Raw genomic sequence first — 236,105 nt, 5'->3', positions numbered from 1 at the left:
CAAAGGCCCACAAAGAAGTCTATATTACAACGAGACAGTGGTTGTGGGTTGAGGGGAAGTCCATGTGCTGCAGAACTTTAGCAGCAAAAGTGAACGAGTGAATGAATGAAGGAGACACCACAATTTCATAACAAAAGAGAGCAGCCAAGACAGATTTTAAACATCTAGAGTATGGCATCATAATGTTCATCTTAGCAGAGAATAAAGCTTCATCACAGCTTACAGGAAACAGCCTCTGTATACTCAACTTGGCGTTCAATTTAGGTCTAAATAGAGTATAGGGGATAATGGAGACTAGGGGTTTAATTAAATTTAATTACGACGGCATCACCCGAATGTGTCGATCAGCGGAGCGAAACAAAAGCAGACTGGACGGAGAGTCCGTTCCCCCACAGCGTTTAGACAGCCTCCCACTGCAGATTCACACCGTGCCAAAGTAATATCTAATGCTATAAGAGTGTTTATCGCTGCATATACGACCACAAAAAAGAGATGCCACATCAAGGATGCGGTTTAAAAACATCTTTCATTTGGGCTCTGCATGTGTGCAGGCTTTACTTTTCTTACATGAAGAGAGGTGTAATGATAATAATAGTCCACTCCGCTGAGATCATCTCTTATAAATATTCATGATAACCAACTTTCATTGGAGACGGTTTGTTTTGTTTTACGTGCTACTCTCCAAAATTAGCAACTTCCCCTGGGACAGATCTTTGTCCATTTTACAAACAGGTTCTGCTAACAGAGGAAGACAGGGAGAATCTTTTACTACTTAAGTGCCGTTGCTGTAGGTATGTGTCAATGTGATATGGGAAATAAAGAAAGACGTATTATATGTGTGCCTGGTCACAGGGAGAAAATAATAAATAATAAAGTAATTGCACTTCACTTGAACTTGAGTGCAGATGAATTGTCACTGGAGGCAAAAAAAAAATCTTGGCACATGAAAGATTCATTGGAAATCTCACAAACCGCATCTCAGTTATTCCAGGTTTTCTTACTCCGAGAGAAGGTGAAAGGTGGAAAGAAACATCAGCCCAGAGAGCCATGAATCCATGATTTATGTAAAAGGTATTTATTTATGATTTTACTACTGGGGATGCATTTGTGAATTATAGAATACCACTGACACAACAATTCCCTTAGAAATAACATTTTACTCTGTAGTATGTGTGCTGTGTAGAGACTGTCACGCATTGGTTTTTGGACTGCCGTTTTGAAGCCTCGAGTTCGGCGTTGTGGTCCACACGATCTTGGTTATTTGCCACTAGAAGTGACACGAGAGGGTGGAGCTACAACCGAATGCTGAATAAGACAATTTTAGGCGACCAAAATGGTAATATTAACTTTCATGAACTGTAAACACACTGTGAAAGGGTTAAAGTTCTAAGACAAAAACACAGACAACTTCCAGACCAGAAAACGCCGTGGTAGCGATCTGTCAATCACAAGGTAGACACGCCCTAAAGCATCCCCTGCTTTATTTAACATTTGACTCTGAATGGGACCATAATTTACTAAATGAACATCATGCTGTATTGAAGAATTTGAAACTAGCGATTGAGACCATAAACTCAAGTTTACAATGTTTACTGAGGTAATAAATCAAGTGAGTAGTAGGGTCATTTTCTCATAGACTTCTATACAATCAGACTTCTTTTTGCAACCAGAGGAGTCGCCCCCTGCTGGCTATTAGAAATAATGCAAGTTTAAGGCACTTCCGCATTGGCTTCACTTTTCAGACCCAGAAGTTGCCCACTGGTGCTGTGCTGGTCTGTCTTCATCCATCCTCTCCACTTTCTATATGATCCCCACTCCGGGATAAGTTCACTGCAATATTGATTGGTCTCGGTGGGGGATTCTCAGTGGCGTCCATCCCTCTTTACATCCCCCTGTTTCTCTCATCTGTCAAAGACAAATGGAGACCCAAAGACATGGTCTTTACTCTAGTGCTTCCTCTCTCAGTAGAGAGCAATGATGGATTATTAAAGCCCGTACAGCTCACTTCAAGATATTGTCCCAAGTTTCCTTGAAAGTGAAAAGGAAGGTGCCAACTTTAAGGTTATTTCTTTAGACTTTTCTCTATGGAAATCATGGAGACCAAGTAGATCACTGGCTCCATCACTCCCTCCACATGGGAGTTGATTTCTCATTGATATGAAATTGACAACAACAGGAAAAACATAGCAAAGACTCCTGGCTCAGGGCTCTCATTGCAGTTATGTCATTGGACTCAACTTTGAACATTTCTTTTATTGTAGGATAAAGGGGTTTCCATGTTACATCTGCTGCTGTTGGCCAAAGGGGCTACAGATAGAGTGATGCCATGATCAGTGAGTTATCCGCAGCAATTATGTAGGAGGATAGTGGACACACTGACCCTACTGGAGCTACTTACATTTACAAAACAGTGAGCATTTAAAGGAACAGTGTGTATCATTTAGGGGGATCTATTGGCAGAAATGGAATATAATACTAATAAGTATGTTTTCTTTAGTGAATAATCATCTTCGTAACTTTTGAATGAGCCGTTTATATCTACATACGGAGCGGGTCCTCTTCATGGAGCCGGTCACCGTGTTTCTACAGCGGCCCAGAGCGGACAAACCAATCACTGTGTTAATGTGATTTGTTATGGGGCGGCTGTGGTTCAGAGGGCAAAGTAGGTCGTCCACCAATCGGAAGGTCAGTGGTTCGATCCCCGGCTGCTCCGGCCCCTTTGATGTGTCCTTGAGCAAGACACTTAACCCCAAATAGCCATCAGTCACGATGTGTGAATGAGTATTTAGATTAGATCCTGATGGGCAAAGTTGGCACTATGCATGGCAGCCTCTGCCATCAGTGTATGAATGAATGCTGACATGTAGTGTAAAGTGCTGTGACGGAAGACTAGAAAAGTGCTATATAAAAAAAAAATGCAAGTCCATTTAACTTTTCCTGCTTGGGCCAGAGTTGATAACGTTACTCGCTCTGGAGTTAACACCCGTCACTCCACTCAGCCGTCGAGAAACAAGACACGGTAAACCTCTGTTGGTCTTGAGGAGCGGCAGCATTAATTTCTGCACAAACTGCAACTTCCACTCTACGTTTACTTCATATTCACAAAGCTAAACTAACTCTGCCTTCTGCTCCACTAGTTCACTCACACACATTCGCTGCCGCTCTCTCTCTCTTGCTTCAACACTCACTTCCCACGTACACACACACACACACTCTGACTCTGCTATTCTCCAAATGACCTACGCTACTGTTACAACAACTGGCTCTAGATAGGGTAATTCGCGTTTTCATGTCACCCACTGTAATTGTCCTACACGTTTGGCACATGAGAGCTTGCAATCGGCAAACTTACCGCTAGATGTTACACACTGCACCTTTAATACAAAGTCTCAAAACTTGAACTGTGACCCAAAAAGTCATGCACACTGTCAATCACGTGTATTCAATTTATTAATGACGTTTCTGTGCCTTAGACCCTCAGCAGGTAAAATGTATACAGGCAAACAGCACCATTACTGTAAACACAGCCTGCGAAGAAACCCACCAATCAAAAGGCACCAGCAGCACCTCCCAGCAGCCACACAAATCAAGGTCAATGAGCTTGTCTAATTGTACAAATACCGTACTAAGCTCTTCCAAAGAATAAGCAAGAGCAATACTTTAACAAATATGAAAACATAAACTACATACATCATATTTTACAAGGCTGAAATACCATATATAGAGAATACAGTTTCAAATACAGGTTTAGATTTCCAGATACTTAACATTACTCTCCCTCCACTGTAGCTCGGCAAGGCAAACCTGTGTGGTGAAAGACAAGGAGAGAACTTTGTACTAAAAAGAACCATAACTTTCACTTTATTGGCTGTCTCACACTGCTGAAGCCTTATATTAACTTCTTCAACTAAACTTGAAGGATATACTTTTGCACAGAACAAAGACGGTGCATTTTGTCCCACATCTCTGAGTCAGAGTCATGCAGGAAGCCATCACTTCACCACTAGTATGAACAATCGATAACTCTTTCAATGTACATATATGCATGTGAGTATTGCATGAAGATAGACTTAAATATTAACCTAGCCGTTTCGCCTGTGCTGGTGACATCTAAAACATGAATGCTTTGCGGTCTCATCAGTGTGATATCTGGAGGGGATTACAGTGACAGGAGGCGTGCGTTTCCCAGCTGAATAAACTGGCAGGACCCTCAGAAGGCCGGCATGCTTTGTGAACATGATTTGATGCATGGAAAAAAAAAAATCTACCTGTTGTGGCAAATCCTCACCTGACTAATCCTTCGCTGAGGGACTTAAACCAGAGACAGACTCGGGCTGTGACTGGAACATTGTTGGGGAAAGTGATGAGGAACAGTGGAGGGGAACAGCGAACAGGTAATGCTTATTCATCTCCCAACGACAACAGCTGTCAAGGTCCCCTTGAAAACAAAAAGTTTACCACAAAAAGCCTTGTTGAGTTTCTCAGTGAATTTGATATTTACGATGTACCTGGTTGCTCCCAGGTGTAAAACCATAGCTTGCATTGCACGTGAAACAGCAGGGTGTACATGAGGAAGCTGTACGAAGTAACCTCCACCTGTTTTTACTTCCCGATGCACATGGAGAAAAAAAATAGAAAAACTAATAAAATATAAAATGTGCAGTATATTTCCCTGACATATTAACTGTACACACTGTAGAATATAGCTTAAGTAGACAGAGACATAGACATATTCAATAACGCATGTATTTCGTGAAAACTTTCGTGTTCAAAAATGCAGACGCTAGTTTTGATTTTAGATTTTCAAAGTATCAGAATAGTGGCAACTTTATCAGAAAACACTGCAGAATTATGGAGGACGGAATCTTCCAAAATCAAAGATAAATTAATAAATGCCTCGATAAATAAATAAATGTCATTATGACGACACATGTTGAGTGACAGCCCCCTCATTTACATAATGATGCATAAATGCATAAAGAAATGTAAAAAGAAATGTATTTACAGATGTTTAAAAAAAAGAAAACAGAAATAAACAAGTTTAGGGAAATAAATAAGGGGTGAAATGCAAAGGGAAAATTGTGCAGAAATAAATAAATTAATACATACAGTACATTTGAAAATAAAAAATACATCCAAATAATACAATTATTTTTTAATAATTAATACAAAGATAAATAAGTAAAGAAGCAAATTAAAACAAAAATATAAATTTATGTCACATTTTATCAATTAATTAATAGCTACAATTATTTTTAATATTATTTTTGCTACATTTAATGCCATTTATATTTATCTATTGAGTCATTTATTAATTTATTTATTTTTACATAAACACGCAAAATAGGTCTTAGTGCAATTTTGATGTATTTACACTGACGATGTACTTCCATTAACATATAAGCTCAAGAAATATGATTTCATTGCATTAGTGTTGTTTACCAACAAGACAGTACAAACAAAAAGTTTGATGTAAACGACACAGGGACCAGTTACAACATTAAAATACTACCTACATGTTGTCAAAATGATCTTTCATACTTTTAAAACAGTAATACTGCTGTACTTTTACTGAAATACAATTCTAAATGCAGGATGTGTACCATTAAGGTACTCTTCTTTGTGTGGTATTGAATATTATTGGAATACTACAACATGATAAAAGCATGTATACAGTAGGTGGCAGTATGCACCTTGATGTTGCAGCTATAGATAATCGGTGTGCAGAGGAGAATAACTACTGCTCTCTTACATCTGTGGACTAATTGCAGTGGTTATTAATTGTTTTTGATAAATCAATTTCAAACTATGTACCTTGTTTGGAATAAACCTGTTTGAAGCCGTCTCTCTCTTTTTCATTTCTCTCCTCAGTGTCACCAATTACACCTGCTTTCTCTGAGGAGACCACAGCACAGATTGTTTTATTTACACCTCTGAAACGAGGTTAATCTTTGCTTCGACTGGGGATTTTCACTCTGAAATTAAATTCCTGTTGTTGAAAACATACTTCAGATTATTGACTAGGAGCCAAATATTCATTACAAGTGAGTCATCTTCATCACTATGAGGGCCAGTACGTCTGAACTCACATTGAAGGTGCAAGTTGATGAATAAATATCAGAGCTGTCAATCGATTAAAATATTCAATCGCGATTATTTGCAATGTATATATTTATTATTGGAAATCAATTAACACAAAACAATGACAAATATTGTCCAGAAACCCTCACATGTACTGCATTTAGCATAAAAAAATATGCTCAAATCATAACATTGCAAACTGCAGCCCAACAGGCAACAACAGCTGTCAGTGTGTCAGTGTACTGACTTGACTATGACTTGCTACAAACTGCATGTGATTATCATAAAGTGGGCATGTCTGAAAAGGGGAGACTCGTGGGTACCCATAGAACCCATTTTCATTCACATATCTTGAGGTCAGAGGTCAAGGGATACACAACAAGCTAGTATGACATGGTACCAATGGATTCCTTAGGTTTTCTATTTTCATATGATACCAGTATCTTCACTCGAGCTTTAAAACTGAGCCCGCTACAACCTGAAAATCACGAGTTGCGTTAATGTGTTAAAGAAATTAGTGCCGTTAAAAAAAAGTTTTTTACGGCCCTAAATATAAAACAAATATAGACTGAGGAATGATGAGATGTTAAATATGATACTGAGGATACCTCTATGGTGTCACTACTGCGACTCAGCTCACCTTAAATCCTGATAGTCCAGTCAGTATCAGTGAAATGATTAAGTGTCTACACCAGAGGAGTCAGTGTTAATCTGCTGTAGTTGAACACTAATTAAAAAGAGCCTGACCTATGGTTTAAGAAGCCTCATTCTCTCACAGTTAAATACAAAAAGACGCCATGATGCATTTCTTCGCCTTGTCAGTTCTTGACTTCTTTTCCTTTCCCTCCTTTTCTGTTTAGCAGGTGAGAACAAAGCATAGTATTTTTGTACCGAGGTGCCTGAAGGCAACGTGCGCCTGAAGGAACAATAAATGAGCAAATTAGAAAAGAATTTATTTAAGTATGTCGAGATGAATTTAGACCAGCAGCCTCCATAGTGTCCAACACCTCCCTGATGGTCCGTTTATAGGCTGAATTTACCACCTCGTCAGTGCTCTGTAGGGCATGATGTTTAACATGAAGCCCCGGAGAAAACGACGATGACATTTGCCTGCCGGGTTTCAACAGAACAAATGAGCACAGAAGGGGTCACAATGTGAGTACAGGCTACATCCCCCACTCCCATCTGCAATCTTTAACCCCGTCAGGCCTCCCCTTTCCTTCAGACTCTTGTCTTTTGTTGTCATGGAAGCTGAACTTGACTTTTACATTGCACCACATTATAAATGGCTGCTGCATCCAAACACTAAAATCCTGGTTTGGTGATAACCTGCTTCAGGACTTGGAAATCTCTGTTGCAGGCCAGGGCCACCAGGGCAAAAGTAATTACACAATCTGTTTAGGTGTCATCAGCACATAATTTCTGTGGTCGCTCAAACATGAAGGAGACCTTGAGGTGCTTATTTGTGAGTGTGTGTGTGTGTGTGTGTGTGTGTTGCTCATCAGGCCTGGTGAGCTGCAGTCAAGGTGTGGAAATGTAATAAGTAATAAGAGACGCTGTTCTAACTGATATCGATTTCAGATGCCCTTGCAAACAATCAGAGTCAACAACAGTCTTTTATGGGAGAGAATGATTGTGCGGAGGAAGAGAGGAGACAATTTACTGAAGCTTCTCTTATGGACTGAACAAGTCTCTACGTATGGGGCAAAGTTCAACTACTACTACTACTCATAATAATAATAATGACTGCATGTGATTTCAAGTGGATGTTAATACTGTATCTTTATTCAGTCATCCCTTTTTGCAGTTAAAAATAACATCAGTGTGTGTTAACTTACATTTACTGTCAATTTATCATTAAATAAGGATTGAAAAGGGGTCTTTCGGGAAATATCAGAAATGCACCTTTAGCTGGAGGGGCATATGTGTTTGCTTTTGATTGACAGCTGGCAGGCTGAACTCCAGAAGGGGAACAAGACATGAAGTAAAGTCTGCAGCTTATAAGCCATGGGCTGACTGTGTTGTAAGATGTGCTTCTTGGTATCAAAAGACACTGAAGTGGCATTTGCAGGCACATTTACAGTACATGCTGTTTAATGTGCTGCAGCTGAGCAACTAATTAGCTATCTAGTGAATGTTTGCCTGGTGTCTCGTTCAGCGAGCTAAGGTGCAGGACAAGATGTGTGTTCAGGATCAAACTGTCAAACCAGGCAGCGCGGATCAAATATGAATCCAGATTCGGTTACTGTATTGCCTATTTCTCGCCTCAAATGTTTTCAGAAACATATTTTAGGCTGCTTTCACACGAGATCCGGCGTTGCGGCGGATCTCCGCAAAGTTGTGTGGAGGTCTGGGCGAGTCACTGGGCTTTTGTTCCCTCATGGCTGGGTTGTGCAGCTCCGGATCACCGGTTACGATATTGGCCACCGCAGCGTGACATCGGGTTGCGTTTCTCAAAAAGCTGATTTTGTTTCTACTTTTCCGCTGTGGGCCAATGCGGTTTTTGCTGCAGTGGTGCCGAAACGCATTACCCCATTCAAAAGGAATGGGGAAAACTTGTGTTTTTCGCCACATTGCCTGATCTCGTGTGAATGCAGTCTTAGTGTTTAGCTGTATCCCACCAGCTGCTCCGGCTGGTGGGCGGTGCTTAGTTTTGTCTCGGCTGTTTTCAACATGGCGGGTGGGTCACAAACTTTCTAATTTTACAGCTAAACAGTACACTGAAATGTGTTTCTGAAAGCATTTGAGATGAGAAATAGGCATTACAGTAACAGAATATTGATTCATGTTTGATCAGCGCTGCCTAGTTTGACAGTTGGATTGGAGTTTGTGATTGATTGACAGCTGCCCAGAGATAGCTCAGTTGTTATTGGTTGTTTTTGGGCGAGGTAGAAACTTGCAGATGCCATTAGGGGCATGATTTTTTTCACAGATTATCTCTTTCATGCAATAATGTCAGGATATAGTGACAGTTTTAGAAAAATAACTTTTTAAAAGTGACCGACTGCAGCTTTAACGTAGCTATTATTAATATGTCTCGTTAAGAACCTAGTGTGAAGTATGTGGTCTCAGGTCAGGAATGATGAATTTCACTCATATTTGCAGATTAAAAAGCACTACAGAACATACATTTTATCAAGTACAGAATGTTGTAGTACTCAAAAGCGACGAAGGATTTGAATGATTTGCCACCTTTGGACCAGCGGAGGACCTCAAGCAATCTCTTCTTTTATGTGAAAATCAATTTTAAGAGTGAGTGAAATCTTTCGTGATTTATTAACCTGCAATGGTTTTAATCACATTTCCTCGTATCGGGCTCATGAATTACTGGGCTTTATGACGATATATAGCGGCTCAGAAACATTTGTCCCAACAAACAGTAGCGGCTGCAGAATCACTCTGTGGTGTTGATCCAGAACTTTACAATCATTACAGACAGCAAATACTGGATCGAAAAATTAAATGCTCGCTCTCGCTTTTGCTCCTTGACACGCACACTTACACAATTTAATAGCCGCTGCCATAATTTAAATAGAAATAGACAGCAGTGTGGTAAATATTTGGATTGGAACAGTGCATAAAGGGATCATTGGACCACGATTCAATTCGGGACTGAAACATAAACCACAAACATCTCAATACCACAAACCAGAGACCGTTTCATGGCTGAGCCACTGGACTGCGACTCCTCATTAAGCTTGTACTAAACGGGCAGTTTGGGGTCAAACTGAATTCCCATGCAACTCACGATTAAAACAAAACGGGAATTACAGTTTTGCTACTAAAGCAAAGTCTAATTTTATGTTGGCCAACACACTGGTTCAGCAGTTCTGAACTCTGTGGTATGTCTACGTAACCTTTTTATGATTCATTTTGGATTAAAACGTTAAACCGGAGCATGGATGTCTGACATTTAAAAGCTTCCAGGGCCTGCAGGGCAGCTTCTCCTCTCCAACAGCACGAGGCAGAGCTTTTCCTCATGCTTAAAGTGACACCTGCACACTCAGGGATCAGTACCCTGGAGGTGGTTTCCTACCCACCACCCCTCCAACTCCAACATATCCCTAACATCCTTCTAGCCTTGACAGTTCAAGCACCTATTCCCATTGGAGGCTGTTTTCTGTAAATCAGAAAAAAGGATGCATGAGAGCAGGAGAGAGACAGATGGATAGAAAAGATGGTAAATGAGGAAGAGAGAAAAGAAGGGAGACGAAATCATGTCAAAACAAATCAGAAGAAAAGCCTCCACGAGGATCAAACTGCTGTCGGCACTAAGATCAATAAGTCGGCCTAAGCGGGATTTGAGCTGCAGGGCTGGGTGATCTTAGAGCAACTTAGAAAGTTTAGGACAACAGCTGCACAGTATTCTTGTGTGTAAACAGTAGGACTGGGAAGATACACCTATCTCCTGATTCAATGCTATCACGATACTTGGGTGCCAATTTGATATATATTGCGATTTTTAAGTATTGTCATTCTACATGTATTGTGATTCGATGATTTTTTAACTGTTTTAACACTAGACCATGGGAAGAAGTTTAATCATACACTTCTAGGGACTTTTAATTTGAAAAATATCTAAATTAATACATTACAATGTTTGATTTTCAGCATGTATGTAGTCGGAGATGTCCTGAATTCTAATATATCAGTCATTGTCAGGAATTATTTATTACATTTTTTCCCCAGTAATCCAAAAATCAAAGAATAAAGACATTTCCCTCACAAATTAGTGGTATTTTCTATTTAATTTATAAGGGACATGTAATGTTTCATACTTCTGGTGAATATAATCCAATCCATCTTATTTCCATATATGTATTTTATATATACAGTTCCCTTTGTTAACACCTTATTTTGAAAACCAGACGTAGTCACACTTCGCCAAGTTGCTAGTTCTCCCGTCAGCTCCGTTCTCTCTAAACAGCCATGGTCAGCTCCATCGGGGCCGTTTGAATGCATTTAACATAAATGTCAGTATACAGGTGCTCTACAGTTGTAGCATCGGCTGATTTGACCACAGAGATGAGAGTGACAGCTGGCTTGACCGCACGTTACCGCAATACGATAACGTTTCCTGTCCATGACAGAGTTAGCATGCAGCTTTAGCCATGATGTCTAGCTCTGCTTTTCCTGGTAATGTGTTAAACCCAAAGTGTTTCCATACTTTACTGTATGTGTAGTGTTTACCACTTTGGATTTAAAATGTGAGGGTTCAAGTCGTATCCATGTGGATCAATGTTTTTCCCACCCCTAGTAAACAGTATGTGAGGTTGAGTAGCGTACCTGTGTGTGGCTTTTCCTCAAACCGTACACACTATACTGTTTGTATTTTTTGTTGAATACACAATCTACAAAGCCTTTCCTGGACATTTGGCCAAAGAAACGTGATAAAGACATAAAGCAAAATAAAGAAACAGCATTCCAGTAAACAGAATAAAAATGACACCCAGTGGTCTGCAGAAAGGTCGTTTCACAAGCCTTCGTGGCTGCTGCCCAGGTGATAAACTTTACTGTCCATTCTATCTAAAGCCCAACTTGAGCTCTGTGAACAGTCTAGCAACTTTCCTGCGAGGCCTGTGTGAGTCCGTTTGGCTTCTTTTAAGATAAACCGTAAATTGGACAGCTCCATAAAAAGCACTTTGCCACAAACATCGCGCAACATTTCATCTAAAGTCCTTAATGATATGTTTTCTTTCCAACACCAAATGCATTCTATAAACCTACATCTAAACCTCTGCAACCCTGTTAAACACTCCTGTACGCCTATGATTAAGCAGGAGAATGATGCCAGTATAATGACATTAATCTTCTTAATCGCTTTGCCTTCCTGGCATCACAGGAAGGATTCAAGAATGTGAGTGTGGAACAGACACACAAAACATGAGAAGGTTTTTTGTGATTTTAGAGACAGCTGATTACCGATTAAAGTGAAGAGGAATAGGAAAGAAAGCAGGTGTGAGTACAAGTACAAGGTCAGAGTTCAAGTTGATGGAGTTCCTCCATTTCCTTGGTCAGGTTGATATCAGATTTTGCCTGGTAATGTAAGTGCAGGTTACTAAAAACTAGAACCACTGAATTACAGTATGTTCATCTCACAAGGATGCCATGCCTCTATCTTTATAACCCCAGTGTGACTGTCTCTCTATGTGGAGGGTTTCAATATGACAAATTTGAGCAACCTGAAAGCCACATTATGTGAAAGACAAGTGAAGCAAACAACGTGACCTTTAAAGCCGCCGTCTGGGCACATTTTTCTATCCATGACACAAACTCAATTAGCTTAATGTGGAGGCATGTGGTTAGAGGCAACCGCAGATGATGATGAGAACATATTGCATAAAATGGAAATGTAGAATAAACAGCGCACATCAGTTTGAGATAATCTCCTCCGCATAGGCGCAGTTTGAACTTTAAGGTTGGGGGGTTCACAAAAATAAATCTAGAGGAAATGTAATGTGTACAACAGAGGCTTTTTTTCCTGAACACCAGCATCGTTTTTCATTTGTTCCCAATGAGGAGAGAAAAAGCGCTGCACCAAGCGTCTTTTTTCAGAGTGCTCCGACTTTTTGTGTGGCCTCTCTGAGCACTTCTAGTTGAAAATGTCTGAACTTTTCAGATGAAGCGCTCTTCAGCGCCCTGCCAGCGCTTTTCTGCCGGAAAAAAAAAACACTATATGGAAGATGAGTGGTGGAATATTGCAGAATTACCATAGAAACCAAACTAGCACAAACTTCTAAACCCGACACTAAACCAGATACAAAGTGCCGAACAAGAGGCTTCAGAACGGCGGTGATGTCACGGTGACTATGTCTACTTCTTATATACAGTCTATAGTTTAAATTCCTACATGCATTTTTGGCTATAGCCACTATAGGGAGTTCAGTGAGCCCCCTGAACCAACGCAAACTGCGCTTGTTGACCTCCGACTTGTGACACTCGCAGAGCGACAACTGTGTGCCTTTCAGTTAAAGTTTGCATAAAAAAACTACGCTTTTTGTTACCTACCATCTTTCCCAAACCTGTCATCTAGAAATGACACTTAAATACTGCTAACTGGATCTGCAATAGATGTTCTGGCGGAAATGTAGTTCATGCCTACATACAACTCTTGCTGCTGCAACAACAAAACTAAACGGTCTGGTCATTTTAATCTTGCAATCTTTCCTTCACGAAGCACAACATGCTGTAATAATATCGACACAGTAGAGACGACAACATAGAGCCATATTCAAACCATAAATATTTGCCTTGGCAGACTGAGCTATAAGGAGTTTGTGTGTCACTTTTTCCTAATTTTCCTGCCTCTCCCTATCCTGAAGTCCTGGAAACATTTGGCGTCTCTCTCTCTCTTACTCAGTATTTCCTCGCTCTTCACTTATAGAATTCAGACTGCCACTGACATTTGTAACCATCATGTCTTTTATTGTGACAAACTTTTCCATATATTATGCCATAATATGTCCTGAACTGCATTAATCATCAGTGTTAGCTCATTGGCGATGTTGTATGCATCTTCTGGCCTGTGTGAAACTCCACAGAGTTTCAAGCACGTACACACAACATGCCACGTACACACACAAACACATAAACACGCAAGCCATTACACGCTTTCATAGTCTCATACAAATAACATCGGTAAACGCTCAGAACAATGTGAATGTATTTGTAGCTTATTACGATGATAACCGCTTCACTGCATGACAAAGAGTCTCCATTAAAAATGAAGGAAAATTATTCCTCCTGAATCAAATAAAGGAATCAGTGTTATCTGGGATCTTCTTCAGCCATGCCTGCAGATGTCTACAGAGCGTTTCAATAAATCATTATTTGAGGCATTTGGAGCAAAGTAAACACTTATGCTCCGGGCTAATGTTGCGTGCTATCTGTTTGCCAGACTCATTTATCAGTCGCATCATTTTTTTATTTTGCATACAGGTGGGTCAAGAACAAAGTTTTGGAGCAGCGATCGTCCCATATTGGTGAAGTTACTCACTATCCATAACACTGGGGCCCGTCGTAATAATGTGCACCGGGGCCCGTCGTAATAACGTGCACAGGAGCATGTCATAACTACCTTAATGCATAATATTCCTGGACAATAGCAATATATTCTTGTTTCATGCTACTTGGCTTTAATTGTTTTTCATCTACTGTATATGCACCCAAATATTTTTCTATTCTTTAATGTTTGCTTTGCATTTAAACATTTTTCCTACCAGGTTATTTTACTGAACTGTTGAATCAAATATGTTCTTTTTACTTATTACTTGTGAATTTTTCTCTGTGCTTTTCCATCTTTTATTCCTAACATCTGGACATGTTGCCTTTCTTGATTGGCTCTTGATTGACCTCTATGAATGCTATTTCTATGTCCGTGTTGATTGTCCTGTGAGCTCACTGATTTGAATCACGTGGCTTCTTTCTACACTATTGTGTCGCTCAGATGATTGCTAGTTTCTATCTCATGCTTACTGTGAAGCAGTGCAAGATGTGCTGGAATCATGATTCATAGAAGTAGTAAAAATATTGAATTTTTTTGGTTTGATGTCTATACCTGAGACCTTCTTTTTAGTTCTCGATATTCTGCAAGTCAAAACAAAACAATCAAATGGATATAGAAATATGTACTTAAAAATAAGAGTGTGGTAAAAAAAAAAAACAGAGCCTTTGGTGATAAGAAAATGTCATGATATGCGATTTACTGAGAGTTGATGGGAGATACATTTTTGGCTTTAGAGAAAATTCAGTATAAGGAGCTCTCCTCACAATGGAGGTAAAAGTCATTCCACCTTGGACTGAGTTGCCAAAGGGAACAGCTGAGCACAGGGCTTGAGTTTGACATATAAGAGTGGACCATGGCCCCGAGGCATCAGGTTGTGAATCCTTTTACAGCCTTGAATGTTGACAGTTGCATTTTGAATGTGATGCATGCAGAAGTAGGAGGAGGAGGAGGAGGAGGCAAGATGTGTGTTACTGCATCTAACTTATAGCTTTGAAATAGGGCTTCATCCTCAGGCTGCTACACAGACTAACATCTTGTTAGATTATTACATGAACAGGTACACGCACACATGACGAGTGCAAGCAATAACAGCACTAAACGAGCCTGACCCATCCAAGCATGGCCTTGGGAGTAAGGGCATCAAAAAATGACCTCACCTCAAGCTGTTTTCTCTGCGGCACTAACAGCACATGTTGCCCTCCTGAATGCAATAATAGAGCTAATGTTCCTCGAATGCTCAGCAAGTACATTACATTACGTCCATGTGAATTATAGTCTGCCAAGAGGATTCATTTATCATAAATAAATCATCTTTTAAATAATAAATCAAATATTAAATCAATTTTATAGCAACGTTTTCAGTTATTTTTTCCGAATTTTCCATCTGTTAGAAGCTTGAATGCTGTGTTATTAGCGTCACTTCTCTCTATTCTTTTTTGAGAAATTTTCATTTGATATGGTTTCAATAATGTCTGCTGTTAAGTTGACAAAAACGGAGGATGAAAAATAAACAATGACGGTCGTTCGTTCCTCCACCACATCATGTGTACAGGAAGTTTCATTTTCTCATGCGACGTCAGCAGTAGATACTTCACCCTCTCTTCAGCTTTCATGTATGTGTGATCTTCCCATATCCCTACATGAAATTTGTGTCCTTGGGGACTCGCCTTTAACCTGACCTCTCTCTCGAAATAGCCTCTGCGTCCCGTGGGAATTGATTTATGCACACGCCTTCCAGCAAGCTTCATGGAAAACTGTGTTTTTTTGCTCAGCTATGTGGAAGCTGTATGGAAAAAAATATATACAGTTTGCATTATGCAGTCATCGTGTAAGTCAGGATATTGAAGGCTGCGTTAGCGCGGGAATGTATTATATTACTGTGACTTTTTCTTGCATAAGTGAAAGTGGCACAGAAAGTCATATTTGTGCTCACATGAATGCATTTACAGAACATGAACACAGACAAGCTTAGTCACTCACTCACTCATCATCCACTGACTCCCTCACTTAGTCAATTTGCACCACGCTGAAGTAAAAGGGACTGAAATCAAAGTTGTATAGGCTCAAATTTAGGCTACTTATCTCGCAGAATCACAAAATTCGGGCCCAAAACAAACAAACAAATAACGCTCAAGTCCCATGACAGACAGACATTTTGGTTCTCTTGCAAATAGGCAATTTGACTCTAAATATACAGAAGTACAACAAGATTAAAATCCCAATCCTGCCACATAAACATCTGCATCAAAACTAATACCATACCCATTACACTATTTCTATTTGAGACATAACAATCCAGGTTTCCTTGTGCTGCTCTTACGACAAACTTTAATTGGTCAATCAAACCAGGTGTCATGCACATAGGCTGATAACGGAGATAGAAAAACATCATATATTACATTGCTGAACATACTAGTAATCTTTTAAAATTATATGTATAAAATGCAGCTGGTTTTAGATCATATTTCGATCACTTTGATCAGGTATGTGATGCTCTGTGATTGTTTTATTTCACAGTGCATCTACAGGGTGCACAGATGTGGATGCTTCCGTTTGTCCAGTTTAAAAAAAAGGAAGTGCGTCTTTGTTTTGCTGCATGCTGTGTTCTCTCTCTCTCATTTTTCTGCAGTGATACACTTTGTCTAGCACCTCCTCTGCCAGCTGCGGTGGACAATCAGACGAAACCGGCTACAGGATTTTCAATCAACCATCTGCAGTTTGGAGAAAATAAGAGCTCCAGAGTGGTGAGCAAAAAGGGGGAGAAGGTCTGACAAGACAAGCAAACAGCGCAGCAGACTGATGGGAGGCAGCTGGGATTAACGGCCCAGAGATGGTAGAACAAACTTCTAAACCTCGGGGCCACATGAGACACTCAAGAAAGTGAGAATCAGAGAGAGTATAACCTAAACGGTGCCGAGACAAGAGCCCGTTTTAAAGTGTTCCGACTGGTGATGAGGCAGCGCTGTGAGACGACAAAAGGACAGATATTAGATATATGTCACAATACCAGAAATTTTGTAGTCGAAACCAATACCAGTGAAATTCCACGATTCTTAATACCTTATTCGATAACACAGTAAAAAACAAAACAATAAATCCCATGTAGTTCAACTCCTTTATCTTGCATACTGATGATCTGCCTCGAGTTTCTCACCAAAAACTACAATTTACAAGATTACATTTGAACATATCATGATAACATTATAATTCACCGTATCCCATTTTTTTTTGCCCATTGAATAGAGCTTGAATGCATCATAATGTAATTCAATACATTAGCTGCTGACAGCTGACGTTACTAGCTCTCCTCCTGCTGATTTCAACATGGATTTCTTGTTCACAATGTAGCATGATCAGGAAAAAGTCTATCGTCCCTGCGCGGTACACCGTTACCTGCGGTATTGTAGAAAAACAAGTACCATCACGTTTTCATAATTTTGGCATCAACTTGGTATCGGTTCTCGTAACTAGGGATGCACCGATACCATTACTGGATCGGAAATCGGGTTGATACTGACTCAAATAGCTGGATCGGGTATCGGTGACAATGGGGCCGATCTATTCAATTAAATTCTATGTTTATATACTATATGCATTATATACTACATACTTTGTTGCTGCGTTAAAAAGGTTTACACTTGAAATTGTAATTCCTATTGATTTTTAATATATTTTTTTACCAAGTTGCTGGTGTAGGATTTATTATTTTAATGATAAATAACAATTCACTAAATACATATCTATTTATTTATTTGTTACATTTTGTTTTACAACGTTAGGAAAGTAATGTTTAAGTCAAGCCTGATGTTGCTTTACACATAAAAGAATGATCCCAGTCACTTCCACACAGTGAGGCATACAGCTTATTAATTAAACACTGGTATCGGATCGGTACCCAAAGCCCAGGTATCGGTATCAGGATTGAAAAAGTCAGATCGGTGCATCCCTACAAGGTTCAAGGTGATATAGTAGGCTATACTATTTAGTCATAGTCGTGCACCACATGCATTTGGAAAAAAAAAGGGAAAAAAAGATTGATGACTACTCACTAACTGAGTCACTTGCACTCCCTCACACACTCTGATGTTTAATATATTTAGTTACTGAACGTTGTAACATTAGACCCTGATAATATCACACATCACAGCAGTTTGATCAAAGCCCTCTTTAACCAAACTGCATCCGCCTCTTCCCTTTTCCCTTCCCTAATAGTGATCTACACAGTTTTGCCACACCAACAGCGAGGCTCGATACATGACATTTTGGCTGTGGTGAAATGTCAGCATACTGTTCTCCACCCTGTGGATGCGTTTGCAAGTGGAGCGGGCAGCAGATTTAGAGCTGGTTCAAAGCGAACTGAACCACATGTGACCTGCTGACCTTTTCCCCACACCCAGTGTACATTACTCTGTGATATTATTTCATCACAGCGGTGCTTTGTGTGGGGCTGGAGAGAGGTGACAGTAGCCGCTGTGAGAAATCTCTATTCAGCCCCATTTAACTCAGAGTCAATAGAGGCAGAAATGCAGCAGCAGCAGGCAGGAAGAGTCTTCAAGACCAAGTTCATTAGGATCAAAATGAGAGGCTTCGCCATTTATAGGACATCAAAAGGTAGATGGGTGTTGGTGGGGAGGAGGTATGTGAAGCTGTGTGGGGCCTGAGAATAACAACATCATCTTTTCTCCTCTCCTGTGGGATCCTGCTATTCATGTCCTGGAAAACAGAGAGACAGAGAGAGAGAGAGAGAGAGAGAGAGAGAGAGAGAGAGAGAGAGTATTGCATGCAGAGCAAATTAGGGCTGCACGATTATCGCCAAAATGCTAATTATGATTATTTTGATCAATATTGAGATCACAATTATTCATCACGATTATTCATAGATTTTAGGGACAAAATATTTTTATTGCAATTTCACATTTAAATAAACAGAGCGCTGCTTTCACTTCAATGTTGTGCTGCAGTCCAACTGTCAAATTCTACATGTTATCCTTTTACTTTGTTAGTGTTCATCTATAGTGGTCATTTGCATAAAAACACAAATCAATTGATTAGGAAATAAATTGTTGTATTTTTATTTAAATATTTGCTTTGATTAAAAGAAAATCTTGGCATGAACAGTTCTAATTATATATTATAAGCTGCTTAGAGCTAGTGTTAGTAAGTTAAACGGGTCATATTTATCTTTAATATATATTGCTGTGAAAACACCTCCTTCAATCAACTGGATTTATTCAAGTTTCTCACCAAAAAGTACATTTTACAAGATTACATTTGAACACATCATGGTAGCGTTGTAATTTACCATAGCTAAATACTGTTTTTTTTAACTGAGTAGAGCTTGAACGCACCGTAATGCAACTAAATGGAACCTCAGTTAATATAGCTCTTTAGCTTGATTTAGTTTTCTATGAGCGGAGCACACATTTTAATGTCAATATCGCAGTCAAAAATCGTGATCGCGATTAATATAAATTGTGCAGCTCTAATTCATTCATAAAAAAAAGATCAATTAAATTTTGGCAATATTTAAATCAGACTGATCAAATTCCTCTTGCATACAAAGCTCTCATATCCTCAATCATCAATCAAAAAATTTGAAATAGAATCAAAAGATGAATATACAAAAGAATGGAGAAATTAAAATAAAATGCAACACCATCAATCCCTGAACAGAGATAGCCGAGTAGCAGAATAAGTCAAGGCATGGCAAGCAGCTAAATTTGTCTTTTCCTGCCATAATATGAGGCAAAATAAGTAGAAATACTTAAACAAGCATAATATACTGTATGTTCAACATGTATCCACATACTATATTGAGGGACATGTAAAGTATTTTATGCTTAGGCAACACAGATGTATTGATTTGTCACGCCTATAAAGGAAACTGAAATCGAGAGAGAGAGATTTTGGCAAACCACTAAATTCCCTCACAGACAAGGGCCTATTATAGCATAAGAAAGATCTCTACATAGACCCTATCCCCTCATTAAAGTTTGTCTAAAGTTATTCAGTAACATTATTCAACACATCTTCATGTATGGAAGTGAAGTGCGGGGCCCTCTAATGAACCAGAGGAACTAAAAAAATTGAAAAATGTCACCTTCTGTGAGGAAATCCTCAGGGTCCACAGAAACAGCCCGAACCATGCATGTAGAGCAGAGCTGGGGGAATTCTCTCTGTCTCTCCACATGATTAAAAGAGCGATCCGGTTCCAGGTTCACTTGGCAAAAGCTGATCCTGAATCCTACCATCACATAGCAACAGCCTGTGTCCAGAGACAGATCCTCTGAGAATCAAAGAAACCTACCAGCTAAATAAACCAAGAGCTCCATCATCTCTCTAAAACACATCTAAAATGAAACAAAATCCATCACCAGGCTAGCATTTTATCATTTATTGAAAGTAAAATACCTTGTCAGCATTTAAGACCCCAAACAGAGATATGCATATTAACAATGTGCAGACTCAGCGACCATAAACTAGAGATGGAAACAGGTCGTTATCATAAGGATTGGAAACCCAGAGAATCTGTAAACACTGTTTATTACAGTAGCAAACCTTTCTTCTGTTCTGGCCGCTGTATGAAGCTCTCAGATAGATCTTCCTAAACCATGTTACAGCAGCAGAGACAACAGGCAATGAACTGATGAAGAACAACAATTCATACATTCAGCGGCACAGTACGCAACACTCTGCCACCATATTGGATAGGGGCGGGAATCACCAGAGGACCCACGATACGTTATTATCACAATGCTTAAGCCACGATACAATCTTACTGCGAATTTAAACATTTTGCGATATGCTGAGTATTACAATAAGCTTTATTGCGATATATTTCAATTTATTTCCCTTTTTCAACTGCAAATTGTGCAGTTTGTCAACATCTGTTTTAACTAATAAGCTACAGTCTTCACTCTGTTTATCTCAGCGGTTTCATTCACATATCTTGAGGTCAGAGAAAATGGCCATGCCAGTTTTTTCTTCACCAAAATGTAGTGTAACTTTGGAACGTTATTTAGCGTTCTTCCCGACAAGCTAACATGACATGGTTGGTACCAATGGATTCCTTAGTTTTTTGTAGTTTGATTTTATATAATATGATACCAGCATCTTCACTCTAGCTTTAAGACCGAACCCGCTACAACCTCTGAAAGACAGAAAAGTGGCCGTCGGATTGTTAAGAGGTTAATAGTTTATATAATAAGAGATCTATACTTTCACGTCTGTGTATCGCAAAATATCGCGATACTATGCTGTATTGATTTTTTGACGTTCCAATTAAAATCCAACTAAAAAAAATTCCAATATGTATTAGAACCGATAAAACTCTATGGCAGGGAAATCTGGGCACCAAAATTAAATCATGAATTTAACAAATGTGACAAAACAATAGTAAAATATTTCCACATAGAGTTCTGTCAGAACATCCTGCATGTCCAGGGAAGGACGCCAAACAATGCGCCTGTAGAGCACAACTCAGCCAACACCCCCTCATACTGAAAATAAAAAGTATATAGTCACCTAAGAACTAGTGGCTCCTAGGCATACCATCACACAGCCCTAACATGCCAAGAGCTAAAGCCAGAGAAGAGTCCTGAGGCTCTGTCTGGACGAGCGAACATGCCCTGGAGGACAGCCTCGGGACCACAACACCAACCCAATGAAACCAAGACAAATTATCAACAAACAAAGAGACAACTAAAACACTGAGTAAATTAAAATGCTATCTGACAGTAAACAGAGACTTAATATTAGCAAATAATCTGACCACAGTAAAAAATGAAGAAAAGTCTTGACTATGTAGAGACTCAGCGAGCACAGCCTGGCTATAGATATGAGTCGGCATAGACAGAGCTGGCTGCCAGAGGAGGAGAGACTCTGCTCCCAGTGTAACAGACAACAGGTAGAGTCACAACTACATTTCTACAGGATACTACAACACTTTCATAATATAATAAAAATGCACACTGAATTTGAAAACACGAGAGACATAGAGAAACTCCCATATTTACTTGGGGGAAATGCCCAAATATGAGACGATTGCAGCAAACTTTATCACCTCATGTCATGACCTGAAGACAACCAGAAGAACCTGAGAAACACAACTCTGTATTCACTTCTTCTTTTTTTTTTTTTTTTTTTTTTACTTTTTTTAAATGGTTTTATTTTTATTATCTTTTTTTTGCAGGCTATATATCAGTCAGCCTGGTTGGTAGGCCTATAGTGAAGCCTGTAATCTGGTTTATTAAAACCTGACTGACAGGCTTTACATTATTTGATTTGCAAATAGATTGGTGATCACATTTTGCTATTAAAACAGTTGCTATGAATGAATTTTGATATTATAATTCTGTAAAAATATTTGAATTATTATTAACACACACACACACTAGGGCTGCAGAATGAATCTATTATCAATCACAATCACGATTTTGGCTTCCCGCAATTAAATGAACATGATCGACTGTGAAATGTGTGCTCCGCTCATAGAAAAGCTGCATATTCAATTTGAGGGCAGAAGCAGCCTGTAAAAAAGCTTTCCTGAATGTTGAGGCTGTAAATGCTCTGAATTCAGGTGAAGACAAACCTTATTTTAAGTCTTATTTTGATGCAAATTACACAAACAGCAGGAATGAAGCACAACATGGAAGTGAAAGCAGCGCTTTGTTATTTAAAGGTGAAAATTGCAATAAAAATATTTTGTCCCTAAAAATCTATGAATGATCGTGATCTCAATATTGATCAAAAATAAGCGTGATTACCATTTTGGCCATAATCGTGCAGCCCTAACACACACACACACAAACAACATCAACACACACTTCAGTCTCAGAGAGATGGCGAATGTGTTAGCAAACCATTGCGTTCACACATCAAGGAGACACGGAACGATCTAAACATTATGGTCAATAACTCCTGAGGAAAATATCTGGTTCTTTAGCTGCTAAATGTTCCACTAGAAGCTAGTCGCCAACTTTGTCTGTCTGCAGTTTGGCGCTTGGCAGGTATAGCAAACAGTGGGTTTATCAGAGCTTTTTCCCCTGAAAACATCTGCCTGCATCTGGAAACAACGTTGATGAGAGCAGTGAGAGAGGACCACAGCAGTAAAGTCGTGAAAACAAAGTGAAAGAGGACACCTTTGACATAACACACAGTCATTTGATCCGTTGTTAATGCCAAAAATGCTGATTGGAGCAGCTACACACATGGGACAAATAAGTCCCATGTGTGTAGTCTGGATTCTAGATGTAAGTAAAGGACAAATTTCAAATGCCATGTAATAAAAAATCTGCTGTTAGGAATATTTTATTCTGGAGGCATCACTCTATGCCTGCAGTGCTTCATCATTATTCCTCTGCCCTCACAGCACATCCCTATTAGTGAACATCTCTAACCAAGACGAGGCACACACACACACGTGGGTCAAGGTCGGGTATTTATATCATGAGCTGTATCCAATTAAGTCAACATGTCAACCTGAAACCGTCTGCAGCTAATGGGCTTCCATCAGCATGAAAGATGGCTTGATAAATATCAAAGGCGAGGACAGACGAGAGAGGAGACAGCTTGACATTAATGATAATTCAGGGGATCATCTAGATGGAGATGGCTGTTCTGGTGCACGGATCAGATACGCGCGGATCAAAGTGTCAACATGGTTCACTTGATAAAATTATCAAGCTGCGTTTACTTTTGATTATGATCTCTCCCCAGAGAATGAATTATGTCGAGAGTTAAGATAATCAATCATAGCGGAGTGACTTATGCTGCTGTGTGTTTATGAGCTTATACAGGCCCCAATAACAGAGGGCCTGTTTCTCATTGTTACACCACTGTAAAAAGTTAAAAAACTGCTTCAACAAAAGCTCACTTCCCTGAACTATACCTCTGATGTCGGTCCACATTTACTCTCTGCGCCACGGGGAATTTATTCTTCAGAAAGAGATCGTTCACAGCTGTCTGTGAAGTTCTGACATTTTCATTCCGTCTGTGTATAAGCTACTTCAACAAAGGTTATTCCATTATCTGTCACTGTCTATCTGCAATGATGTACAGAAACATATGCACAAATACTGGCCTCGCAAACCTTTATCTCCAACCGTCAATTGCGAAATGCGCTGTAAACCACAACCTCCGACTCCTCCTGTGAGAAAGTGTGTTTTCTTAATCCATTAACCTGTGAAAATGGCTGCAGGGGATGATGAAGAGCTCCTCCGAGACGCTCTTCCCTCTGGCTAAACCAAAACCTCTTCTCATCCAAATAGAAGCACTCAATCTTAAGGACAAGCGTGGTCAAAAGCAATGCAGCAGCACACCGACTGCAAGCGTGCGGGTCACCTCACCCACAATATAAGTGCTTTAGATTCAGTTTTACAGAGCAGAGTTGTCAAAATAATGTGGAACTGATACCTGGATCATTTTATCTTCTCCAGACACCTCATATAAACCAACAGAGCCCGGAAAAATTGCAGTGAAGTGTACGACATCTCTGTAATTTGTCATTCTCGAACATCACTTAACCCTTTAAAAACGGATCACCCCGCAGGCGGCCGCAGGAGATCCTGATCACCAGAGCATGATCCTGTTTAAATCAATGTAAAATAAAAACCATAACAGCTAGCACATTCATTCTTTCTGCAGCAGAAAGCTAAGGCTTCCGTCTTTCATGTCATCATTTTGTGCGGCAGTGATGACGTCATTACTTTGTGTTACACGCCGAACGTAACAAAACTATCAAAACGTCTTTGCACTTGATCTGCTCATAAAAATTTGCATATTTTAAGGACTAAACAATGTGCATAGTTCCAATAAATTGTGGAGTGTTACAACATATTTTGTTTATGTTTCTACATGTAGAAATCTTTTGGATCAAAAGGTTTTGTGTGTTTATTTAGTAACATTTTATGAAAAAAACAAGTTTGATTTTTTGTATTTTTGACATTATTTATGACAATTTCAATACTTTTATCAATTATCCTAGTTTATTTACTGACATAACCTTGTAGCTTAGGATGTAAAGATTTTAGGGATATGAAGCATTTGAAGAAATGACATCACACAATCAGCAAATATACCAATATAAGCAATTTCTATTGCAGAGTTCTAAAGGTTAAGGCAGTTTACATAACAGTCCCAGATTTATGTAGTTTTTTTTTTTTAAAACAATGGGTCCTTGATTACAGACCGTTTTAGGCCCCAAAAGGCGTCGGGCAAAACAGCGCCTGTTGATTGGGGCGTGTTGCTTAACCGGGCGATCAAATGTGATCATCGGAAAAATGTGTGCTCTCTCTCTCTCTCAAAGACAGTACTGAAACTATCACTACATGAGATATGAATTCCCCCTTCCCTCTCACACTCAGGAGCTCTCTCACACCTACCGGCATCAAAACAAGAGGAACGAAGTGGTAAAGTAATAAATCCCGCCTCTCGCTTGATTTGATTGGCTGCCTGGGCCAAGTGTGACATTGACGAATGGGGCGACTCTACGCCTGGTGCTGAAAAGTTGAGAATATTTTAACTTTTATACGTGTCTAAAAAACAAACAAAAAAACACGGAGCAAGAAAAGAGCACAAAGCAGGCAACCCATACACAGGAACACAATGGTTTTGTGGGCGGACGTTTCTGGCGAGGCGTTTCTGTTGACACGTCTCCGTGTGATCAGGGCCTTAGACAAAAGTAGGCTTCTTATTTAGCCAGTGTCTGCCAATTTTAGCAACTGTAGTAGCTACCATGCAATCCCATAAGCTACCTTATTGAAAGATATGCTAACTTTTGACCTTGAAAGTAATACTCGATTACAACTGTAGGCATAGTAAGCTATAGTTAGCTGGACATGCAGCTAGGGATTCCTTTACTACTTGTGTATTTGGTTTTGGAAAGACTACAAGAAGACACTACCCTGCAAACTATGGAGCTACGATTGGATAACCGCTGCTCGGGTTAGGGGGTTTTGCCAACGATCGATAGGATAGCGAATGACCCCGCTAACACCAATCCTGCCCATACGGTTCCTAGGGTTTACTCCCAAAACTGTTCATCAATGTGTCAGCGAGGGCAACAATATCTCTATGAAAGTAACACCCTGTCATATCCATAGGGAAAGATGGAAAGGTGGAGATTTTCCACTGAGATCTCTCTAAAGCACCTGGACATATCGCTCTCTTTCAGCCGCACCATCAAGCCTTCGGGGCTCTCCGAGACGCCACCGGGCCGGTTGATTGATTCCACCCTCAGAGATTAATCTAGATATTGACTGTGTGCGGTGTGAGTGTTAGTGTGTGTCTGGCTGTTTGAGTCAGAGAGAGAGAGAGAGAGAAAGAGAGAGAGAGAGTGTGTCTGATAGAGATGGAGCCAGTGGGCCCAGTGATCTACAGCCTGTTTAGATCCTCATTTCCCAGAGTTCATAGCTCTCTTCCATCAACCCGCAGGCAGGGAGCCAAGCCTTTGCTCTCTCCTCCGCGGTGGTCTAATTCATTCTCACTTAGGAAAGGTAAAGGCTGCCTCTGTCTGCCTCAACAGGTCCAAAGGCAACTCATTTTTATCACTTCTCTTTGATCCGCCATCTCCATATTTCTTATCTTTGATTTATTGTGATGATGCTCTTCTTGTTTTTATGCTGCATGTACTCAGCGGAAAAGGAAAAAAGGAGCCTCGGTCTCTGAAGAATTTCCTTAAGCAAAAGGTTAAATAGGCGAAAGTGTAGCCAAGGGAAGAAAACAACCTTATTACAAGACACGTGCAGCCACCCACATGCAAGCAGCCATAAATAGGCTACGCACTGAAAACACATGCAGGATTGTGCACGCTTGCACACCTACACACGCTGTCAAACTCTCCCATTTTTGAAAGCAGATCAGCCTCTAATTTTGCCAGATTTAAATAACTTCCTCCCAAGCAGATGGTAATAAAATGAGGCTTTTCTTGGATGTCAATCCACTGTGGGCAGGTAGGTGCAGCTAGAGCAGGTGTGTGTCGGTGAAACAGGGCCAGGGGCTTGATGCAGATTTGCACTTCATTATATCCAGCTGTGCATTTTGTAGCTCTGACAGACACCGACACCTCGCTGACACACACAGATGGCCGTCCACAGCTGATGACAAATCAGGCTGGAGTTTTGTGAATAGGGTAGTATTACTGTGATAGGAATACTAATGACACTTTAATGCTGGAGGGGAAAACCCTGGCTTGTGGCACGAATGAAGCAATGATTGACAGCAGATTTGCATAACTTCTTTCCCACATAAGAAGTTATGTATCAACAAGACGAAGTAATACAAATATTGTGACATGGTGGATTTGTATTGCCCTGCCAATAATTGGTTGCACAGTTTATTAGGATATTGATTAGTTTAGAGGACATGCTATTAAACTTAATGCCGTGGACATAAGAGACTGGCTCAGTATTTATTCATGTGCATCTACTCTTTATTTATAGAGCTGTCATATTTACTGCTTTGAATGAGCCATCAAAAAGTATATCATTTCATATACCAACTAAACCTGAGAATCTGCAGCAGCGACAACAACAACAATTTCATGTTTCAATGTGCTTCACAATGAATTGAAGTCACAATCGGACAGCAAAAAGCCCCAGTTAGACCAAAGAGTTTGATGGAGGATTTTTATCGAAAAAGACAAAATATATGTGATGATATATGACACCATTGCTAAATGAAAGAATATATTGCATTAAATGTCAACATATACACAAGTGCAACAACATCACAACATCTCCAAACCAACAGTAAATTACATTTCTATAGATGGCACTGACCTGGATAGATAGATAGATAGATAGATAGATAGATAGATAGATAGATAGCCTGTGTATACAACTGATTATCAATTAGTGATACTGATCAATTATAAATATGTTCAACCCCTCAATGTAGCCTTATTGGAATAAACCAGAAAAGAGGACAAATAAAAAGAGCTATGAACACCACAGCGGGTGCAACAAAGCAATATTAAGCCACAAAAGTTAAATAACCAGATGTTTCTCATAGGATCAACAGCAGATACATCACCAAAGCAACAACACAGGACATGCACAAACATTATAAACTACATAACTTGCAGCTGCATCCACAAACACACGCATATTAAAGCAAAGGAGTGACTGCACAGTGTTTACACAGCACATAGCCATGTGGTTTTACAGTGATTATTAATCAGTATTATTGGACTCACCTGTCTGAACGAGTTTCTGTGGGCCTCGTGCATCGTGAAATCTCCCTCCATCTGCTCCAGGTTCAACTTCTCTGCTCGTTTATTCTCAGTGCATCATATAATATAATATAAGCAGTCCACTCAGCCTCTCTGTCCCACTGTGATACTCGTTTTCCAACATGTTTAGCTGAATTCGGCCCTGCAGACACATCACGGATAGTTGTCACAAACAGCAGAAAGGACACTTCTTCGCCTTCTTCTTCTTGTTCGTCTTCGCCTTCGCCTTCGCCTTCGCCTTCTTCTTCGCCTTCGCCTTCTTCTTCGCCTTCTTCTTCGAACGAGCCAATCATGAGCCGAGCACAGCCGCAGCTTGCCAGCCTGCTCCACCTAGCTGCTACGTTAGTTTAGCACCACGGTAGTTATTTTGACTAGAAAAACCACAAATACTAACTATAATAACTACATTTATGATCAAATTGACACGTGTTCTATTACACAGACTTGTGATAGTTATGGAAAGTTACATCTCCTCTCTTGTCTCATATAATTCCTGCACCTCCAGCTGCAAGACTACATCATTCAGAGCAGCTGACGATCACAGCTGTCAATCATGACCATGATCAGAAAAATGAAGGCTTGAACATACATCTGTGTGATAAAACTACAGATTAAAGATCTGTGTGATATAATAATAAAATAAATAAATAAATAAAATACAATAAAACTGATAACATAAGAGCACATGTGCAAAGTTTTTATTTATTCATTTTAACACTCAGGTCCTCTGGGGGGCTTTTGAGCAGCCACACATGACCTAAAGACTGTGTCTGGGTGGTAAAAAAAAAGAGTCATCAGAGGACCTGAGCACTCATGGGATGTGTCTATGAAGCATTTTCTGAACTTGTTCATGTTTTTTTAATTCTGCTAAAACAGCACTCTGAGATAGTGAAGTTGTAGCTACTGTCTTGTTGGGGAGACCAGAGGGGAGTACATTACTATAATATATAGCGATGAAAGGGTACATTAGTCTTTCACTGTTCCCTGGAGAGAGAAATTACCTGACCTTGCTGTATTTCAAAGGTGAGATAAAGCACATCTCTAATGCTCTGCAAATTTAGGCCGAGACCACACACGCTTACATAGTAGTTTGTGATTAGTAGCATTAGAAGATTTAAAACTTTGCTGCTGGACAAAGTAATCACCCATTTAGTAAGGAGCTAATAATAATAATAATAATAACAAATAATCAAGATGTGAATGAATTGACTTTATCAGGCGAACCTAAAGCCACAGGTAGTGCCGAAATGCTCCCCACCATGTAGACTTTTCATTCGGTGTAATTAGAGAGTTGTTGTACGCCACATTAGAGGCTTCGGTGACAAATGACTTAACGAGCTACACGGGGAGTCCTAATTATTCTGCAATTAGAAATGTAATTATGGGTTGCTCCGACGGCTTGCTTGCTCATTGGCTAGCAGTGTGAGGGAGCAGAGACAGAGTGAGCGTCGCATCTAAATGCCATCTAATCTTTCACACATGGAGAGGTGCATATAGGCCTCCAATCGCAGCCCCACTTAAACTTGTGGAGTGGACTGGACGGAGTTAATGCACCGAGGTTTGTAATCCATCACTGTGAACCCACACTGGGTAGAAATACTGCTTCAAATGTACCTAAAAGCAACCAGTGTTCAGACTACTGCTGTTTTAACCTACCAGACAGAGTTGATGTAGAGGCAGGCAGCTAATGGGCTGTAATGGATTTCCCTCAGCCTTTTAGAATTAAGTTAGTAGAGTCTGCATTATGTGATGAGCTTAATCTTATGTAGTCGAGCTGTGGTCAATGAGGTCTGGTGAAAGTTAAGAGGAAGAGGATACCATATTAAACCTCAAAACAATATTATCATGTCAGAGAGCTGAGGTCAGACTCTGGTGGTGATAATCTGTCCTGCCACTGGCGATTTTAGACTCTCTTTAGGGGTTCTCAAGTACACCTAAATTTGATCTCAGTACCCCTAAAAAATAATTATCAAACCTCTGAAACCTGTGGGATCTGTCTGTCGGTGTCTGTCTTTAAGAGGCTGTTGCAGGCTCAGTCTAAGAAATAGAACCGAAGGAATCCACTGGTACCAACCATGTCATGTTAGCTTGCCGGGAAGGAATTTTGGCGATGAAAAATTGGCATTGGTGCTTTCAAGGGGGTCCTTTGACCTCTGACCTCAAGATATGTAAATGAAAATGGGTTCTATGGGTACCCCATAGATGGGTCTCCCCTTTACAGACATGTCCACTTTATGATAATCACATGCAGTTTGGGGCAAAAACCATGCAGTTTTTTGCATGCAGTTAATTTCGCCTATTCTAAAAATGGTGTATTTTAATATTTCTGCATACTGGGGTCTCTAAACAGTCTTGGAATTGCATGAACTGGATATGACTGGAAAGCTCACAGCCTTTACATGATTAAAGACATTTCTGCCATAATTTGCAGAAAAGGCTCCTAGGGGAGGACCTCCAGACCCCCGGCTTATTAATATGTGTCCTCCCCAATGTTGAAGAGAAACCTATGCCCTTGACTGTACACATGTCACATTCTCATTAGGGGCTGAGCTCCCCTAAAGGTCTGATCCTAGAATCCCCCTGTGTCCTGCAGCAGCAGTCTAATCATTCAATACAAGCTAAATATTTGGGCTTGATTTAAATAAGCACTAAAAATTCCCCTGAAAGTGTTAGAAGTTTGCCCACAGAGCAAATTCTTAAGCCATGTATCAATATTGTTGTCGTTTGTACCCTAACAGGAAACTTGTGTTGAGTTTAAAAGCAGTTGTTGAGTTCAAATGGAGTTTCCTTGAAAGAGTAAATATGATTCATCGTTAATTACGTTGAACTCTATGTTTACCCATAGACAATTTTTGCATTTTCAGCTGACCTTCTGAGCAAACTGACTAAAACAATCAAGGTTATGCTTTTAATTTATTGGAATTGATGAGTTGGAAGTGTATTAACTGAGCTCTGCCTTTATTTTACCCACAATTAGATACAAATTACATAGTTCTTTCCAAGAAAAACTACTTGGAAACTATTTGGAATAAACACCCACAAAATAAACTCATCAATCAAATAAATCATTGTTAGCAGACTTTGGGTAAAATCCATTAAAAACTTGAAACTACTCCCGGGGTCCTGGACTGCTTTTGGACAAACAATTTGTTTTAGCACATTTTATAGCTTTAGGTTGCACAGATTTGGTCCAAACGGTCCAAGGTCATGGGTATGATGTATGTGTGTGATGCCATATTGATCCCCGAGGGAGATAATTCATCTTTTCAGCTGCAGTGTAGGGTCAGGTGCACAGCAGTGACCTTGGAGCTCACCCAATTTCAGTGCCCTGCTCTAGGATATTGCAGGGCAGACACAGGGCCACATGGCCAAATAATCCACATGATACCACCATATTATTTGTATGTTTCTATATTCACACACTTTTTAAATAATATGGTGAGCAATATATTCTTTCAATGGTTTTAATGACTTGGATTCCCCTGGTTTCCTCATGATATTGTGAAAACAAGCTACAAAAGAAGTGAGCATATTGTTCATTGTTTCAGGGTCAGTGTGTGTGTGCCATGCTCGCAGGCAGTGTTGGGACCCATGCACTACAATACTATGTGGTAGTAATGAGGCGTTCGTGCCAGTGATGACAGATGAGGGCTAAGAGGGCATAGTCCCACTAACCCCACCATGAGCTCTGGATGACCTGCCAGCCTGGCAGCCGTACAGCACTCTGCCTTTAACCATTCCACGGTTCAGCCCTTTCTGGAAGCTTTGGGCTGCATTTTAAATTGATGTCCAAACTACATACCAGAGTTAAAAAGCACTGTTAATGCATGACATTTAAGACTAGTAAAACAGAAGAAATTATTTTCCTCCTGACTGTCAGCCGCCTCCAGTTACAATTCATAATGTAGAAATTAAACAGGTCTCTTCATACAAATACCTGGAAGTTATGATAGACTCCACTCTATCATGGACCGCTCACATTGAATTTACCTGTAAGAAGAAACAGCAGCGCATTTACTTTCTTCGCAGACTCGGATCATTTGGAGCCAGTAGCCAGATTATTTTTCTATTTTTCAGTTCAGTGATTCAGAGTGTCCTGTTTTACTGCAGCACAGCCTGGCTCAGTAGTATATCTGTAAAACTTAAAACTAAACTTTATAGCCAAATCAAAATCTGCGCGAAGATCATTGGCCAACCTGTGACAGCCTCCTTTCAAGCAGCTCACAACAAGAGCATGCTCAGACTTGCCAACAGCATCTCTTCTGATCCCTTACGTGTTATCAACTTCTGCCCTCCAAGAGGCGATTCAGAGTCCCTACATTTAACCTGCATCATGCTAAAGAACGCTTTTGTCCATCAGTCCATCTTGTTGCTAAATAATAATGAATGTGCTGCTAAGGAGATGTGAATCCAGAGGACAGATGGTCATTTTTTAATGGGTTATGTATGGTTAATTGTGATGTTTTTTGCTTTTATCTGATGGGTCCTACTTGTCTGTTTGTCTATGGTAACAGTATGTCTATTGTATGTGTACTTTTTCTCAAACTGAGCTGCCTATGGATGCAAAATGAATTTCAGTGCAAACTGACAATAAAGTTGTATCGTATCGTATGACATGCCTCTCAAAAAGAGATTTATTAAAACTTGTTATATTTTCATGAGCCAGGCTGCAAGTTTAGAGGCAATAAAACATCAATATATAAAGCCAAAAGACAGGGGTGTTGTAACTGGAATAAGATGATAAAATGTAGAAGCCCATGTCACCTTTACGATTTCTGTAAATTATAATTACTCTAACATCTGTATATTAATTTCTGTCTTAATTACTGTTTGTTTTTTATGTACTTGCTTAATCATTTGATGGTATACTGTATTTGCTGCCAAGACTGACCATTTAATTGATATATAATGTTTGTTATAATTGTAAATATAAAGATATTGTTAAAATAAATAAATAAATAAATAAATGAATAAATAAATAAAACAGTCGAGATAAAGAATCGTGACTCCAACACATTTGGGATCAGACTTTTAATTGGACTCAAATTCACATAAATAACATTGGTTCATATATATTTTGTATATTATACAACTTTATATAATATATATTTCCCCCATATGATTTACATTCCTCTCTGGCTAAAATTATCTCTCATATCTACGGAAACAGGAAGCCTTGCATGAATGCAACGCTGCTCTTTTTTTTTTGTGCTGTTTATCAAGGTCCATATGCCAAAAGGAGAGGAGCGTGTTTCTCATGAGTTGTAAAAAATAATTTCCCAAGTTACACAAACAGAAAAGCAAAAAAGGAGAATCTATTGCATTGTCTCTAGGGTATTACACTGCACTACAAGGAGTGGGTAGCTATTGAAAATCATTCACCGTATATATTTTACTGTATTGACTTGTGACACAAAGAAAGAAAGAGCACTGCAAACTATCTGATATGCATTGTAATGAACATTTCCAAGAGTTCTTGTCATGATTTCCTTTTTTTTTTTGTTGCAAAAAAGGAGAGAATATGCTTGACTCGAGATAAGAAAGCCCATCATGAAGATAAGGAAAGAGTTATGAACCTGCAGCAAGGTCACATAATCATGCAGTGACCCAGCCAAGCACGCTTGCACAGATGAGTTGAGCTTGTCAGTCTGGATCACAAATCAACACATGGCCGTTTCGAGCCTGAGACCGACATTATTCAACGAGATGGGTGGATATCTGGAAGTCAGGTAACATTCACCAACCACCCTGACAGAAAAAAAGAGAACCCTCCCCCTCCTGCGTTGACCAGTGGATCATCTCTGTTGCCTATAGCGCTCATACAATCAATACCTGGATGACATGTCAGATCTTTCCATAGCTGAGAGTTTTACATCATCTTCATCTTTGCTTGAACTCATCAATACGTAACCATGGTTACTAACAAATGATTGAAATCAGTGTGTGTTTTCATGGTTGAGCAAATCATATAGCCTGTCAATACAAATGTTACATGACATTCAACATTAAGTATATACCTGGCGGTGTGTAAAAAGAGTGAAAATGGCCAAATGTGTCAAATGTAAAACATCTGCTTCTTTTTTTTTAACACAACCTCAAATGTCACTTTGTCACAATCCCTCCCTACTTTAACTCCTGCTACACAATCTCTTAAATCTGCATAAACTATGATACATATTTGATTGTCTGACTCAGAGCCGCTACCTGAATATCAAACCCACACTAGGCCTTCAAAACCCGAATAAAAAGCAAACAATGGATCCAGCAACAGCTGCTATCTGAATAGTGATGGGTGACAAAAAGAGGTCACGTCTGTCGTAAGCGAATGCGCAGGTGAGTCAGCATCTGATGAAAAACAAGATTTAGTGAACTTGAAAGAGCTACTAAAGTTACCCAGTGAACCGTTGTGGGATTCATGCATTTATCACGACAAGGCCAACCTAAACGAAACATGAACATGTGTGTCGGTTTGTGTGTGTGTATATGTGCATGTGCGTGTGTTAACAAATCACAGAGGAAAACACAATCATGCCATGACATTGCGACAGACAGCAAGTTAAAGTGTTAACCCCCTCCTTCCCTGAATAGTCGAAGACAGAGTGAAGTTTTTTTTAAAACAGCTATTAGTTTATCATCATTTCATCATGATAAAAATCGCATAAACATCATCGTAATCATATCCCTTTTCTAGACAAGATAAAGTTGCTATATGCTATCGAAAAGAGCCACGGGGAGGGAAAGTCACTGGTCGTGTTCAAAGCACAGTGAAAAACCTTTTGACTTTACAGCAGGGGCTTCTGGTTTATTACACCAGATTAGGTGTCAGCAACTGTGTTTTATTGCAATACTCTATTATGGTTGATATCCGGTAACCATCACTAATTATTGAGCATAACTGATGTTTTTAAATATGAATATGAAAATAAGGTGAACACAACCAGCAGTAGTGCTAGTTGTCACTTTCCCTCCCCATTACATCCCTGCCACTCAGCTCCATATACTTTAATACTCATAGAGGGGAAATAGTGTAAATTAAAAAGTGCATCATGAATATGTTTGAGATTAATAATAAAAGTAAACCATCTTTTTTGTCATAAATAACACTTTTTCCTCTAATATTCAATAAACCTCTTATTATACAAGTTGAGTAGTCACATGATGCAAATATACCCCCAGTGTGATCTAGTTCATATCTGGGAGCAACGTTAACACTTCCTGAAACTTGGAAGCTACAACCCGCCAATGCAAACAGGACTGCTGCGTCAAATCTAGGAGGGAAATCAAGGAAAAGACTTTAGCAACGACCACTTACAGCTACTGAGGCTACAACACATGAAAAGTGATGCGATGCAACGCAAAAAAGTCCACGGCTAGCATGTATTTGCGTTAGCAAAATGGTAGCATATGTAGCTCACACAATAAAGTGGACTCAAAGAAGGCACATCAACATTTAAAGGACATACGCTTATACTCTTTCTTGTCGAGTTATGCTGCGTTCCATTTGAACTGGGAAGTCGGAATTTCAACTGGAGCACCCCCAGACGTTGGATTTCCGACTCGGAAAGTTGGATGCATTAAATCATTCGTACACACCGTACTGTCCAACTTCTATCAGTGCATGCTGCAACGGTGTTTGTATGCGCAAAATACCGGGGTAATGTGTTGTTATCAACTGGTAATGCTAACATTGCCATTAGGTTCCCATTAATTTTTCTGACTTGTTGTACTGAAACGCGGTCAACTCGGGTGTGACGTCATTCCCAGCTCCAACGTCCAATTTCCGAGGTAAATGGAGCGCAGCATTAGATTGGACGAATGATACCACTCTTATGTCTGTACGCTAAATATGAAGCTAGAGCCAGCAGGCGGTTAGCTTAGCTTAGAACAAAGGCTGGAAACGCAGGGAAACGGCTAGCCTGGCTCTGTCCAAAGGTAAAGAAGCCTGGCTCATGAATGTACACATTAGGCCTGTATCTCATTTGTTTAATAAGAAATGTAAAATCAACACTGCAGGTTTACAAGTTATGAGCAGGACCTAGTAGACTGGAGACCGCCCAGTCGTGATGCATGGGTAAACCCAGAACCTAGAGACCCAGTTAGGGTGAGCTTACTAGAAAATATCGCGGGTTCGGACGGGTGGGTGACAAATTGACAAAGCAGCGTTCCGGGTAAGTTATTAATAACTTACAGAAACATTGCATGCAATAGTCCACCTGGCACCTTCTCTTCCTCTCTCAGTCCTTATTGTGGTACTATAATGCATAACGTTGGCGGTTAGCGGGTGGGGTTGGGTTCAGGTGGTCGATTGACGCATATTTTTGCGGTTTGGGCGGTGCGGTTTGGCTCTCATAACGGGTCAGGTGGATGAAGGTTATAAAAAACCCTGCTGGCTCTAGCTTCATATGTAGCGTACAAACATGAGTGGTATCGATCTCAAATCATTCTTGCCACAAAAACTAAAACTAAACTATTCCTTTAGCTGCTAATTCATTAAAATTTTAATTTAGCTTTGGTCAAATTTAGTTTGCTTGACATATCATGTAACCTTAATGAGATGGAAATACGGACATTTAAAATAAAGTTAAAATGTCTGTAGTCAGAGGATTCTTCACTGGATTTTTTTTTGCTGCCTCTGCATTGTGTTTTTTTAATCTCACTGTTCACATGTTGTAACTTCAGACTCTAAATGGCTGACGAGAGCATTCCCTACTTAGTCTTCTGCCTAGGGTCGGATCAGGAGGAAGATAAATCAAACAGGAAGACCTTAAATGGTCATAAAACCAGATGTCCAGCCCTGCCTTCATTAACTCCAGGGCATCAGATGAATTTCAGGTCTACTGACGTTTGCAGTCAAAAGACCTTGCTCCCATTCGCTGATGGATTTGCAAAGCATTGGATGGCTACAAACTAACAGGACTGACATTTCAGACTGGTGTGTATATCTCCAACACTTTCTAAATCCATAAGAAAGTAACTGGTCCTCTCAATGCCTCCTTTCAGTCACCGCGTCTGAGTGGACTCTGCTAGGCCATTTGTGGGCCTTTCTCAGTGGCAGGTCTTCATCCCGGTCAAGTATGGCGACTCTTGTCGGCACAGGCCCATCTGCTGCTGCTGCTGCTCTTGAAGATCTGAGCCCACGCCGTCGACAAAGTCGGGGACGGGAAGCCCTGAGAGTATCATGACCGACTTGTTCCAGATCATGAAAGTGGGCACAACGGGCAGGAGGAAGGAGACTTCGAAGGTGTGGATGTGCTGGGAGTTCATGGCGTCATGGAAGGACAGTGTATTGTTGTCGTAGTCCAGCAGGACGCCCAGCCGCCTCAGCTGCAGGCTCGCCTCCACCAGCATCTCCTTGCCGTCGTGGCGCACCATAAAGTTGTTGTTGCAGCGTGAGAACACCCATGAGGACGAGTTCTTGCCGCTCCATTCGTTTTTCGGGGCTGATTTGTAAGCCACGCCGATGGCATACCTGCAGGGAAGGAACATTTTGGAATGCATTAGTGATCTGAAACTAGTGTCCTCCTTAATGACTTTACTTGCACAGTCAAGCTACCTCATGCTGAGGACACACAAGATCTGCACGGGCCCTTTGGGTCTTTCCTGCATGAAGTGGTCTACTTCAGAGCCAATTAGTGAAAAGAATATAAATAGGATAAGAGTATACACTGTGTGTGAGTGCGTCTGTTGTGCGTGAGTTTGCATAACAGCCTAGATTTAAACTCCCTACAGAAAGATATTTTGGTTTTTCCGAGCCTCCTTGCAGGCTTATATAATGCGCTCTTGTGCATGTGTGTTTCTTACCATGTGGACGCTCCCAGCAGAACCTCCCAGTAGTGGCACCCGCTGTCAATGAAGACGTTACCCGCCGCGCCATAGGAGCCCGTGCCGCTGAAGCGCTCCGGGGTGTGGCTCTTCTTCAGCGAGCTCTCGTCCTTCTCCATGGTCAGACAGTCGTTGGACAGACGCAGCTTCTTGTGGGCCGTCTTTGGGTCTAACTTGAAGGGCTGACCTGCGAAGACACAGAATTTTGTGCTTTAAAGGAGCAGTGTGTAACATTTGGCGCCATCTAGTGGTGAGGTTGCAGATGGAGAGTAACGTTATCGACTCCGGCCTGCTCCGCAAAGGACGACTTGCTCCCTATGTAGATATAAACGGCTCATTCTAAGGTAACGGAAACACGATTCTTATTTCCAGGACATTATACACTGAAGAAAACATACTTATTAATATTATATTCCATTTCTACCAAAAGATCCCCCCTACACAAAGTTCCTTTAAAAAGGGTCTATTACTGTGTGTCGGCGGCTAATGTTTCTAATGATAATGATAATGATCACATAATCATCGTTATCCCTAACATCATTAACATCATCTTTTTTTGGGGGCAAAATAGCACCTCTATCTAATATCAGAGTTCACAGTGTCTTCTGTGATGCAACATACATGGAGACAAACAATTATTAAAGATAACTAAGAAAAATATATGAAATTGAAGTTAGTTAGAGTACATAAAAGCAAGGCTAATAAAATGTCTTGCATTCCCTTAATGTAATCACAAGTAGTTTCCAGTCTTTTTATAATTTTGTGAGATATTCACTTTATTTATTACAATATTTATATCTGAGTACAGAAGAGGGTAGAAATCGGAAGCCAAGTTATTGTGTAAGATTTAGCTTTAAGTCGCCTTGTGTTGGATTATCTTGTTGAACAGAAATATTTTTTAGCCACGGAGCTTCTTTCTTTATTTATCACAAAAAATCTGAACTCTAACATTTTTGAAACAATTCCCAATTTCAGTTTATTCCTCAATATGTCTTGTGTTTGAGTCAAGTTGGAAAAGGCGTAAGATACCGCAAGATCAGAATGTGAATGAGCTGAGAGTGAGAATAAGAAAATTAGAGCAAGATTTTTGTAAAATAGGCGTTGGTGTAATGGATACCAAACTTGTGACCTTAGTGATGCTGAGTGAATGAACCCTTAGATGATGGTTCTATGAATGTCATTTACAATCTCCACAGGTTGTCCGGTAAGAACATGAATATGATGACGATGTATCAATTAGTCCAGGTCACACACACTCTCTTTGAGATACCACTCATTTATTGATTGAAGATGGTTTTTAAATCCTTTTGTGAATAGTGTGGATAGTGAGGATAGTGGTTATTTCTCATGGACGCACAGGAAAAGACCATATCAATAATAAATAGAAAAGAGTCCAGAAAGGTGCAACACTGATACTGAGCTGAGTTGGAGGAAAATGAGGCTTGCGATCTGCGCAGAAGGTGATTGGAATAACAGCACTCTCTGATCATGTGAAGACCATGCGCCAAGCCACAGGCTATTGGTCCGTGCATGTGATCAATGCATGGGCTGGTGAGGGGATGCTTTTGGTTAAACTGCTGCACCTTCTGAACAATTTTAACTCGGAGCGGCAGCGAAAGACGAAAATAAATAGAAAGTGGGGTGAGAAGCGCTCGCAGAGAACTCACAGAGAGAGAATGTTTGAAATACAAGGGCGAGAGTCGAAAACTTCAAAGCGCTCGCGCAGCCTTTGGTGAAAACATTTCATAACAGTGGAGGAAGCCACCCGGCATTCTCCTCCGTACCATCACACAGACTTGGAAATTAGCTGAAGGAAATGGCCTTCACTTCCACTGCAGTAGGTAGCGGTCGAGGCTATTCAGTGGAAACGCTGCTATCCGGTTGCAACAATTCAATTTGCGATGACACCAGTAATTTGGGTGTAATGGGTGGAAAATTGATAGGGTAAAAAGTAGGTGAGTGGCAGAGAGAGAGAGAGAGAGAGGAGGAGTTAGGGAGTGAGGAGAAAGTTGAGGGGATAATATGAGGCTGAAGATTCAGCAGAGGATCCCCTCTCTACCTCTCTCTCTGTGTGTGTGTGTAGGCTTCATGGAGGTCAGCCACGTCCCTCCCAGACCTGACATTTAACTCTGACACCTCTCATCTCATCTCTCAGCCTCCCTGAGCCTCCCACAGCTTAATGAGCGACACAATGAGGACCCCGACTCCTCCTCCCCTCCCTCTATCTGTCCTTCCCTTCATCTCTCCCCCCCCCTCCATTCTCATCCTCTCTCCTCTCTCACACACACTCCACTCCAATAATCCGCGTGGCGAGTGTGTGTTACCGCGTGTGGATATGAGACGATGAGGCCAATGTGCTGCTGGCAGCCAATTACATTAATGCGCTCTCTTCTTTGAACTGCTTATCGCTGCCAGCGCAGCCATTTCCAAACACTGGGGCTCTGTCATGCCTTTCCAGGGGATGACTCCTGAGAGCCGGGCCGGGCCCGAGGTTGGGGAAGGGGAGACACACGTGATGGTAGAGGACAAGCAGACACACACACACACACACACACACACACACACACACACACAGAGCATCAACTCCAGCCTACACACAAGCATAGTGAGTGGCCAAGTGGAAATGTTTTGAACCAACGCCAGCAGGATTCTTGCAAATGGAAAAAGTCATGCATAATAAGCTTGGGTTTAAATTCTTCGTATGTGAGAATAAATGTGTATATATACATAAGGCTGGTAGGATACGCCAAATGGAACTGAATTTGGAGGTTTGCACGGGCAGAATGGCAGGTGCACCACTAACAGAACTCTTGCACTTGGTTTTAATTGCCGTGGTGTTGGCAGGCTGGCAAAACAAACTGTTCCCAATTTTCACACAACCTTCCAAAGCACCGTCGTCTGCCACTGCTCAACAGTGTCATGTGATGTTGTGAACCCTTTATTTGCAATGCTGAGTATAATTTTTACTTCCTGTTTTTGAGGAACGTGCAAATCATGTCAACACCCAAAATGAGTCAAAAACTCATCAGTTGAAGAAAGTACATTCATACTTAAAATGGCACTAGGTAGAATTGGAGCAAATATGATTAAAAAAATTGTTTTTTTATAAAATGGTTACTATATCTTGATAGTAGTGCATGAGAAAATTGTGTCCTCCGGTGCTCCTAATGGCATCTGCAAGATTTCACAGACTGGAGGAAAACAACCAATTGAAGCGGAGCTGGAGTCTGCCTATTTCTTGCCTCAAATATTTTCAGAATCATCTTGTAGTGTACTGTTTAGCTGTAAAATGAGAAAGTTTGTGACCCGGCAGCCATGTTGAGATCAGTTGAGAAAATACTTTCTCATTTTACAACTAAACAGTACACTACAAGATGTTTCTGAAAACATTTGAGGTGAGAAATAGGCATTACAGTAACAGAATATTGATTCATATTTGATCAGCGCTGCCTAGTTTGACCGTTTGATCGGAGTTTGCGAGTGATTTACAGCTGCCTCCGTTGAATGAACAGCCAATAGGAACTCCTGATTTTTTAAAGCCTGAAAACAGAGCTATGAGGAGGTGCAGAAGTCTAGTTTTCTCTCAGAACACTTGAATTACAATATGCTGAAAGGTTATTATGGAATTCTTGCCCAATGATGCCAAAAACATTCGGCCTACTGCTGTTTAATTACTCTACTGTAGTAATATTTTGAGATACGTGTACTTTACCTCAGTATTTTCATTTCATGCTACTTTATACTTCTACTTCACTACATTTCAGACCAAAATATTATTATTCTTTCTATTCCACTACAGCTTTAGTACTTACTAATTACTAATTTCTAATAACTTTGCTCATTAAGATTTTACAAACCAAACATATGATCAGTTTTTAAAACGTGACACATTGTTCTAAACCAGCTGTGACATTTAAATATTGCTGACATATAAAGGCTTCAAGAATAATACAACAAAATTAAAATATACTAACAATATAACAGTGAAAAAGAAAGATGTCATTCTGCATACTACAGTACTACACAATATCTTTTAACAAATACCTTGATATCGATATTGCGACAATATTGTAGGGTTGACTACTGGTACTTTCACAAGATATTTACAATCATCAGTAATGTTGATATAATGACAAAGTGGGTAAAGGCAAATAATAGAACAGTCTGATAAGTCCAGAAAATGATTTCACTTTACTGTAATGCAGCCTTTAAAGCTAGGAAAAGACGACACTTATTACGATATTCAAAATCTAAGACGATATCTAGTCTCATCTCACAATATATATACTGTATAATATCAATATATTGCCCAGCTCTACTTAAAAGTTGAGCACGTCTTCCACCACTGAAGATCATTCGTGTTGCAGAGTTGCCATGAAATGAATAGACCTGAAGTCACGGTGAGTATAGTGGTATTTTTATAGCAGCCCTCAGAGAACACGCCGAATTTGATTTCTTCTGGAGTGCTACACTGACGGCCTTAAGGCTGAAGAACCAGTGTGTTGTGAAATATATCAGCAAGAAGACCAATTCAAAAATAAAAATAGTATATGTATATGTCTAAGAAAGTTCAGAATCATTTTACATCAGTAGCCTGTAGAGACAACACGCATTAAATTGAAAAACAGAGATGTTTGTTTCTAAAGATTATCATCTCACACACACACTCCCGTGCTGTCAGGTTGTATAATACAGAAAATACAGACAGTACAAGATAATAGCACAGTATATCCCACAGACCGGATATCTTTGTCTGTGATTAGTCAGCTCTGGAATACAGTAGCAATTAGAGATGTCTGCAGAGGTGATAAGTGCTCTCTATTTGACTGCCTTGAAGCTGTGCATTGTTACGAACTGGGAAGTCTTTAATGGAAACTTGTAAAACACATAAAAGAAAGGGGAAAAAAGAGGAGAGGAATAAAAGGGGCTACCGTTGGGGGAGCATTTATAAAAAGCAATTTCATTCCAACTTCATTTCGCCGGGTCCTTGTTGGAATACTTGCAGTGGGATAGCATCTGGGTAATCGACTTTATTTCAATTCAGTCAATTTCACTCACTTCTTTTTTTTTTTTGTACTCTGGCTCACATTTTTGCTGAGGGATAGATTGAGCTGCCTTTGTAAAGAAAAAAAAAGATCCATTTTACTGCATAACTAAACAATTACTGCAGTAGAAACAGCAGCATTGGGAGTTCTCCGGAGCTCAAACTTATATCTTTTCACATCTCGGTTGAACTTAAAATGCATGGCTGCGTGCCACTCGGCTTCTAATTAACTGATCCATATGTAATGTGGTATGTAATCCAACAGTGCTGACGAGTAAAACACAGTTTTACACAGAGATTAAAAATGCATCAGTCATGTAACATGGCTATAGCAGGCGTATGAGGTGCATCCTGGTAATGTCTATCACATGTTGTTTTCTCACCTCTTACTGGGCAATTTTGTGGGCTCCTTCCACAAAAACTGAACAATGTCTTTGTGTACTATAGAGCAAAGACAAACAGTAGTCACTGATCTTCTCCAGCTTCACCCTTTAATGAACTCGGCAGAGTCTTCAGAGACCAGTGCTAGAAAAAAAACATTTTCAGTGAGGCTTCTGGGTCTGCTTAGAGTTTCACTGTGATTAAGGAGCCGTTTTTGCAAGGAAAGTTTCTGTGATGGTTCGTTAGAGTAAAAGCATGTGAGAGAATTTTTAATTCCCATCCAGAGTCACTGTCAGTACTATCGGTTGTGTGTGTAAAATGTAATCATTCATTAAAACTTGTAAAAGCTTAAAAGCTCCTGTATCAATGCACATACACTTACTGTATTGCAGACAAAAAAGGAGCTTGAAAGCATTATTGATTAATATCAACGTTTGATTGGTGATATGTGGGGCTCACAAATTCAGTCTGTCTTGAAGAAAATAAATGAATGTATAAGCGCACAAGAACAAAACAAAACAACAACCTCCCAGCCAAGTGGCATTTTAACACGCTCCCAATCTCCCCCTCCACCTGCTGGCATTTTCACCTGCTCATTGAATGAAGGACGGCGCTTTGAGCCGGCGAACACATCACAAAACTCTTTGTTGTCAAGGCCCAAAAGCCAACTGACAAAACATAGTGATATATTGCTGCTCAAAGCTCAATCTCAGCTCTAATTAGCCTGTTTGTTCCCTGCTGTCCATAGTGAAAAGGTGACTTCATTATCGCATCAATGCCCACCTAAAAGCTGAGATATCTAATGTTTTCAAATTAATATAGGAGTGTGGAAAAGTTGCAGATAAAAGACTTAACAGACAGATTAAAGGATATTGTCGCTTGAAAAAGACCAAAGCCAACAATGTGTTACTTCCCCTTCATTGGTTCCTAAAGAAGATGTAAATCTATAAAAGTAAGTAGTTTTCTAAAACGTCTGGGCAGTGTAGTTTACTCAAAGAGGAGTAAATAGTGTATTTGTTGGGGACTATTTTCAGCCATGGACAACGATGGAGGTCTATGGTGCAGTAAGTAAGGTTGTTGTTGTTTTTGTTCTTTTCATGGGACTTGTGGAAAGAAAGGAAAAACATGAAATATCACCAGCCGTATCTTTTAAAACAGTCTGATCGCACGGAGAAGGCGTATGAATGACAAAATAAGGACGCCATGTAATCTGTACTGACTGCAATCTAAACGCATCCGTATAAACATGCTACGCTCAGAGCTAGTGATGTAGAATAAAAAGCGAGAAAGACCACTTATGGTGGGTGGGAGGGGAGGTGGATGGGTCTAACGAACACGACTTTTATCCAGTAGACCGGTGTTTTGTTTTGTAAGTTACGTTACGTTTTTTAGTGACGTTTGTGACGTGTTTCTCGTACTTATGTCACGCTGTTTCCATACACGTTTTACTTAGTTTATATACTTATTTTAAGCCCAACCATGACGTTTTTTGTTGCCTAAACCTTACTGTGTACATGACCTTAGTTTTGTTGTGTGGCGTACAAATGACACATGAAAAGCCTAAAATGTGTCCTCATGACACGCAGAATGTCTTTGTAATGTCTTGGTATTTATACGCCTTCCTGTGAGACTGGGTTGATTTTAAGCAGTGCTAGGAAGACAATGTCCATTTTTACTGCAGGTCCTACAGCTTGCTGATAGAGTTGGAGAAAAAGGTGCTGCTTTACCCATTTTGATGTTAATCTACTTTAGACCTTCCTATCCTCAACAAGGAAATATTTCAGAACCAGTTTGTGTTTGCCTCTCCTCTCGTTCTTTTTGTAGATATTTTGTCATTATTTTCTTGCCTGCGTTTGACAGTTGACAGTAGAGATAGACAGGAACATCGGGGAGTGACATGCAACAAAGCTCTACGGCCGGAATCAAACCAGAGACATTGTAATCACACAGTGTGCATCGTATACCACTATTCCATGGGGACACCTCTCTCCTCTCCTTTTCTATCCTCCCCTTCACCTCTTCATCTTCTTCCACTCCCAACACTCCTCTCCTCTTCCCTCGTCTCCTCTCCAACACCTACTGTTTACATTAGGGCCTGTGTGGTAGCTTGAGGCCTGTCATCAGAGATGCATGCTGGGTAAATATTATTACAGGTCCTTTAACAGAAGGTAAAGAGGTACGCGTACCCCTGGGGCACCTTGACAAGTGATATTTTCAGCCTGGATTTCAGCTGCTTACTCAGCGTAGGGACTGGGATTTGAGTACTGCACGTACTATACATGCACACATACAGTAAACACATACGTATACACACACACACACACACTCTGGGGTGTTTGCCGACTCCCTGCTTCGCTCACACAATATGGACGCCCAGAATAGTTTACAAACAGGATGACGAACATTATAAAGTCAACAGCCCAGTGTTTGACTGTCAGCACTGTAAAGCGTTCAGATTAGCTTTTGTTTTGACACAAACAATATGCTCACTCAAAATAGAGCCTTGTAAACAATAAAGCAGCTAAATGAAGACATATTTAAGCCTGAATTTATGTTGCTGATACTTCACACCATCCTGCAGCTTTGTACGACAAAATGACAAAAGTTGATGCTGATGTTTGGAGGCTTTACACTGGGGGACAGGTGCCAGGAGGCTGGGATCTCAAGACTGTTTATAAAAGTGGATGCAGTCACCGTGATGTCACCCACTGGTTTACAGAGTGCTGTTTTGAAGCCTCGAGTTTGGCATTTTGTCCGTCACCATTTTGGTCCTTGGCCATCACCATTTTGGCTTTTGGGCGTCGGCATCTTGGTTTTTGGCTGTCACCATCTTGTTTTTTTGCAACCAGAAGTGACACGAGAGGTAGGAGCGAACGCTGAATAAGACATTTTAAGGATCCAAATGTTACAACTAACTTTCATGAACTGAAAACACATATGAAAGGGTTAAATTTGTAGGACAAAAACGCGGACAACCCCCAGACCGGACAACGCCGTGGTAGCGACCTGTCAATCATAAGGTAGCCCCGCCCTAAAGCATACCCTGCTTTATGGTCTATTTGACTCTAAATGGGACCATAATTTACTAAATGAACATCATGCTGTGTTGAAGAAGACTTGAAACTAGTGTTTGAGACCATAAATTCATGTTTACAATGTTTACTTAGGTAATAAATCAAGTGAGAAGTAGGCTCATTTTCTCATTGTCTTCTATACAATCAGATTTTTTTTGCAACCAGAGGAGTCGCCCCCTGCTGGCTATTAGAAAGAATACAAGTTTAAGGAACTTCCACATTGGCTTCACTTTTCAGACTCATTGTTAAAGCACACAATCACACCGAGCAGGATTTTACCAGATTTGGCCCCTTTTCAAATGCAACATTCACATTTACAAAATCAGGTAGATTAATTATGGTTTTACCTTCCTATAAAATGACATTTAAAAAGCCCCGAGGAGAGCAAATATCAGTGTGCATAAGAATGAAGTAAAAAGAATATTCCGCATCAACGGCCTTCACAGAAACTTCTCGATCTTAGCCTGGGTACATGTGCTGAATTTATAGTCGAGGAAATCACATCTTGTAGTTGACTTCCACCTGCGTTTGCAATCAAATCAGACACTATGAACAGTGCAGACTGCTTTCTCCGACTGGACCTGATAGTCACTGGCCTGCAGTGTGGAATACTAACAACACAGATACAGACACATCCTGCATGATAATAATAAGACCACTGTAACAACCTAGAAGCTGCTGATACTACCGAACCCTTTCCTCCGTCCTCAATTAATAAACTGCTATCCTCTCCGACTGCAACTTTGTTTCTTGTTGGTATGAATTCATTACTGAGACAGACAATTAAAAAGCATAAACAGGGCACCGTCTAATAAAAGCCGTCTTGATTAACGCAGGTTCACTCTAATAAGTTGTGACCAAACTCGGATGCGACCTTAATTCAATTTCATGCTTATGAATGCCTGAAAATGCGGTGCTTTAAACACAAATATGATTATTATGTTGTCAACCAGAAGATGCGACTTTGACTTTTTAATGTTAAAATGAAAGGATACATGCTGGGATTTGAATGAATTAGATAGGCTTCATCATTATTTTTGTGAAGTTATTGAGGAAAAATCTTAACCATTATGAATAGAAAACAAGTGCTTTTATTCTGCATTTTAATAATATTACTGTTTGATTGTTGACTGAAGCAATTATTTTAAAATGTTGTAACTCAATGTAGTTTTGAGAACCCCCACAGCCAGGGCCGTTTTCTGGTTGTACCCAACACAGATAGGAGCTGCAGTAAGACGTTCTGGGACGGCTCAAAAACGCATATTTCGGTGTAATCTAGATACCTTTTGTGAATTTGTATCTGGAATTGTTGGGGATTGTCTGTGTTTGCTTTCAGCCTGAGCCTCATAGGTTCAGAAAATAAATTATGCACAAGATGTCAAACTTTCTGAGTTTACATTTAATAATCTCAAATTATCTCCACTGAAGTTGAAAATAGATAACAGAGTAGAAGAGAATGGAGCTGCTCCAGTGTTTATTGATGTATACATGTATGTGCAGGCTGCTAGTACTGATTTTAATATTATTATTATTCAGTGGTAGTATTTCCCATCCTTGTTATGCATTCCATTTAATCTTTTTTCTATTTTCTTTTTTTAATCTTATTTTATCAAGTGTGATTTATTTGATTATTTATTTATTATGATCTTATTTTACATTAAAGCTGAAGTAGGCGAGATTGGAGCAAATATGATTAAAAAAAGATATAATATATAAATATATAAAATGTAGTACATGAAACAGGGAACCTGAAAAACATCATGTGCCTCTGTGTCCTCCGGTGCTCCTAACGGCATCTGCAAAATTTCACAGACTGGAGGAAAACAAGCAGTAAGAGCTGATCTGAGGTCTGCTGTCCAGCTGCCGTCTATGATAGCCGGCTGTCAATCACTCTCGAACTCCGAACCAAACGGTCAAACTATGCAGCGCTGATCAAATATGAATCAATATTATGTTACGCTAATGCCTATTTCTCGCCTCAAATGTTTTCAGAATCATCTTGTAGTGCACGGTTTAGCTGTAAAATGAGAAAGTTTGTGACGCCGTCGCCGCCATTGTGAAATCTTTTGAAGGAACGCCAAGTTCCGGTGACATGACCGGAGCACAGCAAATAGGAACGCTCTCTCAATGAAATGACCTGTGATTGGTCAAAGTCTCCCGACACGGGCTAGATATTTTAAAGCCTGAAAACAGAGCCATGAGGAGGTGCAGAAGTATAGTTATCTCTCAGAACACTTGAATTACAATATGCTGAAAGGTTATTATGGCATTTTTGCCCAATGATGCCAGAAACATACTGCCTACTGCAGCTTTAACTAAAGCATTCTATACCTGTTTTAAAATCCATTCTATGTCTATTTTCCTCATTTGTAAAGCACTTTGTGCTGCAATTCTTGTATGAAAGGTGCTATATAAATACATTTTATTATTATTATTATTATTATTAACATTTAGAAACTGTAACTGGGCCTACACAGTGTCATTTTACTATGTGCATCGCTCAGGCATGGACTGTATTATCGGGTAAAAAGCAGTGGATTGAGGGCACTCGTGTCTGCAGACACATCCCTGCAAAGAGCTATTTGGTGTCTTTTATGCGTTCGACACTCTCCTTCTCTCACTCTCAATCTGTCACTTTCCATCCACTTTCATACCCTCTCTGTCTCCTTGTAGGTTCCTCCCTTAACTTCAGAGGACAGTCGAGTAGAAACCTGGTCACAGTACGCTCTGAGGTAAATGCACAAGTGTGGTCGTAGCAATAAAAGGTCACACACTCTCTTCTTAACTGCCTTCCTCTTCATCATACTTAATTCATGCATGTTTCAAGAAGTTGTAGGTTACTTCACATGTTAGCTGTGAGAATCTAACAGCACAGTGATACTTCTACAGTACTATACACTATAATATTAGTGCCACGGTTCGCTGTGAGCCACTCGGGTTTCGATGAGTGGTTTCATTGGCGTGACCTAAAAAGCCTTTGAAAGCTTTAAGACTTCACAACAGGATTTTAAATGTTGTCTCCATCAAGCCGACTGAATTGCACGAGACAGGACTGCAGCGCAGGTGGGAAGCCATTAAAATTTAGCATTGCGCTCCTATAACATTGCCGGACTCATGGTGAAGAGTTACAAACAAAAAGGGATCAAAATCGATGCAGCAGAACCAGAGACATTATCTTTTATTTTAATTTGTGCAGCTCCCTCTGAAGCCACAAAACGCCTTATACAACTTTTTTTTAGGGATGTCACGATACCAGGAATTTAGTAGTCGATACCAATACCAGTGAAATTCGATTCTCTACCAATTCCATACCACGGCAAAAACAAAAGTAAAACAATAAATCCCATGTACTTCAACATACACTCCTTTATTACCGTTTGCATACTGTTTTTTTGTTAGGAATTTAAACTGGTCATATTTCTCTCTATTTTATATTGCTGTAGAAACATCTCCTTCAAACAACTGGATTTATTCAAGTTTCTCACCAAAAACGACATTTTATAAGATTATATTTGAACAGATCATGATAATAATTCACCTTCGCCCAATACTCAATTGAATAGAGCCTGAACGCACCATAATGTAAAACAATGGCACCTCCCATATTGAAATCGGCAGGACGAGAGCTAGTTAACATTAGCTTTTAGTCAACGGTAAGCAGCACAGTCCTGCACGGAGCTAACAGCTAACGTTAACCAGCTCTCCTCCTGCTGATTTCAACACGGATTTGTTGTTCACAATGTAACATTATCAGGGAAAAAATACGGTGCGTCCACTGGACGCATTGATAGTTGTATTGTCCCAGAACGCTGTTAGTCGTACCTATGGTACCTGTGGTACTGTAGAAAAACGATTTCAGAATTTTTCACATCGACTTGGTACCAAAGTATCGGTTCTCGTGACATCCCTATACAGCAGTGCTCCCCAGGTCTTGAGGAGTAAAGAGACTTTGTAAAATTGGAGTTCCCCTTTAATGTTCCTGGGTACCATGATAAATTATACCTTCATCGTATACCTTGATTTTTTCATAATTTCTTAAAGGAACAATGTGTAGGATCTGGCGGTATCAAGCGGTGAGGTTGCAGATTACTACTTCTCCTGTGTGCCAAGCGTGTAGGATTGCTACGGTGGCCAACGCGAAAACGTGAATGGCCCTCTCTAGAGCCAGTTGTTGTAAGAGTAGTGTGTGTACGTGGGAGGTGAGTGGTGAAGCAAGAGAGAGAGAGCTGCGGCGACGGGAGCGAGTAACGTTATTGACTCCGTCCCAAGCAGGAAAAGTTAACAGTGTTTGGTTTGTCTGTTCTGGGCTACTGTAGAAACATGGAGGTGGACTCCGTGAAGAGGACCCGCTCCTTATGTAGATATAAACATTCATCTCATTCTAAGGTAACAAAAATACAATGACTCTTATGTATACTGAAGAAAACATACTTATTAATATCATATTACATTTCTGTCAATAGATCCCCTAAATGTTACACACAGTTTCCTTTAAATAGACTGTATTTTGTTGGGACACCATCTGATACGCGTAACATTTTTAAACCAATGTTTAAGGTCTCTAGGGCTAATTTGTCTGTCTCTGCTGCTGTAACATTTAATGAACTCCACATAAGATGCTGCATTTGACCTTTCTCATACAATTGCACAAATAGCTGCAAGCTAAAGTTATTCCAGGTGTCTGTCTTCATAGCGATGCCGAGCAGGGTCCTTAAAGGCAGACAGACGCTGAAGCAGCCAAACATTGACGTTTCTCTTTGTCCTCCCTCTCTATCAGACAAACACAAATATGTGTATCAACTCTGTCTGTGTGGGATTACAGCAAGCATGTCTGGCCCGTCCTGTCCTTGACCATGAGAACAAAAAGTTGTGGCATCTTGAGATGAAAAGATTTACCTCCGGGGTGAATTGACAGATGGCATAAAGACTGAACAAAGGCCACATGAATAGGAGCTCGTTTGCCATCATAGCCAGGGGTAACAGAGGACAGCATGCCAAGAGAGAGGGGTTAGAGAGGGACATAAAGGAGGAACATGGAGAGTTTGAGGCCAAGAAGTTGCATAAAGGAACAGACTCTAACAATGCCTCTTCAAGTCCAAGAGAAAAAAGACAGGCCTGCGACAAATTCCTTCAGTTCTCTCCAACATGAGCAGCACCCACAGACTATATTTCAGTAGTTAATGATGCAGAACTGCAGGTGCATTTCTTTAGCATTGAATGCTCTGATTATGTCATCTGAGGTTAAACTAGAGCAATTTATTATCTGGAAACATCTGTGATTATAGAGAAAACAGATAGAGAAACTATATACTATGATTTATATTACACAGTTGAATAGTGCACTCCTGTGTTTGCCTTCGTGGTGCCATATTGACACAGTTTCTGCATGCACGTTTTTGTTTTACACCCATACTGCGCAGCATTTATGGGCGTACTTAGGAGTTATACTCTTTTGAACAGACGTGGCTGTGATGCACGACTTTCCAGTATCCGCGCGACTTGTCACTGCCTTCTTTGCTTTGGATGCCTCTGCCTGAAATATATGATGAGCTTAGGCTAAAAGCCTCCGGAGCCTCTCATCTTAAAATATGTGACAGCTAAACCCTCCAATCTAGCCACAGACAGAAAGAGAGACTTCAAGTGCGAGGGAAAGAACTCCTCAGCAAAAAAAAGCTTGCTACTAGAGCTCGTACATCAGCTAGAGAGTCTAGAGGGGGACCTAATAAGCCTGTCAAAGTGAGATATTTGTGATCAGTTTTGTTGTGACCCATTTTTAATCCAAAAAACACAGCACGGCTTCAAGTGAGGCTCTTTAATCTGAATACCAATTCCTTTGAGAAGAAGAGGGAGGAGAGAGAGTGGGAGATAAGAGAAACAATGAGGCACAAAGACATATGATGCAGGTGACATGATGAAAACCACAAAACCTCAATCATGGATAAAAATATTGAATGTTTTGTTGTTATTTTGATGGCTTGTCTAAACCGTTACAGCAGAGGGAAATGCCGGTTGCCAATCACGGGCTCAAAATCTTAACCAAACTTTGCTGTGGGTGGACAAGCTTTCCCCCTCCCCGATAGCAGTGGCTGCCAGAGAGGAAGATGACAGACGGAGGGAGGGTAACAATTAGCATTGTACTACAGTAACACTGGACATTATATACTGTACTATACTGACTGACTAACACGGATGGTAATGGTTAGAGGACAGGGATTTGTTTTGAAATTTCAGGTTTGTGAAAGTAGATATCACATTTATATAATTCATTTTTAAGACTTACATGCATACATGCTGCCTAGGTTAACTGGCGGTGTTTTTTTTTGAGTGAATACATGTCATAGGGAGGAGGCCAGGGTGGATAGTGGGCTTACAGAGTGCAGGACCAGGGTTCACATCCTGAGAACCAAACAAAGACCAAGATCTTTTTCTGTCCTCAACCAAGTGCTTTCAGTGCAAAAGATGTGCTTTTGTGTTAATTAGTGTTTTTACAAATTGGTTGTTTAATTTCATAAAGTGTGCATAACAATTTTTATGTATTCATTTTATGTATTATTCACTTTAATCTTTTTATGTAAATTGGCAACATGTCCTATTAAAAACTAAATGTCAATAAAAAGTAAATGTCATTAAAGGCAATACAGCGTCATTAACTGAACAGAGAGACAGAGAGAGACATAACAGATGTGAGATTAATGATGAAAATAACACCTATACACGCTCATCCCATTGATCTGTGTCAAGAGAGGACATTATAAATCAAACTGCTACTTAGTGTTACTTATATTGTGTCCAGTGAGCACCCTGAGCATCAGTGACAGCGACTCCAGATACCCTGCAGTTCACCTCTAAACGCTCCCCGGATACATGTCGCGCCCACATCACTCGCAGGCAGTAATCCACTCTAATGCCATAAGAAAAGAAGTCAAGTACTGACATGCTCCGTGTCCCGCAGCCTGGGTGTGTCTGGAAGATTTAGACTCGGGGGGGCAGAGATTCAGATGAGAGGGCCTGCTGCTGATATTTGATGTTTCACTTGAGTGTGCCAGATGGCAGTATATAGAATACAGGGGCAGGACAGGTGAAGTGGTGGAGACGGGGTAGAGCTCTCTTTAGAGGCCCCTTATCACTCTTAACTATAACATGTTTAATTGGTAATATGAACATAAAAAGGGGACAAAATGAAAAGTATGCCCATGTGTCCTATTAGCTTGGAACCACCAGTAATGGCACTTTTAAGAGCAGCACACACTATATGCATTTAACATCTTGCTGTTAAATCAAAGCATAAAAATCTAATTTCTGGGAAGAGCAACTTGATTGTACACACATTAGATCAGGAAAAATACAAGTTGTGATTGCAGTAACTATACTAGTAGGCTACATGTAAATTCTCGTTATACCAAACTAATCCTGTAGCAGCTTCAAATCAACATCCAGCAGTTATGGAGCAACATTAGCATTCATTTAGTGTCATGTTTCTGTCAACCTGATGAACGTAAGTCCAATATTCACATCTTTTAGCTCTGTTTTTGGTCTCTATCAACCACTGAACGTAATATCTGCTCTTTAGCAGCTAAATGCTCCACTATTGTTCACCAGCTTGTCTCTAAGTGTGTTTGTCTGCTGTTTGGTGCTAAGCAGGTAGTGTACATAAGGTTTTTAGAGTTTTTTTGCTGAAAGCAGCTGCCTGCTGGAGACAAAAATGACGCTATATGAGCCATGAGAGTGAACCAGAACAGTAAAGTTGCGGCCGGATTATTCTTTGTAGGTTCATCACTACGAAAGACAACAAACCCTTTCATATTGTCCCATTGTTTTCACGTTGTTATTTGATACATTATTTACTACAATTACTGTTTTGTGGTTGTATGCCTCCGCCAACCAGTCAAGTTGCATTTTACATCCATGTCTGCCCAAAGTGTCATCACAGCATCATTTTATCCTGTTAGACATATGTGTGAAATTGTCATATTTAAAATTTTAATTCTTGAGTTATGGCCAAAAATGTGTTTTGTGAGGTCACAGTAACCTTTGACCACTAAAATCAAATCAGTTCAGATTGAGTCAAAGTGGACGTTTGTGCCAACTCGAAATTGAAGAAATTTACTCAAGGCATTCCTGAGATATCGCGTTCACGAGAATGGACCGGACAGACGTAGGGACAACCTGAAAACATAATGCCTCCAGCCATGGCTATTGCCGATGCGGAGGCAAGAAAAGATTGATCATAGCCACTTTAAGCAACACAGAGCCGTTTTATAGCCAAAAACAGGCAGCTGAAACATCACCAGAGTCTTTTTTCTCTCATCTCTCACACTGAAAAAGTTAACGTCCGGCAAAGAAACTCTTGTTGTTTATAGCTGTATTTCGTTTTGTCTGTGCTTGGTCATCAGTCTTGAAGCTGGAGCTGACAGGTTTAGATTGCGTGTCACCTCTGGACCTACTGCTGCTCACAGGCCCATTTGGAGGGTGTGTGTTTGTGTCAGTGACTGAGAGATCATCCCCTGACTACTGCAGTTTCCCACACACCTATTTAACCCAGCAAAGTGTATCCAGATTACAGTTAATCCCAAATGCCACAGCCAGACTCCTGACAGCAGCTAAGAGGAGTTGGCATATCAACTCCATTTTTAGCTTCGCTGCACTACTGCTGCAATTTAAGACTGATTTTAAAATTTTATTGAGCACCCTTGAGGCAAAATCCTAAATTAGCTCCATTGCTGGGGTTTTAACCCTTTGCAGTATATGCTACAGTAGAGCCTGAATATTTAGGTAGTGCTCTGACTTCGTAGAGACGGACATATTGCCCCTCTTAACTGTTTTTTGTTTGTTTGTTTATTTACTCGCACTTTGTTCATTTCTTTATTAAGTTTCTTTCTCTATATTTATTTACTTTAGCAGGGAAGGAGAAGCATATAAAAGAGTTCAAGTCCAGGACAAGATTCTGTAGCAGAAATAAAACCCAAAACAAAACAAAAAGAGACAGAAACATGTAGAGAAAGTGTCAATTAAACACAATCTTTTCAAAGTGAAAAATACTGCATTCACCCAGTAGAGAAACAGCTACTGTATATGTGCTGCAGGAACAAGGAGAGCGCGACTATCGAAGAAGAGAAGATGTCAAAGAGACAACTTTCTATAGAAACTCTCTGGTAAACATGAACTGAGTAACTTAGCTGAGGCAGACAGAGAGACAGAGAGGCGTATCAAAAAGCAAACAATATATATATATATATATATATAGTATAATACTGCCTATTAACATTCTCCACTTGTTCTTAAGCAACATACCACAAAAAGTGAGTCTAAAAGTGAAGCTTTTTCCCGACTCGATACAAGTTGACGGGTGTGTAAGAGAGGAAAATAAAAAAAGAAGAAGCTCTACGTTTACTGAACTCTGCTATTGGCACAGCATGAATACGACCAAAATCTTGGCACTGACTTTCCCATCTCGTGTGATTTAAATCAAAACACAGATGACGGTTCCCCTACCAAACTTTGCGGCTGATATATAAACAGAAGGAAGACTTGGGACCCTGTTTGTAAATGGAACATAAATGCAAAAAGCCACAGTTTTCTATAAAAAAACATAAAGTCTACATGGAGAAAGTAAAATGCAATTGAGGCCTTATGCATAACAAAGCTCAATGCACACATAAGCTAACGCTCCTAAAAAATAATATGTTGAAAACGTTTCTGATGATGATATTTATAGCTGACAATACACATTGAGCTTTTATAAACTGTGTAAATTCATAATAGCAGTATTCTGGCAAGCTTAAACCTGCAGTAGGCAGAATATTTTTTGGCATCATTGGGAAAAAAATCCATAATAATCTTTCAGCATATTGGAATTCAAGTGTTCTGAGAGAAAACTAGACTCCTGCACCTCCTCATAGCTCTGTTTTCAGGCTTTACAGAAATCTAGCCTGTGACGGGAGACTTTGGCCAATCACAGGTCATTTCAGAGAGAGAGAGCGTTGGTGGGCGGTGCTTGATATTTCCTCAACTGATGTCAACATGGTCACAAACTTTTTCATTTTACAGCTAAACAGTACACTACAAGATGTTTCTGAAAACATTTTTATGCGAGAAATAGGCATTACAGTAACATAATATTGATTCATATTTGATCAGCGCTGCCTAGTTTGACCATCAAAAGCTGCTCAGAGACGGTAGACTCCAGCTCGGCTCTGATTGGTTGTTTTCCTCCGGTCTGTGAAATCTTGCAGATGCCATTAGGAGCACCGGAGGACACAGATTTTTTAACGCCCCGAAAATAGAGCCATGAGGAGGTGCAAAAGTCATTTTTCTCTCAGAACACTTAAATTACAATATGCTGAAAGCTTATTATGGAATTTTTGCACAATGATGCCAAAAATGTTCTTTCTACTGCAGGTTTAAGAAAGACGCAAAAATAAAGTCACAGAAAGTGTGTTTATATCCAGATTTTCTGTTCTCATTGTGGATGATGCAACTGTCAAACGGGCCGCTTCACACATTTTGACACCCCACTTTCATGACTAAAAAGAAGTTTCAATATGATACATTTCTAAAAGTAACACTTATTTACTTATAGGCTAAAATCATCCAGGGAAGCGCTCACGGAACATGAAATGAAATGTTTGTTTCGTGTTTGTGACAAAAATCGGTGTAGCACTACAGACAACGTTTCATTTTCCCTCCTTTCATTTCTCATATTACACACCTTGTTGCCTTCTGGACAGAAAATGGAATTCCGTCTGGATGGAAACCAAAAAGCAATGCATACATGTTTCTCTACTAATCAAAATGTAATCTGCTACTTATACTTCACTCATTTATAAATCAAAGATAACCCCCCTGGGGAAAGCCTTGAGAAGTGACAGACTGTAAGTGATGTTGCACACATGATACCGATTTTGTGTTAAATATCAAAAAAACAAAAATTAACAAGGCTTGTAAATATTCATAGAAAAGCAGGCACAGGTGTCACTTACTGTTGGTTTTGAGGCGGGCTGGCTCACTGTTGCGGCTTCCTGCCTGGTTGATGGCCTTGACAAAGAAGATGTAACGGGTGCCACTCTGCAAGCCGTGCACCGTGTAGTGGTTCTGCTTGATGTTCGGTACGATCATCCAGCTGTCTGCCGAGTTGTACAAACCTGGCAGATCCACAGAAACACACACACACACACACACACACAGACACACACACATAGCATGAGTAACCAAGTTCTGTTGATGTTTTAGCACAGAGAGTCCTGCTGGGAATCTTTTTCACTGATGTTCAAAAAAACAATTCTCCCCAAAAGTCTGACCACAGCAGTATGTTATGTTTTCTGCAAACATCACACAGTAAGGAGCTCAGAGACCATACAGTCCGCGGTGTTATGCAACATTTATGTGTACATACTGATCCACCCCATTACCTTTCCATCAGGTTTATCACGGCGTGCTCCTCTGAGGCGATATTGTGTGTTCGCTAAACTGAATCTATAACCCATTAAGAACATGACAGGATGTCTGTAGTAAGCGCCTGAGGGCAAAAGAGTGTGAGACCTTTAATGTTCAAATGTATGGAAACGTGAGCAATAGCGACATGACCCCAGCTGGTGGGCGCTTTGATTGAGAGTGGCTTGCAGTCGAGGGTTAGTAATGGCTGGGTTAGCTCTGCAGTCACCTGCTTCTAAACACAGTCTTTTCAGTCTCTCAGCTGCAGCCGACTGTGAAGGATAAAAGGGAAATCTAAGCTCAGGGCTGAGGAGAGGCTTGTCTACAATGGAGTGCTCTTTTTTGCCTTTAGTGTTGTACTAACAGGGAAGAATTTACACCACTGGTTCACAACCCGGAGGTCCTGAAACACCGCTAGAGGTCGCCAAATCTTCTTGGTGGGGTCGCGATGCCTTCTTGATTTTAAGTTTTTTGTTGTTGTTAATATACAGTTGGCCTATATCTCAGCATTTCATTCATTTCATATTCACACAGCCTTCCCTCTACGCAGTTAAAACGACCAAAGAGCTAATAGAACAATGGCGAAGTGTCAGGGAGAAGAAAACACTGAATTTGTCAAAAAAAGAAGCCTATTAAGTATGATTGTTAAAAATACGCAATACGCAATACAATGAATTGTATTAAAAGTCTCTAAAAATAACAGGAAAACTCATCTCTGATGCAATATTCGCAATAAATCAAATAATCTGCTCAATATTTATCCAAATTGCTCGTTTTACACAAACTTCCTGCAGTTATTGCGTTCAGTATTTGGGTTAATTGTACAGTTTATTAGTTGTTCAGTATTGTTATGCATTGAATATTATATGAAATATCCATAAAATATGTTACTTTGTCAGGGGTCGTCAGTTTACTCCATGATAAAAAAGGGGTCCCCAAAGGAAAAAGGTTGGGAACCGCTGATTAACACACTTACAGTATACCCGTTTTCCACCAAAATAAACAGGTATTAGCGTTTTTTTAAACACAGGAAAACCCACTAAAATAGCAGATAGACTAAGCCTACTTTCCCATTGCCAAGAGACCTTTCAACACAAGTTGAGAGGAGTGAATTTACCATGGCTGCGTTGTTGAAGAAAGCAGCTGTTTTATTTGAATCAGATATCGCAAAACTTGAACAATTTGACAGTTGCTACTGCTCTTGTGCTTCTAGTAGATGTGTGAAAAAAACAAACATGGTGTGAAATGTGCCACCGTCAGCGCGCTGGCTGTGTTTTGCACAGACTTTACTGGCATTGTCATAGAGGACAGGTGAAGAGTACAGGGCAGAACGGTAAATGTGATATAGTTTGTGTAAAAACACGGATGAAGATTAAAGTTATTAATTACACTGCTAATTAAACATTGAGCTTCAATAACAGTAGGATTTATACCGCCATGCTGCAAACATTGACCGCCAGCCTTAACATTTCTTTAACATTTTTGACCACATTCAAATAAATTCTTGCCAAAACAAACAGTTTATAGCACTACAGCTGAAGATAGTGTTTGTAGAGTTTAAGGTAGAATAACAATCCTTTTCATTGTCTCATCTTTCCTCCCCCACTGCAGATTTGCAGGGAAATAAAAATCCTGAGAGGGAGCGAGAGAGCTCTCAGGGCCATGCCTGCCTTGTCCCTTCTGGTGAGGATGCCTTGTGAATTATTGAACGAGATGGCAACAGCATGCATAAGTAAAAGCCAAGAGTCTGCTTGTAAATATAAATACTTCACAGGACGCAAATAAGGCCTTTAAAAGTGAGGCGGCTTTAAGAATGAATGAGGGGAGGGGGCTGTTAAAGTTAGAGTGAAGAGTCTTTACATATCTGCCGGCTTCCACGAGCTTTTCTCAGACAAAGAAGACGCCGTATGCTTTAATCTTCCTTTAAGATGAGAGAGTTTCAGAGAAGCGTCTTCACACCTTGCATTTACACATTTTATTTCAGCCTGCTCTTACAAATACGCATCCACTGTCAACAATGAAATCCTCACAAAAGGCAAGTATGTTTTTTCCTACTGGGACAGCTGTCCCTCGTTGTGAAAACTGTGCCTCCCACCTGTCATTTTAGCCGCTTCCTGTAGAAATTAGGGACGCTACGCTGTTATGTGGGCTTTCAGAAAGAGATACAGGAGAGAGAGAGAGACGAGGGAGAAGGACTTCACGCTGCTTTCCATTTTTAAAGCTTTTGATCTCCATAGCACCTCTCCCTTTTTGCAAAATCAAATTAGGTCAGTACACAGCAATACCGCTATTGCTACTTTTACCACTGAAAAGGGGCTTTCTGACACTAGCCGAGCGCTGCAGAGAATTTAACTTCAAAGTGTGCTGGAGCAGAGACTGGATGTGCTATTGTAAAAAGAGAAAGGAAACAGGGGGGGAAATAGATCGGCTTGTGTCTTGCATCCAGACATCCAGTGTGTTGGTGTGTGTGTGTGTGTGTGTGTGTGTGTGGACAGACGAGAAAGGAACAGAAACACAAAGTATCCTGGGACTGGAGGACGGTTTGTCTTTGATGATGCAATATAGAGTTAATGGTGACTGTGTGTGTGTGTGTGTGTGTGTGTGTGTGTGTGTATAAGTGCTACTCTGTTCATTTCTTCTGGAGGAACAGACTGTGTGTGTGTGTGTGAACAGCTGTGCATCAATAAAAGCAATAATATGCATCACCAGCATCTATCTCTCGGCGCCTCCACATCACTTTAATAAGCGTCTACTGTTGTCTCACTAGTTTCCTGCAAAGACCGAACCCTCATCAACATTTCATCAAACTCTGCTACAAAGATCGATCCTACTGTTATTCTGAAAGACGCCCCGTTGAGATACAGATATTTTACCAAACTCTGGGCTCTCCCAACGCCCACTGTGATGCTGCTTTTCACCTGTGATAATCATATTAATACTTCGCCACAGGCCAGTGCTTATGAATACACATGAAAGACAGATGAAACCAGCAGGTAGAGGTGTTGATAGTGTTGTTAAAATGCAGGCCTCCCACAATAATTTACAAATTGGCAATAGAAACTGGGAAACAGTGGTTGAAGTCATGCGGAGGTGGGAGTGGGACCAGACAAATGCAGTAAAAATCAGCTGAGCAATGCAGGAAAACTGATGCGTATGGAACTAGTGAGGCTATTTGGCTTCTAAACCTCGGTGGTTTATAGGCTAATAGTTATCAATATGGCCATGAACCATGTCGAGAGGAACAAGAAACAAAGTGGCTGTAGAGCCAACGATGGTGCTGTGGGTGTAAAGTGGGAAGACCTTTCACTGAAGGCCAAGATGATTATGATGCTGTTACATTAGACTCTTGTTTTCTCGAAGTTGCAGCATATCCTCCGAAGGTAGACAAAATATCTATTTATTTATTTAAAGTATATTTTGCCTTAAAGATAGGGTCGGTAAAGCTGAGAAATGAGCGAGAGTACACTAGACTTTAAAAATTATTCAACCCAAAAAATCCAGCACAGTGTTGGCAACTCTTTTCCATTGAAAGTAGCAAACAGCACTAGCTCCAAAAGTCCTCAAATCTTGAGTTAGAGTTAGATGAGATTTATATCACTCTCATCATTTGTGTCGAGATGTTGAGATGGTTAGCTCAGTTTAGCATAAAGACTGGAAGCAGGGGCAAACAGCGAGCCTGTCCAAATGTAACAAAATCCTCCTAACAGTACCTCTACAGCTCACTAATTAACACGTTATATCTTGTTTGTTTAATCCAAACAAACAGACTAACATCATCACTAGGGCTGTCAAAGTTAATGCGATAATAACACGTTAACGCAAATTTGTTTTAACGCCACTAATTTCTTTAACGCATTAACGCAACTTGCAATTTTTAAGGTTGTAGCGGGCTCAGTTTTAGAGCTAGAGTGTAGATACTGGCATCATATGACACTAGAAAACCCAAGGAATCCATTGGTACCAACCAGGGATTATCATAAAGAGAGCATATCTGAGACTCGTGGGTACCCATAGAACCCATTTTCATTCACATATCTTGAGGTCAGAGGTCAAGAGACCCCTTTGAAAATGGCCATGCCAGTTTTTCCTCACCAAATTTAGCCTAAATTTTCAGTGTTATTTAGCCTCCATCCCGGCAAGCTAGTATGACATGGTTGGTACCAATGGATTCTTTAGGTCTTCTAGTTTCATATGATGCCAGTATCTTCACCTGAGCCTTCTACAGCCGCTGAAAGACGTCAAAGTCGGTCGGGATTGCCAACGATCCCACGGGTCTCAGAGGTGGAAAAGGGTATATGCTGAAAAGTAACCCTGAGATCAATTCCAACATTGGATTAAATCTTTATGAGCAAAAAGTGACGTATCATTTATGAGCATCATTATATTTTAGTGTTTGTTATTGATGAAACGATTAAGATGTAGCACTTAATAGTGTTTAAATCAGCGTCACTGTCTGACATAAATGAAACGGCATCAAGGGAATCAACACTGAAGGCTCAAAAGGAAATCCTGTACTATTCTATTTCTAGATTAATTAATCAGCAATTACACCGTTTTAATTTCTCCCTTGTTCTCTCGATCCCTGACATCTCAGGCAATCAACAGCATAAAGTAAAAGTTGACTGACTATAATAGTAAAAAAAATCATATTTTCAGTGGAGTGGATGTATAAGTGGATAGTATAAGGAGATGTCGGCTGGCAGATAAACTAATGGGTCAATAACAGCAGACACTGTGACTTGCAGGTAGCAGCTACACTACTACAGCAGACATCTTTACTTGCATTCATATTTGGCTTTTTGACACCGCTTACTTTTCTCCATGGTATTTGGTTTCACTTGCTGATTCTATTTTCTGCTGCTGTGCTTGGATGATCCTGCAGAGGCAGGGTTCACAAGACCCCCTCCAAGGCTGAGGATGAGGCCAGGGGAAAAAAAACGGATGGCGCTCAAGTGGGAGCATTTAGCCACACAAAGTTTTAGAAAAAAATGCTACGGTAAAAACTCAAGTGGCATGGCAGGCTAAATGGGTTTCTCTCTTTCTCAGTTTCTCCTGTGAATCTCTGAGGACTCGGAGGCAGCACGCCGCTGAATATCTGAGTCACTCAGTCTATCACAGCTGAAATGTATCCTGATGTTTCAAATGGCTGGGGCACTTGAGTTGCCTGGGTAGATGGAGAAATGTCAGGCTGACACAGAGAGGAGGAGAGGAGATGATGAAAGGACCGAAGAGGGGAGGGAAAGTGGAGCGGCACAGGTGTGTGTGCACATGCACGCTTATGTACATTAATCATATCCTCCTCATATCAGCAAGTGGTAATTCTCACCTCCCATATGTAACCATTATCCACTCGGATTCTCACCTGTTCCTCTCCTCCTCCACAGCGGCCTTTCTGTCCCTTCATTTATGTAATGATAGACAATCAGCTGTAATGCTGATTATGGGCGCCAGATAGTTGGTAAATCCTGTCCAAGAATATTAGAACTTTGAATTTCAAGATAGTTAGGGCCCAATCTTACATCTGGTGCAAAGTGTCATTGCTAGTTTCAGACCAATGCAGTTGTCATTTTTACTCCCAGTGCCCACGTTGGTGGTAAGTAGCAAGTGCACTTGCGCCTATCTGTGCACCTATGGGTGTATTGGTCTTAAATTGAGATGTGGTCAGGTGCTTTGTTGACACATCTTGTGGCGACACAAAGCGAATTGCGCCATTGACCAAGAAAAACCTGGTTTAAAGTCTAGTGCAGTATTTTCCTGCTATTTAAAGATAAATGGTAAATGGACTTGCATTTATATAGCGCTTTTCTAGTCTTCCGACCACTCAAAGCGCTTTACACTACATGTCAGCATTCACCAGGCTGCCATACAAGGTGCCATCAGGATCTAATCTAAATACTCATTCACACACCGATGGCTATGCCTTCGGGAGCAATTTGGGGTTAAGTGTCTTGCTCAAAGACACACCGACATGTGACCCGGAGCAGCCGGGGATCGAACCACTGACCTTCCAATTGGTGGACGACCTGCTCTACCCTCTGAGCCACAGCCGCCTAAGGTCATTATTCAGATAATAAGATGCATCTACATAGGCGGCTTCACAACACGCGTACACAAACTGAATTCAGGCGACAGGTGACAATTCAAAATATAATGGAATATAATGAAGTAAGGCTCCCAGGCATTCTGTATTGATCAACCTGCAGCGTCATCTCAGCCCTCCTCCGGTCTCTGGCGTGCCCACTGTGACCAGATAAATCACGGTGCACACTGTGATTGTGGCGTCTGTGGCCTCTGTGGCGTCTCCTCTCCTCATCCTATGTGTGTGCGAGTGTAGACGTAGGCTACTTCGAAGTGTGCGGGCCCTCTCCCCCTAAACGGCAGCACTTTGAGCACAACTATATATAGATAATAATAGACAGCCACGGTCATGGTGGTGATATTGGATACGAAATCTGCGCCGAAAGCTAATCACTTGCTCCTAAATATTACAATGCCTTCAGCTCTATATGGTGCAGCTTTACTAATTACATATGTAACAAGATAAGCAATGAAAGACCGTTACCATGTCAGTGTTAGGGATGGATTAATGAGGCAAATTAGACAATGTAAGAGCACATTTGAGACTTTAACTCTACGGGCAGATCCAAAATGCTTGCAAAATATCCCGAATATAAATAAAGCCTGAGACAAAGAGAAGCTTTGGTATAGGGAGAAGTGCAAGAGGTCAAAAAAGGGCAGCAGTGTGATTTCATATTCCCATCTCTTCTCTTCTGCAGGCTTTTCACACAGCTTGAACAGAAAGCACGTACTAAATAGTGAATCTACTCCAAGCATCCCCTCGTGCTATGTACCGTACGTCCTATTTTTATAACAAGAAGTCTTGATAACTCAGCTCGATCTCTCCACAGATACACGGAGCACCAAAAAGACTAAAGTTGGACAGAAAATCTGGGTTATGCAACACAGTTTGTATAAAATATTGAACACATGAAAATAAAACCGAGCAACGCTGAAACTATTGTGGTGCTCCAGTTTAATTCGCTTTGTAACTGCAGAGAGGTCAGCGCGTATGGTGTGTTTCTTTTGGGCTTGTGCATGAGTGTGTGTGTGTGTGTAGGTGCAGATATGTATCTTTGCATGATAGTACCTGAAGGACTCTTATTATAGTGAATGCTACTAATAAAACGAGAGTTACGTATGTAACTACGGTTCTATGAGTTCTGGATGACTGCCAGAGGCAGTGTTTAACACTGGATGTTATCCATCTCGCGCACGCGCAGGTCGAGTATTTAATATCAACAAAGTCACATGTGACCTGGGATGACGTAGTTTATATAAGCCCACGTCATCATCAGAGATGTCCCTCCAGAATCTTCTCGCCAAGATTCCGAGTGACAGCCAACTCTGGCAGTCATCCAGAACTCATAGAACCGTAGTTACATACGTAACTCTCGTTCTATTTCGTTCTTCCTGACTGCCAGAGGCAGTGTTTAACACTGGATGACGACTACCAACGTAGTCACGAGGAAAACCCACCTCACCGGGAACGGCCTGTGGATTCCTGAAAGACCACCGATGCTACTGCATGGGGAGCAGCAACATTGACCCTGTAAAAACGGGCAAAGGTGCATGGAGTAGCCCAGCTGGCCGCAGCGCAGATATCACTTAGGGGGATCCCCCGTAGTGCTGCCCAGGAAGTGGAGACACTCCTGGTGGAGTGGCCTCTGATATTAAGAGGTAAAGGCAGTCCTTTTGACCTGTATGCTTCCTCAATGGCCTGAACAATCCACCTGGAAAGCCTCTGCTTGGACAGGGTGTGCCCTTTCCTATGGCCCCCATAGCAGACAAACAGACTATCAGAGCGGCGAAAGCTCGCAGTCACCTGTATATAATGCCTTAAGGCCCTCACTGGGCAGAGCAGTTCTGCTGACTTAGCATCTTCACCCTGTAGGCATGAAGGGTCATAAGCTGCCAGCTCAATGACCTGATTAGAGTGGGCCGCAGCCAACCTCTTCGGGAAAAATGATGGGTTAGGCCAAAGTGCTACCCCTGTGCCATCCGAGTTCCAGCGAATACACGTTTCACTCACTGACAAGGCGTGAAGTTCACTCACACGTTTTGCTGATGCCATCGCCAAAAGGAAAGCAACCTTTACTGAAGACCACTCCAGCCCCGACTGATCCAGAGGCTCGAAGGGGGGGAGACAAAGGGCTTCTAGCACCAGAGGCAGTTCCCACGAGGGAACCTTGACAGCCTGCGGGGGGTTCCGCCGCTGGGCTCCTTTAAGAAATCGGGTCACCAGAGTGTGAGACCCCACGGTCTGGTTATCCACTCTGACATGCCCGGCTGAAATAGCAGCTACATAGACCTTCAAGGTAGAAGGAGAGAGTTTCTTCTCCAGCAAAGACTGCAAAAATCTCAGTATTATTGGCACAGAGGCACTCTGAGGTATCTCCTCATGAACTTTACACCACTCTGAGAATATTTTCCACCTGTTGGCATACAGTGCCCTGGTGGAGGGTGCTCTTGAGTCAGAAATGGTTTGAATTACCGCCTGGTCACATACCCTTAGGAGTGGGTCCGGCTCCTCAGGGGCCATACCCAAAGCTGTAGGCGATCCGGGTTCGGATGCCAGATGCGGCCCCCCAGCTGTGAGAGCAAGTCTTGCCTCTTGGGCAGGCACCATGGAACTCCGTCCAGAAGCCTGTGCATCCCTGGAAACCAGGGTCTCCCCGGCCAGTTTGGGGCGACCAACAGGAGTCTGTTGTTGCCGTGCTGTATTCTGTGTAGCGTTACTGCTATCAGTGGGAATGGTGGGAAGGCATAGAGGAGGCAATCTGGCCATGGGTGTGCCAGGGCATCCTGTCCCAACGGGCATGCTGTCTCCGTCAGGGAGAACCAAAGAGGGCAGTGCGTTGAGGCTTCTGAGGCAAACAGGTCCACCTCTGCTGCGCCATATTTGCGCCATATCTCCTCTACCACCTCTGGGTGGAGCCTCCACTCGCCCGCGGGGGGTTTCTGGCGGGAGAGAAAGTCTGCCACCACATTCTGTGGCCCTGGCAGATACATGGCCCTGAGGCTGGAAAAACAAGGGAAAGCCCATACCAGAAGTCTCCATGCCACCTGTAGCAACCGGGTTGATCTGGTGCCCCCTTGCCGGTTTACATGGTAGACAGCTGACTTGTTGTCGGACCGTACAACAACATGCCTGCCTCTCAAATGTGGTAGGAATTTGCGAAGTGCCAAATATATAGCACGGAGCTCGAGCACATTTATGTGCTCCGCCGCTTCCTGTGCTGTCCAGAGCCCCCTTATCGCTCTGTGCTGCCATACTGCCCCCCAGCCGGAGGGCGAAGCATCGGTCACCACCACCTCGCGACGTGAGGGAATCGAACCCAATGAGATGCCCCTGGCCAGATATGCCCCGGCTCTCCATGGCCGCAATGCAAGGAGGCATCGGCTGGACACCCTGACTCTCTTGGATCTGTGGGACTTTGGATCTAATTGGAGACAATTGATCCAAATTTGGAATGGCCGTAAGTACAGGAGGCCCAGTGGCACTACTGATGTTACTGACGTCAACATACCTAACAGCCTGAGAAACAGGCTGTACCTCAACCTCCTGTTCTTCCGGAACCGGAGGAGGAGCTGGAGTATGGCGTTTACTCGTCTTGGTGTTGGGAAGGCCAGCATATGGCGGGAGTCCAGAGTTAAACCAATGAACACTACCCTTTGGCTGGGTATGAGACAACTCTTGGCATGGTTGACGGTAAGGCCCAACCTCGTCACGTGATGCAGAAGGGACGCAGTGTCCCGCTCTGCCTGTTCCCTGGTCAGAGCACAAATTAGCCAATCGTCCAGGTATGGGAGGATAAGCATACCCCTGGCCTGCATTGGGGCGAGTGCCGCCCTCATGCACCTTGTGAAGACCCGTGGGGCAAGGGAAAGACCAAATGGGAGCACCTTGAATTGGAAGGCCTTGCCTTCGAATGCGAAGCGCAGGTACTGCCTGTGAGATAGTGCTATTGGGACGTGAAAGTATGCGTCCTTCAAATCGATGGATGTGAACCAACTGTGCCGTGTCACGTTTTGGAGCACATCTGCTGTACTCAGCATGTGGAAGGGCAACACCTTCAGAAATGTGTTCAGCCCTCGTAAGTCCAGTATAGGGCGAAACCCACCCTCTCTCTTTGGAATCAGAAAATAAACTGAGTAAAACCCACCTTGCTGTGTCTCTTGCCCCAGCTCTTCGATGGCACCCTTCCCCAGGAGGGTGGATATTTCTTGTCTGAGTGCCTGGGACTTTGTGGGATCTCTGACCGTGGTCAGTCTGATCCCACTGAAAACTGGGGGCCGGCGTCGGAATTGGAGATTGTACCCTTGGGAAAGCGTAGCCACCACCCAAGGGTCTGAAGTGCTGCTTTCCCAGCAGCTGAGTTGCTGCTGGGAGAAGCGTCCGACTGCCGGCCCCGGGGCATCAGGATCTTCCCCTCTGGCCCTTTGGGTACCTGGGGGGGCGATACCCTGACCCCCGACCCCTTCTCGCTTGAGGCACCGGCCGTGCCGGAGCCTGCGAGGTCCTCGGGTACGTATCAGGACGAGCTGGAAGCCGAGGGCGACTGGTACCACCACCCTGTGGGGGCCGCTGTCGCAATAAAGGCGTAGGTTCCCGGAAGCTAGCAAACTGCTGCCGAGTCTGGTTCGCCTGGATTCCCCGCTCCAAGGCCTGCTGTGCTGCTGGGCCAAACAGCTCCCCCGGAACCACGGGGAGAGTGCGGAGGGCTCTCCGGCCCGGCTCCGAAAGCGGAGATTGGGCCAGCCATACCTGCCGGCGAGTCAGCGTAAGGGTCGACATTAGTCTGCCAAGCTCCCTTGTGATAAGACCGAACGCCTGCAGGGATGCATCACTGAGGCTCTGGACGGAAGCATCCACGCCAGCAGCTTGCAGGGACTGGGACAAGGATAGTATCAGGTGGGAAAGAGAGTTTCCAAGACGGCCCATGCGTGCCGCTGTTTCATAAGCCTTGACTAGAAAGTCGTCTGTGATGCGACACTGGGGCCTGGGACAGCGAGCATCAGGCCTCAAGACCTCATTGGGAGACACAATAAGGGCGGCAATAGATGGCTCCACTGCTGGCATCTTACCCAGTCCGTAAGTGTCAGCGTTCTGCATTGAAGCTAAGGCCCTGCCGTCAGTGGTGTGGTGGGAAAGCGATTTCGGGTCTGGCCAGCATTTGTGGAGCTCCTCAATGTATGGCTGGGAGGGTGGAACAGAGAAACCCGCCAGGGGCGGGGCCCACCTAAAAAATGCACTGGATGAGGTGCCCGCAGTCGGGGTCTCATCCAAGCCTAAGCGTGCCAGAGCCATACGGACCACTGGCTTAACTGTCGCTGGAGCAGACTCTGAGTCTGCCCTGGACCCACTTCCTGACTGCTGGGAACAGGTGTCAGAAGCGTGGGAGGAGGCTACTAGCTCTCCCTGTCCAGGCCGGTCCTCACAGAACTGGCTACAGGAAGCCCTCGTAGACAGGGCATCCTCATCCCATCTCAGTGGGGTAGGTGTCATAGCCTGCGGGCTGTCATTCTGGGTTGCGTTCACCCTGCCTGGCTGAAGGTTAAGGAGCAGCGCTTTAATCTCAGCAAACTCTGATGTTAGCGTGTCGACCTTAGTTGCCAAACAGTCCACTTTCCGTGCCTTTTTTGTAGGTGGGGCCCCCTTAGGTGGGGCGCGTCTCCGCCCACTCCGTGCATTTGAAGGTACACCCGATAGGGGCAACTGGAACTCGAGCTGCTCTTCTAGCTCAGCTAATCGAGCTATCTTCAGCTCCCGTGGCATAAAACTACAATTCATGCACTGACTGTCGGACAGCCCCTCCCTCAGGTGTACAACACCGAGGCATGTGGGGCATTCATCATGGCCATCAGTAGCTAGCAGTGGAGCCATGCAGGCACGGCAAACATGCTCACCTAACATGGTGCTGCTGATATTTATAATAATTCTTAGTATTAATTTTATACTCTTATATTTAATTAAATAATGTATTTATCTTACTAATATAATGTGTTTACTTAGTTATGCAAATCATTGGTTACACTGGAGTGAAAGCACTCTCTAGTAACAGAGAGAAAAAAAATTACATCAATTTGCTTAACAGCAAACTGTCTCAGTAACTAGACACTAGCTTTGAACTAGGACTGTTATTATACAAAAGACAGGGGAGATAATAACTTCCCCATTAACAGCAGCCACAAAATAAGTTAACCCACAAGCGAAATCACTTACTGGGGAGCGGTCGCTCTATCTATCAACAAAGGAGATGTCTGCTTTAACGAGCGAAATCACTCGCTGCTGAGCAATACACACTGTAAAAGGAAATGAATTAGCCGACAACAGCCTAACGGGGCTCGTTGTCCGACGGAGGCTCGCCGATACTGTAGCGCAAACACTTAGCTCGGCGGCAATAAACAATAAAGGAGACCGAAAACAGACTCCTATCAACAAACGTAACTTAAACTCTAACGACGGGAGGATATACTCACCTTGTTATCCTAGCTCACCTGTCGTTAGCCTCGCTGAATTGAACCGGCGAAAACACCGGTGTTACAGCGTCTAAAGTGTTAGAGTGTAGCCGTGATTAACTAATCGCAGCCCTTGGAGGACGAAACCGTAGCTCCAACCATGCGGTTGCAGGGCTTCCAGCGAAAAGTCAACGGCTTATCTCTTTAATCAACCTGCATTCGCGGATTACCTGCCGCGAGAAGATTCAAGGGGACATCTCTGATGATGACGTGGGCTTATATAAACTACGTCATCCCAGGTCACATGTGACTTTGTTGATATTAAATACTCGACCTGCGCGTGCGCGAGATGGATAACATCCAGTGTTAAACACTGCCTCTGGCAGTCAGGAAGAACGAAATAGAACTGCCTTCTCCCATATTTGTACTCATGTGTTAAGACTGTATTTGTGTGCATTTGTTAGTCAAAAGAACCCACTTTCAATTGACTTAAATTGACTGTGTTTTGCTGAAAAGCAGCCATGAAAGCTAAAATGTAGCATAATGGGGCGTTCACTTGCTGCGTTTTTTGCGCCCTCAAATCCTCTGTTGTCAATGTAGACGTGCGGAAGGTTTGCTCAGAAACAAGAGCGACGCCATCGCGGTGCGCGAGCGTTCCCAAGCGCCTATTTTTCAGGGAGCGACGGCTGCGCCCCGAGATAAAAATAGTTCAACTTTTAAAAGGCTGCAGTGTGCACCACATACAGCGACGAGGAACAACCAATCACAGCCGGCAGATATCTTTTCTTTCTTCCGTAAATATCAGTCTACAGTAAATATATGGAGGAGAATTTAATCATTTTAGTGCAGGGCTACCCAGAGCTGTACATTCGCCCCACGGACTATTTAACATGCTTCACCCTTTCTGTTCAACATCCGGTTGAAAGGTGAGCCAAACTGAAGATGACAAATCGAGCAGTAAAGCTACTCTGAGGGAATTACGGTGCTGGAAATCCATCTATCTCTGTTTTGACTGACTTTAGTTTAGTCAGTGAGGTTTACTGCTAAATTACCACTATTAGTGATGATGATGATGATGATTACTTCATCATCATCATCATCGCAGCGCACAGGTTTTGATTGCTTAGTAACGGGCAGGCGCAACAGTAGCGCAACCTCAGAAGCACCTTGGATAAAAGGATGAGAGTGGCACGGCTGGCGTTTTCCACCCATTTTTAGCCACAACATGTGAACGGCCCCTATCTGTGCCACAAATACGGGAGAGTCAGAAAGTCATAAAGCTAAGTAATGTCAGTTATACGGCAACATCTTACTAACATTAGTCACCATAAGCTAGTGGTCATACTAGCACCTAGTGAAGCAGTAGCAGCAAAACCTCTGATTGTGTTTTATTATTTATGAATACAACTTTTCCTTTTTAAGAGGAAGATTGTGTTGCTTCTTCTCTCAAAAGTCTCACTTTAAAATGTCTTTAAATTTGACAGCGTTTGATAAAAACACTCTTGATGATTAAAACGCTATTGATGCCAGAGAGATCCATTGATCTCTAACCTTTGAAGTTACTATGCAGGTATTTTGCTCTGATGATTTAGCAGGAGCCTCTATATTAGCAGCCTTCAATAGTGCAGCTAGAATCATGTATTACCGGTGTTACTCAATTGGTTCTATTGGCGACTGGATGGGAGTGTTTCTTTGAAAGCTCAAAGTTTGATATTTTAAGAAATTACTTCCTTAATAAACCCCTTCAAAAACAAAACAAATATTTCGCAATTCTCTTTTAATTACACTGTTAAGGTATTTAAACACAGGTCAACAAAGAATTTGATCCCTCGCCAAACCTTGATTAAAACTATCCTAGAAAAATCTCCTGACGCAATTGAACATAAACTTCCTGCCAGGCTCAGATAATGAGTGCATGAGATCTACAGTAGAGATCTCATTTTCTTTAACACCATACTTGTGTGTGTGTGTGTGTGTGTGTGTGTGTTTGTACAGTATGTGTGTGCACCAGACTCACTGATGAAATTAGTCTGCCCAGTGTAGATGGTGTACTGCAGCTCGTAGGAGGTGACGCTGAACTCGTCCTCTGACGTCCAGTGAACAGTGATGGTGTCGTGGGAGGCGGTACACAGCTCGTCTCTTATGGATGGCGGGTTTGGAGCTACGCGTTGAGGAAACAACAACATCATTTATAGTAAAAACAACAAAAATGTACATGTTTGATTTAATATAGAAGCAATTCTTATCGAAATGATGTGTCACCTCAAGATTAGCATAAAGTAAAGTGCATCTTTAAATGCAGCGGAGCAGAAACGATAACAATAAGTAATCTAAATAGATATAAACAGAAATAAAAAAGAATGCATGTCCATCTTAGACCAGACAGACGCAGCTCTCACCTGTTAGGTAATCTAGTCCTTCGAGAATCTTCTTCTCTCTGGAAAAGTCCAGGGCAAAGTTGTCAAACGCCTCATTCAGGTTGACGTCAGGGATGAGTACCTGGGACGAGGCCGTCGCCATGGCAACCCTTTAGAGCAAGAGCGGGGGAAAGGAAATGTCAGGGGGAACGGCAGAGAGGTGAAGGAGCAGAGGAGGGACGAGACGACGCGGGAGAGAGGTGACAAGAAGAAAAGAGGGGAGGAGCGGGAAAAGATGAAAGGTGATGAAGAGGTGGACAAATGTGAGGAGAGAGGTGAAGGAAGCGAGGTGACAAGAGAGGAGAGAGGTGGCAGACAGTAGTAGTTTGTGAGGAAAAAGAGAGAGGGGGATGGGGGGGATGAAAAAATGAAGGAATTATAATATAAAATTCAAGAAAAATACAATATAGAAATATATACAGCGTCAATCTGCAACCTGCCCCGTCATAAACTATCACTATGTTAACCCAGAGATCCATCAAAACACAGAAAAACACAGACACACATTGACACTGTGCAGCTTTGTGGAAACTTGTTCCTACTTCTGTTTTGAGCATCAGTGAGCCTTCTGTGGCCGGGGCCAGCCTGAACCGCAGAGCTGGCAGGGTTACAGACAGAGCAAAGACCAACGCTACGTCTATGAGACTTTTATTCCTCAGTGAAGAGAAACCAGTCGGTAATAATAAAGCATCCCGGCTAGGTGCTGGAAAGAAAAGCAGAGGCCGGGCCAAATAAAAAGATACTACTGTACGCTAGCTACAGATTTTACACAGACCTGTGTCTGTGTGAGAGAAAGCTGCCAGCCTGTGGTGGGAGGAGGGGGTTGAAGGTATTACAGAAGTATGCAGGTGGAAAGAGAAACCGCATCGCTGGCTTCTTAAAAGATTGATGATTTTCACCAGAGGCCTGGCATTGATCGCTAGAGCTAAAGAGTTTTGATATAATGCTGATTTCGCCAGCATCCTTGACCTCCAAGATTGGATTTCACAGAAGGAAAAAGGCAAACTCACTGTAGGACAGGGGTTTTAGGATTTTTGTTTCTTACCACTGATAGTCTAAGTGCATTCTCATGTGTCTTGTAGCCTGTTGATATGCATACCGTAGAAAAACAACAATTGAAAACTACAATATTACCTCTAAACAACAACTGATGTAAGCAAAGTTTACTATGCCACTTTACCCCCTCACTGTATGTGTGTGTGTGTGTGTGTGTCTATGCACTACATCGCCCACCTTTCTGCTACATTTCGGGCGGTCTGGAGGAAGCGGGCGTGGTCGTTCTCCTTCAGGCTCTGTTCGGCTTGTGTGATGAGGGCACTGGAGCGCTCCAGACACTGGCGACAGTTTGCAATCTGCTGAGCCAGCTTGCGTAGTTTCATCACCTGTAACAAACACAAATACAAACCGTGTTGCTACGTATGCTGCGACACACTCTTGAAAGAACACATCGTTGTTTTGGTAACTGGTCTCTTGATATGAGGCATTCATCATTGTGACAGTCGCTAATCCACAAAATATGTTCCGGAAAAAAATATAATGAAGCTGTGCTGCCAAATTGCTCTAAAATACTGATATAAAGTCAGCATTGGTAGCACCCCTGAGAGGATTCCTGCTACCAACAAGTTGCCATATTGTAGATCTAATCGATATAGTTTTATTACAACACTAAAGCAAACACCAACCCTCTGCGGGGATCTTGGATAGATATAGAATGTGTTTGACACTATCTTGCCAGAGGAGTCTTTGAATTATGTGTAATTAATTTAACTTGTAGAGGCAGTGAGCACATGGCATTATCACAGCGTATGTGTGGAACTGATGAAAGGAGGAAAAATAATCTGCATTACGTCTTTCTACACTCAGTCTAGTCAAAAAGGGAACCCATGCTCCAAAATAACTTCTCACAAATCTGCGAAAAAGAGTTTTTCCTCTTTTTTTGTGTGTTTTCCTACGAATGTCAAGCAACATGTGTCATTTTTGCTCGTTACATGCATACGCTCTTTTTAAAATAAACTTCCATCTTCACAGGAAACTTGGTTAGGTTTAGGCAAAAAAAACACTTAGTTAGGTTTAGGAAAAAAAAACGTGGTTTGGGTTAAAATAACTACAGAAGTTACGTGACAAATAAATCAACGTTGTCTTCTGGTTTCACACGGGGTACGAACACCAGTCTCCTGGGGCGAAAGTCTGGTGTTTTTTGACCGATCCATCCACCCCGACCTCGTCCCTACGTGACGTTTGTCGCTCTTCATACTTCGGGTTCACGATTACATGGATTACATACATATTAATTTGTGGGATATATACAAATTACGGTGCATTACTTTTCGTAGGTATATCTACAAACGGTGTATGAGAAAAGCCTGAATAATAAACGTCTAGATTCCATGTGGAAGCATGCTCATAGACAAAGCGATGAAGGTAAATGCAGAGACATAGACAGGGAAACACAGTGACAGACAGTGAATGCAGACGTGAGGACAGAGTCCTGCCTATGCGGTCAAAGTTGAAGCGAGGCCATTGGCTCTTTATTCTCACATTGACCTAATTAACATGTTGTATAATAGAAGGGCAGAGGTGAATAGCATGGTGCATTGTTATTTCAATAACAATCAGAGCATAAATGTGTCCGTTGGTCTATTAAAGAGCAAAATACTAAGAAAAAGATTTGCAAAATGAACTAGAAACGACTGTAGATGCACTGAAAAACAAGCAAGAAATTGCAGATTTTTGCCCCAAATCATGTTCATTACAAACAACTTTGTTGTGTGAATCAAGAGGGAGGTCAATCAGTCAGTTGAGACTCTTTATACACAAACGTACACACAGGGTTTTGTAATGTACTGTTGTATAATCTCCAACTGAGCATAAGGAAGCCATTCTTTGCTCATTTGAACTAAAGTAATCCATTTATCTTCATAACGGCTCATATCCTGATACCTCAAATGAATTTAGTCTGATGAAACGCTCCCCAGAAAACAACACAGGCTGCTTGTGAGCCTCGAGACCGTCTATGAAAGGTGAGCTGTACAATTGAATCCCAGCTTTAGTATGGAGAGCCTCCCTGCGACGATGATTAAATGAAACCTCGGTGAACTTTTAAATGGCAAACAATAAAGTTGCTTCATGTCTGAAAAAGAGCATACTTTCAGAAACAGCTAACAACTTGAATCTCTGAACATTAAAATAAAACCAAAAAAGAGCAGACACATATCAAATGATGAGTGCCCTTAAAGGATTAGTCGTTTATATTTTCAGCAACATATTTTTTTTTTGCTCCGAGGGCTTGAATTATGCAAATGAGAATTCAGAAAAAAACACACTGGGTGGCAATCGGTTAAGACCGTGTCATCAAAAGCTCTCAAATAATCAAAACAGTATCTAATGTGCACTCGCTTTCTACTGCTGGGTGAAGCTGGTGCTGCTCAGAAGCCTCTGTAAGCCGGCGACTTAATGGATTTTTCAACTGATGTCTTAGCTGCTCTTCCACCAAGTCCACCATAATCTGTTGTCACTGGAAACAACATTTGAGCAGGTTGTTGACCGCGCAAAGAGGAGAGGCGAGACGGGTTTAATGGACGGGTTATTATTTGGCAACATGTGCTGCAAACAATTTTAGAGATGATTACTCCCTCTCTCTCAGAATAATGGACAATATGGTAGGGTCTTTGTGTGTGTGTGTGTGTGTGTGTGTGTGTGTGTGTGTCTCACCGCGTGTAAAGACGCTCTCATCTAAAGCCGAAATAAAACAGTCTAATCATAGTTTACAGTTTTTTGCGATTGCTTACACACGAAAAGTGAATGCTTAACCAAGCCTTACACAAAGGCAACAAAAGTACAAACACATATTCTGTTTGCACTTTGTTTGTGATTCTGCAACACACGTCTTACAAAACACTACACTACTCTTTCTTACATTAGACACACACGTTCAAGAATGAAATCTCTTGCAATCATTGGGAAAACACTTCTATTCAAAATGCAACACATAACTGAAGTTGGAAACACACATACACATGAAAACACACTAACTGAACACTAATCAGTTTGAGACTTAGCACTACAGATAGACCTCAGACAAAGACAATAGAAGCAAAGAGGTAAAACTCTGCATTTTTGACAATAACCGCTGGATGGCACTGCGATAATAGCGCTGCCGCTATTTTGAACTGAAAATGCGAATATCCCTCTCCAGAGGCATTTGGAGCAGAGCCAGTGTGTAGAGTGTGTGTGTGTAGTGAGTGATGAAGCAAGAGAGAGAGCGGTGGCGACGGCAGAGAGTAACGTTATCGATTCCGGCCCAAGCAAGAAAAGTTCACAGTGTTTGGTTTGTCCCTTCTAGGCTACTGTAGAAACACCGTTAAGAGGACCCGCTCCCTTATGTAGATATAAACGGCTCATTCTAAGTTAACAAAAACATGATTATTATTATCAGGTGAAACACTAAACACTAGACACTAAAGAAAACATACTTATTAATATTATATTCCATTTCTGCCAATAGATCCCCCTAATTGCTACACACTGGTCCTTTAAAGGAACAATATGAAGCACTGACAGCTAGTGTTTAAAATGGGTAACAGCAGTCCAAATTCAAAACATGGGAGCCGTGGCCCGTCCGCTCCCCAGGAGAACATACTGGCTGTAGTATTATTGTCGGAGAAGCCAGTATTTTTTTCGGCATGTTTCCTTCTGATGTCATATCATGGTCATTTTATGATTTATTACAGTAAATATGTTTTATTATGGTCTTTTAAAGTCATTTTCAGGAAAGATTCTGGTTATGGTTAATATAAAACCAACCTTGAATATAAGCAGGACGCTAAATGTGGACAGCAGTCAAAGTCACATGCTTTGTACACCCCACCATCTACAGACAGCGACCTCCACCCGAAGAGGCTTTTGGTGCCATAATGTCACGCTACTTCTGCCATTCCTTTTGAGACACAACAGTCATAACTGGCAAAGCCACAAGAGCTCATTGTTAGGTAAATATAGACAGATGGTTTTACTTATTGAAACAAATGCTGTTGTTTTCTAATCTTCCAGCCATAACCTTGTAAACTGAAGGTAAAGTGACTATAATAATAACAGCTGCTTTTAGCAATCAAGTCAAACCCCAAACAGATTTGAGTTGTTAATCCTCAAGGCCCTAAAGGAGTTAAAATAGTTTTCAGAATGAGAAGCAGAGAAGGGTGGAGGACAAGCAGAGTCACATGATAAGGACGCTCTTGCACTCCCCAGAACATGGGAATAGTGTGTGTTTTGTTTGAGATTAGGCATGACGGCTGAGTCTCCTTAGAGAGAGTGGAGAGGAGCACCTTGCACAGCGCTGCTCACCATGATCACGCCTGCATAATCCTGTTATTCTGCTGCAGAGTCACCTCTGAACGCTTCCCTTTCCGACGCTGTTCTTAACAGAACAACAATGTTTTTTTGTTTGCTGAAACAACCTAAGTTTACGTGACCTCTAGTGGTCTCCTCTCTTTTGGCCTCGCAGGCAAACATCCATTTCCAACACACCCGTGATTATTTGAATTACTCAAGGTGCATTTCATTCATCTTTCTTGACCCTTAAACAGCCTCAAATATGAACACATCGCCGGCTGACATCAATCAAGTGCTCCTGCGGTGTTTTATGTGTACTTCCCTCTTTCCTCCGTCTCCTGCATTTCACTCCGCTACCCTCTACTAGACAGCCTTTTACCGACCCAGACTCTCAGGAGAACAAGCCCTGCTCTTTGTCTGCAATCACTGCGGACACACTCTGACACACTTTCTCCCTCTCATCCACACACACACACACACACACACCTAGTTCAGTCCTTGTGTTCAGTGTTCGGAAATCTTTCATCTCTCGACAAAGCTCTTTTGCTGCCTCAGAGGATCCTCCACAAGCACTTAAAACCTCACCTCTGGGAGGGTGAGATTTAGAGTTTGCCTCTGTCCTGAAACCCTTGGCGCTCATAGGGCAACAAACCACCCATATACACATGGGCACGTGTCCACACACACACACACACACACACACTTAGATGTCTGTACAGTAAGTCCTGCAGCAAGTTCACAATGCTGCCATCTCAAATTCTTTCCACACGCATTCAGGCTGGCTGCCTCCATGTGGAAGAGGCCTTCGCTGCTGCTGCTCTCTTTCCTCGCTTATTTTTCCATCTCTCCTAAAGCGTCCATGTGATGTGTATTTGGGTAAACAAGCGGGCAACTGCAGTGGCAGCCTTTAGAAAAAAAACCCAGCGCTGAGAGACCTGGTGAATATATTCTGTCCACGGCGCTGCTGCTCTCATATTTATTCTCCTGTACAAAAGTTACAAAACCAGAGTGTATCTACCAGTGGATGGAGAGTTTCTTAAATATGTATTTGGCAATTTGGTTGCTTCAAATGGCAGTGAGTTGTGACTGTCTGCATTGAATTACTATGAATAAAACAATGTGATTTTTTTTTTCAAATTTTGGGCTTTTTGTTGCCTTCATTTGACCGAGAGAGTGATAGTTGTGAAAGGGGGAGAGAGAGGGGATGACATGCAGCAAAGGGCCACAAGTGGGATTTGAACCTCAGGTCACTGCGGTAAGGACTCAGCCTTGATATATGGGACGCTCTACTAATGTAGGTGAGCTATCAGGGCGCCCCATGTTGGTTTTTAAAAATCTGCACCTCAGAAGATGTTTTCAAAAATATCCCTTTTTTGTGGACGAGAGGCCAAAACGTAGAGGAAAATATCTGTTTTTAAAAATATCTGTATACGTGTGGACAGAGCCTCAGAGATAAAGTTGCAATTACAAATTTGTCGGCTACTTCAGCACCACGGACAGCACCATGGATTTATCAATACACAGCACAGTTAGGCTACTGATATTTCAGCGCCATGTTCGAGGCCTTAGAGTCTAGCTTTCACAAACTTCAGTCAGATAAAGGTTCACTGAGTGAGGCAGATTAGAAGAAGAAGTTAGAGATTCATTTATTGTCTTTAAATTATCATGAATTCTTTTTGCCACAATAATCGTGTAGTGAAAATATGATATTGTGACAGCCCTAACTGCAATACAGAGAATTATCCTTAATCTTCATATCTATATGGAGGTGTTTAGCCACTTTTAGCTCACTGTTTTAGTTTCAAGGTTCATGTACACATAGTTTAGTGTCACCAAAGTTATTTTTATGAAATGGTCACTATATCCTGACAGTAGTGCATGAGACAGGTAATCTGAAAAAAAAAAATGTTTTCCTAGGTGTCGTCCTGTGCTTGGAAGATTTCCCATCGTCAAAAGAAAACAACCAATCAGAGCTGAGGAGTTGTCAATCACTACTCCCGAAGCTCATAAACTCTGATCAAACGGTCAAACTAGGCAGCGCTGATCAAATATGAATTAAGATTCTGTTACTGCAGTGACTATTTCTCACCTCAAATGTTTTCAGAAAAATCTTGTAGTGTACTGTTTAGCTGTAAAATTAGAAAGTTTGCTCCGGCCGAACGGCAGTGCTTGGTTTTGGCTTAGCTGTTTTTAATATGGCGGCCGGGTCACAATCTTTCTCATTTTACAGCCAAACAGTATACTACAAGATGTTTCTGAAAACATTTGTGATGAGAAATAGGCATTACAGTAACAGAATCTTGATTCATATTTGATCAACGAAGCCAAGTTTGACTGAGTTTCGCGAGCATTGATTGACAGCTGCCCAGACACTGCTTGGCACCAGCTCGGCTGTGGTTGGTTGTTATCAGGCGCGTTGAAATCTTGCAAATGGCATATTTTCTCAAGGTTACCATCTGCAGTTTTAATGGCCAAAATCAGTCATTGTAGCTTTAACTCACTGAAACCACCCATCTTCATAATTCCAGCCCAAATTTAAATATGCTTGTAGTAAAATCTCTCTCGAGCCAAAAAATGAAAAAGTATAAAGGCATCCTGGGAATATATTTTACCTTGGATTCTTTGATCTTCACAGCAATGACCTGTTTTCTCTGGCGGATGATCTCCACGAGCTCATCACACTCCTCCACCAGCTTGGCTTCATGCATGGCTGTGTTCACCTGGAGACACAGACAGGTACACATGTGAACATGAGGCTTGCTTACACACACACACAAAATCACGTGGTTACATTTTAAAACAATATATGCCAGTTTTTGTAAGATTTCTGGATCGGCATCCATGACGATTCTTAATCATTATTACATGCAGAGCATGTCAGTGTTTTTCCATTTCATTATGCATTCTGCACACAAGGAAAAGCCACCTCTAACAAGATGATGTGCTCCTGGATTAGAACTAAATTGAAATCACCTGAGATAAGTGATTCACAACTCTTTAATTTACTCTGGAAAGACGAGAAATCATGTTACATTACGGTGCACATACACTGATCCAGGCATCCCTGGAATGCATACAGTAGATAAACTGGTTGTTTCACAGTCACCCATTTAGTGGGCATTGAAGGTGATCATTTATCATTCTCTAAAATGTTCTGTTCCTTGCTGGAGCGAAACTCTGGATTTATCCCACCTCCTTTAGTACATAACCCTATCTCATTATACCAGAAAGCCCATAATATGCTGCATGAAATTCATAGTTACACCTTTTTTTTCTAAAACATGTTTATTTCACTCATTATGAACAAGAAATATGTTGAGGATTGTTGGAATATTCAACTCTTCATTAAAAAAGCTCCCGCAAAGAGCGCTGTGTAGACACTCATTAATTCACTGACAGATTTTTGCTTACACCGCCACGCTGATTTAATAGATTCTGTGATTATTTTAGGACCAAAGTTGCCACGGCAACTCATCGTCAGTTCACCATCTCAGACTAACACTAAATGAACAGCCAGCGACTTCAAACTTGTGTGGGTGTGTGTGTGTGTTACTCAGACGCTATGGGTGTTTGCTGATTTGGAGCGCTGAACTGCTACCAACAGTTTTGCCAGTTGTAAATACAATTATACACCAAAACACATTTGACCCAAAACAACTCAGGAACTGATGGCTGATGACCAATCTAAAGGGATGCAAACACAAACTTGTGAGTGAGAAACCACATTGCTCATCTGAATGATACGTGTTCTGATTGGCCACTGCACATCACACAGAGAGAAACCTTATCACTGCTTTGTTTGCTCTAAGAGTGCTTTATCAGGATTTCCACATATGATATGTTGTTGTACATTGGTATAAAGATGTACCATCTAACATAAGGTTGCCACAAAGTTGCCAGTCACACATTGTGAGTGCCACTCTGCCACAGTGGTGACAGGAGTCATCATTATTTTGTCTGCGGGAGCCAATTCAGAACATCAGAGAAATCACAGATTTACTTCAGAATGTACTCTACAACCCAGCACGATGACTGTGGGGAGCTTTCACTCAAACTGGCAGCTTCAGAAGTATCCAGGAAAGCCACGCTGGAGAGGAGGAATTCCACTAACGCATCAGATAGAGGCTCACCATCAAGGATGGCCTCAAGGCCACCAAAATTCACAAACAACACAGCTGCTTAAACTGCTTCACTAGATTCTATAGTGTTTGTTGTCACAAAAGCACTGGTGAGTGTTTTCTGCAGTGCACTGACTGTAGCAAGAGGACTGCCGAGCTGGTAAACCTAATACAGTAATACACAAGAGAATACATTGTGAGGAGAGACCCTTTCACTGCTCTGACTGGGTTTGGTAATCCTTAAGACACATTCAAATCAAACATCATTGTGACAATAAAGACACACCTATTTGAGATCAAATCACACTCTAGGCCCACCTGCCCGCCAGCGACTCGCTTGAGCTAGCATGGCGAATGAAGATATACTGTAAATGTTTTACATGGTTAGATCAGTTAGATTCTCTGATTCTCCATAATTCAATCGTTCAGTTCATTTTACGGAAACCATGAGCACTAAAGCAAAGTTCATTCAGATTTAATGGTGTGGTGTTGAGTACTGTTTGTGTTTGATGAGTGTTTCCCCTTAACTAAACCTGAACCAACCCTTATCCTTGACCCTAACTACAGAGGGGGCGCATCATTTTAACAGGAGGGGAACACTATTCAACAAGGGAACAGACTTCAACATAACACCGGGATGGTCAACAAGAGACACAAAAAAGTGGTGACTCCTGACGTTACCGTTGAAGCGGTTAAAAAGTCAGAATATGTCTCCATTTCTCGATTTTTATATTCCTTTAGCCCATAAGGGTCCACCGATCAAATAGCAAATCATTCAAGCCAATCAAACAAGCACAGTTTCAGAAACTACAAAAATGACCGCTTTCAAATGAGGCCTCATACATTCATTTTGACAATACAGTTCTTCTGTTATCAGCTTTTCTACTTGGGTGGGCCTTACAAGGTTAAATGGCTCACAACTACACTGAAAGGTTCTGTAAAATTGAAGCAGAATATCTAAGAAAGTCTTTTCATTCAGGATTTGGAGGCACTTCTTTATAACTAATTGTCGAACTGAAGAAAGAGTGAACAGGTCATGATGATATTAAAAAAACTTTTCTGAAAACTTACGAATAAAAGAGTTGATTTCAGGTTTATAACCACTCTTCTATAGTTATAGTTTCTCAATGGTTGTCTCCAATGAATTTTGCTTGTATCACTCTAAATTATTTTTACCACCTGTGGATTTTGTCTCTATACTTTTTACCGATAAGGTAATTTAATTTAACTTAGTGCTTTCTCATACTGAGTACAGGATGAAACTATACGTCTACAGAGAGATTCATCTCCTTTCCTCGGCCCTAAATTTGACAGGGTTGTGACTTTCTGTCATCAAACTACTTACCCCAACAACCAAGTTCCACTCATCACGCCACAAAGCTCATTACAAAGCGCCGATCCACTTAAACCTCATTATTCACACTCACACACACACAACACACAATTAATTCTGCTATGAGCAATGTTATGACTGCAGGTTAGTACTTAAGCAGGATAAATGCAGCCGTCCAGGATCACTATGAATTACAACTGAGCTACTTGGCAGCTTAGAGTTACGGCAACAATCTTCATCTCCGTCCTCCTCCTCCTCTTTCACCTCACTCAAAACCATCTCCTCCTCCTCCTCCTCCTCCTCCTAACTTCATTATCCAATCCCTGCTACACAAACACTGTCACAAACTGCGCATCTCCCTATTCATCAGGCTCTTCTGCAGGTGCACTGAAAACACACAGCCAACTCCACATTAAAGTATAACTGTGTGTGGGTCTATTATTGGAGTATGTGGAAAACAACCACAGCAAGATTGAGACTTTCCAGCTGCTCCAAACAAAAGCTGCAACCAGTGTGCTAATTTAAAGAGGACCTATTAGGCTTATTTTCAGGTGCATACTTGTATTTTGGGTTTCTACTAGAACATGTTTTACATGCTTTAATGTTCAAAAACGCTTTACTTTTCTCATACCAGAACCTCTTTTCACCCTCTGTCTGAAACGCTCTGTTTGAGCTCTTGCCCCGCCCCCCTCCCGTAAAGCTCAGTCTGCTCTGATTGGTCAGCTGGCCCACTCTGTTGTGATTGGTCAACCAAAACTAACTTTTCGGACTATGCTCCAGCTCCGCTCTTACTATCTTTGTTTGAAGGCGTGCCAAACTAGCCACTAGGCCGGTATTATGCAAATGTGTTGCTTGGTGACATCACCACGTCACAGAAGAAAAGGCGGGACTTCTAGCAACGTGTTTCAGGCAGTTCGAGAACAATGTTTCTGTGGGGGAGAGTAACTCCCTTTGGCATGGACTTTGGGCGTTGCAGCCCTTTTACATGAACAAAATCTATCTAAGACACTAAAGGAAATGGAAAAAGGACAATAGGTCCTCTTTAAAATGCCATAAAGTATAATAAAGGGATCTTATTGATTGATAATATTTATTATTATGATATTTCGCAAACTAATTGGTTTTCACATTTCATGTTGGGATTATTGTACACAAATTTAGCACACCAGATCTGTCACATCTTATTTATACATCCTTTTAATGGACGTCTATTCTCACTCGGCTGCACATTCATCTTAACGGAAATGCAGCTGACATTTGAGTGCACCTCATTCAGCGCCATCCACTCATTATCTCATAAAAAAACAAGATAAAATAAAACAAATATCACGGCCAAGTCTTAGCATCAGCAGCCATAATTACACTCTTATTAGGTGAGGAGATGCAGACATAATTAGCAACTGAATAGTGTTAAATAAGCCCATCTAGACCATTATGGCGATCACAATGAAGCCCACAGAGTGCGATCTGACAGCAGAATCATTAAATGAAATATCCATTACAAACCTTCATCACATCTTCCACCTCTGGTTCTTTTTACAGGAGGGTTACATTGAGCGCATATCCTCCCATACATCATTAGGTTGAGTTCAGCTCCCACACTATGTCAAGATTAAATTTATCGCCCATATTTTTATACCGTGGAAATACTGCATTACTTACAAGCTCAATTGAATTAAAATGAGCTATGCAGCTACAAATGACTGACAGTCACCATTCTATTATCCAGGTCCCTTACCGCCCCCCATCAATTAAAATAGGCTTATTGTCTCCGCTGAATATTAATGTTGATTCTGTGTTATATCATTAAAAAAGCATGTCATTGAATGCTAAATAACCAAAGATATTCCAAAAGTTTTGAGATGGGATTGTCTTGGAAACTATTCTAGATGGTGAAGTGAATGCCACACAATGTTAAATCTGTCCAACAGTGATCTAAGGGCTGATAAGAGTGTTCAATAAAGCAAAACCTAAAAAGGACAGACTCAATGGATTACGTGGCTAAAATGAGGATCCATGTTAAGAAGGAAATCACAAAACGCTATTACTATTATATTCTTCCAGGTCTGCAATAACCCCCAAACAGCATAACTACAGTTAGAACAATTAACATATTGAGAAATAAATCAAATATAATTTTGAATAAAGGATTATTAAGGATTATTTATGAGCTAAAATACCACATGCTTCCTGAATATTGGCATTTAATCTCTGAACCAACACGTGATGGGTTTAGACCATTATTTTTTGACATTTTACAAATAAGATATGCAATTAATGAAGGCAAAACGTGATATATTTATTGATGTGTGCAATCACTAGTTGTTACCCTGTACATAACTGGTAACTCACTTTTGTTTCTCATGCAGATTTGAAACTACCACTTCTTCCTCTAGACATTGTAATCTCTCACTATTTTGTGATTTGGAGAAAATCTGTTGACTCCAGATAGACGAACTTCTAAATTGTGTATGTGTGAGTTTTAATGATGTTGCAATTCTCATTCAGTCTTGATAAAGCTATGTGTATTTGTCACAGCTGCAAACCATAATAACATCGCAAACCCTGGCAAACAATGCTAAATTACCCGCCGCCCACCCTCACATAACAAATCCCAGTTTATTTTATGTTTAAATCTTCACAAACTCAAGTTGTGTTATCATGCATTGTCCAAACTCATACAAATGTATTTTGTGGAGATCCCAAAGTGTTCATGCATACCAACTATGGCAGCTGTATAAAATGATTCACAAAATGTCTACACCACATATTACACATCTGTGGTAAACCAAGAATAAAAACCTTGGATTTGAATTTTTCATTCAGTGTATGCACTGGATGTGTTGGAATGAGTAGATAAAGAATATTTAATATATTTGATACAGTGTGAATTTTCTTAAGGAAACCTAGAGGAAATTTTAGGGGAACAGAAATAGTTTAAGAGATCAATGGCTGCCTTACACAACGTCAAAGACTGGAAATGTCATCTCTGACAGATCAAATCGGACCGCTGATATACAACCAATGATAATTGTTTTAATAATTATTATGGGGCATTTTATGCTTTATTAGATAGTTGATAGTAAAATGAGCGAATGACGCACAACAAAATCTCAGCTGGATGTGAATCAGGGATGTTGGGGTTCATGGTTGGCGCCTTAACCCCTTGGCCACCAGTGCTCCCCCAACATAGATCATAACTGGCACCGTCCAATCTATGGTCACGCTGGGGCTGGGAGACGATTCAAGCTTAGCTGCTATTCACTTTCAGCAGAATTGACATTATCATATAGTGTTTTACAAAATACTGTTATATTGTAAATATTGTAAATTAATGATTCTAAGCAAACTGCAATTCAAAACTACAGTAAAAACTAATTTTAATGCACTGAACATTATTTATTCTGTTGTAATTTTGCAGACATTTGCCATGTGTGGTATATATATCAATATCGCAAACAAATTGCCCTGCCCTAGAGCACACCCAGCGACTTCAGCATGTGGACATCCGGGATTCCAATTGTAGACAACAAGCACAGTAAATTGGACGATGTATGGCTCCCAAAGCGACCTACTCTAGCCAAATTGGCTCCCATTCAAGCTTAGAGAGGACTGGTCCAGGTTGGGAGCAGCTGTTAACCTCTCGCTGACTCCAAGGCCTTCACATCTTGGATCAATTCTGTGCTCATTCCACTCCAATCAGCCTCTCTTGCCTCCGATCCCACTTTACTTTTTCCCACTTCTTTCCATCATACCCCTGGTCCCCATTCTGTCTACAACACCACCCCCATCCTTTCCCCTCTGTCTCTCAGACATGATCTTCTCAAAGAGATGCAAGTATTCACTCTGACAGCTTTATCTCTGATGCTGTCCACAGATTCAGGGATAGTTCTCAGAGATTTATGACACTTGGCTCTAAAAACAGGGAACAGTGGCTTTATGGAGTATAGAGTAAAAGAAACTGTGAGATATAAATCATGGATGTTGTGTCAGGAAGAGGTGATACATGTAATTTGAAATGCTTCACTGGTAATGAATATTAAGTACCCACAAAGGGTTTATGTCAACCATATTTACTTACGTAACAATCACTGATTAATCATCATGGATATTATCATAGATGATGATATATATGTGTTTGTAGATAAACCTAGACAGTCTTGTTGAAGCGGTAAATTGATTCTATTTCAATCATTTTAGCTGATGGCCACGTTGGTCCGCTGTCAGTCGGTCCACCACTTTGGTACAGACTGAAATATCTCAACAACTCTTAGATGGATTGCCATGAAATTTTGTACCCACGTCCTTGGTGCCCTAATGACTTTGGTGATCCCCGGACTTTTAGCGCCACGGTCATGTCACAGTTCTCACTTATCCCGTAAGAGGTCTCAACATCTACTTGATAAATTGGCACGAGATTTTGTACAGACAATGTAATCTAAAGACAATGATGATCCTCTCACCTTTTTATCTAGTGGTCCAAATTTCAATCTGTCCAATACTTTGGTTTAGCTACAAAACTAAAGACATTCCCATCAGCTTCACTTCGTGTTTAGCGCTAATTGTCAAATGTTAGCATGCCAAAATGCTGAACTAAGATGGTGAACATGGTAAAAATGATGTGCCTAACCACTAAACTTAAGCCTGCTTATGTTAGCATGTGGCTTAAAGCATTTCTTAACTAGAAGGTAACCCGCAATTTGCAAAAGTTTTTTGCAAGTTTTTCGTAATTTGGGGGTTACCTTCTACACATCGCCCTTAAAACATCGCTGCTCTTTTTCTAAAAATGAATGGACTCGACAGATGGAAGGAGGAACATTGACATAAAAACTTTACACAAAAACTTACAAATATATAGATTTGCAGATGAAAACACGGTGCGGCCATGTGTTAAAAGCCCAAACACACAATAACAACTCTAAGAAGGCGAGCATTTTATTTCATTATATGCCATTATCCCGCTGCATTGATGTCCTCATCTTTTGCTGAAAGTGGAAACCGCAAATGGCTTTAGAAATATAGGAAAGACAAACAACACCGGCAGACACTTCGATCTCGTTGAGGCTCCGGTAGAAAGGTAAAGAGAGGCGAGATGAGACCTGATACAAAGGATTAAGCAGCATTACAGCCGTCTCCACGCGGCTCATTCATATTCTGCACACAGTGGGATCAGCTTCAGTGTACATAAACCTAGACGGGTCTGGCTAATGACTTACAGCTCAATGTTTAATCAGTAGACATACATGTCTGAGCATTAAAACCCACTGGGCTTCTGTTTGATGTGATTCTTTCCTTTTTCCATCAGTCCTAATACGCGCACACTTACAACCTTATCAGGGAGCTAATTCAGTTTCCTCCCAGCTGGCAGCACAATACCCCGGGTTGGAAAAAATGGCTGCTTCTCTGACTGCTTCCTTAAACAATGCTTACTGCACATTAGCTGTGTCTGGATGAGGAGTTCCCTACTGTGTATATCACAGTACAGTATAACCTAATTAAAAATCCGCCAAAAATTTGCCTCGTCGCAACACAATCAGTGTTTCAAGAGGGTTAGCTGAAACACAAATGTAGAGACTAAGAGGGAGATAAAGTGGGACAGAGCAAAATGGAAAGACAGACAATCGGATCAGCTGTCAAGCTGCCAGACGAATTCAGAGGAGAGGGAACGCAAAATCACGAACTTCACAACACTGACAAAGTTCCAAGTCTCAAGTGCACAAGCCTTTAAGGATAAGAGACTCCCTGGGAATTAAATGAAATGCCCATTTGAACAAGAGGGGGAAAACTTATGCTGCTACTAAACGGTGGCTGGCATGGGACACAATATAAAACTTTGCAAACAGCTGGGTTCCGCTTATGAGGTGGCAACTCATACTCATACTTAAATATAAGCAATGAACATGAGGCAGCACATGCACATGAATAAAGGTTAGCTGATTGTTATGACGGAGGAAAGAAAGAAAATTAGAGGAAGATTTTGCAAATAGTGCAGGAGGCACCAAATATTACACCAGAACAAATGATTTTAACCTATTTTGGCATATTAAAACAGCTTAAAACATATTTTATAATTAAGACAATCAATTAAGTAAGTTGTTCTAAATGCTTTTTACTCTGTTCCTCCACGGCCTATTTTGGATTTGCAGTTGTGACAAATGGCAGCTTTATGTCTTCTTCACTCACTGAAGAACTTCCACACCGACGACATGTTGTGTGTGTGAGACGTTACTGAGTGTGCCGCTGTGTGCCGACGTAAAACCATCATGTGGCGGCTGCACATTTGTGTGTGTGTGATCGGCAAAACATATATGACAGGATGTATGAGACTGCTGAAAACCGGCAGGCTTCAATTGGATGCTGTTTGACGGTGCATCTCTAGCTTTTAGCTTAGGAAGCGCTTGATTTATGAGTTTTCTATGAGCGGAGCATTTTAAACGCTCACGATCATGTTCATTTAATTGTGGGAAGCCAAAATCGTGATCGTGATTAATATTCGATTAATTTCGCAGCCCTACATTTGAGGACGTCTTCTTGGGCTTTAGGAAACATTTTTCACAGTTCTCTGACATTTTATAGACTAAACAATTAATCAAGAAAATAATCAGTCAGATTAATCGAAAATAATCTTTAGTTGCGGCCCAACATGGAACATATTTGCATGACTATGAATATCATCTCAGCTTTTACTTTGGATCTACATTTAGTTTCAGTTGCCACTGTATCAACATCTATTCAATATCAAAGTGTTTTTGGGGGGGAAATGTTCTGTGCCAAACAGCCTTGTGAAGAGTGTCTCTTCTCTGCTGCCTATTAATATCCAGCCAGCTATCTGGCATTGAAAGGATAACAGTGAGTGTTAGCTCAACAACAATCACTGCAAATGCTGAAGAATCACGCTCAATGTTTTCAAGAACGCGGAACATTATTCTGAATGTCATTAAGCGCAGCGACAGATTTAACAATCCTACACCAAATAATAAGGAGAGAGGCCTCCCAAGAAAGGAACACATCATCAATTCATCTTTTTCCTCAGACTGAAGAGAAGATATCTTCCCCCAAAGAGAACCCCGGGAGAACAGGGCTCCATCGCTGCTGTGTGCGCTGACACACTGAAAGCTGACTCACACTGCGTTTGATCATATCTTCGGCACCAATACAATATGATGCAAACAAGGAGGAGAGGAAACCAGGTCACGCTCAAAGCCCTTTAGAGAGTTCTTGCTTTGTGCACACACTCCTCTCACTCCACCAAACCTCTCTTTTTTAAATTCCCCTATCTGTGCTGTATTGCATTATTGCTGAGCGTTTTCTTCCGCGCAGTGCCTAGTATCTGTTTCGGTCAAAGAGATCATCGGTTGTCACGCTAACACTCGCGTCCTCTTTTCCCTCTTCTTGCCCTCTCAACCCTGCACTTTCTCTTCCCCTTTCATTTCCCCTTTCTTCCTCTACTTTCCCAACATTTCCATCTTCTTTTTTCCTCATGTGTCCTCCTTTCCCCTCTCCTTTCCACAGTAATGTGAACTCACCTGAAACTTTCTCCTCATTTCTCACGTCAATAATTGAAGTAGCCTCTTGACATTGACATCACACAGGAGAATAGCTCCGAATGGGTGCAAACATATAGTTTCTTTTCATAATTTGCTTAAGAGCCAATGGAGCATGTTCTGCCCCCCCCCCCCATGCTATTGCTCCTCATTTCTTTCTGATGAATAAGTGATGAGATACTGCTGTTGTTGTTGGCGGTGGCACAGCATTGGTATGCAGACAGAGACAATATTAAGACTGTTTTTTTCTCTCTCTCCGTGCGTCGTTGACGAACAGTTTGTCTGTACTTAATGAATCACGCAGCGATCATTTAATTTTGATTGGGCGCATGAGTTGTCGTTCGTGGACCTCAGAGTGACTCTGAGAAAATGGAGTCAGGTTAATAAGAAATGAACCGCACGCAGAGTGATGGCGGCACCAAAGTGCATTTGTCCTCTGTGGCCATTAACGTCAACTCTCACAGAGGAATGATGGCGTTTATTAAGAGCGAGTGCATTAACACAGAAAGTGTGTGTGTGTGTGTGTGTGTGTGTGTGTGTGTGTGTGTGTTTGTGCATGCACATGTTAGCGATGCAGCACAGATGACACTCGGTGGCATTAGTACTCTCTGGCTGGAGTCACACGGGGACTCCATTAAATCACAGCACAAGTCCAAATGGAAGAGGTCAGCGGTGACAAGACTGGCTGAGGTATAATATTCTGCAGGCAGGTATTGGTTCATGCTGGGACTTGAGAGTGCAAAAACTCCTCCAAGGTTGTCACTAAATCAAAGCGAGTGAGCTGAGAAAATATATATGCCATTTGACAGATAATCTTATTTGCTTTGAAGTGAGAGCATACATACATTTCCTGTGAGTGGCTCCAGCGGGACTTAAACTGTTGAGTGTTGTAACAGTAATTCATCCTAAAAAACATCTTCAACACAGTGAGATGCGTGCAGAACCAAACCTCACTGTGCACACAGTAAAAGCATCACATTAAAGGAATACTTCACCCATAAAATTACCATTTGTATATCAGTTACTCACCCCGAGTTACCTTGAATTTGTGAAGAAAACTTTGTTTTTCTCGCATGCCTCAACAGTGAACGGAGAATCCAAAAACGAGAGAAAGGTCTTGATGAATTGAAGTAAATGTTCACCGAGGAGGCATGCGAGAACAACAACGTTTTTTTTTCATAAATTCAAGGTAACATGGAGTGAGTAACTGATATACAAACAGTGATTTTGTGGGTGAAGTATTCCTTTAAGCTGTTTGAAATAAGGGAATATTGTTGGTTTGGTATTTGCTTTGCCAACAGTGAAGTGGTCATTCCAATGTTTGAAGTTGTCTGAATTGCATAACTGCCCCTTTAAACAGCTCGAGGGTGGATGGTTGCTGAGAGCTACTCAAGCTCATCCTTTGTTCTTGAGTCACGGTTTGAGTCAGATTGTCTGGAGAACTTTCATCGGCAAAGTACAAGAGGTCACTGAGAGCCTGACTGGTATCTGTTGTTTTCATTTTCACTGCAGTGCATTGCGTCAGTCACTGGATCAAATGACAGATAATATCCTGCACAAACACGTTTCAGTGATTGTGAAGAGATAATATATTCAAGATAAAAGAGATTTTAAAGATATATTATATAAGTCTTTATTAATATATCTGCTCTGTTTCTTTGGTATTGTTTCCTCCCGTCTTTGGCTTCCAAGTAATAACTCTTCAATATAAATTGTCTGTGCTGCAATGCTGACCTTTAATGAACCCACAATAGGGAACTGAAATTCACTTTTATTCTTGAGACGAATCAATATTTGATCAGTAGCTAGTGAAGGAAACTGTAAGAATGGAGCACTGATTTTGTTGCTGGCACAACCACAACCGTGATCCGGTAGGACTGAGAGAAAGAAAAGGAAAGCAAAAAATAAAGAAAGAAAGAAATTAAAGTCCAATTTCTACAACTGTGCTTCTTCAATCAGAAATGTTCCAGAGTCAGAGACAAAGTTTGCGGAGCGTGGCATGAGGGCTGTCACCAAAAGCAAAGGCAGTAAACTGTATACAATCAATAACAGTGACAGGCTTGGGCGTGTTTAAGGTTTCTCTCTTATGTCTTGCATGGGTCAGCAACCAGAAAACTGAAACTTTGGGCTTTTTTTTGTGATGGTTTTTGAAGTTTGACACATTGAAAGTGCTGGATGACGGACTACATTATGGATGGTGAGTCTGACAACACAGGCTTCAAATCCAGGGTAGCTCTTGTGATTTCAAGTGACCCACTTTTATTTGATCAACTCGGGTTCTAGTCTTGCGCAAATATCCATCTAAGCGTCGTAGCTGCCACCCTGTTTCCGACCTCCAACTACCCTAAAACTATAAGGCTCAATTGAGAATGTCATTATGGTTTTTATTACTGTTACATTGACAGTTGGCTACTTGAACCTTTCCTCCTGTAGCTAAAGACACAAACACTTAGACATGTTGCATACCTCGACCTGTTGACAGATCTGGATGAGCTTTGCCATTTGGTTCTCCAGTTCGCTGTTCCTCTTCACCAGGTTGGTCAGGTTGTTCTCCAGGGTTTGCTGTTGGGAGACGAGGACGAACATTAGCACATATAGAGAATGCAGAATGTGCATTCACAGTACAAGTCAGGTTATGGATGCCACAACGTTATTGTGTATTTAAATTTTAAACATTCAGTTTAAGACACTGGATTAATTATTATAATTTCTTAACATGCAATTGTGTTTTTTCATTAAACAACAAAATAAATAGGACATCAGTCGTTCTCTATTGCATGAATCTGGCGGCAGCATGCCATAATATGTGATGTTTTTGGTGATATCAGTGCCCTGTCATCAACTTCATACCCACTAAGTACCAATTCATATGTTCCAATTCATATATTTTAAACTGAAAAGCAGGAGTGTTAAAGTCCTACAATGTAAGGTTGTAATCTTAATGCTATTCTCATACTGCATTGAAACTCAAATGACATTAAAAGGAACTGACAGATACAGTTTATTATTACAGACGATAAATTAACATCTATCCTTTTGGGTCAGCTACAACACAGAGATGATTTGGAGGAGTGTGATACTTAATAAATGGTCACTATTAAGTAGGGCTGTACCGAATGTCATTTTTTTTTACCGTACATTCAAAGCTTTGATTGAAGTTTTCGAATGAAGCTTTGAATGTCTGTTGTCATATTTTATGATGTCATCACCCTAAAAAAATGGGAAAATATGATTTTGTGTTATTGTGCTAATGTAGGCTAAATGTAATCTATGGAGTTGTTAGATTTCTGCCAGACTGCCCCTTTAATGTGTGGCAAGTCGGAGAGCAAACAGTTTTTTGATCTCAGTGAAAACGTTGTTTTTGAAAGGCTAAGCGCCAACAAATATGGATTGAAACAAAATATTGTGTTTGATAAAAACATGTTGTGAATTTTGGAAATTATTATATCTATTTTAACTTATTTAACTTTTGACTTTTGGACTGAGGACTGAGATAATTACAAAGACTGTGAGAGAAAGAGAAGGTGGACTATTGCAAGCAATGTTTCTGTAAGTTATTAATAATAATAATTTGCACGTCAACTTTATGACTGAAGCTTCGAAGCTTTGAACTATTCGGTACAGCCCTACTAGTAAGATATGTTTTCTGTGACATCAACAGGAAAATAATACAACACTGTGCTACTTTTGCCTTCTGTTCTGGTCTGATCATGTCCAGAGGGTAACTTTATAACATGTGAAATCCATGCGAAAAAGTTTCCTTTACAAATGTTTAACTGTAGTTGCTTGGCAACTGGAAATTTCAAGTAGTTCAGTAAATGGGTCCAAATGCTGTTCAAGGCCTACGAGACAAATATATATATATATATATATATATATAAAACAAAAAAGTTTTGAAATCATTTAGCTGAGCAAATATCAAGGTTACACTGACAAGTCAATACCTTGAAATCAGCATTTGAAGCAAAAATATAATATTCATTGCTGCTGGTAAGAAAAGAAATTCAATCCATTAATGCAATTCATTGCTTTTTAACGGCTACTCATGTTCATATAGCAGCTTTATTAGCATATTGTCTGTAATATGATGATTTAACTGCCTGACCTTGTCATACTTTACTTTAAAGCCATAAAAACAACCAAATGATCCCTGAAAAATTAAAACCATTCAACCTCCACTGGCAATTTTAATGATCAAACACTCAATTACTATCCCTTAACTGTGGCTGTTTGTCAAATGCAAAACAAAAGACACACACATAAATAAATCCACTCAAACACATATACAGTACAACAGATGAAAATGGAAACAAGCAAATAGCGAGCCAGAAATAGAACTGCCGTTCAAAAGGAAGCAAATCAACGATGGCGGCGGTGACGGTGGGCATCAAAACAACAACAACAACAACCACAGCTGCAAAGAGAACAGCAGAACAAAGCAGCAGACAAGCGGCGGGTGTTTGAAGTATCTCTACTCATGCAAGTGAAAGGGAGGTGGGCTGGGCAAACACCTGGCCACGCCGCTGACTGTCTGACTGTGTCTGTCTGTCCTCCCTGCTTTCCAATATCTCCTCTGCCTGTCGCTCAGTCTGATTTACTCTGTCTGCTTGTTGTCTGTTTGACTTTGCGCCCACTTAATTATTTATCTCCCTCCCTGCATCCCTTCCTTATCCATCCAGGTGTCTACCTGTGGGCCTGTCTGCCTCGATGCAGGGATAGGGGAGGAGGGGGGTAGGGGTTGGGGAGTGGAAAAAGGCAGCCAGGGAACTCACCGCAGCGCTTGTCTTTGAAGCCTCCATTACCGCATCTGACACTCTGCCCGGGCTCACCTGATAAGCCTACGAACACACACACACACCTGCATAAGTGCACACATAAACACACACACAGACAAGAAGCCTGAGCGCAAGACGTCTGCCACCTAAACGCAACTGAAGAGGAGAACTCCTCGCTGATAAAGCCGCCACAAACACTCTTCTTATGGTCTTCTAGTGTGGCTCACAGTGTCTGTTAGTATTTCCCTGAAACTGGAGCTGGAGTTACATCACTGGAACTTGCATTCGGCTGTTGTGTCGCAGCCCCTGTGTGAGCGTGTTTGTGTATGAGGGAGTTTGAAGTGGAACATCAGTGAGAGGGGACAGATGGGTCATTAATTAGCAAGCTGGAGACTAAGATGATTAATACATCAGAACACAGCTGCCTCCCATGAGACTGCAGTGAAACAAACTCCTCTGTCCTCTACATACAAACATGCATGTGTGCGTTTCTGCCTGTTTTTAGGTGTGAGTCTCAGTAGGTGCATCTGCATTTATACATTTATGACACACAACGTGTGTATGTCTCTGTATGCAGATGACACCTGATTGTACTTGCACATGTGGGTGAATAAAGGCACTAAACTTTGTTTGTGTGTATCCGTTCTGCAAGTGACCACAAAAAGTATGTTGTGTCGGCACTCCTGTGGCTTCAGCCCAGCAGGCAGGGTGAGTGGCAGAGAGAGAGAGAGAGAGAGAGAGAGAGAGGGGGGGAGGAAGGGAGGCAGAGCAACCGTCAACAACAAACTCATTAAAACACACAACAGACATCAAAGACGGCTAGAACCACGCCGAGATAGAGAGAGGGAGCGGAGAAAAACATGGATAAAGGGAGGAATCGAGGCAGAAAAGGGTGTGATGAGTGGGGAGAAGATGCCAGCAAGTGTTTAATGGATGGCGATATGCTGGAGGTGGCAATATTAAACGTCAACCCAAACAAGAATAACATTTTTATAATATATGATGACAATTCTGTCAAAAATCATTATTAGAGCAGCTATGGCAACTACTGGAAACAGCTATGTTTGGAACTTGAAAAGACATCAATATCAAGTTTCAGCTATTCATAAATCACCCGATTCGACTGTTATCAGGCCATTAAATAGGAGTTATCAGTCGCTATAAGCACCATAGATGTGGGTCATTAGGGGCCTACTACGTTGTAAAAGTGAAACTTAAAAGCAACACATTCTAAAATGTTGTAAAACTGAATGAAACTTCACGTTTTGAACACAAACAAAAAGGTTTCTTCAGGTTTAGGCAACAAAACTACAACTTCTTTAGGTTTAGGCCAAAAAAAAAATATTGTTTTGGTTGGTGTTTTGTGTCCCATCCTTCATCCCCGACCTCCGACTCTTACAGAGTTTCACCATGTCAATACCACAGCACCTGACTTCCGCTTCTGCTCCAGTCATAAAGGCTATGGTCGCCAGAGGTCACTGTCATGTACTTTTATACCTTCTAGTGGATGTTGAAGGCCCCTATTGACCCACATCTATGGGGCTTATAGCGACTGATAACGCCTATTTAATAGACTGACAACAGTCAAAGTTTGTTTTAAAGTCCCTCCGTAGTTCTTTGTAACTACTAGCTAGTTTCAAACTAGTGATTTACCAAACCAGGTTAAAACATTCAATCAGTTTTAATCAAACTCTGGTGTGATTCAACCCCTAGTGCGATTTGTTTGGGCAGCTGTGAATGCAGTAATCATATTCTGGTGCAGACCAAAACAACAAGAGGCTGGCGAGAGGTGGTCTCGGACCATTTCCAACCTAACCAAAATGCAGGCTGCCTGTTCGGCCATTTGTTGAGATGGACACAGGTAAATGAAACGATTCTCTGAATAGAAGTGGCAACTCTCCAGATCTGCTCCTTCATACATGCCCATCAACAAATAATTTTTTAATTTAGTCTGCTTTCATTTGTGTACTGTGAAACCGAACTAGACTAAATAGAAAATGAAAAGAAAGTATCAATTTCACTCCGATTCGGACTAACCAAACGGACTATGGCTTATGAGAGCGCCCTTAAAAGGTGCAGTGTGTAGGATCTTAAGCGTCTCCCGTGTGCCAAGCATATGGCCACGCAAAAACACAAATGGTATATCCATTAAAATATATGTAGCGCCTTCCAATCAAAAACGACTGTATATAAACAGAAAGTCATTATAGCATCATGAGCTGTAACATAACTTCCAAAAATGTTTTTTTTAGGAAATTAAACTATGCATTAAAAGTCTTAATGATAACATTTTTATGTAGACGAATATTTTCTTTTAAATAGTACATCCACAGAGCCTTTAGAAGGGTGCTGAATAAAAATATGTCTTTTCCTTACAAAAATTATTATGATTGTGAATTAATCATTTTAAAAATGCTGACGTTCGGTTTCCATTTCTAACAAGGCTTGTGAGTCAATAGTTAAATGGCATTTGTATCATGTGGTATTCTCTGGGTCGTCAGTTAGTACGGAACAAAACGGATTAATGAGATTGAAGGAAAGTGCCTGGTAACTACTTTTTGTTAAGTAAATGCAATGGAACGGGGGAGGGACAATGCAGCGTCTAGTGGCTGAATGTTATCAATAGCACCTTTAAATCTCCACTTACTAAACACTTATGCTATAACCATGCTAAGTTCAAACTTCCAACCTCGGGTGTTACTTCAACTTTCCTTTTAGTGCTATATTTTCACAACATATCGATTGTTCAACCTATATGTTTCCTGGCATGAAAAGTAAGAAATTAAGGAGATAAATACAATTAGGCACATGATTACAGAGAGACATAAAAGAGATGGAGGGAGACGGAGGAGTGAGATGAGGGGAAAGCAGACATGAATGGAGGGAGGAGGAAGAAAAAGGCGAGCAGAAACGAGTGACGAATTGCATTTCAGTTGCTTGAGGCACACGGTGGGGCTTGCTGGGGATAGGCAGGGCTCTTAGCATAAGGCAATATCATTCATTCACTGATTCAGCTTTGGACGTGGCATGTCATGAGAATGAACAGAGAGATGGAGGGGGTTGATGGGATGGAAATAGGCATGAGTCCCGTGCTGAGAGGGGCAGCTTGGCAGAGTATCGCTCCAGTCTGGCCTGCCCTCTAATTCAGTCTTCTGTCTCTTCCGCGGCTCTCTTCTCCCTCGTTATCTGTCTTCCTGTCACTCTACCTTTCTCTCTTTTCTATAGTACGTCTCCTCTCCCTGTAACCTGGCTTTCTGTCTCCTCCCTCACTATGCGTCTCCCTACTTCAGTCCTTATTCTGTCCGTCTCGGCACAGTTACAACTGCAGCTGCTGACAGCCCATCATCTTGGGTTAGATCACCACCCCCTCATATGACTTCATTGTGTTGAGGGGCTCCTGGGTCTCATTCCTTTACAGATGATTCCATTTTCTATTTGATACTAAAAAAGGACAGATCCCTATTTATATTACAGTAGCTATGGAGGAAAGAGGGAGAAAAAAAAGATACCTCTTTGTGTATGATGAAGGGTTTACTGAACACACATCAAGTTTGAGACTGCCGTCACAGTTAAATCTCTAGTCTGTGAATCAATTCACATTACTTCTAAACCATGAAATGACACAGAATTACATCACAAAGTACCAAACAAAAAGAAAAACAATTATTTGTGTCTATAAGGTGACAAATCCAAATACTCATGTTTCTGAGAAATCCAACAAGCCAATGACTGATTTCTGCAAAAAGTGTTTTCTGTGTTGTGCTTCCGTAGTAACTGTGACAAATTAGCAGTTGGCAATTTGTGAAATCACATTACGGTAATCCAATTACAGTGTAATGTGTTACCCCAACCTGAAGCGTGGGCTGAGCTCATTGTTACTCTGCAACAGGAACATTAACGCACTTTTATCGGAGGGCAAATTGAGGTTCAAGAATGTAATCACAAAAAAAAGCAAGAAGCAGAAAGGGAAGTGGACACCACATATCCGACAGGAGAAATCTGTCTCTGATATAGGAAGAAGTGCTCAGCTATAGGAAAATAATGCACACAGGGGTTTTATACTGCACAGCATTGCTTTGCCTAATAAGACATTGTCCAGTGGCTGAATCTCCGGGTCGTTATGACGACACAACACCAAAAATTCAACCACCGCCACAACAAAATTGGAGCAGAATACCCAGAGGGTAAGTATCCGACTTCAAAGTCTTTTTCTTTTAATTAATGCGGGCCCCCCCCCCCCCCCCCTCCCCACCCTCCATGCACGACGAGACAGTAAGAGAAACAGAAATGAAAGCGAGAGAGATTAAACTCGAGAAAGAGCAACAGAATAGAACGAGCTCACTTTACAGCTGTTGTTAACAAGAGGCTTTTCAGAGTCGGGATGTGTCAGTAACACAAGCCTTCTGGGAAACGGGGTTTTTGTCTGAGGATAATATTCCATAGGGCAGAGCTCTTGAGACCAGACAATTGCAGCGGGATATAACAAACGGGGAGTCACGCTTGTCTCATAACCCACTGGCTGAAGCCCAATTAATGAGACCAATGGGGATGCTTAGGACGAGCGAAAATGTTAACACGTTTTTGGATGTACCTCACTACCAAACGCAGTCCATTTGTGCATTTCTTCACCTGTCAAGGCAGGAGAGTTCCCCTACTACCAATTCAGCATAAAAATAAAACAAAAAATATCACGTTTAATAGTGACTGTAAGGTATTTACTTTCATAGTGTAAGCTGTGAATAAGATCCTACACATGTTTGAACTCTGAATGAACTCCTGCAACCTTCAAGCTATAAGCGACCGCGTGAACGTTCAAGGAATCTGGAAACAGCGGGGGTTGCAGCGCTAAATGGGAGCAGACGGCTAGAAGATGCTTACTTTCATTTATAAGCCTAGTGGGGGGAATATAAATAAAGTTGCTCAGAGAAAGCAGGAGCAGGAAGTAGGGAAGGGTACGGAAGGACGAGTCTATACTTCCATCGTCAACTTCTCTCAGCTTTGACGAATCCCAATTGCTTTTTCCCCCCTTATGGCTTATTATGAGAAAAAAAGCCATCTTAAATGGACACAAATCCAATAGTAATTCAACTTTTTAGCCACATGCGGGGATTAGGATCAAGAAATCTCTCCGTAGGTTTGAAAGGGAATAATGAATCGTCATGACTGCTGAACAGCAGCGAGGAGGCCAGACACAAGCTGGCATTTTGTTTGTAAAACTCTCGGATATCCCATGGGCCAGTGTGTGCTTTTAGCTTCCCAATTATTTGTTTGGGTCAGGGACAGACTGACCCAGGACTACAAAAAAACAGAAGAAAGAGCGGAGAGAAGAAGAATGGAAAAGAAAAGGCAAATACAGAAATAGATGCAACACGAGGCAAAGCCATATCCCTGACCATTTCCCAATGGGCTTTATTACACAATTTCATATCACATTACAGGCTGAGAATATGGTGATATTTGAATGTAAAGAGATGGGAATTTAATGCTGCGGATTAGGGGAGGTCTGGACTGAGATGAAGTGGGGTTAGTAGAAAACACTGATATGGTTGAATGGGCTTATAGGATCTTTCTGTTTCATTTCAATCGGCCTACACTGGATTCTCGTTGGAACAGTGCAATTCAGTCTCATGGATTAATACTGAGAAAGGAAAATACCACATGTACATGTGGCTTGACTGTTGTTCAATACGATCAATATTAAGAGAGAGAGTGATACACTAACTGCGTTGTGTGCTATTTGAGTATATCTTACAGATAGAGAAACAGCAGGCCAATGAATAAAACCAAGGCTGAGAAGTTCCTTAAAACAAATAATATAATTAGTACCTCTCTAAGAAACATCATTGTTGCAGATATCACCTTTGTTAACATTAATAAACAGCACTAATATCATTAGTTTGGTACTAAATCACACTGGATTGGTAATTTGCTGCTCTGACAAAACCACATAATTAGCCGTAAGTCACTTGATAACAACAGTAGCTTTGTACGTACATGTAAACAGTACAGTAGCAACCAACTAAGAAATGTAAAAAATTAGCCAAATCTCCAGGTTGCTCCTCTAAAGTCCCTCCAAGATTGATGTTTTTATGTTAAGGTAATTTCTTTCTGACACACTGGGTGGATGTAATGCATTACAACAACAGCACATATGCAGTGCACAAAAGCCTTTAAACCCATGAACCTAATGTTTTATTGTGGTTTAAGGCTGCATTTAAATGGTCTCAGGAATATTACAGTGTTTTGGACGGCCAGTCAAATAAAAAAATGACTGAGGGAGTTTATTTGACTCATATATTTTCTCAAATATTTAGCAGATGGAGAGCACAGAGGTCATATATTCAGTGAAATCACATATTTCATGATCTTGTGAGGAATAGCACCACTGTTTTCAACGTATCCTCATACAACTGTTCATATGATATCTTACGAAATGTTATTTCCTTATTTTTTGTGTGTTTTCCTACGAATGTCCAGCATCAAGTGACACACCCGTCAATTTTTTCTCCAGTCTTTTCAAAATAATCTTCCGTCTTCACAGGAAACAACTTTAGTTTTATGCAACAAGATTACTTTAGTTTGGGGTTAAGATCCCTACATGCCGTTTGTCACTCTTTATTGTTTTTTTTATTGTGTGTGAAGCACATTGAGCTTACATTGTATGAAATGCGCTATACAAATAAATTTGACTTGACTTATACTTACTGGTTCACGATTACATGGATTACATACAAATTGATTCCGTGGGAAACATTACGAATTACAGGACTTTTCACAAGTATACGAACGGTGTTTGAGAACAGCCTGCTTTTTTACCACTGGTTCTCAAGATGATAGAACAAAAACTAATTAATCTGATATTGAACTTTAAATGAACATCTATTAACTCATACTGCAAGTAAAATGTCACACATACGTATTTGGAATACTTTAAGCATTCCACTATGCGGTGTGGTATTTTAGATAATGTGTATTTACGGCTCATGAATGAAAATGGAATTTAAAGCTTGTCAGACATGTAATGACTTTTGATAAATATGGAATTTACAGAGAAGACTAAATTGAAATCGCACTGATGCAATAATAGATATTGTATCTTTCTAATCTGTCTGAAGCTGCTGCATCTCTTACTTGAGCTCAGCGTCTGTGTCAAGTGTTCATCTGTTCCATCCCACAGTGAAACACCGTGTATATTATAAGCAGACATGAGTGGCTCTTTAAAATAGTTTCATCATCTGGTTGTACAGTATGCTGTGCAGCTCATAATAAATCCTTGTTATTCACGTTCAGTCTTTTCCATAGTAGATGATATCATTAGGTTGGTGCTACTAGCTGTGGGCTAGATGAGGATTATTCCTGTCCTCAAGACTGGAGCTGTAACCAACCACTGTGACTCCTGACTAAAGACATTATCATCATGGTGGCTCGGTTTGGCTGCTTTGTGGAGATAGAGGAGAATACAGCAGAGCTGTGATGGGGTAGCAGCGGGCTTCTGAATAAATCAGCAATATTTAGAGTAGCATTGTGTACAAGGTTATGTGCAATATTGATACTAAAGTCCAGCGAGTATAGCTCTGTAGCTAACCTAAATCAGCTAAGGCTACGTTGTCTATTGACTATTTATGGGTTTCTGTTAATCTGTGATTGACATCTGATGTGCACAGCAGCCTGAAGCCCTGAAAAGGAGTCGAGATTACAAGATACAAGTAAAATGAACAACTGCTCTGGGATGCGCCTTGCATGTCCGGGTCTGATTTGTTGCTTGGTATGATTAAACCACAGATAGCTGTCCAAACAATGCTGAATCAAATCAAGATATTTGCAGTAGAGGTACAATGTAGCAGACCTGAGCCGAGCAGATAATACCCATATCCGTGTCTATACTCAAAGGCCACACTTCGGTGCTCCTGATAACATCTGGACTGTGACAGATGTGAACAAAACAAAAGAAGAAGAAGAAACTGATCTACTATTCTAACTCTATAGGGTAAAACGGCAAATGTTGGAAAATTCCTTTAAGGGCCCAAAAGGGCAACACCAGTATGTTTCACATCTTAAAATGTGGGCTTTGAACGGCTGCAGAGTGGACTGATCAGCAGAGAGGCTGCCATCCGATCAGATCATCCAGGTTATATATACAATCAAATCCGATTGATTGGATTATGTTCACCAGAAGTATAAAACATTACATGCCCCTTATAAATTAAAAAGGAAATACCACTAATTTGTGATGGAAATATCTATTCTTTGATTTTTGGGTTGCAGGAAATGTTTTTATAAATAATGCCTGACAATGACACATGATATATTTGACTTCAGGACATCTCTGACTACATACATGCTGAAAATCAAACATTCTTACTGTATTCATTTAGACATTTTTCAAAGTAAAAGTTCCTAGAAGTGTATGATTCAACTTTTTCCCATGGTCTAGTGTTAACAAAGGTAACAAAAATCGCAATAAATCATTATATCAAATTGCAATACTTGTAGAATCGCAATACATATCGAATCACTGCAAGTATCGTGATAGTATCGAATCAGGAGATAGGTGCATCGTCCCAGCCCTAGAAAACAGTCCTGTAGCTGACCTTAACCTCTGACCTCTCTGTGAAACAGGAAGAGCAAATGTCCTATGGAGGTCTTTTCTTGTTTTTTTTTCTTTCCTTTCTAGCTGTCTTTCTTTCTTTTAAAAAAACAAAAACAAAAATCGTCAGTCTTGGCACCATTTGGCTACCGCAGAATTATCTACAAAAAGCTGGCTTGTTATTTTTTGCAACGTCAGGCAAACTGGTTCTACGGTACACAACAGGATGCTTTTGATGATCTCATATAACCCACATGATTCTGATATTTCCTCAGCAGTCTTTTAATTATTTAGGGTCTTATAGGGTATGGAAACAAGCCTTTGGGCAAACTTTTGCAAAATTTAAATATTTTCTATTAAAATGCACAGTCACTAAATAAATAAATAAATAAATAAGCCATGCACTGTAGATATTTTGGTATTTGGAGAATAGATGCTATGTGTGACAGTGAGGACACGGCCCAGCTAGTTAGGTAGGATTTCCATGGCTTGTTACTAACCGCCTGTCCTCTACGCTCACCTCCCACAGCTCCGGCTCTAAGTGGCAGCCTGCAGCTTGATGGGCTTCACTGTCCACTTCTCCTCCTGATTGGTTGCCATTGCAAATTGATTTTATATTCTCAAATTAATTTAGCCAAAATGCCCGCTTAGCTCTTGCGTGAAAAACCAGACGAGGTACAGAAAGCGACAGCGAGACGGAGAGAGAAAGAAAGAGAGAGTCACACAGACAGAGCCACGTTTCACTGGCTGTAATACCATTATCTAGCTGCAGACTCGTTGGTATATTCATATAACACGGTTATTCATTTTGCCTTATTTTCTAAAATGCAATAACAGAGAGAGTAGTGTTTTGGGTCTGAGTCATTGTGACTGATGGGAGCCCAGAGGCCACTGCTTTGCTCTGTGTTTCTAAAACCCTCTGACTCATTGCTAGAATGAAAAACGATCAACATAATACCAACATCTTTTTAGCAAAGAACTGCTATGAATTTCCACCAATTTGGCCCTCATAAGAGTGGACATAAAAAGAATGACGTCATACTTTCATTTTGTTCAGTCCAAGGTTCTTGTAGACAATTTCTATTAAGTGTTTTGAACTGTGCACAAACGGTACTCACTGAAATCAAATGAAGTGCGATGAACAAATATTACCAACCAGCAAAAAGTTGTGTGGAATTAAGTGCAGAAGAAGAATCTATTTAATTTGACTGTGACAAGATTAACTTTCTGATCAGTCAAAAAGTAGAAAAAAAAAAGGATTATGTTTCAGTGGAAGTGCGGAGCTGCAAAGCTAGCACCCACAGGAGGTCACAGAGACGTGCAGCGCACACTCTCACAAATATAACAGCGTAATGAGAACCGCAGCTGACACACAGAAACAAGAAGATGTTTGCCAAGAGACAAAGCAGGCGACCTGATTGGTTAGCCGGGGCGCCGAGAGTGCAGAAAATCCCAAGATGAGGTAGGAAGGCTTTGTATGTTTTGTATTAGTAAATAATACGGATGCGTGCACAAGCATAAAACTACCTCATGTTGGTTTTCGCTCACTGGAGCCCGAGATTTCAGAGGCAATTTCATATCAGCTTTGCAATTCTACACCGGCTGCGCGGATCTCATACCGACATCTTTTACTTTAATAACAACAATCTGGATGTGCTTCTGATTAAGTACCATAATCCTACCTGAATTCAGCCGCACCCGCGTTATGCAAAAAGGTAACCACAGAAGTGAGATAAGCATGGCCGTCAGTGGTGCCTGGTTAGCTGATCCAAAAAGAATGCTTTGCTGAAACCAAGGTGTTGTTCTCACTAAACCTCCCTTTAAGCCTTTAAGCACCGAGACATCCAACCAAAGAGAGAGAGGGAGAAAAAGTTAGTGGAGACGTCAAATGAGTCACATTTTATGTGGAGGAAACAAATGTGGACTATTGGGACTTGTTTGTCTACAAAGTTGTTACAAAGTGGATACAAGTCTGTGGTAAATGTAAAAAACTGTGACCTGATAGAGGCATAGCGTAGATTTTTTGCGCTCTTATGCTGTGTTCACACTACAGCCAACAATCTACAGGTCATTTTTAATGGATGCCAGAGACAGGAAGCTACAAACTGATGCCCGACTCTTCAAAGGTGACTCGCCGACAATGTAGCTGGCCACGCTGGCCGATTTGTAGCTTCTGTCGCTCGTAGTGTGAACGTAGCATTAGGCCGCGATCACACCAAGACGCGTCGCTATACAGGCATGGCTGCTTCATAAACGCTTCGGCAAAGCACGTCGGGTGGTGCGCCGAGTGATCAGATGTGATGAACAGGAGAATTTTTTTTTTATTCAAGCAGTAGTCAATCTCTTGACATTGCTGAGCTATTGAATTATACATTCATCAGAATTAAATACCGCTAATATCAACCTTTTGTCTGCATTTGCTATTGTACCACTGTTCCTATCGGCATCAGAACAGGAAGGAAGTGTTAAAGTAGTAAAGTCCGCCTCTTGCTTGATTTGATTGGCTGCATTGGCCAAGTGTGACATTAAGGAGTGGCAAGACTCGTTGAGTCGAAAAGTTGAGAATATTTTGACTTTTATGCACGTCTACAACCGTTAGCAAAACGCACGGAGAGCACACGGCAGGCGCACGTGGCAAGCGTTTCGGTGTGATCAGCCCCTCAGACTCAAATTCATTCTAATGGGTTTTACTATTAAGCATAAGTTCACTGTCATTTTTTATTAATTGGAATATATTAATCAATAGGCAGTATTGTTGGCATGTGTTGTAAAGCTCTTTGAGTAGTCATTAGACTAGAAAAGCGCAACATAAATGCAGTCCATTACCACTAAAACTGTAAATATAGGCCTACCAAAGCTGTTATAACATTTTTCACATACTGTGAACATTTTATGGTTAACATCTAGCATGTCACCTCCACTATTATGCTTGCTGTCTCTCATTAGATTTTATTGCTAAAGGACACATTATCGAAAGCTGTTGGGAAAGACTGATAGAAAACAGTCGGTGCCGTATTCCCTGGAGATTCAGAGCTGTTTGCTTGTGAAAACGCAATGAATAACTGACATGACAGTTGTGAAGCTTTCATCACGGCCCCACAGCTTTGAGAGTCCTTGACGGTGTTTTACTATATCACTCGTGGCAAAGTGACACACCAGATAATCTCACTTCCGTCACATGGACCGCACCACATTTGCGCTTGTGGAAAATTCATGTGCACTTCACAAACACTGGATGTGCAGGGCTTTCTGGTTGAGATGGTACACGGCACCTCAAAACCATTTACCACTTTTGAGACAAGGCTGCCTGCAACAGGAAAATGATTCAGGCAGATGAATGTGATTTTCTAGGAATGGTATCATCATCATCATCATCATCATCATCATGCTCTTCTTCTATTTTATCACTGCAATCTCTCTTTCTGTGCATCTGGATGCATCAGCATGTACACTGTGACTGTCAGCTCCTCTCTCTCTGTGTTTCCCTTCTCCTCCCCTATATTGCAATTTAATTGCGAGTGAACTTTACTTATTTAAGATTCATATCCTATAATCCTCCAAAGCATTTTATGGTGATGATGGATTAAGCCTGTCTAAAATCACATAAAGATCATTTTGCATGATCACAGACACAAAGAGTGTCGATTGGAAAACAAGGTATTGAGCACAAAAACACAGAATTTTCCACAGTACAGCTAATTCAATTTCCACTGACTTATTGCAGTTTAAAGCAATTTAGGGAAATATGCTTATTCACTTTCTCGCACAGAGTTAGATGGCAGGATCAATGCCACCAACACATTGGTACAATAAATATGTAGCTGGAGCCAGGAGCCGGTAAGCTTAGCTCAGCATAAAGACTGGAAGCTTGGGGAAACAGCTAGCCTGGCTCTTTCCAAAAGTAACACAATTTTGCCAAACAGCATCTCTTAAACTCATTAATTAACACGTTGAATCTTGTTTGTTTAATACGTACAACAACTGTAGTGTAAAAACAGCAATTCACCATTTTATAAGGGGTCAGTGCCAGACTATTCCTTGGCCGTCATTTTTACCTTTCAGTTTGTGTATGGATTAACAAACAAAATGATAATTATTGAGCTTTAGAGGTGCTGGTAGGTGGATTTTGTTACTTTTGGACGGAGCCAGGCTAGCCGTTTCCTCCTGCTTCCAGTCATTATGCTAAGCTATGCTAACAGGCTGCTGGCTCCAGATACACATTTACCATACCAACGTATCCTCATACAACGGTTCGTATGATATCTTACCAAAAGTTATTCCTCATTTTTTGTGCGTTTTCCTATGAATGTCCAGCAACACGTGACGCATGTGTCAATTTCCGCTCCTGTCTTTTCAAAATAAACTTCCATCTTCACAAGAAACAACTTGCTTAGGTTTAGGGAACAAAAGTACTTAGTTAGGTTTAGGAAAAGATCAACTTGGTTAGGTTTAGGCAACAAAACTACTTAGTTAAGTTTAGGAAAAGACTGTGGTTTGGGTTAAAATATCTCCGTAAGTGGTGTAACTTAAGTACGGAAGTTACGTGACAAATAATTCAACGTTGACTTTTGGTTTCACACGGGGTACGAACACTGGTCTACTACTATGGTGTTTCTGGTCCCACCCGTTCACCCTGATCTCCTCCCTACAAAGCGTTTGTCACTTTTTATACTTCCTGGTTCACAATTACGTGAGTTATATACAAATTGATTTTGTGGGATATACCCAAATTATAGTGCATTACTTTTTGTAGGTATAGCTACTGTACGGACGGTGTATGAGACCAGCCTGACCATACAGACATGAGAATGGCATTGATCTTCTCATCTAACTCAGCGAAAAAGCGAATAAGCCTAGTTCCTTAAAATGTCAAGCTTTAAACAGCATCTCTGCACAATGTGAAGTTCATCTATTTACTATTTACCTGTTCAATGTGTTGACAGCTGAAACTTCACCTGTGGGTTTGCTGGAGGCAGGCTGACTAGAAGCGAGTGCTTGTCATTTAAACCTTGAGCGGTGATGAGTGAAACACACCGAACGTCAAACATCACAGGATCCCCATAGCTTCTCTTTCCCGCCCCCACGATTTGCTCTTGCTTCCTTGCCACATCTGATTTCTCATCCTCGCTCTTCTACAATGTCAGCTGTCGCCCTCTCCTAATTTCTTCCTCAACCCTGACCTTCATCATCTTGTCCTCCACTTCTTCATTCTGCCTTTTTAACAGTAAACACTAAATAACTGTGACGATAAGAGTCCTGTCTCTAAGACTTAGCGCTATCTCTACCTCTCGGTTTGAATTGAACATGTTTTATTGGTGCCTAAAGATACAGAGCAGACATAACAGATTGCAAATAGCAGCCCAACTGGGAAATGACACGTTTTTATCTGATCTTTAATAATTGAACTTCTACAAATGAATCTTTCTCTTTGGACTCGGCGCTGCCGTACATGTCATCTTTTTAAACGTTCAGCCACATAACAGGAACAATAATCTGGTGTGAGTGACACTTTCCAAGCTAAAAGCTTTACACTTGTCAGCTTCCAGTAAAACCTCCAGAGGAGTTCATCTGAGCTCACGGACTCCAGAAACGGGGGTTGGTTCTGCGAGAGTGCGATAAGGTTATGAGCAACGCAGTCAGTCGATTTCTTTTGAGGTGACGGGGTTCGGAGGCAGCGAACGCCTCTTTTCTGAAAGCATACGAGACTAATTCAACCGGCAGGAGGGTAAACACGTTCATATACGCACACATACTAGAGGAGCACATGTCATGATGTGTGTCAAAATTTAACCTGAGGCGCTGCCGCCTGCTCAAGGCATCATTACTGACGCGTGATTTGTGGGGGAAAGGAGGCTCTGACGTAAAGCAACTGTGATTCCACTGCAGTATCAAATTTAGCTTCTAAAAAAAAAAAAGTCCTCTCTAAGACTTTTGTTTATCTCAACAGATCTCAGCGCCGTCTTAACTCAATCTGCCACAAATATACTACTCCACTTCCCTCGGATTAAAAACCTTGCTTTTGCAAAAACCTGATTTAGCCATGTGACTTCTTGAATGGGTTCCCTGTGGGAATTAACGTTTGAAATTTACTTGCAGTACATAAAGGGCAAGTGAGAAAAAAACAGCACAATTGGAGTAATAAAGGAAAACGGCAGCTTTATGTTTGTTTCTGTTTCAGCTGCATTGAATGTGATCGTAGATAATGCCAACCAGAAGCCCGTTTGACAGAAACGGTGAGATTTCCACCCTGAAGCGTTTTATCTTGCCCACCACAGCATGACCCCCTACTGAGCCCTGCAGGCATTCAGATGTAGAACAGAAAAAAGATCTCTCATCTTCCCGGGCTGCAGCAGACAAATGTATATACACACAATGCACAATAACAAGAAGTCCGACCCTGCACACACCCTTCCTCCCTTTCACACACACACACACAGTGGTAGTGGTCAGTGACAAGACAGAGCGACTCTATTAGTATCAAAGCGGATCTGTCCGCCCTAACAGATGGGTTTGCTTCCCTCGAAGGTGGGCGAAGTGATTTACTCTACCTCTGCTATACTTTGCCTTATCTAATTGGACCGAGCGTGCTCAGGAAGCGGGCCAGTAAATCATGTCACTATCATGTATTTATAGAGGAGGTCATGTAACTCTAGTGCTGATGGCAGCTCCATAACATCTATATATGACACCTGTTACCACGCCAGCCGCTGGCAGGACGCCGAAAATGAGATGGACGCCGCAGCGAGAGGACTATGACAAAAGGAGGAAGCGAGCAGATGTGAGAAGACAATAATAACAGGAAGGAAAAAAATCTGATTATCATTGCACACATAAATATGACATATTGCTTGGACTTGGACTCGGACTGTGACATGTTACAACACCACGCCGAGAATCCCAGCTCCAGCTTGCTTAAGGAAATGAAAAATCACGTCATCATCATGACAGCCGAAGTGCAGAATCACAAAACCCATAGCTGTGGCTCAGCTTCACTGCTATGCATTCATGATTTGGCCAGACACCAGAGTTACAGCACAGGAAACCACTCTGGACAGAGTCCGCGGTGGAAACAGGGAAGACACATTCCCCGCGTTCCTGAGATTCTGCATGGTTGGCTCTCTGGCGTCAATATCTGGAGCAGACATTCCTCTCGGTACGACTCCCCGGGGTGCTGAACTTTCTCACTAACTAACCAGAGCTATACAGAAACTTCCAGGGATATTCTTGCAGAGCATGGACATCAGAATTGGAAGGCTGAACCTGTCATCCCAGTGGACATCTCTGGAGATTTGGCTTCATAAATAAACTATAATGCATTGCAATCAGAATTTTTGCCACCTGCAGAATTGAAGAAATAAAACCACACAGATGTTTTCTCTCTAATATTTTCTCACTGAGGTTGGGTTATAGGGAAATGAAAGACTAGGTAATTAAAAAAAGTAAGCACTGTCAGCTGTAGTATTCCAAAAGGAAATCTCTAAACAATGCCCAGTGCTATCAAAACCTAAAACCCGACATTACAAGGAGATTCTGCCTGTCATGAGGACGCATTTTAGGCTTTTTGCACTTGTACACTGCTTTTCATGTCATTTGTACGTCACGCAATAGTATGGTTACATCTGCAGTTAGGTTTAGGCAACAAAGCCACTTAGTTTAGGGAAAAAAGTAATGTTGACCTTAAAATAAGTGCTTAAACTAAGTAAAATACATACAGAAACAATGTAACAGAAGTACGGAAAACACATGACAAACGTCACTAAAAAACACGTCACAAACACACGTCACAAAACAAACGTCACCAATGTAACTTATAAAAAAAACGCCCGCCTCCTGCTTGAAAGTCCTGTGTTTGTTGGACCAATCAACGTCCCCTCCCGCCTGCCATAAGCGGTCTTTTTCCATTTTTATTCTATGTCACTAACTCTGAAAGTTGCATATTTAAACGGTCAGTACAAGTACAGACTACATGGTGGGCAAATGACACGCCAAAAACAAGAACATCGTTTTTTATTGCACGCTAAATGCCTTGCAAATCATCACATTATTCGTACGCCTTCTCCTGCGAACGGGCTGAATACAGAAAGGGTTTGTGGATGTTTCTGTTCGTGTCTCTCTGCTGTCAACCCCGTGTTGTCCAGAGAGGATAAGTGATGTGTCCCTTTTAGAGGCCATAAAAGAAGTCCTGCATGCTGTTAAGCATGCATCAGCGACCCCGGACGACGGAGCGCAGTGTCGTTAACCTGCGTTCTCAATCTCTTTGTCACATAAAATGAAGAAGAAGCTCCCAGGTAACTCAGGTTTTCCAAAGTCAATTCATGGTCATATTGTCTCCTTTCGGCTCCTCTGACAGAATCCTGTCCAAAATCTTGTAAATAACTTGTACATGATGATGAGACGCAGGTTCACTTCAGACCGAGAGTTCATCCTGTGGAGAAATACAGCCCTGAACTGCTGAATACGGGAAAGCACAGGCTATTTTTAAAAAAGTTTTAATCTAAACACACAGCTATTTTGTATTTTGCCAAAACAATGGTTGCATTTTGTAGACAGATTGACTTTTATTTTCTGGTTCAGCTCTGATATGGATGTTTTTGGAACATAATAATGATGGTAGATGAGTAATTAGAATTAGAAAGACATTCAGGAAATAAACTTTCCAACTTTTCCCCTGTTTCCTAAATGAATACTTAATGATACAAGCAATACAAGTGTAACTGCTTAAAATACACATCAGCAAACTGTATATTAAAAACTTTAACTTACACTGCCACATACATCGGCAAAAACAAAAACAAAATCTCCAGTAACAACACTCCTGCACGGATTACAGGCGATGAATTCTTTTAGATCTGCAGCACTTCCTACATGTGTCACTGTGTTAGATAACGGAGCTCACGGTTGTGTGTGTGTGTGTGTGTGTGTATGTGTGTTTTGAAAGGGAATGTGCATGTTTCAGGAAGCAAGAGATTCATGGGAAAGGAATGAAAAATATTTCTGTCCAAGGCAGCTGTGTTTCTGAGACGGAGCGAGATGCTGGAGAACAGTGTGGGAGACTCAAATACTTCCTCAGCCAGCCAAAACAACACACACATGCTTAGAAATCCATTTGTAGGACTTCGCTATAAAGAAAAAGTAAGGATGGGAATAATTCTATGTAAGAGAGGTATGTTACAACAACCCGGTATTATGCCAAAATGTTTAATAGACCCGCATGTCCACTAGAGGATAGCGTGTCAGTGTCACGTTTGGCCTCGCCGAGGCGTGAATATTGCATGCCTATATTAAGGTGCAGTACCAGCAGGGTGCAACAAAACCACTCACTTAGGTTTAGGCAACAAAAACACTTAGTTAGGTTTAGAAATAACATAATGGTTGGCCCTTAAATTAAGTTACCTAAGATAACCTAAACTATGTACGGAAACATCGTAACATAACACGTCGCAAACGTGACTTACAAAACAAAACACCGGTCGTCTGGTTGAAAGTCGTGTGTTTGTTTGACCCATCCACCTCCCCTCCGGCCCGCCAATAGCGGGCTTTCTCACTTTTTATTCTAAGTCACTAGCTCTGGGCATAGCATATTTACATGGATGCATTTGCATTGCAGTCAGTATAGAATACATGACATACAAATGACACAACAAAAGCACGAACGGCGTTCTTATTGCATGCTATTGCATTGCCCATTATCGTGCCATTCAAATAACTTGTCATTTAAACACATGCATGGGACAAGGCAACTTAAAAAGACGTGTATCCTCAACGTTTTAATGAATTAAAACATTTTAAACATCTAAAACATTTTTGCTTAAACTAAACAATCACTTGGTTTTCCCCATGTGTCTTTCGATATAGCAACTTCTACAAAACAGTAACGATTTTCATCAAATCTAAACATCTAATGCTAAACTTTTTAAACAGGAGGGAAACTTTGTCTGCTGCTGTGATACAACTGGAAGTCAATCAAATCATGAAATAATGACTGCCCATGGGGACACCAATGTGGGGAACAGTTGGGACTTTTTCAAAGGATGTGTTGTTTTAGGATTCATGTTTACCTGCCAATATTTCTCTTTGATCAACTCTTCTCCCATATTTCACTCTTCTCTGGTGATTTTGAACTCAGCTAACTGATTCCTGACTGACTGGCCTCCACGGAGAAGTCATTCTTCGCCGTTACTGTAATGGGATTGCTTAAGCTGTCTCGTTGCTGCTTCAATGACATGAAAGCCAAAAACATAACTCAATTTATGAGATGGTGTTGAACCAAGTGTGACTGTAAGCAGATTGGTTTCTCACTAACTTAAGTAGCTGTGCGTATTTGGCCTATATCCAGTTTTGGTCATTTGCCGCTCTCTAAACACCCAGTGTCACTGAGTTCTTCAGCTCTCCGCTCAAAGGGAAATGATGCGTCTTACATTTCAAGCAGTTGCAACAGTGAAGCTGCTAAAAAGGAAACCAGCTGTCTTGGAGCCAAAACTGAAGTGGACGGAGCCACTGCCTTCCAAAAATGAAAAGCACTCCATAATGAGAATGACTATCGAAGGCGACTTTCACCGAGTAGTCAAAAAATCTTTCCAAGATCAGAGGGAATGATGCAAATGAGGTTTTGCTACCAGTCGTCATCTATGTAGTTGAGTCAGTACTGTAGCTACCTACATTGAATTCAAAACACCAAGAAAACCAAAAAGAGTTTTATATTGTCACCACAATATAAAGTTCCCATCAATAGATGACCAAGGCAAAAGACCTACTGGGTGCCTTTAAGTTTCATTCCTTCAGGACCAGTCAAACTTCAACCAATGAAGCAGATTTGCAATGTCGAGTCAGCTAGCTTCTTGTGCTACCATTTTCTGCCGTGAGCAAATCTTTAAACCTGTTTTAAAGCTTCGGTAGGCAACAACTTTTTGACATCATTAGGCAAAAATTCCATAATAACCTTTCAGCATATTGTAATTCAAGTGTTCTTAGAGAAAACTAGACTTCTGCACCTCCTCATGGCTCTGTTTTCAGGCTTTCAAATTGTTTTGTCCGTGACGGAAAACTTTGACCAATCAGCTAATTTCAGAGAGAGCGTTACTGTAACTCCAGCTGGTGGGCGGTGCTTGGTATTTCCTCAGCAGATCTCAACATGCAGCGCTGATCAAATATGAATCAATATTCTGTTACTGTAATGTCTATTTCTCACCTCAAATGTTTTCAGAAACATCTTGTAGTGTACTGTTCAGCTAATAATGCCGGTTTATTGTGATAAAAATGTAAATAGTTCTGTTAGTCTGTGTAATAGAGTCTTTATTTTATTTTTTGTTGTTTTTCACCTGAGGTGAAGTTGTTTGTTGTACAAAATGAGTGATTTGTTAAATCATTCAAATTCCATTTTTTCTTTTGAATTCTTAGTCTTATATCTATTTAGAATATCATGTGATATCTCTGCAGCATACATATTCAAATAGCCCATGTTGTGCTGAAAAAAAAAGATATAAATGACCTGCTTGTGCCTTACAATACAGAATGTATACACATTTATACATTAAGAGAGTCAAGGACCGGGTAATTGCAACAAAATGGTTCAGACCCCAGAGGACTAACAGTCAAGAAGTGCATCTAATTTCAGAACAAAGCACAAAATAACATGATAAGAATAAATAATTCTTTCATCAAACTGACTCCGTGGTTATAGGCTGAATATCCAGTAAAAACTGCTTGATATTCACTCTTCAACAATTAGATCATTTAGATGATTCAATGCTGAAAGCTATTCCTAACCTATGATTACTGTTCCCTTGGTGCAGCTCAGAGAATGCTAACCATCGGGGCTATTTTAAGTTTGGGGATGAACCAGAGGTTCCCGTTGACTTCAGGCCAGTGAAGACGTGCTGTTCATCTCACACTGGTGTCGTAAGTTCAAACTCAGTGGCGACACACTGTTCCTGCCTGGCAGCCTCACAACAGGACGCAGAACTCATCACACACACGAGAAGGAAGTGTGTGTGTGTGCACAGACACCAAAAAACATGCCACAAAGGAGAAAACAGACCTTCAGCCTTTGTGCGTATATATCACACATACATACTTTTGTGTATGTGTGTGAAGAAATTCAGAAGTTGGATGCTGACTGACGTTCCAGACAGTGTAAATATTCCTGTTATGCTTCATTGTCTTGTCCACTGTCTCCGAGCCACAAACTAAAACAGCTTCTGGGAGACTCAGGCACCTGTGGTTTATCATTTTGACTGAACACATCTCTGGTTTGATTAAAATTAGTGGATTTTTATCAAGCCTTTACATATTTTATAAATCCCCCAGAGACACTGAAATGTAATTTCTAATGTTCATAGACTGCATGTGTCATCAGTTTCCTGAAACAGAGCACCTCCCTTCCCATCATATAAATGTGATCTGTGCCAGGGATTGTTGCAGATTAATACCAGGGAGTGCTTACTCATCAGATATTACAGCCAAATAAAGTGGCACTATATGAAGGGTTGAAATCAAAATACTTAGAAGCCAGTGGAAAATAACATCAGCATAGGAAGATGAGTTTCCACTGTTGATTAATGTGTAAATCCTCTTACGTTGTTGAGCCAGCCATCTGACTAAAATACATAAATAGTGATGAGTTTATAATCTGCTGTTGTACAGTATATATATATATATATACAGTACATTAATACGGCTAAAGAAAGGTATAGCACACATTTTAAGAAGAGAAACAACATACACATCAACTCATTCTGCCACGTGTAAATGCATCATAGCTATACATATATAGTATATTTTTGTATGGCAGATGCCACGAAAATCCAAAAAGTCTGCTTAGTTAAAATGATTCCCCTTGGGTGTCAAAAGAGTCAGAGGCTCAGCTAAGCTTTGCTACGTTGTCAGCTTCTTACAGCTTTACGTTAAAATACACACAGCGCAAGCCTTCAAGTGCCTGAATTCCAGTTATAAGCCTTGTAAAAAGGCAAAAAAAAACAACAAAAAGAGGTGGCAAAAAATGCAGAAAAAAAAGAATGACAGGAAGGAAAATCTAGCAGGGGTTGACCAGCTTTGATTTAGAGGGTAAATGCTGGGATGCAAATACTGGGATACTGACGCTGATGGTCCAAAATATTTTGTGCTGATATTGAGGATATACATTAAACCTGCAGTAAGCAGAATATTTTTGGCATCATAGTGCAAAAATTACATAATAACTTCTCAGCATATTGTAATTCAAGTGTTTTGAGAGAAAACTATAGACTTCATGGCTCTGTTTTAAGGCATTAAAAAATCTAGCCCGTGACGGGAGACTTTGGCCAATCACAGGTAATTTCGGAGAGAGAGCGTTCCTATTGGCTGTTCATTCAACGGAGGCAGCTGTCAATCACTCGCAAACTCAAATCAACCGGTCAAACTAGGCAGCGCTGATCAAATATGAATCAATATTCTGTTACAGTAATGACTATTTCTCGCATCTTGTAGTGCACTGTTTAGCTGTAAAATGAGAAAGTTTGCTCCGGCTGGTGGGCAGTGCTTGGTATTTCCTCAACTGATCTCAACATGGCTGCCGAATCACAAACTTTCTCATTTTACAGCGAGTGACTGACAGCTGCTCATACAGCAGGCTCCAGCTCGGCTCTGATTGGTTGTTTTCCTCCGGTCTGTGAAATCTTGCAGATGCCATTAAGAGCACCTGAGGACACCGGAGGACACAGAGGCACATGACTTTTTTCAGATTACCTGTCTCATGCACTACTGTCAGGATATAGTGACCGTTCTATAAAAATACATTTTTTTTAGTCATATTTGCTCTAATTCTACCTACTGCTGCTTTAAGGCTTGCACACATATTTCAAAGTAGGAAAGACTGTGGGATAAATTTGACTTTTAAATGACCAAGTTATTTAAAATAAATGCTTTTGAGTGAGTAAGTTCGTAAATCGAGAAAATTGAGAGTTTTTACTGATTCATGAACCTCAATTTTAAAGATGATGAACAACACTGATCTGCAGATATACACGCTTTGGGAGTGCCCTTAAGAGTGTACTATAATCTATTTCAGTAGATCACATGGACCATACTGTAGCAGTTATCCCACTACAGCTACAGGAAGTGAGAATAACAAGGATCCAGCTACACAAAGTGAGCCCTGCTCTCACTTTATGGAAGGAAAGTGAGGGGCGCCATCACTGGATAATGGATAAATGGGGATGGATAAATTTGTACATCCCTCTCAAACATACACACTAAACTCAGATGAATAATGTCGGTTATATCCCTCTTCCTGCGCTGCATTGTATCAGCAAAGCTCTTAAAAGCTTTCCACTTTCTTTCTGCATAAATTGTGCATATGCATGATGCAGTGCCCGGGAGTGATTTGATAAGCCTTCTTTTCATGACCCACTAAATTTTTTGACGGGCTGGCGTGACATATTTTCACAACACATGCATGATGCATTGACAGTAGTGAAGTACGGGAACTCGCTCGTGCACACACTCATACCTGATAGGCATGCTAATGCACGTAGGCACAGGAGTGGCGCACACAGACACTAAAAGCTTTCTACTACATCCTTGGTGGTTCGGTCAGCATGACTGAGTGAGCTCCATCTCACACACTGTTCTCCAGATAGAGCCGTGATTTCCCCCTTGGCATCTCACACTCAAGCTCCCAATCACTCCTCACATGTCAGAGCTAATAGCATCTGCTTCGACACACATGCGCGCCCACACACACCTGTAGATGCCCCACACACAGGTACACATATTTGAAGGCAATCATATACCCTCCTACACACAAACACACTGGAGGGCTGTGAGTCTTCCTCTCAGCAGCAATATGCGGCTGCAGCAGCAGCGTATGTGGGTTTGTGGGCGACTGCGGGCGGAGAGGAGTGGTGTTACCTAAAACCAGGCAGATTGGCCAGGGGCCAGATGAGACAGAGGGAGGAGAGAGAGAAACAGAGTGACAGAAAGCAGGTGGGAAGGATGATGTTTATGTGGCTGCATGCAAAACAGAGTAAGTGAGAGAAATATAGTGACAGAGGGGGAGGACGGCAGCAGAGAGAGTCTGTGCATGAGGGAAAAGGGTGAGAAAGAGTTGGTGCGCGTGAAAAATTTAGCTCGGTTGAGCACTTGACATTGCAGCCTTTTAATTTCCTCTACAAATCAGTGTTTGGCGTACAATCAGATTAGGTGAGCTAAACTATATTTTGTATGTTTGCCTGTGTGTGTGAACTAGGGCTGGGACGATACACCTATCTCCCGAATTGATGCTATCATGATACTTGGGTGCCGATTTGGTATGTATTGAGATTTGATATTATGATTTATTGCGGTTCTTCTTTTTTAACACTAGATCATGAGAAAAAGTTGAATCATACACTTCTAAGGACTTTTACTTTGAAAAACAGCTAAATTAATAGTTTAATATGTTTGATTTCCAGCATGTATGTAGTCAGAGATGTCCGGAAGTCAAATATATCAGTCTCATTGTCAGGCATTATTTATAATTATTTTTCCAGCAACCCAAAAATCAAAGAATAAAGTAGTATTTTCTTTTTAATTTATAAGGGACATGTAATGTTTTATACTTCTGGTGAATACAATCCAATCGATCTTATTTCCATATATGTATTTTCTATAAACAGTTCCCTTTGTTAACACCTTATTTTGAAAACCAGATGTAGTCACACGTTTATACTTCCGCTAACTTCGCCAAGTCCGTCGCTAGCTCTCCCCGTCAGCTCTGTTCTCTTTATACAGCCATGGTCAGCTCTGTTTGACTGTATTTACCATAAATGTCAGTATATGGGTGTTCTACAGTTGTAGCGTCAGCTGATTTGACCACGGAGATGCGAGTGGTGGCTGGCTTGACCGCACGTTACCGCAATACGATAACGTTTCCTGTCCATGACAGAGTGAACATGCAGCTTTAGCCATGATGTCTAGCTCTGCTTTTCCTGGTAATGTGTTAAAACCAAAGTGTTTCCATACTTTACTGTATGTGTAGTGTTTACCACGTTGGATTTAAGATGTGAGGGTGCAGGTCTTATACACGCGGACACCTCTCTGTTTTGTACTTCTTCGTTGCGGCCAGCTGCGGGTTGTTTTGGCTGACGGATGCGGAACAGATATGACGTCATGTTACTCAGACTACAACAGTAAAAGCAGTAACTTCCTTCTACCTCCGCATAGACTCAAATGAAGCAAATATATAGATTCTGGCATTAAAAAAAATCTATTTCAAAATCCTGAAAAAGAAAATCGCGATGCATAGGTGAATTGATTTTTTCCCCCTAGTGTGAATAGTCAGAAAGTACAAGCAAGTTTGTGGGTGTGGATATGTTTCAAATGCACATGAATTTGTGTGTCTGTGTGTAGAAGCTCGCCTCCGGATTTAGAAAAGCAAATGGGTGTAAATACAGCGGGAGTGGAGTCAGCATGCAGGAGCAGGCATGATGCACACATCGCACAGCAAAAGAGTTAGTTAGACAGTGCCTTAAGGAGCTTAGATGGGGGAAAAGTAGAAGATGAGGGGTGAGGGGGGGTGAAGGAAGAGAACGGTGGGGATAAAGGGAAAGAAGCAGGGCTGGAGGGACTGAAGGAAATGAAGAGAGGGGGTGGGGGGGGAGTTAGAGAGCAAAAGGGTGGAAAGAAGAGAGGGGGGTGTCAGCATGCTATGACTTTCCATAACAGGAATTAATCCAATAATCGCTTGAAAATGTTTTGCATATTTCTTCATTCTTCCCATGCACATAACAGACTATCAACTGGTACAAGTATGCGTGAGACCTGTCAAGACCTTGGAGACACACACACACACACATGAGACGACAAATCCCACTGCTGTAGGGTGAGTGCACATGGGTGACGCCACCGAGAGTCTTTAAGTTTATCTGCCGCTTATTTCAAGGGTTTCTCAGAGTGTCACAAATGTCAGCAGCCCCGCTATAGGCTTTGCCACCATGTCAGCTCAACACTTGATGCCAAAGCGCACACACACTTCAAACCCTCAAGAGCCTGAGAGTCAGTAAATTAACTGCCAGTAATGGAGAAGAGAAGAGAAGAGAAGAGAAGAGAAGAGAAAGGCTTCTTATCCTTGTGATGTGATACATTTATCATCGTTTCAACCTTCCCTTCAGTCTTTGTCCAGTTTCTTTCTCATCTTGCTGTCTCCCTCCTTGTCTTTCGGCTTCCCTCTTAACACTTGTTTTTTTTAAGAGATGCAATTTGAGACAACATCGGTGTTACCGATTACAGGTCTAGAAGGTAACCCGCAAATTGCAAAATCTGATCTGAAATTTATAATAACTTGCAAAAATCCTTGCGAGACTCGCTGCCCGATGACCTATCCTAACCATAACTACTCGAGATCAATGCCTAACCTTGATCATCTCGCGAGAGTTTCCCAAACTCGGGGTTACCCCAAAGAATAGATGGCGGAAAGATGATGATGATCTTTGACGTTGGATGTCTGTGTGTCTGGCCTCTCCAGTCGAGCTTTCGCTGCGGGGACACAGGTTTCCACTTGGTGCCGCTGCGCTGTGACCACCAGCTGTGACCACCAGCTGTGACCACTCCGTCGTCCGCATGGCGATTGCCTCATTACCGTCATGGTTCCCTTATAGCATTGAGTTTAAAATCTAAATATTGCCAATAGACACTTTCATTTTCAGTTTGTAGTGTCTGTTATCCAATTATGTATTGATAACACAGAGCTGATACGTGAAACTGAATTAAATGGGTTTTATTTCTATAAAAAAAAAGCAAAACAACGGTGGGGGCGGTGGGCGAGTATTGTAATCGAGTAGCCTATGCCAGAACACCGTGTAACACCGGCTACGAAGGCAAGCCTAGTCCAAAGCTAACAAAATCTGCCTACCAGCTCTCTAATGTCTGACGTCTTATGATGGGTTATGTGCAGGACTATTTCTTGGTTGGGGGCAGCAACTTTCTGGTGTCACTGCTGGTTGCCTGGCAACTGCTTCTAGCCAAGAAAAAGTCTAAATACTAAGCCTGGCTAACCGGCCGCTGGCTCCAGCAACAAGTGAGAGAGATCTTAATCGTACTTCCAAAAGCCCTTTAACACACAGATGCCGACATAAATGGAAACACAAAAGGACTTCTTCTCAAAGGGAAAGAAAACAATCTCAATTACAATCTTCAAGGATTAGAAAATGGACTTCTTCACTACTCTCACCTCTTGTAGCTTTAGCATACCTGCATATGTATCAAAGCAAGCCTGTTCACCTAAAAGAAATTAACATGTTCAGTACTTCTGATTTGCATCTTTGCATTAATAAATGCAAACAAACCTGAACGTATTCTCAACTCTTAACATTTCACCTATAATGATGCAACTTCACCTTTGGTGTCACACTTTTTCACCTTCCAGCGTTACATCACACATGTACGACTAAAACCCTTTGCTGTGAGCACACACATACACACACCACAACACTTCAGCTTCTTAATTTTGCCTACCCAGCCTCTGATAGGGGATGTTAGGCATGCCACAAAATGACACCCTAATGAGCCACAAACACTTCCAAAGCAGCAGGTGATGAGACATTCACTGCTAAAACAGAATGTATCGTAGCTGGAAGTGGTTTCAGTGAGTCTGGTAGTGTGAAAACAAATACAAATCTAAAGTGTAGTGCCTTTAAGCTGCAGTCTTTTAAGAATATCAAAAAACACTATTACCAAGGTCTGCCAATTATAAGACACAAATGTATTGAGCAAAGAGCTCTGCTTAGCAGCTGCCTGGGGAATTGACTCATTTCAGTTTCCGCTGTGGCACATTCTGTCCTTTACAGCGCTGGCACTTGTTAGCATTTTCTCTCCTGAAAAAACACACCCTCCTTGCCCGAGGGAAGCTTACCTTTCCCTTAATGTGTGAGGAATCATTTAGTGACAGCGTAGCTCCCGGCGTACACAGCAGATAGAGGAAATCATGTGAAGGGTAGTCCAGAGGTCAAAGATCAAATGGAGTGAGGCGGGGGTCAAATAGAGGCAACTGAGTGCAATTATTTAGCAGAATTGACAAGTGGCTAATTAGAAGAGCTGATAAGAGCACCGCAGAGCCCCAGTGAATAACAACCTATAGTTACATATGACTGACAACACGACCAAGACAGTGTTTCATTGAGTCTTAAAAAGAGGAGAAGGAGAATGCAGTGGAAGACACACACACCCCTTTTTGACCTACATCTTCCTCGATTAGCTATGCACAAGTAGGACTTCCTCTCCTCCGCCTCGCCACGAGTGAGAAGAAGATTATAAGTTAGCTGCCACTGCCACTGGTGAGCTGAGCTGGAGCTCGGACCGGGGGGCTGGTCTCCTCCCAGATTTGGGGTAGATTGGGGATTTCAAAGTCAAGCAAGTTCAAAGCCTTGGCTGGGGAACGTTCAAAAGAACCACAGCCAGCCATGGAGTGGAGAGGAAAGGAGGGGGAGAGCCAGCTAGCTACTTACAGTAAACTCTCCCACAGTCGGGAGGCAAAGCGGTGGCAGAAAGGCGGGGGGTGTAAAAAAGGGTAAACGCTAGTGAAAATAAACCCCGCGCTCCAGTGGGTTAAGTCGATGTGAGGTGCTGAGCAGGTGGAATTTTGCTGACATGTTGGTGCGAAACTGAAAGCGAGAGCCAACGTTTTGGTGGCGGAAATCATCAATAATACAGAACGTGGGATTGCATTTGCACTGAATCACACAACGAGATGGATTTTTGTTGTACACCGAGTGTTAACACTGTCTCTGGAAACGCTGCTAACATATTCTCACACCCACACTTTTGTAATGCAGAGTGACAAAACCAGACCATTAAAATGTACTTTCTTTGTGGGAAAAGAACATCAACCTACAAAACGCACACCTTTCTGCAAATAAGGCCCTAAAACTGCCAGTGTGGTGCTTTCTCAAAGCGCTGTCTCTGTGGGCTAGATGACTTTGGAGATTTGCAGTATGAGGTACAAAGGATCTATGAGCTACTTGATAGCCTACTGCATCTTTCAGAGGTTGAAGGAGGTTAGATAACGCTCCAAACTTGCGCAAAAAAAATTTGGCGAGGAAAGGCGTCCCTTGACCTCTGACCTCCAGATATGTGAATGAAAAAGGGTTCTATGGGTACCCACGAGTCTCCCCTTTACAGACATGCCCACTTTATGATAATCACATACAGTTTGGGGCAAGTCATAGTCAAGTCAGCACACTGACACACTGACAGCTGTTGTTGCCTGTTGGGCTTGAGTTTGCCATGTTATGATTTGAGCATATTTTCATTGCTAAATACAGTACCTTTGACGGTTTCTGGACAATATTTGTCATTGTTTTGTGTTGTTAATTGATTTCCAATAATAAATATATACATACATTTGCATAAAGAAGCATATTTGCCCACTCCCATGTTGATAAGAGTATTAAATACTTGACTAATCTCCCTTTAAGGTACATTTTGAACACATAAAAAAAATGTTTGATTAATTGCAATTAATCATGGACAATCATGCGATCAATCGCGATGAAATATTTGAATCGACTGACAGCCCTAATTATGATTTTACTGCTTTTACTGTCTGTGCAGACACATAGTTACACACTATTATAGAAAACAAAGAAAATCAAGAAGCATTTGCTATTATCACTGATATATTATCACCCAGTAGAGACCATTATTCTGTTAATTGGTCTATTGTAGCAATAAGCATGCTCATTCACGGGGTAACCGTCTTTAGGCCTTAACCAGAGTACAATAGTAACTGTACTATGCCAGTATACAACGAGTAAGGGGTAACAACCTGGACATATTCACAAATATTACTCACACAACCATATTCAATTAATTGTACTTATGCTCGTGTAAAAGCAGTAACAATGCAAGCTTCTGTGATAATGTTTCATTTTGGAAAAAGGGTGCATAAATACACCAAGGACAGACACACTTGTGGTAAAAGTTTTAAGGCCAGCTGATGCGGCCCGGCTGCTTTAGGTCTTTAGTGGTGGAATTAGCTGCAGCTCGTGCCTCTCTCTGTTGTTTTTCACCCTGATTCAGCAGTCCTGGACTTTACGCAGAGCCTCTGAAAGCTCTGTGGCCACGGGGAATGCCAGCTCATCGACTATTATAATGACGGCCTCCCTATTGCTCTCCGTCTCTCTCTCTCTCTCTCTCTCTCTCTGCCCTTCTCACCAGCGCACCAACCCAATTGTCTCTCTCACTCTCTCTGTTTGCCATCTGTCTTTCTGTCCTTCTTGCTGGACAAAGGCTGGTGCGAGTGTGTGTGATGCAATTGTGGCAGTGCTGAAAGTTCACAGTCAACAGAAACGCACAGAATGAACATCCCCAAGGTGGGAATGGATGGATTAAAGATTTTGCTGTTTGGCAAACTGCAAACAAAGCTATCATAATGCATGTTGCAGACTATAAATGAGAAGCTCTTTGTGAGAATGGGAATAAGTGCCGAAGCTCAGCAGTAAATCACCAGTCTTTTTCACTCAGATCTTGTTCCAGATGGTGACTTACCTTTGCTTCCGTAACACGGAAGTCAAACAACATAAAACAGGAGCAGTACACAGAAATTGTTGCTGATATGACATTATCGCATGCTTTGTAAACTGAAAAGGACACGGGAGGAACTAACCTTGAGCTTATCAAAGCGTTCAGTGAGCGAGGACACCTGGTGCTCTCGGTGGCGCCCCACCAGCTTGCAGAGGGCACAAATGAGCTGGTCGTCCACCAAGCAGTACATGTTGACCTTCTCGTTCTCGTGCTCCAGGCAGGTCAGGCCGCGGATGTGCGTGTCCGGCACCGGCTCCACCAGACGGTGGCTGGTGAACGGCTTCTTGTTCGGATGTGTCGCACGGAGGCAGCGGTCGCAGTACGACACCTCGCACGTGACACACGTCTTGACGGCCTCGCGTGGCGGATCCTGCTCGCAGAACTGGCAGCTGATGCGTGGATCCATTTTAGCGACAACAGCCGGGCTGTGGTTCGCGTTGGTGTGGTTTGCGTGATTGGTGTGATTGGCGTGGTTGGCGTGCGGGTGGGAGTGGCTGGAAGTGGCCGGGCTGCCGCGGGCACTGCTTCCACTTCCACTACCACCGCCGCCGCCGCCAATCGTTCCAGCTATTGAACCGCTAATGGTGGCGGTGTAGGGCCGCTGCGGCTGCAGACGCCGGCTCTCAGTGGGGGAATTGGGGCCGCTAAGGGAGGCCTTTTGAAAGCGGTCAATGATGTTCTGCAGCGTCACATTGCGCTTAAGGCCCTCCAGGCCGCGGTGATTCAGCGTGATGACGTAACGACAGGTGGGGCACTGAAAGGCCGATATTGACTCAAGGGGCTTGCTGGTGGAGCAGTGGGACACCAGGATGCGGTGGGCGCAGTTAAAGCACAGGCTGTGGGCGCAGGGCAAGAGCAGAGGGTCTTCAAACAACTCCAGGCAGATCGGGCAGGTCAGCTCAGACTCCAGTGTTTCCATCTTCAGTTAAACCAATCTAGAAGTGACATCAAAACCCACGAAAGCTGGCCAATTACCTGGAGAATGAAGAAGAAACAGATATGTATGAGTATTTACAGTTATACATGAGTTTCCGCCAAAAACGTTGTTAGGACCAGCGACGGCCCCCTCAAGACCAGAGAGAAAGACATTGTGTGTCTCCCTCAAGCAGGTAGCTCTGTTGTATTGGAGACGTAAATCCCCACTGTGCTGGGCTGACGCGCCGAGTCATGTATGGAAAAACCCAACAAGACACAGGAACTTGGCTTGTCTCTTGTAGCATTTATTCACCGACAACCTAAACTGTACACACACTGCACTGCTATAATACACTCACAACTAGTTACAGCTGACTTAATCTCACCGTCACTCTGTCACACACACCCGCTCCCTCGCTCTCTATCTCTCTCTTGACCGCAAACACCAACACTTGCTAACGTTAAGCACACAAACTACGCATGAGTAATTCCTTAAAGGAGTTCGTTAATTGTATAACACATTTTAGTTTAAAAATATCTTAAAAGTGCATAATTCCCCGATGCTTTGGCCCGCCAGGCTTGCAATAGAGCTGTTTCGATACCATTTTTTCCTTCCCGATACCGACACCTGAACTTGCGGTATCGGCCGATACCGAGTACCGATGCGATACAAGCCTGATACAAAAAATATAGTTGCCTCCGCCAAGGCCGAAGGCCTAGGAAGGAGGTTATGTTTTCACCGGCATTGGTTTGTTTGTTGGTTTGTCGGATCGGTGCATAGACTGGCTTACTCACCAATACCCGGAAAACAACTCTAGCTTGCAATACACGGGTGGAATCCCTGTACACATTACATGGGCCTCTAACTAGAGAAGGAACTTCTTTACTGCACTTTTGTTCCCTGATTATTTGTTTCTTGAATAGAACAGCAGAAAGTATACACAACTCATCAATCTGATATGAACCAAATCAGTCAGGAGATACCGGCTTCAGGTAAGACGTGCTGGCCTGTCCAAATTCAGCAGAAACATCACGAACACACACATTTTCTTGTACATTTCTATATCAGCCGCTCAGCTTGCACAACTGTGGACAGTGCTTCCACGATTCCTCCTGCAGAGCCGTATTAGAAGAAGAGGAGCGACTGCACGAACAGGGAGGAAAAAAAGATAAAGGTTAGCTGAATAGTAGGGAAGAAGTACAAATCAATGGAGTGAGGGGAAAGGGAGAGACAGATGCTCAGCAGCAGAGGAGGACAGATGAAGAGGAGCTCGTAAAACAGAAGACCTCTGCAATTCTGTTAAACTGACAGACTCTCGACCTTACGTTTTTCATCATACATTTCACTTCCATCTGTCTTTCTCCAGCTCACCACTGACTTTGCCTATTTTTTTATGGCCTCTATGGTAAGATCAGCTTGACTTATCAAGTAATAAACGCTTAACTCCAAGGACATTTTGACTTTTAAAGCATGATCCCAACAAACAATTTCGAGTGGGGCAGTGAAAACAGGGCCCAAGCTAAACAAGGAGATTGATTTCAGATCCTACACCTCTTTCTCCAAGCCCTCCAAATCTCAGCACCTTGTAGGCTGCATATCAAGCTGTCTCCCCCGGGTGGCCTTAAAACCACTGACATGAGAAATCACCAATATCCCCTCGAGCCACCCACCCACCCCCACACTCGCTGATTCAGTGGCATAGCAGCACAGCCTGCAGTGGCTCTCTATCCTCTTTAAAGAAACAAAGCAGGCACCGTGAAACTACAATATTAAAAGGGACGACCTCAGATAGCTGACAGTGACAATTTCATTAGCTGAGGTTGTTCCTAAAAGACTCCCTCTGCGCCAGTCACGCAGGGTTCACTGATGACTGGGTTTTACTAGTTATGACTAATCAAAAAGTACTGTTAGTGACCTCTGAAGCTGAGGTCAGTGTGTACATAAAGATGACGACGTTCAGACACTAAGAACAACTTTCAACTCACATGTGAAAACATGTTATCAAGAAAAGGGCAGCAGATACAAAGGAAACTAACACTATTTGGATAGTCTAAAGACACTTCCTCCAAGGTTTAAAAGTACAATTTCAAAGTGAGGAAGAGCTGAGCATGAAGTGAGTGTCCACAGTGGGTGCTTATCAGCAGGTTTATCCAGTAACCCAGTGCTCAGCCGTCTGGGTTTCTAACTGAATTCCAGACGTAACATCTATTACTCAAAATAAAGCAACTTTAAACAGTCCGGCATTTCATTTTTGTTCAACATCCCAGTATTTTGGCCTGGCTGGCTCTTTGTCATTACAGACACTGCGATGTCCAACACGGAAAGCCCCAAAGATTATGTTCAGTGTATTCTAATCTGCCACTTACTGTAATTCTCTATTATTAAGTTTAGTCAATAAAATGCTGAAAGAATGGCAAAAAATTTGCATTTACGATCTCTCAGAACTACAGCGGCAACGTTAATCAATTCGTTTTCAACTATGAAATTAATCACCAACTATTTTGATAATCGATTAATCGGTTTGAGTCATTTTAAAGATAAAAAGTCTAAATTCTCTGCTTGCAGCTTCTTAAATGTGAATATTTTCTGGTTTCTTTACTCCTCTATGACAGCAAACTGAATATATTTGAGTTGTGGCCAAAACAAGACATTTCAGACACTGACATTTTATAGACCAAACAACAAATCGATTAATCGAGAAAATAATCAATGTTAAAAACGAAAATAATCAATAGTTGCAGCTCTACTCAGAGCCCATGGTGATGTCTTCAATTTACTTGTATTGTCTGACTAACAGTCCAAAATCTTAAGCTTTTCAATTTACCGTATCATATGACAAAGAAAAGCAGCAAACTCACACTCCAGAGGCTAAAACATGAGAATATTTGGCATTTTTGCTTGAAAAATGTCTAAAACGATTAATTGATTATCAAAATATTTGCCAATTCATCTTCTGTCGATCGACTTATCCGGCCCATTCTCCATTCCAGGGCGTCAAATACCGACACTTTGACACGGCCGTGGGCGTTCGATACCGCTCCACAAGGCACCCTTTAGCTCCGTTATGCGATGCACCGGGCTTTCCATTAACTACAATGTAAACCAGTCCGCAGCAACAGTAAACGCTCGGGGAAAGTGCGCCGGAAGTGTGCTGACGTAGTTAGCAGAGCAAAAGAGACACTTCGCTGTTCGTTTGTGTCTTGTGTTCACAACGTCAAGTCACATTTTCACTGTACAAACTTAGTAATTTTAAGCCCAACCATGATGTTTTTTTTCCTAAACCTAACTAAGTGTTTTTGTTAAATTCTCAACATTAAGCACATGTTTACTGCGCCCAAAAAGTGACGCAGAGGGGTCTGACAAAGCGTCAGATGAGAACTTCTTGACTAATCCATTAAGTTACCAATTGTCGCAGCCCTATTAACAACACGTAGGCTATTGTGCATTTTGCAGCTAAAACATGTTGTAGCTATGACCATAATCAGTTAAGGCTGACTCCAGACAGATAATAAAATTCAAATTTGTTGTCAAAACATCATGCTGAAAGTGTGGCATTGTCCTCCTATTGAATCTATGTATATTAAGGTATATTGAGTTAGCTCTGCAATCCGCAGCCCATTAGTAATAACTACATTGTGCTGTGACACCATCCCAATTTGGTAGTGTGAATTCAGTTACATTGAGAGCTACACAACTTCCCATAATCTCCGGGAGCAGCAAAGTACAAGATGAAGACGGGACTGTATAAAGACAGAAACAGAGCTCAAAGGCTCAAACTCATTTGCACTAACAAAAGTCTCCTCCCTTCTGCTGCACCACAAACCGTGCCTCCTCGACACTGAGCTGTGTTCAAAGCAAACATGATTTGAGCAGCAGCTAAGTGCTTGGAAAAGCACTCAACTGAAGGAAGTAGTTATATGCAAGCAGCGGCTTCTTTACAAAGTTCATTATCTGGAAAGGAAACAAATAACTTCTCACAGCCAATCATGCAGATATTATGCTGATGAAAGGCAATGGGCATTGTGTGTGTGTGTGTGAGGCTGTATATGAGTATACATTTTGGGTATTTGTCTAGGAGAAAGCTGTGCGTACGTGTGCACATAATGACCTCTTCCAATATTCACCTTGGCTGCTATTTATCAGATGCTTTATGTGGTTGTTATCGCACAGAGCTGGCTGTGTAAGGGATAAAGAGAGAGAGAGAGAGAGCTCCACAGAGCGAGCAAGGTTCTGCTTCATCACGCCAACAATAGGGCTAATTTATCTCCACTGTATCACATAGTTGATAACCAGGGGCAGACGCGTGGATATATCCAGAGAAACAGGATGTGGGGGAGGTGATGAGGGCGACCTTCAAGACCTTTAGAGGACAGGAAAGGCCACTGTCCCCTCAGCTTGTCAACTCAAGGTACAAATATGATATAATTCCCCACATAAACCTCTTTACTTTAGAGTCTTTACTCTTTATGTAACCATTAGTCTGTAACTTTTCATTTCATTTAATCTGCAGCCATTTTTCAGTTTAGTGGGGCTGTTGCGGTAAAGGAATATCCCCTGCGGTGATAATGATTGGCTCAACAACGCCACATGCGGTATTATTGCAACTTTTTTTTTTGCAAATTACTTTATTTTTCTTGATTTTAGTGCTATATAAATAAGCTTTATTGTTAGGGTATTTTTAGGTATATTGTTGCTTTTTAAGTTACAAAGATGACAGTTTTAAAACAAATTAAATACTTGTTTATTGTTAAATGCAGAACACAGAAGGGCAATGAGGCGCAGCAATTTTTTCAGCTGCGCTTTTCGTTGCGTCTGGTTGCTATTATACGGAATATCAAAATGCGGCACAAGATAGAGTACTTGCTCTGAATAAAGGGAAGGCGGAAGAACGTTGGAAGAGAGGACGAACCCGCCGGTTTATGTGTATTAATTTCTCCTCCATTATTGTTATTGTCCAGCACTTGTAGCTACATGTAGGATGTGACGGTTGGTCGTTGTGGAGTTTTACCCAACAGTTGAACATTTTTCAACTTTTGACGACCAGAAAAAATACACCATACGTGCAGCGCTCAGCGCAGAATAGACCCTCAGCACCTCGTCACGCTGTAGCCGTTTGAGGCAAAGTGTAAAAATGCGGCGCTCCCATTGCAAACGTGAACATAGCAGTTGTGGCGTTTTTTTGCCATATCCTGCAATGGGTTGTCAATATTGCGGTTATTGCGACAGCCTACATTTGAGTATTGTGACATTAAGTTTTGTGATACTTTTTCGATTCTTAAAAACACTGTATCGATTTTTAGTTTCCATGTAAATATTCGAGACAGACAGTGGCTCAGATTGTACACAGATGCTCTGATGTTACAGGGACTGTGGTAAATGCAAATGCAGATCCAACTGTTCTGATTGCATAAAAAAGTAAACTTTTTTTACCCAGATTTTATAGATATTGTGGCCTGTTCTTTTTACTATGACAGTTTTCCTAAAATTAGATTTTAAATATCTCAATATATTGCCTTGCTTACAGTATCGCAATATATTGAATCACAATATCATGATACGTATCATATTGCCACATTCTTGCCAATACATAAACCGAAAAAAATGTATGCTTTCAGCAAAACAGACTACTTTAAAATATACATATTATACTAATTTCAACAACAATCAGTAAATCATATTAAACATTCAAAGTCAGTGAGGTCAATATTTTCACAATGAAGAATGAAGCTCTCTGTCGCTGAGAGCAGCTTTAGGTTGAGCAGCAGGTCAGCTCCATATGACTGCTGGCTCAGTGGGAAAATATGTCAACAACAGGAAACAAGGCAGACATTCATTAAGTCTCTCGGGACACACATTGATTCAAGATCATCAGGTCGTTGTACGACCGTGTGAGCTTTACTCCGGAATCAGGTAAATAAACAAAGAACAATGTCTTGTCATACCGTAAACGATCAACAAAAAGAAAATTCAAGTCGATCAATACTTTTGTTATTGTACTTCAGAAAGTGATTTTCTACAAATCCTGGCTCTCTGTTCGTCAGTATTTGACAAATAAAACAAAGGAAGTCGCGCAAATCCCTCAGTTCCCGTCTTACTCACAGAAATCAACCATATGTCATCACAGCAAATATGCTGTGGGATTGCACGTCTGTCGAGACGTCAGAATCGCGACAGGAAAACAATTGACTATGTATACAGAAATGGAATCCGAACCCTCGATGATTAAGCCCATCATATCAGTGGAGATGAGTGCTTGACCCTTATCCTGCATCTGTATAAATGTTGACTGAATCAGCAGTCTCACTGCATTCCCGAGGACAGAGCTCAACAGTGCTGCTTATGCTGATGTTAATGTGACTGTGTTTAACAGAGCATGGTGTTATAATTAACACCAAGCTTTAACACACCATCACCAGGCCCATTAAGCTTTAGCTGTGTCACTCTGGGGAGACACTGCCTCCTCAGCCACTCGGGGACTGAAAACGCTAGCTTCACGGTGACAGCGTTTCTTCTGCAGACACACACACACATATTCACACAGCGAGCACAAACTCTTTCTGTCTCGTTGTCTCTCTTCATCTGCCATTCTTGTTAAGGTGAAGTGGCCCATCTGGAAGGAGAACAGCTTGAGCTGGTGCTTGAGGAAAAACACACGGGCATTACACACACACACACACATACACAGTCACACGAACCCAAGCAGACACACACACTCAGACATAAAGCTGCGAGGCACTTACTCTGATTTATTGTTGTGCTGATTAATGTAGCTAGATTTTTTAGGTCTCGCTCAGAGCTTTTTTTTTTTGCAAAATGATGAAAAAACAACAACTCAAACAACACTAGTCTGTCTGAAGAGGCAGAGCTAGATAAATAATTTTCTTTAGTGCACACAGACTGTGAATTCTAATCTGCTTAAGCTTTATACATTTGCTTCTGACAGCCTTCTAACAGGTGCACATCCATAAGCAGAAAGCCATTTCAGCCAATGGCTTTGATGACTTAAAACGGTATTACATTCAAATCTGACACACAAAAAGTAGAACACTGATGTTGTGGTTTGTGTCACACAATAGGCTCCTTTATTTGAATAGTCAAAATCTCTTTATGTGTTTGCTTTGCAAATAGGGACTTACTGTAAATGAGCTTTATGTAGTATAGTAGGGCTGTGTATTTGAAAGAAACTGGCGATATGATACGTATCATGATACAGGGGTTACGATTCAATATATTGCGATACTATAAGTAAGGCAATATATTGCACAACTTTGAGAGGGCACATACAATAAGAGGGCACATATTAAATTAAATTAAGTATTGACTTAGTTGATATTTGAATGTAAACTATTAATTAAAAATCTATACAGTGTTTTTGAGAATCTTTATCACAATACATGATATCGCGATATTCAATATTTGTGATATTTTCTTACACCCCTATAGTATAGCACAGTATACACTGCAACTGATGCCTGGCCATGTCTTAAACAGAATATCAATCAAGCAGCTACATTGCTACTGTGGAGTAGAGCTGCAAGGATAGATTCATTAGTTGTCAACTATTAGATTAATCGCCAACTATTTTTATATTCGCTCAGTCTGAGTAATTTTTTAAAGAAAAAAAGTCAAAATTCTCTGATTGCAGCTTCTTAAATGTGAATATTATCAGTTTTTTGTATTCCTCTATGACAGTAAACTGAATATCTTTGAGTTGTGGACAAAACAAAACATTTCAGGACGTCATCTTGGGCTTTGGGAAACACTGATTGACATTTTTCACCATTTTCTGACCTTCTATAGAGCAAACAACTAATCGAGAAAAATAATTAACAGATTAATAGACAATAAAAATAATTAATTGTTAGTTGCAGCCCTAATGCTGACAAATTGCTGTCCAATAAACATTTTATAAATTGTAAATATTTATAGCTATTGGGAAAAGTGCTGTCTGTAAATAAAAATAATATATACTATTAATAATTACAATGTATAGATTTTCCAATGCAAGGACCCAGTGTGCACCCAGCAATGTATACGTATCTGTGCGGAGGTGTTTTTATGCTTCAATTAGATCCAATGAGTGTTGCAGCAGTAATGAATTCCTCTACCAGTTTATGAGACGGGACCTTGGGGAATCCCCGAAATAGAAAACACTGATGTCACGGTTTCTATCATCTCGTAATCTGGCAAACATCAAAACAATAAAAGAGGCTGTTCATTTAAAAGCACAGTCAGTCACACAGTCCCCTGGGTGTATACTTGCATGTGTGTATATTCACTTTGGTGACGCATGCATCAGTCTTGAAAAAAGGCATTTGTGGAACAAAGATGATTATCCTTGTATAAACAATCCACTTGTAAAAACCCAATCGCTCCCCACTGACTTGTAGTCGCACAGCTGCAGAGCCAAAACGGGAGCTCAATGGACACTTAATGGGGTTGGGATGAGAGGCAAGAGTCAAAACTAATCACCACACCCAGACCTCTGAACCAAAGACACAAATGCACTCCCACTGCAGCGGTTATTTTTAATTTTAAAGGAGCATTGTCAAGAGCACAAAAGCTCCAATTCCTGCATACCTGTTTAGTAATGTTGGTGACCCTATTTGCACATAAAGGGCCAGTGTGTAACATTTTGTGGGATCTTAAGCAGAAACGGAATATAATGTTCATAACTGTATTTTCATTAGTGTATAATCACCTGAAACTAAGAATCATGTGTTTTCGTTAGCTTAGAATGAGTCCTTCATATCTACATAGGGAGCGAGTCCTCTTCATAGAGTCCACCATGTTTTTACGGAACCCCTGAACGGACAAACCAAACACTGGCTCCAGAGAGAGACTTTAGTGTTTTTACATTACCTGAAGGTCACGATAGTTCTCTGAGACGCTTGTGAAACTGCGGTAACGTGAGCCGCAGAGTACAAAACCGTGGTACCGCCAGCCGTCTGACTTCCGCTGCTCCTAAAGTAGTATGATTATGGTAAGGATGGCCTCTGAGCGAGGCGGACGGCGTTACCACGGTTTTGCACTCTGCGGCTCACGTTACTGCAGTCTTCGAAAGGGAGGAGTGAGCAGAGTTGCACTCAGTTGGTTGCAATCTGCAACCACACCACTAGATACCACCAAATCCTACATACTGTACCTTTATATTTTTCATCTGAAATCCATATTTTGTGTACATTTTCACATGTCAAAATCTTGGATTACATTTAGTGAATATCTAATTTTCTAAACATGTGGTATATATATATATTTTTAATGATTGAATTGTATTATTCCTCACAACCTCAAAGGCTCATTTCCCTCCTGGGATCATTAACATCTAATCTAATCTAATATAATATAATATAATCCAGACAAAAGAAATAACAAAAACATTTTTTCTTTTCAAACCTTAAGAAATTGAAAAAAAAAAAGAAAAGTGCTGATAGTGACTGGATACAAGCTATAAATCCTACTTTCTTCACTGAATACATCCATCCATCCATTATCAGTAACCGTTTATCCTATTCAAGGTCATGGGGGCTGGAGCCAATCCCAGCTGACATTGGGCAAACGTGGATTACACCCTGGACAGATCCCAGACTGTCACAGGGCTGCCACGTGACAGAAAACCATTCCCGATGACCCACGCTGACACAGGGAGAACATGGAAAACTCCACGCCGGCCAGCATTTACTGAAAACATTTCACTTCAAAGATACGAACGACGTGCTGAGGAGCAACCAGAGCCAGATGTTAGACATCTATCAAAGCGACTTGCTCCCTGGGTGGAAAGCAGAATAAAAGATGACTTCCAGGAAAGGCTATGCTTCAGTGCAAGGTAGATTATACGGGTAATAACAAGGCGCATGCATGCACCCACATCCGTATGTGGATCCTTAACCCGAACAAACACATTGGCACACACACACAGAGTTGTACTATGAGCCCCTTGGTCGATCCAGTAACCTTCATCAACTGACTTAATCTCCACACTGTGAGAATCTATAGTGAATCCCCTGTTTTCATTGTCACAGTGTATCTGCCTCCCATCCCCACCAGATCCTCAACCAATCCCTCCATCTGCACTCCCGCTGCTCTCTCTTCCCTACCTGGAATCTCTCCATCTCACTGGAGGCTGTCAATCATCGGCTTATCATCGTAAAGGAAGAGCAGCAGAAAATCACATATTTGAGGTTTAAGGGCTCCAGAGAGCAAGACGACAGTAAACAACATCAGCAGGGGGTCGGCCGTTTTCCTTTTGCAAGAGGGCTTTGGAAAACACACTCTGAGACATTGTCATGTTTTTACCCGAGGGACGTTAAAAGCTGGAGAAAAAATTCTCATTATGGGAAAATGCTACCACTCATCATGACTGAAATGTGTTTTTGTAGCAAAGTGCTTTTTGGTAGTAGGTGGAAAATAATTTACAAACCGTGTAAAGTGGTCGTGCACATCAAAAAGCCATTTTTGGACCAACAGAAAGCAATGAAAATATAAATAAAGGTCCGCAAACTGTAGCTCCTTTAAGTGCAATTTATTAGCACATCCATTTATTTGTATTTTCATCGAAAAACAACTGTCTGCAAGTTCACATTTAAAGTACAGACATGAGAGTGGTATCGATCTTGTCTTCTAACTCTCGGCAAGAAAGCGAAGAAGTGCATTTCCCAAAAAATGTCAAACTATTCCTTTGAACAAATAGTCCGGAGAAAGCTGAAATCAAGTCCCGCTTGCTTAACGTCACTGGTGTTTCAACTGACATGAGGGAGATAACATAAAATGTTTGGGTTAAACGTTTTGACCCCGGTGTGCACTAGTACAATAGTTGTTAGGGGTCTGCTAGAGGCCAGCTGCATTCACTGGTAGCCATCAGGTTGATTCTCCACAGCGGTTCGGGGCTGAACAAAGACAGATGCTATTCAACTGACAGGCCCAGCCTGTAGTCTGTGACCTCAGTCTGCCGTCGACCGGTTGTTCTAATGCAGCGAGCATTCCACACATATCTCCAAACAGGCAAAAGGTCAAAGATGCTAATAACAAATTAAAGGCTGTTTCCGCCAGCTTGCTCATGTGAAACAGAAACACATTACCAGGGTCGGGAGGGTTACTTGAATACAACGTATTCTAATCACTATTATTACACGGCTTTGTAGAATACTCGATTCTGATTGGTCAACCACGGTGTTCTGCTGTCTGTTATTTCTTTATAGCAGACCGTTGCTATGGACGCAGTTCTGATGTTGGACTGCCGTACCATTTTTGTGTCAAATTATTGATTTCTAAGTAAGTAGCCGTGTAATAAGCGGGATAATGTACAGCTAGTGGGTCATTTTGGAATAAACCCCTTCAGGACGATGCGACACCACGACACAAAGTATGTCTCTCTCTCCTCAATGTTGTTGTTCGCGTTAAAGCCTGCATCACAAGGAACAATTGACTAATATATATGATAATAAACAGATAAAAAACAAAGCAAATCCTCTTTCCCACCACAAAAAGCCTACTTGTGTACTAGGCATATGGCCTGTATCCGAGAAAGAAAGGTGAAAACACTATAGTTCACACAGAGTTCAAACCTTAGCAATTGGTGGTTGTTTTAGGAGGTGCTGCAGCTTCCCTTCCTCCTCTGTCTCTGCTATTTGCATTAATAATAATCTCAATGAATAAATTGAAAATAACAATTGAATGTAAATGAAAATCTCCTGGCTTGTGGGCATACTGGGGGTGGCCCCGGGGTAGAAACGTCAGTAGCAAATATCGGATCAAATTCAAGGTTTATTAATGAATAAACCATGACTTTAGACTGTAATGGTCCGCAAACATAAATTCTATCCATTGATTAGTTTGATGGTAGAAAATAGATCAATATTGTTAATAGATAGATTATATTAGCATTGGAAAAACACTATTGCATATTATGGTCTTGAACCGGACTCGATTTGCTCTTGACTTGGTCTCGACTGTCTTTGGACTTTGTCTTGACTCAGACTTGACCTGACCTGGTCTTGGACTTGACTTGGATTCGCTGCTGCGGTGCTGCATGCCAGCTTTGTGTGAGACTTGTGTTGTAATGTGTGTGCATGTGCATGGTGGTATATCTTTCTTTATTTTAAAAACTACTTTTAATCCTGCTAATAATCCCCATTTTTACTAAATGTATCGGTAATCTGATTACGTCTTCTTTATCTGTAACTGTAACGGAACACAGTTCCCTTTTTTTATTTGTGTATCACGTAACGCCGTTCCATATTATCCATTACTCCCCAAGCCTGCGCATTACTAATTAAAAAGTTGCCTGGAGGAAAACAAAAAAATTAAGCTTGAAATTTTTATAGAGCAGGAAAACATTGCCCGACAAGACGGTGGCTTGATTTCCCTCTCTGCCTCGCACTACGTCTTTCTGAAACAAGGAGCTTTCATTCATTACTTCATGAGGTAACAAACCACCGTACCTGGAGCCAACACACGTCTCTCCACAGAGAGAGAATGGCTGGCCTGTTTGTAAATCACAGACCCTCACACATTTTGGCGAGGCACAGATACCAATCAAGAGGTGCACACATAAACATGAGTAATAAAAACACCCTGATGCAGCACTGCTGTATGAATACTTTCATTAGTGAACGTGTTAGCAAACATAACTCTGAAGCATTTACCCTAATCACTCAGCTGAGCATTTAAACCAGAAAGAAACAGGACATTGTTACAGAGTGGATTCAGTGGAATTCAGTCACATTAGTGGAATTGAAATGCTGTTCATTTTTTTTAGAGGGCAATTCATTTTAGCAATTGGGGTTAAAAATACCCACAAGCATAAGACACATGTCAGGACTGGGGACCGCTGAGTTTTGCCAGACACCGAAAGAGACTACAGTTAATTCACTACTCTGGTTTTGGAAAGAGGAAATGGGGCAGCCCCCAAAAAATGAGACAACCTCCAGTTGACCAGAACTCACCAAACTGTACATGTGATCATATAAGTGGGATCAAGCAGCACATTAAACTTGCTGTGTTACATTTCCGTGCAGTCTTTGACAGAAGCCATGTGTCCGCTTCGTGGGATGAAAAGGAATGCTTTAGCATATGATAAACAGGCCAGCTTTCCTTTGGCCACCTCGTTCATTCTCGCTGTCTCGCCCTTCATCTTTTCCTCTCTTGTTCCTCTACTCTCACTCTTCTTCCCGCCTCCACTTGCCCAATCTTTCCCCTCTCTCTCTCTTTCACTCTGTCTTTTCCAGCCTTTCTCTCTCCCTCTCTCTGCAGCAGCCCTCAGAGCGGGCTGGTTTCATCAAACATGTGATTCCTATTCATAGAATGTAAACAGTAATGCAGCCAAGCCGGTGTTTCCATTTCACATTCAGTGCAGTTGAGCAGGCCGGCTTAAGCTTAACCCTCTCGCTGCTACACTGGAGACTGCTCCTATTACAAAACCAATTTCAACAGGAATCTAGCATGATCGCTTGCATTTTAACACATCTCAAGGTACTATGCTGCTTTCATTCATTTAGGATTGGTGTGTTTAAGGACAAATCTACAAACCCTGCACTGCAAATTGATTCCAAAATTAATTCATTTAATATATTCCTTTCAGACTATTTAGTCTCAAGCTGCCCAGAAGAGTTCTTATAAGGGAAACATTTCACATTTTTTAAATATTTTCAACACTTGAGACCATCTTGCAATGGGATCACACCATCAACGCCAAATAGACCACCCCACTTCCTTCCCTTCTACTTCCAACCCCTTTGCTCAGACCACACCCATTTTCATTTTGATGTTAACTACACACCTGTAAAGTTTCATGACTGCATCTCACCCGGTTGTGATGCTATCGCGGTGACATCTGTCCACAGACAGAAATACAAACATCTGGCTCACACACAGACTCACAAGGTGAAAACAATACCAGCCTCACTGTTGCTACTGGTAAAAAGCCACTTTTTCAGTTGCCTAGCAAGCCTCTGACAGTCTTCAAGGTCAGTCTGCTCTGTTCCACCACATCAGTGGAGGATGAAAAAGGCAGCAGGCAGAGCTGTGACTCACTGTACCAGTTAGCTTTCCCACTCCCTGGTTACCAGTGTTGCCTCTTGATGGGCAAAACATGGGCTGTGACTCCGGGGACAAGTTATCTCAGTTCACCTCACCGTGCCTCAGTGGATCTCACGGAAAAAAAATTATTATGTAATACACAATGACCTGAGGAAATTCTGCATGAATGATATTGGCACAGTAGGGAAGTTGTCGGCTGGTCTAGCTATTGACGTATTGGACGTCATCCAAATGCAGTTTTGGCACGGACTTAATTTATTGCTAGAAAATATAAACATATAGCAATGATATGCTGATATTTTAGTTTATCCTGTCTAAACCATAAACACACACATATCTTTGAATCTAAATTAGGGCTGTCAGTCGATTAAAATATTTAATTGTGATTAATATCATGATTGTCCATAGTTAATAGTGATTAATCGCACATTTTCTATCTGTTCAAAATGTACCCTAAGGGGAAATTTGTCAAGTACTCTTATCAACATGGGAGTGGACAAATATGCTTGCTTTATGCAAATGTATGTATATATTTATTATTGGAAATCAATTAACAACATAAAACAATGACAAATATTATCCAGAAACCCTCACAGGTACTGCATTTAGCATAACAAAATATGTTCAAATCATAACATGGCAAACTGCAGCCCAACAGGCAACAACAGCTGTCAGTGTGTCAGTGTGCTGACTTGACTATGACTTGCCCCAAATTGCATGTGATTATCATAAAGTGGGCATGTCTGTAAAGGGGAGACTCGTGGGTACCCATGTAACCTATTTTTCATTCACACATCTTGAGGTCAGAGGTCAAGGGACCCCTTTGAAAATGGCCATGCCAGTTTGAAGCATTATTTAGCCTCCTGCAATGGATTCCTTAGGTTTTCTAGTTTCATATGATGCCAGTATCTTCACTCTAGTTTTAAAACTGAGCCTGTTACAACATCCGAAAGATTGATTGCATTAAAGACATTAGTGGCGTTAAAACAAATTTGTATTAACGCGTTATTATTGCGTTAACTTTGACAGCCCTAATATAAATGAAGGATTTAACTCTTGTGTCTTACTGATCAAATTATGTGTCAAATTAAAAATGATTTCTTACATTTAAACATGAGTTTAAAATCTGTTCATATCACCCAACTATGAAGCAGAGGAAAGCGGTGTTGTATGCGCCTTGCTATTCTATATAAAAATTAGCTGTGCTTGTGCATTTGGTGTTGGTGTCAGTATGTGCACAGTGCTATATGCAACTAGGTGTATTTTCTTGTTTCTTACACATAACCGGTGTTGTTTTCTATATGGTCACATGCAGGTGTGTCTCACAGTATTGCAGACCCATCTGCATGGATTGTGACGTTGCATCCACCCACACCCGTTCTCACAGCTACTGTATTTGTTTCCTATGCACTTTTCTCTGCCTGTCAGCAGTGCTGATGAGGGCTCTTTTGTGTGAAGGACATTTGCTGATGCAAGACACTGAAAATGAAATAAACAATCAATTCTTGTCAAGCGCGAGGCCAAGCCAGACTCTACTAATTGGTTTAATTCATTTTTAGGCTACATGAAAGCAGAATGAAATGAGATTTTCACAGGGTTGTGACAGTGAGTAGAACACACCTCCTCTCTCTTTCACCCTCCACTTAATGCGTCTGCCTGTTACAGCTTGGCAGCCTGTGGGTAATAAAGTTAATACTGTCAGACGGCGTCTCATCAGCTCTCCGAGGCTCTTTGGCAGCGGTGGGGGGAGCCTTATCGGGCCTCAACACAACACTGAGTAGAGCAACCGTGCCCCTGCCTCGCTTCACGCCGCTTCCATTATTCATGTGCATTTGCCCAGGTGAGAACAAACCCGGGATCAGAAGTTGGCAGAACAGCTTATTAGATATTTAGACGTGGCTGAGCGTGCTGGAGGGAGGAGAGGATGAAGAGCGAGGGAGTTACCGCTAACTGTCAACATCGGTAATCGGTAAGCAGGCTGCAAGCCCAGTGGCTAGTGGTTGTGAACTGCTGACCCGGGAAATCTTGTGGTCAAGAGGATCATGTAATTCCTCTCTTCAAATATTTTGCTTGCAGGACTTGGATACTAGTTTAAAACTGACAAGTAGAGATGGATCCAGATATGTTTGCAATCATTTTTTCCCAATCTCAACATGTTCTGTCTCTCTGTCTCTTTTGCTTTGCTGCCTGCAGTTAAAAACTTTAAGATTCACTTTCTTCTTCGGTCTCAATTTGGATGCTGAGGCACAACGTTTGCTCTCACACAAACAAAGAGTATCGACTAACATTTTCAAAGCCAGCTCACCTTGAATATTGTCCACATTGATTCTGGTTTTCTATGACTAAGCTCCACAGCGATAACTAACATGTTGAAGCAAAACGATCCCCCCCTACACGTATCGATGAAACTAAAACGACATCAAATAAGATGATGGAGCGAAAAAAGCACACGCTGCAGAACTTCTCGAGAAATCTATTGTCTCGCCTTGCAGAAAACAAACTTGCTTGTGTTTACCGTTGACTCCAATTCAGCTTCAATTTTTCTATATTTTGTGTGTGTGTGTACAAGAGCATGGTGCCAAGTTAATGGCTTACCTTTTACTGGTATTTTCTATATATATGCAAATTCACTCCACATCGTGTGGAAAAGCAATCTACGCAGCACATAAACGGCGCTTTCAGTTTGCGAAAAGAGGCTCTTTACAGTGGGAAATTGCATCCTGTACACTTATATTAGACTGGAAGACTGTCAAAGAAAACAATAGCACTCCGTATGAAGATTGATATATTCCTGAAAAGTTTTTCCCATTGTGAAAAACAGCTGACGTCTTTAAAAACGCGTCATGTTTGTGCTCTAAAAGGAGCTAACTGATCCGTAAGGCTCCATCCACTTTGCTTGCCAAACTGTGTTAGCAAATGATGTTGTCCAAGCTGATGGCGTTATTGATTCTAGAGGAGGTCAATACTGAGGTCTCAAGAGCATCAACAATCCCGCCTGCTCGTATGACAACTGTCCTTATTAAGAAACATCTCCGAGCAAAAATAGCTCGCTGTGCTACTACAATGGATTTGTCTATTTGAAAATGACAAGTTTGGACATTTTCCCAACTCGCCACAGTAAGTTTCAGGAAGAGAAAAACCTACAGCTACAGATTCTGCTAGTGTTTGTGCTGATAAGATTGAGATAAAGGAAGACAAAGACAGAATGCCTTGGTGGCGAATGTGTGTGTGTCCTCACATGCTACCTCATGTGCATGCTGTTTCCTAAATCTGCCGACACCGGCAGCCGGGGCTCAATCTTCCAAACTGTCTGCAGAGTTTGCCAGCCGAGGGAAAAAACATTTATACGCCCGATACAAAAGATAGTACACATGAAAGACTTGTTGGGAGTCGTCTCGGCTGAATCATCCGTAACCTCATTACACACAGTGGGAGCAGCTAACCTGGTTTTGGGCACGACTCTGTCTCCCCCCCTCCCCTTTCTCAATAGAAAAAAAAACAGTGTGAAATGACAAAAATGAAATCGACGTTTCAATATTTTAAACCCTAGATGGATTTTCCATTCCGGCTCTGGTGGCCTCGGTGCAAAAAAGGCCTCACCGCCACACCTTGCGCTGCACGTTGTGGGACCACGTGCGCCTGGATGCACCTCGGCTGCATTTATCCAGACGCAAAAGGGTGATTTCTCATAGATTGAGCTGAACTGCACCGAGCTGTCAGCGGTGAGAGTTGACCAAAAGCCATTAAACAAGCTCTAAGTACAGCACTGACCTTGGATCAAAGTCCGTACACTCGACCCACATTTTACATCCAAGAGGGCCCATTTGCCACTTCAACTGTAGATGTGGATGGCGCCATTAATAAAGCACGACGTGTTTGTGATGTGTTACTAGGCTTTTTCAGTTATTCATTCTGACCGGGTGTCAGGGAAAGAGGTAAAAAAATACAGAAGTAAAACGCAGGGAGGTCAAAAATAGATCACACGCCCAGAGAGAGAAAAACAAAAAGGGCAATAAAGTAATAGCGAGCGGAGAGGTGGGAGACCTTGCCATCGGTGTGACCTCCAGGGAGGAGGTTCCTGTCCTCTATCTCACGCTCTCACTCTACAAAGTCACAGCATTCTATTTATACAGCACTGTAATGTCTGGCATTTCCTTCGAGGGGGGGGAAGAGTGTGAGCCATTGTTTTTCTCGGCTGCCGTTCGATCGGCTCAGCGGGCTCCTTGCGTCGAAATGTCAGAAGCTTGTAGCTCTATTTGTTTGATTAGTTTTATTTATCGCTGATAAACATCCATTTGTTCCTCCTCAAGATGGGATGTTGATGTGAGCTCAGACAGACGTTTGATGGATTGTGTTTTTTTTTCTCTCTCTCTCTCTCTACCCTTTGTGAAATATTGATATGAGACATGTTGTAGGTTGCCGGTGTGTACTGCACCTTCTGGGAGAGGCAACCGCACCACCACACAACTGTCCAGAGGCAGATCTGAGCTCGCAGCTGCAGCAACAATAATGTTGCAATGATACGCAATAGATTATCATTGGAATTTGCAGTGGCGAGCAGTCACTCTAAGGAGCAGACAACTTCTCTGACAAAGAGGCAGGCGGGATAATATTACGGAAATATGGAAATATATGCAGCCAAAATGTGAAAGCCTTTTGGGGAAAAAAAGGGCTCTTACATTTTGAATAATGTGTTTGTGAAATGAGAAAACAAAAACACACTCTCCCCCCTTCCTCCGTATAGCCCTGCGACTGAAGCCGACACAAATCAATAGGTTGTTAGTTAAACAATAGCTGCCCGACGTTGCCGACATTTTAAAAATAGCCGTTCCCCAGAGCACTGCGAAACCAAAGAGAATAATTGTGAAGGTTAACAATGCCTGCTGCTATATCAATATTGAGCTGAACCGATGGCCTGGAGACTTAATAAAAGAGCTCAGTCCAAAGGTTTTTTTTTTTGTGAAGAACTCCTACTCATAGTAATGACGGGTCTGGATAAAAATGGTCAACTTCGGTGGAGCATTTTTATATCTTAAGGAGCTAATAGTGTTACGACATAACCTCCTGCAGCAGGCACCGACAGCTGATCTATGTTTAGCAGCAGAGAGTCTTCAGAGATTCCTAGAGATCGCTGGAACTGTAATCAACCAGCGAGAGAGAGGAAAAGAGCTGCTTTTAGAGAGGTGTTGCTTAAAAATGCCTGCTGGGAGAGTGAGTGTGTATGATGAAAGTATGCATGTGCGAGCATGAGTAAGTCGAGGAAAGAGATATGTTTTTTCCTTCTCTATACCCCCATGACTTTTTGTCTTTGCTCTCTGCTCCGTGTAGCTATTAACGCTCCCCAGAATCCTCCAAACACCCTTGAAGCTCAAAACTCTTTTTTCACGCCTCCTCCTGTTTACACCTACTCTTTCAAGCGTCTCTAAATAGTTATTTATCTTGTTTTCCACTATTTTTTTTCACCACAACTGCATCCCGTGCTGGCATTAGTAGAGAGTTGCTCATTATAGCTCTGTTAAATGGCCCAGAAATAAAGAGAGTGAGAATTACTAAAGTAGTTTCCACTATAGTTAGAGATCTTAATGAAAACAATCTTCTAATGCGGTGACGTGTGAAGCGACTTGGACATTTTATTATGGCATACTTTTTTATGTCGTACATTTTGTAGAATCGTCCGTAACAACCTCAGATAAAAACACTATGCTCACGTCATGATGAAGAACCAGGCTGTTCTCATACACCATTCGTAGCTATACCTATGAAAAGTAATGCACTGTAATTTGTACATATTCCACAAAATGAATTCCTATGTATTCCTTGTAATTGTGAACCAGGAAGTATAAATAGCAACAAACGCAGTGTAGGGAAGAGGTTGTGGTGGATGGGTGGGTCAAAAAACACCAGACTTTCACTCAGGAGACATTATTTGTCATGTAACTTCCGTACTTAAGTAACGCCACTAAACTTAAACCTAACTAAGTAGTTTTCTGCCTAAACCTAACTAAGTAGTTTTGTTGCCTAAAACTAACTAAGTAGTTTTGTTGCCTAAACCTAACTAAGTAGTTTTGTTGCCTAAAACTAACTAAGTAGTTTGTTGCCTAAACCTAACTCAGTAGTTTTATTGCCTAAACCCAATTAAGTAGTTTTGTTGCATAAACCTAACTAAGTAGTTTTGTTGCATAAACCTAAGTAGTTTTGTTGCCTAAAACAAACTAAGTAGTTTGTTGGATGAACCTAACTAAGTAGTTTTGTTGCTTAAACCTAAATAAGTTGTGTCCTGTGAAGACAGAAATTTATTTTGAAAAGACTGGAGTGGATATTGACCGGCGCGTTATGTGTTGCTGGACATTCGTAGGAAAACAAACGAAAAATGAGGAATAACTTTTTCAAGATATCATACAAACTGTTGTATGAGGATATGTTGTGGAGCACACATGTACAGTATTTCCCCCTGGGTCACACTATCATCCCCTGGGCAGCTCCACCACCTCCACAGCTCCTGCATCCCAGAGAGAGCAGGAGGTGTGGTACACTCTACCCAACAGAGAGACCTCTGGGGTGGGCAGCATGACGGCAGAACTAGGCCTGATCCCAAGCACCCGGTGCCAGCAGGTGAGATCATGGGAAACACGTGCGTCGCTGTAGGAGTGTACACAGGCAGCTGGCTGTTAACTAGCGTGGTGGGAGGTTGGACGCCTCCATAGCTCAGCTGCTGCTGTTAGGCCGGGGATGGAAACCCCCCCGCCTCTCTCTCCTCCTGTCTGGGTGGATTCTTTGGATTTTAGACCCCAGTGCTTTGGGATTTTTTTGTGTGTTTTGCACATGTCGGAGCAACAGGACGAGCTAAGGCCGCGATCACACCTACAGTTTTTTCAGTTCAAACCACCAACGCAAATTAGGGCTGCTTGATTATGGCAAATATCATAATCTTGATTATTTTGATTATTTAACACAACTCATTGACTTTGGAAACTTGCATTTAAAAATAGAAATTTTGAATTTTAAATGCATCAATCTGGTGCACTTTGAGAGCCAAATTAAGCAGCTACATCTACGAAGACCTTTGTGCTCTAGTATACAATTTAATCATAAACACATTGGTTGTATATGAATGGTGCTGGCATTGCAAAAAAAGGTCACACCCACGAAACATGGTAAACGAGACAGGGTCCGTGTTTCAAAATGGGTCGGGTGGATGGCAACATGAGCCACACTGAGGACAATCCACCCCGGTTCACAGTCATGCTGGGAGCAGAGTGCTCCATCCCTCCCTGCTGGGAGAGAGGGCACAGCGAGCACTAAGTGGCGAGGTCCGGGCGAGGAGTGCTGTAAAGCACCACCTTCACCCGAGGTCTTTCCAATCCGACCTAGAGCCGGGGAGGAAATACGCCCACCAAGGACCAGCCGGCGCCGGGGAGAGTTCCCACGAGGTGATCCTCCCACACTGAGTGGCCGTCCCTGACCCGCAGAGCGAGGCGAAAGTGTACTGCTGTAAAGGAAAGGAGTGCGCTGGATTTATAACACAAGACAAAACGTTGATGAAATGTTGATTATCTTGTTTTCATAATTGTTGAAATCCAAATTGTAATTGAAATTTGATTAATTGCACAGCCCTAACCCAAATATTACTTTGACTACATTTTTTTATTTAGTTATTTAGGTTCAAGCTGTCCGATTACAAGCGAGCAATGTTTTGCAAACAAAGTTGTTAAATCATCAGACATAGTTTTGCAAGGTTATTGTCATTCAGGAAGTCAAAATAAATCTCTACATTTAGATTAAATTGTACTACAAGGAAGATTTATTTCTTCATGTTTACAAATGTTAATATTCTACAGAAAACATTCAATTGTCTCTCCATCTGTCAAACCTTCATCTCTGCTTTCCCACGCTCTCAAAGCTCATCTCATTCACACATTTCCTACATCACCAGACAACAGTCTCTAACCAAACAACTGAATCAAGCTGTTACGTGTTAATGGAGTCTAATTCGTTGTAAATATCATTATTCATTTCTCCTTATTGAACTAAACATCTGCACTCCTTTCCAACGTACATCTTCCTGCTGAACTGACTCACATTTTGAGGCTTCTGAGTACATTTGTTCAATGTCATCCGAGTTCAAATTGTGTTTTTCTCACCTCCCAAATCAAACTGAAACGGTGGAGGAAACGCCTCAGGATCCTCAAATGTTCTCAGCGTGCATGCGGCTTTAAAATAAGAGATTGTTATTGTGGCCAAGGTGCAATCTAGAGAGCTCCCTGGCAAATTAAGTTTCAAATAGCACCACTCTCAAGGAACAATGGCAGACAATTAGATTTTCGCCTCATGGGATTCCAACACACACTGACGCTGTGTAATGTTATCCAAACTCTCTGGACATCCAGTCCTTACCCCAGGGGAACACAGCCAATAAACCTTTTACCTAATGAAGTAAACAATTCACCTGCCACTGTGACATCTTTAGAGTAGAAAGGTCATTTATTTACTACACTGGAACTGTGTATGTAATCTGTTATCCATGTGCACAACACTTGTGTATTAAATTAATGTCAACTGAAAAGGTTTGTGTTCCATGCCGGACGGAAAAAAGACAGACGAGGAGAGAAAGTATCAGCGGAAGCTGAAATGCAAAGACAGGAGTGAAATAAGTTATAGCCATATTTGTCCCTCCCATTCTTTTACTGTATGTCGGGCTTCATGTGTTTCAGATTACTGGTTTCCAAACGTCTCTTTGCTAGGTCAGTGGGTTGTTGGATCTGAAATCTAAAGCCTGGGCCTCTGCCTGCAGCGTATTGGCTTTCACTGGTTTACCTTCACAGACTGGACCATGACATGTTCTCTGCCAATGCCAGTTTGACATCTGAGCTACCCCGGCCTCCACGCATGTAAAGTTATAACCTAATAAGCAATGGTTCACATTATGTGATCCAGTCCTGGCATCACGCAGAATTTGGCCTAAAGTGTGTTTTGCATTAGTAAACACCCTGAGGTCTATATGTATCCTCTGAGTGGTCAAGAGCGGTACTGCAGTGAGTCCGTCAACGTCCCAAGTTTATTTCCTAAATAGGCCCACAATCCAATTCCATCTCATAGGGTTTTTTTCCATACACATGTGCTGGCTTGGCTTGACTTGATTTGGCTCGGCACATCAGCCCAGCACGGCAGGGATTTGCATCTCCGTTACAACAGGGCTACCCGCTCGAGGGTGCGTGTGTGAACCATGGCCAAAGGAGCAGCTGTAAAACGGTGGATAAACACAATTCATTTCCTAAATTTTCACAATAAAAGCCCCTCCTTTATTGTTGCTGCCAATTTTTCTTTTCCTCCCTGCAGTATTAGTAGAATTGTATTAAGAATAGCTGCTAACAAAGCTCTGTGAACACGGAGATAAACTTCTAATTTCCTATAAATTCTTCACAATAAAAATCCCCCATTATTTTGATATTTAAAAGATTTTTTAATGAAGCAGCAACATCAGGAGATGTTGGGTTTTCATCAGCAACAACTTAACAGCTGAAAGTGAAACAGTAAAATAAAGCAGATATCTGAAAGGTCAAACAGGGATGCAGGCAAGAAGCTAACCCAAAGTGTTTCCATACTTTACTGTATGTGTAGTGGTTACCACTTTGGATTTAAAATGAGAGGGTTCAAGGTGTATCCACGCCGACTCTCCGCTGTTTTGTACTTCCTTCCTGCGTGTTTGTTTTGGTTGACGGATAAGGAACGGATATGACGTCCCGTTACTCAGACTACAACAATAAAACGGTAACTTTCTTAAACCTCCGCATGGACTCAAATGAAGCAAATATGTCTATTCTGGCATTAAAAAAAAATTATTTCAAAATCGTAAAAAAATAAAAATAAAACCGCGATACATAGGTGAATCGATTTCTTTCCCACCCCTAACAAGGACAACCATAAAAGTTTGAGAAATCCCAAAACATACAACTAGTCTCTGTTTAAGAGCAGAGAGCGTAAGCTTTTCTTCGGCATTTCTCCAAAATGTATTCTCTATTCCTTATTATATGTGTGCTCAGATAGCGTTGCATGCCAGTTGATCAGCTGGATGTAACTGCTCAGTCCCAGTCTGAACTTTTCAGTTCAAACAGCAGTGAAGTAGATGTTCATAATGCTCCAACCAGCATCACCATAAAATCCCATTAATACTGTTTTTGGCCAGAAGGAGAAGGTTAAGCGATGTGGTGCCATGCACGACTCCTCTTCGCTGATCTACATGCAGTGTGAAATGTAGCTGCTCAGCGCAATGAAGAGATCAAAGAGTCTGGAAACAAAAACAGAAGGAAATCTGTCACACCATACATCCATCCACGCCATGTCTGCCTCGACTCCCACATGCATCCCCTTGATCCATTCTCTATATCACATAGAAACCATTTCCTCTGCTAATGAATGCTCCCCGGTAAAGACTTGGCAATCTGTTGGTTGCGTTCCGTTTTTTTTGTACAGTCCATAGCTAATTATGACAGCTTTCACATATACATTTCATGCATACTGTCACCTCCATCACACTAATCATAACTGTGAGTCATTTCTTCACTGAAAACAAGATTAATGTTGTCTTTGTTCGACTAATATGAATAATATGAAGGCCTTCACTTATCTCCGCTGCTGTCTGTCACTCAGGCTAAACTGGGTTGCCAGTTATTGCCAAGTATTTGTGACACACATCAGTCTATTGCAGGAAGTGAGTTGCATATGGGAGAAATATGCCTTCAGGGCTTCCTGCCAGAAATCTTCTTAGGTTTAGTACTTGGTTAGGTTTGGGAGAAAATCGTGGTTTTGGGTTAAAATAAACCCTCTCTGGCAGAAAGACCTGAAGGCAAACTTCTCCCATGTGCAAGCAGGTTTAATCTTAGAGTAGAATATGTGAAATGAAGTGAGCCTCTTCTATAACAGCGGCTGCTTAGGGTCCAGGAATGTAACTGCTGTTCCACCTGTTTTGACACTTCCCATTTAACATAGCTAGAGAGCCACGCTTCCTACTTTTGTGGTGCCAACTCTTGTGGTTAACATGAAGCTTGTTACAGATCCCTGTTGCTTCGTTGCACTTAGATAAGTATATTTGAAAAAGAGCTTTCTGTCCGTACACACTCATCGGCAGCTGCTTTATACAACCCACCACAGCGTGAAGATCATTCAATACTGTGATTACGCTTACTTCAATGCTCCCGACACATCACTTTTGTACCCAGCATAAAAGCACAGTCCTTTTGGGTATTGCTGCTATCATAAAACGGACAAATCAAAATAATGGCACTTTTTTTTTCTACCACAATAACACAAAAACTGAAACCTACTCAAACCAAAGCCAGATGACAGGTCAGATGATGTTATAGAATATCACTGGCAGCACTACTAACTTCAGACTGTTTCAAAGTTTCATCAAGGTAAAATGGAAGACTTACAAGACCTTTTAATGCCACTTGGAATTAGATGTACGACTTATGTCACCTCTGAAATAGAAGATGAGAAAAGTTCTGCCTAGCCGGGCTTATTTCTAAGCTGCTGAACACTAGACGTTATTTAAAAGTCTTCAAGGACTTCTGAGGACCTTGAGTAAAGGTGAGGAGCACAATCTAATTTATGATCTAATAACGTACCTGCAGACACCTTGACAAATCAGCTGCATGTCACGTAATGTAAAAATACTACATATATTTTAGATGTTTTAATCGGCACTGTGGGAAGTATGCTCTAAATAAGATCAATTACATGTTTGCTACTTTTTGCTGTGTTATACATGCTAGGGGTGGGGGAAAAAAAGATTCCCAAAAGTATTCACCATAAGTATAAAACACTACATTTCCTTTATAAATTAAAAAGATATACCATTAAGTTGTGAGGGAAATGTCTTTATTCCTTCATTTTTGGGTTGCTGAAAAAAAAGAAAATGCCTGATAGATATGACTACAGGACATCTCTGACCTCATACATGCTGAATATCAAACATTTTTACTGTATTAATTTAGATGTTTTCCAAAGTAAAAGTCCCTACAAGTGTATGATTCAACTTTTTCCCATGGTCTAGTGTTAAAAAAGTTACCAAAAAAATCACAATAAATCATAGTATCGAATCACAATACTTGTAGAATCGCAATACTTAAAAATCGCAATACATATCGAATCGGCACCAAAGTATCGTGATAGTATTGAATTGGGAGATACGTGTATCGTCACAGCCCTAATAATTATTATCAGTATTATTTCCCACTTCCTTTATAAAATTCTACATTAAAGGGAAAGGTTCTCGTAGGAACTCTTTGCCTTTTTACAATCCAAACTATGACTGTTACAAGACATGCATCATTAATACAATGTCCCTTTTAAAGCTACCACTTCCCCTTAATCTCCTTGCTGTCTTCGCAGAATAGACGGAACTTTAACAAACAAAACACCAAACGAAACAGGTTAATAGCAGGTAACAGTGAGCTTCGCGATGTGCCTTATAGAAAACTGACTGGGAACAGCACCCATCGTTCCTCAGAGGGAGAGAAGAGAGAGACTCAGGGAGTTTGGGTGGAAGGAGACAGATGATTGATGCATGGATAAACCAAGAGAGAGAAAAAGATGAGAGACACTTGGAATGAGAGGGAAGGAGGATGAGAGAGAGAGACCACAGGAAAACAACCCTAAAGATAGACAGTCAGGAAGGAGGATGTATGGCTTTTGAAGGTATAAGTGGCAGCCTAGAGCGTTGATTCTTGTTTATTTGAGATGGAAGCATACATGAGTGTTATCGGCCTGATGAGCCATGTTGTGTAATGGTACGAGTCGGGGGGAGCTCTGAGGCTTTATGGCGAAAAAGAAAACCTGGTAAACTACAGTGCACTTATAGGGCTGATTGGGTTTGTGCTTTTAGTCCACCTTGTCGCTCAAACAGCTGGCACAGAGACAGAAAGAGAGAGAGTATCAATCTGGAAACAGGATTTAAGATTCAGCAAAGACACACTGATTTAAGTAAAGGTTAGAGCCAGATAAAAAGCAGCTCACTTCTCAAGATGTACTCCGTTCGTCAGCGGTGACCTTCGCTGTTAACGCCAACACTTCAGCACACAGAGGGGCTCAAAGCAGACCGACAACAAGCACGTTCCCCCTCATACTGTCAGCTGAGCTCAGCAGGATCATCAGAACACAGTTCAGCACCGCAGGAGCTGAATTATGTGCAGCGACACTTCAACACTCTCCTGACAACTCCGTGCATTTCATCACAATCTGACAGACAGGGTATTAATTCTGGGGCGCCGGCTTTACTTCAGCGACGCTATACCCGGTGGCAGATTTGTTTTGGGTTTTTTAAAGTCAGTGCTGCAGATCAGCTGGGACTTCATCTATGTAAAAAATTACATTTAGGTCAAACTATATCATTATTCAGTGACACTGACATATATTCAGGAATCCGAAAAATGTGAAAAGTGGAAAATGAATCAATTCCCATTAGAAGGATATTTGCACAACAATGTGAACTCTTAAGAACAGCATTACAGGAATATAATAAATCACTTTTGAGTGTCAAAGACGAGCCTCAAATTATACAAAAAATGTTGCAAGAACAGTTCAGGTTACTGCTTTTCTGTTGGAAGAATGAGCATGAAGATGCCAATATATCATTCCTAAACACAAACCAGATCAAATGTAAATAACCACAAGTGTCTGTTTCATGGCACAGAAAGCCTGCAGCTCCCCAACTGAGTCTAAACCCCCCTCCCCCTACCCTAACATATGCAGGAGGAAGGGACAGAAGTGTTCCACATGCTTCTGCATGACAGCAACACATGAATCTCACTGCTGAATCATTCTATTAACAAGAGGCTGCGATCCTCTGCGCAGCAGGAGCAGGGGGACCCAAACTAGGGTCCGGGGGCCGCTTTATTGTCTCACAGTTACAGCTACAAGCAAAATGTAGAAAATATGTCATTTCACTAAAATGACTGGAAATGATTCCCCATGATAAAACATGCTATTTAGACAGAATTGAAAGGTTACTAAACCAACAACACAAATCTTTCCATATATGGCAAAAAACATCAGATTGAGTGTCTTTAGACATGAAAACACAACAAACCTGCCATTACGCACCAAGTGTCTAAGTTTGAGAAATGAATCTGGTCCATTCAAGAGAAAGCTTACAGAGCACACATCAAAACAATCCCAGAGGATGGTGGAAAAAAATAACCACCGGTTCCTGTTTCTATTCCCGGGCTCCTCTCCTCTCCTCTCCTGTCCTCTCTCCTCCTCTCTTCTCCTCTCCTCTCCTCTCCTCTCCTCTCCTCTCCTCTCTCTTCTCCTCTCTCTCCTCCTCTCCTCTCCTCTCCTCTCCTCTCTCTTCTCCTCTCTTCTCCTGGAGCACAGACACGGAGCCAGAGAGAACCAGAGAACCAGAGAGCCAGAGAAAACCAGAGAACCAGAGAGCCAGAGAACCAGAGAGAACCAGATAACCAGAGAGCCAGAGAACCAGAGAACCAGAGAGAACCAGATAACCAGAGAGCCAGATAACCAGAGAGCCAGAGAGCCAGAGAACCAGAGAACCAGAGAACCAGAACCAGAGAGCCAGAGAACCAGAGAGCCAGAGAGAGCCAGATAACCAGAACCAGAGAGCCAGAGAACCAGAGAACCAGAGAGCCAGAGAACCACAACCAGAGAACCAGAGAGAACCAGATAACCAGAGAGCCAGATAACCAGAGAGCCAAAGAACCAGAGAACCAGAGAACCAGAACCAGAGAGCCAGAGAACCAGAGAACCAGAGAACCAGAACCAGAGAGCCAGAGAACCAGAGCCAGAGAACCAGAGAACCAGAGAGCCAGAGAGCCAGAACCAGAGAACCAGAGAGCCAGAACCAGAGAGCCAGAGAGCCAGAACCAGAGAACCAGAGAGCCAGAACCAGAGAGCCAGAGAGCCAGAACCAGAGAACCAGAGAGCCAGAGAACCAGAGAACCAGAGAGAGAACCAGAGAGCCAGAGAGAGAACCAGAGAACCAGAGAACCAGAGAGCCAGAGAGCCAGAACCAGAGAACCAGAAAGCCAGAACCAGAGAGCCAGAGAGCCAGAACCAGAGAACCAGAGAGCCAGAGAACCAGAGAGCCAGAGAGAGAACCAGAGAACCAGAGAACCAGAGAGCCAGAGAACCAGAGAGCCAGAGAACCAGAGAACCAGAGAGTCAGACAGAGAACCAGAGAACCAGAGAGCCAGAGAGCTAGAGGGAGAACCTGAGAACCAGAGAACCAGAGAGAACCAGAGCACCAGAGAGAACCAGAGAGAACCAGAGCACCAGAGAGAACCAGAGAGAACCAGAGCACCAGAGAGAACCAGAGAGAACCAGAGCACCAGAGAGAACCAGAGAACCAGACACCTCTGTGCGCGGAGAGGAGGAGGAGGGGTTACAGACACCTACCAGCTTTACATGCCGAACTCTCTTTTCTTCTGTCATCTTGAAAAGTAGCCCGAAACGAAGTTAGAAGAAAACACCGGAGAGGTGAACCGTGAGCCGGGATAACCGGGATAACCGGGACAACCGGGACAGAGGAGGACTCCTTCTCCCCAAAGTGTGATCCACACGGAGCAGCGCAGCGCGGCGCAGCGACAGATACAGCAGACCCGGCGCGCTCCAGTCTGCTCAGTCTGCTCAGTCTGCTCCGCTGGCTCCAGCAAACAGGCAGCACAATATTCAACTTTGGAAAAATGAGAGAGAGAGAGAGAGAGAGAGAGAGAGAGAGAGAGCAGACAATCACAGGAAAGCGGCTCCTCCTACCCATACAATACAAAAAGGCAAAAGCCAGCAGATAGAGCAGCTTCAGTGCTGAACAGAGCTGCTGCTGCTGCTGCTGTCACTGGAGCCTAATAACTCATTTATTGTGGAGCAGGAGCAGACTACACGTCACACTGATTCATGCTGTTTATTGGATAATCAGATTTTAATCTGAGGGCAAAGTGGGTGATATCCTAACAAATATAATATGATATAAACAGATGTTTATATCATGTTTATTTTTTGTTTATAGCTTATTTTGTATATTGTTTATTGGTAGAAATTCAATTTTTTTATTCTTATTTTATTCTAACATTTTTATCTATTCTTTTGTTATTATACTGTTTGACTTGCACCAACAAAACCAAAGCAAATTCCTAGTGTATACCTCTTACACCTGGCAATAAACACCATTCTGATTCTGATATCGACTTTATTAAATGAAGTACAGGGCTGTCTCTTAGTCGACTAACACGCAGATGACTAATCGATTAGCTGATTTAATCGACAGATCTGTAAAAGAGAGTTTCTCCACAAAGAATCGCACAAAAGGCACCGCTTGAAATCGTGTGTTTACCAGAGATGTGCTCAGAAGTTTCTTGGAAATAAGTCATTCGGCATGAAAAAAGCATAAAAAATGACTAATCGACTAAAGGAAACTTAGTTGATTAGTCAACTAATCGATTAAGAGGGGACAGCCAGTACGGGTCAGAAAAGTGAAGCCAGTGTGGAAGTGCCTTAAACTTGCATTAATCCTAATATCCAGCAGGGGGCGACACTTCTGGTTGCAAAAAGAAGTCTGATGGTATAGAAGTCTATGAGAAAATGAGCCTACTTCTCACTTGATTTATTACCTCAGTAAACATTGTAAACATGAGTTCATGGTCTCAATCGCTAGTTTCAAGTCTTCGTCAATACAGCATGATGTTCATTTAGCAAATTATGGTCCCATTTAGAGTCAAATAGATCATAAAGCAGGGTATGCTTTAGGGCATATATAACCTTTTTGTTTGCATAAAAAAGTCTTATTCAGCGTTCGGTTGTACTTATAGCTCCACCCTCTTGTGTCACTTCTGGTTGCAAAATTCCGAACTTGAGGCTTCAAAACGGCGGTCTATAGTGGCAGCCTTAGCAACCAGCCAAGTAACAAGGGTCACACAGTGAGGTCACAAAGGGCTTTAATTCACCTTTAACAGAAGCAGTTAGAGTAGATGACAGCAGTTTTCCAGCCTGCATGACGAATGAACTGATGACCACAATCGCTGTTCATTTTCTTATCCTGGAAAATGATGCAACTGCGGGTAATAAAGCAGGACTCAGATATTAAAAGTCCTGCGTTGTTCATTACTATCAATAAGTAAAACAGGGAGGTAATACCACGTTCAAATGCAAAAAAAAAAGAAGGCCCAAAGGCGGCAATTAGAATATTCAAAGATTTCAACTTGGGCAAAAGTGGTGTACAATAACGGCGCTATCACACTTTAATTTCTTGGATTAATTACAAGATTCTGTGTGTGAGTGCCAAGTAATGCCTGTGTGTTTTAGTGTGTGTGTAATACTCCTACATGACACAGTCTGTTACTTAATGGTTGTTTATATGTCCCACATTTTTATTGTACACGCACACCGAAGACATACTATACTACAAATATAGATCAGAGAGTCACTCCAACTTTATTCTGAGCAGGCGGGTGTGCTGTTGTGTCTGCAGGCGTGTGTTCTGCTGCTTTGGTGTGTGCGTGTGTGCTTGGAAACAGTGCAGAGGTTAAGAGGTTTTGCAGAGCTTTCCAGCAGACTGCTCATAGTGTGCTGCTGCTGCTCTCTGTCAGCCTGTCCTGCACCTGTCAGACCTAACACACTGCTTGTGATCCCATTTCTTCACCGTGCATTGTTAACTGTGGGTGCCTTATAAAAACAGACAGATGCAAAAAAAAAATAGTCTGAGTAATGTAATATTGATCACGCACTGCTTTAGACTCCTGCAGAGTTTAGACAGGTGGATTTGACATTTCAACAAACTTTATGTTTAAAAGTCGAGTTATTTCTAACTTTTGCTTCCAAAAATTGCCTCACCACTGGTCATGTCAAATACAAACTTTTTTCCCTCCGTATCAAAGGCAGAAACCTTTACTTAAGTCATTTTTGAGGCATCAAGGCAGGATTATTGCCATTGAAGTCAGTTTTCTAAAATATGAAAGACATGTATGTAATATAGAGCTTTATTCTCTGCTCTAAACCGATTGGGCCAATTTCCTGGCGTTTTTTTTTTTTAAAGGGACAGTGTGTAGGTTTTGGTGGCATCTAGCGGTACTAGGTACCCCTCCCTGTCCAAGACAGCGGTAACGTTAGCCACCAAAGTGCAAAAAAAGATTCTTAGTTTCAGGTGATTATACATTAATGAAATCAAAGTTATGGATATGATATTCCATTTCTGCTAATAGATGCCCCAAAATGTTACACACTGTTCTTTTACATGCAGACCTTATAGGCGGTGATATTGTCAATTTTTAGGCTGTGCTGAGCATTCAGTAGGAGAAGGTTTATGTTGGAGATTGTGTCACAAATGTCTGTTACCGCACTGAAAAAACTTTAGTTGACTTTAGCTTGTAATATAATTTTCAATATATATATTTTTTACAGTGGAAATTTGTGTTTTTAAATCAGACTCAGGCCCAAAACTGCCGCAGTGGTTCAGGCTTGGGTCAGACTTGGACGGCTAAATGCGGGTTCATGTAGGGTCGGGCCTGATCAAAGCTCTAATCTAATAGTTTACCGGTGATTCAAATGGGCCTATAGTTCAGAGAGAATCAGTTCTAACACAGCAGGCAGGCCCGCTGTGGGTAAACAGTGCCAGACAAGGTGTGGCCCGACATGCAGGTGTGCTCTCCGACTGTCAACAAGAGCCACCGCAAACCGTCTGAGAGCCTGTCTGTCTCTTTGAGCTTATTACAGTATATTTACCTGTCTGTCTGTAATCAATATATCCACAAACACAAGACGTCATGCCTTTTCATGTCTTGATAACTGTTTGTAGACCCTCGTCTTCCTGTCTGCAGCAAAGTCGGCCTCCCAGTGTGCCAAACGTTCTGCTGATCTGTTCTGCACTGCATATGGTAGAGTCTGTCTGTCTGCTGTGCTTGTTTCTCCACCAACATACTAGAAAATCTTGTCACGGTGAAGCCAAGGTGGTGTGTTTCCAGACAAACAGGTACAATGGCATTTTTTCTCATCTACACTCTCTACAGTGAACTCCCACACATTTTCTGTACTGAATTACACTTTCTTAAAAGAACACCTTTTCTTGAGCACAAGGTTTGAGCAAGCTACAAGTAAATATTAAACTTGAATTCCCACTGTATTTTGTGCTTTGATCGTGACGAAATGGCCGGCTGATTGACTGCACAGATTTAGCCTGGATCCAGCCCCGGGCATTCATCAGTGCTGTCTTCACTCACTGACCACGTGGACATCTGATCTTTGCGACTGGCAGTCGTGAAGGCAGCTTCGGTGTCCAGCACTCTGAATGAACTCAGTAATTTGTGGTGCTGGAGGATGCTGACGTGTGTTTACTTGTAGTTTGTTGCAGAGCAACCACTTGCTGTTGGGCTGTGATTGGTCAGAGGATTGCTACTGATCATTTTGATAGGAGCCCATTTCATTTTTTTCGGTTTCTCCCTCTAGCTCGAGCCACTGAGACTCACTAGCTGGCTTTTACACCATACTCCCATGTGATTACAGCAAGTATACAACTGATAAGAACTGATAACAGTTGTGATAACATTTCATTTTACATGTCCGCAAATTTCATGGTAATTAGGTGATGATTAGCAAGTAACCTATTTGAAAATGATTTTGAATTACTGCCAAATTACCCCAATATTTACCTCATAATTGATCTAAAATGACTTTGTTTGGCTGTCTTGACTTGAGACTCGACTCTGGACTTTTATTATTTTCATTTTACATCTATTATAAACATTATTTAATAATTACAGTCTGCTATTTCCCAACAAGCAGTAATAAAGCTGGAAGTTTATTTAATACATTTCCAGGAAAAGATATTTATTATATGTTTAGATACTTATTTCCATGTCTGCTGATAAATAGATGATAATTAGCAAATAACTTCTTTGAAATTTCTTAAAAAACTCCCTGAATCATTACATTCATCCTCTACCAGGTTACATTTGTGTAGACAATAAGTCACAAAATGGTTAGATTTGTGCCTGATCAGAAGTGTCTTCAATAGTTTTGGTTTTCCACCTCCGATGATAAGCAGCGTACAGCCGCTTCTCAAGCCTAAGGGCCCTATTTTAACAATGATATGCTATTTCAGTGTATTGTTATTAAATAATGTTTATAATAAAGTAATTTTTTACACATTGTGAGGTGAATATCGGCAGTAATTCCAAAGAAATTTAAAAAAGGTTACTTGCTCATTATCACCTAATTACCATGAAATTTGGGGACCTGTAAAATGAAGTGTTACCAACAAACACGCAACTTTTAACCGGGAGACCAGTGTCAGTGTTGTTAACTTATTTTGAAGTTACCTTAGTGACGTTTGTTACATGTTTGTGATGTATTTTCTGTTCTTTTGTTACATTGTTTCCGTACGTATTTAACTTAGTTCACATACTTATTTACGTCCAACTATGATGTTTTTCCTAAACCTAACTAAGTGTTTTTTTTGCCTAAACCTAACTAAATGCGTGGCGTATAAATGACACGCAAAAGAGGCATATACAAATGACACATGAAAAGCCTAAAATGCATCCTTATGACACGCGGAATGTCCTTGTAATTTCGCACTATTTATACGCCATCCCATGAGATCGGGCTAGTTATTACTGTATGGTAAAATTGTATCGAAGCAACATTTATTTGACTGTATTAAATAAAAAAAGGTTGCCTTAGAAAAGAAAAAAACATGATGAAACGTGTGATGAATACTTGTGAAAGACAGAATGAGGACAGGCTGGAGGACCGAGGCTGCTGTCAACAGCAGACACACCGGCCACTGGAGACTTGGCCTCACTATTGTGCTACCATGGCCGAGGCATGGGGCGTATTACATATCAAATTACCATCAGCACCGGTACTTAACAATGTTTGTGTGTGTGTGTGTGTGCACTTAGAAGTGCAAGACAAATCACCAACACCAGCACACAGTGTGTGTCCAGAGGAAATGCATCAGCTCCTCTCTTCCTCTCCCAGCCCACTGATCATCAGGGACTTATTGTACAGCACCAGGCTGTCTGCGTACTGCAGCAGCATGAAGTGATCGGGGAAAACACTCAGAGCAGACACATAAAAAAAACCTTTGTTCCAAAGTTTTTGGCCAGAAACCTCAAGAGAGTGATCTGGTATTCTCTATCTGCATGCGTTTCTAACTATTGTGGTTTCGCTTTCACTCCAATTTCACTGAATTGTAATTATCATTTCTCTGTGAACATTTTGAGCTGTCTCACTTTCATTTGACAACAATGATCTCTCGTAATCTAACAGCGTTCAAAAAGAAACTTGTATTTATTTCTCCATTATTTTAGTGTCGGTAGTAACACAGTTTTCGTGTAGTTAAAGGTGACATCCTCTAGGCAATCCTTTTTCTTCATTTCAAGTTGATGCCCTCATAAACAGATCAATAAAATACTCAGAGGGCATAAACAAACAAGATGCTGGGTGTGGCATCGCTCCATCAGCTTTCCATTAGTCTCGCCACCTCAAATCTGATATTTTTCGCCAATAGAGTCAGACTGTTTTCACTTCCACCTACAGTACAAAGAACACAATTCTTATACGACACAGCAACAAGCTGTGCTGTTTGTTTTTTTGTATTTTATAAAACTTCCAGTGGAGAATTGAATGTACTGTGGGTTGTTAAATGTTGGCATTTTTACTTTTATAGAACTGAGAGGGCGTGCTTTACACTCTTAAGTCCTTAAAGGTACAGTTAAATATTGTGTGCCAACCCAACATTCAGCTCTGCTACTATAGTACTGACATACTACTTTAAGTAGAATCCATAAATGTCTGCTTCCTCCATGCAGGACGTAGTAGGAGCATAGACTGTAAGCGGACATAGTCACCATGACATCACCAATTGGCTTGTAGACTGTCTCTTTGAAGCCTTGAGTTCAACCTTTAGCCGTCGTCATCTTGTTTTTTTGCAGAAGTGACACAAGAGGGTGGAGCTAAGTGCAACTGATCGCTGAATAAGACATTTTTAGGTGACCAAAATGTTACATTTAACTTTCATGACCTGAAAAAACACTGTGAAAGGGTTAAAGTTGTAAGACGAAAACACAGACAACCCCCAGACCGGACAACGCCGTGGTAATGACCATGATTTACTAAATGAACATCATGCTGTATTGAAGAAGACTTGAAACTAGCGATTGACAACATAAACTCATGTTTACAATGTTTACTGAGGTAATAAATCAAGTGAGAAGTAGGCTCATTTTCTCATAGACTTCTATACAATCTGACTTCTTTTTGCAACCAGAGGAGTCGCCCCCTGCTGGCTGTTAGAAAGAATGCAAGTTTAAGGCACTTCAGCATTGGCTTCACTTTTCAGACTCGGGAGTTTCCCACTGAGTAGGAGTTTGACATATACAGTATATTGAAGGGATGTAGTGGTGCATATATTTAGACAGTGAACAGGTCCAATCCGTGTCACAGTGGTGACAGGATCTGATCTAAAGATGGTATGAGAAAACTAGATTGGAGCTGGCAGTGTAAACCAAACTGAAGACATTGTGACCCCGTCTGATGAAATAACGCTGTGTCCTTTGACACAGTGTGTGTTTTTATGTGTGGATGTGTGCTCAGTGGAGGGAATGCCCAGACTTTCTTATCATAGTCACATTGCCTTTTTCGCCCTCTGGCTCCACACCAAGACAGGCTGGAGCCGAACACAGGCTGTCCACAGAGACACAGAGCCAGATCTAAGGAGCCACTACTACTGGGTTTGTTTGTACGGACAAAAACACAAAATGACGAACATAAAACGTCTACTTTCCACCTGTTCACACATTCCTTTTAAGCTCATTTGGATGGACATGCCAGCAGGTTAGAGCATGTTCGTCATCAACCGCATCAAAAATCCATTCATGAAATGAAAGACACTAGTGTATGCAACACAAGCAATGAGAATAATTTCAATTAAAAAGGACTAAATATATTCTGACTAACCTTTAACTGGACTTTATAGCACACATTGACATATAAACAGAGATTTTAAGAGCTCCTATAAACCATTACTACTATTTGTCACAGTGCTTATCTAGCCAGTAATGCTTCTACAACATCATTTATATTAGATAATATTGAGACATTAAAGAACTCAGATGCATTTAGGGGCTTTGGGCCACCTCATTAGGATTAGCAGACTAAAACATGCACAACCAATCTGTCAAATGTACTGTAGTTTGATGTCTGATGGAGACTAGAGCTTGAAACATAAAGTCAATCTGTACATTTTGTACCGCACAGAACATGCATTTTAAGGGTAAATTGTTGAAATACACTGTGTCAGTGCACAACCGAGAAACTTGAGTCATTGCAATTATCTTGTCTCTCCGGAGATAAACTTAACAACATATAATTACGACCACTGTGCATACATAAAAAACATCACCAAAGCCATAAAAGACAAGATTTAAAAAAAAAAAATGAAAATGGAAAAAAAAAAAACAGAAGGGCAACCGTATTAGTGAAAAGAATCATAAATCCCAAAAGCCAACACACAGCAGCACATAACAGCAGCACGACCCAACAAAAAGCATTCTCTTTGTAAGCCAAACCAAAGTTTCATGATAACAACACTGTAATACTCATGAAACTCCATCTGATATATATATTAGCATGGCTGTCTGAAACCTTTAAAAACAATCTGGAGTCAAATATTCAGCTTTAAAAACTTGTTTCCATAATGTCACGTTGGTGTTTCCTGCTTGAGTAGCTGCCCGGCTCGGAAACACGCAGCTTGTTGTCAGCTGTCAAAATCTTCAGGATCAACGAGAGCTGCTTTTTTCCCCCTCTCTCTAATGATTGTTTTGGTTTACTATACTACTGGTGGCCTGGTAGCACCAGACGGTATCCCAGTTAGCAGAGTGGTTTATTTCCAGAGGCCAGAGGATGACTTGTTAGTGTGTTGCAGTTAGTTTCAAATACAGCCCAACCGGGACACATAGGCATTAGCTCTTAACAGTTAATGGGTCCCCACACTGCGGCTACATTACTGGTGTCTGTCACAAAGCCATTAATGTTGTGTATTTTACTTTATAATGACCTGATGAACTGCAGGGGTGGATTTCAAAATTGGCTCACAGAAACAGTGGTGTGAAGCAAACGATGTACAGAAAACAACCAGAACCAGACTTCACAGAGACAAGGTAGAGGGCAAGACGTGGGAGTACAGCGCTACATTATTTGGCAGCAGCTCACAAATTTCACCATATCCTTACTTCATATTCATTCTTTTATCGTAAAAAAAATCCCAAAATCCAAACCACATTTTTTTATAAAAAAAAATAAGAAAACAGATGATTAAATAGAAATGGCTGATATCAAACTAGACAATTTACTACTTTTCTCTTTGAGACATTCTTCACAGGACAGCCTTAATTATCTAAATTGCAGATATATTCATATTTGTAATTTAAGTAATTGAGTTCTACTAAGAAGGACAAATCTGTAACTTTATAATAACCATCATTTCTGAAGGGTAAATTGATTGTTAATTTAGTTAAAAGTTATTTTACTCTTAACAAAAAATGACATGATAATTATGAATGTTTACTAATTATTAGTAATGATATAGTTTGTTATTTTATTGTTAGTTTGTGTAATATGAAATAATTAATTTATAAATTACATATTGTATCATAGATAAGAGACGATAACAATTAAATTCTGATTACATTAGTAAACTATTTATTAACAGTTTATTGTTGCACACATTATAAAAGTATTTGTTCATGATTACCAAATGATTTGTAAAGAAATCGTTTGTGAAATATCTATAAACATTACATAGATAGATGGGTCAGAAACCAATTATTAACGATTGACGAAGTATTAACTATCTATCTAAATATTGTTTATAGACACTTTACAAAGTATTTATTAACCATTTCACAATGTTTTATAATCATCAGTTGCAACTTTATAATAGCCATCCAAATAATGTTCATAGATTCTAACAAACCAAACAAACCAATTATTAAATATTAACAAAGTTACAAATATCTTTCTATGTAATATTTATATAGTTCGCAAACACTTTCTTTAAGGTTTACAAATTAACACATTACACACATTAGCAAATGCTTATATGTATAGAATATAAAATGTTATAATGTGTGCAACAATGAATTTTTAAAATAACATAAATTATGGCATTACTACTAATAATTGGTAAATATTTGGGCTGTGTATTGGCAAGAATCTGGCGATACGATATGTATCACGATACAGGAGTTACAATTCAATATATTGCGATACTGTAAGTGAGGCGATATATTGCGATTTTTTAAAATCTAATTTTAGGAAAATGGTCATAGTATAAAGAATAAACCACAATATGCATAACATCTTTCTTATGCAGTCAGAACAGTGGGATCTGCATTCGCATTTATCACAGTCCCTGTAAAATCCAACATCATAGCACTACGTTCAGAGGGCACATACACTGAGAGGACACTTCTCTTTGAAAACTAAGTATTGACTAAACTGTAAACTATCAATTAAAAATGTATAGTGTTTTTGAGAATTGATACAGTATCACAAAACCTAATATCGCGTTTTTCGATATTTTCTTACACCCCTAGTAAATATTATTAATAAGAATTTTGTTGTATTAATATAACCATAAACTAAGTTTAATTAACTATCAATTAATCATTTATAAGTGATAGTTATTTTAAGGTGTTACCAGGAAATAATTTTTCTTTGTTATTCAACTGATCATAATTTCAGCTAAAAATTATTACTGATGTAAAAAAACATGCATGTCCAGTCAATTTGAGAGTGATAGCCAGTTTCAATGTTTCGATATGTGGCCCTACACGTTTGATTACATTTGGATCAGGCCTTCAGAAGACATTCCAGATTAGAGCGCTGCTTAGCATTGGTCAATTATGCAGATATGGTCAATTATGTAAAATGAGTATCTCCCTTCCCCTGGGCACCTCGGAAGTCGTTTAGGATTACGGACATTTGGAATTGGCTCGCTCACCTTATCTCTGCCCCAGTGGATCAATAGGGCCCTCCTGCTAAGCACTTATTCCATTCCCCTTACTGCAAAGACCTTATGCTTCCTCTCAAGGGTTGGCTGCTAAAACCTGGGACTCTGCACGTTGCATTAGTTGTAGCCTCAATAACTTTTTTTTCTCCCCTGTTTGGATAGCTCTACTGTGTAAAAATTGAGTGGTTCAGGTGACATGAAGGGAGGCTGCAATGAGGACAGTTTCAATGACAAATAGCTGGAGGAGAAGTGCTCAACATGAGTCACTGTATATACACACACATGCTCACTTCTAATGGCACTAGGCTCCACCATAAATAAGTCCCCCAGTGAATTTTTATTACATAACCCACAACGCAACCGCAAGAATGTCTAGATTATGTATGAGACCGTCAACTGAACTGAAATAATCATCAGATCTGATGCTGCAGTGTTGGAATTAAAACCTCACTGGTGTAGAGTGGATGACATTACTGGTTATTGGTGAACAAAGTGTGCGTATACACACTGCTACTGCAGCAAAAAAAGGCAAGCAACAGAAGATAGAGAGCCTGCGAGGGAGACTGGAGACAGAAAAAGCAAAAACACGGAGGAGGCTGATAGAGAAAATATGGGTCAGACAGAAGAAAGCTCAACGTAAATCAGAATGTGTAAACATGTACAGGCCTAATCTCATTATCCCTCGTCCTCCTGGGTCTCTGATCGGATGCTTGATTAAAGCAGATGAAAGAGGTAGAGGACGTAGACGGAGGTAAAAGTGAGGAAAGTGATAGTATCCAATAGAGAAGAATTAAATAGAGATTGAGGGAGAGTATGGAGCAGGCAACATGTGCTGTAAAGACTGCAGCTGTGCAGCACTCATTAACATAAACAGAGGGATGGCAAAAAAGTATCTGCATATAAATAAAGCATATAAAATCAAATAGAGAGTCATAAAATATGAAGTTAATATCTCATCTGAATTATCTCATTTGCTACCAAGCATATGCCAATAATACGATGGTTGCAAACCCAATTAGAGTGAAACCTGCCAACCCATTCTCACTCCCAACTCGTGCCCCTCGGTGTCTGATACTGACGCACAGAGGAACCCTTTAAGGGTCTGGATAACTCTGAGTCATTATTAGATGCTCAGAGCAACGTACGTAGTATTTAAGAGCAAGAAGTCAGCCATGGGTGGGCGGGAATTAACACAGGATTTTCACCTAGGCATCCGCTGTTCGTGTCCCATGTGAAACTAAAACTCAACGTGACTTACTTTGTCACGTCAGTCGCGTGACTCGTTAGTATCGTTAGTCCCGTGAGTCATGTGAGTCGTTAGACACTCGCTAGCAGAGGTGGGACCGTGTCACTGTTTCACAAGTCTCAAGTCTTTGCACTCAAGTCCCTCGTCAAGTCTAAAACTTTGAGTTTCGAGTCCTAAACAAGTCATAATGCACTCTTCACCAAAAGTAATCTAATATTCGACCCACATGTTTTACATACTGTAATGTGTTTTTTGTTGACCAATAGCATAGTTTTTGTACGCGAATGAAATCATCTTGGGTATCATTTTTTACAACAGGCGCCCTGTAACGTAACGTTAGTTCTTGGTTCGAACAAAGTGGATCTGGGGAATTGAGTGTTGACTTGCTGGGAATGAATAGCATTAACGTTAGTTGATTCAGGAAATGAATCGATTCTTGGCACACTTTTTGAATAATATAACATACTTCTTAACCCTTGAGATTTGGGGGAAGTTATCAAGTCTCAGGCTCAAATCCAAGAGAAGTTAGGAGTCATTGGTGATAAAGTCCATGTCGAGTTGCAAGTCTTTCGAGTCTGACTCCAGTCCAAGTAATGTGACTCCAGTCCACCCCTCTGCTCCCTAGTCACGTGAGTCGTTAGTCAAGATAACGCCGACCACAACCTTTTCGTAACCCTAACTTGTGGTTTTGTTTATTACACCTAACTTCCTGTGAAAATGGAAGTTTATTTTGAAAAGACAATACATTATGCATGTAACAAGTGAATATTGACGCGCCGTCAAAAACTGACGCTAAGGTATCTAGAGCATCATAGTTTGAAGCCATAGGGCCACTGACCGAGAGTCAGTCACTCCCTGTCCTTCTTTCAACTGGACTATCCAGTAAATGATGATTAATATAACACATTCATAGTTTGAGATCAAAATGAGGCTAATCATTTCTGTAAGAAGAGATCTGTCAATAAGAAAGTAAGTAAGTGTAGTAGTAGTAGTAGTAGTAGTAGTAATAGCAAAGGGATGATTTATGCATAATTCAGACCTAAGGGATGAGCAACTGAAAACCCCCACAATCTTTTCCTTAATTTATTATTCATACTCAGCACTGATTGCATGTCCTACTCACTTTCTTTTAAATTGCTTAATTCTTGGTTCAGCAGCAAATGACCTCATGATTATTTTAAAGGGCAACTCTTTGCAACTTTGAGGCGTTTTCTCTTGACGTGCACATCAGGCACATCAAATGAGAACGCTAATTTCCACTTGACCTGAACCCCTTTGGCTGTATACCTACCAGGTTGGAGTGTGGTGCCACCTATTCACTTGAGCTGAATAAAGAGCTTTGAAAGGAGGTCGGTGCTGAAGTGACTGGAGGCTGGATGACAGTATGTGTGTTAACAAAAACTGTCAAAATCAATAGCTCTGCAAATGAACTGCTAATCAGAGTGCCTGGGCAACATGGAGCCAACAAAGAAGTCGTAAAGCTTAGCTAAGTCATTTTCTATTCTACCCCGACAGCCCAAACACTAATCTAAAACTAGTTTGTTCATATGCTGTCTGGTGGCTCTGTCGTGGAATACTTAAACTGACATTGATGCACCAGATAAGTACTCTTACTGCTCTGTAAACATGTTTACCCATTTGCAACAGGATTGTTGCTCGCCGCGACGATTCATTCCCCTCCATTTACTGCAGTTTCATCTCATTGTACTGGGGGCTCCCACACAGATACGAGCTCAACAATGCATTTTGTATATTAAAAAAAGATTCGCAATCTGCCGAGATAGATTACAACAGAGGATATTAGCATCAGCAAAGGACGTGTTTTGTATTGTGCTACCTAGACTCACAGACATGGTGGTTATGGTGCCAAAAGGGCTGCAATTTCACGCTGATGCCATAAAGTAGTCATGTTGAGCAGACTAAAGATCTTTGCATGCCAAGTCCGTACTTTTCATCCATAATTGTTGCACGTTTAAAAATAAATTTGACCTCACGTTGTGTCAATCACGTTTATACACTGACTTTTGTCTGTCGTTAAAGTTTTCAGAACAGGTTCCATTTTCTGCATTTTTTGCATTCGTCAAAAGGCAAAAGAGGGTTGTTTGACCACTCAGAGCCACCGTCTGGGCAAACATCGTCATCCAAAATGGCATGTTAAACATTCACTCATCTCCCAGCACAATGCACTTAGAATAATAAATAGAATAGAATAATAAAACGCATCGGAATCAGTGTTCAAGGTTTCTGTGCATAATGTTATTTATGACGGATGACAGATTAAGAAATCTCATATGAGAATACGGACTTGGTGTGCAAAGACCTTAAGCTGTATGTATGATGAAATGACTGTCCTTTGATTCAAGTTATTTCTCACTGTTTGAAATGAATCTCATTGGACTTTTGCCGACCTTTAAAAAGTGGATTTACAATCCAGACGTTGTCCCGGAGTAGAAAATTCCCCCTTTGATACACACATTTTTTAAATGAGTAGAAAATGGACACAAAAAAAAAATTAAATAAAGTGCTCCGAGTTATTGAGCGCGGGCCAATAATGCAGTGGCATTTCACACTTGAGATATTTTCTCATAGAGTTAGAGCAGACACCATGAAATAGCCTATAAAGGTGTTGTCAAAACACGCACTACCGACCCGCTCTAAAACCTGCACGCGGTGCTGTTAAAGTGCTGTTACGGTAACTGTAGCCACATCAAATGACAGCTCCACTTGAGGTGTTGCCAAAAATGTCTCCTGGCCTGCCCTTTTTTTTTATCTTTTCCTCCTCTTTTGTCTTCATCTCCTTTTTTCTCTCTACTCTATGAAATGCTGACCTCCTCCTATTTCCTCAACTTTCCCCCCATATCTACTCATTACCATATACATCACCTCAACCCTTTTGCTACTTTCCTGCTGATTCCCTGATTCAGTGCTTCATTATTGTCTTCACACCTCCTCCTCCATGCCTCCTCCAACTCATCCCTCGCTCCTCTTTCCCCTTTCATTCCCCCCTCTTCTTCCTCCTCCTCCTCCTCCTCCTCCTCCTCCTCATCACTCAGAGGAACAGCAGAGCTCTTCATCAAGCAGACGTCAAGCATCTGTCAGAGTCCAGGCCAGTCTCGGCGTGATTGATTTTTGGCCCACCTGCGTCTTTTCGTAATGACCAACTGTCAGTTGTTTTACTGCCCGCACTACCTCCCCTCAGTATCTCCCGTCACCGCGGCATCCAGAGGCTAAATCTCTCCGCTCAGACCTACAGTGCATTATCTAGCTTGTCTTCAGACAAGATTTATGTAGGTGTACCATAGAGCCTGCTTGTCCTCCCTCCAATCACCCAGGAGAACGCTATCACGGACGGTTATTTTAAAGAAGAAAATCGATTACATTCTGACGGCAAACACAATATCTCTTTTACGCTTAAAGTTTTCAATTATTCCCAGGCAATGGCTTCTCCGACGGAAGCTAATAAATGTCTGTTTGGGCTCGCGACCACGACGCTGTGTTTTGATTTGGTCTAGTAGCAGCTTGTAAAACAGTTTGGGAGCTGAGGCAGCAGACGATTTTGACGAGAATGAAATGGTAATTCTGGAGAACTGCCATATAATGGTGGAGCATGAGCACGACATGTTTCCTGTGTGGTGAGCCAATATTATTTCGAGTGGGGGAATCAGCACGTCCTATTGATAAGTTTGAATAGAAGGAATTTATCCCAAAACAAAATGCTATATCAAGTGAATGTCATCTCCACGTGTTATTTTCCTGAAAGAATGTTTTTCCTCCAGATCAAACTTCTCTTTCAAAGAGACAGAAATGTTTATTGTTCTGCTCTTTGATCGTTGTTTGCCATTCAACAGGTATTGCGATTCGATATTACGATTTATAGTAATTTTCTTTCCCTTTTTTTAACACTAGACCATGAAAAAAAGTTGAGTCATACACTTCTCGGGACTTTTACATTGGAAAAATATCTAAATTGATACAGTAAAAAGGTTTGATTTTCAGCATTAATGTAGTCAGAGATGTCCTGAAGTTAAATATATCAGTCATTGTCAGACACAATTTTTTCTAGCAACTCAAAAATCAAAGAATAAAGATATTTCCTTTACAATTTAGTGGTATTTTATTTTTACTTTATAAGGGACATGTAATGTTTTATACTTCTGGTGAATATAATCCAATCAACTGTATTTCCATTTATCTATTTTGTATATATAGTTCCCTTTTTTAATACCTTATTTTGAAAATCGGACGTAATCACACATGTATACTTCCGCTAACTTCGACAAGTCGGTCGATAGCTCTCCCCGTCAGTTCTGTTCTCTTTATATATCCATGGTCAGCTCCATCGGGGCTGTTTGAATGCATTAATGTCAGTATATGGGTGCTCTACAAACTACAACAATAAAAGCGGTAACTTCCTTCTACCTCCGCATAAAGCAAATATCGATTCTGGCATTAAAAAATCAATTTCAAAATCGTAAAAAAACATTGCGATACATAGGTGAATTGATTTTTTTCCCATCCCTACAAAATATGTGAGGACATCATCCTGACTTGATTGGGCGCTCAAGCCATTTAAATTTCACCTTGAGGGATACAGTTCAATGGATTTCGTCGAAGGCACAAGATGTTCTCCGACTGAACCCAGACCTCAGTGTGACTCCGAGACATCAGATGATGAAAACATGTCAGGAACACTTTCAAAAACTCCTTCATGTCCCGTGGCGACCTCCAGACTGAGTGTATAAGAGGAGCTTCAAACAGGAAGCGATGTGGAAGCCGGGGCACATCACTTCCCCCTAGCTTCACTCACCTGGATGCTGAGCTTTGTTTGATCAGCTACAGAGGCCAGGTGCAACTTCCGGATCAGGAGTACGAGGTAAACTCTCTCTCTCTCTACTTTCTCCGTTTGTCTCTAGTAATCTTCCCTTCATTATTTTGCCCTTCCTTGCTTCTCCTTCCCTTTGCCCTCTTTCTCTCCATCTGCCTGGCAGGGACAACCGAGTGCCCACGGAGAGCAGGGATGCAGCAGAAGGCATCTTTGAAAGAGAGCTCTGGCTGCAAAGCTTTCATCTCGTGCTGTACCTGGCCAAGGCAGGCTGCGGGGTAGCTCGGCTGTCGGGAGGAGGGAGGAGGGATGAGACAAGCGGAGAGGAAGGGAAATGAAATGAAAATGAGCGGGAAACAGAAAAGGGCCTTGCCTCTCTAGTATTAATAATCTATTTATGCTTTTGCCAGGCTCAAAAAAGAGCGAGTAAATGAAGATGAGTGAGAAACAGACATCAGAGGGAAATAGATGCAGAGCAGAGGAGGGGGAAGCAGAAGTGGAGCAGAAAGATGAGAGAATTAGAGGCCCTTGTGGCTCATAGAGGAGAGCCAATTTACAAAAGGTCCTTCTAATGCAGCTACTTGGGACTCCCTCCTGCTTTCAACCAAAATATGTCCAAGATGGAATCAGTCAATCATCGAAAGAGCTGTTTAAAAGTGGCATTCCTCCTGTATTGCCCAGTAAGCGTAGAGGAAAAACACGGGGAAAAGAGATTGGGTTGACACGCTACAAACATCCTAGCCTGGCATGGTTTTGAAAGGGCTGTAAACACGATGCTAAAGCATGGGAGTGCACTGAAAGGACTGCTGTTCATTCAAAGCCTACACTCCATGCAACATCACAAATTTGGCAGCATCACTCTGTGCATTATCCCAGCAAGCCACTGCTTGGCCTATTGCATCTGCTGCAGAGTGCGCCTCCTTGACAGGCACAGACTGGGCACTCAGAGAGTGTGCGATGTGTCTCGACAGGAGGTGGGAAGAAAGTTAATGTATGTGTGCGTGTATTTCTGAGCCGCTATGTGTGTAAAATCCTTCAGAAACCAGGCGGCATGCTTCTTTCGGTGAGGCACATAATAACTCAAAAGCCTCCCATTGACAGCAGCTGTCTATAGCCGTGAAGGACTGTGGGTTTGACTAATGGATTCTCTCATAGCTGTTTACCTGTGTAGGTTCTGCATGAGGAAATCAGGGAGGGATGATGCAAGGCACTGAAGGCAGGTCTGTCCTTAGTCCTAAATGCCACGTCTGGGAACACAGACGAGGATCATTACCGAGTCAGACCGTGTTGTTAAGGCTGACAAAATGTTGTTTACCTCAGACATGACCGGCCCTCTCAATTGTCTGTATCGCACAACAGAAAATGGAAATTAATCTCGTTATGTCTGCTGGTATTTAAAGTGTAATCTGTTCTTGAGAGGCCATCATTGAAATCAAACTTGCCAATAGGCCAAAGCCTGGCTCCAATGACTTTTAAATGACCCTCAATCTAGCCTTTTTTATACTCTTTTTCTCCGTCTGTCCCTCCTCCCCTTTGAATCAAAGACAACCTTGGTCAAGTTCATATTACATGTAAATGCTTCACATCAAAGACAAACAGTGTAACCATGGGAACTAAGCCCCCTAGTTCATAAGAAAAATAGATTGTTCTTTTGTCTGTAGTCCTCCAATAAGCCTTACAAGCACCACTAAACCACTAAACCACTAAATAGAAAGGATATCACTGAGAATCGATGTTGCATGACTTAACTTATATCTATTACGGGATCCTCTCCGATGTGATAAGACAAAACACCCCTACCACTTGGAAAGCTATAAAGCGGCATCATCCTAATAAAGTTATTAAAGATGGTTTAACATTTTTTTGCAAAAATAAATATATATACTGTATATATATATACCATAGACAGTATATAAGAAGCAGACATAGTCACCATGACATCACCCATTGGTTTGTGGACTGCAATTTCGAAGCCTTGAGTTCAGCATTTTGGCCGTCGCTGTCTTGTTTTTTTGCAACCAGAAGTGACACGAAAGGGTGGAGCTAAGTACAACCAAACTTTTTAGGCAACCAAAAAGGTTATAATTAACTTTCATGAACTAAAAACACACTGTGAAAGGGTTCAAGTTTTTGACGAAAACATGGACAACTACCAGACCGGACAACGCCGTGTTAGCGACCTGTCAATCACAAAGTAGCCCCGCCCTAAAGCATACCCTGCTTTATGGTTTATTTTACTCTGAATAGAGTAAACCATAATTTACTAAATGAACATCATGTTGTATTGAAGAAGACTTGAAACTAGAGATTGAGACCATAAACTCATGTTTACAATGTTTATTGAGGTAAAAAATCAAGTGAGAAGTAGACTCATTTTCTCATAGACTTCGATACAATCAGACTTCTTTTTGCAACCAGAGGAGTCGCCCCCTGCTGGCTATTAGAAAGAATGCAAGTTTAAGGCACTTCTGCATTGGCTTCACATTTAAGACCCCAGAGTTGCCCACTTGTCCAAGTGGATGCTTGTGCCAGTAGTAGGTGTTCCTGAGGATATTGCTTTAACGGGAATGGGACAGACGTAAGGTCACACCTTGACCTTTGCCCTCCAAAATCTAATCAGTTCATCCTTAAGTTGAAGTGGACATTTGTGCTAAATTTGAAGAAATTCCCTCCAGGCATTCCTGAGATCCCCAAAATAAAAAAAAATTAAAAAAATCTATACAATCAGACAGTAAACAGCACAAATGAAAATTCTAGCTACCAGGGCTATACTAACAGCGCAATCCATTTCAAGCCGTATTCTTTACCATCACAAAAGCGTAAATAACTTCAACAATAGTTTACGTGAGAGAACTGCACACCCACTCAACCTGTGTGTAATAAAGTGAAAAGGCTTCTTCCACACAAACACAGACAGCCTCGAGAGCGTGGTACTCATCCTCTGCTGGAGGAGGTTACGCGCTGTAAGCTCTTGTCAGGAGGATATGCACCGGGAAAAGCCAGTCGAGCGGTCTTAAAAGACAAGAGGCTGAGGAGGGGGAGCAGACGAGGCCCCGGACTCCAGCTATACAGTCCAACAAGTGCATTATGTTTCCACTCGACGGGGGGGCCGGGACGGCTGCCAGGCTCCATGCGAGGCAAGGTGGCAGCTTAACAAAGCAAACCATTTTAGACATGAATGAATGTATCCGCTACTAATCCAGTCATTTAAGTCCGTGTGGCTCACAGCAGGTTTTTGGTGCATTACATGTACTTTAAACATTGTGCTTTTGAGTCCTAATCATGGCCTTGGTCATATCCTCCCTTCCTCTACCTCAACTCACCCCACTGTTTTCTCATCATTTATACTTCAAATATGATGTAAAAAGAGGAGCTGAAAAGAGCATTTATAGTGTTGTTATGGAAACGAAAAGTGTGCCCTCTCATAGATGGTCAAAATTAAGTTGAGGCAGCGCTTCTTCAACACATAAAATAGAAGAGCGAGCTTGGGCATGAATTAATAAATAGCTATTGGTCCACAGGCTCCTACCACTTGGCAGGAATGGTGGAGAGGTGCTGACAGAGATGCGAGTTGGGGTTGGAGAGGGAGAATCATGGGGAAGGATCCTGCAGAGTGGAGTTAAAAATAGAGCATGAAGTGGAGGAGGAGGAGGAGGGGACGTACCTGTGGGCTCGGAGGCAGCCTAGTTAGCAACGAGCAGCACCACTGTGGACGACGCTGGGCTGGAGAGAGAGACAGAGAGAGAGAGAGAGAGAGAGAGGATGGAGACGAATGAGAGGATGAAAAAGGATGAGGACAGAGTGAGGTGAAAACCAGTCGACAGATAATGAGCGTAGAAGGGAGAGAAGGGGGAAGGGGGTTGGGAGGAGGATAATGAGAAAACAAGTCAGATTAGCATGAAACCCCGTGTTTGAGTCTAAAACTGACAATTACTTCACAGTAGGCTGCGGATGGCAGCAATGACTAGCAATAGTCCGCGACAGATGCACATGCTGAACTTACAAATGTCTCCTAAACACACACACACACACACTGGGTGTCATATTGTAGGTGCTAGATGTGGGGATTCCATGAATAATCCTTCCAGCTAAACCTATTTAGAGACAATACAGTCATATCCAGTATTGTCATTTGATGTTGCCTACTATCTAACAGTCATTCATAAATAAGTTCCAGTTACAACCTATCACTTCTTTGTCTAAACATGTTTTTCATTTGTAGTCTTTTAGTATTAATATATATTTTAACACCATGTTTTACTGAGGCTTTTTATGTGTTCACTTAACAGTCTACTTTGATTGTTAATCCAGGCTCTGGCCACATTGACTCAGCAGTAAAAACGCTGCATATGTATCTTTAGACATGGTAACCATAGATTACACTTCTGGATTCGACACAACTACCAGTTAAAAAAAGACAGAAATCAACAGTTCATCTAAACAAACAATTTAGCAATCAGCTAAAAGCGTGTCGAAGAACTACGGTGGCCTTAAGGTAACGTAAAAATGCGAAAGGCTCTCTCTAGAGCCAATGGTTTGGTTTGTCCGTTCTGGGCTATAAACATGGAGGAGTAACGCTCCCTATGTAGATATGAAGGGCTCATTCTAGGAAAACACAATGATTCTTAGTTTTAGGTGATTATACACTTATTAAAACATAGTTATGAATATTATATTTATGTTAATAGATCCCCAGAAATGTTACAAACTTAACCTTTAAGACAAGAGCGACAAAAGAATCCTTCAAAACACCTTCCATTTCCAAAAATCCAAAAGGAAATCATTACACACATCGACACACATTCAAAACGACAAGCTAAAAACCAATGTATTACAGCCCTGAAAAGATCTGATCACCACCTCTGGCATGTTACACATCATTCAACGCCTCAGATTTTATACTAGAAATAACAGGAATTCAAGTGAGATGTGGCCTCAGAGGCCAAACGGAGGGAGTCAACAGAAAGAAGACCCACCATGGACAATCACTGCATTGTTTAGTCGAGGGTCAACCAGGTGCAATGTTACATTTTTTGTCAGTGAGAAATAATCGGAGAAAACAGAACACATAGCCCATCATTTGGGCCCTAATAAGCTATTGTTCCCCACCGGTCCAGGAGGGATTCCTTGGCAAGAGAAGCGAGCAGCTGTGTTGAAAATAGCTCCAGATTGTAAAGCTTCATACCTGGATACTGAGGATTTTTTTAGCATTCAGTAAACACTAAGAAACATGTTGCTATGCTTGAGCTTTTTGAAGCTTCTGCATATCATATATTTGGTTGATACCTGTGGAATGTTATACATGAAAACACACAAAGGAAACATGATAACATTTGTGTGATCACTTAACTGACATTTTCCAATTAGGTTTATTTGCTGCACTCTGAATAATGAATTGTGTTTCTAAATCACTCTGAAAGCATTCATTAATTTTCAATACAGCTCATTATTTAGCATAATTCACATGAGGTGTGTTTACAAAACCGTGGTTAATTATGAACGACGCGGCTGCGCGCTGCCAATCTCTCCCCCTGTCGTCCACCATCATTGTCTCTTAGTCACTGATGCGCATCAATGTGCCACATTTCACCATAATGATTGCCTAATAAGAGACAATAAGAGGACAACAGGCCTGTCAATGGATGACAAAGTGGTTCAACGAGTTTTCACCCCCTCTGAATGCCAAGTAAGTCAGTAGTCTCTTTATCACAAACAAAAGAGGTGAATAGAAAGAGAAGCAAAACCTTTTAATTCTGACAAATAATTTCAAATATACAGTATGTAACGTATGAAAAATGATTTTTTTTAATTGTTAAAGGGAGTCTATCTATTGTAAAATTATTCAAACTGTACACAGTTTATGACTTTTCTTTAAAATGTTTATTAATGTTGTTTGCAGAGTCCTACACTTCAGATTAACATCATTCTGATAAATAGCTATTGTTGGCACTGCACTCATTTCCACTTGCTCTGGGTGTTAGTGCCAGTTTATGTCTGATATTTAAATGTAAATGTGAGATCAGTGTCTATACTAGCACACAACCATCTGCTACTGCTACATAATGAGAGTTGAGAATGGTTTATTTGAGTGGTCATATCAATTAGCAGTTATAAACACAAAATGCCAGTAATGCACAAGAGATCTTACAGCCTTGCACAAATGATGACATGGATTAGAAGAATACAATATGCGTTTCTACCCTGCAGACAGTTTCAGTATGCAGAACTTGGTGACAGCATACAGTCTAGTTTTTGTTTTGTCTTCAAGAATTATGACTGATTTACTTTTAATAGGGCTGTCAAAGTTTATGGGATAATAGCAAATAGCGCAAATTTGTTTTATCGCCACTTGGTTGTAGCAGGTCTTAAAGCTAAAGTGAAGATACTCGCAGCATAGTTAACTAGAAAACCTAAGAAATCCATTGGTACCAACCATGTCATACTGGCTTCTCGCGAAGGAGGCTAAAATACGCTCCAAACTTTTTGGTGAGGAAAACTGTCATGGCCATTTTCAAAGGGGTCCCTTGACCTCTGACCTCAAGATATGTGAATGAAAATGTGTTTTATGGGTACCCACGAGTCTCCCCTTTACAGACATGCCCACTTTATGATAATCACATGCAGTTTTGGGCAAGTCATAGTCAAGTCAGCACACTGACACACTGACGGCTGTTGTTACCTGTTGGGCTGCAGTTTGCCATGTTATGATTTGAGCAAATTTTTTTTATGCTTAATGTAGTAACTGTGAGGGTTTCTGGACAATATTTGTCATGATTTTGTGTTGTTTATTGATTTCCAATCATAGACATATATATATATACATCTGCATAAACCAAGCATATTTGCCCACTCCCATGCTGATAAGAGTATTCAATATTTGACAAATCTCCCTTTAAGGTACATTTCAAATAGACAATCAAATTTGTAATTAATTTGAGATTCATCGCGATTATTCACAATCATGTGATTAATCGCAATTAAATATTTTAATTTCAATCGATTGACAGCCCAAACTTTTGATAATTAAAATACAAATTTGACTTCACTGTTCACTGTAATCTCTAATAAAAAATCCATAAAATGGTCTGATGTCAAAATAAAGCCCCGATGTCGAGTGACATTGAGAGTTCAAGTTTAAAAAATCCCAACACTTGACACTCTTATAAAACAGATTCTGGCAATGGATTTCCAGGCGCATTGTTTTGTTTAGTGATGCATTTTTTATTTTCCCTAGCCTAGACGATCGAAGACAATGTGATGTTTTGCTACTGTATATCAGACTTTGTCAGTGGAATAGTTTTCGACAAAAACTCAACAGTAAAACTAAAGTTTCAGGGCTTTGAAGAGGAGCCAATTTGCACCTTTTCTGATGTGAGGAAACCCCATCATCACCTCTCTCAACAGACCAATCACAAGATATATCTTAGTCGCAGGAACGCCGGTGATAACTGACAAGTCTGAATGTTATATTTAGACCCATCAACACGTCCACAAACCCATCATTGATGAAAGTGACAGGATCACAGTCATTCTCTAGGAGCTGTAGAAACTTACTAACTAGAACAGATGGTTCAAGAAGTGAGTTAAAAAAACATATAAGCATGTTTTCACCAACATTTACCAATTTGATCAAAGATCGCCATCACTGCAATGTCAGACCTGGACTCAGGTTAAATGGGTTGATTCTGCGACAGGATAAAAAATATTTATGAGAAACCCTCTCTACAATCTATATGGTAATTTATATCATTGCAAAGTTACTCCTGGAATGCATTACTGATTGATGTCTTCCATCCATCCATCCATTTTCCACCGTTTATCTGGGGCAGGGTCGCCATGGCAGCGGGCTAAGCAAGGTAGTACAGACGTCTTCCAGCTCCTCAAGCCAGATGAGATATATAACACCTCCAGCTTGTTCTGGGTCCACCCCAGGGTCCTCTATTAGGTGGACGTGCAAGGAAAACCTCCAAAGGGCGCCCATGAGGCATCCTGATCACAGACCCAAACAACCTCAACTGGCACATGGCTGCAAACTGTCCCAGAGCATGCCGGAAGTCACGGTCTGATAAACAACAACAGAATCACATCATCTGCAAAAAAACAGGGAGGTGATTCTGATGTCCCCAAACCGGACACTCTGCGCTTTGATATCTTGTGCATGAAGACCACAAAGAGAACCGGTGACGAGGGACAACCTTGGTGAAGCTCAACACCTACTGACTTCTTGCCAAGAATACAGACACATGCTCTCACACCAGTTATATCAGGGGTATGGGAAAATAACGATACAAATGAGTATCGCAAGTTTCTGTTTTATGATACTGTATCAATTCTCCAAAACTGTATTTAATTAAACTCTTAAAAATACGGACCTGGCCGCTATTCGATCTTTCAGGCTCAGTTTTAAAGAGTGAAGAGTGAAGGTACTGACATCATGTGAAACTAGCAAACCTAAGGAATCCATTAGTACCAACCATGTCATACTAACTTGTCGCAAAGAAGGCTAAATAACGCTACAAATTTACACTAAATTTGGGGAGGAAAAACTGGCATGACATCTCCCCTCAACATAGAAACTAGAAAACCTAAGGAATCCATTGGTACCAACCATGTCATACTCCAAATGTACGTTAAATGAATGAAAATGGGTTGTATGGGTACCCACGAGTCTCCTCTTTACAGACATGCCCACTTTATGATAATCACATGCAGTTTGGGGCAAGCATATTTTGTATGCTAAATGCAGTACCTGTGAGGGTTTCTGGAAAAGATTTGTCTTTTTTTTTGTAGTTAATTGTTTTCCAATAATAATTATATACATACATTTGCATAAAGAAAACACATTTTCCCACTCCCATGTTAATAACAGTATTAAATACTTGACCAATCTCTCTTTAAGGTACATTTTGAACAGATAAAAAATGCGTGATTAATTTGCAGTTAATCGATTGACAGCCCTAATCGCAGTATATTGAATCATTAACCCTGTATCATGATACATATCGTATTGTCAGATTCTTGCCAATACACAGCCCTAAGTTATGTAAGGATCAAATGGCTCGCAATGCACCGGAGCCCCATACTCCTGTTGCACCCCCACAAAACATGCAGACGGGATGGGTTGGTGACACAATGTAAAAGGTGGATGTACCCTTAAATCCTTACAATGTTTTACAAAAGGAAACTCTGAGTGGAACATTTGGATCCTCTGAATGGAAACAGGTGTGGCAGTGAAAACCAGGGGTCAGCACATTCATACATTAATAGGGCTGGTGATGCCAAAGAGCTCTCTCTGACTTAATAGGAAAATACTGCGTAGAACTTGGAAACAGGTTTGTCATCAACCTGTGAACAGCACAACAACAAGGCTATCTCACTCGATCACCTCCATTTGCTTTTCTCCCCCTCTTTCACATTAGTTTTAAGCTGCTACAAAAATTATGTTTCCAGCCCACAATATTCTCTTCCTGTGGGAGGCAGAAAAGGAAGCTAATCAAGAGGACACCCAGAGAAAAATATCCAACCTGTGAATATAAATAACGCAGATATTCTGTCCCTCCCTCGCAGGTCCTAAACAAGAGACAGACAGTGATTTCACTTTGATGAGAGTACCTTGTTAGAATCACAGTTCGGCTTGTTGGTATATTTTGCTTCTGTCACTTTCCCTGCTGAGAAAAACCTCACAGACAAAAGTGGATGAATGGGATAATTGGGAGTGTAGCATGAGACAAAAAGTGCAGGCATTCATGTGGTTTAAAGCTCAGATGTAATAATTGAGCCGATAAAAATAACGCGCCTTTTTCTTCATCTTGTTTTGCTGTCATTTGCCCAAAACTTCACTCGCAGTCTGCCAGAGGCACTGCTTCAAAAGTAAAACTCTAAATTGGTGTCAGAAAATTGATGCTTTTTCCACTTTAGCCAGTGATTATTGTGAAAAATAAAGCTAACCTTGTGTGAGCAACATGTGTTGAGCAGCAACAAGCCTTTGATGTGATAAAAGGCCTCTCTGACCACAATCTGGTCTGGCAAACAGATAAGACATTACCATAAAATTTCAAGAGCCTGTTTGTGAATGAGGTCTCTCTGATACTGTGTGCATGTAAACATTTTTATCAAGTCAAGTCAGGTTTATTTATAGATTCCATCGTGAAAGTAACAGACTAAGCACAGAGACAAGTCAACAAACACTTTATAGCCCTGATTTTGTGATATATATATTTATTTGAAAAGTCAGCTGAGCATTCTTGTTCTCCTCAAATCCTCAAAACCACATGTTTCTGCTGGTGGCCACCGGGATCTGCCCAGTAAAACCACACTCTTCTACTGGTAGCTACTCAGCAGCAGCACAAATTGCACAAATGCACCTTGACATTAGCTGTCCTTCACTTTTCCAAACCACATTCTTCTAGCTGCTGTAGGGGCTGACCACTTTCTGGTCACAACCCCACTTAATACTTGACAAATACCATTAAATATTCCAACAAACATCCAATCTGTCTTGATCAAATTAAGTGGCTTGCTTTTCTAGGCCATCCCAAATCAACTATTAATATGCCAAAAGAGAGTATCACGCAGATAAATGTCAGTGGTGCAATGTACACAGGCTAATGAGTTTTGAACACCGCTGACACAGTCTGGCTCAAATGAAACACAAAGGACAAGAGTGATGACTAGTTCACTATATTCAATTATCCGGCCTGAACCGAGGCTGCTGCTGTGCTCAGTCAACTCAACCTTCGGTGTGGCATCTTGCATTTTTCAGAGAGGATAAATTAACTGTCAAGGCTTTGATGGATCAGACCACAAACTTAACATATGGTTGATATCAGATAATAATGCTGCTGTTACACAAATCACAAGAAACCAATTTGCTGCATCTTTGTTTTGGATGACACAAGGTCAAAAGCTAGAAATAGCTTTGGTGGTAACTTTTTGGGAACTGTTTGAGTCTCAGGGTGAGTGTTTTATGAGAAAGGGCGTTGGTTGCCTCTTCCAGAATTAGCTCAGCATACACACACACATGTCTGTGCTCATTATCAGCTACACCACAACACACAGGAGCCACTTTGTATCGCCTGGGAAACTCACACATCCTCACCACCGTTTCCTGGCATGACCTCAGTCACAGCAGAATACAAACATTGTACGTCAACCGTCAGTATTTTTCCCCAGCGTGAGAAAAGTAGTAACAGGTCTGTTTTTTTTAGAGGGTGGGTCATGCGTCATCAATGTGTCAGTTACACTGCGCATGTGTTATACCCTGTGGTCTTCATGCTCAGGCTGATAGGAATCCTTAAAAAATTCCTGAATCCAGATCATGATCCGGATCGCCACGGAAATCTAATGGATTGTTCATTGTGCTACACCCCACCCCTCCTTCATTCAAATCCATTGCAAACCTTTGGAGTAATCCTGCTAACAGACAGACAAACAAACCAAAGCCGGTGAAAACATTACTTCCTTGGCCCAAGGCCTTTGGCCTTGGCAGAGGTAATTACAGACTATATCAGTCTATATGTTATATTTACAGATGGCAGGTGGAATATTTTTCTGCTGGCATGAGTAGATTATTACTGACATTAGGTGGGTCTCAATTTAATCACAAAAATTAAAGGTGCTAAATTTAGAGCATCTATCTATTGCTTCCGCACGGCTCTCAACATGGTGCCAGCTGAGCTGGGAGCTCGCAGCTCATGGTGCTAATAGCGCTAACAGTGAAAAGAATGGCAACAGTACTGACAGAGACAACAGTGTTTACCTAAGTTGGAAACGGTGGGCGGGTGGTGCTACTGCAACGATATCAGCAAGGTGTGTAAGAAAATATTGAAAAAATTAAATATTACATATATTGTATTGTGATACTGTATTGATTCTCAAAAACACTATTGATTTTTAATTAATAGTTAACATGCAATGATTAACTCGTTGACAGAGAGATGTGCCCTCTCAGTGTAAGCACCCTCTCAAAGTAATGCTATGATTTGGGATTTTACAGGGACTATGATAAATGCAAATGCACATCCCACTGTTCTGATTGCATAAAAAAAGTAAACTTTTTTTACTCAAATTTTATGCATATGGTGGTGTGCTCTTTATACTATGACAGTTTTCCGAAAATTAAATAAAACAAATTGCAATATATCCCCTTGCTTACAGTATCGCAATGTATCGCAATATATAGAATTGTAACCCCTGTATCATGATACATATCGTATAGCCAGATTCTTGCCAATATACAGCCCACTAGCCAGTGGGGCACGCTCACATGCACGAACATGCACTAAAAAGCATGCACGGCCGGCCTGACTATGTCAACAAAGCAAGGAGAAGCTCGGATTACAACACACACGGCAGCAGAGTGACTTCATTCTCTGCTCAGGTAGACATTACTCCTCGATATCTTTACATAACAAATAGTTGTTTGCTGCTATATCAATGCTGGATATCAAATAGAGAACCGTTAATGTTGATTTTGGAGAGAAAATGCTTAAATGCAAGTACAAGACATTCCCTCCTGTCTTGACACCAACAATGCTCTCTCATACACGTTAACATGAGCAGTGGTGACCGAATTCATGGGCCTATATTAAAGTGATGCAATACTGCAAAATCGGATTGTTGTGTCGTTCACACTGATGAATTACCTTTACAGACTGAGTTACAAGCCTCCAGAGGCTTATTTTCTTTGGAACCAAAAAGAAGATTGTGAGAGAAGTTATTCATATGTGTCTGGGCATGCATGAAAAAAAGATCTGTCTTAGAGTTGATGTGGTCAGCGTCTCCTCCTGTGCATTTTTTGAAAATATGGCAGCGTACGTGTGAGTGAGCTGCGGTCGCACGCGGCTCTTCAGATTAACATTTTGCGAATTACGAGTTTAGCATTGTGAAATTAATGAGAGGGACTCAGTGATTTAATGAACTTGGACTGTGGCGTGCACTTGTGGCTCATAACCAAGCTTCTCTGTAATGGGGTGCCAGCTCCGTCCGGGTCTCAGTCCCTATGTAGACTGTTCAATAAGGCCGAACCTCTCACCTTAATGACTGTCGACTTTTTTTCCTCAGTCGGATGCACTTTTAATTATCAGCTCCGAGGTTCTCCGTAGCATCTGTACTCAGAGGATCGGGCTCGCCTTTTAACTAAGAACCTCCAACTTTACAGAGTTGGCTCAAAGTCAGGCTCAAAATCTGTTAGCATTGCTGAATTCAGACACAGAGCAGCAGCACTGCAGTAACCTTTTCATGGTGGTGTCGTCTTTAGCCTGGCGTCGACACTAATAACATGCACAGCTGCTGAGCTGGTCTGATGAGCAGCAGAGTGCCCTGACAAAGCAAACAACTATGACATATGACAAGTAAGGACAGCTTTCATCTAAATTTGTGGAGAATTATTCCCATTTTAGGCTTCGGTACACACATTATTAATACGGATGAGAAAATTCTCTCCCATATTTATTATTCTGTCTTGGAGCAGTATGACCTTGAGGAGTCATTTGGGAGAGCAGCTTTAATGCTGAATTGACTCTAAGAATAATAAATAATTTCAGCATCAGCCTGTACGCTCAGCCTTTCTGCACCACAGATTCTCCTACTGTCCTACTACATCTTTTCCAACAATGAGATAATAATACATGTGACAGATCTTATCAGAATCTGATGCGTCAGTCATGTGCAGTTGGAACAAACAGCAGCCTAATCAGGCAGCATCAACAGGGCTGTTTTTAACCCGCCGCAGAATGTGCATTATTCTGCCTATTTCTGTGGTTAACCCAAACACACAGCAACAATGGCTTTCTACCAAGCAGCTGTTCCTCTCTCCCTGCTGGAACTCTCACAGGGGCGTCATTATTGCAGAGCATATTTTCCATCAGCTTTTGAATTAAGCGTCAGTGCTTCTCTAATGAGTCTAATTTCACCAGTCATACCATGTGAATTCATATTCTTTAAGAATATCATATTAACATAGATTGTGATGTTTCTTTTTGTAGCGATAACTATTCAATGTATATGTTGTTGCTGTAAACAATTTTACATTGTTTGTGGTGGGTTCCACCATTCCTGTGCAACATTCAAGTAGACGTCAGAAATGCAAAAAAATGCGTAGTTAACAAGACAATTTCTGTGCCAATAGCTAGTTGCTAACAATTAGTCATGGTTGTACCTGGTGGCAGATTATCTTATAAGACTATCATAACTACCCTACTCTTGATTTGGTGAAGTAAATTCAGCATCTCATTTCCACTGTGGTTTGATCTATCAAGCCTGTAAATTGTCTTTTTAAAAGACATAAGAAAGTACATTCACAACATATCCTAATACAACAGTTTGTATGATATCTTATGAAAAGTTATTCCTCGTTTTTCATGCGCTCTCCCACGATTGTCCAACAACATGTGTCAATTTCTGCATGTTACATGCATACGATCTTTTCTAAATAAACTTCTGTCTTCACAGGAAACAGCTTGGTTAGGTTTAGGAAAATATTGTGTTTTGGGTTGAAATAACTACAGAAGTGGCATTACTTAAGTTCGGTAGTTACGTGACAAATAAATCAACTTTGGTTTTTGGTTTCATGCAGGACATGAACAGCCGTCTCCTGGGTGAAAGTCTGGCATTTCCCTGTACGGCGATTCACAATCACGTGGAATAAATACAAATTGATTTTGTGGGATATTTACAAATTACAGTTTATTGCATTTTGTAGGTATAGCTACAAACGGTGCATGAGAACAGCCCGACTCTTTTAACAATCTGGAAGCTATAAGACACTTTTTGTCAGTGGCCTGAAAATTCTCATTATTTCATTCATTCAATTAGTCTTTACTCTTATAACCACTATGGTTTTTAGCCATACTCATGACTCCAAGCCCAGTATTTCATTCTGTTTCCAAAGCCAGTGCAATCGCTTCTGGTGGTTGTGGAGAGAACATAATCTCCCAGAGCGATTGCACTCCCCAAAAAATGGCATTTTATGTTTCTGTTGCATATTGGCAAAACAAATCTCAGAAAATGAATGTTCACTCTCTCTTACCAAACTAAACTTTAATAATTGGGTCAGTGTCATTCTGGAAATACAGAGACACTGAACAGCATGGTAAAACTGGCAGCGCAACAAGTGCAGATAATCTTGCTGGATCAGCCGATGTTTTATTTAGCAGGTAGCCCAGCTGGATCGGCATCTTTGAGCCACTGGCTGTTCTTCCTCTACCGCTGTGTCGGATAATCACTAAGACGGAGCTCAGCTAGTCAGATACCACTCAGAGCTGAGCAACGGCCTTGTTAGTACCTTTCAAACTGAATCTTTCTTAAAAGAAAGGCCACCGGCTCGTCTCCCAACTGCTGGATTATCTTTTGAATGAAACAATGTTCAATGAAGTTCAACAAAAGTGTTAATGCACCTTACAATCAGGTTTCACAGAAATCTAGTTACCACAAGTCACCATATCGGCCAAAACATAACATTCAGAAACAAAGCCTTTACAATGCAATATTAACTTCATGTAAATGTAGTGTGGAATGATTAATTGTTTATTTCCTCAGTAGGGAAGCAAACAGCTCTAGTGAACAGTGTCTCATCACAGATGAAAGCATAGCCTGAATGCAACATGCTAACACTGGCTCGACCCTATTACATTATTAATAAGCTTCTTATTTGTAAAGAACATCTAAGACTAATGGCCTTCCCCTTTTTTTGATGTGCAAACTAGACTTTGTGCAGCAAAATAAATCACCCGTTTCTCATCTTTGGAAAAAGTCCAATGTGTGAATGTGCTATTGAGAAAATAGCACAGGGCTAGACTTTAAAAAGGAAAGAAGGGAGAGAACACATGGATTAGTGATCCATCATCACACTGAGTCATATTTGGGCCAAGATGACGTCTGGGATGGACAGATGTCTAACATTAGTGAGAGAGATGGAAGAGTAGGCATAAGAGGATGGAAAATGTGCTCAAAAGGAACAGTGAGAGAAAAAGTGGAACTTGACAGACAGTAAAAGAAACCTATTTAAACAGCACATACGAGCCGACATCAAACACACCACCAGGAGGAGAAGGTTGCTGAGTGGGAGTCATCTCATTCCTTCTGCAGTGCTTCCTGCTCCTGTTTTTTGCTCTGTTCTCGCTCTACTGTCTTCCTCTGCGCCATCTAAATATTTTATATGTAGCCTGATGTTGTGTTAGGGATGTGTTCCACTCTTTGATCAGACAGACTGTCATTGATTTGTTGCCGGAGCAGAGTAAGGCATTGACTCTTTCATCACATAGGAAGAGGCGATGAAGACGGCCTCACTGAACAAAGGCAAATCAATAAATAATGCATCATCGGCTTGTCTTCAGCTGTTTTATATCAATCATTAAAAGGCTCAATGCAGTCCCACCAATACACTACATACTGTTGCCAACAGTTAAACGGATACCTCTCTGATTTGTGTCTACATGCTTGTACTACGTATCCTCATACAACGGTTAGTCATTCCTCATTTTTCGTGCAATTGTTCAGCACCACGTGACGCACATATCAATTTCTGCACCAGTCTTTTCAAAATTGCTTCCGTCTTCACGGGAAACAACTTGGTTAAGTTTAGGCAACAAGACTACTTAGTTAGATTTAGGCAACAAAACTATTTTGTTAGATTTAGGCAACAAACCTACTTAGTTAGGTTTAGGAAAAGATCGACTTGGTTAGGTTTAGGCAACAAAACTACTTAGTTAGGTTTAGAAAAATATTGTGGTTTGGGTTAAAATAACTCTGGAAGAGGAATAAGTACGGAAGTTAGGTGACAAACAAATCAACGTTGACTTCTGGTTTCACACAGGGTACGAACAGCAGTCTCCTGGGTGAGAGTCCGGTGTTTTCTTACCCACCCATCCACCCTGACCTCCCTTGCCGCTCTTCATATTTCCACGTTCACGATTACGTGGATTACATAAGAACTGATTTCGTAGGATATATATGAATTACAGTGTATTACTTTTCTTAGGTATAGCTACGAACGGTGTATGAGAACAGCCTGGCTAGTGTAACTGGTGCTCCAGCCTCAAACCAACTTGAAAGTCATGTTGCTGTAAATAGCTTCTTGTATGTTTCTTGTAAGATGTTTACTGTATATTTACTGTAAAGCAATACCAAATACATATTGCTTTTACAGTTAAGTTCAACGCCCTACATTGTGCATCTTGAAAGTGCTCATTGGAAGTGATAAAAATCAAATAGAAAGTGCAGCAGTAATTACAGAAGGACCGTTTTCTGAGTCAGAGAAGATGAGCTGTATACTACTAAATCATATCAGCTCTTGTTGCATTACTGAGCCAAAACCCACTGTCGCTCTGCCTTTGATGTTCAAACTACGCTCCTGCACAGCCAGGGAAGAAAAAAAGTGTTCTAAAAACGGGGCCTAAAATCTGGGAGTGAGAGGAAATGTTGCCATAATCCTATGGGTAATCGTTTACATTTGATCACCACGCATGAATATGAATGCTGTTCTGCATGTCCTTGAAAAATTCCCCCAATTTACAGTCACTCGCTCGGGTAGTGAGGGGACTGATGTGAACATTTTCTGCACTTCTTCCGGAACATGACAGCCATTCAAACGACTTACTCCAACCTCCAGCAAAACGACTGGTGTGAAACACAGTCACAAGTGACACACTTTTAAGTTTACTCAGCGTGGTGTTGCAAAAAACAGCACAAGGGAGACAAAAAAAAAGAGAGAGAGATGAAAAAGAGAGGGCGCTACGGTGCCGAACAATGCCAAGTAGATTACAGATGGCTTGCTTTGTCGAGAGGTGCTCGAGCATGTTTTCAGGCTCATTTCGGTGTAATTTTCTCCCTTTATCCATGGGCATGCAGCCTGTGAAGGGTCACAATGAAGCATGGAGCCTTGTGGTGGATGGAAAGAGGAAGGCCAAGTAGTGCCGACATGTAGGCAGAAAGAGAACGTGACGGGCTTCTGGAAAGGCTACTGTTAATCCCTGCAAGGCACAAGGAAAGAGAGAGACAGCCTGTTCACCAGAGCACCCATGCATTCAGACAATGACGCACGTCACAATGCTTTGGATAATTTGATCTAAATTGTGAACACAACCTGAACTTCTGCACTAGATTGAAAAGCATTGTTCTTTTAAATTAGCTGTAATGAGACATGGTTTTAGGATTTATGACATAAATTCAGAACAAGCTTAAATTTCAATTCTGCCATGGCACTGATAAAGAGGGTCCTTTTTGTATCAAAATTTAATTTTTAAAAAAGGAGAAAAAAACGGGGGGATTCAGTAAATGGACCGAGAAATGGGAAAGTGGCAGTGTAATGTTGCCTTAAAAATGGGCATAAATTGTGGGGACAAGCTATTTTTAACTAGTGTCCCATTTCTTTAAATGCGTTAGCTGAAATTGGCCCAGTAGAGTTGGGATCCCAGCAGGGTAGTATTAAGTTAGATAGAAGTTTAAAGATGAATCCTCCCTTTAAACAGATTTCATATTTTCACTGCAATTTCAGGTTCAGTCTAGATTTTAGAACATGAACATGTCTCTCAAGAGGACACAAGTAGAGTTTAAGTTCTCTTTTTTGTAAAGTCCCCAAGAAGCAAAGCCCAGAGTTGTTCTATTAACAATAGATGGAGACAGATTTTTTAGGGCAATGTGGTAGAGCCGAGGCTGATTCCCCGGGACATAAACTGATTTTATGCTTCTACGTCAAAGTGTATAAAGGTCCGAACAAAGATGCCTCCAGCATAGGAACTGATTTATAGTTCAGAGTAGGATTTCACCCACTGATTTTTATATTAAGCATAGCATATTCATGCGAACAAAGGTGATAGATTTTGCAATGAGTCAGTCAAGGTTGGAATCTTTCTTTGGCTAATTCTTTTGCCAATAATCATAAAAGAGTGGAAATCATAGAGACGGGCATGCCCCTAAAAACCTTACAGACTGAATCATTGCAGAATATGTGTTCACATAAAACTGTAGGAAATGTCTAACACACTCTGGGAACGAACATGACAGTACATATTTTACAACTATAAAGCCATGAATCTCTGTCTGTGTGTCCATCAAATATCTGGAGAACCGTTCTTCCGATCATCTTCACACTTGGCAAGTGTAATGCTCAGGACGTGATGGAGTGCACAGCATTGAATTTGGAGCAACTTGGCCAGAGGGTGCGCTCTAACAATGAACTTTATGTTATGGCTTGTAACTTTTTAACCATTAGTCTCAGAAACAATTTTTTTCCTGAATTTTGTGGGTACAATCTATCCATAAATCTATCCATATAAGCTACAACCATTTGCATCCAGATTGATTTTCTGGCATTTTTAATTGCATCCAAATCTGATTTTTTGCCACTCCTCCTACACATTTTGAGCAATCATCACCAAATTTGGTACAAAACATCTCTGGACCAAGCCGGAAATAATTACTTTTTCAGATTTCCAATGTTCCATAGAGTTTTGCTACAGCCGGTCCTCACAGTTTGATCAAATGCTGTGGGCAGGGCTTATATTACAAAAAATGTCATGTCTTCTGAACGCTTTGTGCTATTGCGACCACATTTGGTGACCATGACAAATTTGGTGCCATTTGGCCAATAGGTGGTGCTGTAGCATCATCATCTAACTATAAAGGAAGTATTATCTGTTTTTCTGTCTGTCTATGTATGTATGACTGCCCTTCGCATATTTTGAGAACCGTTCATCCAATCAACTTCACACTTGGCAGGTAGAAGCAGCCATACAGCTGTTTTCAACAGCGCTGCAAGCAGCACTTCTGGGGGCCAAGCAATCGGCCCGTTCCGGACGGGCACGCGCTCTGAATGGGCTGAATGGTCTAACTATGAAGCAAGGAATCACTGTCTGTCTGTCTATATGTCCTTTGCATATCTCAAGAACCGTTCATCCGATCGACTTCACACTTGACGGGTGTATTGGTATATATATTGGTGCAATTTGGACACGCGACATGCTCAATATTAATACACTTTGAATAAACAAGCGACTAGCGCTGTGTGCAGCTGGGAGGTGGGGCTTCAGGGCTCTGCGGATTGAGTTGTGCATGTTGTCCGCAGCAAGACTTTACAGGCTGCTTATATGCTAACGTTACAACCGAACCGAGTCAACGTGCGATGAGTGGCAATTGGCCACGTCCCACCCGGTCACATCCCGCCCAGGCACTTCCCGCCCATGCACGTCCCTTTTGGTCACATCCCGAATGGGCACGTCCCGTTCAGGCACTGTACTAGATTATTAAAATGCATACTCCTGTTGCTCCTGTATTGAGAGATTAGTGTTCTTAGGATTGCTTCAACACTTGGAAGACGTAGTGGTTTCAACAAAGGCATCAAAGTGGCCTGGGAGTAAGTGAGATTATCTACTGAGTGGGAAGAGACCGACTACAGTTTCAGCTGAAGTGTCAGGACCGAGGTGCAAAATAAATCTCCCCTTTGGGACACAGTCGCATTGAGAGACTAATGCTGCAATGACTTCACACACATATGCTATCTGTTCATAATATGGGATTTAACACTATGATATGACTGACACCAGAAACACGAGACTCACAAGTCACAACAGTACCTGGTTCCCATGAGTCGAACCAAGGACAAAAAGCCCCAAGCGAATCTGTCACAATGCAGCCCATTACCCACCCAGTCACATTTTTGATGTATAAGCTTCTAAAGAGCCGTGCATGAAACGGGCTCTTTGTGCAGAACAAAGTTTTACAGAGAACAGTGGCACAATATCTGGTGGGTATTCCCCTTGAGTCAGGGGATGCCACATATGCACATGACAGACACACACAAACACACACACAGTGTGAGACGGACAAAAAGACACTGACACACAAGGCCCATTCAACTGGATGCATGCATGAGTTTCTCTACACTTGAAGTTTAACGTCCTCTCACTGACACACACATCTCTCCCCTCCGCTCTCTTGTGACAGAATATGCCCTTTGTTCATGTTCTTTTGAGGGAGCGTTGGGGAGCCGGGCTGCTGGGGCTCTGGGAACGGACATGAATAAATGGACTGTCCTTCATTGCAGCATGAGGAGAGCAGCCAAACACCCCAAGCAGGAGATCTTACATCCATTATCAAAGGGCCTTTTGAAAAAGGCTTCAGCTACAAGTACGGGACGTTTGAAGTGGTAGTTACTCACACGCATGTCCGAGCCCACATGTATTTGCACAAGCATGTGGTGAGTGCATTCACAGTAAATGCACTAATACGGTACTATACACACAGACATTCCTTTATGTATCAGATCCAACAAAAGAAGTCTCTTCTGTCCATCCAAATCACAGCAAACCAAATGGACAGTTCCAAAGACCTGCGCCATGGAGAGATATTGAAAAGGGGTCTTTCAGAACAGTAAATTAATATTTGATTCAAACGCTGGCACTTTTCAGAAAGTGCTGTCTTGTATGCCTCTAAATGAATTCATCACTAGAACCATCTGCCCACTTTGAGTTAAATGCTTAAAGTGAAAGACTGAATTGTGTATAGGCTGCAAAATGGATAAAAGAATATAAGAACATGTTCTCATTCATTTCCGCAGAAGGCTTGTTTTTTTTTCTCAGCGGTATCTCCGAGTGGGCTGTTAATCTTAACGTGCCAATGTGGCTGACTAGCATGTTGGAAACGTTACTCCCCATTAAACACTGATGTGTCTCTGCTTCATAGATCCTGACCAGGCATCCACATCACGCAATGGGACAGTTAAGCTCCTCTGCAGGTGCAATGCTTTTGGCCTACTTCAGGTGATTGCAATTTTAGGAAGAGTTTCTGTGAAACAGTGCCTCTAGGGTGCCATAAAATGTAATCGCAACCCGCTCTCACTCTCAACTCGTCATATACCGCCGCTTGGCCAGTGCCCCACGGCATCGGATACTGACGCACGGAGGCACCCTCTAGCCAATCCGATCTCACTCCCAAATCATCCAATACCGCCGGTGCCCAACTGTGTGCAGCTGGCGCCCTTTTTATTTTTTTCGCCCCTGCCCCTCAAAATCTGCCACTGACGTGAGTCACGCAGGTTATTAGTCAGTTAACGTCAGCCACGATCATTTCCTAACTAAGTGGCTGTGTTGTCAAAACCTAACTTCCTGTGAAAACGGAAGTTTATTTTGAAAGGACACTATGCATGTAGCGAGCGTATCCTGACACGTGAAAAAGTAACGCTAGATGGGTAGTTAGAGCGTCATAGTCCAATGTCGATGGGCACTGACCAAGTGTCGGTATTTGACGAGTTGGGAGTGGGAATGTGTTCTTAATCAACGGAACTACACTTGAAAAAAACTATTTGTCAATAAAAAATTCATAGCTCCTCCTAATAACTATGAATATAGAAACTACTAGTTAGGGTTTCTTGATGGAGTTTAATTCAAATACCTCTTCTAGAATGGTCCAATTACTATTTGTGTCTATAGCACCATCTCAAAGACAGAATGATTGGATCACAGGGTCTAATCTCGGTTCTCTAGTGTCAGGATTTGGGAGAGATTTGTTCATGATCACAACTATTGATCGGACTGTCCTAGACCATCAGAGGCACAATGTGAATACTAAAAGCTGAGTCAGGTAAAACAGCATTTTGTGATTGATGCAGTATATATGAAATTTGAAAGGTTGAAGAAAGAACTTGGACATTAAATAAACATGCACTATCTTTGTACCTACACATATTCACCTTGCTTTTTGGAAAGGGAGAACATAAGAAAAGGGTTTAGTCGTTGTTGCTGTTCAGCATTTTACTTTTTAAATTCACTTTTAAAGTTTCCATTAACCACATCTAATCCATAGCTTTTCTATTAGAGGGGGGGGAGGGGATTGAATTCTGTGTTTGCATTAAAAATCAAGGCCAGTGAAGCCTACATTAGGTGCTTTTTCAGTTAGAAGGAGAAAAGTAGCCATGTTTTCTCCAAGGCTCTTCCCCCAAAACTCTCATCTCCACAATATTGCTGGGCTGGCAACTTTACTTCAAAACACCTTGAAGAGTGCAGCTGCCTCGAGCACACTTAATAGTCATCTGTATGAGACTTTATAAATCACTTAACCAACAAGCCTTTCGGTTGCGTTCCTTGCTATGATCATCATTGACGGACATAAACTCCATTACTGATTTGTCTTCTTTCTGTGGAGGATAAGCTGCCTTTCTGTTGTTGCCTCAGTTCTAGTGGCCTTGTTGTGGGCTTAATGAGCATCACCGGCCTACACACACATGCAGACAAACACACACACACACACACTGCCAGACAACTCTCTTGACTATGAAGTGCTCTAATTAGTCTGGATAAACACTGGAGTTGATAACAGTGTGCTTGTTTAAAGCTAATAGAGCTTCTTCAGTGATTGATCTGTTTGCTCTGTTTGTGAAAAGGTCACAGGTCGGCAAAACCCGACAGTACTGGCGTGTGCAGGATGGACGACCAGTTTGTTGAACAGTCAAATACTATGTATACCATAGAACTGCATGTTGTTCTCAGTTCTCAACAATAGCACTCTGCATTCTACTCAGTTAAAACCATAGACTGTACTCCCATTGTACAAAAGCGAAGCCAAAATATCTAATCATGACATCTCACCTGCTTTTTATAGCATCAAATAACTAATTAAAACCAAACTTATCAGAAAAATTAACACTTGAACATACATCCGAGTGATAAGAACTACTTAAAATGACAGAAAGCATCTTTGGGAAAAATGTATTTGACGTGTACTTTGACTTTTTAGTTTGGCCCAAATCCCATCTGCTAACATGGAGGGGAAGGGCTTTATGACCTATACTGCAGCCAGCCAGCAGGGGGCAATCAAGGTGTTTTGGCTTCACTTTTGGGGAGCTGTCATGTCGTTCATCTTACAGTCTTTGGGCAAAACCCAGTATATAATACTAGTTAGCATAAACAGTCGCATTGTGGAACACAACTGTGGCATATCTACAACTGGCATGAACTATATACATGGAAATCCATTCAAAAGAAAAATCAAAAATGTCAACCTCCTGGTGGCGCTACAAAAATGGTCAGGGTATCATTAAAGTCAGTAAGCCTCCTCCTTTCCCAGCTGTTAAATTCAGCAACATTTTGTATTTCGAAAGGGATCTACCGACTAGAGTGAACAGATGTGGCCCAGCCGTTTCCTGTTGGTTTGGCAGCGTGTAGTGAGGCTTGAGATGCTCAATTAAGAGATCAAACACAACATTTTCAACTGTGGAAAAGGGTTGGTCTTCCATAAATAAATTTCCCAATTTTCTCTGTTATCAGTTTTGTTTTATTGCTGTCTGGAGGCAATTTCTCACACGTCTTTAATGGCTCCAACAATGTTGCTTCTGCATAAACATCACACTTGTCGCTTGAACAAGTTTATCATATTCCTCTACATGATATTTAAGCGGGGGTTTTATCAAGTATGTGGTGTTGAAGCTTCTAACACTCCCAAAAAGCTATATATTGCTTTATAGCTTATTTAACGGAAAACACAGCCACACACCTGACATGATATCGGCTGGCAGCTGTGGTGGTAACATTAACAATAGGTCACATGTTACAAGTTCACATGACATTTCAATGTATATTTGTCAATGGCTTATATCAAATTGTACATATTTTGTGATACCCGATCCCATATTTTTGGCTAGACTGATGCAGACACTGCGTATCAGACTGATACATTCCTAGTTATAGGTATCTTATAGGTATCTTAGATATGATTTCTTGGGGTGCAAAACAAAAAAGATCCTATCAAAATAAAATTAATGAGGTTATCGCAGGCTATACAACCCATACTACATCGATTCCACTAAGCCACGGGTCTTCCTGTGTGAATGCAGTCCCTGCACACATTACAAGCAGATGTAATACAACATATACTGTATACAAGCAGAATAGCAATTGGATCTTCAACAAAAGGATACCATGCTTTTCCCCTGGTCGTGGCCTTGATCAGTCTGTTCTCATACACCGTTCGTAGCTATACCTACAAATAGTAATGCACTGTAATTCGTATATATCCCACAAAATTAATTTGTATGTAATCCACGTAATTGTGAACAAAGAAGTATAAAGAGCGACAAACACCGCGTAGGGAGGAAGCCGGGGTGGACGGGTGGACATTTGCCTAGGAGACCAGTGTTTGTACCTCGTGCGAAACCAGAAGCTAACGTTGATTTATTTGTCACGTAACTTCCGTACTTAAGTTACACCATTTTTAGTGTTATTTTAATCAATTTTAGGTTCATTGCCTAAACCTAATCAAGTCAATCTTTTCCTAAACCTAACTAAGTAGTTTAGTTGCTTAAACCTAAACACGTTGTTTCCTGTGAAGGTTATTAGGAGAAGACTGGAGCGGAAATTGACACGTTGTTATATGTTGCTGAACATTTGTAAGAAAAGGCACAAAAAATGAGAAATAACTTTTTGTAAGACATCATATGAACCTTTGTACGAGGATACGTTGCTTTGATCGATGTTTCCTTTAAAAGGGTGCCTGCTTCAGTTTTTGCTGCCTGAAGAAAAACTCTAATTAGTCTACAAGAATACAAAAGCTACATTGTCTGAAATTTGACAGAAACACACTGCAGGTGGCTTTTAGATGGTGCAATTTTCATCAGCAATCAAATCAAAATTTAAGCTTGTTGAGCAAATGCTTCTGAAAATGCATCTGAAAGATATCTGTAAAAGTATCTGAAAAATACTCCATGAGGCTACCAAAGATGTACTTTTTATCATATTCCAGTGCAGTTGTTCATCTGATAGATTTTTCAGTTGCATTTTGTAAAAAAATAAATAAATAAATGGCCAAAACGTTAACCAGGCACTGACACATTGAAGCTCCGAATGCTTACAGCTGCATCACGGCAGGGCCTGCTAGATTGCATTGATTATTACTGAGGGGAACCATATGGGAGAGAGGAGAGGAGGGGGAAAAAAAAGAAAATAGAGGAGGGCAATGGATGAGGATAGCACTGGGGGATGAAATTGAGATATATATGTAGAAGAAGAAGAAACCACAGGAGAGACCGAGAGCAGATACATGGAGAGTAAATAAGATGAGATGTGGAGAGGGGAGAGGAGAGAGGAGAGAGGAGAGAGCATCCTCTCTGTGGACGGGAGGCTAATCCCCAAACATTGAGCAGATTAAGTGCATGACACAAAATGCATGTTTATGAGACATAGCCCTTAGTGGAGGAACTATCTGCTTAAAGGGATCGGGCGCCGACGCAAACACTCACACGGATTTGATGATATGAACACCTATAGCACGCACACACAGAACCTCACCGTACCCAGGTAAAACATCCATTTGTAAAAAATGTCCAAAGCTCATGAGTACAATGACAATTAATGCATTGCATAATGAACTTTTACGGAACTAAACCAGCAACACTTTGATTCGCTTGTGTTCATTACATCGGAGAGAAAATCAAATACAGAAAGCAGGTGCTAGATAGGAAATGAAAACAGATAAATACACCTGACCACACACACACAAACAAACAGATGGCTAATTTTCCTTTATAAAACATAAATGCTGTCTCATTGTCCTCTTTACATGACACAACAAAATTATGTTGGTCATTTTGTGTGTATGAGTGAGAGAGAGAGAGAGAGAGAGAGAGAGAGAGAGAGAGAGAGAGAGAGAGGGGCTGAGAGAGGCACTATGATTTCCCAGGGATTATATATCCATAGTGCCATCTAGTGTCTCACATAAAAAACACACACACAAACACACAGACAGTAGACTGTATCTAGTGTAAAGCCTTTTTAATGCAAGACATTACAGAAGCTGACATTAAATAAAGAGTTTTATATAGTAGCTATTCCCTTTAAAAGTCTTCATTTCAGTATTCCTACACAAGAACTGTAAGGCTTTATGAGAGCTGGCCACAGCAACAGTTGTAAACATTATATGCTGAAGTCCCACTTAAGTATGAATACACAAAATAAATTACAAGGAATAAAAGGTTAAACAGAAACAAAAAGAAAAACACTGGGTAGGATGAATAGCTATGGAGAGCAGCTGTAATGGTTTTAAAGAGCGAGAGCCATCTGCCGTTCTCATAATAGATTAACTACACATTAACACAAATAATTAATATTAGTAAAATGATTCATAAAAATAAGTTATGGATACATTAAATAATTATGTCAGTTATTACGTCTTGTTATTTGATCTGTGTGTGGTAATGATAATTACACTGATCATTTATTCAGATTAGTTATGGCCGTTGTTTAAATATTTTAGAGACGTCTTCCTTAAATAGAACAATGTGTAATGACATCACACATTAGTTGATACTTAAAGGGATAGTTCGGGTGTTTTGAAGTGGGGCCGTATGAGGTACTTATGCAATAGTCAGTGTATTACCTACAGTAGATGACCAGTTTGGAGAAGCAGACTGGAGTTACCGCACGGAACCAAAGCAATGTACTACTGTGGACGGGGCTGGCAGCAAAACGTATTTTAGCCAACTAAAAGAAAGGCCCCACCTAAAAAATCTATATCAGTTTAAATGTACGCTATATTGAGAATATTTTCGCCGGTTCACACACTATTTGTGACTTTGAAGAGTCCGAACTAACCAAAGTCACACAATGACACAAACAAACTAACCGATTGAGGCAGCGGTAGAACAACAACTCCCATGTTATGTGAGGTAAAATTACTGTTTTTTTCAATGGAGTCTGGTTGCTTTGGCGAGAGCGTAGATAACGGTTTCATTTCCCCGTTGGAAACATAGACTGTATAGATCTTTTATAGCTTTTTTTTTAGCTCTTTCTTTTAGTGGCTAAAATATGTTTTGCTGCCGGCCCCATTCACATCAGTTCATTGCTTTGGTTTCGTGTCAGTACCCCTGTCTGCTTCTCTAAACTGTGGGCGTGCCGACCGTCATCTACTTTAGGTAATACACTGACTATTGCTAAGTACCTCATACAACACCACTTAAAAAAACACCCGAACTATCCCTTTAAGCTCATTAAATATTGATGCCCTAACAGGTGTTAAGAGGAGCAAACGTAGACACTTTCATAAGCCAGATGTATGTTGGATGATGGAATCAACCGGCAATAGAAAGCAGCAAAATGTATTCATTTGTGAGTTTACTTTATTATTTTGTTGGGTGTAAAAAAAACAACAACAAAACTCACTGTTAAAGCACCAACATAAAAAAGTAAAGGTGAATAAAACATCCTGAAGACTGAGGGAAGATTTCTTGCTATACTAGACTGGAGAACATGAAAAATTCATTTCCAATTACATTTGGACATGCTACTGTCAGATATTCGTAATCGTTCAAATATTTTTGTCACCGTGACAGGAATGTTCCTGTCAGCCTGCATTTCAGAGCCATGCGTCAAAATAGAGCACTTCCTCTGATGCTTGCACTCGCACACAAACAGGTTTTACAGTGTGCATTAAACAGAAGAGTAATGACATAAACATGTCACCTGTAGCAGTAAAAACAAAATACGTAGTCCTGATAGGGCAGGAAACCGATAACATGGGGCCACGTTCTGCTCTGTTGCACTGCAGCACAGAACAGCAGTGATATAGGAGCTGCTGTTGCTACTGAAATCCAATATACTCCGGCTGACAGGAGCCGTGTCCTGCAAAATCCATTATGAAACAGGCCTCCATACTTAGGAGGAGTACAAAGGCCACCGCTTTGCATGTCTGTGAGTGTGTATACAGTGTAATTGCTGCTGAGGATATTGAGCTTATGGGGGCACCCACTGTGCACCAAACTGTCCCTTACTCCCCCTCTCAGTGTCATGTCCCTCCATCTGTTTCATCATGTCTCCGCTGTCCTCTAGGCTGCATCACTCTCCAGCGTCTACTCCGCTCTACTTCATCAGTCCCTCCAGGATTCAAATAACTTTAATGGCTGGACTGGTTTCAGATAAATGAAATGCTTCTTGCAATTACCGTCTATGGCCTGCACTAGATTATAGTTGATATTTTCTTTCTTCGTTATAGACTTGAATTTCATTACTGTTAATGACAGTATTTGGCCTACTTAAAGATAAGAAAATATGTCATGGAAAGGTAATTGACAGGTGGCTATTAATGGTCAGCAATGTCATGTAGACATTACCAATACTGATATCAGCTATAGCCTCATAATTTGATTTTTTGTCACTACTTTTCCCTGTAATAACATCTTTCACAGATTTTTTTTTTTTTTAGATACTAAGCCCTTCTCTATACTAATGTCTCTTCCATCATGAGCTGGAACCTAAAGTGGGACACGGAGATGTTTTTGGCAGATCTTGTAAAGAAACACTCCAACTTGATTCTCTAGCTGGATTTTTTGTTTTTGCCGTAAGCTCCAAGCCATTTTATGTTCTTCCTTTTTCCCCCATGTGCAGTTTCCTAGAGCATCTTGAAAGAGATGTCATTAATTATTAGCATCTCCCTTGTCAGGAGAGTTGTGTGTGAGAGACAGAGAATAGGGGCCTCATTACAGAAAAATATCCTAACTGCTTGTCCTATCTTAAAGTTTCAAAGATAGGACAAATCCCATCTTCCTATTACAGAAGAAATCCCTAAAGTCATGTGTCCTATCTCCTACCTCAGGCCTCCTATCTTATCTTAACTATAACTGTAAATTAGATTCTTCAATCGGCACTCGTCCTGTCATGCCTGTATCCATGTTTAGAATGTGTCGGTAGGCTACTCGATTAAAGGTCCCATATTATAAAAAAGTGAGATTTTCATGTTTTTTTCATTATAAAGCAGGCTTAAATCCTATATAAATACTGTGAAAGTATCGAAACACTCAATCCACAGGGAAATACACACAGCCCGTATTCAGAAACTCTGCATTTGAAACAAGCTGTCAGGATTTCTGCCCATTCATGATGTCACTAATATACAATATTTAGATCCTTGATACAATTTTAAATGTAAAACATTCTAAATGTGTCCCAGTTTATTCCTGGTTGCAGTGTATGTGAATGTCATCAGCTGACAGGAAGTACACTTGGACCCAAGCTGTTGACTAGCAATGTTAATGCAATTCTGTTGCAATTCCATCAAAATGCGCTAAAACGGACCGTTTCAGACAGAGGGTAAATACAGGTATATTCAGGTTGACAATATGAGGAAAATAAAGGGTTATTTGAACATTAAAGCATGTAAACATGTTATAGTAGAAACACAAAATACAAGTATGAACCTGAAAATGAGCATAATATGGGACCTTTAAGGATGCACCGATCCAGTCCCGATAGCGATACTTGGGCTTTGAGCATCGGCCGATGCCCAAGTCCAGATATTGCTATCGGTATCGGGACTGAAAAAGTCGTATCGGTGCATTCCTAGTTAGGATACATGTTTCTGTAATACCAAAATCCCCAAATGTCATCTTAAACTGAGATAAGAAAGGATTCCAGACAGGAAGTTTCTGTAATGAGGCCCCTGGTGTACATCTCTTGTGGGTTGGAAGTGATGGGTAAACACAAAAACGCTACCCTAATTCAAGAATAAAAGGAACTCGTCACACCAGGGGATATTTCAAACTGTCGCTGCAAGAAACTGAGACAAAAACACGCTTCAAAAAGAGACTGGTGAGGAAATGTGTGAAAACATTATCTAAATATTACATCAACATTTCATACGCCGAGGGAGGCTGCGAATGACTGCAATCTGTTTTGATCCATTCAGGTTGATTCACCTCGATAAGCATCGGAACTTCAAATTCTGTTAAGTCTTTTGTAACAAGAGACTCATTTCAACATTTTGTTCCCAAGAAAGACATGCTGTAATTTTAACACACAGATAAACATTTGTGGGGTTTTTTTCAGCTGTGTTTTTTTTAATACATTCTGTAAATCACCCTGATGTATGCTCTGTGAAACGCGTTGGAGAAATAAAGAAAACTCTTGCAGTTTAACAGTGTTGCAGAGTTGTTGTTTTTCATATTCGGCCTTGAGCATATAGTTGGCTGGTGAGATAGCGACAACACACACCTCCTACAAGGTCACACACACAGAAACACACAAAATGAGGTACAAGATTAATTGAGCAATTGTAGTTTGAGTAATATGTGACTTTGGAATTGGCTCCTCATCGTCTACCGCTGAATCTCTCCAGATATTTTTTCCCCCAGCACTGTTATCCCCATTGTTACCTCCAGTCAGCTATAAGGCCGTTGGATAGTTGCCTAGCTCAGGGAATCAATGCACCATTTGAGCTTCTGTTCTCTTTGATGTGAGCAGTTTTACTTCATTATTTTTTATGATTAATTAATTTAGGGCAAATTTCCGGGCCAGACATGGTCACTGTTACAAAATTCTCCTCAGTCACTGATGAGTTTAACATTAACATCAAAATCCAAAAATGTCTCCTCTACCCAGAGAAAGCTGTATTCACTATAGATGGCCAATCCTCTCAATAATAATTTGACATTTTGGGAAATGCGCTTGTTCACTTTCGTGCTTAGAATTAGAATGAAAGTTAGATGAGAAGATTTATACCACTCTCAATTCTATTAGCTTAGCTTATCATAAACCACCTTTAAAGCTCGCAGGAAATAACTGCTCCAAGCCAGGAAACAGTTGGCTACGGTGACCATATTTTAAAACCCTCAAGTTGACGCACGTTCATACACGCATACATGTATGCGCTCATGCACGCACCATACGTGTTTTCATCAGGATGGGAGGCAACTATTTCAGCGCTTAGCACACCTACCGAGCACACCTTTCAGCACCATGAACAGCGCCTCAGCAGATGAAAAAGTGTTTTGTTTCCCAAAATCCACCAAAACATAGTTTATTTGAAAACTGTAAAAATAACACTAGTAAACACAAAACACAAATATTGCATTGGTGTATATTTATTGATTGTCAAATACCTTTTAAAACTAAACACAGGGTATTTGTCAGTGTGCAGAAGCGCAGGCTGCATGCCGGCAAAATAGCCAAATGTAACCCATTCTATTCCAGCTATTGTATATTGCTATCTGTACAACATTTTCAGTGCCGGGTACTTTACGAAGGAAGGAGTAAACCTCCTGGAGCTCTTTAGAGAAGACCGACTTTCTCTTGGTTGGGTATGACGGACAACTGTTAGTGTACTGAAAGGTTCTGCAAGAAAGAGCCACAAGCTTCATAGCAACAGCCTTGACAATGACACATTGATTGACTGACACACATACAGGAAAATCAGTGTTGAATCATCATCTTTATTATTATTATTTTAATTGTGATGAAAACTGGGACATTTGAGTATTTTACAGATATTTGTCGGGACTTGAAACCGGAGAAACCGGGACAATCCCGGAGAAACCGGGACAATCCTGGAGAAACCGGGACGTCTGGACATAACCTCCCATAAAACTGCAAATTGTTGTTTTTGCAGGTAAATTATTGTCCAGACTGAACAAACAAGATATAACATATTAATTGAGCTTTAGAGGTGCTGATAGGAAAACTTTGTTACCATTTGATAGAGACAGGCTTGCGGTTTGCGGTCCAGTCTTTGTGCTAAGCTAAGCTAACCAGCTGCTGACAGTAGCTTCATATTTACCACGGAGACAAGAGTGGTATCAATCATCTTATCTAACTCTCGTCAAGAATGAGATATATGACCAGTGGCGAAAAACTTGGAACATGTCTTTGAAGACAAAGCCTCATCATTGTGTGAGAAATGTACCACCAGTAGGCCTACTCTGTGAGGGGACAGAGAGACACAACGCTGCCTCCGGGCTGCAGTTTAATGCAAAGCAGTAAAGATCTAATTACAAGGCAGATACTGTACGCCAGGCTCCATTTGAAGGGAGCAGACAAGATCCTCTGGGAAAGACAAGAGAAACTCAGGCTCGATACGCTGTCCTCTTCTCTTTCACATGCTGTCATTCTCAATACGCTCCCTGTCCAGCAGAATCGATGGCTTGATACAGCGATAGGAGAACCACTCAGAATAACAAAATTATAATTAATAAAATTCAAAATGAAAACCAGAAAATTGCTGGGCAAAAATTATGTTACAAGCAAGCAAACTAATACAAACTAGTACAGTAAGTACTTCATTTTAGTATTTGTTCAACACGTTTCTGAGAAAAAAAAAGCTGCACTTCGTACGAGGAAGTGTGCACTACAGTTCTACAAAGGTCCAATGCACAGTACAACAGGATCTGTGGTTCATGTGCTGAAATACTTAGTCGATTCAGTCATTAGCTTGTTGATGATAATCGATTTGTAATTGAAGTAGTTTATCAAGCAAAAATGGATAGTGGAAAATTGGATAATTTGGACAATTTATCATTTTATGACTTTTTTATTGACTAAACAATTAATCAATTTCAAAGCTTCAAGGATTCAACTAATCTGGTAATCAATGAACAGATTAATCAATAATGAATATAATCATTTGTGGCAGCTCTATTACTAAAACATAATTTTCTAGTGGAAACTGCAAAGAATTGCTCCAGGCATACAGTACGTGAATACTGAATTCTAAGAGAGTCAGTATAATATCACTATGAGGAGTAAGTGAATGACCAATCCAATGTTCTGTGACCGTTATTGGGTATAGTTTTATTACCATTTTAATTGATCTACTCTGAAATATATGGATACCGTCGACATTACAGCCGACAATACCAAGATTAACAACAAGTACCAGATCAATGCAGCGATCAGATAAGCACAAATGTGTCGGATGCTGATGCATAATGTGTCAAATTCTCCACAGAGTAAATAGTGTCTCGGATCCAGTCAGAAAAATTCAAATCTGTTTGAGCAAAAAAAAAAAAAAAGGAGCTGTTTTTTAATCTCATTGCCTGCAGGAGAGGAGATGAACGGTTATAAGAATGCGTAAAATCTATATGGATATCAAAGACGATCGCAAGGAAAATAGCCTTTAACCAATCCACTTGGGTCTCTCAACTCCGATGTGAATGTGTAAAGGGTGAGATTATGTAGTCACACAGGCCGCGGTGCTGCGATAAAATGTTAACATAAACGCTCCGCTTCATTATCTCGAGCCATTCAAACACAATCATCACCATAGTTTTATATACTTCAGCACATAGAAAAGACAAACAGCCAGCCACATTTAGAGTGGTGCATGGCGTCTTTCTGATAACCACACACACAAACACACTTTTATCTTAGATCGCATCCTCGACTCGGCTGCAGAATGCCTGGGGGTGGCGGTGATGAGGTGGTGGGGTATGGGCTGCGTGCATTTTTCCAGGATGCTTAGTTTGCTTTCGTTGAGGTTTTCTGAGGATAGGTTTCCTCTCTCATCGGTCGAGGAATTCAACCATGGGATGTGAAACTGATGCAACAGTATGAGTCTTTATTTTGTGAGTGAAAAAACCCAGAGGTGGTGGTGGTGGTGGTGTCGAGCCTCTGAGAGCAGGATGGTTGATTCAAGATCACTGTCAAAGCCTGCTTGTATGATCACAGCTGACCTGACCAGTCTTAGGAGACGGGCAGCGAGTTCAATAGAGCCCCTCTTTATAAAGTTCTGTCATCTTTGATTTATACCATTCAATCTGAAAGTTTTAGACATGGATCAAAGTTTTATATACAATATATTGTACGAGAAACTTTTCTTCCATCTGCCTTATACTGTAACTTATTTTTGATCAAGAGGTCAACTCTTTAATTCCAGGGTCAGGGGGATTCTTAAAATAAAAGCGATAATCTCACTAGTACAGCCCCTCGAGTCCTATTGAGTTTTATGGAGTTACTGTATCTGACTCGATCATATGATCCTACAGCTCAGCATTAAAGCTTTCAGCGCTCTCAGGTTTAGCCTGGCTATCAGTGTGAAAAGATGTCACATCAGGTTTAGAGAGGGAGACTCTCTTGCCCTCCATTTTTAAAGTAAAAGTTCTATTTTTGGCAGCGAGTCACGCCATGCCAAATCGCAACCCATACAAAGTCTATGTGTGGTAATATTCCACTGTAAAGCAATAATTAGGCACAACGTGAGTTGTCTTTGGTCCTGCAGATCATTATTGTCTTACAATTCATGTCATATATACATATATATTTCCCTACGTGCTCACAGCAAGAGAGGAGAGGGAGAGTTGCTGCCTGAGGAGCCGCTGACTGAGTTTACTCCGAGCAGCAAGTCGCTAAAAGGGTCCGAAAAGTCCGGGGCTATTCATAAAACATTTGGGGCTGCAGCCTCGGACGCCCAGGCCATTCTGCCTGAAGGGTCTGTCTTTTTTCAGCCCATAATTTCTTTGTGCCTCTCTTGCGTTTTTGTATTATCCATTTTGTAATAATCTTTTTTTTGCACATGTGCTGTTGAATGAAGGCACTGAGCCCAACGGGGGAGGAGGGGTTTGAACATGTGATTGGGCCAGCCCAAAAAAAAACAACAACAATGGGCCAATCTACCTGTTTTATGAGCCGGTCAGACAAAAAAAAAAAAAAAGAACGGTTATGTCGGCCCCAAAGACTGTATTTACAAAGTGAACGTAGTCACCGTGACGTCGCCGTGACGTCACCCATTGGTCTCACATTAATGCATCAATAATTGTAATCGAGTGATAATAGATATGATTCTGAAATGGGATATTCTGCATAATGAGTACTTTTACTTTTGGTACTTTATGTATATTTTGATGCTAAAACTTTTGTACTTTTGCTCAAGTGAAATGTTGAATGCAGGACTTTTATTTGTAACAGAAGTAAAAGATATGAGTATGTCTTCCACCACTGACACGAGAGGGTAGAGCTAAGTATATGATGTATGAATAAGACATTTTTATGCAACCAAAATGTTACAATTAACTTTAATGATCTGAAAACACCCTGCTTTATGGTCTATTTGACTCTAAATAGAACCATAAATTACTAAATGAACATCATGCTGTATAGAAGAAGACTTGAAACTAGCGATTGAGACCATGAACTCATGTTTACAACTAGGGATGCTAATTTTGAAAAGTTTCCTTAACCGATAACCGACCCTCGTTAACCGATTATTAACCGTTAATCGACAAGATTAGTGCCTTGCATGCAGCGGTGCGCCAGCTGCAGTGTATGGAGCACAACAGACAACTGAGTCCCCGGTTCACCATGAGGAGAGCTACGGTAGCACTCACGGTGCTGCATGTAGTGTCGCGGACATGCAGCAACTTTCCCAGTAAAAGTCTCCACCGCACATTTAGTTTGGTTTAGCAGGTTGTCAGCTGTGTGTCTGCCCGGCATAACTTTAGCGAGTGTCTAGACAGTGAGTGTATTTGTGCTACGTTAGCAGCTGTAGCATTGCCGGTGGCTTCGTGCTCGCCGCCGCCACACACATTGACTGTTAGCGCGGCGAAACTTTAACGGGTGTCCGACAGACCGCGTGTGTGTGGCGGCGGTGAGTGTGGGGTTGTTGTTGGCGTTATACCTGTGAACGTAACAGTGTGTTTACAGTTTATATGTCGGTGAATAAATGCTACAACTCCTCCGCTCCGCACCGCTCAAGCGAACTCGAGAGACGGGAGCCAACTTCCTGTATCCTGCAGCTCCGGCTCTGCCTCTTAAGGTGGACTGTTAAGGTGGACCAGCTTTTCTCCTTAAAGTGACGAGCCGCTGCTCTCAGCCGCTCAGCTTTTTAATTAATTATTAATATTTATTTTAACCATTTAACCGATAGCGTTAATCGGTTAAAATGCTTAATTTCGGTTAAACGGTTAATTATTAACATCCCTATTTACATGTTTACTAAAGTAATAAATCAAGTGAGAAGTAGGCTCATTTTCTCATAGACTTCTATACAATCAGACTTATTTTGCAACCAGAGGAGTTGCCCCCTGCTGGCTATTAGAAAGAATGCAGGTTTAAGGCACTTCCACATTGGCTTCACTTTCCAGACCTGGAGGTTGCCCACTGGTCGGCCCTAAAAGTACGTCAGCCCATCAGGAAAATGCCTAGTATGCAAGTATGCGGTCTTTGCCTAGTATGTACTCCAAACCATGTAGCACTTTTGGAGCAACAATTTACGATGTTGATGACAGTAACTTCACTAAACGAGCATCTTCACATCTCAAAACGAGGAGGGAAATTACAAAGCGGCGAACACGGAATGTGAAATCCTTCCAAATACATTTATGCAACTATGCAAGTATAATCATCTGATTACGTGGGATGCAGACGAATACAGAGGACTCAGATAGCAGATCGCAATTATATGGCACATAACAGCCCAGTTTATCACATTACTTGCGGCTTAATATTCTATGAAACCACAGGACATAGAAAACGGATTATTCATTAATGTAAATTTACAAAACATGTTGATTCGAGCCGCCTCCGGGGGTTCAGACGAGTGTCAGTTAAACGGGCATGATGGGTCAGTCAGCTGTTCTGGCGGCTGAATTGGCTGAGGTTAAGCAATTAGCGCGGGGTCGCCGAAAAAAACGGATGTGACCTTCTAATTTACCACCGTATGCCTGCGACAAATTGTTTCTTCTCTCTATAAACCCAATAATTAACATTCCTGTCAACACAGCAGAGGACGCGTAACAGATAATCTGGCTGGAAACTGGCAGCAGTGCGTGGAGAACGGATCGGGCCTGCTAGGGAGATGATTAGAAACTACAAAGGAAAGATTTAGATCATGTTTGTAGGCGGGGTGTGTGTGTGTGTGTGTGTGTGTGTGTCGAACGAATCTGAATAAGAAAGAGAGGTACACAATAAGCGGGGAAAGGCGGAGGGGAGGAGGAGAGGAATTGAGTATGCCTGTGCATGTATGTGGAAATCCTTACATTGCAATTTGGCAGCGGAGGTCAGAAAGATGGTGAGAGGTTATCACTGTGAATTAAGTAAAGAAGAGCTCACTGTTGCAACGTCTTTTCCCCTGCTGTGATTAGAAGTAGAACAAGGGGTGACAGAGGACAAGCAGAGGTCGCTGTCATCTTCCATTTGGCTCAAACTCAAACTACTACAGCATCTACAACCTCTACAGAAGGCCACTAATACAGTACGTGATCATCAGGTGCTAAGATACTGTAGCATTGCAGAGGACTACTCTGATCAAGCATTTTAACCCACTTGTGCCCAAAGACTATGTTTAGTATGATAAGGAAAATGCCACAACATTTGTTCTGATTGGTTTAAAAGTCTTGAAATTTGGTATAGACATACTTTTAGATCACATGAAAAAGAACACTTTTATTAATAGTCAAAGTCAGGATTTTTGAATAAATTAGGAAATATGCTAACATTGTATGATAACACTCCATTTTACAGGTCCGCAAATTTCATGGTAATTAGGTGATAATTAGAAAGTAACCTATTTGAAATTTCTTTGGAATTACTGTCAAATTACCCCAATGTTTACCTCAAAATTTATCGAAAATTGCTTTATTATAAACATTGTTAAAGAATTATATTCTGCTATTTCCCAATAGCTGGTAATTTATTTAATACATTTCCAGGAAAAGAATACAAAGTCAATGTATATGTCTTATTTCCATGTCTGCTGATAAATAGATAATAATTAGCAAATAGCTTATTTGAAATTTGAAAAAGAAATTTCAAATAGGTTACCATGAAATTTGCGGCTCTGTAAAATTAAGTGTTGTAGTTGTGTTGTATTTATTAAATGTTTTCCATACAAACTTTTACACTGAATGTGTGCATATCTTTGACATCCAATTTGTTATGAATTCATAAAAACAAAATACTTGATTGTGCTCCTTGTAGTTTCTGAGATACAGACATTTTCTCATCATACTATATCTAGTATTTGGGCACATGGGACTGCTGTTTTTTCCTAAAATATAATGGAGTCTGTTGCAAAAACAGTCGTCCCATCATGTGCCCAAAGATTAGATATAGTATATACTATTAAATAAATAGCTCATCATTCCGCCATGGATAGAGGAGAAAACTAAAATATGTCCAAGCCTTTCACATACCTTCAAATACATCACGCCATACATACAGTAGGTGATGATTTCACGAACAAATTCAACTCAAGAAGAAGACAGGTTTAAGTAAAGGCAGGGTGGAAAAAATTGAATTAAGCTTAATCCAAACAGGCTATATTGAAGGTTTGTTCCAAATCTGTGCGCTGTCTCTAGAAAAATGCCTATATAACATTTAAATATAAAGATATGAATATGCCTACAAACCCTGCCGTTTCACAGGAGAGGATAAACTGCGTTATTGTAGAATCAAATAAAGCATTCATCTGGCTCAGAGGCAGTTGAGAATGAAACCTTTTCATTTCTTAATATACAGCTGAAGGCCACGGGGTATTTATGGTTTTCCTGTTTTCCTCTCGTAAACACAATTGAGATTATTTCAAGCAGGTCCCCGCTGAGCATCAGCACAACAGTCAACATCTCTGCTGTCCCCTGAGTTGGATCACTCATTCATACAGAGCTTCACCCTCCCTACTCTACATGCAGGACATGTCGCCTCGGTCATGCAATCTGCCTCTAATAACATTACCACGGGGGAGTTGGGCGATAACATCATGGAGCTTGACTTATAGACAATAGAAACCAAGATAATAAGCAAGGTACCGTTATGAAACTACACATATTGGCACACATATTGCATACTAATGCTAAAAATATATGCATGGAAAGATTTTTGCATTTATATATATATATATGACAATAATATGATACGTGGTGATGCGATACCAAGTAAATATTTTTTTTAAATAAGTTAAATATTTCATGTTAAATATTCCACTCGTGCAATACTGCCTTAACTCAACTGGACAATAATTTGTGCAATAATTCAACTGTGCAAATACCCTGGCATTAACTCTACATTTATACTTTACATTTCAAGAAAAAATCTTGTTTAATTCATATTTATACCATAACTGCATTAATATTCAACACACTTAATAGATCCCCCTTCTCAGCACTTTGTATTTACTTTTTTGCACTATGGTTATATGTTATACTGTATATTGTATGTCTTTAAATGTACATACGGTATTTCTTATATTCTCATTTTGAATTCTTATTTTTTACTTATATTGCTCTACATATATTCTGTTATATATTGTAGCATTATGTACATCATTTACATGTTACATACTCCTTTATTTCTATTTCCTTACATTTCTTTACGTTTATATAAGAGCAACTGTAACGTCCCAGTTTCCCCCCTTGGGGATCAATAAAGTATTTCTGATTCTGATTCTATAGATATGAAATATATTATGAAATGCAGGTCAATACATAGATCTGCAATAATGGAAATATATTTTATTGCATAGGGGTAGGAGAACACAAAAATATGTATTTTAATGATTAGTGGATTAATCGATTGACTGAAAATAATTCCGTTACTATTTTGATAATCGATTAATTGTTTAAGACGTTTGATGACATCACCTTGGGGTCTAGGAAATCATCATGACAGAAATCGACACGTTAATCGATAATGAAGATAATAAGTAGTTGTAACCCTACAGTAGTTTGTTCTAGTCCTGTGTTTTTGTACACTTTGGTGTTGGAGACTGAGACTGTAACTTTTGATATGAAATATAACTAAATTGTTTATTGCTCAAAGTGCACCTTAATATATTTTCCTATAGAGGCAGTAACACACTGGCTTCTACGGTTAAAATCCGTGACCCATAAACATTGGTTAGCCAACCGTTTGTCAATGTTTTTGCTGCCTGTCAAGAGGGGGCAGGATGTCTGTGTGTGTGTGTGTGTGTGTGTGCATGTGTGTGTGTGTGTGTGTGTTTGAGGGTAAATGCATGCACATGTGCATGAAGGGCACAGAGAAGGCAGCGGTCTCCCGAAGGAGGAATTTATTTGAAAAGAGCCTCCCATGACCTGGCTTGATCTCGTCCCTTCATTCTCCGGTGGGGGTTGTGTGCATGTGTGTGTGCGTGTCTGTGTGTGTGTGTGTGTGTGTGCATGCTCAGTGTTGGGGATTTGCAGATCTGTCTAACGGCTGTCCCCCCGAGGATAGGACTGCACTCCCACCGATGGCTCGTATTGCGCTAATCTGACTGACAGCTCGGTCCAGCTTTCAGCCAAGAAACAGCCCACCAGCAAGTTCCAAATACCTGACTGCCCAAGACTCTTATCTGTCATCAGATGATCCCCACACTGTTCCCAAGCAAATGCTTAACCGCCTGTCTAGCTCTCTCCGCTTCTTTATGTCTGTCTGTTTGTTGTTTGTCAGCACAACACTGTAAGACCGGCACTTCTCCAGACTCAGCTGCATGTGACAGTTTGACAGACTGTCACAGCAACAAACTGAAAAGGCAGAGGGATGACACCGTCACGATACCCTTCTGCAGGCATTCTGAGAGAACACCTTTAAGCCTTCGCCCTTGATGCTTGTAATATAATCTTTCCATACATTTAAATGCATGCGTTTTTTTGCATTACGTCAAATGGAACAAGGGGAGAGAAAAAGGTTGCTCATATAAATAATATAAAAGTCTATATCTGTGAATTACACTTTTCATTTAAATACATTTCTTTAAAGTCACAATCGATCGCCGAATGAGGCAACACAATGGTGATTGAGCCTATGGGCCACTGATGACAGTATTGCAATATTTATATATTTGCAGCATTACGAACTGGATGTCTGGGGCTACATTCCCAGAAAAAAATTCTGTATTAAAATTACTACGAGGAACTTTCATTTTGTGTTTTCCTTTGAAGCTGGGAACACACCAAGCCGACATCAAAGAACTAGCGTTGACGAAGGCCGTCCGTTGAGTCGCCTCATGTCGCCTTTGTCTTGGCCAAAAAGTTGCACTCGAACACACTGCAAAGATGACAGCCAACGGCCAACTACCATGTATGATCTGCACCTGCGTGAGATGAAATAACTCTTCACACCAGCAGGTCGCGGTCGTCAGTATTCATTATTCAAAAAGGGTAACCGGAAGACCAAGGACGCTGGATATACAAGCCGTTGTTATGATACGTATATGAAATATACGCCGACCATTTTCTCACCATTGTCACTCACCACTTAGCTTCATTCCAGATGGCCATGTCGTTGTGAAAAATATTTTTGTATTGGAGTGATCAGATGAGATGAAGATGAAAAATGAGAAGAGCTTTCTGTGTTTTTCCTCTTGACTTTCCTCGTTTTCTGGCCGACGGTGCATCAGGGTCTGACAGTCTGCCGTGTACAGTCATGGTTCTGGTTCTCCTGTGCCTCCCTTCCCTCTAGTGGGTACAGCAACAAACACGGCATAGGTCTCCAGCAGCATGGTGTCGGTATTGGCTTCCAGCGGGGGCCGACGGAGCAGCGAGGCAAAACTCTGCTCCTGGCCGCAGGAAGAGCCGCTGCTGCCGGGCACAGAGCTCTAAACCTCCTGCCGGAGGTCAGACTGCAGGTCGAAGGTGGCAGAGAAAGTGGATCTGGGTCTGTCCATGGTGGGCTGGTTGCTGACGGAGGCCCCGCAGGAGTCTGAGCTGAAGGAATGTCTGTTGAACTTGCATGATTTTGTTGGAATTGGACCCAGTGGCACCGATGACAAGCATTAAGAATGAATAAGTATATAGAAATAGCCAATCTTCTGGCTGATGGTCTTTATGTAGATGAGGCATCAGTATTAAATTGAGACTGTTTCAACCAGTTAAAAGTTCCTTGTAGTAACTTCATGTTACTGCTAATGCAAACCGAACATTTCCTACTGCTGCAGCTTCACATTGAAAGCATTTAACTGACGAAACACGAGTTGACTTTTATGGTGAAGTAGTCACAGGAAATGACATGTGTTTGTGAGCTTGACACTGAATGCCATCATTCATAAAAAATGTGTCTAGAAAAACAAGACAGACAACAGTCATTTTCGGCATTTTTTGACAGCGGATCAGTTTGAAGCATTGCAGGGAGTAATGGAACAAAAGGAGCAGCCACAGTGAGCTGTTAGATGAAGAGCTGCAGGTGACAAGCTGCACAGCGAGGTAACCAACTTCTTTCACTGTCGCTGACTTCTTTATTAAAACTATAGTTTGTTTTGTCACCCCCAGTCTTCTGGGACCTGTAGTATTAAACCACATTTGCTGTTACCACCAGTAAATACTGTGTCACCAAATCAACCAGGACTGAAATCTTAAGGACTGCCACTTTAAAGCTTGCTCTGACTGATCGCTGATTCACCGTTGCACTCCTGTTATTGTTTACACCACTAATAAGGCAAAGCTACAAGAAACTCCTGCCACGTCAGTAAAAACACCCCCACAAGCCATCTGCCTTGTTTCTTCCCGTGAGCCTTTTGAGCTAAGATGCCCACTCATCCATCAGCAAGGCCGTTCCACAAGCCATCCAACGCAGCTTGAACTAGACGACCCTCATAATTGAATATTAAACCCCTGATGAGTGGCAAGGCAGACCACTGTGATGCCGATCGGAGGCTGTGATGTGTTCCTAGCAGAGATACGCGCGGTGCTGTTCCACGGCGGAGTCAGTCGCATCCTGCCTACCCCGAGGTTATTCTGTCACACTGTCATAATTTCAATCTCTGGGATAAGAAACGTATCGACAGGCACACGCCCACACTCACACCGGGGTCCACAGATGCAAGCAGGCATGAATGTACTTGGCACTTACATAAACACACACAGGGCTTTAAATAAATGGCGGCAGTGCAGGAAGGCTGCCTTTTGTTCAGTTAAGTCAAGAAATTCATTTGGCTTTTGGCGTTTTTATTTTGATCCCTGTTCAATGCAACGTGCTGAATAACAAGGAGGAAGGAGTTTGTAGACGGAAACAGATCTGACTAAAGATTAAGGAGCAATCCGTGACTCTGCAAACAAATTTAATTGTATTTCTCATAGGCCTGAAAGAAAAATGGTGAGAGGCGATATGAGGAGTTGAGTCACAAAGAAATTGTTTTTTTTCTATTCTACATAATCTGATGTATGAAATGGATGTACAGGCGGAACGTGATGTGGGGAGGTACGCTTGAAAGGTTCAGAGAGTGCTTTGCGTACTGTTACAAATTTGCATTCTTCAAAAGTAGGAACATTTTCAGCAACAAAGATGCAACCACAGTAAATTGGGATTTCACACCTCTGCATATTAACATGGTGACAACTAAGATTTTGGTGAGAAGAACAATGACTTTGAAACCCATTTCCTTGAAGGGAACATATCATGAAAAAATGTTTCAATGCTTGTGCACTATGGTTGTGCGATTGGACGAATATATCAGCTGTCAACGATTGGCTGAGTACATTGCCGGTTGTTATTTGGACTGATTTTTTGGGTGGTTTGTCATTTTATTTTGCTAATTTAATGGTCTGCCTCTGAAGAACAAGAGCCACTCAGCCGCTGCTCAGGGGGCAGAGAGAAGACAGCCGGGTAAAATAATGTGCAGAGCCGGCTTATTTTCATATCTAGCTCTGTGAAATTAGGCTTTATTTTGACCAAACCAGAGTTGGTGATTGTTGGAAAGACTATCGTCGACGGTTATGGTGAGTTTTTTTTGTTTCTGTCAAGTTTGAATGAAGTGTGTTTGACGATGCTCCACCGCTCGAATAGCTGATCTACCAGCTGAAACTACGGCGCGCACACACCCACCTCCGAGAATATTTTTGAAATCGCCGGTTGTTGGGCTAACAACGGTGGCTGGTTTGAGAATTTTTAACATATCAGCCAACCCTATTGTGCACATACATTTGGGTATCTGGAGTGCCTACCAATCCAGAATCTGCGAAATAAGACAACCTAGATCAGAAAAACATATGATACAACAAGCCCTTCGGATGTGGCTCCCCTTCCTATGTCACATGCAGGCTCATTAGAATATATCGCCCACAGCTTGAGAACTACCTTTGCAAAGGTGCACCATATTTTTCTCGCCTGCAAAGCAGAGCAGACTAGGCTTATTCAGAAGGGGGTCTTAAAGAGACAGGCGTTAAAACGAAGCATTTCAGACAGAGGGTTAATACAGGTACATTCAGACAGACAGTATGAGACAAATAATGTTTTTTTTTCCACATTAAAGCATGTAAACATGTTCTAGTAGAAACCCAAAATACAAGTTTGAACCTAAACATGAGCATATGTCCCCTTTAATAATTTGAAAAGTCAACTTTTTGGAGTTGCCATCAACTTCCTATACATCATGCATGCACATGCTGTTGCACCTAACTTAAGTTAATCACAAAAATGTGTAAACAAAACCAATCAGACCACAACATCCACATTTCACAGGAAGCTGGAGATTTTGTCCTTCCAGCAACTTCAACAAAGCTGAAACAACAAGCCGAGCCCCCTGCTGTTTCAAGAGTCTCCCTGTGAAAGCACGGCCAAGAGGCCGACTCTTAGAGAAACGCCTCATTCAGACTCAAACTGGCATCAACTGTTGACAGACAGCCCAGAATAAAAACATCCCTGAGAAGGCTGTCCTTTCTGGCTAACTGATCTGTGAGGATAACGCGATTAAAAACGTACAGAGAACATCCCTAAGAGAACAAAGAACGTGGCCAATATCTTTTAAAGATTAGCTGAAGTGACAGGCAGTCATAACAAAACTAGGATTAAGATACTTCCTCTTTTCAACTACGTTAGAATCTTTCTTCTTCATCAGTGTTTAATAGAGTCAATCTAAAAGGAGGGTAAGGAATACTGTAATATTATGACCGAAATAGAGAGCGGTAATTATGCATGGCTGTTAAGTTTCACTACATGTGGGTCAGTTACATGTTTAACATGTTTAATATTGCATGGTGGCTTTGCGATGGCATGGTAGTAGTGGGATTTGCAATGTTTTGATGGTTACAAATTAGGGCTGTCAAATTGAATGCGATAATAACGTGTTGACGTAAATTAATTTTAATGCCACTAATTTCTTTAATGCATTAATGCAACCTGTGATTTTTAGGTTGTAGTGGGCTCAGTTTTAAAGCGAGAGTGAAGATACTGGCAACATATGAAACTAGAATCCATAGGTAAGGAATTGGTACCAGTGTCCAAACCGTGTCATACAAGTTTGTCAGGAAGGAGGCTAAATAACGCTCCAAACTTAGGCTAAATTTTGTCGAAGAGAAACTGGCATGACCATTTTCAAAGGGGTCCCTTGACCTCTGACCTCAAGATATGTGAATAAAAATGGGTTCTATGGGTACCCACGAGTCTCCCCTTTACAGACATGCCCACTTTATGATAATCACATGCAGTTTGGGGCAAGTTATAGTCAAGTCAGCACACTGACACACTGACAGCTGTTGTTGCCTGTTGGGCTGCAGTGTGCCATGTTATGATTTGAGCATATTTTTTATGCTAAATGCAGTACCTGTGAGGGTTTCTGAACAATATTTGACATTGTTTTGTGTTGTTAATTGATTCAAAATAATAAATATATACATACATTTGCATAAAGCAGCATATTTGTCCACTCCCATGTTGATAAGTGTATTAAATACTTGACAAATCTCCAGTTAAGGTACATTTTGAACAGATAAGAACATGTATGATTCATTTTCAATTAATCACGATTAATTATTTTAATCGATTGACAGCCCTATTATAAATATGTGAAAAAATAGCAAAAAATAAATGCATTTAAAACATATACCACTAAGTCCTCAGTTCTTTCTTAAAATCATTTGGTTGGCTTTTTATTTTTGGGGTCAATTTCTGGTTTGCAGAGGCAGCTATTCCACAATCTGCTAGCAGAGACGTAAACGTGCTTCAAGCTGCAGAGAGTCCACCAGGTAACACCACTGTGCAGTAGGTGTTTCCATCTATTCTTGGATATCATTGCAGCTGTAGCATCAACACAGAATGCCAACCCTCATCCCAGCACGTAGCTTAGAGGAAGCCACTGCTCTTGTCATTGTAATGTCTTCATAATTATCATCTTACGGTGCCACTGGGGAGTGAGAGAGACAGAGAGACAGAGAGAGAGGGGGGCAGGAAAGGCATGGATAGACTGCGAGAGCAGGCAGAACCTGTAGATGCATGATGAATGAGGGTGTCAGCTGTATTCACCCAACTAGCAGCGCTGGCTCGGAGACGGTTTGGCCCCATGCGCTGAGACCTGTCTCATCAACCACAGTGATCATGCATTAACAAGACAGTGAGAGACGGGACATAAATCATTCTCTATAAGATGTGAACCACCACTTTTTGAAAGTATATTAGACATCTCAATGCATGAAACATGGTCTCACTGCTGTTCAACGTGTCTCTAACATCATACACCATAAATGCCTGATTTGGGCTGTATTAGGATTTTTAGTAATTACTATTATTTATTTTATTTAAAAAGATTTATTATTAACATTTGTATGTAGAAAAATATAATTTTTTTTAAATAATACATACACAGAGCCTTTAGAACAGTGCTGAATAAAAGTATGTTCCCATTTCCCACAAGGCTTGTGAGCCAATAATATAATGGCGTTGGTATCACGTGGTACATCTGGGTCGTCAGCGTGGGAAAACAGTTAAGTGGCTGAGATTGACGGTACTGTAAGTGCCTGGCAACGACTTGTTGTGAAGTAAATGCAGTGGAACGGGGGGAGGGAGAATGCAACATGTAGTGGTGGAATTTTATCAATGTTATCAATAGCACCTTTAACAAATAATTTGTTATTTAATTGTGCCAAACTGCACATTTGGAGAAATTTAAAGGACAGGCGGAGGCCAAAACTGGTCCTCTGTTTTCTCGCTTCCCATTGTTTTGGCATCCTGCATTATTGATGTGGTGCTGACATTTTACACTCTGCCTTTTTCTGAAGCCACAGTGCCTCCACTGTCACCTGCAGCACTGTCTCCACAATACAACCATACTGACATACTGTCAGAGCCACGAAATGAGGCACAACACGCCTACGGGGGACTGTGTGTAGGGATCCTATTGTGTTCGTTAGTGACTTCATGGTGATGTGCTTCACTCTGTTGTGTCTCCATCTGTATACTGAAGCATAGACATTCTATATTTCATACATAGAATGAAAAAAAACAATCTTTCTAGTCCTTATAAATAAGAAAAACGCCAAGCACCTATACAGTATGTGTGACTGTTGCTCTGGGTGGCATCAGGGGCGTGGTTGGCAGTCAGCTCGTACGCCTAGATGGAGGAGGAGCCCAGTTGGTTTTGAGGCATCATGGCCCATGCCTGGCAAGTTGAGGATTTTTTTTTCTTTTCTTCCTTTTCCTCATATAAAAATAAAATAAAATGAAACATAAATAAAAAAAAGAGAGAAAATAAATTAAAGAAAGAAAAAAAAATGTAAGAAAGAAATAAAGAAAAAAAAATAAAGAAATAAAGAAATAAAAAAGCCAACTTAACTGGGCAAGATCAATATCATGTGACTGTGTGTGTGTGTGCAGATGTGAGGGGTGGGGGTGGCTGGCCTTCAGTCAGGGTGCAAATTAAGGCATTAAAAAGAATAAGATAAAATGAAGTAAAATAAATATAAATAGGTAGATAGATAGAAGTAAAAGGATGATAGCTAGTGGCAGATGATGGCAGTCACAGCTGTGATCTGTGATCCCATAGTACTAGAACACTGACAGAACTGATGGTTGCATGAAAATACTATCAGCAAGCCTCAAAATCATCCAGTGCAGCTAAAACATGCCTTAAAAAAGATGTCACTCAGCAAAAGCAACCTCATCCAGAGACCCAAGAGAAACTGTAAGGTGTATAGTTCCAGCACTCTTTGTAGGTCCTTTTGAATTAAAAGTGCATCAATATTGAGTCCATGATGTAATGCTGACGTGCTACACACGATATTTGCGAAGGCACCTTTTTGCTCTCCATGTTTACAAGATCACTACTCATCCTCTTCATCTGGCATGCTTCTGTGCTTCTGTGCAACACACGCTCGTATAAACAGCTGATTATGGTTGATCATCTTATTGGAATCAGGTGTCCATTGATCAGCCTCGCACAGATGCTCAAACTAACAGTGTTTTGTATTTAGCCAGCTGTGCACGTTATACTCCCTACAAACCCCAGAGAGGAAAAGAAGACTCATCCTACCTCTCGGTTCTCTCCGTGACAGCTCCGCGCGTCGACTTGTAGCAGCAGCGGCTCCTCGCAGTAAAGATCACAGTTGTTGGTAAAAGCGCAGAAGTTTTGACGAGTCTGTGACTGAGGGATCTCACACACACACACACACGCCGTGTCAGTGCCAGTCGGATCTGTGTACCACTATGAAGTGTTTACACGACAACGCCCCAAAACAAAACTGATCTGCTTGATGAGTCGCCGCCGGACGGATCGTTAAACGCGCGCGCTAAAGATGTTTGCTGTCCAAACTGGGCTGTGCGTAACGACGCGCGTTTCCTCTCTTCTTCTTCTTCCGACGTGGTCTCTAGAAACTAAACTGCTCCCAAAGGACACGTGACCAAGCCTGTGGGGGACGGGAATAGCTCGGATTCCCCCCACGGCAGCAGCTGGGATCGGTTACACCGCTGCTCCAGTGCCCTGCAACAAACCCGAGCTGTGCGCACACACACACACACACACACACTCCTCCACTCCTCCTCCATCCATCACTCCATCCATCCGTGGTGGCCTCACGGTGTCGCTGTCATTTTGAAGGGCAAGATCTCTATGTGGAAATGCACCTGTCCCATCATCCTATTGCTAAAATAATAGTTGGTTGTGGTTCAACTATCATATTGGCCATAACATTTTGAGACAAAGGTACTTTTGAAGTATAGGAAACACTTTGATTTCTCTCTCTCTGATGTTTAACCCTCCTGTTACCTTCAAATTTACTAACATCTTTTATCCTTGGGGTCAATTTGACCCCAGCAATTTAAACCTTCAGAAAATGATTATAATTAAAATTGTTACCCAAGTTTATGTGTCAGGTACTTTAGCTTTGTTTGTTCACTACCTAAATAGCCCTTTAAATAAAATCAATATCTTCACGGGAACCATATTTTGCCGCCCCCAAAGCGTGGGGAAATATCAAAGTTCTCGCGAGAATGATGTTTCCCCTCTCCCATGTAGTGTGAACTATCAGTGGTTCTTGCACTACGACAGTTATGGTTATGTTAGGTTAGGGCCCTAAAGCTTTTTGAAGATTATAAAGTTGCATGTTATAGTGACCTCAATAGCATCCAAAACAAATGTGTGTAAAATGTTGATATTTCTTATATGTTTTATACATCTAAAACAGCCTGGGGTCAAATTGACCCCAAAGAACACCGATGCGTACAGCATGTGTACAGGACATTGAAAACATATCATTTTAATTTTATGTTTACCCAGTTGTCCCCATTAAATTAGGAAAAGTCATTAAATATGAAGCAAAAAAAATGATGTCAATCATTTATTTAGAGACGTTAAACATTGAATGGGGTCAAATTGACCCCAAAGATAATAGGAGGGTTAAAATCGAAATAAAATCACAGTAACTCCCTGTAGATAAAAATAGTAGACGAATATTAAACCAAAAATAGATGACAAAACAATCACACTTTTGAGTGCTTAACTCTTGAGAAATAATAAGGATGTTTTCCCCCCCAACTTCAACTTTTATTGTTGTTTATAGGCAAGCCATCCAGGGGCTTTAAAAACAACAACAACTGGACCGATTCCTGCTAGCACCCAGCTTACTGTGGCTGTGTGTTGGGTAGTTCTGCTCTTCATTAAAACATTGTTTGAAAGTGTTTTGAATAGAGCTTAAAGGGACTGTTTGTAAGAATCAGAAATGCTTGTTAACAGCGACACCTGTGGCCGTTAAGTCAACGAAAGTCAGCGTCGGGCTCGTGCTTGTGCTCGCTCTACATAGACATGAACGAGCATTGCTCACAACAGTGAGGCGACACACGTCAGCTAAAACCACAATATCACTCTATATTTCAGCTGCTTGGCAGTAATGTTAGCTGACCAGACGAAGGTCTCTCCATGAATCAATGCTGATCCTAGTGTTGGCTTTTCCTGCTTCAGCCTCCCGACCGCGGCCGGAGGGAACAGGGGAGACACCGGAGTTTTGGTCGGAGACGATAACGTTTCTCGCTGCGGATCCCCGTCACTTCACAAGACACGGGAAACCTCTGTTGGTCTTGAGGAGCTGCAGCAGTTATTTCTGCACAAACGTCCACTGTACATTCACTAGATATTCTCAGAGCTACGAAGTCTTCTGCAGTGTGTAGTGTGCGCACATGCACGTGAGCTGGAGCGAGCTGTGAGTGAAGGCAAGCAGGCAGAGGAGCAGAGTACAGCAGAGACTCCGGCCCTGGAGACCGAAGCTACGGTCTCCCCCGCATCCTCCGACCACGGCCGACACTGTTTTGCAAGACGGGCTTCACTAGATATACCTTTGAGGTTTTGGTGCTTCTGTGTAGTTTGTGTTGGAGTCTCGTCTGAACAGTGTAGCCACACGCGAGCGCGCATATGTGAGCGCGCATGGGACACCGACCCGGATGATTTATAAGTGTAAGAAGTTACAAACAGTCCCTTTAAAACTCACTTTTTCTGTGGCTTGTGATGATGATGCAACAAAAACCTTATTGATACTCTGAAAGCCATCATCACCATAAGAGCAGAGAAGAAAACAAAACAAAACATTAACATATTTTAACTTAACACAATTGCGTGCACTGAAAGGGTGCTACCGGTAAGCATATTTAACTTAATATGAAATTATTATTATTAATTGTTTAAAACTACAATCAACATAAAACAACAAAAACAGTCAGTTAAAAACCACACAGAAAATATAGATGTGGCTACAACTGTAAACTCTTTGAAGTATATCTGTAAACAGGGTGTTGCAGTATGTATGCTAAGCTATAACCTACCCTGCATGCAGTAAAACAAATACTGGACACTGTTGTTATTGGGTCTGCAGCAGCCAGTGACAGAATCCCAGACACCCAAATGCATCCCTCTTCCATTTGATGTATTTCGACATAGCATGTGACCATAATCGGAGGGTTTAATATCTCATATGATGAGTTTATTTTTTGAACACTGTCAACATGCAAAAGTTGCTAACTGCAGAATCTTGACGCATCTTGAAAGATAAACACTATGTGTAAACACCCTTGAGAAAGGATGCAAAGTTTCTCCGTAAACATGTTGTGTTTCCAGAGGAGCTAATGTGAACAAAATCCCTGTGGTCCTTTGCATCAAACAAATGCTGATTGGAGGGATACCAGTATAGCGCTACAACTGGGCAAACGCCAAACAAAAAAATCCTCTGTGCACAACGCCCAATGTGCCAGTTTGGAGACGCTGAAGCTGGATGTTCCAGGCTTTAGTCATGACCTCGTTTTACGTTTTTAGGTTATTCTGATGCATGTGCATGTAATAGTAATGTCTCAAAAACATGATTTCAATGTTAGTCAACTGTAAACATCCATGAAAAACAAAATTGAATCTGCTCAGCATTTGCAGTGAGTTGTATGTGTGAGCCTAAACACAACAAATTAGCTGCGTAAAATTGTTGAATATATAGCCCAACCCTCTTATTTTATCAATGCCAATTTTGGAATTTGGCAGATGCAAGTTAATGCAAATGAAGTAGAGCAACAACTTGAGACCTTTGAGGCTAATCCCACCTACTCAGCTTCTCGTGGCCTTTTTTCTAAGGTGGGTGGATGGAACAACATTGCTTGTGTGCTCATTAGCCTGCTGTGCATATGCAGGCTGGGGAATGTCACATCATTACTGCCGTCTGTCTGCTCTGTGTGCACAATGGAAACAATATGCTTCTGCAAAGGAAACCTTGGACCTGTGGTGTTAATGGGATTATATGTGTCAGGTCCAACAAAATGTTGAAAGTGTTGAAGTCCAGAGAAGTGATATTAAGCATTTCCTTCCATAACGACATGGCTGTTTGGGATAAAGCGATGACTTCACAGGCAGCATTGATCAAGCAGATCAATACGTCAGTGCAAGTTAAAAAGAAGGGGGCTGGAAAATGTGCGCATCTTACATTTTTTCTGTCACAGATCACGCGGAAATGAGGTTATGGTCCTGAAGATGAGAGGAGCTGTCTCTTCCAAGCCCCGTAGGTAAGCTAACTAACGAACGTGGGTGTGCGGCTGAGGAACAAGGATTTGTCTGCTGAATTACTGCCTTCAAACGGCAGCTCTCAAATGCAAATGGGACAGATGTCAAATAGCAGCGGAGCCGTACAGTCGCACGAGTTGGCGTCTTAATTAGTTCCTCTGTGACAAGGTGCTCATTCAGTGGCGACAAGAAGGACAACTTAATGCTGGAGGGGAAACTGACAGGTGGTCTTTGTCTGCCTCTCTCTCCCACACATACTGCCAGTTACCATTTCTGTAACACAGATCATTATTGATTGGATTTTGTTATACGGTGAATGTGCCACGTTCACATCGCATTGTTTTCCAACATGCCCTTTTCAATTTGGCCTATTCAAAGATGAATCTCCATTTGACTTGTAAAAGCACTCCCTTAGGAGAAAGATAGCAAATCCCCAGCGGAGGGATGCACACAGGGAAACAGCATTGAAAAGGAGGCTAAAGGGAAACCCACTAATCTTCCTCTCAGCATGCCTCGAGAGTATATATATGAATATTTGCATATGGTGTGTGAAATGAGAGCGTCGGTGAGGCAGATGATGAGGGTGTAGGGGTGCCGCGGTGGCTCTTTCCCACATTGCATTTATGTTTATGCAGGAAAGTTGATAAACTGGTCCGCTGCCAGGGTTCAGCGTGTCCGCAGGACTGAATATCAAAGGTGGCAGGTGGATCTTTGCGCTGGCGTGTGAAGACTGCTAAAACTGGTTGTTCCCCTCAAGGACATGTCATCGCTGGCTGTGCAGGTTTCAACTCTGCCAAGGTCACGTCGGGAGGACACCGTGACAGATGCAGAAACCACACGGTGACCTGATGATGGCTTTTTCTCACTGTCTTACATTTCTAAGCAATCCATGCATTTATGCATACAAAGCAAGATACTGCTCTCAAGAATAAATATTTTACCATGTTAAAAAAATCACAATGACTCACCATATCACTCTATTCCTTTTCCCCGTGAACTAGCATCCCAGCATCTTTCAAAAACACATTTTCTACAGTTGAAAGAAGTGCATCCATCCTTTCAAACAGCTCAAAATGAGATGTCGGTGTCCTTCCTAATCCCGCTGGTGGTGAAGGTAGAAATGGATAGCATTTGATCTCGCCCTTTTATAATGCATGATCTCTGGACCAAACAAAAACAATGTTACATACAGAAGAAACTTTAAAAGGTAACCTGCGGAGTCTTTGAACACTAGAACCGCTATGGAGCAATCTATTTATGAGTGGGTCCCCGTTTTGTTTCTATCATGCACAGGCATGAGCTAGATCATGAGAGTTTCCTGCCGCCATTATCAGCTATTTTGCTTGACAGTTGGTGGTGGTAATGTGCAAAGGAGCGTACTGTGGTAATGAGCCTGCTAAGACAGAGAAGAAGATAGAGGGCAAGTAAACATGCAGGATTTAATATATTCAAAGAATCAGCTTTGCTTTGTTTTTATGAGGGAGGAAACGCATGCAACAGGTTTATTATAGATCTCGGGTACACACAATGCTTTTTGTTGAGAAACATTGAACGTAAACATAACTTTTGGCTGCCCATTGGTTTGTGGACTGCTGTTTTGAAGCTGAAAGTTCGACATTTTGGCCACAAGTTTAAGGCACTTCCACATTGGCTTCACTTTTCAGACCCGGAGGTTTCCAACTGCTTTAGTGCCTTGCCCAAGGAAACTTGTAAGGTCTCTCAGGCTATCACTTTCATTTTTTTTTGTTTTGAGACATATTGACCTTATTCCAGAGGAGATGAATTGCAAAATGTTGACAAAGAGAAGTTCTCAGCAAGCAGAAATATTGATGTGTTTGTGAATCTGGATCTTCGTATCCTCATAGTTTCCTCACAGTGGAAAGAAAAACAGAAAGTCCTCCAATTAAAACAGGAACCCTCACCAACACTGAACCCTTGGAGGTCGATAAAGAGTATTTAAGAGCGTGTCCAGATAAGTGGCAAATTGCGTTATCTCTTACAAAGCTTCCTTAATCTACAGGGAGATTAGCCCAAAACATAGTGTTAATCATTACAGGGCTTATGAATAGTTAATTGGAGAGGGACAACGGAGACTGGGGAAAAGTAATAATTAATGAGGCCGGGTGCAGATGGGACAGTATGGGATACTTAATTAAATTGTGGGATTTTTTTTGAGTGAATGACCCATTTTTGAAGTTGTTTGGAGGATGGGTAAATTTAAAGTAAATTCAAAGAAATCAAAGTTACACAGAATTCATAATAAAAATAATAAAGATGTCCATGATGTTATACATGCAGTATATTGTAAGCCTAATGACTAAAATCTATCAAAAATATTGTATCATTTGATCTTCAACACTGACAAAGTGTTTTTTTTCAATGTGTAAAATAAATTTGTCTCAATTGATCTTTTTATAAACTTTTTAAAAAAAAATTCTTCTAATCTTGAAAACATGTTTTTATTTAAAACGCGGATAGTTGTTAGCTTACAGTTTCAAAAAAAGTCCCAGCATTGAAACAAAGAGACAGAAAAATCTTCTAATCAGTGCTTGGTTGTATGCCTGCAGGCCAAAGCAACAACATCATGCACAGTGGAGGCTTCCAAGGACTGCATTATACTGTATATTATATATTATGTAAATATCTCAGTGGCTCAATCTATTCTCTCCAACTGTGCCTGTTAGCATTTGAAGTTTTAAAGACATCCCTTTGTTAAGCAGCTTTGAGGATTTTGCTGTGTTTGTTGTCTGTCTGGGGTTTCTGAGGATCAGTGTTGATGGAAGAAGCTGCCGGCTGCTGTCTTTCACTCTCACTGTCCAGTCGGTTCCCTCAGACACTGAGCCAGCCGCAAACATAATACTGCAAGCACACCGGCTCATAAATGCCTGAGCAGGTAGACGTCTGTTTGCACTGCAGAGACTGTTTTTATCAGTGAAACTCTGCAGGTAAGAGCTAAAGAAACAGAAAAAAGTTGAACAGGAGTCATCCATAACTTGCTGATGAAATCTGTGTGTAATCCATTAAATACACTGTTCACAGCTTGACACAGTGTTCTTTTCACTTTACAAAGCTTTTTGAAATGTTATAGAAATATAAATGTCTGAGACTGCACTCTGATTGGGTTTTGAAAACCTTTCCTGTCCTTCAAAACAACACTTTCTTTGTTCACTATACAACAACATCAACAAAAGGTTTAGGTTCAGACAAGTGCTATGCTTATACAATACACTTGGTAACTGTGCTTAGAAAAAGTGCTATAAAGGCCCATGGTCATTGGAAAAAAAAGACTTGTGATTGAAGTCCATAAGAGTATTTTATGGTTAAAGATGGTCTAAGAGCTGCAGAGCTGCAGTTTGTATCTGCACTTGGTATCTGTACTGTTTTCATTAAAGACATTTTTTTTAAAAAGGATTGTATAGTCTATGTTATGCAAGTAGTTTTAACTTTAATATAAAAACGAGCTGAATTAAATGTATTAGTTTCACAAAGTTAACTACACTTCAGTCAAATGTTATGTTTATTGTACATTTATTGTGAAAAGTCGGTCAGGTGGACACATTTTTGACCAGGCTCTACTCTGGCTCTGTCCAAAATTGCATACTATGCACTACATACTCAACATGTGTTTATTATGTTTCTTTTCAGACGCACTGAGCTGTAATTTACGTCATCACTTCCTGAGAGACTTCTTGCCGTTTGGAAACATGTAACCATGGTAACCCGTACCAACCTCATGTGACCAAAACAACAGTTTGTGAGAATCAAAGTCTGAATTCATTTAAAATATATATTACAAATAGCAAAGTGAAATCTTATACTTACAGTTAAATTGGAGCGTTTTTGATGTTACAGAGCTATTCGTCAACATCCGTTATGAACGTTGTCATTACTACCGTATTGCATTGTGGGATATGTATGCCGCCGTCGTGTCCAGTGTTGTATACTGTAATATTTCCCGGGAAATAGTATGCAATTTGCTTACTATTGATTTCATACTAAGGTTTCGGACATACAAAAAAAATCTCACATACATTTTAGTGAACTATATAGCATGTTAGTATGGAATTTGTTTGTTTATAAGAGATTTTTCTTTTTCATTTTAGTGAATCCCTCATCTTAAACGGGAAAACGGCCCAAATTAAGAATTCCAGTATGTTATTTCCATGGTCTAGAAAAGTTCAATCAATATGTGTGAACATGAGCAACTCTCTCTCAAAGCCAGAAACCAGAGAAGTATCAAACTGGTGATGTCACAGGGTATAGTCTATAGGTAAGTCTGGAGCTGCCTCATAGACAATGAATGGGAGGCTGATTTTATGGACCCACAAAATGTTTGTTTCCTTTTTTATACCCAAATGAGATTTATTTTATTGTAGTGTTCTCAGAAAATGTACCCATATACTAAGAAAATTCCCCTGGGTGTTCTCAGTGTCATCTAGAACATCTCTCCCATTCATTGTCTATAGAGCAGTTCCACACTTTATACCCTATGACATCACAAGTTTGAGTTTTAGCGCTCTGGTTTTTGGATTTAAGAGAGTTGTTCATGTTAGCTAATAATGTTTTTAATTTAAAAAATGGTCGTAGTTCCCCTTTAAATGGTCTCCCTGTGCCAGCGAGGTACAGACGTTGCGTTTAAAATCATTTCTGTAGTTGTTGCAGATTAGGGTGTCACTGCCTTATCGCCTGCGTTACCGGAGGGAATTCTCCATCACAAAGCCAGAAGAACAGCAAAGTTAGAGAAGTGGATTGTTTGGTAACAGACTGCGATCGGATGAGCCCGAGGGTTCGTCAACTGGCAGAAGGTTATCTTGCATTCTGTAGACGTCTACTACTATTCCACTGCATACTGATACATAGCCGATAAGACACAGACAGGAATTTGGATGTGTCTGACTATTTAGAGAGATATGAAGCGAGGTAGATAAAGGTAGTGCTGTAAAACGGAGAACACCTTGGCATAGTTAGCATAGCTCAGGGGGAAAAAAAAACATTTGCTAACTCAATATTGAAGGACGAAGATGGGAAAAAAAACAAGAATAAGAAGTGATGGAGTGCATGTGAGCGTGGGTGTGGATGGAACAAGCTGGTGAAAGAGATCAACCCACGATGAGCTTGTGCTTCTGGGAAGATTTATTTCTCTGAACTTGAAAGGAAACACAGAAAACTGTGAAATAAGGAACTTAATTGATGTTCTTTTTATTCAATAGCAATGGATGGAAAGAGGGCATGAGCATATGATAGCAGTTCAGCCTAATGGCAAGGCTTGAAGTCAAATCAGTCACAAGTTTGAAGCATTTGTCCTTGATTAATAGATTTGAAAGCTTTTCTCAGTTTGAGTGCTTTGTAAAAAAAAAAAAACGTTTTAGCCGCAGCAGTGGATTTTTCAATGTAACCTTGTGAAGATGATGAATGTATTTCAGGACATATAAGGGTACATGTGCTGATTTATTGCAATTGCATTTCTTCTTTTCATATCACAATTAAAAGAAAATGGTGTTTGCACATTTTGGTGAGAATTGATGAAGAGTCTGCAAGAGTACGTTCAAATCTCCTTGATGTTATGTTCTACCCTTACCAAATACAAGTTTATTCAAGTGTGCTATTAGTATACTTATTTTAAACTTAAAATAAGAGAGTATATTTTCAGTTTACTTTTTATGTACTTATCAGATACATAGTTAAGTATACTTAGCGTATACTAACAAGTATACAAAGATTATAAGTATACTTGGCTTATACTGACAATTATATATAAAAGTCTACTCTACTTAAAAGTATACTTTATAAACTAGAAAGTGGGCCAATTTAGTCCCAAGAAGTATTGATGTAGTACACTTACAAGTATACTACTAATACATTGATATTAGTATAGTTATTACATAAAGTATTCTTGTGAAGAAATATACTTGAACGTTACTTAAAGCAGCAGTGGGTAGAATTGGAGCAAATCTGATTAAAATAGTTATTTTTATAAAACGGTCACTATATCTTGACTGTAGTGCATGAGACAGATAATCTGAAGAAAAACATGTGTCTCTGTGTCCCTCCAATGTCCTCCAATGTCCTCTGGTGCTCCTAATGGCATATGCAAGATTTCACAGACCGGAGGAAAACAACCAATCAGAGCTGATCCGGAGTCTGCCGCTCAGCTGCCATCTATGAGAGCTGGCTGTCAATCATTCGCAAACTCTGACCAAATGATCAAACTAGGCAGCGCTGATCAAATATGAATTCATATTCTGTTACTGTAATGCCTATTTCTCTCCTCAAATGTTTTCAGAAACAGAGAAAGTTATTGACCCGGCAGCCATGTTGAGATCTCTTGAAGAAATACCAAGCACCGCCCACCAGCCGAAGCACAGCCAATAGGAACGCTCTCTCTCTGAAATGACCTGTGATTGGTCAAAGTCTCCCGTCACTGGCTAGATTTTTTAAAGCCTGAAAACAGAGCCATGAGGAGGTGCAGAAGTCGAGTTATCTCTCAGAACACTTGCATTACAATATGCTGAAAGGTTATTATGGAATTTTTGCACAATGATGACAAAAATATACTACTGCCACTTTAAGTATACTTCATAAAATAAACTTGAAGTATACTATTTTTCGTAAGGGTATCCTATCTCCCATTATACTGTAAACACTCACATGTTTTCCCTGCAGCAGTAAAGTTGTAGATTATGTTTTCATTTCAGTATAGCAGGGAGACAAATCTCTCTGTTTTGAGCTCTAAAGTAAGCAGTGGGTGTTTTGTTTACATCAGCTGGATGTAGCAGTAGGTGTAGGCTATCGCGGTCCCGTTTAATTCTCAAGCTGATTAAATGTCCCAGTCCACCGGTGCCTGACGGCTGCCTCGTACTGGCAGGATAAAACTTTCCCCAGCTGCAGAGGCCTGAGGGGTGGTCTCGTGTCACAGCCGAGTTGAACAGAATATCCAAGCATCTGCTCCTGCCTGCCCAGGAAGCATCGCCAGATTAGGAAACCTTGAGGGGTCTGTGATTATCTCGAGGCCCTGTCTACGACAAGAGTCCTGGTTGGCAGCGGCCCACAAGGCAGTGTCGCCATTCCTGAAATTGAATTGGGAAGGATTTAATGGGTTTAAAGGCTTTGGCTCTCAGTGTGATGGAATCAGATAGGGGTGAACACGCCAGGAAGTTGTGACAGGCGGAAGGCTCGGCGGTGGAGCACAAAATGAGAGAGACGGAGCGAATGAATTTAACACAGTTAAGACCTACTGATGGGAAGAAGGTGATATTCCTGATTAAATAGAAATCATGTTAGGTTTGTGTCTCCGCGGCTTTAATCCTGTAAACAATAATTATATTCGCAAACCAAATAAACTGATAATAAGACATCTGCCATGTTGACAGGGCATGCTGTTACACAGCAGAGAGAAGAGCCTGAATCTATTCATGCTGTTTCCATTATTAACTGACTATGAGACTCCAAACACATTCTGTCAACGTGCGTATGGAATTCAACATTTAATGCTGAATTTCAACATGAAGGCCACCTAACATTAAAACAGATATTTTGTACAATAAAACTGCATAGTGTTTTTCTCCTGTGAGAAATTTATTCAACATGAATAATTTCAACCACTGAAGAAAAGAAATGTTTTGCTATTTTGCCACATTTCTGACTCAGAGATGAGTGATTGCTATTTTGTGAAATGATGATGGTGCATGTTTAAAAAAAACACCTCAAAGGTCCGTTATTAATAAATATTCTTTTGTTTTTTATATCATTCTGAAGCTTCCCAGTGGTTCCTTATGTATTCCAATCCAAACATTCATATTTTGGTCAAAGTATGTATGTTTTAGCATCAAAATGCTATTTTTCCAAGCCCTCTTAAAATCTAGTTTCCTAGTGACCTGACGTAGTCTTCTGCATGATGACGCTGCTACATGTACAGTATGTATACATCCTCATGGTTAGTGTATTACCTACAGCATGCTCCTAGTTTGGAGCATGGAAGTTAAGCAATATAGTGCTGTGGACGCCACGTTAGTTCAGATCTGAAAGTTGCACAATAACACAAATACACGAATCGATCGATGCAGCGGTAGACCAGCAACTCCGGTGTTCTGTGAGGTCAAATTAACTGTTTTTGTGAATGGAGTCTGGTGGCTTTGAAGACAGCGATACAACCGCTTTAGTTTCCCATCAGAAAGGGCTGTCTGATGTCGAGGTAAAGCGGTGAAAATATTCTAAATATAGCGTACACTTAAACTGATATAGATTTTTTTTTTATTTTAGGTGGCTTAAAAAAGTTTTTCTGCTTCTCTCGTCCACAGCAGTTCAAGCAGTTTCCGAAGGGGAACTGGAGCCGTGATATCGCTGTCTTCAAAGCCACTAGATTATATTCACAGAAGCAGTAATTTTACCTCACAGAATGCAGGCGTACACATAAAACCCCTCTTCAAAAAATCCAAGCTAACCCTTTCACTTATTTCCAAATTTAGCAGAGCTAACTTTGACTCAGCTAGTGCTAGCTTCCACAATATTCATGACCTTATTGATAAGCTTACTTTGGTAACTTACGTCACTGCTTTTTGCTAATGGCTGAGTGGGCATTTCCATTTAAAAAAATGGAAAAGAACGCAGATGGACTCGCCCTTTAAGGGAAAGTATTGCCTTCAAATTAAGGGGAAAAGGAATCTCAGCCTCAGAACTATAATGCATCAGTTGTGATGGAAAGATCAGCAGTAAAAAGCAAAGAGAAGTCATAGCAAGTCACTTCAAATTGTGTCTGCATTTTAGCTGGCCTCTTCTTACAACCTTATCTGCATGTGTGGCAGTATGTGCTGCTTGATACATAACCAACTTTGACATCTGCTGTGTGTGTCTCTTTGATTTTGCTCAAACAAACCCAGTCTCCTCTCCAAAAAACACGATACATGTCTGAGAAAAAGCTAAAAATATAGTACAGCTTATGATTTAGTGCAATAAAAATGTCAGGTCTCTGTGTGCATGGCAGCTCTGCGGGCGTTGTATATTAGAGTGGTCAATGTGTGTCATCTGTGCTTTTGTGCATCGTGCTATCAAGCCGTGTGCTGCACACTTGTTTCCAGCGAGCTTATAGGATATCAATACATCCAGATAGTGCTGCTAGAGATAAGGGGCTTGTGAAAAGAAGCTACGTTGACTGAAACAGTCAGTGCTGCAGCAGGAAGTCGAAGCTCAGTGCTGGAAAAGAGCCCCGTTTTCTAGTGGTTTCGTAGTGAGACGCCAGAGAAGCAGGTACAAAGTGACAGGACATTAACTTGAACTCCCTCGCGTCTCACCTCCTCTGCTCTGGAATGTCCCCCAACACCATTCCCACTTTGCGGACCCGTGGGCTCTTAATGAGGAGAGGAGACTGGCTCTCACTGCCCAAAACCTGAGGGTCATGACCACTCGTTGTCATGGTTCCCAAACAATCTCCCAAAGTGTCAGTCCTCCGGGAGGGACTGCCTGCTTTCAGCATGGCCGGGGACACGACTAGAAGACATGGCTCAGAGAAAGAGAGAGAAGGGAGAGGAAAAAGAAGTAAATCTTCACGAGTAATAAATATAAACTTCCTGTAACACATGAGCAAATAACAGAATCCACAATCCTGAAAGCAGATGTAAAGAAACTGTTTTAATGGCAGCATTTCATGGAAGAATGCCTTTATATTTTTTGAAAGATCGCCGGGCTTAAAAGGAACATTTCTGGAAAAGATGTTCAGCTTTTGTAGGTTTCTCATCGATGTAAATGAAGTGTGACTTCAATGAGAATTTCCTCCTGAGTGCCAGCGAGAAAATTCGTAGCGAGCTTCAGTTTGAATGTGTTGGGAAACGAGAGGGCTGCACACGAATGTTGTTTGCCACCACACCACCAGCAGCCCGACGGCGCACAGAAGAAGATCCCGCTGTGTTGTTGGACAGACATCAAAGGCAAAGGCCTCAAATAGTTTCTCTGT

General features: G+C 41.1%; 1 protein-coding gene and 2 long non-coding RNA genes across 6 annotated transcripts; all 3 read right to left on the bottom strand.

Moving 5' to 3' along the window:
* Positions 1-3,515: 3,515 nt before the first annotated feature.
* LOC119494480 lies at positions 3,516-28,846 on the bottom strand. Its single transcript, XR_005208222.1, has 3 exons — positions 28,281-28,846; positions 4,289-4,438; positions 3,516-3,804 (listed from the first exon to the last, which is right to left on the bottom strand). It is a non-coding gene; the product is annotated as an uncharacterized LOC119494480 (long non-coding RNA).
* A 4,486-nt stretch (positions 28,847-33,332) lies between these two features.
* Positions 33,333-222,638, bottom strand: mid2 (midline 2). Of its 4 annotated transcripts, XM_037780376.1 has the most exons (12): positions 222,167-222,637; positions 176,925-176,983; positions 126,305-127,197; positions 96,099-96,164; positions 93,793-93,888; positions 80,944-81,051; positions 74,237-74,385; positions 72,986-73,113; positions 72,604-72,747; positions 57,617-57,778; positions 38,118-38,325; positions 33,333-37,785 (listed from the first exon to the last, which is right to left on the bottom strand). In XM_037780376.1, exons 3-12 carry the CDS (start codon positions 127,139-127,141, stop codon positions 37,362-37,364), a joined length of 2,322 nt encoding a protein of 773 aa, XP_037636304.1. In that variant the 5' UTR covers positions 127,142-127,197; positions 176,925-176,983; positions 222,167-222,637; the 3' UTR covers positions 33,333-37,361. The 4 variants fall into 4 exon arrangements, with proteins under 4 accessions (XP_037636304.1, XP_037636306.1, XP_037636307.1 ...); XM_037780378.1 differs by lacking the exon at positions 176,925-176,983 and having other exon boundaries at positions 222,167-222,638; XM_037780379.1 differs by lacking the exon at positions 96,099-96,164.
* Positions 67,402-70,987, bottom strand: LOC119494481. Its single transcript, XR_005208223.1, has 3 exons — positions 70,604-70,987; positions 67,817-67,818; positions 67,402-67,439 (listed from the first exon to the last, which is right to left on the bottom strand). It is a non-coding gene; the product is annotated as an uncharacterized LOC119494481 (long non-coding RNA).
* Positions 222,639-236,105: the final 13,467 nt, after the last annotated feature.

This window comes from Sebastes umbrosus, chromosome 9 (genome assembly GCF_015220745.1).
Source record: "Sebastes umbrosus isolate fSebUmb1 chromosome 9, fSebUmb1.pri, whole genome shotgun sequence".
In the NCBI taxonomy this organism is placed as follows: domain Eukaryota; kingdom Metazoa; phylum Chordata; class Actinopteri; order Perciformes; family Sebastidae; genus Sebastes; species Sebastes umbrosus.
The sequence above is the reverse complement of the archived record's forward strand: the minus strand, read 5'-3'. Positions and strand labels throughout refer to the sequence as shown.

What these genes read in the sequence shown, in the direction of transcription:
- mid2 (XM_037780378.1), bottom strand. Translation starts at nt 127,141, where the DNA reads ATGGAAACACTGGAGTCTGAGCTGACCTGCCCGATCTGCCTGGAGTTG. An exon ending in TGAAGATCAAAGAATCCAAG is followed by an intron (nt 74,386 to 80,943) that starts GTAAAATATATT and finishes TGTTTGTTACAG; the next exon opens with GTGATGAAACTACGCAAGCT. An exon ending in AGCCCGCCTCAAAACCAACA is followed by an intron (nt 38,326 to 57,616) that starts GTAAGTGACACC and finishes GTGTCTTCGCAG; the next exon opens with GTCAGCCCTTCAAGTTAGAC.